General features: G+C 45.1%; 4 protein-coding genes, 1 long non-coding RNA gene and 1 gene segment (V, D, J or C); 2 read left to right on the forward strand and 4 right to left on the reverse strand.

Moving 5' to 3' along the window:
* Window positions 1-13,612: 13,612 nt before the first annotated feature.
* On the reverse strand, window positions 13,613-17,023 carry LOC145363508 (G-protein coupled receptor 15-like). The gene is made up of 2 exons (XM_080218703.1): window positions 16,954-17,023; window positions 13,613-14,523 (listed from the first exon to the last, which is right to left on the reverse strand). Exons 1-2 carry the CDS (start codon window positions 17,021-17,023, stop codon window positions 13,613-13,615), a joined length of 981 nt encoding a protein of 326 aa, XP_080074829.1.
* An 18,844-nt stretch (window positions 17,024-35,867) lies between these two features.
* On the reverse strand, window positions 35,868-48,841 carry LOC145363612 (uncharacterized). The gene is made up of 4 exons (XM_080218794.1): window positions 48,692-48,841; window positions 46,483-46,990; window positions 38,671-38,897; window positions 35,868-36,301 (listed from the first exon to the last, which is right to left on the reverse strand). The coding sequence occupies exons 1-4, from the start codon at window positions 48,795-48,797 to the stop codon at window positions 36,261-36,263; spliced, it is 882 nt and encodes a 293-aa protein (XP_080074920.1). The 5' UTR covers window positions 48,798-48,841; the 3' UTR covers window positions 35,868-36,260.
* Window positions 48,842-55,497: 6,656 nt separating this feature from the next.
* On the forward strand, window positions 55,498-193,055 carry LOC145363509 (uncharacterized). The gene is given in 10 exon segments (XM_080218704.1): window positions 55,498-55,671; window positions 68,813-68,873; window positions 83,738-84,076; window positions 115,168-116,421; window positions 147,476-147,517; window positions 149,494-150,506; window positions 152,020-152,030; window positions 177,267-177,472; window positions 188,124-189,518; window positions 191,548-193,055. Coding segments are annotated over 10 exon segments (4,536 nt in total). The 5' UTR covers window positions 55,498-55,529; the 3' UTR covers window positions 191,621-193,055.
* On the reverse strand, window positions 162,333-177,621 carry LOC145335605 (uncharacterized). Its single transcript, XR_013885278.1, has 3 exons — window positions 177,398-177,621; window positions 168,707-168,872; window positions 162,333-162,722 (listed from the first exon to the last, which is right to left on the reverse strand). It is a non-coding gene; the product is annotated as an uncharacterized LOC145335605 (long non-coding RNA).
* Window positions 193,056-198,945: 5,890 nt separating the features above from the next.
* Window positions 198,946-208,384, reverse strand: LOC145335604 (uncharacterized). The gene is given in 3 exon segments (XM_080181407.1): window positions 198,946-200,266; window positions 206,161-207,352; window positions 208,338-208,384. Coding segments are annotated over 2 exon segments (2,130 nt in total). The 5' UTR covers window positions 207,003-207,352; window positions 208,338-208,384; the 3' UTR covers window positions 198,946-198,978.
* A 74,766-nt stretch (window positions 208,385-283,150) lies between these two features.
* LOC145363510 (Ig heavy chain C region-like) overlaps window positions 283,151-288,358 on the forward strand; it is a 14,804-nt gene continuing 9,596 nt past the window's right edge. The window contains 4 exon segments of the C gene segment in view: window positions 283,151-283,205; window positions 284,800-285,111; window positions 287,244-287,543; window positions 287,632-287,949. Of these exon segments, the coding sequence occupies window positions 283,151-283,205; window positions 284,800-285,111; window positions 287,244-287,543; window positions 287,632-287,949 (985 nt within the window).

Here is a 288,358-nt window from a genome sequence, read left to right on the forward strand (position 1 = left end):
GTTCAGTGTAATAATCCCCTGCCCCACCCCTCTGCCTTCCCGCCTAAATCAATGCGTTATTTAGTTCAGTGCCACATTAACTGGGAACACATTTGCGTTTACCCGAATAGTAGGAATAAATGGACTGAGTTCTTCAGTACCTCCAGTCCATCTGACATTTATATTTGTTTAGCCACATTACACAACTGGCAGAAAACTGTGAAACTCAAGTTGTTCCTTTGGGGAGAGAATTGTGTATAAATTTCAATTGTAAAGTTGATTTATTCTTGTTGCAAGTAGGCATACGTTAACAAGGTTACTTTGAAAATCTCCCAATCGCCACGCTCCAGCACCTGTTCGATTACATTGAAGGAGAATTTAGCACAGCCAATGCACCTAATTAGCATGTCTCTCGGACTGTGGGAAGAAATTGGAGCACCCGGAGGAAACAAACGCAGACTTTGATTTGATTTTTTTGATTTGATTTATTATTCAAGGATACCACGCACTAAATATACTTTCCTCCAACTTCTTCCATCAGGAAAAATATACTAAAGTCTGAGGTTATGTACCAACTGACTCAAGAACAGCTTCATTCCTCTTCCCTGCTGCCATCAGACTTTTGAATGAACCTACCTCACATTAAGTTGGTCTTTCTCTAAGCCCTAGCTATGACTGTAACACTACATTCTGCACCCTCTCCTTTCCTTCTCCCTTATGTATTCTATGAATGGAAGCTTTGTCTGTATAGAATGCAAGAAACAATACTTTTCACTGTATACTAATACGTATGACAATAATTTGATTTATTATTGTCACATGTATTAGTATACAGTGAAATGTATTGTTTCCTGCACGCTACGCATACAGAGCATACCGTTCATAGAGAAGAACATGTGGGCGGCACGGTAACACAATGGTTAGCACTGCTGCTTCACAGCTCCAGGGAGCTGGGTTCGATTCCCAGCTTGGGTCACTGTCTGTATGGAGTTTGCACATTCTCCTCGTGTCTGTGTGGGTTTTCTCCCATAGTCCAAAGATATGCAGGTTAGGTCGATTGGCCATGCTAAAAATTGCCCCTTAGAGTCCTAAGATGCGTAGGTTAGATGGATTATTGGGTAAATATGTAGGGGGATATGGGGATAGGGCTTGGGTGGGATTGTGGTCAGTGTAGGCTAGGTGGGCTGAATGGCCTCCTTCTGCACTGTAGGGATTCTATGAAACACTCTATGAAAGAAAAGGAGACAGTGCAAAAAGTAGTGTTACAGTCATAGCTAAGGTGTAGAGAAGATCAACTTTAGTGCGAGGTAGCTCCATTCAGAAGTCTGATGGCAGCAGGGAAGAAGCTGTCCTTACATTGGTTGATACGTGACCTTAGACTTTTGCATCTTTTTTCCCAATGGAAGAAGGTGGAAGAGAGAATGTCCGGGGTGCGTGGGGTCCTTAATTAGGCTGGCTGCTTTGCCAAGGCAGCGGAAAGTGTAGACAGAGTCAGTGGATGGGAGGTTGATTTGAGTAACGGACTGGGCTTCATTCATGATTCTTTGTCATGAAAATCCAGTGATTCCAAAGGAATGTTGGAATTTTAAAAGTCTGGTTTCTCGTTGGAGCCTGTTGCTAATATTTATAGGGTGGTACAGTTGTGAGAATGCTGGCATTTACTGCATAAAGCTATCTATCTTCTCTGGAAAATGTCAGCAGCTCTGATAGCATCTTTGGAGATAGAATAGAGCTTTGACAAAGAGTCATCCAGGCTCAACATGTTAGCTCTATTCTCTCTCCACAGATACATTCAGACCTGCTGACTTTCTCCAACATTTCCAGTTTTTCATTCAGATTCCTGCAACCAAAGTATTTTGTCTTTGTTATATCTAGTCTTATGATCTGGGATCAATTTGCTTGTTCTATGATAATTATGGACTGCAATATACATACATATAAACGTATGTTAGGGTTTGGGCACTGTCTGCCTCTTCAGAGTTCAGGTAAGGTGACCCCTGGGCTATTATCTCCGCCCAGTGTTGGATCCTGTTGGACAGTCTTAGACCTGGCTGTGAATGAATGCACAACTCCAATAAACAGCTCCCAGTATTGAAGTATTCAAGCCTACCTGTGATTCTTAATACCACTTAGTCCACCAGACATTCATCTACATTTCCCGTTGCCTCGAAAAGCAGCCAGCATAAACAATTCCCCACACATTCCTGACATACTGTCTTCTGCCTTCTTCCATTGGGAAAAACATGCGAAAGTCTGAGGTCACGTACCAACTGACTGAAGAACAGCTTCTTCCCTGCTGCCATCAGGCTTTTGAATGGTCATATTAGAGATTAAGCTGATCTTTCTCTTTGCCCTACCTTTGACTGTAACATTATATTCTGTACTCTATGAATTGCATGTTTTGTCTGTAACAGCTGGCAAGAATCAATGTTTTTCAATATATCGCAATGTATGTGTCAATAATAAATCAATTCAATTCAGTTGAATATGGACAGTTATTGTTTATTCATCATATCAAATGAGAAATATATGGATCAGATGAACAAATCCATGGCTTATTGACCCCCTGACCCAGCACAGACAGAATCCATTGCACCTACCCTGAATTAACTGACTTCTTTGAAAGTCTTATGCTATGAATTAGAACGATAGAACCATAGAAAATTACAGCTCAGATACAGGCCTTTTGGCCCTTCTTGCCTGTGCTGAACCATTTTTTGCCTAATCCCACTGACTTGCACTTGGACCATATCCCTCCACACCCCTCTCATCCATAAACCCGTCCAAGTTTTTCTTAAATGTTAAAAGTTTACCACTTTATCCGGCAGCTCATACCACACTCCCACCACTCTCTGTGTGAAGAATCCCCCCTAATATTCCCTTTAAACTTTTCTCCTTTCACCCTTAACCCATGCCCTCTGGTTTTTTTCTCCCCGAGCCTCAGTGGAAAAAGCCTGCTTGAATTCGCTCTATCTATACCCATCAAAATCTTATACACCTCTATCAAATCTCCCCTCATTCTTCTACACTCCAGGGAATAAAGTCCTAACCTATTCAATCTCTCTCCGTAACTCAGCTTCTCAAGTCCCGGCAACATCCTTGTGAACCTTCTCTGCGCTCTTTCAACCTTATTTACATCCTTCCTGTAACTAGGTGACCAAAACTGTACACAATACTCTACATTCGGCCTCACCAATGCCTTACATAAAGTTACCATAACTCAATTGTTATACCATACTTCAAATCATTCTTGTTATTTACACATCGCCATCCATATTGTTCCTTTGCATTTTCTTGATGTAGCCAACTGCCTTTCAAAAGCTACGATTGAATCTAGTTTGGTGAGTTTAATATGTTCACAAGTTCAGTCAGGGTCACAGGCCGCTGCATCTGAATTCTTCCAAGCTGCTTTTGGTTTGCTTCCTGAGTTCAGCATCCGGTTATTAGATAGGATGATAACTATAAGCAATTCTGCCTCAGTTTCTTCCTAAGTATCCCCAGTGATAATTGAATAACATCATAAAGTCTTCCTTCAAGCTTTCTTTTCTAGACGGAATGATGGATAATTCTCATCAGGTTACAGAAGTTGTGTCTGGTATGGTGGCACTGCTGCCTCACAGCGCCAGGGACTTGTATTTAATTCCAGCCTTCAGCGACTGTCTGGAGTTTGCAGATTCTCCCCGTGTCCGTGTGGGTTTTCTCCAGGTGCTCCAATTCCCTCTCATGCTCCAGTGATGTGCAGGTTAGGTGGATTGACCAGCGTAAATTTGTCTTTAGTGCAGATTGTGTGAATTGGTCATCGCAAATTGGGCCTTGGTGAGCAAAAATGTGCAGGTTATGTGGATTGACCATGCTAACTTACATCTTAGTGTCCCAAGATGTAAAGAATATGTCGATTGCCCATGTTAAATTGTTCCTTAGTGTCCAAAGATGTGTAGGTTAGGTGTATTGGCCATGCAAAATTGCCCTTATTGTCCCAGTATGCGCAAATTAAAATTAAACAACTCACTGGAGAAGGAGGCTCCACAAATATCTCCATTCTCAATGATGGAAGAGCTTAGCACAGCAGTGTAAAAGATAAGACTGAAGTATTCACAGCAATCTTCAGCCAGAAGTGCCAAGTGGATGATCCATCTTGGCTTCCTCCAGTGGTCCCCAGTGTCTCAGATGCCAGTCTCCAGTCAATTCAGTTCACTCCATGTGATATCAAGAAATGATTGGAGACACTGGATACTGCAAAGGCAACAGGCCCTGATAACATTCCGGCAGTAGGACTGAAGACTTTGTGCTCCAGAACTTGCCACTTCCCTAGCCAAGCTCTTCCACTACAGTTACAACATTGGCATCTACTCAACAATGTGGAAAATTGCCCAGGTATGTCCGGTACAGAAAAAACAGGACAAATCCAAGCCAGCCAATTACCGCCCAGTCAGTCGACTCTTGATCATCGGTAAAATGATGAAAGGGGTCATCGAAAGTGCTATCAAGCAGCACCTGCTCAGCAATAACCTGCTCAGTGACGCCCAGGCTGGGTTTCATCAGGCTCACTCAGTTCCTGACCTCATCACAGCCTTGGTTTAAGCATGGATAAAAGAGCTGAATTCCTGAGATGAGGTGAGAGTGACAGCCCCTGACATCAAGACCGCATTCAACCGAGTGTAGCATCAAGGAATCCTAGTGAAACAGATCAATGGTATCAGGGGACAAACTCTCCACTGCTGGAGTCATAGCTGATACATGGCAAGATAGTTGTGGTTGGTGGAGGGTCAGTCATTTCAGTCAGTCCCTCAGGGGAGTATCCCAGGCCCAACCATCTTCAGGTGCTTCATCAATGATCTTCTCTCCATCATAAAGTCAGAAGTGGGGTGTTCACTGATGATTGCACAGTGTTCAGCACCATTCACAACTCCCCAGATACTGAAGCAGTCCATGTTCAAATGCAACAAGATCTGGACAATATCCAGCTTTGGGCTGACAAGTGACAAATAACATTCACGCCACACAAAGACATCACCAATAAGAGACACTCTAACCATTCTAACCACCATCCCGTAACATTCAATGGTGCAACCATCACTGAATCCCCACTGTCAACATCCTTGGTCAACACCATTGACCAAAAACTCAACTGGGCTCACCACATAAACACTGCAAGAGCAGGTCAGAAGCTAGGAATACTGTGGCGAGTAACTCCCCAGAGCCTATCCACCATCTACAAGGCACAAGTCAGGAGTGCAATGTAATACTCCCCACTTGCCTGGATGGGTCAGCTCCAACAACACTCAAGAAGCTTGACACCATCTAGGACAAAGCAGCCCGCTTGGTTGGCACCACATCTACAAACATTCAATCCCTCCACCACCGACACGCAATAGCAGCAGTGTGTACTATCTACAAAATACATTGCAGCAATTCACCAAAGATCCTTAGACAGCACCTTCCAAACTCATGACCACTTCCATCTAGAAAGACAAGGGCAGTAGATAAATGGGAACACCATCATCTGCGAGTTCCCCCCCAAGCCACTCACCACCCTGAATTGGAAATACATCACCGTTCCTTTGCAGTCGCTGGGTCAAAATCCTAGAATTCCCTCCTTAATGGCATTGTGGGTTGACCCACAGAACATGGACAGCAGCGATTCAAGATGGTAGCTCACCACCACCTTCTCAAGAACAACTAGGGATGGGCAATAAATGCTGGCCAGTCAGTGTCATCAATGTCCCATAAATAAATAAAAAAAATGTTGAGTGTATTGGCCAAGTTCATTTGCCCCTTAAGTGTCCAAAGATGTGCAAGTTAGGTGGATTGGCATGCTAAATGGCCATTTAATGTTCAAAGAACATAGAACATAGAACATTACAGCGCAGAACAGGCCCTTCGGCCCACGATGTTGCGCTGACCAGTTTTTTCAAAAAAAAACACTGACCCACTAATCTAAACCAATCCCTTTTCATCCATAAACCTATCCACAGATCTCTTAAACGCCCCCAAACTAGGCGCATTTACAACCGCAGCAGGCAGGGCATTCCAATCCCTCACCACCCTCTGGGTAAAGAACCTACCCCTGACATCCGTCCTATAACTACCACCCCTTAATTTAAAGCCATGCCCCCTCGTGCTAGCTTTCTCCATCCGAGGAAAAAGGCTATCACTGTCCACCCTATCTAAACCTCTAATCATCTTATATGTTTCAATAAGATCCCCTCTTAGCCTCCTTCTTTCCAGCGAAAACAACCCCAAATCCCTCAGTCTCTCCTCATAGGACCTCCCCTCCATACCAGGCAACATCCTGGTAAACCTCCTTTGCACCCTCTCCAAAGCCTCAGTCGGAGTAGAGAAGGAGGTAGAAGGGAGGAATTTTCTTATAAGAAAATGTTGAGTAAGTTGGGCCTGTGTAGTTTAGGTGGATTGACCATATTAAATTGCCCTTCGTGTCTAAAGATGTGCAAATTATGTGAATTGGCCATGCTAAATTGTCCCTTGGTGTACTGTGATGTGCATGTTAGGAAGATTAGCAATGGTAAATGCACGGCGTTATGGGAATAGGGCAGAGGGGAAGGTCCGGGTTGGTTGGTGTTTCATAAAAATGATGCCAACTCAATGGGCCGAAAATTTCCTTCGACACTGTTGAGGCCTCTATGGTTCGATGTTTCTATAGGTGTCTTATTCCTGCTTTTCTAATAAATCTTCCGGAATATACTTATGCAACATTTTCTACTTTAGTATTTGAAGTAGATCCAAGCTAAGTGGCAGTGGCTGTAGGGGGGACATGAGGAAGGACATTTTATGCAGAGGGTAGCTGGTTATCTGCAATTTGCTGCTGAGTTGATAGTAGAAGCAGAGACCCTGAATTAATTTAAGAAGTGCCTGGATCTGCACTTTAGGTGCTGTAAGCAGCAAGGATATAGAATGGGTGCAGGAAGGTAGGATTATAGAGGGCACCCGGGTATCTTTGTATTGTCATGGGGAAGACGGGCTGAATGGTGAATGTCCTTGCTATCAGACACTTTCTCGCATCCAGTGCAGCCCACAGAGACTCTGGGCTCACAGTGATGGGAGGAATCAGAGTGACCCTGAGATGGGGAGGTGGAGAATGTCGATAATTGTACTGCTGTCTAAATTCAGTAGCTTCATCCTCTTCCAGATGGTGTATGCTAGCAATTTTTATTTGACTTGATTTATTATTATCACTTGTTTTGGGCTACAGTGAAAAGTTTCTAGAGCGCTATACAGATTTAAAAAAAAACACAATTTGTAGAGTACATAGGGGAGGAGAAAAGGAGAGAGTGCAGAATATAGTGTCCCAGTCACTGTTCGGGTGCAGAGGCAGATCAACTTCATATAAACCTTACAGTGCACAAGGAGGCCATTTGGCCCATCAAGACTGAACTGACAACAATCCCACCCTGGCCTTAATCCCATAGCCCCACATATTTACTTCGCTAATCCCTCTAACCTACGCATCCTGGGAAAATAAGGGACAATTGAGCATGACAAAAGCATCTGACCCACACATTTTTGGATGTGGGAGGAAACTGGAGCACCCAGAGGAAACCCACGCAGATATGGGGAGAAGGTACAAACTACACACAGACAGTGAGCTAAGCCAGGGATTGACCTCAAATCCCTGGAGCTGTGAGGCAGCAATGCTAACCACTGTGCCACCATGCCACCCTGTTGTTATAATGTAGGTCCATTCAATAGCCCAATGCAACAGGAAAGAAGCTGTTCTTGAGCCGGTTGCTCCATGCCCTCAGACATTTGTATCTTTTCTCGATGGAAGAAGGTGGAAGAGATATGTCTAGGGTATCTGGGATACTTAATTATGCTGGCTGCTTTGCCAAGGCAGCAGGAAGTGTAGACAGAGTCAACGGACGGAAGACTGGTTTGAATGATGGATTGGGTTTCATTCACAACCCTTTGTAGTTTCTTGCAGTCTTGGACAGAACCACACCAAACTGTAATACATCCAGAAAGGATGCTTTCTGTGGTGCATCTGTGGAAATTGGTGAGAGTTGTAACAGACATGCTGAATTTCCTTAGCCTCTGAGATGTTGGTGGGCTTTCTTAACTATAGCCTTGGCGAGGAGGAACCAGGACAGGTTGTTGCTGACGTGGACACCGAGAAACTTGAAACTCTCGAGTTGAAGCTTAATTTAGTGTATGTTGGAGTTACAAACAGTAAACATTTCACAGGCACCAATTTACCTGACCCAAGTTATAATTACAGAGGAAAGCAGATCAATGTTGTAGAATTTTAGCTTTTATTTAAATAGAGAATGGATTTGGGGGTCCTCGTGCATAAATCACAAAATGCTAGCATGCAATTTCAGCAGGTAATTGGGAAGGCAAGTGGAATGTTGGCCTTTACTTCATAGGGAATGGAATGTAAAAATAGAGAAGTCTTGCTAAGTTAGATCACACCTGGAATAGCGTGAACAGTTCTAGATCCCTTATCAAAGGAAATATATTGGAAGCAATCCTGAGAAGGTTCATTCAGTTGATCCCAGGCATGGAGGAATTTTCTTATAAGAAAATGTTGAGTAAGTTGGGCCTGTAGCCATTGGGGTTCAGAAGAATGTAAGGTGTACTTATTGAGACATATAGGATTCTTAGGGCTTTTGGCAGGGTCGATGCTGAAAGGTTGTTTCGCTTTGTGGGAGTGTCTAGGACCAGAGGGCATAATCTCAGAATAATGACCCGTTTCTGCTTCAAGAACTTATAGTCTTGTGGTTGGTAACAACAGTGGGTAGACTGATGAAACTCACTGTTTGTGATTTTTTGTGGGAATTAAAAAAGCAATGAGTATAAACAAAATATTTTCTCAAATTTAATGTACGTGTTGCCTGAGAAGGCTATATTGTTTAGTTAAGTAGTTTGGTTCATTCAGAAAAATTGTAGAAGGGGACCTTTGCTACCTCCAGATCCAAAGTAATGTCCTGGAAATAACCTAACAGGCCACACATTTCATGGATAGTCAGGGATTAGTGGAAAATGCAAGTCTTATCACATGCAAGAAAAGACTTGATAATAAAAAACTGAATCATGCAGCATTCAATGAGAGTCAAGAATGTTGAATATATTTTGCATGGAATGGGTTGATATCTATGACAGTCAAAGATATGTTCCTGGTGTGTCTCCAACCATGATGTTTGCATTACTGCATAAAATACTCTTGTTTCCAATGTTCTAATGGCCAACAGTGCATTGTTACCAATGGCATGAATTTGAGAGGCAATGGCCCACTGGTATTATTGCTGGACCATTAATCCAGGAACTCAGCTAATGTTCTGGGGACCTGGGTTTGAATCCCAACATGTCAGCTGGTAGAATTCAATGAAAAAAATCTAGAATTAAGAATCTACTGGTGACCATGGAGCCGTTGTCGACTGTCGGAAAAAACATTTGGTTCACTGATATCTGCCACTCTTGCCCAGTCTGACCTACATGTGACTCCAAAGCCACAGCAATATGATTTGACTCAAGTGCCATCTCAAGTGGCCAAGCACTACACTCAGTTTAAGGGCAACTAGAGTTGGGTAGTGAAGCCCATCTTCCACACATGAATGACAATAAATGGTGTTTAGAATGAATCAGATTTTTTGAAATCGAAGTATATTACATCTATTTGTTTCCCTTTATCTATCCTGCTTATTACCAATTATGCAAAAGCAAATTATTTGACAGAATTTCCTACAATGATATGATGGAAGATTTCTCTTTGAAACATCTTGGGTGGGATTTTACGGCCTCATTCAGCTGAGACCGGAAATTTTCGCCCGAAGTTAATGGAAACTCCTGTTGTCGGACCCTTGCTCACCCTTTTTTCAGGACCCTTCCATGGTGGCGTGGTGTAGAATTCTGTCCATTGTCTCCGCTACCGTGATTTATCCTACTCTGGTCTTTATTTGCCATGTATCCTTACATTTCCTTTCCAGTCAAAGTACTCTATTTAATTTCAGGGTAGCAGTAAAACAACCAGAGGATAGGATCTGAGTGGGAGAATGAATGTTGGCATGTTGAGAATGACTTGAGTTCTGGACTCCCCTTTTGATCATTTGGAAGACCAAATTCTGGTGCAGATTTCACAGTAAATGGCAGAACGTTTGGGAAGATTGACATAGAAAGGGATCTGGGTGTGTAGATCCACAGTCCTGAAAGTAGCAACACAGGTGGCATTACCAGCCATGGTGTTTGTCCATTGCATCATAGAGCTTCTTGTGTCCTTTGCTAACTTCACATTAGCGGGAGAGTGGAGTACTGGTGGAATTTATTCTAGACAAATGTGAGGTGTTGCATAGAAACATCGAAACAAGAAGCAGGAGTAGGCCATTCAGCCCTTCAATCTGCTGCACCATTCATTTTGATCATGGCTAACAGGTCAATCTCAGCCTTCGCCTTTCCAGTGAAAACAATCTGAATTTATCCACCTTTTCCTACACAGGAACATAGAAAGTAGAAACAGAAATAGGCCAATACAGAATATATAAAATATAGAGCGTTTGGGAGGCCACATCTGGAGTATTGCATGCTGGTTGGGTGTCATTATCTGGGGAAGGATGTCCTCGATATAGAGAGAGTACAGCAAAGGTTTACCAGGTTGATTCCTGGGGTGGCAGGTCTGTCATTAGGCATGAGGCTAAGTTGGTTAAGATTGTATTTACTGGAGTTTAGAAGAGTGAGAGGGGATCTCATAGAAACTTATAAAATTCTAACAGGATTGTACAGAGTAGATTCAGAAAGAATGTTCCCAATGGTGGGGGGAGTCCAGATCTAAGGGTCATAGTTTGAGGATAAGGGGTAAACCCTTTGGAACTGAGGTGAGGAGAAATTTCTTCACCCAGAGGGTGGTGAATGAGTGGAATTCACTTCCACAGAATGTAGTTGAGGCCAAAATGTTGTCTGATTTCAAGACAAAATTAGATATAGCTCTTGGGGCTAAAGGTATTAATGGATATGGGGAAAAGAGGGGATCGGGATATTGAATTCGATGATCAGCCATGATCAAAATGAATGATGAAGCAGGTTTAAAGAGCCCAATGGCCTATTTCTGCTTCTATGTTTCTAGGTAGGAAAGAGTGGATTAATACAGGTGGTTTTCAATGGAAGGCTGAGGGTTGACCTGATAGAAGTCTACAAAATTATGAGAGACATAGGCAGAATGGAGAGTCAGGGTTTTCCCCAAGTTGTGAATCAGATCAGCCATGATTTTACTGAATGAGGGAGCATGATTGAAGGACTGAGTGGCCTCCTCCTGCTCCTAATTATGTTCATACATACGTATGTTCGTTTGTATCTCATCCAGAGATCTGGGTTAACAATTAGGGGCTCAAGATTCATTGAAAAAGATTGTGGAATTTGAATTCAGGGGAACAACCCCACGGTCACTAGTTGGCCTTGCCTTCATGTGGGAACTCCACTTTGTACAAATAGCAGGAGGCTACTGCCACCATCTCAGACCATAATGAAAAGGAACAGGAGCAGGCCATTCAGCCTCCTCGATCCTGCTCCGTCATTCACTAGGGTCAAGGCTCATGTGACATTCCTCACGTCCACTTTCCTGCCCTTTCCCCATAACACTCGATTCCTTAACTGATCAAAATCTATCTACATCAGCAGTAAAATACGCACAAGAACTCTACCCCCACAGCTCTCTTGAAGGAGTTCCAAAAAAATGGTGGGTGGCACGGTAGCACAGTGGTTAGCACTGCTGCTTCACAGCTCCAGAGGCCTGGGTTCGATTCCCGGCTTATGCCACTGTCTGTGTGGAGTTTGTACATTCTCCTTGTGTCTGCATGGGTTTCCTCCAGGTGCTCCGGTTTTCTCCCACAGTCTAAAGATGTGGGGGTTAAGTTGATTGGCCATGCTAAAATTGCCCCTTAGTGTGCTTAGAGGGATTATCGGGTAAAGTGTGTAGGAATGTGGGGGTAGGGCCTGGGTGGGATTGTGTTCGGTGCAGACTCGATGGGCCGAAGGGCCTCTGTAGGGTTCTATGATTCTAACTCAACCCTCTGATAGAAGAAATTTTGCCTCACCTCAGTCAAAAATTGGTGCCCCTTTATTCTGAGACTCTGTCCTCTGGTGCTAGACTCCCTTATGAGGTGAAACATCTTCTCAGCATTTATCCTGTCAAGCTCCTTCAGTATCCAACCCGTTTCAATGAGATTCCCTCTCATTCTTCAGAATTCCAATGAGGAGAGTCCCAACTGGTTTAATCTTTCCTCATAAGACACTCCCTCTACACTGGGGGTCATCCTAGAGAACCTTCACTGAACTGCTGCCAATGAAATAATATACTTCCTTACATAAGGGGACAAAACCTCTTCCAGTATTCCAGATGTGGTGTCACCAGTACCTTGTACAATTACAGCAGGACTTCTCTACTCTTATACGCCAAAAAAAGCATCAACATTCCATTATCCTTCCTGATTCCCTGTTGTATCTTTGTGCGAGCTATACGTTTGAGAATTTCCTGGGTGCTTTTGTGTGACAGCCTTCTGCAGGACTTTCTCCATTTCAATAATGCTCTGATCTTTTGTTCTTTCTTCGAAAATAGCAACGTCACATTTTCCCACAGTATATCCCATTTGTTAACTTTTTGCCCATTTACGTAACCTCTCAATGTCTCTGTATACTGATTGGCGAAATTCTCTGCTCTCCCTGCTGTATGTTTCCTGCCGTCTTGATTAAAACAGACCCAGAGCAGAGGCAAGGACCATTTAATTGAATGATGTACATAAGAACATAAGAACATAAGAAATAGGAGCAGGAGTAGGCCATCCAGCCCTTCAAGACTGCCCCGCCATTCAATAAGATCTGTCGTGGCTCAGTTCCACATTCCCGCCCTCTCCCCATAACCCTTAATCCCCTTGCCTATCAAAAACCCATCAACCCGCGTCTTAAAAATATTTAGTGAGGCAGCCTCCACCACTTCAATGGGCAGAGAATTCCAGGGATTCACCACCCTTTGAGTGAAGAAGTTCCTCCTCAACTCCGTTCTAAACCGCCCCCCCTTTATCTTGAGGCTGTGCCCCCTAGTCCTACTGTCCTTTCTGAGCGGGAAGAGTCTCTCCACCTCTATCCTATCCATCCCATTCATCATCTTATATGTCTCAATGAGATCTCCCCTCATTCTTCTAAACTCTACAGCTGTAGCTCGCGTTTGCCCATTAGAACCATGGGAAGAGAGGTGGATATATCATTGTTCAGAGATATAGCTATCATTCCTTGATGATATAACATGCACATGTTATAACTGGACACAATATTCTCATGTGTTCATGATGTAACCTTAATCAATAACTGTGAGTGGATAGTGATATCTCTTACACTTTGATTGGTATATGCCAAGTGGTTGTACTCAAATTTGAAACTATAATTGCTTGTCTATTTCTGAATTCAGGACTTTGGTTGGTCTTAAAGATTTGATCAGTGTCCTATATCTGCAGTAATAAATCATCTTAAGTCACTCTGTGATTTTGTCTGGCTACTTGAGGGGAATGATAGCTTTAATCACAAGAATAAACATTGTGACAGCACCGCAACACTGCCCAACCAGGAGAGGACATTGGTGTATGGAGACTCAGCAACAGCAGAGCAAGGTTTCACTTTTATTTTGTTTACATTCCTGTCACCGTTTCAATAATCCAACAATTCGATCCAGTGGATATTTCACCCCACGTTTTAACTCTGCTCTGAACTTACCCTGTATACCTGCGTAAATAAATGGGTTGGTGCAAGAACTCAGGAACTGAAGCATGAAGCCACTCTCCTCCAGGATAAAGTTTGATTTGCTGAAGTTTGAACCTGAGAAGTAAGCCACATTCGCGATTCGGACATAGACTACTGTGATAAAAAACAACGAGTAAAGCAGGATGAAACTGCCGGAGATGCTGAAGAGTAAAACCATGGACTTTCTCCTCCTCTCCACTTCTGGGTCACTCTGGCTCTCTCCATTGCTCTGGGCACGGAGTCTCCTACGTGCTCGATTGGCTGCGAGAATGTGTCTAACAGTTAGGACGTTAAGCAGTAAGATCAGAATGAACGGGAGACAAGGTGTTACAATGGTGAGGATCCAATCATATGTGGCCCAGGCAACTGATGTATAGAATATTGATTTGATACTGCAGAACCAGGCGATGTTTTCAATGAAGTACAAAGGCTCATATATAAAATATAAGAAGATGTTTATCAACAGGCTGAGCGTGCAGACGATTGCTATCACACGATAAGCAGTTTTACCTTGACAATATCTGATCTTCAGCTTCTGGCAACAGATGGCCACAAATCGATCAAACGTGAATGCGACAGTTAACCAGACGGAGCTGCTGAATGTTGCATAATTGAGCACGGAGCGGAGGCTGCATGCTGGTGTGAGGGAGAGGAAACTGGATGGGAAATACATCCCAGCAATCCGGTTCAGCACCACCGCAGTGACAATAACCAGGAGGTCCGAGACCGCCATGGAAACCAAGTAGAGAACAATACACCGGGAGAGACCGCATGGCGTTCGGGACAGGACCGCAATCACCACCAGGTTAGCTGTCAAAAGATGAGTGAAAGAATCTTAAATTCTGTCTGGAGTTTGCACATTCTCCCTGTGTCTGCATGGGTTTCCTCCGGGTGCTCTGGTTTTCTCTCACACTCCAAAGATGTGTGGGTTAGGTAGATTGGCCACACCTTAATGTCAGGGGGTTTGTAGAGTAAATATGTGGGGTTACGTGGACAGGGCCTGTGTGGGACTGTTGTCAGTGCAGACTCGATGGACCAAGTGGCCTCCTTCATAGCGATTCTATAATTCTATCCAATATCTGCCATCAAGGTAGCATGGTGACACTGTCATTAGGAGTGCTGTCTCACAGCATCAGGGACCAGGGTTCAATTTAAGTCTTCGGTGACTGTCTATGTGGGGTTTGCACATTCTCCCTCGCCTAACCTGAGCCCTTTGCATTTTCCATGGCCAACCCACCTAACCGACACAACTTTGGACACTAAGGGGCAACTTAGCATGGCCAATCCCCTAAGCTGCACATCTTTGGACACTAAGGGGCAACTTAGCATGGCCAATCCACCAAGCTACACATTCTTGGACACTAAGGGGCAATTTAGCATGCCAGTTCCCATAAGCTACACATCTTTGGACACTAAGGTCAATTCCTCATGGCTAATCCACTTAACCTACACATCCTGGGACACTAAGTATCAATTTAATTTGACCAATCCACCTTAACTTCACATCTTTGGACTATGGGAAGAAACCAGAGCACCCAGAAGATACCATCACAGACACAGGGAGAACGTGTAATCTCCACACAGCTTTTAGCGACTGTTGCCTCATAGCTCTAGGGACCCAGGTTCATTCTGGCTTCATATGATTTTGTGTGTTTAGTTTTCACCTTCTCATCGTGTCTGCATGGGTTTCCTCTGTGCTCTGATTTCCCCAAAGATCTGTGGTTTAGGTTGCTTGGCCATGCTAAATTCCCATTTTGTATTAGTGGGCTAATATGGTAAAGGGTTGGGAGTGCGGAGATCGGGCCTGGTAGGATTGTTGCCACTGTTGCTTATGGGCTGAATGGCCTCCTCCTGCGCTGTAGGGATCTATGTTTCTACATTAATAGCACGAATGAGACAACAGAGTTTCATTTACAGCATAAATCAGGGCAATTGCACAACTAAAACAATGAAATGGGAACTCGTATCAGTGAGATTAGGGAATAATAGCGATCAGTGGAGTCACATTCTCCATAGTTCAGCCAACCCTCAAAATGCTGATATGTTAAAGGCAAGAGAGGACTAATGGGCTGTTGAATGCTGTAGTTAAGAAACACCTCTACTTTCACAAGAGGCTCAGGTAACTCAGCATGTCCACTACAATGCTCACCAACAGATGTATCATACAGAGCATTCTTTCCAGATAGATTGCAGTTTGGTGTGGCTCCTGCTCGTCCCAAGACCGCAAGAAACTTCAAAGGGTTGTGAACGAATCTTGTCCATCAAACCAACCCCTCGTCCACAGACTCTGTCTACACATCCCATTGCCTCAGAAAAGCAGCCAGCCAAATCAAGGACCCCATGGGTCCTGGACATTCTCTCTTCCACCTCCTTACATCATGAAAAAGATAAAAACTTCTGAGGTCGCGTACCAACCAAATAGAAGAACAGCTTCTTCCTTGCTGTCATCAGACCTTTGAATGGACCTACCTCATCTTAAAGTGATCTTTCTCTACACCCTAGCTATGATTGTAATACTACACTCTACGCTCTCTCTTTTCCTTCTTGCCTATGTACTCTATGAATGGTATGTTGTCTCTGCATAGCACACAAGAAAGGATACTTTTCACTCTATCCCCATACATGTGACAATAATAAATTGAATCAAATCGAAGTTGACAAATTCAACCTGCAGAACAGGCAAAGAGTTCTGCTCCGGAGGAGGACTTATCCCGTAAAAGTGGGAAAAGAATTTTGACACACAAAGAGATCCGGGTGTAAAGGTCCACAAGTCACTAAAAATGGCAACACAGATGGAAGTCTTCACTGGAAATATAGGGGCTGAGGGACATCCTGATAGAAGTCCTCAAAATTATGAGAGGCATAGTCAGGGTGGATAGTTAGTTTTTTTTCCCAGGGTAGAAGGGCCCAGGTTTAAGGTGAGAGGGGGTAAATTTAGGGAAGAGGTTTGGGCAATGTTTTCACACAGAGGGTGGTGGGTGCCTGCACTGCCACTGGAGGTGGTGAAAGGGGCACATTAGTTATGTTCAAACCCGAGCTCACTGGACATTTGAACGGGAGGCAAACAGAGGAATGCAAACCACATATCAGCACAGGCTCGGTGGGCCAAAGGGCCAGCTCCTGTGCTGTATTGTTCCTTGTTCTCTTTGCTGTTCTTTGATATCGCAAAGAAGCAGGGCTGGAAACTAAGTACAGTGCTTCAGCTGATCAAAGATTACTCTAAGGAGGAAATGACTTTACCTGGAAGGCCAATGGCTGCAAGGACAGGATAGTAAATGGCGAAAACCAGACCTTTCGGTGATCCGTGCATTTCTCCCAGAAGTTTGAAACATCCCCTGCCTTATGCTGAAAGTTTGTGGCATATATAACTGACGTCAAGCTCAGGGGAGGTAATTGCATCATTTGATCTGTTACATTAATCACAGCATTTGAAACAAACAGATTACTCACACTGCTGCTGAAAATTCATCCCAAGGGATAGGCAGGACTTTCTAATATCTCACAAGTGAAAAAAGGGGGCCTGGGGTGGTAGTGATAACTCCAGGACCACAATATCCCTGGCCCTTTGCTCTTTGTATTCGGATCACTGAATTTACAATCACGTGAGGACCCGTGCATGTAGGGCATATGAGGGCGGCACGGTAGCACAGTGGGTTAGCACTGCTGCTTCACAGGCCCAGGGACCTGGGTTCGATTCCCGGCTCGTGTCACTGTCTCTGTGGAGTTTGCACATTCTCCTCGTGTCTGTGTGGGTTTCCTCCGGTTTCCTCCCACAGTCCAAAGACGTGCAGGTTAGGTTGATTGGGCAGGCTAAAATTGCCCCTTAGTGTACTAGGATGCTTAGGTGAGAGGGATTAGTGGGTAAAATATGTAGGGATATGGGGGTAGGGCCTGGGTGGGATTGTGGTTGGTGCAGACTTGATGGGCCGAAGGGCCTCTTTCTGCACTGTAGGGTTCTATGATTATATGCCTTTTCCCCATTGCTACCAGCATTGTGGTACGGTGGTTACCACCGCTGCCTCACAGCGCCAGGGACCTAGGTTCCTCAGGTGACTGTCAGTGTGGGTTTCCTCTGAGTGCTCTGGTTTCGTCTCACAGTCCAGCAATAAGCAGGTTAGGTGTATTGGCTGTGCTAAATATTTACAGGACTTTGGCCTAACGCAGGCAAATGGGACTGGTTCAGTTTAGGAAGCCTGGTTTACATGAACGAGTTGGGCCGAAGGACATGTCACCATGTGGTCTATCTCTGTGACCCCATGTATGGATGTAGGGAAACATGGGATTTTCACTGTTTTTTTTAACTAGTAGCTCATTGGAAGTTACAATTTTCTTCAACAAATTTAAGTTGATTACTGAATTTCCATATCATAGAATTAGAGGATGCATAGAACGTAGAACAATACAACACGGTACAGACCCTTCGGCCCTCAATGTTGTGCCGAGCTATGTCCAAACCCAAGTGCAGTGCAGAAGGCGGCCAATCCAGTCCGCACCGACAACTATCATACTCATGCCCTATCCCGTAACTCTGCTAATTTACCCTGCTAATATTCCTAACAATAAGGGGCAGCTTAGCATGGCCAGTCCAACTAACCTGTGCATCTTTGGAGTGTGGGAGGAAACAGGAGCATCCGGAGGAAACCCATGCAGAAACAAGGAGTAAGTGCAAACTCCACACAAATGGTCACATGAGGGTGGAATCCATTAGCTGTAAATGGGATTGCTCCTGGAGTGAAGGATCCTCTCCTCACATTTATGTCAAAATAATAAAAAAGTAATTGTCGGGATCTAGTCTGGGATCTGAATGCAATTTGGGATTCTGCTTCCCGGGGTATCCTCGAAGGATTATGTCCCTTAAGTAAGAATGTTTCTCCAAGAAGATCTCTCCTGCAAGGGTCTCCCAGGCATTTGTGCCTATGCTACATTTCTAGAGATAAACCTTAGGGTTTCTTTGAAGCACTATGAGGGAAAGGCAGTGGATGTTGTGTGCATGGACTGCAGTAAAGCCTTTGACAAGGCACCTCATGATAGACTGGTATGAAAGGTGAAGTCATATGGGATCAGAGGAAAGCTGGCAGGATAGATACAGAATTGGCTTGGCCACAGAAGACAGAGGGGTTTCTTCTCTGTCTTGGTGTCTTTTTTTGAATGGAAGGCTGTGACTAGTGGTTCCACAGGGATCAGTTCTGGGACTGATTCCTGTGAAGTTGTACAAGGCATTGGTAAGGCCACAACTGGAATACTGTGTACAGTTCTGGTCACCCCATTATAGAAAAGAAAGAGTGCAGAAGAGATTTACTAGGGTGCTATCGGGATTTGGTTTGAGTTATAAGGAGAGGCTGGATAGATGGGGACTTTCTTCTCTGTAGGTAGAAGGCTGAGGGGTGATCTTTTAAGAGGTCTATAAAATAATGAGGGGCATAGATCAACTAGATGGTCAATATCTTTTCCCAAAAGTAGAGGAATCTAAAACTAGAGGGCATAGTTTTAAGGTGAGAGGGGGGAGACACAAAAGGGCACAGAGGGGCAATTTTTTCACACAGAGGGTGATGTGTGTCTGGAACAAGCTGCCAGAGACTGTAGTAGAGGCAAGTACAATTTTGTCTTTTAAAAAGCATTTAGACAGTTGCACGGATAAGATGGGTAGAAAGGGATATGGGCCAAATGTGGGCAAGTGGGATTAGCTTCAGGCTTTAAAAAGAGGGCGGCATGGACAAGTTGGGCCGAAGGGACTGTTTCCATGCTGTAAAGCTCTTTGACTCTATGTCCCATTTTGAAACAAGTAGAGAGTTAATCCATTCTGCCCCACACAGAATGGATCTTTGTGCTTTAAGATTTTGTGGTGGCTTTCAAACTGTAAAATCATTTGCTTAAATCAAAACAAAACAGAGGGAAAAGAGAGCATTCAAACATTTAGTGAAGAGGTACATAAGGTAGAATGGGAGTGAGAGTTTAATGATCGGCAGATTGGTGACAAGAAAGAGGCGAGAGAAATGATCCAGTGAATAAATGAACATTTAAAGGAAAGGAACAGGTAAGTGAGGTACAGATAAGATGTGGGACGTGAACAGGGTAATAAAAGAGACATTATGGAAGAGATGATAGTAGATAGACTAGGACACGATTACAGATGGAATTCATTTGGTGAATAGAGGGAACAATGGTAATAAGAAGATATTTAGAGGGATTCTAAGAAGTAAAACACAGTTTAAGTGATAGCCATGGATAAAGGAACAAGCTTTTAAAAAGAGATAAAAATAGGTGCTAATGGGCAGTTGAAAGCTCACAACACTGTTTTCTGAGCTTGGGATAATTATTCACAAATGTTGTTGTTATTTAAGAAGATGAATGAGCAACCAAAGTAAATCCGTGCCCAGAAACAAATTTAATTTCTGTTCAATATTGTGGAAGTTGGTAAGGAAAAGAGGAATTCCAGAGGACCATAAGAAGGTTATATTCTACGTGCAAAGACTTGTTATCAGGAAGGGGTGAGACAAATATTGGAGCCCTTTAACGATTGCAGGAATTTTGTGGAGGATCATGCTATACATGACAAATCTTTACGGAACCTGATTAAGAGTGGAAAGGCTAGTAATGAAGATGTAACATGGAGCTACATGGAAGAACAAGCCTTTTCAGGTTTAAAACAAGCCATGGCAAGAGCTCCAGCCCTGGGTCTACCAGATCTTCCCAAGCTACATTTTCTGTCAGGAGAGTGACGGAGCGCAAAGCTGCAGCAGTAAACCAATGGCACAGGGATACATAGATTCAGTAATCAGGAGAATGCATCAACGGCTTTAGCATGTGTCTCCTGGACCATGAGAGTGTCCAAGCCACTTACCTGGATGGGAAAAATAATTATCTACAGCCCACACACAGTCACTCAGCTTTTAGAAGCAGGGAGCTTAAAAAGAGTTTCTGGTGGAAGACATTTAAAGTTGGAGGCATATCTTTTATCAGGAGACAAACATGTAGAGATCAGCAGAGATTTAAGACAAATTCCTGCAGGAGGGTTAACAGTGCAAGGAACAAAGCAAGAATGTATAGCGGAAGTGATAGAAGGAGCGGGCGAAGGGTGTTAGCAAAGGAACCACTCCCTGGGGAGGGAGTGGCTACTCTGTAAGTAGATGGAGCCAGGAAGCATATCAATGGCCAGCCCTGCACGACATGGGCAGTAGTGAATGAAGGAACAGTGATTGCAGGAGAACAAATCCCAGGGAGCAATTCAGCACAAGTAGCAGAGTTAGAACATAGAAAACTACAGCGCAAACAGGCCCTTTGGCCCACAAGTTGCGCCAATCATATCCATATCTATCAGGCCATAGAACTATCTATAACTCCCAATGTCATTAACTTTGTTGTTAACTTTGACCAATGCTTTAGAAAGCGGTAAAGGAAAACAAGTAAATGTGTTCACAGACAGCTGATACGCCTTTGGCGTGGTCCATAACTACTGACAGCCTGGGGAAGAAGGGGATTTATAACATTCAGCAGGGACATATCCAGCATGAACATCTAATCAGGAATTTACTTCAGGCAGCTCACAGTTCCTTAGAAGCTGCAGTAATAAAAATGCAGGCCCATCAGATGATTTGTGCTCAGGCCTAAGAAGAAAACATCAGAGCAGATAAGGCAGCTAGAAGCTAAACAACAGAATTTGGAAGGAACCCAAACAGCAAGCGTGGCAGCAGCACAAGCCGGGGAAGTCACAGACATTGATGTGGAACAGGCATCAGAGGAAGAGAAACAGGAACAGGAAAAACATGGAGAACAGAGGGGTTGAGATGGTGTACGGAGAAGGGAAGGTATAATAACTCCAAAAGTAATACAACAGGCCTTATTGGAGTCATATCATGGATTAGCACACAGAGGCAGGGACCGCATTGTCAAAAGTGCCTGCAATGCACCCTCATGGAACCAGGTTATCCTTGCAAGGTCAAGATGGTTAATCAACCACAATCTTTTACAGGGCCCTCACCCTGAATACAAACAAAGACCTGTTACCTGGTAATTATTGATCAGTTTACTCAGTGGGTAGAAGTATTCCCATGCTGAAATGTTACAGTCAAAACAGTGGTTTTGGTATTAGTAAATGAGGTATTACATAGGTGAGGTATGACCCTTCAGTTAGACTGAGACCAGGGAACCCATTTTACAGAGAAAGCTTTAAGAGAAGCCTGTAAAATATTGGGAATAAAGCAAATATTTCACATAACATACCAGCCCCAGAGTTCAGGAATGGTAGAGCGGCTGAGCAGAACGTTAAAGAACAGTCCAGCCAAGGCTATTTTATAGGAGAGAAACAATTGGGTGCAGGCTTTGCCTGCAATATTGTTACAACAAAGAGCTACTTCTTCTCGAGGAACAGGATTAACCCCTTTTGAACTTTTGATGATGGGAAGAGTAATATGCCTCCCAGAGGGTACGATGTCAGGTGGGGGAGATCTTGTCAGCTGGAGCACAATGTTTCAGAGAATTAATTGATTGTTTATGTTCTCTTAAAGTACACATGCTTACCCTACAGCAGCACAGAGACTGGACAAAATTAGCAGAGAACACTTACGCCAAGGGATAAGGTAATGGTGAAACTTATAACAGACAGAAAAGGATTGGGGAGTCAAATAGGGAGGTCCTCAATGGTATTGGATTTGAACTTTAGTATTTCTGTAAGATAACTTATTGTTAATTGGCTGGGTGATTATTAATTGTGTGTGTAAGTAAATATTGTTATACTAACAAAAAGTCGACTCACAATTCTTTATCCATCGTATAAGCCTTAAAACAGACTGTGCTGCAGGCCCAACAGATTGGCGACTCTGGTGGGACCATGACAAGAAGTAACTTTGTTGCTCTGATATCGAATCCCACAAAACCTAATATTCCTGGAAATTTAGCCTGAGCCCGAATTAAGATGGCAAATGCCCCACGTGATGGCCAGGATTTCAAGTGAATTTAAGGGAGTGTAAGGTCTATACTGAATGATTATTTAAAACTCAGAGCCTACAGGTGTTTTATAGTTGTGAGAGCTCTTGAAAAAAGAAAACAAACCAAGCCCAAGTTCACATCCCAGTAGCAGGACAATGGACTACACCCAACATTGATGACAAGAAGACCGCATCAAGTGTAGCGTAATGTAATGCCAGATATAATTTTTGCTCGTTTGACATTGACTAATGGATGATACTTGTGTAAAGGGCGAATCGTGGCAATTTTTACAATGGATGTATGTGATTCCATTTTATTCCAGTACTGAATATGCAGATATTGACTCAAACGGACCTGCACCAAAGATCATTCAGCATCTTCATCAGGAAACACAGGTTAATACTTATTTTTGGCACACACAGGAGAACATTACACATTAGGATTTTTAAGTTAGGAGGTAAGGGAGTAATTTCACAACAGGAAGGCTAACTGTATCTGGAGGTACACACTTGTTTATAATTTAATAGGATCGGCTCATAGTCTAGATTTAAAGCAGCACCTACACTAATCTATTGCACAGAGAAGCTGGGAGGTTCTGGGAAAACTTAGGGGTAAGCAGAAGTGATTATACAATAAACAAGAGGGGTTTGCTATGTCTGAACCCACCCAATAATGACCAGTCATGTAATACATCATATTGCTTCAACTTAATATCCAACTTAAAAATAGTACATTGGGTTCGTGGAGGTAGAGTATAGGCTTGGCTCCCTGTTGGATGGAAGGGACCTTGCTACCCTAAAGAAACTTCTGCACATATAAACTCCTTTATTTGTCAAGATACCAGCAAGCTATGACAGAAAAGGAATGGTTTTCGGCATAATATTCACCCAATATGGAGTAGTTAAAACAATGTGACAGATCATTGTGTGCTCCATTGGGAAGAAATTGCCAATACAGAAGCTGCCCTTGCGATGATCAATGGTCAGGTGGTTGCCGTGCATACAGAGGGATTATAATGACATTGGATGGCATCTTGGTAGCAAGGGGTGGTTGCCGTGCATACAGAGGGATTATAATGACATTGGATGGCATCTTGGTAGCAAGGGGAGGAACATGTGCAGTAATTGGATCAGCGCGTTGTGCTTACATACCAGACAGTTCAGTAAACATGACTAATCTGGTTGTACACATCAAGGAGGAAATGGAGAAAATCAAAGACCCTGAACCATTTACCTTGGATGGTTGGCTCACCTGGAATGTCGACCATAGGAGGGATTATATTATTTTCATCGTGATCCTGGTGTTAGCAGTAATTGTATACCTGATCAAATATGGAAGTGCACAACTTTTTAGGCCCTCAAGAGGAACAGTATCAGTGACGGCAGGTAGGGTAAAGAAGAGAGATTCTGAAGTTGAAATGCTTAGTAAGAATTAAGATTGCTTACTTAGATATCAATTTAGCAGCCTTATTTGGTCCTTAGCCAATGGTCAAAAGGGGGGGGACTGACGTAGAGGGGAGAATTCGGTTAATAAACCCATAACCATAGGAACACTAACACGATACTAACTTTAGAATGAATGATCTTGGACAATGGGAATGTAACCCAGCCAGGGCTGTTGCCGTAGAAGACAGTTCTGCATAATTAACAAATATTTCTCATTTAAAACAAGTTTACAAGATGGATGTGTTTTGCTTTTGGTTATGTTTTGTGAAACTTCAGTGACAAAATACAGGGAGAGGGAAGGAACAATAGATTCACTGAAAGCATGGAATGGTGGCACACTGGTTAGCACTGCTGCTTCACAGCTCCAGGGACCTGGGCTCGATTCCAGCTTGGGTCACTGCATGTGGAGTTTGCACATTCTCCTCGTGTCTGCATGGGTTTCCTCCGGGTACTCCAGTTTCTTCCCACAGTCCAAAGATGTGCGGGTTAGGTTGAGTGGCCATGCTAAAAAAAATTGCCCTTAGTGTCCTGAGATGCGTAGATTAGAGGGATTAGTAGGTAGGGATATGGGGGTAGGGTGTGGGTGGAATTGTGTTCGGTGCAGACTCGATGGGCCGAAGAGCCTCTTTCTGCACTGTAGGAGTCTATGATCCTAAAGCGGTAATGCCATCAGCAATGGTCAAACAAGATGGCTACCAATGCTAGCCTTATGAATAGGGTCATATAACTCGAGGGATGAAGCAGGTGGCGAGCAGACATGAAGAATTTCTCGGGGTTGGACAAGAGTCACATGGGGTCAATTCAATGGGAATCATTTCACTGTCCAGTGTCCCATATTGCTGGGCAACAGAAGGGAGGTAACATCCATGATTAAATAACAAATGAAATCCCATGAGGTCATGATGTGTATTGTTATTGGCTGGAGTTAATGACAGGATATTTGTTGACTGACTTGTATTAATGTTTACTGGATAACACCCACTAGAAAGATGGGCAATATGATTTTGGGAATGTATAATCCTACTGAACAGGGCACTGTTCTTCAGACTCATATCCAGTTGTCCATATTCATTATTTAACCAAACGATCAAACGGGAGAATGATACGAGGAAGCCCTCTACTCAAGTAAAGTCACATCTTCAACGTCAGTACGCTGTATTTTGAGTCTTTGTATTGGCTGTACATAACCTCAAGAGGAAGCCCCCGTCTACACAGGGGCATGTCATTGACTTCAGTCAGAGTAGTGGAGGACAATGTCCCTTCTTTTGTTGACCTTAAGGGAGAGATTGTCATCGCACCAGTTCATCAGATTCTCAATCTCTTCACTGTACTCCATCTCATCTTCGTTTGAGATCCAATCCACTATATGGTAGTATCAGCAACCTTAAAAATCAATTTGGAGGGGAATTTGGCCACACATAAGTGTAAATGGCTATGACAAGGGGCTTAGGACACAACCTTATAGGGCCCCAGTGCTGAGGATATTCAAAAAAAGTTTGGCTAGGATAAGAGAGATGTTTCACTTGAGGCATGACTCAAGTGACACACTAGTGAGCAACAGATTCAAAGTTTATTTAAGAATATAGTTAACGTGTAATTAAAGAAAATTAGCAAGTATTTTTATCAATTACAAACAAATAATAAATGTATAACCCATAATGAATATATATAAGCTGTCCCAATCAAAACCAGTATCCAATCAACAAACCCCTTTAAACAGGTTTAACACAACACAAAATAATGCTCATGTGATACTGGGATCGAGGACCTTATTTGAGTTCTGTAATCCAATGCTCTTGGGGCTCAGCACAATTTGAAGACAAAATTGCTTCCCAAAACACCAGAGAGATCCCTTAATACAGCATGACAAATAAGATGTACTTTCAGCTAATTGGTAAAATGTTCAAAACAAAAATACAGGGAGAGACTTCTTTCAGCCATGTTTCTAACACTGCCGCCAAAAAACAAAACTAAAAACAACCCTTATCACCGGACTGGCATAGTTTGTTTTCTCCTCCCACCAATAACATCAGCTAAGGCTGTGAACAGAGAAACTTAAAGGGACATTAACATCACAAGCATCTCTTCCAGGTTATGGAAACATTCCTCATCAGTGACACCTGTGATTACTATGTCATCTCAGTGGCACCGTACTCCCTGAAGACCAGTTAGAATTTGATCCATTGCCCCCTTGGAAAGTGGCCAGAGATGATGTAATTCCAAAGGGTCATCGCTTGTAGAGGAACAATCCTTTTTGAGTGATAATCATTAACAACAGTTGTGAATCTTCAGCCGTTCCCACTTGCAGATGCATTGGGAAAGATCCATGTTTTTTCTCTTGGCCAGGACACTAAAGAGTTCCTCAGTGAGGGGTAACAGATACTGTTCCACAAATAAAGTTTTGGGTTCATCGTGACCTTAAATCGTCACATTGTCTCACATATCCATCAGTCTTCATGGCTGGACCTATTAGCATGGCTCATTCACTCATGGCCACTGGTTCCAAAGCACCCAACACTATCAATCTCTCCAGTTGGGTACTAGCTGAACTTTTATGCTCCTGGGACAAACTCCTAATTTTAACTGTATTTTCAGCTTCACATCTTCCATCTCTCCTAGGGTTTCATTAGACACCTCTGGGTATATGCCTAGTATTTCATCCAGGCCTGAACAAGCTTAAGAGTGTCTGTTTACTGCTTCCTAATTTCATTTCAATTTCTTCATTCACGCTCTTCCAAACAACACAGGGTATTTCCCTTCTCTGACATACAAGGAGAGACATGCACACTCGTCCTTCAGCTGCAGCATGGTGGATACATAACCCTTCAAAGGCACCACCTGATCCGTATGCATTCTCAGGCCAACATTCACATGTTTCAAGGAAAGGTGATTCAGTTTCTCTTTATACATTGTGCCTTGAGGTTTTTTTTAAATCATGATCATAGCCTCAGGTGATATCATTGTGGGAGGATGAAGAATTGAGCAGGTCAGGTTTCAGTTTTGTATTGGGCTGTAGTGTTAAAGGCAGTCTTAGAAGGAAGTTGGAATATATGTCTCTTTCTCAGCTTTTCTTTGAACATTTTACCAGTTAGCTAAAAGAAAGGCTGGTTGCTACACTGCAGTAAAGAGTTGCCCTGGTGCATTGGAAAAATGTCTTGTCTTTAAACTGTATTCTGCAGTTCAATGTTCTTGAGAATCAGAACAAACAGCCTTGATCCCAGTATCAAGTGAGAATTAGACTGTGCTGTGTTAAAATTGTGAAAAAGATTTTTTTTGTCTATTAGGTTTTGGTTTTAATTGGAATACATTAGAAATATTCAATAAGAATTATACATTATATTGTCTGTTTTATTTCTTGAAACTGAAAAATTATTACTAATTTCTGTTCATTGGACCAGCTAGAAAAATGGGCTGAAAAATGGCAGATGGAGTTTAATGCAGACAAGTGTGAGGTATTGCACTTTGGAAGGACAAACCAAGGTAGGACATAAGGTAAATGGTAGGACACTGAAGAGTGCAGTAGAACAGAGGGATCTGGGAATACAGAAACATAATTCCCTAAAAGTGGCATCAAGGTAGTTTAGGGTCATAAAGAGTGCTTTTGGTACATTGGCCTTTATAAGTCAAAGTATTGAGTATAAGAGTTGGAATGTTATGGTGAGGTTGTGTAAGACATTGGTGAGGCCAAATTTAGAGTATTTGTGCAGTTTTGGTCACCTAATTACAGGAAAGATATTAATAAGGTTGAAAGAGTGAAGAGAAGGTTTACAAGGATGTTGCCAGGACTTGAGAAACTGAATTACAGAGAAAGGTTGAAGGTTAGGACTTTATTCCCTGGAGCGTAGAAGAATGAGGGGAGATTTGATAGAGGTGTATAAAATTATGATGGGTACAGATAGAATAAATGCAAGCAGGCTTTTTCCACTGAGGCTAGGGGAGAAAAAAACCAGAGGACATGGGTTAAGGGTGAAAAGTTTAAAGAGAATATTAGGGGAAGCTTCTTCACACAGAGTGGTGGGAGCGTGGAATGAGCTGCCAGATAAAGTGGTGAATGCGGGCTCACTTTTAACATTCAAGAATATCTTAGACAGGTACATGGATGAGAGGGGTGTGGAGGGATACGGTCCAGGTGCAGGTCAGTGGGACTAGGTCAAAAAATGGTTCAGCACAGACAAGAAGGGCCAAAAGGCCTGTTTCTGTGCTGTAGCATTTTATCATTCTATATGTTAACTATATTCTGAAATAAACTATGATGAAAGCTCCCTAGTGGGTCTTTTAAATCACCCCTGACGTGAAACATCATGCTTATCCTAATTAAAAATTCCAAATGCAAAAATTATAATTCAGGCAGGCTTCATAAAACACTTTGGGAACTTCTAACCAAAACCAAAACAAAACGGACTCTGGAGTCAATTACACCACTACCCTGTGTCCACCTCCATCCTCACCACTTTCCCTTCTAATGTCAGCATTGCCCAAAACTGCCCTGCATCAAGATGGACTGACAGCAAGTGCATTGTTTAACTTTCAATCACTCCGTCAGTTCCTTTTTGTCTGTGGATCCTACCAATTTTGTTCTCTTCAACAGTTGCTTCTTGTCACTTCCTCCAGGTTGCGGAGTTGGGTCCCTTCCGTTTTCTCCCTTCCTGGAACCCTGATGCTCTGCAATTGCAGGTAAAGTGACCCATTCTCCCACAGTTCCAACATTAAGCTCTCCTCATCTGGCCACCAGCCTCTGTAGCCCTTTTTATCATACTGACAACCCTCCACACTTCAATTGATTTCCTGGGGCATCTCCCATCTTGTATACTATTGCTCGAGTCTAGATGAGGCTTCTGTAAGAGCCTGTTGCATGCAAACGGCAATCCTGAAAGCCTTTGAAGTTGAATTGCTCCTCCATTAACAACCCTTGCCTAATTTCTTCCTGAAACAACCCACATACAGAACAGTTCTACAGCACTCCTTGAAGCAAGGCTCCCAACATCAATATTCTGCTAAGCTTTGAGTGTTAGGACAATTTTATTGTCACATGTATTAGAGCCTTAGGAATTTACAGCATGGAAACCAGGCTCTTTGACCCAACTTGTCCATGCCATCCTTTTTTAAAACCACAAAGCTACTTCCAATTGCTCACATTTGGCCCATATCGTTCCCTCCATCTTATCCATGGAAGCGTCTAAATGCTTTTTAAAAGACAATTGAACCTGCCTTGACCACTGCCTCAGGCATCTCATTCCAGACGCTGAAAGAAATTGCCCCTCTGTACCCTTCTGATTCTCTCCCCCCTCACCTTAAATCTATGCCCCTCTATTTTATAGACTTCTAAAGATCACCCTTAAGCCTCCTACATGCCAGAGAAATAAATGTCAGTTTATTCGGCTTCTCCTTATAACTCAATCCAAGTCCCAGTACCATCCTAGTTCTGCACTCCCTGGTTTAATATCTTTTCTATAATAGCTGCCCAGAATTGTACATAATATTCCAAGTGTGGCATATGTAATATCTTGTACAACTTTAACAAAATGTCCCAACTCCTATATCCAATGGTCTGACCAGTGAAACCAAATGCTTTCTTCACCACCCTGTCCACCTGTGATTCCACTTAAGAAATCATGAACCTGTATCCCTAGGTCTGTTTTATACCTCTTCCCAATAGCCTACCATTGACTGAGGAAGTCCTGCCCAGGTATGAAACCACTAAAATGCATCACAGGCAGCATGGTGGCAGCAGTTAGTACTGCTGCTTCACAGCTCCAGGGACCTGGGGTCCAATCCCTGGCCTAGGTCACTGTCCGTATGGAGTTTGCACGTTCATGTCTGTGGGTTTCCTTTGGGTGCTCTGGTTTCCTCCCACAGTCCAAAGACGTGCAAGTTAGGTTGATTGGCAATGCTAAAATTGCCCCGTAGTGTCCTAAGATGCTTAGGTTAGAGGGAGTAGCAGGTATATGCTATATGTAGGGATATAGGGGTAGGGCCTGGATGGGATAGTGGTCAGTGGAGACTCAATGGGCTGAAGGGCCTCTTTCTGCACGGTATGTTTGATGATTACCTCACATTTATCTAAATTAAACTCCATCTGTCAAGCATGTATTGGTATACAATAGTAGTGTTCCTTGCACACTATACAGACAAAGCATACCATACATTAAAAACCTCAAAAAGGTACACTACCATCACAACTCTCCTCTTCTTTTTCAAAAACATGATCACATCTTTAGGTGATGGCATTGTGGGAGGAGAGAAAAGCTGTTGGCAGCTCAAATGACAAGAGGTCAGGTTTCAGTTTTATTTGGGGCTGCAGGGTTAGAGGCAGTCTTAGAAGGAAGCTGGAAAAGTCTGTTGCTCAGTTTTGCACTGAAAATTTTACCAGTTAGTTAATTGAAAGAAAGGCCTGTTCCCATGCTGCAATAAAGTGCTTTCAGATGATGTCTAGTCTTCAAAATATTGAGTGAATCTACAGAAACAGCAGATCCCAACCAGATTCAAATTTCCATGAGCCTGCACTGTTAAACTTGAGGGAAAAAAGGGTCTTTTGTCAATGGGAGCTTTTGATTGAACATTGGGGCTGTTTACATATTCGTTAAGGGTTATGCATTATGATTGATTGTAATTGAATCAGAATCAGAACCCTACAGTGCAGAAGAGGCCCTTCGGCCCATCGAGTCTGCACTGAACACAATCCCACTCAGGCCCTACCCCCATATCCGTACACATTTACATAAGAACATAAGAAATAGGAGCAGGAGTAGGCCATCCAGCCCTTCGAGCCTGCCCCGCCATTCAATAAGATCATGGCTGATCTGTCGCTGCTCAGTTCCACTTTCCCGCCCTCTCCCCATAACCCTTAATCCCCTCTCCTATCAAAAACCCATCAACCCGCGTCTTAAAAATATTTAGCGAGGCAGCCTCCACCACTTCAACGGGCAGAGAATTCCAGAGATTCGCCACCCTTTGAGTGAAGAAGTTCCTCCTCAACTCCATTCTAAACCACCCCCCTTTTATCTTGAGGCTGTGCCCCCTAGTCCTATTGTCTTTTTTGAGCGGGAAGAGTCTTTCCACCTCTATCCTATCCATCCCATTCATCATCTTATACGTCTCAATGAGATCTCCTCTCATTCTTCTAAACTCTAACGAGTACAAGCCCAGTTTATTCAGCCTCTCCTCATAGCTCAACCCCCTCAACTCCGGTATCAGCCTAGTAAACCTCCTCTGCACTCCCTCCAAGGCCAAAATATCTTTGCGCAGGTGCGGCGCCCAAAAATGCACACAGTACTCCAGTTTCGGCCTCACCAATGCCCTATACAGCTGCAGCAAGACCTCCCTACTTTTATATTCAATCCCCCTCGCTACGAAGGCCAGCATCCCATTCGCCTTCCTGACCACCTGCTGCACCTGCAAGCTGGGTTTTTGCGACTCATGCACAAGGACCCCGAGGTCCCTCTGCACCGTCGCCTGCTGCAGTTTTTCGCCCCGTAAGTAATAGTCCTTCCTACCATTTTTCCTACCAAAGTGGACCACCTCACACTTGCCAACATTAAATTCCATTTGCCATTTCCTGGCCCATTCGCCCAGCCTATCTAGATCCTTCTGCAGACTCTCTACACCCTCCGCACAATTTGCCGCTCCCCCAATCTTGGTGTCATCAGCAAATTTCGACACTCTACACTCGGTTCCCTCCTCCAGATCATCTATATAAATGGTAAAAAGCTGAGGCCCCAATCCGCCAATCCGAATAGCACCCGTTGACCCCCACTCTCTGCCTCCTATTTGACAACCAATCCTCTATCCACGCTAACACCCTACCCCCAACTCCATGTCCCTCGACCTTCTGCAATAACCTCTTGTGAGGCACTTTGTCAAACGCCTTCTGAAAATCTAGAAAGACCACATCCACTGGCTCTCCTCTATCCACCGCCCTAGACACATCCTCATAGAACTCCAGTAAATTTGTCAGACACGACTTCCCTTTAATGAAACCGTGCTGTGTCTGCTCTATCAAGCAATTCCCTTCAAGATGCCTCGCAATTTCCTCCTTAATGACAGATTCTAACATTTTACCTACCACAGACGTTAAACTAACCGGCCTATAATTCCCTGCCTTTTGCCTGGCACCCTTCTTAAACAACGGCGTAACATTAGCCGTTTTCCAATCATCCGGCACTTCCCCGCAATCCAGCGACGTCTGGAAAATAACCACCAAGGCATCCACTATCACCTCCGCCATTTCTTTCAGAACCCTCGGATGCATTCCATCCGGTCCTGGGGACTTGTCCACAATCAGCCCCCTCCAGTCTGTAGAGCACCGCCTCTCTAGTAACAGTAATGTCATTAAGACCCTCCAGTCCTACCACCTTTCCATTGCTAACACCCGGCAAATTATTCACGTCCTCCTCCGTGAAGACAGAAACAAAAAAGTTATTCAATACCTTAGCCATATCCCCATCCCCTACCACTAGGTCCCCTTTCTCATCCTCTAAAGGACCAACATTCACCCTAGCCAGCCTCTTCCTTTTTATATATTTATAAAAACTCTTGCTATCCTTTTTTATATTAAGCGCTAGCCCAGCTTCATAGTTTCTCCTACCCTTCCTTATCAACTTCTTCGTCAATCTTTGTTGACATTTAAACCTCTCCCAATCCTCTTCTCGCCCACTACTCTTAGCTACTCTAAATTCCTCCGCTTTTAGTTTAACACTTTCCTTCACCTCCTTTGTTATCCACGGCTTATTACCTCTCCTCCTACTATCCTTTTTGACCATCGGAATAAATTTCCGTTGAGCACCAAGAAAGATCTCGTTAAAGATCCTCCACTGTTCCTCAACAGACCCTCCCTCCAACACGCTCTCCCAGTCCACATTCGCCAATTCTTCTCTCATCCTACCGTATTTCCCTCTATTCAAACAAAGGACGCGTGTCCGGGAACCTACTTTCTCCTCCTCCATCTGCACCAGAAACTCCACCATACAATGATCACTCTCCCCAAGAGGATCCTTCACCACAAGGTCCCTAATTCTACCCGCTTCATTACATAGCACCAGATCCAAGATAGCTCGCTCCCTCGTCGGCTCCAACACACACTGTTCGAGGAAATTATCCCGGCAGCATTCCAAGAACTCTTCCTCGAGCCCCCCACGTCCAACATGGGTCGACCAATCAATATGCAGATTGAAATCCCCCATAACTACGGCCGTCCCATTCCTGCACGCCGCACTTATTTGCGCGTTAACAGCCCGCCCCATCTCCAGATCATTATTCGGGGGCCTATAGACAACACCCACCAGCGTCTTCCTCCCTTTGCTGTTCCTAATCTCCACCCACAACGATTCCATCCTCTGCTCCTTGGCTCCAATATCATCCCTTGCTACCACCGTGATGCTATCCTTAATCAGTAGAGCTACGCCCCCCCCCTTTTCCCTCCTGCCTATCCTTCCTAAACACTTGATAGCCCTGTACATTCAGCTCCCAGTCCCTGTCACCCTGCAGCCATGTCTCTGTAATGGCCACCAGATCGTATCCATTTGTGCTGATCTGCGCCATCAGCTCATCCACTTTATTCCGAATGCTTCGTGCATTCAGATAAAGTGCTTTCATCCCAGCCTTCACCTGGACCCTATTTGCCGCAACGCCACCAACTATACTCACGCCCCCTACTCCCTCTATTATTGGGACATCCTTGGCCTCTTCCCTTACATGTACACTCTCCTTAACTTTAGACCTCGTAAGGTCACCTACCCTCACACCCTCCCCCCCCCCCAATTAGTTTAAAGCCCTGTCTACAGTCCTCTTTACTCGATTCGCCAGCACTCTGGTCCCAGCATGGTTCAGACCAACCCCATCCCTCCCGAACAGGTCCCACCTACCCCAATACTGGTGGGAATGCCCCATAAATTCAAACCCATTCCTCCCACACCAATCCCTGAGCCACCCATTCACTTCCTTAATCCTGTCAACCCTACGCCCATCTGCACACGGTTCAGGCAGTAGCCCAGAGATAACCACCTTGTTGGTTCTACTTTTTAATTCCATTCCAAGCTTTTCATACCCCCTCCCCAGATCCTCAGTCTGCATTTTGCTTATGTCGCCGGCACCCACATGTACCACAACGACCGGATTCTCACCCTCCCACTCCAGGTTCCTCTGCAGCCCATCTGCGACATCCCGTACCCGAGCACCAGGCAGACAACACACCCTTCTGTGCACTTTGTCATTGTGACAAAGGACAGTGTCAATACCCTTCACCCCACTATCCCCAATCACTACTACGTTCCTTTTCCCTTTCTCTTTGCCTATGTCCTGCTGCAGCACTGTACCGTGTGCAGCTTGCTCACCAACCTCACCTGCCTCGTTCTCGTCCAACTTGGAAGCAAGAACCTCAAACCTGTTATGCAGATTAAGAGGCTGAGGCCTCCGCTCCTCACCCCCCTTCCTCTTCCCAGTAGCCCCCCTCTTGTCCCTGACCCTTAGAGTTAGCCAGTCTAGGGGGGGTGGATGTCACTTGCACCCCATTGACAATGGCACCCCCTCTCCCCCTGCTGAGCCTCAGTGTCTGTAGCTCAGAGGCCAGCTCATTTACCCTGAGCTGTAGCTCCTCCAGCAACCTGCACTTACTGCAGACATGGTCACTGGGATGAACCCTAGGGTCCACCAGTTCCCACATCATACAGAAACCACACATCACATGCCCCTCCATTATTCACTGTAGTAGTTTTGAAAAAATTTTTTTTTTTTTTTTGTTTTTCAAACAAACTCACCTGGCCTTTTTTCTTTCAAGCCCTTTTTGATATTAAGCCCTAGTAGCTCACTCTGCTTCCCTCTCACTCCACTGCCCGCTCAGACGCTGCCCGCTGTCTACACCAGGCCTCCTTTTAAACCTGGCGCTGATTTAAAGCTGTCTGGCCCACAACTGCCTGCTAACCACTCCCTCAGAATTCTTAAAGCAGTAAATACAATAAATAAATGCTTTAAACAGTTCTACAAAGAACAAAGTGCTTTAAACTTATTTTAAACTGGTTTTTAACAGGTAAAATCTTAGCTCTCTCTCTGCTCCAGCAAACAATGGAAGGCTTCACCTAATTTACATGCTAATCCCTCTAGCCTACACATCTCAGGACACTAAGGAGCAATTTTACATGGCCAATCAATCTAACCCACACACCTGGTCCTCCCATGCTGACACCTGGCTGCCGATTGTGGTTCCTCAATGACCACAGGACTCCAGACACACTCTTGCCATCAACATTGCTGCAGTGAGTAATTCTGTCACTGCAACCAAGTACACGTTTCCTTCCTCCACTGTCTATCCAACCCCTTTCCTGTGGCTGCCATGTTGTCCTGACTGTCCCCCACCCCTGAAGCACTGCACTTGCCATGGAGTCCTTCACTGTACTACAGTAGAGGAAAATCCTCACTCCTCCCTCAATTAAGGCATCCCATTCTTGTTGCCAGTGTCAAGTCTGAGGTGACAAAGGAGGTAGCTCCAAAGTCGTCACATGGAAATTAAGCCAGTGACAATAGCTGACTATTGTCCTCCTCACCCTTCAGCTCTAGACTGGCTGTAGGGGCAATTTCTTGGGCCGGTTATCCAATGCCTTGGGTCACTTGACCCATCCTCAAACAGGCTATGCCCCTGCATACGTAAAATCCAGGAATAAAGTAAAAACATTTCATGCAGATTTCTCATTACAATGAATAAATAGCCTCCGTTTTGGGATCTACAGAAATGACTTGAGACCAGGATAATACAAATTAAATTCTTTTAATGTGTAGAAAAGATTAAAGAACAGCAAAGTCATCCAAAATGCTTTTGCTCAACTTCACCAGGCTGGGTCCAAATAGAGCAAGTGCGATTTTGGTAAAAGAAAATTGATGCTCCATTGGTCAACGGTTGACAAATTGAACAAAGGGCAAATCAACAAATATTTTAGGCAAATCTTTAAAAACACCGACTGGCTGACCAAACATCCCGTGAGCAAATAAATAAGGAGTAGAGGGTGTGAACGTTGGAAATTTGCAATGCAGAACAATTCCAGCCAGGATCTTGGAAGAAATGAGGGTCCCAGGAGGGTGGAAGACACTCGATTGTGTTCTAAAAAGGCCTCACCCTGGAGGTGAAGTGCTGTGCAAAGAGGTGACAATGTGAAGGCAACAGGAAAAGGACTGATGTATACGATCAAGAATTCACTGGGTGGAGAGTCTTTGCCTGGAATCTTCCTGTCTCACTGAAAGAACAAAATGGGCAGAAGGTTTATTCTGAATGTAGTGACGTTGTGAAGATAAGACTCCCACAGTTCTCAATTTATCCTTGATACCCCCCACCCTTCCACCTGCACTGGTTTCCTCCAGGAGAATTAGCAGGGCAAATGCATGGGGATAGGGCCTGGGTGAGATGCTCTGAGAGTTGGTGCAATCTTGATGGGCTGAATGGCCTTGTTCTGCACTGTAGAAATTCTATGACTTGAAGTATGGTTAGTGAAAGAGCAGTTGTTAAAGTAAATAGTTGTCACAAGTCAGCTTACATTAACACTGCAATGAAATTACTGTGAAAATCCCCTCATTGCCACACTGGTGCCTGCTCAGGTATGATGCGGAGATGCTGGCATTGGACTGGGGTAAACACTGCAAGAAGTCTCAACACCAGGTTAAAGTTCAACAGGTTTATTTGGTAATAAACACCACTAGCTTTCAGGGTTTGCCCCTTCATCAGGTCAGCGGGAGTTTAGAACATAGAACACTACAGCACAAACAGGCCCTGCGGCCCACAAGTTTTGCCGATCACATCTATACCTACCAAGCCATAGAACTATCTGTAACTTCCAATGCCATTAGATCCCATATACTCATCCAGAAGTCTTTTAAAAGACCCCGGCGAGTTCGCCTCCACCACAACCGACGGCAGCCGATTCCACTCACTCACCACCCTCTGAAAAACTTACCCCTAACATCTCCTCTGTACTTGCCTCCCCGCACCTTAAACCTGTGTCCTCTTGTAACGACCATTTTAGCCCTGGGAAATAGTCTCCGAGAATCCACCCTATCTATTCCACTCATTTTATAAACCTCTATCAGGTCACCTCTCAACCTTCGTCTCTCCAGGGAGGAGTGACCTAGCTCCCTCAACCTATCTTCATAAGGCATGCCTCCCAATCCAGGCAACATCCTTGTAAATCTCCTTTGCACCCTCAATACCTTCCTGTAGAGGTGACCAGAACTCGCACAGTACTCCAAGTGGGGTCTGACAAGGGTCTTGTAAAGTTGCAACATTACCTCCTGACTCCTAAACTCAATCCCTCGATTAATGAAGGCTAGTACACTATACACCTTCTTGACCACATCCTCCACCTGTGAGGCCGATTTAAGAGTCCTATGGACCCAGACTCCAAGATCCTTCTGCTCTTCTAGACAGCTAAGACTCCTACCCTTGATATTGTACTCCTGCATCCCGTTGGTCCTGCCAAAATGGACCACTACACATTTGTCTGTGTTGAAGTCCATCTGCCACTTCTCCACCCAGTCTTGCATCCTATCTATGTCACCCTGCAACTTCTGACATCCCTCCAGACTATTCACAACACCATCAACCTTCGTATCATCAGCAAGCTTACTAACCCATCCCTCCGCTTCCTCATCCAGGTCATTTATGAAAATGACAAACAGCAAGGGTCCTAGAACTGGGGCACTCCACTGGTGACCGACCTCCATGCAGAAAAAGACCCATCCACAACCACACTCTGCCTCCTGCAGGCAAGCCAGTTCTGGATCCACAAGGCCAAAGCTCCTTGGATCCCATGCCCTCTCAGCTTCTCAAGAAGTCTTGCATGGGGGACCTTATCAAACACCTTGCTGAAGTCCATGTAAACCACATCCACTGTTCTTCCTTCAATGTGTTCAGTCACATTTTCAAAGAACTCAACTAGGCTCGTAAGGCACGACCTGCCCTTGACAAAGCCGTGCTGACTACTTCTGATCATTCTAAACTTCTCCAAATGCTCATAAATCTTGTCCCTCAGAATCCTCTCCATCAACTATGAATCACTGAGGTCAGACTCACTGGTCGGTAATTTCCCAGGTTATCCGTTCCCTTTCTTGAAAATAGGAACCACATCCTCAATCGTCCAATCCTCCAGAATCTCTCCTGTCTATCGATGATGCAAAGATCATCGCCAGGGGCTCTGCAATCACTTCCCTCACCTCCCACAGTAACCTGGGGTACATCCCATCCGGTCCCAGTGACTTATCTTGATATCAAGATATCAAACCTTTGATCAGAACTCCCACTCACCTGATGAAGGGGCAAATCCCAAAAGCTAGTGGTGTTTACTACCAAATAAACCTGTTGAACTTTAACCTGTTCAGGTACACAGATGGAGAATTTAGCATGGTCAACACACCTAATCAGCACACCTTTCAGATTGAGAGGGGAAACTTGAGCACCTGGAGGAAACCCATGCAGACACTGGGAGAATGTGTAAACTCCAGTGAGCCGAGGCCAGAATTGAACTTGTGCCCCTCTTGCTGAGAGGCAGGCAATTTCTGCTGAGTTACAGTCAATCTGTAGAAGTGGGATCACATGACTCCAGTTAGCACCTACTTGAGCTATTTGTCATCATGGCCTCCTTGGTTCTGATGCATTCCATTGTCCCTGCTTGCAGCCGCAAGATGGTGATCATTTGCAACTCCAGCATATCCTTCAGTCTCCTGGAGCCACCGTTCCTCCTGTAGAGCCTTATCTGCTCTGCTACCTCCTCCTGCATCTGAGAGATTATGGCCAGCTCCCTTTCCAATAGGTACATCGATCGCCTTGACACAGTGGCACTCCTGCAAGGGAAGTTGTAGCAGTTACATTCTCCAATCTGAACAATACCATCCATCGTCCCAACAGCAAGTCATTAACATTAATGACAATTTCCACTAACTTAACAAGACTTGAAAATCCTGTCCTGCTTAGTCAGAAGTTATTCCACCATGGCATGTGGCTGAATGGGCTGCAGAGAAATAAGCTAAAGATCTTCTGATTTTGGGCCAAAAATTTTATGTGTAGGATTTGTGTGTGGTCAAGCTGGCCTGGAACTCAAAGGATAAATGGTGCTAGGGGTAACAGCTCATTCTTAGCAGAAAGGAGTTAGTTACCAACTTTTGGAGTCATTGTTCCTTAATTGGGTATTGGAATTTAAACTAAATGCACTTAAAGACCTCAACATGGTGCCTCTGCCCTGGCTTGTTTTATTAGCCTAATCAAACAATGTAATTGTGTTTCTGAACAATTCATTGGCTGGCTGCCAAGGAACTTGAGCTTTAACTATTTTGACTGGGGCCAAGGGGTGCTTTTTGAGGCTGTGTATTACTAGGCTAAATACGTGACTCACAAACTTAGTGTCGGGATTTAAAGGCACAACTTGTTGATCAATCAATAAAGAGATTGATTGCAAGATATTAAATGGTTCAGCGCTGCACTGGGAGGCTCTGACAAACCAAATACCATTCTGAAAAACAATGCCTGAGAGCAATTATACATTTTCAAATGTATTTTTCAGTAGGCACGATCCAGCAAACATTAGTATGAAAATCAGTCAATAACTCACTGTTTTCAATTCCAGCCAATTACAAGTCACATTTTGGTTTCATAGTATTTCATTTGCTTAAATTATCCAGGTATTATTTCCTGCTGGACAGTAAGGTTAAAGGTAATATTCCCAGACTAAATCCCACCTGCCTCATCAAACACTGAAAATCCTTGTCTGTCTTGCACCTGTGTTATCAGCTTCGAGCTGTGTAGCTCTATTCATGGAGCTGGCATTGTTTGTTCCTGACATCTACTGAAAGATATCCACATTCAACAGTCCATTGTTCCACAGAAATGTGCTTTCTTTCTGTGTGCCTTATCCCATCAGATCTGAAGTTTCACAAAATACATTCTAAGAAATAATGCATGTTTAAATAAGCAAGACTTAAAATGTAAAAGGCAGTTTGATTAAAGATCGAGTCTCTTATTAGGATACACTAATCCAAGATCAAGCACTCATGATTCTATATGTTGTCAGCCTTTTATGCTAACACAAAAGGGCTTGGGGCATTGTGTAGAACCAGGGGTAAGACCACATGTGGAAAGGAGAAAGTCTGTGGCAAAAACCTGGCCAGCTTTCATGTGCAAGTGGAAATCAATCTCAATTCAGTAAAGTAGCCCCTTAAGCCTGTGCTGCCTTCAATAGGATTGCAGCTGATCAACATTCCTCAAATTTCCTTGCTATTTCTCAAACTTGATTCCCTCACTGATCAAAAATCTATCTCAGCCTTAAATGTACACAAGGACATTTTCCCCCACAGCTCTGTGGCATTGAGTTCCAAATACAAGTTGTAAATTGGCATTGCTTTATTCTGAAACTGCTTTCTGGTCTAGACTCTCCCTGAAGGAGAGCAACCTCAGCATTTACCCTGTCCAACCCATTAAAAATTCAATGTTTTTCAAAGGGATACAACTGCATGACTTACCAGGGTATTTCACAGGCCAATTAAGAGTCTGGAGTCACATTTAGGCCAGAACAAATAAGAGTAGATAACTGGCTGCAGCATCAAGTACATGAGTTGGGAAATCATGTTGCAGCTATAATCAAACCTTGGATAGGCCACACATTTGGTGTATTGCTTGCAGTTCTGGTTGCCAGATTACCAGGAGTGCAAAGGTGGTTCTCTTTTATGGTCAAACCAAATAGACAAACTCAAAGTAAATTAGGACAAAGTAAAAAGGGGCAGCTCCCCAAAAGGAAGGGGAACAGCCCAAGCCAAAAGTATAAAAGGAAACTTAAGACACATCAAATCAAAAGTGCAAAGGTGGTTCACCAGGATGTTGTCTGGTGTTGGTTCTGTGGGGTTGAATAAACTAGAATTGTTTTCACTGGAAAGACAGAGGCTGAGGGGAGACAGTGATAGAGGTCTATAAGCTTAACGAGCACCAACTGAGTGATAGTCAGAGGCTTTTGCCTCAGGGTGGAAGTGTCAATTACAAGGGGGCACAGGTTCAATGTGAAGGGGGGAACATTTGAGAATGTGCAGAAGTTTGTCTGGAACGTGCTGCCAGAGGATGTCGTGGAAACAGGCACATTAGCAACATTCAAGAGGCATTTGGATGGGTACATGAATAGGGAGGGAATTGAGGGATACAGACCAAGGGCAGAAAGTTTTTTTAAACCTTAGCTCAGGCCTCATGACTGGCACAGGCTTGGAGAACCAAAGGGACTGTACCTGTGCTTTGTTCTTTACTCTTCCAATGAAGTAGTTATGTACATTAGTGATCCAGATGTGGGAGGTAAAGTGAGAAAGTTCATAGATGACAAAGTTAGTGGAGTGTAAATAGCAAGGAGGAAAGCCTTTGAATACAGGATGATAAAACAGGCTAGACTGAACAGCAGCAAACTGAATTTAACACAAGTGAGGTGATGTATTTTGGAAGGATTGACATTTCCCAAGGGAATCACACAATGACCAATCCGATGTTTGGATGTATAGTGGACCAGAGGCAGCTGGGATGCATCTCCTTATGTCCTGGAAGACAGCAAGAAAGATAATCATGATTAAGGCAGCAAATGGGATACTTTCCTTTATTAGCCAAGACAGAGTACAAGAGCAGGAAAGTTATGATGGAGCTGTACGAAATACTGGTCAGGCCACAGCTGGAGTACTGCATGCAGCTCTGGTCACCACACTATAAAGGAGGATGTGATTGCACTGGAGAGGGTGCAGAGGAGATTCCCCAGAATGTTGCCTGGGCTGGAGTGTTTCACAGTAAGAAGTCTCACAACACCAGGTTCAAGTCCAATCAGTTTATTTGATAGTAATTCCACAAGCTTTCAGAAACAGTATTCCTTGTGGGATTACTATCAAATAAACTGGTTGGACTTAAATCTGGTGTTGAGACTTCTTACTGTGTTTACCCCAGTCCAATGCCAGCATCTCTACATCTGGAGTGTTTCAGGCAGGGTTCTAAGGAATGTGGAGGACCAGAAAGATCTGGGGTTCAGATCCACAAATCTCTGAAGGTTGCCACTCAGGCAGCTAGAGCTGTAAAGAAGGCTTATAGTGTGTTAGCGTTTATTAACAGGGGGTTGAGTTTAAGACCCGTGGGGTTACGCTGCAACTATACCGGACATTAGTGAGGCCACATTTGGAATATTGTGTTCAGTTCTGGTTAGCTCATTATAAGGAGGATGTGGAAGCATTGGAGAGAGTGCACAGGAGATTTACCAGGATGCTGCCTGGTTTAGAGGGTAGGTCTTATGTGGAAAGGTTGAGGGAGCTGAGGAGGATGAGAGGCAACTTAGAGGTTTATAAGATGAGAGGGATTGATCGATTGAATGTAGCTGTAATGAAGAGGCATAACTAAGGTTCATGGTGGGAGATGTAGAAGCAATGTTTGGGGGTAGATTCTTTACTCAGTGGTTGGGGTGTGCAATAGACTGCCTGCTTTGATAGTGGAGTCGGACACTTTAGGCACTTTCAAGGGCAGCACGGTAGCACAGTGGTTAGCACTGCTGCTTCACAGCTCCAGGGTCCTGGGTTTGATTCCCAGCTCAGGTCACTGTGGAGTTTGCACATTCTCCTCCTGTCTGTGGGGGGTTTCCTCCGGGTGCTCCAGTTTCCTCCCACAGTCCAAAGATGTGCGGGTTAGGTTGATTGGCTATGCTAAGAAATTGCCCCTTAGTGTCCAGGGATACGTAGGTTAGAGGGATTAGTGGGGATAATATGTAGAGATATGGGGGTAGGGCCTGGGTGGGATTGTGTTCGGTGCAGACTCGATGGGCTGAAGGGTGTCTTTCTGCACTGTAGGGTTCTATGATCTATCCAATAACCACAGACCTATGATTATTGGATAGGCACACAGAGGGGATAGCTTGATGTTGTGATTGGACATAGCTCGGCACAACATTGAGGGCCGAAGGGCCTGTACTGTGCTGTAATATTCTATGTTCTAAAGAGACTAGGGTTGATTTCCTTAGAGCAGAGAAGGATGAGGGGGGACCTGATCGAGTACAAAATTGAGGAATACAGAAGAAACCTCTCAGTGGAGATCAATCAAGTATGTAGCAACTCTCCGAGAAAATCTTACTTCAACTATCCCCATAAACACAAAAACAAAGCTTGAAAATGTTGTCTAACGAGGGGCATACACACGGTAGGTCGTGCATGGACTGCTCTTGGATGTTTCAAGAGTGGCCTAGTACTTCGTGTCGTTGTGTGCACTTAAACCTGGACCAGCAGATGGGCACCACGACAGCTCAGTGACTATCGCTGATTGCTGTGCAGATACATGGATTTGGGCCAGTGTCTGTGGGAGTTTGCGCATTCTCTGTGGTTGCATGGGTTTCCTCTGGGTGCTCCGGTTTCCTCCCACACCCCAAAGATGTGCTTTTAGGCTGATTGGTGTACCAAATTGTCCCTACACTATTCTCCCCTGAATCTGGTTACAATAGGGGTACCATTCACATACACACGGGGCAAGGTAGGTGTAGGAAAATGCTTTGTTAAGATGGTGGCGTGGGCTCGTCGGGCTGAAGGGCCTGTTTCCCGTGCTGGGTTGTTCTTTGTTCTATGCCTCCCCTAACGGTTGGTGTTGCGCATTTAAAGTGATGCAAAATCCCAATCTCTCACTCTGGGTCCTCTGGTGTTGGTTCCAGGAGAGGTGGGGGAGGGAAGAGTTGTTGGTCCTCTGACATCCAGGGCAGTGAGGTCCACATTGGGTCCTCTGGCATCCCAGCAGCCAGTGGGGCACATTGGATCCTCCACCGTTCCAGCGGCCAGCATGATGCTGTCAGTCCACACACACACACACACACACACACACACACACACACACACACACACACACACACACACACACACACACACACACACACACACACACACAGGCTTGAACCCAGGTTCTGTCCCAGCCTTTGTTGGCTGTGCGGAGTTTGCACATTTCCCCCGTGTCTGCGCGGGTTTCCTCCTGGTGCTCCGGTTTCCTCCCAAAGATGTGCAGGTTAGGTTAATTGGCCATGGTAAATTGCTCTTTAGTGTTGGGGGAATTAGGAGTGCAAATATACAGGTGTATGGGAATGGGACTGGGTGGGATTGTCGTCGGTGCAGGCTTGATGGGCCAAATGGCAGCCTCCTGCACTGTAGATTCTATTAAACACATGTAGTTACCCTGAGAATTGCCTTGGGGCAATTCAGCACAGCCAATCTGCACACCTGCGCATGGAGTGTGGGTGGAATTCCCTGCCCAGTGAAGCAGTTGAGGCTACCTTATTGAATGTTTTTAAGGCAAGGATAGATAAATTTTTTGAACAGTAAGGAATTAAGGGTTTATGGTTACCAGGTAGGTAAGTGGGGCCGAGGCCACAAAAAGATCAGCCATGATCTTATTGAATGGCAGAGTAGGCTCAAGGGGCCAGATGGCCGCCTCTTGCCCATGTTCTTATGTTCACACAGTAAAAAGTCTGACAACCCCAGGTTTAAGTCCAACCGATTTATTTGATAATAAACTCACAAGCTTTTGGGGTTAGTCCCTTCATCAGATGAATGGAGTGTTCTGGCCTCAGACAGAGCATATAAAGCACAGACAGTTTACAGATTACTGATTAGAATGCAAATCTTTGCACCTAACCTGCTATTCAAGTCCTAAAGTGGCCAGTGTGAGTGGAAGGAGCACTGATCACAGATTAAAGAGATGTGTATTGTCTCCAGACAGTACAGTAAGTGAAGTTTTGCAAACCCAGGCAAGTCACAGGGGTTACAGATAGTGCGACATGAACCCAAGATCTGAGACCGTCCTCATGTGTGCGGAACTTGGCTATCAGTCTCTGCTCAGCGACTCTGCGCTGTCATGTGTCGTGAAGGCTGCCTTGGAAAATGCTTACCTGAAGGTCAGAGGCTGAATGCCCGTGACCACTGAAGTGTTTGCCAACAGGAAGGGAACAGTCTTGCCTGGTGATCGTCGAGCGATGTTCATTCATCCGTTGTCATAGCGTCTGCATGGTCTCCCCAGTGTACCATGCTTCGGGACATCCTTTCTTGCAACGTATCAGGTAGAGAACGTTGGCCGAGTTGCAAGAGTATTTAGTCTAGCAAGCCTACTATCAAATATATTGGTTGGACTTAAACCTGGTGTTGTCAGGCTTTTTACTGTGTTTACCCCAGTCCAATGCCGGCATATCCACATCATGACTTATGTTCACAGACAGGAGGAGGTAGAAACTGAATTGGCAGTGGTGGGCCAAAGGAACCCATTCCTGTGCTGTATTGATCTTTGTTCTTGGCCACATTGTTAGTTCTGGTCGCCGTACTACTGGAAGGATGTGGAGATTTGAGGGTACAGAAAATCCCTGGATGTTGCCCGATTTGGGGGGTATTCGTTATGACAAGAGACTGGATAAACTTGGTTTGGTTTCTCTTCAACAGCAGAAGCTGAGGAGGCAACCTGATGGAAGTTCACAAAGTTATGACAGGCATGGATAGAATGGATATTCAGGATCTTTTTCCAATTACTAGGGGATATAGGAATTGAGGGATAGGGACTGTGTAGAGGCAAAAGGTCCTTTGTTGAGAAAGATGTAGCCCAGTTCTTCACTCAAACCAGCCTTCCATCCATTCTTCCCACTGCCTCAGAAAAGCAGCCAGGATAAATAAGCTCCCCATGCACCCTGGACATATTCTCCTGCACTTTCTTCCGTTGGAAAAAAGATACAAAAAGTCTGAGATCACATCAACTGACTCAGGCAGCTTTTTTTTTGCTGCCATTAGGCTTTTGAATGGACCTGCCTCACATTAAGTTGATCTTTCTCTACACCCTAGCTACAACAAACACTACTTTTGCATCCTGATTTTTCCTTCTCCCTCATGTACTTTATGGACAGTAAAATACTTTTCACTGTATACTAATACATGTGACCAAAATAAATCAAATTAATCCTGATCACACTACCAGAAGGACATGGCGACATGAGAATACAGAAGGTTTACCAGGAATGTCGTCTAGTATGGAGGATCTCAGTTATGAGGAGAGATTGAATAAACTGGGATTGTTCTCCCTGGAAATAAGGTTGAGGGGTGACTTGGTAGAAATTTTAAAAAATTATGAGGCGCTTAGATAAGGTGAACAATTGGAAGCTTTTCCCAGGGCAGAAATGACAATCACAATGAGGCACAAGTTCAAGGTAAGTTCAGTAGAGATATGGCGGTGGTAACCTGGAATGCATTGCCAAGAGAGATGGTTGAGGCAGATACGTTAGTGACATTTAAGACTTATCTTGATAGGTAGATGAAGAAGCAGGGCAGGGCATAGAGGGATAGAGGTGGATGGTCTAGGGAGGACAACATGATCAGCACAGTGGGCTGAAGGACCTGTTCCTGTGCAGTTCTTTGTACTCACAAGGACTGAGAAGCATTCTCCATAAGGGGTGTCTGAGCAACTGCTGTTGGTCTCCTGGCTGAAGGTATAGGTGGGATTTCAGCCACGTTGGGTCTCAGGTCTGTGGATGGTCTCCTGGCTGAAGGTATAGGTGGGATTTCAGCCATGTTGGGTTTTAAGTCTGTGGATGGTCTCCTCAGAGGTGTAACTGGAATTTCAGCCATGTTGGGTCTCAGGTCTGTGGATGGTCTCCTCGTTGGAGGTGTAGGTGGGATTTCAGCCATGTTGGTTCTCAGGTCTATGGATGGTCTCCTCGGAGGTGTAACTGGAATTTCAGCCATGTTGGGTCTTCGGTCTGTGGGTGGTCTCCTGGCTGAAGGTGTAGGTGGGATTTCAGCCATATTGGGTCTTGGGTCTGTAGGTGGTCTCTTGGCTGAAGGTGTAACTGGAATTTCAGCCATATTGGTTCTTGGGTCTGTGGATGGTCTCCTGGTTGGAGGTGTAGTCCGATTTTCAGTAACTCTGCAGTCTGTTGTAAAGAGGAAACATTTCAGCTATTAATGACTCAAACCCTGAAGAGTGCAAGAGCTTTTAGCAGCCATCCCCCAAAAAGTCCCTGCACTGAGCCCACGGTCACTAAAAAGGAAGAATGTGCAACCTGGGTAATGAGCAAGGCTCCACAGGACTCAGAAGGGTCTGGGTGAGCCAGGTTGATTCCTGGGACATACATGGAGACCATGGTCAGTTAGGGTTGTATTCACTAGAAATTCTGAGGGGAGGTATCTCAAACTTAAAATTTAACAGGATGCACAGTGGCTAGAGCTGTGCCTTACAGCTCCAGGGTGATTATATGGAGTTTGCACAGTCTCCCAGTGTCTGTAAGGGTTTCCTCCAGGTACAATAATTTCCTCCCACACTACAAAGGACAGGTGGATTGGCCATGATAAACTGCCCTTTAGTGTCAGGAGGAAATACAAGATTTATCTGATGGAATCATAGAACCCTACAGTGCAGAAAGAGGCTCTTCAACCCATCGAGTCTGCACCGAACACAATCCCACCCAGGCCCTACCCCAATATCCCTACATATTATACCCACTAATGCCTCTAACCTATGCATCCCTGGACACTAAGGGGTAATTTCTTAGTATGGCCAATCAACCTAACCCACACATCTTTGGACTGTGGGAGGAAACCAGAGCACCCGGAGGAAACCCACACAGACACAAGGAGAACATGCAAACTCCACATAGATAGTGACCTGAGCCAGGAATTGAACCCAGGACCCTGGAGCAATGAAGCAGCAATGCTAACCACTGTGCTACCGTGCCACCAATGGAGCGGCACTCAAAGCTCAATACCAGATAAACCTGTTGGATTTTAGCCTGGTGCTGAGAGACTTCTTACTGTACTACAGAAAGTAGTTAAGGCCCAAATGTTGTCTGATTTCAAGAAGAAATTAGATATAGCTCTTGGGGCTAATGAATATGGGGATCATGGTACTGAGTTCAATGATCAGCCATAAATCAAAATTAATGTCAGTGCAGGCTCGAAGGACCTATTCCTGCTTCAAGTTTCTACCTGTCCTCTACTGGCAGCATGGCATATTTTAGAACCCAACCAAGGTGCCCAAAATTAATCACAGCAGAAGACAGTCATGACGAATTTGGACCAAAATTACGAGTCCACTGGAGACAGGTACCAAAGATCAGAGACTCCTAGAATCTCCACAATGCAGGAAGCCATTCAGCCCAGAGTCTGCACCAACCACAATCCCACCAGGCCCTATCCCCATAACCCCATGCATTTACCTTGCAAGTCCCCTTGATACTAGGGTCAATTCAGCATGGTCAATCCACCTAACCACACATCTTCAGACTGTGGGAGAAAACTGGAGCACTTGGAGGAAATCCACGCAGACATGGAGAACGTGCAAACTCTACACAAACAGTCACCCAAGTTGGAAATTGAATCAGATCCTTGGCATTGACAGCAGTGACACCATGCTGCCCTCCATCTAGTATGATGTGCAAGTTAGATGGACTAGCCAAACCAAATTGCCCCTTACTGTCGGGGGACTAGCAGGGTAAATGTGAGGTCATGGGATTAGTGCCCAAGTGGGGTAATTTTCAGCGCACGCTTGATGCACCGAATGGCCTCCTTTTGCACTGTACAGATTTTCTAACAAGTAACTGGTGCTCAAAGAGAGGGCAACTGATACAAATCCATACCTGACCTATTAGACTCTCCCAGGTGAACTATGGGATGAAGAATCACCATTGGCACTCCACATTTCAAAGGTGTTAACAGCAAACTCAGTTTGGTGGAATTCGGCATTTACACGAGCTCCCTTCCCTCACTGTTATTGGCTGGTGTTTTAATCTAACCTGCATTGCAAACAAGCAGAACTGTGACTTCACCTTCAACCAGGTCGTGAACACCACAATCAGTAAATACGAGACACTACTAAAAACAAAACTGAGGATTACATACTGTATGCATTCCTGGTCATCCAACTTAAAAGTTTAAGTGCTTATTCATTAGTGTCACAAGTAGGCTTAAATCAACACTGCAATATGGTCACAGATTCCCCTAGTCACCACATTCTGGCACCTGTTCAAGTACACAATTTTGCAGGGTTTGGGTTGTCCAGAACTTCAGGTTACAGTTTGAGGGCAAGGGTAAGTGTGTAGAACTGAGGGGGAGGAAAAATTTCTTCACCCAGGGAGTGGCAAATGTATGGCATCCACCATGGAAAGTAGTTTTTTTAAAACTTTGATTTATTGCCAAATGTATTGGGATACAGTGAAAAAAGCTTGTTTCTTATATAGAGTAAATAGGGGAAAAGGAGAGGGTGCAGAATGTTGTTACAGTCAGAGTGTAGAGAAAGAACAACTTGGGGCCATTCAAAAATCTAATGACAGCAGGGAAGAAGCTGTTCTTGAAGTGCTCGATACATGTCCGCAAACTTTTGTATCTTTCTCTGATGAGAGTGTGTTATATTTGGGATGTATTGAGGCCAAAACATTGAGAGATTTCAAGGGGAAATTAGATATAACTCAGCTAAAATGATATTTCAGAGGAGGGACAGGTGGGGAAAGAACAGGATATTGAATTTGATGGTCAGCCATGATCATAGAAACATGTAGAGCAGGAGGCCATTCAGCCCATCAAGTCTGCACTGACCACAATCCCACCCAGTCCCTATCCCCATGCATTTACCTTAGCTAGTCCCCTTGACATTAAGGGGTAATTTTTGTATGGCCAATTGACCTAACCCACACATCTTTAGACTATGGGAAGAAACTGGAGCACCCAGAAGAAAGGCAGAGCAGGAACGTGCAAATGTTACATAGACAGTGACCTGAGGCTGGAATTGAACCTGGTTCCCTGACAGTACGAAACAGCAGTGCTAACCACTGCCCCAACACCAAAGGTAAAGGTAAAGGCACCATAGGCTGCTTTCTCCTTTGAGGAGAGAGAGAGAATTGACTGCTGTCAATTTTAACCTGAGGATCACCACACCTCGACCAAGGGGTAAGGCAGGCCTTCAAGAATAATCTCAGCCAGCACAGGAATTGAACCCACACTACTGGTGTTTTTTTTTTCTTTTTTAAAATCTCCATCTCAGACATCTCCCTCTATTCTCACTCTGCTGAGTCCAATATCCACCCTCCCAACTCTAATGAGTGAGAGAGTTGTGCTGATCTAGTGATAGAAGGTTCTGGAGCTGCTGGTGCTACATCACAAACTAGTCATCCAGCCAATCGAGCTAAGGGGTGTCAGGGGTGTCATCTTTACCCAGAGGGTGGCGAGGGATTGGAATGCCCTGCCTGCTGCAGTTGTAAATGCGCCTAGTTTGGGGGCGTTTTAGAGATCCGTGGATAGGTTTATGGATGGAAAGGGTTTGGTTTAGGTTTAGAGGGTCATTACTTTTTAACTGGTCAGCGCAACATCGTGGGCCGAAGGGCCTGTTCTGCGCTGTAATGTTCTATGTTCTAATTATTCAATGAATGGCAGAATGGTCAACTCCTCCTTGCAATTTATGTTTAAGTGTATAAAAATCTGAACCAGAAAACAGAAAAATTAAAAGTTCCACCCTACCTTGAAAAAAATCTTAAAATGCCACAATCTAATTGGAATTAGGAGTTATTGGCAGCATAGTGGCTGGAACTGCTGCCTCACAGTTTCAATGTCCAGCTTGAGTCACGAGTTATGTAGAGTCTACAGAGTTTCCTCTGGTCTCTTCCCACAGTCTGAAAGATATGTTGGCTGGTGATATAGCCAGGTGTACTGGATATCGTAAATTCTCCCTCACTGTACCTAAACATAACTTCATACAGTGTTAACTTAAGCCTACTTGTGACACTAGTAACAAATCAATTTATTACAATCAAGAACTTTACCAGATTCAACTCAAACCAGTTGGGTGTCTTTCAGGTCGGTCTTTTGGGTCAAACCAAGTAAACAAACTTAAATTACATTCAGACAAAGAAAAGGGGGCTGCTCCCCAAAAGGAGGGGGGAACGGCCCAAACAGAAACAAAAAGTACAAAGGAAACTTAAGACACGTGAAAACAAAATGTGATTGTCGGGGTCTATAAGGCACCTCAGTCCCTGCGGTGCCCAACGGGCATGGAAGGCCTTGCCTGTGCCTATGGACACTGCATGCTCCCTCTCCAGGGACACCTGGCCACAAACGCAGCCACAGTAGAGGAGCAGATAGTCAGGATGGATGGTCCTGTCGATCGCCTACTGCCTGGGCCTGTTGATGGTCAAACTAGTTGGGTCAGCAATTGATAAATGAAGCAACAAGAAAAAGATAACTAAAATACAACTTACCAACTCTGAGCTTTATCCTATCATTAACCAACACTTCTAGTCCTACAAACAAAGAAAACAGAGAGATATTGGACACTCATTTATAGACAGACTCCAATCAATTACTGCCAATCAGATTCAAATGTAGAGAGACCAATTGCCTGACAGCCAATCAGATCTTTCTTACAGAAAAACTCCAATTACTTCACGACCAATAAGATTGCAATGATAGAGGGGGAGGGAAAGGGTCCAATCGAAGGCCGACCTTATGTAGGTTTAGAAAATCAGAAGGGGTATAAAATCCCTACAGTGGAAAAGGGGACTATTTGACTTCTCGAGTTTGCAAAGCCCACAATCCCATGCAGGCTCTAACTTTGTATATTTACCCTACTACCCCCATCCCCCTCTCTCTTGGGGGGGTGGGTCAATTTATCATGGTTAGTTAGTCAAACCTACACATTTTTGGACTATGGGAGTAAACCAGACAACCTGGTGGAAGCCCACACAGATGTGGTGAGAATCTACAAACTCCACAGACAGTTTCCTGCGGCTGGAATTGAACCTGGGTTCCTGGTGCTGTGAGCCAGCATTGCTAACCACTGTACTGCCCCAAAGGTTTCTAAAGTATCTGGAGTACTAGCTAATGGAATAGCCAAGCTATGCTCCCCAGTGTAGGGGGGGAAACTAGAGGGCACAGGTTTAAGGTGAAGGGAAAGACTTAAAAGGGGCCTGGGGTGCAACATTTTCATACGGGGTGATGTGTGTATGGAATCAGCTGCCAGAAGAAGCATCTGGACAGGTATGTGGATAAGGAAAGGTTTAGAGGGATATGGGCCAAATGCAGGCAAATGGGATGTATTCAGTTTAGGAAACCTGGTTGGCATAGAGGACTTTGGCTGGAAGATCTGTTTCACAGAACCACCACAATGCAGAAGGAGTTGGCCTGTTGAGTCTGCACTGATAATGATCCCACCCAGGCCCTATCCCTGTAACTCAATGTATTTGTCCTGCTAAAGGTCAATTTAGTAAGGCTAATCAACCTAACCCGCACATCTTTGGAGTGTAAAAGGAAACCCATGCAGACTCTAGGAGAATGTGCAGACAGTCACCCAGATTTGAACCCAGGTCCCTGGTACTTGAGGTAATAGTGTTAACCACTGTGCTGTACATCTGTGACTCTATCTAATGGCCAGTTGGAACTGAATGATAGAGAGGCTCCAATCATCTATCAATCAGGTAAATTTCTGTTCCAGTCAGCTCCTCACTAGGGGATACGGGAGGAGGTGGTGCAGTGGTATTGTGGCTGGATGAGTAATCCAGAGAACAAGGGAACCTGGTTCGAATCCAAATCCAAAATTTTAGTTCAATTTTAAAAAGTCTGGAATGCAGAATCTACTCATGACTCTGAAACCATTATCAATTGTTGGAAAACCAATCTGGTTGACTAATGTTCTTTAGAGAAGGAAGTCTGCTATCCTTACCTGGCCTGCGTGTGGCTCTACAGCCACGGCAATGTGCAGTTTGCACATTTCCTCCTCCAGTTTTCTGCCTCAGTCCAATGATGTGCAGGTTAGGTTGATTGGCCATGCTAAATTGCCCCGTAAGTATCCTGGGATGTGTAGGTTAGAGGGATTAGCAGAGTAAATGTGTAGGGATAGGATCTGGGGTGGGATTGTTGTGGGTGCAGACTTAATGGGCTGAACGGCTTCCTTCTGCACTGTAGGGTTTCTGTGTATTTTTCTGTCCAGTTGCCTTAAGAGACACATGGAGATGCATCCCAAACTCCCTCGGGTCCTCTGCACTTCCGAGCATCCTTCCATTCATTGTGTATCTCCTTGATCCTTCCAGACTGCATCATGTTTCCGGGTTAAATTCCAATTGTCGCTGTTCTGTCCATCTGACTGCCTCACTATTTATCACACCACCAATTTTTGTGTCATCTATGAACTTTCTCATCCTCGTAGAAATAGAAATCCTACAGTGCAGAGAGAGGCCATTCAGCCCGTTGGGTCTACACTGACCACAATCCCACCCAGGCCTTATTCCCATAAAACCTACACATTTACCCACTAATCTCTAACCTATGCATTTCAAGATACTAAGTGGCAATTTTAGCACGGCCAATCAACCCAACCCACACATCTTTGGACTGCGGGAGGAAACCCATGCAGACATGAGGAGAATGTGCAAACTCCACACAGTCACCCAAGCTGGGAATCGAACCCAGGTCCCTGGAGCTGTGAAGCAGCAGTGCTAACCACTGTGCTATCCTGCCGCCCACGTCTGGATCATTAATGTACACTACAAATAGCGAGGAACTCGGCGCCTATCCCTGCGGAACACCACTGGACACAGGCTTCCAGCTACAGAATCAACCTTTGATTCTCAAGTCCCTGCGGTACTTGTCCCTTTAAGGGAGACAGACAGGCAACAGGTGAAGTGCCCTGAGGGGAGTAATTGGGATTCGGGGTGGGGGAAATCACCCCAGGGTGTCGAGTTCTTGGCGGCAGGAGACTGGCAGGAAGCTGGCTGCACCCACACAAATGCTGAACGATGCTAGTTGAGATATATCGATAGATTCTTCATTAACAAGGGGTTGTAATAGTGTGGATCGGGGGGGGGGGGGTGCGGAGGTTGGCAGAAATGTGGGGTTGAGGTTGAGGTTCCAATCACCTCTGCTAAGATCTGATTGAAAGGCGGAGCAGGCTCGAGGGGCTGAGGCCTCCTTCTGCTCCTAATGTCTCCAGACCCAGGAATTGTGTCTTCTCTGACCCCCCCCCGCCCAACCACTGAGTTTGAAGAGTTTGGGACGGGAGACAGAATCTGCTGCCCCAGCTCCTAGCCCCTACCAGTTCTCCCAAGTCAACAGATCCTAAATGGGCCTCATTCCCAGCCTTCCCGAAACTGAACATTCCCCAAATGCCCCAGTAATGAGTGAAAGGCAATAAGAATAATGATTGTTGGAAATGCAGCTTCCCCTACCCACCCCAGTCTCCATTACCCCACCCCACATGCTGACACTTCCCCTTTAAGTGAAGGGGGAGTGACACTGCCTCTTTAATGGAGTTGACAATGTCCCTTTAAGTAGTGGGGTGATGACACTGACCCTTTTAGCACTGGGAGGCTGACATTGACCCTTTAAGCAGTGGGGGAGGGGGTGTTACTGCCCCTTTAAGCTTGGGGGGGGTGACACTGCCCCTTTAAGTAGTTGGGGGGGGGGAAATGATACTGCCTCTTTTTGATTTAATTTATTATTGCTACATATTAGTATACAGTGAAAAGTATTATCTCTTGCATGCTGTACAAAGCATTCATAGAGAAGGAAATAAGAGAGTGCAGAAAATCAAATTGGAGAGGAATTTGTGCACGCAGTCATAGATGTACACAGAGAATATCAGGGGGCAGAGAACAAGCCTTGTGGGGCATCGCTGTGGAGGATGATCATGAAGGAGGTATTACTGCCTATGATACTGTCCCTTTAAACAGTGCAGGAAGAGGGGGTGACATTGCCCTTTTAAGAGTGGGGGAATGACACTGTCCCTTTAGGCAGCGGGGGGCGTGGGGGGGTAACACGCTGCCCCTTGAGGCAGCGGGGGGAGTGACGCTGCCCCTTTAAGCAATATGGTGGTCCCTCCTGATTGGTCTGCCCTCCCCAACTGCTGCTCTGATTGGCGGAATAGAGGCTCCTGCCCCCCCCCCCCCCCCCCCGATGATTGGTTGATCTAGGGGCGGGTACGCATTGAGCCTGCCGCCTGCGTGCTGTGATTGGTGGAGTCCGGGGACCAGTCCCGCCCTCTGACTGACCGCCCCGCCTCCTTCGTCCTGCTTATATAAAAAACTGGATAAAAGCAAATGACTGCGGATGCTGGAATCTGAAACCAAAAGAGAAAATGATGTAAAATCTCAGCAGGTCTGGCAGCATCTGGAAGGAGAGAAAAGAGTTGAGTCCTGATGACCCTTTGTCAAAGTTGGAGTTTTGTCACCTCTCTCTTAAAGGGGCATTGTCAACCCCATCGTTTCACCCCCCCTTAAAGGGGAAGTATTAAAGCTGATGCCTTTAAGAAAGGGTTATCTGGATATGAAACACCAGCTCTTTTCTCTCTTTCCAGACCTGCTGATTTTCCAGCATTGTCTCCCTTGGTCCATTGTTCTGCTTACCGATTGGCGGCGCCCTGAAGCCGTCCCGCGCTCCCATTGTTCGGCAGCCCGGTTGCCATGACGCCGATTGTCAGGGCCGGCGCGCAGGCGGATGGAGAGTACGCAGGCGCAGCAGAGGGAGGGGAGTGCGCAGGCGCGGGGCGAGGCCCATTGTTGGAGCCGGAGGAGGATGTCGTCCGGCGGTAGTGGTCTGGCCGCCGATAGCGCGACCTCAGCTAGGTCCAACCGAGCAGGTAGGACACCAGGCTCAGCGCCTCCTGCTCACAGAGTTTTCCTCCCCCATCCCTTTTATCGGCACCAGCGCTAGCTCCTGAGTGGCTCGGTGCATACTCGGGGAAATGGCGGCGGACAGGGGGGGATAGAGGGAACTCGGACCGCCATCTTGCAGTTGGACGGACCCGGAGCTGCACGGATCATGCGCAGCCGCCATCTTACTGCAGGAGACCGAATCGATGCCATGTCGGACGACGTCATAGCTCTTATTGACCAATCACGACGGGGTCTGCAGCGTGACATAGCAATGAACGTCCAATGACCAATCACGTCATAAGCTGTCTAGACGTCACAAGGTCCTTTGGTTGACCAATCAGAATTTGGTCTTGTATGCCATCACAAACTTAATTGACCAATCACAGTTTACTTTGCCCGATGACGTCACATGCCTGTTTGATGATTGGCAGTGGGGCCTGCAACATTGACCGCCTCTCCCTCTATGGACCAATCACTGCTTCGTCTGCTGCATTGACCAATCATACGTGGGCCTGCCCACATCACAATACCCCTGATCCTTGACCAGTCAAGGCTGTGTCTACTGCATGATGTCACAATGTCTTACTGCCACTCCCCCATCACCCAATTATAGGTGACCCCTGACCCCACAGGGTGATATTCTCATGGAGAGGGTGGTGAGTGTGTCGTGCTACCAGTCGCCAGCCTGTCCCTGAGCATGTCCTCCTCCCAAACACCCTGAGCATGTGGCCCTCCCGGTCTCCCCCCATCCCTGCGCATGTCCTCCTCCCAAACACCCGTGTATCTCTGAGCACGTGGCCCTTCCGGTCTCTCTCCCCCCCCCCCCCCCCCCCCCCGTCCCTGAGCCTGTCCTCCTCCTCCTGATCTCCTTTCTGTCCTTAAGCATGTTCTGCTCCTGGTGGCCATCCTGTTCCTACAGTCCAGAAGGAGACTATTTGGTCCTTTGAATCCCACCTCAGCCCTATTTCCCCGTAACCACAAGTATTTACCCCGCTAATTCCTCCTGACACTGGGGTCAATTTATCATGGCCAATCAACCAAACCTGCACATCTTTACACTGTGGGAGGAAACCGGAACACCCACGCAGACATGGGGAGAGTGTGTAAACTCCACACAGATAGTGAGTGACCCAAGGCTGGAATTGAACCTGGGTCCCTGGTGCTGTGAAGATCAGTGCTAATCACTGTGCTGCCAGTGACAGGGTGGTGATCGGGAGGACAATATGCCCAGGGACAGGGTGGAGATCAGGAGGAGGACGCACTCAGATGGGTGGTAATCGGGAGGAGGACATGATCATGGAGAGAGTGGTGATCGTGTTGAAGTGGAAATTTTCCTGCTTCTTGACTGTGTAGAAAGACTCAACAAAGTTCGTTCCAACAAAATAACTTGTCTTTATTTCCGAAAGACTGCATGCAGTATTGGCAAAAACTTGAGTTTGGAGAGCCGTCGTTGCGAATCACTAATTCCTTCTCAAGTCCGTGTTTACGTAAAGAATCAGTTCAGTATTTATACATAATCATTATTAGGTTGTGTGACCAGAGCTTATTCAGGAATTTGATCAGTAATAGCATCATAAGCAATGTCATAAATCATGGTACAACCTGCAGACCTCCTAGAACTCTGTCTCATCAGTCATACCTTTATCTTGTCCTTTGATAGAACAGGGGAAGGTTGATGACTCCGTCATTTCTGACCTTATCTCACCTCACTCATCCAGCCCTAAGTTATGTGGAGTCAGCCTTATCAGGTCTTACAGAGGTTAGGCACAGCTTAACCTTCTCTGGTCTTATTCATGTCTTAAGTTATGCAGGGTCAGTCTTATTAAGTCTTACAGGGGTCTGGCATTTTGGAATAGGTTGATCAGCTTTCTTATTTTGTACTAAATACTTGACCAATTTTCCCATCATGCCACTACTTCATTCGTACAACTCCACAATCGGGAGGACAACATCCTCAGAGACAGGGTAGAGATCAGGAGGAGGACATGCTGATGGTGAGGGTGGTGATCAGGAGGAGGACACACTCAGGCACAGGGTGGAGATCGGGAGAGCCTCATGCTTAGGAAGAGGGTGGTGATCGAGAGGAGGACGTGCTCATTGATAGGGCAGTGATCGGGAGGAGGACATGCTCAGAGACAGGATGGTGATCAGGAAGAGGACATGCTCGGACTGGGTGGTGATTGGGAAGAGGATATGCTCAGAGATAGGATGGTGATTGGGAGGAGGACGTAGTCAGGGATAGGGTGGTGATTGGGAGAAAGACATGCTCAGATACAGGGTGGAGATTGGGATGACGATATGCTGAGAGACAGGATGGTGATCGGGAAGCGGACATACTCAGGGACACGGTGGAGATTGGGACAACGATATGCTCTGAGACAGGGTGGTGAATCAGGAAGGTGATGACCTCAGGGACACAGTGGTGCAGTGTTGGCAAGGCAGCATCGGGACGCAATGATCAGCAATAAGCTCCCTGAACATGTCCTCCTTCCAATCTCCACCGTGAAGTTATTGTCATGGTGTTGTTGGGGTGATGGAACTGCTCCCTCCCCAGCTGATGGGTTATCCACTGCTGCCTACTGCAAACCTTCCTTCCCTGGCTAAGAATCACGAAATAGGGTAGCACGGTTGTCAGCACTGCTGCCTCACAGCGTAAGGGACATGGGTTCGATTTCCAGCCTGGGTCACTGTCTGTGTGGAGTCTGCATGTTCTCTACGTGTCTGCGTGGGTTTCCTCTGGGTGATTCAGTTCCCCCTACAGTCTGAAAGATGTGCTGGTTAGGTGCATTGGCCATGCTAAATTCTCCCTCAATGTACCTAAATAGGCACCGGAGTTTGGCGACTAGGGGATTTTCACAGAAACTTCATTGTAGTGTTAATATAAGCCTAGTTGTGACACTAATTATCGAATAAATTCAGACAGCTCAGAGTGAACGGGTTCCTGCAAAGTAAAAGGGTGGCACAGCCACGCCTCGAGTGCCTGGTAGTCAAGCAATGTAACAGAGAAGATACGGTGGAAATGGAAAACAGGACTTGATATTGCAGGAAGTCCAGAGTAGAGGGGTGAAATCAAAAAGGAAAGAGGATAACTTAGCATTAAAACCCAGGTCAGAAACTCCAAGGTGTTTTATGAAGGGTAGCCTAGATGAAGGTTTTACATTTGAATTTGGTACGGGGATCAATTCTGGGACCTTTGTTGTTTATAGTATATATAAATGATTTGGAAGAAACAACTGGTCAAAAGTTCACAGACGACACAAAAATTGGTGGAGTTGCAGATCGTGAAGAGGATTATCAGACGATACAACAAGATATAGACCGGTTGGAGACTTGGGTGGAGAAATAGCAAATGGAGTTTAATCTGGGCAAGATAATGCATTTTGGAAGGGCCAATACATGTAGGAATAATACAGTAAATGTATTATTTGTTAGGAGTATTGACAGGCAGAGAGATTTGGGTGTACATGTCCACCGATCACTGAAAGTGGCAACGCAGATGGATAAGAAAGCATACGACATGCTTGCCTTTATTGTGCAGGGCAATGAGTATAAAAATTGTTGGGTTATGTTGCAGCTGTACAGAAACTTAGTTAGGACTCATTTAGGATATTGTGTACAATTCTGGTCGCCGCACTACCAGAAGGATGTGGCTGCTTTGGAGAGAGTACAGAAGAGGTTTACCAGGATGTTGCCTGGTCTGGGGGGTACTAGCTATAAGAAAACATTTGATAAACTCTGTTTGTTTTCATTGGAATGACGGAGGTTGAGCCAGGGCAGGACTTAATCAGGTAATGATAGGGCATTGGGGAGAGTTACAGAACAAAGAGATCTGGGTACTTCCTAGCTCCTTGAGAGTGGAGTCACAGGTGGACAGAGAAGTGAAGATGGCATTCGGCATGCTTGGTTTCATCGGTCAGAGCATTAAATACAGGAGTTGGGATGTCTTGTGGAAGTTGTATAAGACTACACTTATAGTAAGGTTACACTTGGAATACTGTGTGCAATTCTGGTCACCCTATTATAGAAAGGATATTATTAAACTAGAAACAGTGCCGACAAGATTTACTAGGATGCTACCGGGACTTGATGGATTGAGTTATAAAGAGAGGCTGAATAGACTGGGACTTTTTCCTCTGGAGCGTAGGAGGCTGAGGGATGACTTTATAGAGATCTACAAAATAATGAGTGGCATAGAAGAGATAGATAGTCAACATCTTTTCCCAAAGGTAGAGGAGTCTAAAACTAGAGGGCATAGGTTTAAGGTGAGAGCGGAGAGATAAAAAAAGTGTCTAGAAGGGCAATTTTTTTCACACAGAGGGTGGTGAATGTCTGGAACAAGCTGCCAGAGGCGGTAGTAGAGATGGGTACAAGTTTATTTTTTAAAAAGCATTTAGATAGTTATATGTTTAGGATGGGTATAGAGGAATATGGGCCAAATACGGGAAATTGGGGGTAGCTTACGAGTTTTTAAAAAAAAGGGCAGCATGGACAAGTTGGGCCGAAGGGCCTGTTTCCATGTTGTAAACCTCTATGACTCTAAGTTGAGCCCTGATAGAAGTCCACAAGATTAAGGTGGCATGGACCAAGTGGATAGTCAGATGTACTTTCCTACTTTAGAAAAGTAAAGCACTAGAGGACATAAGTTTAAGGTGTGTGGGGAAAAGTTTAAAGGAGATGTACAAGGCAAGATTTTTACGCAGAGGGTGGTGAATGTCTGGAATGTGCTGCTTGGGGAGGTGGTGGGAGCAGGTGCATTAGCGACGATTTGATTTGATTTATTATTGTCACGTTATACAGACAAAGCATATCATTCATAGAGAAGTAAACGAGAGAGTGCAGAATATAATGTTACAATCATAGCTAGGGTGTCGAGAAAGATCAAATTAATGCAAGATAGGTCCATTCAAAAGTCTGACAGCAGCAGGGAAGAAGCTGTTCTTCAGGCAGTTGGTACGTGACCTCACACTCTTGTATCTTTTTCCTGACTGAAGAAAGTGGAATCAAAGGAGCAACTAGACAAACATACGAATAGGACGGGCGGCACGGTAGCACAGTGGTTAGCACTGCTGCTTCACAGCTGCAAGGACCTGGGTTCGATTCCCGGCTTGGGTTACTGTCTGTGTGGAGTTTGCACATTCTCCTCATGTCTGCGTGGTGCTCCAGGTGCTTTGGTTTCCTCCCACAGTCCAAAGATGTGCAGGTTAGGTTGATTGGCCATGCTAAAAAATTGCCCGTTAGTGTCCTGAGATGCGTAGGTTAGTGGGTAAATGTGTAGGGCTATGGGGGTGGGATTGTGTTCGGTGCAGACTCGATGGGCCAAATGGCCTCTTTCTGCACCGTAGGGATTCTATGAATAGGGTGGGAATGGAAGGATACGGACTCCGTAAATACATTTGGTTTTAGTTTAGGCAGGCATCATGATTGGTGCAGGCTTGGAGGGCCGAAGGGCCTGTTCCTGTGCTGTACTTGTCTTTGTTCTGTGGGTGAGCCCGTACGGTGTTTCATTCCAGGTATGATTCAAGTGAACCACTAGGAGGTCTTTTATCAAATAATGTTTATTCAAGAACACAATTAAAGCTTTAAGTTTATTTATTAGTGTCGCAGGTAGGCTTCCATTGACACTCTGATGTTGCTAATATGAAAATCCCCCAGTTGCTACACTCCAGCAGCTATTTGGGTACCCTGAAGGTGAATTTAGCATGGCCAGTGCAGCCAACCAGCCTGTCTTTCAGATTGTGGGAGGAAACCCAAGCAGACTCCGCTCAAGCCAGGAATCAAACCCGGGTCCCTGATGTTGTGAGACAGCGGCACTAACCACTGTGCTCCCCATAGAAGAAAAAAAATGACATAACTTTTACCAATTATAAGAATCAAACGTGATACAGTTTACACCTCAATAGCAAGCTATAAATGATGCTCCAAGTCAAACAACACCCACAAAATACAACCCTTTCTATACTTGGCACAAAAAGGAAATATGCTCACATGATGCTGGATTTGGCAGCTTTTTAACACCTGCTGTGAATTGGTCCTTCCCATGTTGAATTAAAACTCTGAAGCTTCACAATCCTGGAACTTTCCAAAAAGGCTCTGGAGAGAGAGAGAGAGGAGCAGAAACACACTGCCTTCTTTCACGAGCTTCTAACAGCAACCGACAGAAATGAGGCTAAAGCCTTGGACTTTTCTGTGGGGAAAGCCTTGTCTATCTGATGTGTCAATCATTGCTCCATCCGGCAACTCCAAAAGGATCATAAAGCCCCAGGACACTGCATTGTTCCAGATTAAAAATAAACAAATTGTCTGTTATATTGATTCAGTAACAGACGATGTTGGGGCGCCACTGTGGCACAGCGGTTAGCACAGCGTCGGGGACCCGGGTTCGATTCCCAGCTTGGGTCACTACCTGTATGGAGTTTTCATGTTCTTCCCGTGTCTGCGTTGGATTCCTCCGGTGCTCTGGTTTCCTCCCAACATATGTGGGATAAGTGGATTGGCCATGCTAATTTGCTCCTTGGTGTCAGGGAAATAACTAGGGTAAATGGATGGGGTTATGGGAATAGGGTCTGGGTGGGATTTGGGTTGGTGCAGACTTGATGGGCTGAGTGGCCTCCTTCTGCACTGCAGAATTCTATGATTCTAGGAGACTGGCGACAGATATTAAGAATATAAGAGCTAGGAACAGCAGTAGGCAATTTAGCCCCTCTGCTCTGCCATTCAATAAGATCATGGCTGATCTTTTGGTGGACCCAGCCCCACTTACCCACTCGCTTGTTATAATCCTTAATTCCTTTACTGTTCAAAAATATCTATTTCGGTCTTAAAAACAATCAACGTAGTAGCCTTGACTGCTTCACTTGGCGGAGAATTCCACAGATTCACAATCCCTTGGGTGAAAAAGTTCCTCCTCAACACAGTCCTTTATCTGCAGCCTCTTATTGTGAGGCTATGCCCCCTAATTCTGGTTTCACCCGCCAGTGGAAACAATTTCTGTGCTCCTATCTTATTTATTCTTTCATAATCTTATATGGTTCTATAAAATTCTCTCCCGCCCCCCCCCCCTCCCCCCCCCCCCCCCCCCCCCCCCCGCCTGCAGTTCTTCTAAATTCCAATGAGTACTCAGTCTCTCCTCATAAGCCAACCCTCTCAACTCTGGAATCAACCTAGTGAATCTCCTCTGCACCCATTCCGGTGCCAATATATCCTTTCTCAAGTAAGGATTCCAGGATACACAGTATTCCAGGTGTGGCCTCACCAGCGCCTTATACAGCTGCAACATAACCTCTGTTTTTAAACTCCATCCCTCTAGCAATGAAGGATAAAATTCCTTTTGCCTTGTTAATTATTGCTGCACTTGCAAACCAACTCCTTGTGATTCATGCACAAGGACACCCAGGTCCCTCTGCACAGCAGCATGCTCCAATTATTTACCATTTAAATAATAGCCATTTTGCAGTTATTCCTATCAAAATGGATGACCTCACCTTTACCAACATTGTACTCCATCTGCCGGACTCTTGTCCACTCACTTAAACAATCTATATATCTCTGCACGCTTACAATGCCAAAACAAAATGCTGGGAGTTGCTTGAACAAAACCTGCAAAGAAGCATGATCGAAGTACATTTTGTTTCCCAAGTCTTCTCTGGGTGCAGGCGGAGTTGTTGGCTTGGAGTTTTGCTCACGTTCATAAAATCCCTAGAATGCAGAAGAATTCAGCCCATTGAACCTGGACCAGCAACAATCCTCAACCGGGCTCTATCCCTGTAACCCTATGCATTTATCCTGCTGGCCTTCCATTTACCACGGACAATTTACAATGGACAATCCACCTAACCTGTCTATCTTTGGACACTAAGGGGCAATTTAGCATGGCCAATCCACCTAACCTGCACATCTTTGGACACTAAGGGACAATTTACCATGGCCAATCCATCTAACCTACATATCTTTCTATGCTGAGGGACTATTTAGTATGGCTAATCCCCCTGACCTACACAGGAAACTAAGGAACAATTTACCATGGCCAATCCATCTAATCTACACGTCTTTGTACACTAAGACGCAATTTAGCATGGCCAGTCAACCTAACCGACACATCTTTGGACTGTGGGAAGAAACCAGAGCACCCAGAGGAAACCCACGCAGACACATGGAAACTCCACACAATCAGTGAACTGAGGTTGGTATCAATCCCAGATCGCTGCCACTGTGAGGCAGCAATGCTTGCTGCTGTGTCCAGAGTATGTGGGGTCCTTGATCGAAGTGCAAACTCACTAATGCTTTAGTAGCAGCAACACTGCACTGCCTTTATCTTCTATTCCTTTTGCAATAAATGAAAGATTCCATTTGCCTACCTGTGGCGCTTGCATACTAATTTTGTGGGCGGCAAGGTAGCACAGTGGTTAGCAATGCTGCTTCACAGCTCCAGGGATCTGGGTTCGATTCCTGGCTTGGGTCACTGCCTGTGTGGAGTTTGCACATTCTCCTTGTGTTTGCGTGGGTTTCCTCCGGGTGCTCCGGTTTCCTTCCACAATCCAAAGATGTGCGGGTTAGGTTGATTGACCATGCGAAAATTGTCCCTTAGTGTCCTGAGATGTGTAGGTTAGAGGTATTAGCGGGTAAGTATGTAAGGAAATGGGGGTAGGACTTGGGTGGGATTGTGGCCGGTGCTCTCGATGGCCTCTTTCTGCACTGTAAGATTTCTGTGATTCTGTGTGTGATTCATGCACACAGATACCCAGATCTCTCTGCACCCAAGCACTCTGAAATTTCTGTCCACTTAGATTATTACCTTTGCGTCTTTCTTACCAAAGTGGATAACCTCACGCTGATCCGCGTTAAACACCATCTGTCAAATCTTGCCCTACTTGTAAATGTCAGATTTACTACTGCCCCACATTTTCTAAGTCATTGGATGTGACTGGACAGCACTGACATTTACACTAATGAACAATTTAACACTTTGTTGAGCTTGTTGCAGCCACCAAACATTTAATGACAGAGACTAGCCCTCAGTAAAAACCACAGTTTGAGCCGCCTCGTGGAAATGCACAGACAGGGTTTCCTGTATGGGTTGCTGCTGCACACTTTCCACTATTGTGTCGTTGCACAGACATACCTTGGTGCACCTTGTTGTTGTCCAGTGGTGGAGGTCTCCAGTGAAAGTCCCTCTATGGAGGGAAGGTCCCCCACTGCAGGGACCTGGGGTAGAGGATGGCGCACATGCAGCAGTCTCATACAGCCTCAAGTTGCACCAGTTCATGGGCTGCCCCGAAACTTGCCCCTTCGTCTATGTTAAATGTTAAAGGCTGCACTCCCTTTTTAGCTACCTCAGAAATCTTTTATTAATCCGTTTGTGCTTCAGCCCCACGCTCCTGATTTACAGGCAATCGGTGCAGGGGGTTGGGGGGGAGGTGGGAGGCAGAGGACCTCCTTGTGAACCTGCTCATAGGCCTGACCAGACTCGCCATAGTAAGAAGTCTCACAACACCAGGTAAAAGTCCAACAGGTTTATTTGGTAGCAAACGCCACTAGCTTGCGGGGCTTTTCCCCTTCGTCTGTGTGGAGTCTGCACGTTCTCCCCACGTCTCCTTCGGTTTCCCCCGTGTGCTGCAGTTTTCTCCCATAGTCCAAAAGTACACAACTCTGGTGCGGCCGTACTTGGAGTACTGTGTGCAGTTCTGGTCCCCACATTACAGGAAGGATGTGGAGGGTTTGGAGAGGGTGCAGAGGAGGTTTACCAGGATGTTGCCTGGTATGGAGGGGAGGTCCTATGAGGAGAGGCTGAGGGATTTGGGGTTGTTTTCGCTGGAAAGAAGGCGGCTAAGAGGGGATCTTATTGAAACATATAAGATGATTAGAGGTTTAGATAGGGTGGATAGTGATAGCCTTTTTCCTCTGATGGAGAAATCTAGCACGAGGGGGCATGGCTTTAAATTAAGGGGGGGTAGTTATAGGACGGATGTCAGGGGTAGGTTCTTTACCCAGAGGGTGGTGAGGGATTGGAATGCCCTGCCTGCTGCAGTTGTAAATGCGCCTAGTTTGGGGGCGTTTAAGAGATCCGTGGATAGGTTTATGGACGAGAAGGGATTGGTTTAGGCTAGTGGGTCATTGTTTTGTAACTGGTCGGCGCAACATCGTGGGCCGAAGGGCCTGTTCTGCGCTGTAATGTTCTATGTTCTATGTTCTAAAAGTGCGTAGGTTAGGTGGATTGGCTTTGCTAAATTGCCCCTTATTGTCAGGGGGACTAGCTAAGATAAATGCGTGGGATTATGGGGATAGGGCCTGGATGGGATTGTGGTCAGTGCAGACTGGACCAGCTGAATGGCCTCCTGGGCTATAGGGATTCTGTGGAATCTATGGAAATGTTTATGGCATTGTTTATTTTTAAATTGCGGCCGACTGTTTTAAAGGCACATTGAAATGGCTGAGGGAGCCACTCGGTTCAAGGGTCATGAGGGATGCGCAGCAAATGGCGACCTTGCCAGCCATGCCCTACATCTGATTACCAGAAGGATGTGGAAGCTTTGGACAGGATATCGAAATGGTTTACCAGGACATTGCCTGGTTTGGAGGGTGTCAGCTATGGGGAAGAATCATAGAAATCATAGAAAGTACAGAAAGAGGCCATTCGGCCTATCGAGTCTGCACTGACCACAATCCCACCCAGGCCCTACCCCCATATCCCTACATATTTACCCACTAATCCCTCCAGCCTATGCATCTCAGGACACTAAGGGCAATTTTAGCATGGCCAATCAACCTAACCGGCACTTCTTTGGAAATTGGACAAACTTGGTTTGTTTTCACTTGAATGTCAGAGAACATAAGAACATAAGAAATAGGAGCAGGAGTAGGCCATCTAGCCCTTCAAGCCTGCCCCACCATTCAATAAGATCATGGCTGATCTGAAGTGGATCAGTTCCACTTTCCCGCTTTCTCCCCATAACCCTTAATTCCCTTGTTATCAGAAACCTATCTACCCGTGACTTAAATATATTCAGCGAGGTAGCCTCCACCACTTCAATGCGCAGAGAATTCCAGAGATTCACCACCCTTTGAGTGAAGAAGTTCCTCCTCAACTGTGATCTAAACTGCACCCCCCCTATTGTGAGGATGTGCACTCTAGTTCTGCTATCCTTTCTAAGCGAGGCTGAGGGGCTCCCTAATAGAAGTTTAGAAGATTAATACAGGCATGGATGTAATGGATAATCGGAGTCTTTTTCCCACTGTAGAAATATCAGTTCCTGGGGGGTATAGGAATAGAGGGATGTGGATCGCATAGAGGCAAAAGGTCTTTTGATGAGAAAGATGTCATGTGTTGGCACAGGCTTGGTGGGCTGAAGGGCTTGTTCCTTTGCTGTACTGTTCTTTGTTCACAGCCTAACCAGACCTCACTACTCTTGTACTCAAACCCATGGTAAAAGCCAATATTCCATCCGTGTTCCTCATGTATTCTCCAGATTCTCAGCCTTGTAAGAGTAAACAGTGCACTCAATCTCCAATCTGGGTCTTGTATCGGTGAACATAGAAACTAGAAGCAGCAGTAGGCCATTCGGCCCTTCGAGCCTGCACCACCATTCATTTTGATTAGGGCTGATCATTGAATTCAGTATCCTGACACCCTCCTTCCCACCCCAATATCCCTTTAGTCCCGGAGAAAATTAGGAGAGGCACAGATAGAATGGATAATCTTTTTCTAGAAATGACAGTGACTAGAGGACAAGACAAAAGGGAGAAAGTTTAGAGGAGATGTGAGAGGCAGGTTTTTCACACAGTGGGTGGTAAGTGTCTGGAATGCCCCCCCCAGGAACTGATATTTCTACCGTGGGAAAAAGACTCCGATTATCCATTACATCCATGCCTGTATTAATTTTCTAAACTTCTATCAGGAAGCCCCTCAGCCTCTGACGTTCAAGTGAAAACAAACCAATTTTGTCCATAGCTGACACCCTCCAAACCAGGCAATAGCCTGGTAAACCATTTCTGTACCCTGTAGAAGCAGACACAATAGCATCGTTTCAGAGGAATCTTGGTAGATACATGAACATGCAGGGATATGGACTGTGTTGAGGCCACAGGTCTTTAGTTTAGAAAGGTGTCATGTATCAGCACAGACTTGGAGGACCGAAGGGCCTGTTACTGCGCTGTTCTGTTCCTTGTTCTTTGGTATTGTCGCTGGGTTAATGGTCTAGAAACGCGGGGTCATGCCCTGAAATCCCACCATGGTGGCATAGTGACACAGTGCTTAGCACTGCTGCCTCACATAAAAAAGGGTAAAAGATACAAGAGTCTGACATTACATACCAAACAACTCAAGAACAGCTTCTTCCCTGCTGCCATCAGACTTTTGAATGGACCTGCCTTATATTAAGTTGATCTTTCTCTACACCCTAGCTATGTCTGTAACACTACGTTCTGCACCCTCTCCTTTCCTTCTACCCTATGTACTCTGTACGGTATATTCTGTGCATATAGCACACGCTACTTTTTCCCAATACAAGTGACAATAATTAATTGAGTCAAATCTCACTGTGCCACAAATCCAGGTTCAATTCCAGCTTCAGGTGACTGTGTGGAGTTTGCACCTTCACTGTGTGTCTGCCTGTGTTTTCTTCAGGTGTTCTGGTTTCCTCCCACAGTCCAAAGATGTGCAGGTTAGGTGAATTGCCATGGGAAATGTGTGGGGTTATGGCGATAGGTAGAGGAGAGGGCCTGGAGATACTCTGTCACTCGATGGGCTGAAAGGCCTCTTCTGCACTGTCAGAATTCTATGATGGATGTTTAAATGTGAATTCAATAATAATCTGTAATTTAAAGTTTAGTGGTGTCAATCGTCGAATGTTGGAAAATCCCATCTGGTTCATGAATGTCCTTTAGGAAGGGAAATATGCCGTCTTAAAGGGTCTGGCTGACATGTGGCTCCAGAACCACAGTGCAGAGTGCGTGGCTATTAACTGGTCCTCCGAACTGGCTGAGGAGTTAATGAGGGATGGGGATCAGAAGCTGCCTCGGCCAGCGATACTCAGGAATGTGTGGAATTATTTGAAACTGAAATGTTTAGTGCCTCTTTCTCTCTGGATTGTAACAGAACCTCTCTTTGTTTGCTTTCTCCGTCTCCTGCAGCTCTTCCTGGGACTGAGGCCGAGGAGCCGGGGAAGAGGAAAGTCATCTTGCCCTTACCCAGGTAAGCTGGCTTGCCTTAGTCATTACTGGGTGTCTGCAGTGGGCAGCAATGCTATCTCCCTGGAGCTGTGAGGCAGCAGTGCTAACCACTGTGCCACCATGCTGGTCTGTTCTGCTGCCTCTGACCTTTGAGAGGAAAAGAGTTCTTCTGCGTGAAAGAATGTTTGCAAAATTTCTATTGTCCAAAATGGATGTGATGAGCATTATTTATTTTTAAATCGTGGCCGACTGATTGGCATGCTGAAATGGCTGAGGGAGCCACTCGGTTTAAGGGCAGTAAGGGTTTGAGCAGGAAATGGTGACCTTGCTAGTGATGCTCTACATCTAATTACCAGAAGGATGTGGAGGTTTTGGAGAGGGTACAGAAATGGTTTACCAGGACTTTGCCTGGTTTGGAGTACACGGTGACACAGGGGTGAGCACAGCTGCCTCACAGCACCAGGAACCTCAGATTTGATTCCCGGCTTGGGTCACTGTCTATGTGGAGTTTGCACGGTAAAAAGTCTGACAACACCAGGTTTAAGTCCAACCGATTTAGTTGATAGTAAACTCACAAGCTTTCGGGGTTTGTCCCTTCGTCAGGTGAATGGAGAGTTCTGGCCTCAGACAGTACATATAAAGCACAGTTTACAGATTACTGATTAGAATGCGAATCTTTACACCTAACCTGCTATTCAAGTCCTAAAGTGGCCGACAATGTGAGTGGAAGGAGCATTAAGCCCACGTTAAAGAGATGTGTATTGTCTCCAGACAGTACAGTAAGTGAGGTTTTGCAAACCCAGGCAAGTCACGGGAGTTACAGATAATGCAACATCATGTCATGTTGCACTATCTGTAACCCCCGTGACTTGCCTGGGTTTGCAAAACCTCACTTACTGTACTGTCTGGAGACAATACACATCTCTTTAACCTGTGATCAGTGCTCCTTCCACTCACATTGTCGGCCACTTTAGGACTTGAATAGCAGGTTAGGTGTAAAGATTCGCATTCTAATCAGTAATCTGTAAACTGTCTGTGCTTTATATGCTCTGTCTGAGGCCAGAACTCTCCATTCACCTGACGAAGGGACGAACCCCAAAAGCTTGTGAGTTTACTATCAAATAAATCGGTTGGACTTAAACCTGGTGTTGTCAGACTTTTTACTGTGTTTACCCCAGTCCAACGCCGGCATATCCACATTATGTGGAGTTTGCACATTCTCCTTGTGTCTGCATGGGTTTCCTCTGGGCATTCCAGTTTCCTCTGAAAAGACACGCTGGTTCGGCACATTGGCCGTGTTAGATTCTCCCTCAGTGTATCCGAACAGGCGCTGCAGTGTGATGACTAGGGGATTTTCATAGCAACTTTACTGCAGTGTTAATGTAAGCCTACTTGTGATTAATAACTAAACGTTATACTTTTTGTATTAGCTATGAGGAGAGATTGGATAGACTAGGTTTATTTTCACTTGAACCGTAGAGGCTGAAGGACAAGTGGATAGAAGTTTACAAAATTATGAAAGGTGCGGTAAAATGGATCGAGTCATAGAGGTTTACAGCATGGAAACAGGCCCCTTGGCCAACTTGTCCATGCTGCCCTTTCTTTTGCCACAATGCTGATCCTAATTTCCCATGTTAGACCCATATCCCTCTATACCAGTCTTATCCATGTCTAAATGCTTTTCAAAAGACAAAATTGTACCCACCTCTGCTATACCTTCTACTCACCACCCTCTGTGTGAAAAAATTGCCCTCTGGATCCTTTTGTAGCTCTGCCCTCTCGCCTTAAACTTTTGCTGTCTAGTTTTAGACTCCCCTACCTCTGGGAAAAGAGCTGGACTATCTATCTCCTCGACGCCCATCATTACTTTATAGAACTCTATAAGATTACCCTGAGCCTCCTACGCTCCAGGGAAAAAAGTCCCAGTCTATCCAGCCTCTCCTTATAACGCAAACCATCAAGTCCGGGTAGCACCCTAGTAAATCTTTTCTGCACTTTTTCGAGTTTAATAATATCCTTTCTATAATAGGGTGACCAGAACTGTACACAGTATTCCAAGTGTGGCCTTACCAATGTCTTGTACAACTTCAACAAGACTTCCCAACTCCTGTATTCAATGTTCTGACCAATGAAACCAAGCATGCTGAATGCCTTCTTCACCACTCTGTCCACCTGTAACTCCACTTTCAAGGAGCTTTGAACCTGTACCCCTAGATCTCTTTGTTCTGTAACTCTCCCCAACGCCCTACCATTAACTGAGCAAGTCCTGCCCTTGTTCAATCTACCAAAACCATCACCTCATCTTTATTTAAATTAAATAAAATCTTTTTCCCAGGGTAGAAATGTTAATTGCTCGGGGACATAACTTTAAGGTAAAAGGGGAAAGTTTAAAGGAGATGTGAGAGGAAGGTTTTTTTCACACAGGGGATGATAAGTACATGGAATGAGATGCCAGCAGAGGTGGACGAAACAGATACAATAGCAACATTTAAGAGACATCTTGGTAGATATATGAATAGGGAGGGAATAGAGGTGAAGAAGATTAGTCAGGGGGGGAGGAGGGGGTTGGAATAGGCAGAGCTAGTGTGCCAGTGAGAGAGAGGAATTTTATTTGGAATGAGTATGGAAGTTTGTGCCTTTACATGCTGCTCAGGCTGGGTCCTGAGAGATAGAATAATCAAGCACACTCATTGATTCCAGTTTCATGTTTAGATCATGGGTCAAATGTCAGGCAATGACCGTCACCAATAAGAAACACTAACCAGTGCCTCTTGACATTCAATGGTGTCACCATCACTGAAGCTCACACTGTCAATGTCCTTGGGGTTACCATTGACCAGAAACTGAATTGGACCCAGCCATATAAATACTGTGGCTACAAGAGCATGTCAGAGGCTGGGAACACTGTGGCGAGTAACGCACCTCGCGACTCGCCAAAGCCTATCCACCATCTACAAGGCACAAGTCAGGAATGTGATGGAATACTCCCCGCTTGCCTGGATGGGTCAGCTCCAACAACACTCAAGAAGCTTGACACCATCCAGGACAAGGCAGCCCCACTTGATTGACACCCCATCCAATCCCTCCACCACCGACACTCAGCAGCAGCAGTGTGTACTATCTACAAGATGCACTGCAGCAATTCACCAAAGATCCTTAGACAGCACCTTCCAAACCCACAACCTACTTCCAATTAGAAGGACAAGGGCAGCAGGTACATACACCCCCACCTGCAAGTTCCCCTCCAATCCACTCACTATCCTGACTTGGAAACATATCGACTTTCTTTCACAATCGCTGGGTCAAAATCCTGGAATTCCCACCCTAACGGCATTGTGGATCTCCCCACAGCATGTGGATTGTAGCGATTCAAGAAGGCAGCTCACTACCACCTTTACAAGGGATGGGCAACAAATGCTGGACAGCCAGCGATGCCCATGCTCCACGATTGAAGTATAAACAAAATGGCAAGGGAGGACTTAGACATTAATGGGGTGGGTCCTGGGGAATGTTGTCGAGCAGAGAGACCGAGGGGTACACGTATATAGTTCTTCAAAAGTTGCATCACAAGTAGGCAGGGTGGTGCAGAAGGTGTTTGGCACACTTGCCCTAATCGGTCAGAGCAATGAATACAGGAGTTGGGATTTATGTTACAACTATACAAGATATTGGTAATGCCACATTTGGTGTACTGTGTACAATTCTAGTTGCCCTGCTATAGGGAGGGTATGATTAAATTGGAAAGGGTGCAACAAAGATTTATAAGGATATTACCGGGGCTGGAAGGTTTGAAGTAACAAGGAGAGGCTGAATAGGCTGGGACCTTGTTTCCTTGGAGAGTGGGAAGATGAGGTGTGACCCGATGGGGCAGCACAATGGTTAGCACTGCTGTCTCACAGCACTAGGAATCGATGTTCAATTTCTGGCTTGGGTCACTATCTGTTTGCAGTTTGCATGTTCTCCTCGTGTCTGCGTTTCCTCTGGCTGCTCTGGTTTCCTCCCACAGTCTGAAAGACGTGCTGGTTAGGTGCATTGGCCGTGCTAAATTCTCCCTCAGTGTACGTGAACAAGCGGCTGAATGTGACGACTAGAAGATTAACTTCATTAATGTAAGCCTACTTGTGGCACTAATAAATTAAACTAAAAAAAGTAGTTTATAAAATCATGAGGGCCATAGATAAAGTGAATAGCCAATGTCTTTTCCCCAGGGTAGGGGAGTCGAAAACTAGAGGGCACAGGTTTAAGGTGAGAGGGGACAGATTTAAAAAGGACTCGAGGGGCAACTTTTTCACCCAGAGGGTGGTGCGTACCTGGAATGAGCTGCTAAAAAACATTTGGACTGGTACATGGATAGGGAAAAGTTTAGCGGGATATGGGCCAAATGCAGGCAAATAGGACACGTTCAGTTTAGGAAACCTGGTTGACTTGGACTAGTTGGGTCAAGGGCCTGTTTCCATGCTATATGGTTCTATTACAGCTAACACAATTTTGTGGTTGTATATCTTCAGCGATCTCTCGTGAATGACTAACTATGTCCAACTAAGAAACTTGGTGTTACTGGTCGCAGGTTCTGGAGGTACTTGAGGCCAATCCTAGAGCCACATCTCCGAGTGCGCACTCGGCAGGTGTTTCCAGGAGTGGCTTCGGTCCTTGGACACAGGTTTACTGGGATTCCTTTCTCAGGCTCCTCTCCTGCTCTCCCCTGTCCCCGAATTACTGTGTCCCTTCAGTCAGCAGGTTCCTGCTAGGACGGCACAATGGTTAGCACTGCTGCCTCACTGCTGCCAGGGATCCATAGAAACTAGAAGCAGAAGTAGGCCTTTCGGCCCTTTGAACTTGCTCTGCCAATCGTTTTGATCATGGCTGATCATCAAATTCAATATCCTGATCCCCCGCTTCCCATATCCCTGGATCCCTTTAGCCCTAAGAGCTATATCTAATTTCTTCTTGAAATCAGGCAACATTTTGGCCTCAGCCACGTTCTGTGGGAGTGAATTCCACACATTCACCACCTTCTGGGTGAAGAAGTTTCTCCTCGCCTCAGTTCCAAAAGGTTTACCGCTTATCCTCAAACTATGACCCCTGTTTCTGGACTCCCCCAGTTTTGGGAACGTTCTTTCTATCCTGTATAACCTGATAGAATTCTATAAGTTTCTATGAGACCCCCTCTCACTCTTCTAAACTCCAATTAATATAATCCTCACTGACTTGGTCTCTCCCCATATGACAGACCTGACGTCCCAGGAATCAGCCTGGTAAACCTTTGCTGTACTCTCTCTGTTACAAGGATATCCTTCCTCAGATAAGGACCATTAAAACTGCACACAATGCTCCAGGTGTAGCCTCACCAACACCCTATACAATTGCAGCAAAACATCCCTATCCCTATACCCGAATCCTCGCGCTACGAAGGCCAGCATACCATTTGCCTTCTTTGCTGCCTGCAGTACCTACGCATTTACTTCCAGTGACTGATGCACGAAGTCTCCCAAGGTCTTGTTGTGTATCCATACCTTTCAATTTCCACCCACTCATGTAATAATCTGTCTTCCTATTGTTGCTACCAAAGTGGACAATCTCACATTCATATATCTGGGTTCAATGCTGGCCTCTGGTGACTGTGGAGTCTGTACATTCTCTTCATGCCTGCGTTGGTTTCCTCCTGGTGCTCCGGTTTCCTCCCACACTCTAAAGATGTGTGGGTTAGGTGGATTGCCCATGTTTAATTGCCCCGTAGTGTCCAAAGATTCAGAGATGTATAGGTTAAATGGATTAGTTGTAAATTGCCCCTCAGTGTGTCAGGATGTATGGGTTAGGGGGATTGGTGGGGTGAACACGTAGAGCTATGGGGCTAGGACACTCTGCTAAGATGCTCTGTTGGTGCAAACGCGATGGCCTGAATGGACTCCTGCACTGTAGGGATTCTGAGCAAGGGTCTCCCAGGGGTTGATGTCTGTGTTGCATTACTTGAGCTAAGTCTTCCGCTTGACTTTGAAGCACTCTTTGCCCTTCTGTTCTTCTGGAGCCTTCTTTGAGCTGGACGAAGAAGATTTGCTTTGGCAATCCGGACTCCGACCATGAGGTATCAGAGCAGAATCAGGCCATTCGGCCCATTGCCTTATTGGCTGATGCATTAAGTTGATCTTTCTCTACACCCTAGCTATGACTGTAACACTACATTCTACACTCCCTCGTTTACTTCTCTATGAATAGTATGTTTTGTCTGTATGTTATTTTTCACTATGTTAATACATGTGACAATAATAAATCAAATCAAAAATCAAATAAGTTTTTGAACCCCATTTTCTTGTCTTTTCCCTGTAATCTTTGATCCCTTACCCATCAAGAACCTATCTATCTCTGTCTTAAATACACTCAATGATCTGACCTTCATTGCCTTTTGCAGCAATGAATTCTACAGATTCACCAGTCTCTGACTGAAGAAACTCCCCTTCATCTTGGTTTTAAAGGGTCGTCCCTTTACTCTGAGGCTGTGTCCTCTGATCATAGTCTCGCTTGTGGAAACATCTTTCCATATTCACTCTATATAGGCCTCTCAGTATTCTGTAAGCTTTAATTAGATACCTTCTAAACTTCATCGAGTTTTCAAACGATCCTCGTACGTCAAGCTTTTCATTCCCGGGATTATTCTCTTAAACCTCCTGTGGACCCTCTCCAGGCCAGTATGTTCTTCCTTATGAGAGACATGGACAGAGTGGATAAGGAGCAGTTGTTCCCCTAATTGAAGGGTCAGTCACGTAGGGGCACAAGTTAAAAGTGAGGGGCAGGATGTTGGGTGGGAGGAAAGATGTTTTTAACCAGAGGGTGGTGACAGTCTGGAATGCGCTGCCTGGCAGGGTGGTGGAGATGGGTTGCCTCACGTAGACTGCAGAAGGAGGCCATTCGGCCCATTGAGTCTGCACCGACCACAATCCCACCGCGCCTCTATACCCATAACCCCATGCATTTGCCCTAGCTAGTCCCCCTGAAACTAAGGCGCAATTGAGCATGGCCAATCCATTGAACCCGCACATCTTTGTACTGCGGGAGGAGACCGGAGCACCCGGAAGAATTCCATGCTGACAGTGGGAGAATGTATGGGAATCGAACCTGGGGCCCTGGCACTGTGAGACAGCAGTGCTAACAACTGTGCTACCATGTCTTCTCATCCTTTAAAAAGTATCTGAATGATTTATTATTGTCACATGTATTAGTACACAGTGAAAAGTATTGTTTCTTGCACACTATACAGGCAAAACATACCATATATAGAGAAGCAAAGGAGAGGGTGCAGATTGTATTATTACAGTCGTAGCTAGGGTGTAGAGAAAGATCAACTTAATGCAAGGTGGGTCCAGTCAAAAGTCTGATGACAGCAGGGAAGACGTTGTTCTGGTGTCAGTTGGTATGTCACCTCAGACTTTTGTATGTTTTTTCCGATGGAAGAAGGTGGAAGAGAGTCTGTCAAGCGTGTGTTGGGTCCTTGATTATGCTGGCTGCTTTGTCGAGGCAGTGGGAGGTGTGGACAGAGCCAATGGACGGGAGGCTGGTTTGAGTGATAGACTGAGCTTCGTTCACAACCCTTTGTAGTTTCTTGCAGTCTTGGTCAGAGCCTTATCAAGCTGTGATACAACCAGGATGAACATTTTCTATGATGCACCTGTAAAAGTTGGTGAGAGTTGTAGTGAACATGTTTTCTGAGAAAGTTGGTGGCTTTCTTAACTATAGGGTTCGTGTGGAGGCGTTAGGTTGGTAATCTTGATACCTAGAAACTTGAAGTTCTGAACCATTTCCACTTCATCACTGTTGATGTAGTTAGATGTATGTCCTCCACTATGGTTCCTGAGGTTGATGACTATCTCCTTCATTTTACTGACATTGAGGGAGAGATTATTGTGTGTGTGGATGAGTACTTGGCACATCATAACATTCAGGGCTTCTGGCCAAATGGTGGTAAATGGGATTAGGTGGGAGGTCAGGTATTTCTAATATGTTGGTGTTGACTCGATGGACTGAAAGGCCTCTTCTGCACTGTATGATTCTACGAAAATGGCAGTGTTTATGGAGCTGAAAGACATGGTGAAGTTTTAAATGCATATTCTTGCCTCTGTGTTCACTGTGGAGAAGGACGATGTAGTTATAGAATGCAGAGAGTTGTTGGGGGATACAGTGATATAATTGAATGGACTAGCATCGAGGAGGAGGCGGTGTTTGAGGTTGCAGCAAGGTTAAAAGTCAATAAATCCCTGGATGAGATGATAGAATCGCAGTTCTGGTCGCCTCACTATAGGAAGGACGTGAAGGCTATTGAAAGGGTGCAGAGGAGATTTACAAGGATGTTGCCTGGATTGGGAGGCATGCCTTATGAAGATAGGTTGAGGGAGCTGGGACTGTTCTTCCTGGAGAGACGAAGGTTGAGAGGCGACCTGATAGAGGTTTATAAGATGTTGAGAGGAATAGATAGGGTGGATTCTCAGAGGCTATTTCCCCGGGCTGAAATGGTCGCTACGAGAGGACACAGGTTTAAGGTGCTGGGGAGCAGGTACAAAGGAGATGTTAGGGGTAAGTTTTTCACTCAGAGGGTGGTGAGTGAATGGAATTGGCTGCCGTTGGTGGTGGTGGAGGCGAACTCGCTGGGGTCTTTTAAAAGACTTCTGGATGAGTATATGGGATCTAATGGGATTGGGGGTTATAGATAGGTCTATGGCTTAGTAGGTATAGATGTGATTGGCGCAACTTGTGGGCCGAAAGGCCTGTTTGTGCTATAATGTTCTATGTTCTATGTACAGTGAAGAAGGATGCCGTTCCACATGTCAGGTCTGTGCCAACTCTCCGTCAGAGCATCCCAGGCCCTGGTCCCTGTAACTCATATATTTACTATGTTAATCGCCCAAATTTACACATCTTTGCACATTAGGGGCAATTTAACATTGCCAATCCACCTAACCTACACATTCTTGAACATTAAGGGGCAATTTACCTTGGCCAATCCACCTAACCTGCATATCTTTGGAGCGTGGGAGGAAACTAGAATACCTGGAGGAAACCCAGGCAGAGAGCATGCAAACTCCACACATTCACCCGAATTTGCAATTGAAACCTGTGTCCTTGGTGTTATAAGGCAGCAGTGCTAACCACCGTGCTGCCCTTATGTCCTAGCCTGCTGAGTCAGGCGTGAGGGGAGTTTCCGAGGTTCTGATGCTAATTTTCAAACCTCCTCTGGCCACAGGAGAGGTGATGTGGAGATGGCAACATTGGACTGGGGTCTCACAACGCCAAGTTAAAGTCCAACAGGTTTATTTGGTAGCACAAGCCACAAGCTTTCGGAGCGCTGCCCGATCTCCCACTCACCTGATGAAGGGGCAGCGCTCCAAAAACTTGTGGCTTGTGCTACCAAATAAACCTGTTGGACTTTAACCTGGTGTTGTGAGACTTCTTACAGGAGAGGTGCCAGAGGACTGGAGAACAGCTAATGTGGTACCTTTAGTTTCCAAGGAAAGTAGGGAAAAAAACAGGAAATTGCAAGCCTGAGAGTCGAACGTTAGTGGTAGGAAATTATTAGCAAAACTTCTGAGGGACAGAATTAATCCCCACTTGGGGAGGCAAGGATTAATCAAGGACGGTCAGCGTAACTTTGTCAGCGGGAGATCATATCGAACAAAATTGATTGAATGTTTCGAGGAGATGACTGGGTGTGTAGATGAGGGCAATGCAGTTGATGTAGTAAGGCTTCTGACAAGGTCTCACATCTGCAGAATGTGATGGTGAAAGGTTGTTTTTGTGACTGGAAGCCTGTATTCAGTGGTATGTCACAGGAATCAGTGCTGTGTTGCATTGTTTGTTTGTGTACTTTAAATTTTTATTTATTTATTATTTATTAGTGGCACAAGTAGGCTTACATTAACACTGCAATGAAGTAACTATGAAAATGTCCTGGTTGCCACACTCCAACGTCTGTTAGCATGGCTAATGTTCTTAACGGTACATCTTTCTCACAGCTACACTGAGGACCCTCTGTTTAAGTTTAAAGTTTATTTTCTTGGTGTCGCAATTCGGCTTACATTGGGGTCACAGTGGCACAATGGTTAGCACTTCTGCCTCACAGCACCAGGGACCTGGATTTGATTCCTGGCTTAGGTACCTGTCTGTGCGGAGTTTGCATGTTCTCTCCATGTCTGCATGGGTTTCCACTGGTTGCTCCGGTTTCCTCCCACAGTCCGAGCGATGTGCTATTTAGGTGCATTGGCCATGCTAAACTCTCACTCCGTGTACCTGAACGGGTGCAGGAGTGTGGTGATTAGAGGATTTTCACTATAACTTCATTACAGTGTCAAATTTTATTTATTAGTGCCACAAGTAGGCATACATGAACACTGCAATGAAGTTACTATGACAGTATCTAGTCGCCACACTCCAGCACCCGTTCGGGTACACTGAGGGAGAATTTAGCATGGCCAATGCACCTAACCAGCATATCTCTCAGACTGTGGGAGGAAACTGGAGCACCCGGTGGAAACCCTCGCAGACATTGGGAGAATGTGCAGACTCTGCACAGACAATGACCCGAGCTGGGAATCGAACCTGAGTCCTTGGTGCTGTGAGGCAGCAGTGCTAACCAGTGTGCCACCATGCCATCTATATCTGACTCATTTGGATAAGCACTTGAAATGTCATAACATTCGAGGACATGGGACAGGTGCCCAAAAATGGGATTAGCGTGAGTTTATTGGTAGTTGTTGTTGATGCAGACTTGATGGGCTGTAATAGAGCGGTGCTTTTGTGACAATGTAACAGCAAGGTTCAAATGCATCATTCTTTGAAGTTGGCCAGGCGAGGTGTTCAGAAGGCTGAAAGGCTCCTTGGGTTTATAAATAGGGGCAGAGAGTATAAAAGGAAGGAAGTGATGCTACACCTCTGTGAATCATTGGTCAGACCACATTCGGACGACTGTGATGAGTTCTGGGTGCCTTATTTAAGGAAAGATGTTAAAGCCCCAGAGAGAGAGTGCAAAGGAGATTCACTAGAATGATACCAGGGATCGTACCAGGTGGCACAGTGTTAGCACTGTTGCCTCACAGAGCCAGTGATCGGGGTTCAATTCCAAGTGTGGGTCACTGACTGTGTGGAGTTTGCATGTTCTCCCCATGTTTGCGTGGGTTTCCTCTGGGTGCTTCGGTTTTCTTCCACAGTCTGAAAGACTTGCTGGTCAGGGGAATTAGCAGGGTAAATACTTGGGGTCTGGGTGGGATCGTTATCAGTGCAGACTGGATGGACCGAATGTCCTCCTTCTGTACTTGTAGGGATTCTATGATTCTTCTGAGAGGAATTTTAGATACAAGGAGAGATGAGAGAAACTGATTTTAATTTCCTTGGAGCAGAGATGAAAAGATGACCTTAGCATTAAGGAGGTTTACAGCATGAAGGCAGGCCCTTCAGCCTAACCTGTCCATGCCACCTTTTTTTAAAACTATTAAGCTTATCCCTCTATACCCATCTTACCCATCTAACTGTCTAAGTGCTTTTTAAAATCAAAATTATACCCGCCTATACTATTACCACTGGCAGCTTGTTCCAGACACTCACCACCCTCTGTGTGAAAAAACTGCCCCTCTGGACACTTTTGTATCTCTCCCCTCTTACCTTAAACTTATGCCCCCTAGTTTTAGACCCTACATTTGGGAAAAGATGTTAATTATCCATGTTACCTACGTCCCTCACTGTTTTATAGACCGCTGTAAGATCACCCCTCAGCTTTCTACGCTCCTGGGAAAAAAAATGTTCCAGTCTATCCGGTCTCTCCTCATAACCCAAACCATCAGATCCTGATAGCATCCTCATAAATCTTTCCTGTACTTTTTCTGTAATTAATCTTTGGATGCAGAAGTCCCTTCATCAAAATCCCTTTATTTACAATTCCAACAGGTGTACGCAGAACGCTATCAGTCAGCAGAGACCTTCGGGAGTGTCAGAACAACTGACACTCCCGGTTAAATACAAGAAAAAGACCTCCCCTCCCCAACTGGCCCATCAATCGACTCCAATTAACAAGGGGACAAATTAAAATGGGCAGCTCCCAAAAGGAGGGGAACTGCCCAGAACAAAGGACAAAGCAGAAAGGAAACTTAAAACGTTAAATTAAAATGTGATTAAAGATCAGTAATGTACTCCAGTTCCAGCAGTGCCCAGCAGGCATGGAAGATGTTAACAGTGTCCTTGGACACCGCATCTCCTTCTCCAGGGGCTCCCCACCGCAAATATAACCGGGGCAGACAGTCGGGTCGGATGACCCCTTGGTCACCCGCTGCCTGGACCTGTAGATGACAAGTTTTGCCAGGCCTAGGAGAGCAGGTTCATGAGGAGGGATTCAGTGTTCTGACCAATGAAACCAAGCTTGCCGAAAGCCTTCTTCACCATTCTGTCCACCTGTGACTCCACCTTCAAGGAGCTATGAACCTGTTTTGAACTCATTGAGGTGTTCAGAATGATGAATAATTTTGACAGGGTAAAGAAGGATATTGTAGTCCCACCAGTTGCTATGTCAGTGACTGGGCTGGCAGGAGGAGAGAGCAAAGGAGACTCTTCTTTACTCCAAGAGCTGTAGGGATTTGGAATACACTGCCAAGGAGAGTGATGAAGGCACAGTGGAGGTTTCAGAAGCAGGCTGGATACATATTTGAAAGTGATTACTTTAGTGGGCTATGGAGATTGGGATGGAGAATGGGAAGCTCTTTCAGGAGCTGGTGCAATGGGCAGAATGGCAAAATTCTATGATTTTAACATTACTAGGAATAGGGATATGTCTTTTGAGAAGGGGTTGAAAAGTTTAGTCCTGTGTTTATTAGAATGTAAAAAGTCTGACAACACCAGGTTTTAGTCCAACCTATTTATTTGATAATATACTCACAAGCTTTCGGGTTAGCCCCTTCGTCAGGCTAACATTTTCGGGCTAACCCGAAAGCTTGTGAGTATATTATCAAATAAATAGGTTGGACTAAAACCTGGTGTTGTCAGACTTTTTACTGTGTTTACGCCAGTCCAACGCCGGCATACCCACATCATGTTTATTAGAATGAGCATTGATCTTATCAATGTCTGCGTCTCTCTCTCTCTCTCTCTCTGTTTCTCTCCCTGTCTCCCTGTCTCATTCTGTATCTGTCTCTCTGTGTTTCTGCCTCTCGCTCTCTGCACCATTGTTACATAACATTCTGCCCACTCCCATTTCCTTCTCTGAATAGTATGCTTTGTAATAAGCAAGAAACAATACTTTTCACTTTGTTAATACATGTGACAATCATAAATCAAATCAAATGTGTCTCTCTGCACCTCTCGCTCGCTGCACCCCTCGCTCCCTGCCTCCCCCGCTCTCGCTCTCCCTCCCTGCCTCCCCCGCTCTCGCTCTCCCTCCCTGCCTCCCCCGCTCTCGCTCTCCCTCCCTGTCTTTCTCTCCCTCCCTCCCTGCTTCTGCCCCTCGCCCTCTGCCTGTGTGTGTGGCTGCCTCTCTGCCTCCCTGCCTTTGCACGTGTGCCTATCTATGTCTGTGTGTGCGTCTGTCTCTGTGTGAATGCAAGTGCTTGCATGTGTGAATGTCATAAAATCCTAGAGGTTTACATCATAGAAACAGGCCCTTCAGCCCCACTTAACCATGCCGCCCCTTTTTAAACCTAAGTTAATCCCAATTGCCCGCATTTGGCCCATATCCCTCTCTACCCATCTTACTCATGTAACTGTCCAAATGCTTTATAAAAGATAAAATTGTACCTGCACCTGGCAGCTTGTTCCAGACCCTCACCACCCTCTTGCATGAAAAAAATGTCTCTGAAACCTTTTGTATTTCCCCGGTCCAACGCCAGCATCTCCACATCATGGAATACTGTATACAGTTCTGGTCGCCCTATTATAGAAAGGGATATTATTAAACTAGAAAGTGTGCAGAAAAGATTTACTGGGATGCTACTGGGACTTGATGGATTGAGTTAAAAGGAGAGGCTGGAGTGACTGGGACTTTTTCCCCTGGAGCATGTGAGGCTGAGGGGTGATCTTATAGAGGTCTATAAAATAATGAGGGGCACAGATCAGCAAGATAGTCAATATCTTTTCCCAAAGGTAGGGAAGTCTAAAACTAGAGGGCATAGGTTCAAGGTGAGAGGGGAGAGATACAAAGGGGTCCAGAGGGGCAATTTCTTCACACAGAGGGTGGTGTCTGGAACAAGCTGCCAGAGGTGGCAGTAGTGACAGGTACAATTTTGTTTTTTAAAAATTGTTTAGACAGTTAAATGAGTAGGATGGGTAAGAGAGACATGGGCAATTGGGATTAGTTTAGTGGTTAAAAAAAAAGGCAGCATGAACAAGTTGGGCCGAAGGGTCTGTTTCCATGCTGTAAACCTCTATGACTATGTACCTCTATGTACCTTTATGTTGGTACATGGTCTCAGGCTTGTGTATATTTTTCCCGTGTGTGTGCGTGTGTGTACATGTGTTTGCATGTGTGTGTATTTGATTTATTATTGTCACGTGTATTAACATAGTGAAAAATATTGTTTCTTGCGCACTCTACAGACAAAAGTACTGTACATAGAGAAAGAAAGGAGAGAGTGCTGAATGTGGGAAGTGATGCTGAACTTTGAGGCCTTACTCGCTGTTCAGTCAGTTTGTAGCTTAAAGAGGTCTCAGCGAGGGAGACGCTGCCCCAGAGAAGCTCGAAGCTGCTGGGGTCCCTGTAGATGAAACAGGAGAAGCGGCTGTTTGTGAGTCTGGAGGGGGAGGGGAGGGAGGGGAGGGGTTGCTGCTTCCTCCTGATAATAGCAGCAATTGCTCTCCACTCCGCGGGATGCCTGGGGCTTTGCCTGAAAAAGCAGCTAACATGATTGTTCTCTTTGCTGGGGCCAGCCACAGAGACGGGACTGCAGGCCAGGAGCAGGCGGACACACGAGAGGCCACAATGGACTCAGAAACGCCACCGAAGGCCACTATCGACCAGGAGGAGGAGGGCCCCAGCGACGAGGCCACAGACCCTGAAGTGGCTTCGTCCCCCTCCTCCCCGGGATCAGAGGCCCAGAGCGAGGAGGAGGAGGAGGAAGAGGAGGAGGAGCCCAGCGACGAGGCCACAGACCCCGAAGTTGCTTCGACCCCCTCCTCCCCGGGATCGGAAGCTGACAGCAGCGAGGAGGATGAGCAGGGCCCCAGGGAGGGGGCTACCGGGCGCCACCAGGCCGACTCACAGCCGAGGTAAGCTGCTATGTATCTGAGCAGGCGGGTGGGTTTAAAAGAAACAGCACTGATTGATTGCTGCGACGTGAGAGTGATGGGAGGGGGGTGGGGGGGCTGCTGCTGCAGAATGAGGAATGCTGCGAATCCTGTTTTAACACAGTGGCAGCACAGAGAGGCTTTCCTACTGACAGGGAGAGAGAGAGAAAGATACCCATACACTTCACATTGACAGACACACACACGCAGTCTGTCTCACACATACCCACATTCACACACGCCCACATTTTCTCTCTCTCACACACACACGCGCATGCGTGCGTGCTCTCTCACACGCGTGCTCTTTCACGCACATGCAGACACATACACAAATGCACACACAGACGCAAGTGCGCATGCAGACACGCACACACACCATCTCACCTTCCCACCCCTCAAAACATCATTGTCCACTTTTTTCTCATGAAGTTTTCCTCTTTCTGCTGCTCTAGTTCTACCCGTCTCTCCCTGCTTTTTCCCAGATACTCGCACCTTCTCCTATTCTCCGCCTTCCCTCTATTTTTAATTCACCTCTTCCATCTGACTGGCCACAGGCGAGAATACAGTGAGAAGTCTGACAACACCAGGTTTTAGTCCAACCGATGTATTTGATAGTAAACTCACAAGCTTTCGAGGGGACTCCCTCTGAGTCTGGCCAGCCATGAGAATGGCCAGCTCTGAGAATGCCAGCCGTGCTCTGAAGGAAATTGATAGCCCTCGAACCAAGCATCGATCTTTGCCAGTCTTCATGGCGTACTGTCCGACGTCATGGCAGTGTTCCTGAACCACACTTGCCTCCCTGCCTGCAACAGAACTGAGGCTCTTTGTAGCTTTATCAGAATGTTGTTTCCCCACTCTATATTTATCGATCCAAATCCTTTCCCTCTCCCCAGCCATTTCTTACTGAGATGCCCTGCACCTTCAAGAATTAGGTGTACATCCAGCCGCATCTCTGTCCCCCTTTGTGCCCCTCTGCCACGGTCTCTCTCTCTCTCTCTCTACATGCACCACTTTGAAAAATGTGATTTCATAGAATCACAGAATACTGCAGTGCAGAAGAGCTCCTTTGGCTTATTGAGTCTGCACCGACGCATAAAATGCCCTGACCTGCCCACCTAATCCCACTCGATTATATGGATCAGCAATTGAACCATAGCCTTGAATGTTATGGCTCATCCAGATACTTTGTAAAGGATGTGAGGTGTCCTGCCTTCATCACCGTCCCAGGCAGTGCATTCCAGATCGTCACCACCCTCTGAGTAAAATGTTTTTCCTCAAATACCCTCTGAATCTCCCACCCCTCACTTTTAACTTGTGGTTCCTCATAACTGATACTTCAGCTAAGGGGGACTGCTGTTCCCTGTCCACCCTGTCCGTGCTCCTCCTAATCTTGAACACCTCAATCAGGTCGCTCCTCAGTCTTCTCTGCTCCAGAGAAAACAACCCAAGCCTATCCAACTTCTCTTTATAACTTAAATGTTTCACCCCAGGCAGCATCCTGGTGAATCTTCTCTGCACTCCCTCCAGTGTATTCACATCCTTCCTATAATGTGACAAGCAGAATTGCACACAGTACTCCAGCTGTGGCCTCACTAAAGTTCTAATGAACTCCATCATGACCTCTCTGCTTTTGTAATCTATACCCCCATTGATAAAGGTGTGTGCCATATGCCCTTTTCACCATCCTATTTACCTGCCTTTCTGCCTTCAGAGAGCTATGGACAAACACGCCAAGGTCCCTTTATTCTTCGGAACTTCCCAGTGTCAGACCTTTCACAGTGTACTTCCTTTTCAAATTACTCCTTCCAAAGTGCATCACCTCACACTTTTCAGGGTTAAATTCCATCTGCCACTTCTCCGCCCATTTGACCATCTCATCTGTATCTTCCTGTAACCCAAGACACTCAACCTCATTGTTAACCACCCGGCCAGTCTTTGTGTCATCAACAAACTTGCTGATCCGACCCCCCACGTAGTCATCTATGTCATTTATATAAATGATGAATAATAGGGGGGGCCCAGCACGGATACTGTTGGTACACCGCTGGTCACTGGCCTCCAGTCACTAAAGCAGCCATTTGTCACCACCTTTTGACTCCTACCGCTAAGCCAATTATGAATCCACCTTGTCAGATCACCCTGCATCCCATGTGCATTCTTAATAAGTCTCCCATGTCAAAGGCTTTGCTGAAATCCATGTGAGCAACACATCCATGTTGTTCTCATCCTTCCTATAATGTGACGACCAGAACTGCTCACAGTACTCCAGCTGTGGCTTCACCAAAGTTCTGTACAACTCCATCATGACCTCCCTGCTATTGTCATCTATAACTCGATTGATAAAGGCGTGGGTTTCCTCCGAGTGCTTCAGGTTCCTCCCACAGTGCGAAAGACGTACTGGTTAGGTGCATTGACCCAAAAAGGCGCCCGAGGGTGGCGACAAGGGGATTTTCACAGTAACTTCATTGCAGTGTTAATGTAAGCCTATTTGTGACACTGAACTTATAAACTTAAACCCACAAATCCCCTCTAAATCACACATCCCTTTCCTTAAACCTGTGCCACCTGGTCTTCGACACCTCTGCCAAGGGGGAAAAGATTCTTACTATCTACCCTTTCTATGTCCCTTATAATTTTGTATACTTCTATCAGATTCCCCCCCTCAGACTCCTCTGCTCTAAAGAAAACAATCCCAGTGTTATCGCTGCAGCCTCTCTTCATAGCTGAGAAACTCCAACCAGGCAACATCCAGCTGAATCTCCTCTGCACTCTCTCCAGTGCCGTCATGTCCTTCCGATAGTGCGCTGACCAGAATTGCACACAGTGCTCCATCTCTGGCCTAACCAATGGTTTAAAAAGTTGTGGCATGATCTCCCTGCTCGTATGTAAGACAGACTCCTAGCCCTCTCCCCCTGAACAATTCATGGACATTTATACAGTCCCTGCAGTGCTGAAGGAAGCCGTTCGGTCCGTTGAGCCTGCAGCGATAACAATCCAAATCCAGGTCTATTCTATAGCCCCATATATTTATCCTCGTAATTTCCTTATGGAGAAAAACATAGAAACCAGAAGCAGGAGTAGGCCATTTGGCCCTTTGAGCCTGCTCCATCATTCATTTTGATTATGGCTGATCATCAAATTCAATATCTTAATTCTTCCCTTTCCCCTCCTTGACCCCTTGACCCCTTTAGCCCCAAGAACTATATCTGATTTCTTCTTGAAATCAGACAACGTTTTGGCCTCAACTACTTTCTGTGGCAGTGAATTTCACACAGTCAGCACCCTCTGGGTGAGGAAATTTACCCTCACCTCAGTTCTAAAACTATGACCCCGAGTTCTGGACTCCCTACCATTGGGGACATTCTGTCTGAATCTACACTGTCTATAAGCCTGTTAGAGTTTTTATTAGTTTTAAGCGATCCCTCTCAGCTTTCTAAACTCCACTGAATATAAACTAACCAACTTAGTCTCTCCTCATATGACAGACCTGCTGTCCCAGGAATCAGCCTGGTAAACCTTCGCTAAACTCCCTCTTTCACTCAGGGAGAATTTGACACGGCCAGTGCACCTACCAGCACATCTTTCGGTCTGTGGGGGGAAACAAGAGCACCTGGAGGAAACACGGAGGGGGAATGTGCAGACTCCTCACAGACCCAAGCTGGGAATTGAGCCCAGCTCCCTGGCACTGTGAGGCAGCAGTGCTATCCACTGCGCCACCCCTCTCCCTGTCTTATCCCTGTCAACTCTATCTCTGCCCCTCATAATTTTCCATGTGTCCACCCCTCAGTCTCTCCTGCTCCAAGGAAAGCAACCCCAGTCTATCCAACTTTCTTTGGTTTGAACCCTTGTCTCTGGAGTATGAATATGAGTGAACATTTAACAGGGTACAGGTTGAGAACATATGAACACTGCTGAAGGAAGTCACGGCGCTGGATTGCCACAGACTGCTAGGTTATAAAAGGCAGTAGGTGCGAATGAACAGTACGTAAATGTATGGGTTAGGTTGGTTGGCCGTGCTAAGTTGACCCTGGTGTCTGGGGGATCAGTGTGGAGTTACAGGAAAAGAGCCTGGGTCGGATTGTAGTTGGTGCAGATTCGATGGGCCGAATAGCCACTTCCTGCACTGCAGGGATTCTATGAATATTGCAGCTGCCCTGCAATCCTACCCTGTCTAATCTTTCTCGCTTCTCCCACTTCGAGAGGGGTTCCTTCATTTAGATTGGAACATTGCGCCCGTCACTTGGATATTCAAGGGAGTTTGAAAGGGAAACCAGGGAATTAAGCATCAGGTTGACGGGGGGGATCCTGGAGTCGGGTCAGGGATAGACTGACTGAACACTGGGAAAAGGTTCCGCTGATCGGTGGAAGGGTGCACGGGTACGGTCGCATGAGTTATTCTCTCATGGGACGCGGGCGTTACTGTGAGGGCAGCGTTTGTTGTCCAGACTTCATCAAGCTTGACCTGAGGTGCCTTGGATGGCAGTTAAGAGTCACCCACATTGCTGTGTATCACATGCAGTAAGAAGTCTCACAACGTCAGGTTTAAGTCCAATTTATTTGATAGTAATCCCACTTAAACTGGTTGGACTTTAACCTGGTGTTGTGAGACTTCTTACTGTGTTTATCCCAGTCCAACGCCGGCATCGCCTTATCATCACATGTGGACCAGAGCAGGTAAGGACGACAGATTTCTTTCCCCGAAGGGCATCAGTGAACTAGGTGGATTTTTGTGACAATCCTCCCTGAGAGTGAAACAGGCTTTCTATTCCAGATTTCTATTTGTTGACTATTCTAGTTGCTGCGGTGGGATTTGAACCCGTGTATTAACCCCCCCAATTACTAGCCCCGCGCTGTTACCACCAGCACCTGATTAAATTTCTTGTAGAGGTGACGGGAGATTGGGTGTTCTTTGAGGTGTTTGTGGTGGTATGACCTTCCAGGAGGCATTTGATGAAGCTCTCAATGGGAGACTGTTAAACTGAAAGTGAAACTCGTGAGATTGGGGGAAAGTTGTCGACTTTGCCGGGAAGCTGAGTGAGTGGCAGGGGTCAGCGTGATGATAATGTGGGCACTCTCGAATCAGCAGGGTGTGTGTGTGCCCAACTTGTGGTGTCTATGGGTGACATATCGGTGTCTGTCAATGTGTGATGTTTATAAAATCTGTCATGAACGGATTCAAAGTAACTGGCCAAATGAGTAAAGAGGTGTGAGGGATGCTTTTCCCCACTGGAGGCCAGAATGACCTTTCTGAGAGGGTGGCAAAGGCAGGCCCGATCGTGGAGTTTGAAAACTATCGGAAAAGAGTGTGCGCAGCGTGCTGGGGACGAGGTGGGGCAGTGGGGCTAGCTTTCAGAGAACCAGTGCAGTCTCGATGGTCCAAATGGCTTCCTTGTGCACAGTATAAGTTTGATTTGATTTATTATTGTCACAAGTATTGGGATACAGTGAAAAGTGTTGTTTCTTGAGCACTATTCACACAAAACATACCTTTCATAGAGTTCATGAGACAATTAACTCATGACTTCCTGACTCTGCGGCGAGTAACTCACCTCCTGACTCCCCAAAGCCTTTCCACCATCTACAAGACAGAAGTCAGAAGTGTGATGGAATACTCCCCACTTCCTGGATGGGTGCAGCTCCAATACTCAAGAAGCTTGACACTATCCAGGACAAAGCAGCCCACTTGATTGGCACCACATCTAAAAACATCCACTCCCGCCACCACCGACACTCAGAAGCAGCAGTATGTGCACTCAGCAATTCACTAAAGATCCTTCCACCCCATGACCTGCTTCCATCTACAAGGACAAGGGCAGCAGATAAATGGGAACACCACCGCCTGAGAGTTGCCCTCCAAGCCACTCACCACCCTGACTTGGCAACATATCGCCTTTCCTTTGCAGTCGCTAGATATAAATCCTGGAATTTCCTCCCGAACAGCATCGTGAGTCTACCCACAGAACATGAACTGCAACAATTCAAGAAGGCAGCTCACCACTCTCAAGGGCAACTAGAGATGGCAGTAAATGCTGGCCAGCAGTGATGCCCATGTCCTACAAATGAATTAAAAAACGTCACAGAGAAGGAAAGGAGATGATGCAGAATGTAGTGTTACAGTGTAGCTAGGGTGTTGAGAAAGATCAACTTAATATTTGATTTGATTTATTATAGTGACATGTATTGGCATACAGTGAAATGTATTGTTTCTTGCGTGCCAAACAGACAAAGCATACCGTTCATAGAGAAGGAAACGAGAGAATGCAGAATGTAGTGTTACAGTCATAGCTAGGGTGTTGAGAAAGATCAGCTTAACGTTAGGTAGGTCCATTCAAAAGTCTGATGGCAGCAGGGAAGAAGCTGCTCTTGAGTCTGTAATCTCAGACTTTTGTATCTTTTTCCTGGCGGAAGTAGGTGGGAGAGAGTATATCGGGGGTGTGTGGGGTCCTTAATTATGCTGGCTGCTTTTCCGAGGTAGCGGGAAGTGTAGACAATGTCAATGAATGGGAGGCTGCTTTGAGTGATGGGCTGGGCTTCATTCACAACCCTTTATAGTTTCTTGCGATCTTGGAAGGAACAGGAGCCATACCAAGCTGTGATACAATCAGAAAGAATGCTTTCTATGGTGCATCTGTGAAAGTTGGTGAGAGTTTTTAAAATTTATTTGTGGGACATGTGTGTCGCTGGTTGGCCAGCATTTATTGCCCATCCCCAGTTGCCCTTGTTCAGAGTTGAGAGTCAACCACATTGTTGTGGTTCTGGAGTTGCATGTAGGCCAGACCACCTAAGGATGGCAGGTTTCCTTCTCTAAAGGACATTAGTGAACCAGAAGGGTTTTTCCGACAATTAACAATAGTCATCAGTAGACTCTTATATCCAGATTTTTTAAATTGAATTCAAATTCCACCATCTGCTGTGGGGGGATTCGAACCTGGGTCCCCCAGAACTGGTCCCCCACAGCTGTGTTTCTGGATTAATAGTCTAGCAATAAAACCAATTGGCCAAAGATGGAAAGAGGAAGAAGAAAAGCGATAGAGTAATCGAGGGCCCAGAGTCTAAACAGGGCCTCAGTGAAAAATAATGGGAATGAAACCAGTAACGTTCAAAAGACGAACCAGCTTTGTGTCGTAACACATGGAGCAGTCACAATAGTTCATGCAAGTGGATTCGATTTGATTTATTATTGTCACATATATTGGGAAAGGTATTGTTTCTTGCATGCCAAACAGACAAAGCATACTGTACATACAGCACATAGAGAAGAAGGAAAGGAGAGGGTGTAGAATATGGTGTTACAGTCACAGCTAGAGTGTAGAAAATAATCACCTTATTATAAGGTAGGTCCATTCAAAAGTCTGATGGCAGCAGGGAAAGTGCTGTTCTTGAGTTGGTTGGTACATGATTTCAGACTTTTGTATCATTTTCCTGATGGAAGAAGGCGGAAGAGAGAATGTTCAGGGTACTTGGGGCCCTTAATTATACTGGCTGCTTTTCTGAGGCAACGGGAAGTGTAGACAGTATCAATGGGGGGGGACAGTGCTGGTTTGTGTGATGAACTGGGTACGTTCACACAACCCTTTGTATGATATAGTCAGGATTATGGAGACCTGGCTGCGGGGTACTCAGTATTTAGGAAGATCAGACAAAATGGAAAAGGTGGTGGATTTGTATTGCTGGTTAAAGAGGAAATTAACTCCGTACCGAGGAAGGATATTAGTTCCAGAAACGTGGAATCGACATGGGTAAAGTGATTACTACACAGACCCCCAAACTGTAATGGTGATGTTGGGAATGATATTAATCAGGAAATTAGACATGCATGCAATTAAGGAACATCTGCGTACAGATCGGGCAATCAAATTTGTCATAATACCATAGAGGAGGAGTTCTTGGAGTGTATGTGAGATGGCTTCCTGGACCAATATGTTGAGAAACCAACGAGAGAACAAGCCATTCTAGACTGGGTACCATGCAATGAGAAAGGAATAATTGGTAATCTAGTTGTGTGAGACCCCTTGGGCTGAACAAATAACATCATAGAATTCTTCATCAAGGTGGAGAGTGACATAGTTGATCCTGAGGCTAGGGACCTCAATCTTAGTCAAGGAAACTACATTGATATGAGGTGTAAGTTAGCAATGATAGATTGGGAAACTGATGGGATTGAAGGCGGATAAATCCTCAGCGTCTGATAATCTACATTCCAGGGTACTTGAGGAAGTGGCCCAAGAAATAGCAGATGCGTTGGTGGTCATCTTCCAAGATTCTAGACTCTGAAATAGTTCCTACAGATTGAAGATAGCTAATGTGACCCTAATATTTAAAAAGGAAGGTGGAGAGAAAACAGGGTTTAAGATTATGTTTATTTATTAGTCTCACAAGTTGACTTACGTTAACACTGCAATGAAGTTACTGTGAAAATCTCCTAGTTGCCACACTCTGGCATCTGTTTGGGTACACCAAGGGTGAATTTAGCATGGCCAACCAACATGTCTTTGGACTGTGGGAGGAAATCAGAGCAACTGGTAGAAACCCACGTAGACACTGGGAGAACATGCAGACTTACGTGACCCAAGCTGGGAATAGAACCCGGGGTTCCCTGGTGCTGTGATGCACCAGTGCTAACCACTGTGCCACTGGGATTATAGACCAGTCAGCAAGATGTTGGGGTACCACAGTGGGGTACTGTAGGGATTAGTGCTGGGACTCCAGTTATTCACAATGTATGTTAACTATTTGGAAGAGCAAACTAAATATATTATTTCCAAATTTGCACATGAGACAAAGCTAAGTGAGAGGGTGAACTGTAAAGAGGATGCCAAGATCCTTCAGAGTGATTTGGACAGGTGGGTGAATGGCTAATGCCATTGCATAAGTGTAAGGTTATCGACTTTGGTCGCAAAAGTGGGAAGGTAGATTATTATCTGAATGGCCATAAAGTGAGAGAGTAGAATGTGCAACAAGACCTTGTGTGTCCTCGTACACCAGTGGCTGAAGGTAAGTGCGCAGGTGCAACAGATGGTGAAGAAGGCAAATGGTATGTTGGTCTTCATTCTGAGAGGAATGTCTTGCTGCGATTGTACAGGGCCTTGGTGAGGCCACACCTGGAATATTGTGTGCAATTTTGGTCTCCTCATCTGAGGAATCTTGTGATTTGATTAATTATTGTCACATGTATTGATTATACAGTGAAAAGTATAGTTACTTACGCACTATACAGAGAAAAAAGACTATTCATAGAGCACATGGGGAAGAGGAAAGGAGAGAGTGCAGAATGTAGTGTTTCAGTCATAGCTAGGATGTAGAGAAAGATCAACTTAATGCAAAGTAGGTCCATTCAGAAGTCTGATGGCAGCAGGAAAGAAGTTATTCTCGAGTTGGTTGGTACATGATCTCAGACTTTTAAATCATTTTTCCTTACAGGAGAAGGTGGAAGAGAGTATGTTTGGGGTCTGTGGGGTCATTGATTATGCTAGCTGCTTTTCCGAGGCAGCAGAAAGTATAGACAGAGTCAGTGGATGGGAGACTGGTTTGTGTAATGGGTTGGACTACATTCATGACCTTTTGTAGTTTCTTGCAGTCTTGGACAGAGCAAGATCCATACCAAGCTGTGATACAACCAGAAAGAATGCTTTCCAAGGTGCACCTGTAAAAGATAGTGAGAGTCGTAATGGACATGCCAGATTTCCTTAGCCTCCTGAGAAAGTAGAGGATTGTTTTCTCCTGTTTGTTTGGAGTAACCAGGGCTGAATGTCAATACTGCAGCTCAGGTGGAGTGTAAGATTTTTGCAGAACAGAGACTGTAAACCAAGTTGTGTTCCCAACAGCTACAAAACATCCTGCAGAAGCACATGATGCACATGCATTTCTTAAAGCTTATCACACATTTCATCAGTCATCCCAATCAAGCTTTCTGCAAAATCCCAGGGGAAAACAGCAGAGCAGTATTAGTTCAGACTAAAAACCAACATTCCAGCAATTATACTGCTGCAGAAACAATACAGGCTCCAAGCACACACAACTGCTACAACTGATCATGCACAAGAAGGTGACTCTTATACATTTGCCATTCTATTGTTAACCATTTTGAATACCTGCTTGATCTTGCTGCTGAGCTGTTTGTGTTTTCCGTTGTTGGACCCCTGAATCTTTCTCACCTAACCTCTCAGCTCTTCGCTAACTCCCCCTGCCCCATCCCAGTTTAAACATGCTCCTGTCTTGTCTCAGGAGCAGCTCGCAGGTATTGACCTGGAAGTCAGATCTGTTGGAGGTGTGCCTGGGCGCCTGATGCATTTGCCAATTAAAATTCCCACTTGCGCGACTTGCCAGCATGCCTTGACTTGGTATCACCCTCCCACACTCGGATATCAGACTTGCTGTTCTTTCCTCTGAATCCTTTTGATCAATAGGTGAAAAGATCACAATATGTCGGGGCAGAAGGGGGCTATTTGGCCCAGTGTGTCTGCTCCGCCATTCGGTGAAATCTGACTTGATAATCCTCAATTCCATCTTCCCGCCTTGTCCCTCAATTCCCTTACTGATTAAAAAATCTATCAGCTTTGAACATACTTAACCTCTCAGACTCTATAGCCCTCTGTGGTAAAGAATTCCACAGATTCACCCCCCTCTCTGAGAGAAGAAATTCCTCATCTCTGCCTTACATGGACGACTTCCTCATGGATTATACCCTCTGGTCTTAGACTCTCCCACAAGGCGATACAGCCTTCTCAGTATCTATCCTGTAAAAACCCCCTTGAGTACAATTGAGATGAAGATGGACATATTCCTGACTATTTCTCCCAGAGATTATGTGGGTAAGGGAGCACTGTGCTTGATGATCAGCTGCCATCTAATTGGGCAGTGAGCGGAGCAGGCTGGTTAGGATGAAAGGCCTACTCCTGTCCCTATAATCGAGCAATTAAGTAAACCTGGTCAGTCGGACTCGGCAGGGCAGCCAGTGAAAGGAGTGCATAAGCTTAAAGCCAGAACAAGAAGGAGGTCATTCAGTGCGTCTTGTCCATGTCAGTCTAAGACACCCAGGTGCCCTTTCTAATCCCACCTTCATGCACCCGACCCACAGCCCTGTAGTTTACAGCACTCAGGTTGCCGATCCAGGTACTTTTCAGAAATATTTGGGGTCTCTGCCTCCACCACCCTCAGGCAGCGAACTCCAGACACTCACCACCCTCTGTGTAAAACAAACAGTTCTTCCTCATGTCCCCTCTACACCTTCAGCCACTCATCTTAGAAAAATCCATAGAATCTCTACAGTACAGAAGGAGGCCACTTGGCTCATCGAGTCTGTACCGACCACAATTTCATCCAGGCCCTATTCCCGTAACTCTACACATTTACCCTGCCAATCCCCCTGACACTAAGTGCCAATTTAGCATGGCCAATCAACCTAATCCGCACATCTTTGGACTGTGGGAGGGAACCAGAGCACTTGGAGGAAACCCACACAGACACAGGGAGAATGTGCAAACTCCACACAGACAGTGACCCGAGGCCAGAATTGAACCTGGATCCCTGGTGCTGTGAGGCAGCACTGCTAACCACTGTGCCGCCATGAATCTATGTCCCCTGGTTCCACTGAGGGAAACAATTTTACCCTGATCACTCTATCTTGTCCCCTTATTGGGCAGGGCCAAGTTTGTTCAGTGTGTCCAGGAGTGCTTCTTCAGGCAGTATGTAGATAGTCCAATTCGGGAAGGGGGCTATCTTAGACTGGTTGTGGGAAACTCTTCTAGACTCGTCCGGAGCAAGTCAGGTGATTGATGTCTCAGTGGGGGACTGTTCTGGGAACAGTGATCGCAATTCTATAAGCTTTGAGGTAGTTGGAGAAAAGGATCCCAGAGTGGAAGTACTAAATGGAAGGCTAACTATGGGAATGTTAGGCAGGAGATGGTGAATGGAGATTGGGGGCAACTGTTTGATGGTAGATCCACATCCGATGTGTGGGAGTCTTTTAAAAGTCAGTTGTTAACAATTCAGGACAAGTACGTCTCTGTAAAAACGAACAAAGAAAATTACAGCACAGGAAAATTACAGCCCTCCAAGCCAGCTGCCCGTCTGAACTAAAATCCCTTATCCCTCTGGTGACCATATCCCTCAATTCCCATCCTATTCATGTATTTGTCCAGCTACCCCTTAAAAGTCACTATTGTATCTGTTTTCACTACCTCCCCTGACAGCGAGCTCCAGGCACCCACCACTCTTTGTGTAAAAAACGCTTGCCTCATACACCTCCTTTAAATCTTGCCCTTTGTATCTTAAACCAATGTCCCCGAGTAATTGACTCTTCCATCCTCTGTCCATGCCCCTCATAATCTTGTAGACTTCATTCAGGTTGTCTCTCAACCTCCACTGTTCCAATGAGAACAATCCCAAGTTTCTCCAAACTCTCCTCATAGCTAATGCCCTCCATGCCAGGCAACATCCTTTGTAAATCTTTTCTGTACCCTCTTCAAAACCTCCTCATCTTTCTGGTAGTGTGGCAACCAAAATTGAACACTATATTCCAAGTGCAGCCTAGCTAAAGTTGCAACATTACTTGCCAATTTTTAAACTCAATTTCCCGGCTGATGAAGGCATGCGTGCCGTATGCCTTGTTGACTATCTTCTCCACCCGCGTTGCCATTTTCAGTGACCTGTGTACCTGTACACCCAGATCCCTCTGCCTGTCAATACTCTTAAGGGTTCTAAAACAAAGATGGCAAGGTTCGGGAGCCTTGGATGACAAGGGTGATTGTGAGCTTAGTGAAAAAGAAGGAGGAGGCACACATAAAGTTCAGGAAATTGAAAAGAGATAAGGCTGTTTTGAGGAATACAAAGACAGCAGGAAAGAGCTTAAGCAGTGACTTAGGAGAGCAAAAAAGGGGCTATGATCCTCCCACACCCCAAAGATATGCTATTAGGCTGATTGGAGGTAATAAATTGTCCCTGAATTAGTTTCCCTCAATGTGGAATGCCATAAACAATAGATAAGGGTCATGGGTGGAGGGGGGGGACTGGTAATGTTAAAATGGCGATGTGGGTTCATTGGGCCGAAGGGCCTGTTTCCTGGGCTGTTTTTGTTCTTTGTGCTATGAAATGTCCTCAGCAGGCAGAAGGATCCCAAGGCTTTTTATGCGTATATAAGGAGGAAGAGGGTAGCTAACAAAAGGGTAGGTCCACTCAAGGACAGTGGAGGAAACTTGTGTGTGGAGCTAGATGAGGAGGCTGAGGTCCTTTCTGAGTACTTGGCATCAGTAGTCACAAAGGAGAAGGATGTGATGGATGGCGACTGCTGTAAGGAGGATGTTGACATTCTAGGACATGTTGAGATAAAAAAGGAGGTATTGGAGGTTTTGAAAAACATTAAAGGTGGACAAGTCCCCAGGGCCAGATAGGGTCTATCCCAGGATACTGAGCAAGGTGAGGGAAGAAATTGCTGAGGCCTTGGCCAAAACCTTTGCATCCTCTTTAGTCATGAATGAGGTTCCGGAGGATTCAACAGTAGCTAACATTGTTCCTCTGTTTAAAAAGGGCAGAAGAGATAATCCTTAGAAACCTGTGAGCCTTACATCAGTGTGGGAACATTATTGGAGAAGATTCTTAGGGACTGGATGCATTCACATCTGGAAGAAAATAGGCTTATTAGCAATTGGCAGGTTGTGACTCAACATTGATTGAGTTCTTTGAGGAAGTGACAAGAAAAATTGACCAGGGCAGTGGATTTTGTTTACATGGACTTTAGTAAAGCTTTCGATTAGGTTCCTCAATGCAGGCTAATACAGAAAGTGAAGTCATATGAGATCCAAGGTGAGCAGGTAAAATGGGTACAAAACTGGCTTGGACGTAGAAAGCATAGAATAGCAGTGGAAGGTCTAACTGGAGGTATGTGACAAGTGGTGTTCCACAAAGATCAGTGCTGAGGCCTCTTTTGTTTGTAATATATATTTGGAGGAAAATGTAGGTGGTCTGATTAGTAAATTTGCGGATTATACAAAAATTGGGGGAGTAGCAGATAATGAGGAGGATTGTCAGAGGATAGAGCAGAATATAAACTGGCTGGACATCTAAGCTGAAAGATGGCAGATGAAATTTAACCCAGACAAATGTGATGTGATGCGATTTGGAAGGTCTGCTGCAGAAGGAAAGTATACATTAAATGGCAGAGCCCTTAGAAATATTAGCATACAGAGGGATGGATCTAGGCATGCAGATCCACAGTTCCCTGAAGGTGGCAACTCAGGTGGACAAGGTGGTCAAGAAGGCATATGGCATGCTGGCTTTCATTGGCCAGGGCATTGAGTATAGGAATTGGAAAATCGTTGCAGTTGTATAAGACTCTGGTTAGGCCGCATTTGGAGTATTGTGTACAACTCTGGTTGCCACACTACCGGAAAGATGTTGATAGATTGGAAAGGGTGCAGAAGAGATTTTATCAAGATGTTGCCTGGTTTGGAGGATATGGACTATGAAGAAAGGTTGAACAAACTTGGATTCTTTTCATTCGAGGGCCAGAGGATGAGGGGGGATACTTGATAGAGTTTTACAAGATTATGACAGGCTTGGATAGAGTGTACAGTCAGAGTGTTTCTCCAGGGTCGAAGGGTCAAATACTCAGGGGCAAAGGTTGGAAAAGAGTTCTAAGGAGCAAGTTTTTCACACAGAGGGTGGGAATGCCTACAATGCACTGCTGGATGAGGTGTTGGAAGCAGATTCTATAACAGCGTTCAATTGGCACCTGGAAAGATAGAGTCCTTGTGGAGACAAATTCCCGCCTTCACATTGAGAATAACCTCCACTGTGTTGTGTGGCACTCTCACCATTGCTTAATGGGACTTAATTTGAACCGATCTAGCAACTCAAGACTAGGCATCCATGAGATGCTGTGGGCCATCAACAGCAGCGAAATTGTACTCCAGCACAATCTGCAACTTATGGCCTGGCATATTCCCCACTCAACCATTACTGTCAAGCCTGGTTTAATGGAGAGTGCAGGAGGTCCTGCCAGGAGCAGCACTAGCCATACCTAAAAATGAAGGGTGAACCTGGTAAAGCTACCAAACAGGACTACTTGCATACCAAATGGCAAAAACAGCAAGTTTTAGACAGAGCTAAGCGGTCCAACAGCCAACGGATCAGATCTAAGCTCTACAGTTCTTTCACATCCAGTGAGGAATGATGGTAGACAAATAAAACAACTCACTGGAGGAGGAAGTTCCACAAACATCCCCATCCTCAATGATGGAGGAGCCCAGCACATCAGTGCAAAAGATAAGGCTGAAGCATTCGCAGCCGAGTGGATGATCCATCTCGGGCTCCTCTGGTGATCCCCAGTATCTCAGATACCTATCTCCAGCCAATTTGATTCACTCCATGTGATATCAAGAAACAATTGGAGACACTGGATACTGCAAAGGCAACGGGCCCTGATAACATTCCAGCAATAGTACGGAAGACTTGTGCTCCAGAACTTGCTGCTCCCTGAGCCAGTACAGTTACAGCACTGGCATCCATCCAGCACTGTGGAAAATTATCCAGGTATGTCCTGTACACAAAATGAGGACAACTCCAACCTGGCCAATTACCGCCCAATCAATCATTGGTAAAATGACGAAGGGGGTCATCAACAGCGCTATCAAGCAGCACCTGCTCAGCAATAACCTGCTCAGTGACGCCCAGTTTGAGTTTGGCCAGGCTCAACAAAGAACAAAGAAAATTACAGCACTGGAACAGGCCCTTCGGCCCTCCAAGCCTGCACCGACCATCCTGCCCAACTTAACTAAAACCCCCTACCCTTCCGGGGACCATATCCCTCTATAACCATCCTATTCACATATTTGTCAAGACGTCCCTTAAAAGTCACTACCGCATCCGCTTCCACAACTCCCCCAGCAACGAATTCCAGGCACCCACTACTCTCTTGAATGATTCACTGATTGCTGTGCAGACACATGGATTTGGGCCGGTGTCTGTGGGAGTTTGCGCATTCTCCCCGTGCTTGCGTGGGTTTTCTCCGGGTGCTCCGGTTTCCTCCCACACCCCAAAGATGTGCTATTAGGCTGATTGGCAGTAATAAGTTGTCCCTAAATTAGTTTCCCTCAATGTGGGTGGCCATAAAACATTAGATAAGGGTCATGGGTGGAGGGGGGACTGGTGTTAAGATGGCGGCACAGGCTCGTTGGGCCGAAGGGCCTGTTTCCTGGGCTGTTTTTGTTCTTTGTTCTTTGTTCTGTGCAAAAAATCTGCCTCATACATCTTCTTTAAAACTTGCCCCTCGCACCTTAAACCTTGGCCCCTAGTAATTGGCTCTTCCACCCTGGGAAAAAGCTTCTGACTATCCACTCTGTCCATGCCTCTCATAATCTTGTAGACTTCTATCAGGTTGCTCTTCAACCTCAGATGTTCTAGTGAGAACAAGTCAAGTTTCTCCAACCTCCTCTCATAGCTAATGCCCTCCATTACCAGGCAACATTCTCCATACCAAGGGCGGCACGGTAGCACAGTGATTAGCAGGGACCTAGGTTCGATTCCTGGCTTGGGTCACTGTCTGTGTGGAGTTTGCATGTTCTCCTTGTGTCTGTGTGGGTTTCTTCTGGGTGCTCCGGTTTCCTCCCACAGTTCAAAGGTGTGCGGGTTAGGTTGATTGGCCTAAAAATTGCCCCTTAGTGTCCTGAGATGCATAGGTTAGAGGGATTAGTGGGTAAAGTATGTAGGTAAATGGAGGTAAGGCCTGGTGGGATTGTGTTCAGTGCAGACTTGGTAGGCTGAATGGCCTCTTTCTGTACTGTTGGGTTCTATGATTCTAAGGCAGCTCACCACCACCTTCTCAAGGGATGGGTAATAAATGCTGGCCAGCCAGGGAAGCCCTTATCTCACAAATGAGTAATAAAAAAAAAACATGAATCGGCAGGGAATGGTGCATTTAGGGGCAAGAAAATTTTAGATTAGAGAGGATCTATGTCGGCACAGACTTGGTGGACTGAAGGGCCTGTTCCTGTTCTTTGTTCTTGTTTTGCAAGATGTCTCACTTCATTTACACTTCTTAGTATATTCCCATTTATTGTGTATTTCCTGTAACTGTCTGATTTCCCTAAATGCAGGACCTTACACTTCTGTGTTAAAATCCATCGACCCTACTTGTCCACTCTACTGATCCATCGATAGTGTTTTGGAGACGAAAGCTACCCTCTGCCCTATCCACTAAGAACATAAGACCTTGGAGCAGGAGTAGGCCGTCTGGCCCCTCGAGTCTGCTCTGCCATTCAATAAGATCATGGCTGACTGTTTTGTGGACTCAGCGCCGCTTACCTGCCTGCTCACCTTAACCCTTATTTCTCTTTCTGATCAAAAATCCATTTATCTTTACCTTAAAAACATTCAATGATGTAGCCTCAACTGCTTCGCTGGGCAGGGAATTCCACAGTTTCACAACCCTTTGGGTGAAGAAGTTCCTCCCCAACTCTGACTGAAATCTGCTCTCCCTTATTTTGAGACTGTGCCCCCTAGTTCTATTCTTAACTTCCAGTGGAAACAACCTCCCTGCTTCTATCTTACCTATTCCCTTCAAAATCTTACATGTTAATATAAGATCTCCCCTCATTCTTCTGAATTCCAATGAGCATAGTCCCAGTCTACTCAGTCTCTCCTCATAAGCCAACCCTCCCTTCTTCAGAATAAAATTAGTGAATCTCTTCTGCACCCCCTGCAGTGCCAACATATCCTTTCTCAATCAGTTCTCAGTCAGTCTCTATATTGTCTGCAGATTTCCTAAACCGTGCCCCCCCCACCACATTCACGTCAAAATCATTAATGTATAAACCATAAAATATTGGAGCAGAATTAGCAAAATCTCAATCCCATTTTTCTGCTTTATCCTTGTAACCTTTGATCCCTTTATCAATCAAGAATCTATCTATCTCTGTCTTAAATACATTCAATGACCTGGCCTCCACAGCCTTCTGTATAATGAATTCCACAGATTCCTCACCTCCAGCTGAAGAAATTTCTCCTCATCTTGGTTCTCAAGGGACATCCCTTTATTCTAAGGCTGTACCCTCGGATCCTAGTCTCTCCTGCTAACGTCTTCCCCATGTCCACTCTATCCAGGCTTTTCAGCATCCTACAGTATAGGGCAAACAGTAAGAATCCCAATAAGGAGTCCTGTGAAGAAACACTTGAAACTACTTTGTGGAGATTGTCGCCGTGTCTGACTACCAGGTATCGGGCACGGAGTGCGACTTCGTCCACAGTGTTGCCTAGCTGGGGACTCGAGTTGCGGATGTTGCAAACCGGCAGGGGCAGAGGAGAGTTTGCAGGCTTATTCTTGTTCCCAGGGGCAGTCAACAGCTCACCTGCTGGGTTGAACATTCATGCTGCGGGAGGGGGAAAAGAGACAGTGCAGTCAAAGCATTTCGCCTTCAGATGTTCTGTATCAGCTAAGGGAAGTTGTGCAGAGGCAAAGGGCAGGAAGTTGTTACCGTGAGGCACCTCCTGGATGGTATTTACAATCGGTGTCTGTGCGGTGAGGAAGGCGGTCTAGGCGAGCAAACTGGTCATCAGACCCTGCTGAAGGATGCCCTTCATGTGGGTTGTGTGGGGTGGTGGGGTATTAATGAAGAGAGGAATGTAGGAGGAGGGCAGGAATGATCTTTTTCAGGATGGCAGCAGCTGGTGACTAGTGGAGATCCACAGGAATTAGTGTTGGGACCACAACTTTTCACTTTATACATCAGTGATCCAGATGAAGGAACTGAGGGCATTGTGGCAAAATTTGCAGATGATGCAAAGATAGTTGGAGGGCCAGGTAGTATTGAGCAGGCGGGAGGCTGCTGAATGACTTGGACAGGTTAGGAGCATGGGCAAAGAAGTGGCAGATGGAATAATTTTTTTGAAGTTTAAGTTTAAAGTTTATTTATTAGTGTTAAGAATAGGCTTAGATTAACACTGCAATGAAGTTACTGTGAAAATTCCCTATTCGCCACAGTCAGGCACCTGTTCAGGTACACCGAGGGAGAATTTAGCATGGCCAATCCATCTAACCAGCACGTCTTTCAGACTGTGGGAGGAAATCGGAGCACTCGGATGAACCACACGTAGACATGGGAGATGTGCAGACTTCACACAGTGACCCAAGCCAAAAATCAAACCTGGGTCCCAGGCGATGTGAGGCAGCAGCGCTAACCATTGTGCCGTATGAACGTGGGAAAATATGAGGTAATGAACTTTGGTAGGAAAAGTAGAGGCGTAGACTATTTTCTAAGTGGGGAGAGAGTTCAGAAATTGGAAGTGCAAAGAGACTTGGAAGTCCCAGTTCAGGATTCTCTTACTTGAAGGTTGAGTTGGTAGTTAGGAAGGCCAGACTATGGAGGCCAGTTCATTGAGTGTGTTTAAGACTGAGGTAGGTAGGTTCTTGATTGGTAAAGGAACCAAAGGTTACATAGAAAAGGTGGGAGAATGGGAATGAGAAACTTATTAACTATGATTGAAAGGTGGAGCAGATTCAGTGGGCTGAATGGCCTAATTCTGCTAATTCTTATGGTTTTATGGGCAGTATATGATTGTGTTCCCTGCCTGAGGTCAGGGTTAAGGACACCTCCTTGCCACTGGACAAGAACTGGACCTGGGAATCACCGCACCCGGGTAATGCCTGGGTCATTTTTAATCACTTAACAAATAAAAAGTTCAATCTCGGGTAACTGTAGCTACCTCTTATCAAAGACCATATAGGGTGCCATTATGTTGTACAGCTTTTAATTTAAGCATTCCAGTTTAGTGAGACAAACAAGGGCAGTAATTCAATTATTTCTTGACACTTCTAGTACCAACTCAAACATAAACAGTTGCAACTCTCTAATTCTTTCCTGAACTTTAACTGAACATCAACTTTCAACAGAACTTGAACTCTTAAAATGCACTTTAACTCTAAATGAACATCAGTTTTAACTGAAAATAGATACTACCGAATCTATTTTCAGTTAAATATATATTAACTGAATCTTTAGGAAAATCTTGGCCAAGAAATATCCTTGATGTAGAATCTTTCACCTTCTTCTCTCTGAAGTATCTTTCAGGGTACAAGCTTTGTTGCAATGGTTGTTCTCACTGCCAAACAAAGGACTCACATGCCTTTTATTGACAATTCTCCACTTTCTTCTGGAAGATTCTCTGTCATCCAGCCAATTGTGTCACCTGAAATTGATCACGGCTTGGACATCCAATGAAACGACTTTTGAACTGAACTGTTACACTTAGTTCAAACTGCATGCTCCATTCTTAGCAACCATTAACTGAGACAGTGTGACTCCGATTAATGTAAACAACTTCCCTGATTTGATCAACATAGGAAGCTTCAGGTTACGGTTCCCAATCCAGAGCCTCTTTATGACCTGCAATCTGGTTTTAATCTTTAAATTGACCAAAATTCCCAGCATGCATAGCTCTCAGCCAGAAAAGCCATTTTAAAGCCACTATTTCCATTATTGTTGCTAAATTATTGTTGTCGTTCTTTCTCAATTCACAGAATGTTAAGGGACAACAATTGGATTCTGTCTTGCTGGAGATGGTCATTACCTGTCACTAGGTACAGTGGTACTGTGGTTAACATTGCTGCCTCATAGTGCCAGGGACCCGGGTTCGATTCCCGGCTTGGGTTCACTGTCTGTGTGGAGTTTGCATATTCTCCCTGTGCCTGCATGGGTTTTCTCTGGGTGCTCTAGTTTTCTCCCACAGTCCAAAGATGTGTGGGTTAGGTTGATTGGCCATGTTAAATTGCCCCTTAGTGTCAGGGAGATTACAGGATGAATTTGTAGAGTTACAGGATGGGACCTGGATGGCATTTTTCTTGGTGCAGTTTTGATGGGCCTAATGGCCTCTTTCTGCACTGCAGGGACTCTCTAACTCCATAGCTCAGTGGTTCAAACGTCTTCTACACCAGGAGTCGCGAGTTCATTTTTCACTGAGGCCTGCTTAAGCTTCTGGCCAAAGTTCAGTAGAACGGTAAGTTGTGAGGAGGACACAGAGCATGGACATGAACAGGACATTTTGGCTGGCACAGTGGTCACACTGCTGCGTCACATAAAAAGGGATAAAAGATGCAATAGTCTGAGAGCATGGACCAACCAACTCAAGAATGGCTTCTTCCCTGCTACTGTCAGATTTTGAATGGACTTATCTTACATTAAGCTGATTTTTCTCTAAACCCTGGCTGTGACTGTGACACTACATTCTGCACCCTCTCCTTCTCCCCATGTACTCTATGTATGGTATGTTTTGGATAGCGCACAAGCAACAACACTTCACACTAAATCCCAATACACATTACATTAATAAATTCAATCAAATCTCTCAGTTCCAGCGTCCCGGGTTCAACCCCAGCTTGGGGTGACTGTGGAAATTTCATGTCCATCTGAATGGGTTTCCGTGGGGTGTTGTGGTTTCCTCCCACGGTCCGAAAGACGTGCATTGCCCATGCTAAATTTTCCCTCAGTGTACCCGAACAGGTGCTGGAGTGTGGCGACTAAGAGATTTTCACAGTAACTTCATTGCAGTGTTAATGTAAGCTGACTTGTGATACTAACAAATTAAATTTCAAATTTAAAAAAAAATTAAACTTACTGGCCAGACCAGGTAATGATGGCAGATTTCCTTCCTTAAAGGACGTTAGTGCATCTGATGGGCTTTTCCAACAATCGGCAATGGTTTTATGGTCACCATTAGACTTTCAGCCAAGGTAGGATTTGAATCCAGGTCTCTAGAGCATGACCCTGAGTCTAGCATGTTCGGACACACTGAGGGAGAATTTAGCATGGCCGATGCACCTAACCAACACATCTTTCGGACTATGGGAGGAAACCAGAGCGCCCGAGGAAACACACACAGAAACAGGGAGAACATGCAAACTCTACACAGACCAGACCAAGGCTGGAACCCTGGCACTGTAAGGCAGCAGTGTTAACCACTGAGCCACCGTGAACATGGGAAAGGTGATGCACTTTGGTAGGAAGAATAGACTTACTTTCTAAATAGTGCGAGAATTCAAATCGGAAGCGCAGAGACTCGGGAGTTCTAGTTTAGGATTCTCTTCCTTGAAGGTTGAATGCTGTCAGTTGGAGGAAGAGGGGACAGTTTTTTGATTGCACAAGGTTTAATGAAGCAATTGTCATGTTCAGTATTGTGTGTCAGCTACTTCCAGTCTAAATTAATGGAGAATCAATCCAAATCCATTGTGGTTCATTCAGAGGCTTGGTTTTTACTGTGAATCTGTCCTGATGTGTAAATGAGGGAAAGCTTTGTCACCTCTGGTCTCTCCTTTGAGCAGGTGAGGGGATGGGGTGGCACAGTGGCACACTGATTAGCACTGCTGTCTCACAGTGCCAAGGACCCAGGTTCAATTCCAGCCTTGGGTAACTGTCTGTGCGGAGTTAGCACATTCTCCCTGTATCTGCGTGGGTTTCCTCCAGGTTTCTCCCACAGCCCAAAGATATGCAGGTTAGGTGGATTGGTCGTGCTAAATTGCCCCTTAGAGTCATAGAGGTTTACAGCCTGGAAACTGGCCCTTCGGCCCAACTTGTCCATGCTCCCTTTTTTAAAAACTAGTAAGCTGATCCCAATTGTCTGCATTTGGCCCATATCCCTCTACACTCATCTTACATGTAAGCTTTCTCAATGCTTCTTAAAGGACAAAATTGTACCTGCCTTTACTGCTACCTCTGGCAGCTTGTTCTAGACAATCACCATCCTCTATGTGAAAGAAGTGCCCCTCTGGACCCTTTTGTATCTCTCCTCTCTCCCCTTAAACCTATGCCCTCTAGTTTTAGACTCCCCTACCTTTGGGAAAAGATGTTGACTATCTAGCTGATCTTTGCACCTCATTATTTTATAGACCTCAATAAGATCACCCCTAAGCCTTCTATGCTCCAGGGAAAAATGTCCCAATCTATTCAGCCTCCTTATGACTCAAACCATCAAGTCCTGGTAGCATCATACTAAATCTTGTCTGCACTCTTTCTCGTTTAATAATATCCTTTCTATAGTAGGGTGGCATTAACAATGTCTTATACAACTTCAACATGATGTCCCAACGCCTGTATTCAATGCTTTGACCAATGAAACCAAGCATGCCGAATGCCTTCTTCACCAACCTGTCCACTTGTAACTTCACTTTCAAGTAGTTATGAACCTGTACCTACTGGATCTCTTTGTTCTATAACTCCCCAATATCCTGCCATTAATTAAGTCTTGTCCCGTTTCAATCTATCAAAATGCATCACCTCACATTTTCTAAGTTAACCTCCATCTGCCATTCATTAATCTATTGGCCCAATTGATCAAGATCCCATTGCAACCCTAGATAACCTTCTTCACTGTTCATTATGCCACCAATCTTGGTGTCATCTGTGAACTTACTAAACATGCCTCCTAAATTCTTATCCAAATCATTAATATAAATGACAAATAACAGTGGACCCAGCTCCGATCCCTGAGGCACACTGCTGGTCACAGGCCTCCAGTTTGAAAAATAACCCTCTACAGCTATCATTTAGCTTCTGTCATCAAGCCAATTTTGTATCCATTTGGCTACCGCACCTTGGATCCCCTGAAATTTAACCTCATGCACAACCTACCATGTGGTACCTTGTCAAAGGCTTTGCTAAAGTCCATGTAGACAACATCAGCTGCACTGCCCTCATCTATCTTCTTGGTTACCCCTTCAAAAAACTCAACCAAATTGATGAGATATGATTTTTTTTCCATTCACAAAGCCAAGTTGTCCCTAATCAGTCCTTGCCTCTCTAAATGCCTATAGATCCTGTCTCTCAGAATACCTTGTAACAACTTACCCACTACAGACGTTAGGCTCACTGGCCTGTAGTTCCCAAGTTTTTCCTGCAGCCCTTAAACAAAGGCACAACATTTGCCACCCTCCAATCTTCACTTACCGCACCTGTGCATGTCGATGATTCAAATATCTCTACCAGCGGACCTGCAATTTCCTCCCTATCCTCCCACAACATACTGGGGTACATTTCATCAGGTCCCAGGGATTTATCGACCTTGATGAGTTTTGAAACTTCCAGCACCACCTTCTCTTTATATGTACACTCCTGAAGACATCACTGTTTATTTTCCCAAGCCCCCTAACATCCATTGCCTTTCTCAACAGTAAATACTGATGATAAATATTCATTTAGGATCCCACCTATCTGTTGTGATAGGTGAGATCCTATGTAGATGACCTTGTTGATCCTTAAGAGGTCCTACTCTCTCCCTGTTAATCTTTTGCCCTTTATGTATTTGTAGAAGTTCTTTGGATTGTCCTTTGCCTTATCTGCTAAAGCAATGTTGTGTCCCTTTGTGCCCTCCTGCTTTCTTTCTTAACTCTACTCCAACACCCTCTATTCTGTCCTTCTTGAACAGGGCCTCAATATCCCGAGTCATCTAGGGTTCCCTACTTCTACCAGCCTTGCCCTTCACTCTAAAAGAAATGTGCTTACCCTGAATCCTGGTCACCACACTTTTGAAAGCCTTCCATTCACCAAATGTCCCTTTGCCTGCCAACAGACTCCCTCAATCAACTTTTGAAAGCTCCTGTCTGATGCCGTCAAAATTGGCCTTGCCACAATTTAGAATTTTAACTTTTGGGCCAGACCTATCGTTCTCCATAGCTATCTTAAAACTAGTGGAATTATGGTCACTGGTCCCAAAGTGATCCCTCACTACACTTCTGTCACCTGCCCTTCCTTATTTTCCAAGAAGAGGTAAGTTTTGTCCCGCTGTCTAGTCTGGATGCTCACATATTGAATGAGAAATTTCTCCTGAATACATTCAACAAATTTCTCTCCGTCCATGCCTCCAATATTATGGCTGTTTCAGTCAATGTTGGGAAAGTTAATGGCCCCTACTATTACCACCATATTTTTCTTGGAGCTATCTGTAATCTCCTTCCATATTTGCTCCTCAATTTCCTACTATTTGGGGGCCTATAATACAATCCTCTCAAAGTGATTTCCCCTTTCTTATTTCTCAGTTCTACTCATATAGACTCTGTGGGCGAACCCTCAAATATCCCCTCTCAGTACAGCTGTGATGGTTTCCCTAATCAAAAATGTAACTCCTCCTCCTCTCTTAGCTCCTGTTTTATCTTTCATACAGCATCTGTACCTGGAACATTGTGTCCAAAGATGTGCAGGTTAGATGGACTGGCCATGGAAATTATGTCTTAGTGTCCAAAGATGTGCAGCTTAGGCAGATTGGCGTTATGAGGATAGGGTGGAGGAGAGGGCCTGGGTGTGATGATCCTTTGGCGAGTTGGTGCAGACTCAGTGGGGCCAAATGGCCTCCTTCCGCACTGTAGGGATTCTGTGGCTCTCTCTCCCAAATGTGCAGAGAGCACAGCATTAGGTGGGAAAGGAGAGGACTGTGGAGGGATGTGGATCCCCTGGGTAAGTGGGCAGAGACACAGCAGGTGCCACACAAACTGTGGCAACGTGTGCACGTTCCCTGTCCGGAGAATGGTGGGTGAGGGAGGCGGGTTATACAGCGTCATTCAGAAGAGAATTTGTTTTGCAAAGAGGGGAGAGACTTGGCTGTCCTCGAGTATGCAGTGAAGGTTCACTGGACAGCTTCCTGACCTGAGGCAGATGTTGAGTAGATGGGGCTCTTGGTTAGTTCCAAGTAACCAAGGGCCCCCTGGCGGACAGCAGTCTTCTGTTCCCCGAATTGGTGTGGGGCTCAAGTTTGAGGAGATAGTGGCATAAATGAGCTGCCCAGCGAGACCCACGCTCTACAATGGGTGGTGGAAACATCCTCAAGGCGCCTGCCGGAACTTAAATTCAGTTGATCACATCTGGAATAGAAAGCTGGAAAAATATTATCAATTGTTGCGAAAACCCATCTGCTTGGCGTGTGTCCTTCAATGAGGGAAATGTGCTGTCCTTAGTTGCTCTGGCCCCCACTTGACTCTAGACTACACGCATGCGCGCACCTACACGCACAATGGTTGACACAGCTGCCTCACAGCGCCTTGGGTCATCTCTGTGTGGATGTTGCATGTTCTCTCCGTGTCTGCATGGGTTTCCTCTGGGTGCTCCAGTCTCCTCCCACAGTCCAAGATGTGCAGGTTAGGTTGATTGGCCATGCTGAATTGCCCCTTGTTGTCAGGTAGATTACCATGATAAATCTGTGGGCTTGGGAGGGGTTGTAGTTGGAGCAGCTTCAATGGGCCGAATGGCCTCCTTCTGCACTGCAGAGTTTCTATTCCATGAGACGCTTATCAGCAATTGATCAGCTTCAAATGCTGGCCTTGCTTTTTAATTCTGTCGTGGGATGTGGCAGAGAGGATGGTGGAGAATCATTAGATTCTAGAAATAAGAGTAGGCTATTTGGCCCTTTGAGCCTGCTCCCCCATTCACTTTGATCACGCCTGATCATCAAATTCAATATCCTGATGTCCCCCCTCCCATATCCCTTGATCCCTTTAACCCCAAGAGCTATATCTAATTTCTTCTTGAAATCACACAATATTTTGGCTCAACCACGTTCTGTGGTAGTGAATTCCACATGCTCACCATCGTTGGGGTGAAGAAATTTCTCCTCACCTCAGTTCTAAAAGGTTTAACCCTTATCCTCAAACTATGACAACTAGTTCTGGACTCCCCCACCATCAGGAACATTCTTTCTGAATCTACCCTGTCTAACCTTGATAGAATTTTATAAGTTTCTACAAGATCCCCTCTCACTCTTCTAAACTCCAATGAAAATAATCATAGAATACCTACAGTGCAGAAGAGACCATTCGGTCCATTGAGTCTGCACTGACCTTCTGACTCAGGCTCACCCTATCCCTGTAACCCCACACATTTACCACGGCTGATCCATCATCTAACCTACACACCTTTGAACACTAAGGGCCAAGCCACGTAATCAGCAAGACTGTGGGAGGAAATCGGAGCACCCGGAGGAAACTTACGCAGACACAGAACCCGGGTTTCTGGCACTGTGAGGCAGCAGTGCTAATCACTGTGCCGCCGAACCGCTCATAATCCAGACTGACTTAGTCTCGTATGTCAGACCTGCCACCCCAGGAATCAGCCTGGTAAACCTTCGCTGAGACCTTGGAACAACTTGGCAGGGTTCTTGTGAGGCCACACCTGGAGCAACGGGCACAGTTTTGGACTCCTTACTGCAGAGTTAACGCAGTTAAGGGGGCGAGAAAGCGGGAGGGAGTGCAATGAAGCTCGATTAGATTGTCCACTGGCAGACCCTTCAGAGGGTCGAGTAGACTGGGCCCACATTCCTTGGAGTTTAGAAGTCTAAACAATGACATTTCTTACAAAATGCTTTGACACAAAGATCTTGCGAACAGTCGGAAGCTTTCCTGAAGTTCGAATAAACAATATCCTGATATACTCCGTTATCCATCACGTCTCCCACCTCCTTGCCACACTGAATAAAAGTCTCTTGACATGACTTTTACGATCTCGGCTCACTCTTCCTGATTAGATTCTACTGGTGGAAAAATCTCAAATCATTTCCCAATAGCAAAAATCTGCTACTTCTTGAACTGACCTGACCCTTTCCTCCTTCAGTAATTCAGTTCCCCTCACTCCCCAACATAACGCGGTGACCAGGAAAACGCTACAGCCGAGGGGGTCCGGAGATTGTCCTATCCTTAACCCGAGATCCGTGCAAAGCCACTTGATTTAACACCCACAACGTCGACCAGGTCATCATTCCCAACTGATTTTACAATCACTTCACCAATATCTCTTGACGGCCCATCCTCATGTTCTGCTTTAAAAACAGTAAGAAGTCTCACAACACCAGGTTAAAGTTCAACAGGTTTATTTGGTAGCAAAAAGCCACCAGCTTTTGGAGCACTGCTCCTTTGTCAGGTAAGTTACGAAAGACACTTACCTGATGAAGGAGCAGTGCTCTGAAAGCTAGTGGCTTTTGCTACCAAATAAACCTGTTGGACTTTAACCTGGTGTTGTGAGACTTCTTACTGTGTTTACCCCAGTCCAACGCCAGCATCTCCATATCATGACTGCTTTAAAGACCCAGAAAAATGGTTAGTAAGCCCCACCCATTCCCGAGGGAGGGGAGGCAGGTCACAGAGAGAGTCAGCACCTTCAGGAGAGAAGACCATGGGGAAGACAGAACAGCGAGTGAATGTGAAAGTCAGAGTCATCATCTTCAGGAGAAAGACAGAAAGTGAGACCAAAGCGCAGAATGTGAGAGAGAGAGAGAGGGAGAGATCGAGGGGCATTCAGAGGGAGAGAACAAGGCACAGGGAGAGAGAGAGAGAGAGAGATATTGAGGTGCAGGGAGAAAAGAGCGTAAGATTGAGGTGCAGAGAGAGAGAGAGTGAGAAAGTGAGACCGAGGCACAGAGAGAGAGAGAGTGAGACTGACGCAGAGAGAGATAGGGAGAGAGACCACGGCGCAGAGAGAGGGAGAGAAAGAGAGTGCAAGGCACAGTGAGAGAGAGAGACCGAGGCGCAGGGGGAGAGAGAGAGACTGAGGCGCAGAGAGAGAGAGAGACTGAGGCGCAGGGGGAGAGAGAGAGACTGAGGCGCAGGGAGAGAGAGAGACTGAGGCGCACGGGGAGAGAGAGACTGAGGCGCAGGGGGAGAGAGAGACTGAGGCGCAGGGGGAGAGAGAGACTGAGGCGCAGGGGGAGAGAGAGACTGAGGCGCAGGGAGAGAGAGAGACTGAGGCGCAGGGGGAGAGAGAGACTGAGGCGCACGGGGAGAGAGAGACTGAGGCGCAGGGGGAGAGAGAGACTGAGGCGCAGGGGGAGAGAGAGACTGAGGCGCAGGGGGAGAGAGAGAGAGACTGAGGCGCAGGGGGAGAGAGAGACTGAGGCGCAGGGGGAGAGAGAGACTGAGGCGCAGGGGGAGAGAGAGAGAGACTGAGGCACAGGGGGAGAGAGAGAGACTGAGGCACAGGGGGAGAGAGAGAGACTGAGGTGCAGGAGGAGAGAGAGAGAGACTTCAGGCGCAGGGAGAGAGAGAGAGGCTGAGGCGCAGGGGGAGAGAGAGACTGAGGCGCAGGGAGAGAGAGAGAGACTGAGGCGCAGGGAGAGAGAGAGAGACTGAAGCGCAGGGAGAGAGAGAGCGACTGAAGCGCAGGGAGAGAGAGAGACTGAAGCGCAGGGAGAGAGAGAGAGACTGAGGCGCAGGGAGAGAGAGAGACTGAGGCGCAGGGAGAGAGAGAGACTGAGGCGCAGGGGGAGAGAGAGACTGAGGCGCACGGGGAGAGAGAGACTGAGGCGCAGAGAGAGAGACTGAGGCGCAGGGGGAGAGAGAGACTGAGGCGCAGGGGGAGAGAGAGACTGAGGCGCAGGGGGAGAGAGAGACTGAGGCGCAGGGAGAGAGAGAGAGAGACTTCAGGCGCAGGGAGAGAGAGAGAGGCTGAGGCGCAGGGAGAGAGAGAGAGGCTGAGGCGCAGGGGGAGAGAGAGACTGAGGCGCAGGGAGAGAGAGAGAGACTGAGGCGCAGGGAGAGAGAGAGAGACTGAGGCGCAGGGAGAGAGAGAGACTGAGGTGCAGGGGGAGAGAGAGACTGAGGTGCAGGGAGAGAGAGACTGAGGCGCAGGGGGAGAGCGAGAGGCTGAGGCACAGGGGGAGAGAGAGAGACTGAGGCGCAGGGAGAGAGAGAGAGAGGCTGAGGCGCAGGGGGAGAGAGAGAGGCTGAGGCGCAGGGGGAGAGAGAGAGAGAGACTGAGGCGCAGGGAGAGAGAGAGACTGAGGCGCAGGGAGTAAGAGAGAGAGAGAGACCGAGGCGCAAGGAGAGAGAGAGACCGAGATGCAGGGAGAGGGACCGAGGCACGGGGGGCGGGGGGGGGGGTGAGGAGAGAGAGAGGCTGAGGCGCAGGGGGAGAGAGTGAGAGACCAAGGCACGGAGGAGAGAGAGAGGGAGACCGAAGCACAGGGGGAGAGAGAGAGAGACTGAGGTGCAGACAGACAAAGAGAGAGAGAGACAGACAGACAGAGACAGAGAGGGGGTGGGGGAACAGAGGGGGACATTGAGAGGGACAGAGCGAGAAAGGGAGTGGGACAGAGAGCAAGAGAGACGGAGACCGACAGAGAGACAGAAACAGAGGCTGACAGACAGTGAGTGAGAGTAACAGAGGCCAACAGAGACAGAGAGAGAGAGAGAAAAATAGAGGTCGACAGAGACAGAGAGAGAGACAGTGAGGGAGGGAGAGAGAGAGAGACAGGTTGACACAGAGAGAGGGAGAGAGAGACAGAGGCCGAGAGGGAGAGAGAGAGACAGAGGCTGACAGAGAGACAGTGAGGGAGAGGCCGACGGAGGGAGAGAGAGAGAGAGGAGAAAGAGAGGCCGAGAGAGAGAGAGAGAGAGAGGTTGACAGACAGAGAGACAGAGGCTGACAGAGAGAGAGAGAGACAGACAGAAGCCAGCAGAAAGGGAGAGAGATGGACAGAGGCCAACAAGAGGGACACAGAAGCTGACAGGAGGGAGGGGGGTGAGGGGGGGAGAGAGAGGCTGACAGAGAGAGAGGGAGGGAGGGAGAGACTGACAGAGAGGGAGGGAAGAAGAGGCTGACAGAGAGAGAGGGAAGGAGAGGCAGAGACAGAGACCGACAGAGATAGAGAGAAAAACAGACAGAGGCCACAAGAGGGAGACTGAAGCCAACAAAGAGAGAGAGAGAGATAGAGAAAGACAGAGACCGACAGAGAGTGAGGGAGGGACCGATAGAGGGATAGAGAGAAGAAGAGACCGACAGAGAGACAGAGGATGAGACAGAAAGTAAGACAGATCGACAAATAAAGACAGTATGTGAGACAGGCAGGCTGACAGAGTGAGAGGCAGACAGAAAGTGAGCAGAGAGACAGAGTGAGACAGAGAGTTAAGACAGACTGACAGCGAGAGAGAGACAGAGAGTGAGAGGGAGAGAGGCAGACACGTACAGAGAAGATATACTTGTGGAGAAGTTGATGAGTTTAGATTGTGCCCCGATGTCCAGAGGGGTTTGAGTAAGGGATGTGGGGGAGATGCAGGTGGCGGGGGTGGGGGCTGTGAATTTCTCTCTTCTGATGACTGTTATAAACTCCTTTTGCAGGGAGGATGGGGAGGATGTGGAGACGGGAAACTCAGACCAAGCGTCACGCCAAGACCTGAGCAAGTCCTCCGTGCCCGGAGGTCCTGCCTTCCAGCGCTCCTTAAAGGCCGGCCAGGGCTTTGTGTGCTCGGTGTGCGGGAAGCGGTTTAAAACGCTGGTGTGGATGGAGAAGCACCAGGACACACACACACGGGGCCGGGTGTTCCAGTGCTCTGACTGTGGCAAGAGCTTTAACCAGTTGCACAGTCTGAGGAACCACTGCAACATTCATCGCCATGAGAAGCCCTACACGTGCTCCATCTGTGACAGGACCTTCAGCGGCTCGGACAGTCTGATGATGCACAAGTGTAACGACACGGGCGAGCAGCCCTACAAGTGCGGCGTCTGTGGCAAGGGCTTCAGCTACCCCTCCAAGCTGGAGACCCACTGGCGCAGCCACACCGGCGAACGCCCCTTCAGCTGCTCGGTGTGCGGCAAACGTTTCACCCAGACGTCCAACCTGCTGACCCACCAGCGCATCCACTCGGGCGAGCGCCCCTTCACCTGCTCCGTGTGCGGCAAGGGCTTCACCGGCTCCTCCAACCTGCAGATCCACCAGCGCACCCACACCGGGGAGCGCCCCTTCAACTGCACCCTGTGCGGCAAGGAGTTCACGCAGGCCTCCAGCCTGCTGACCCACCAGCGCATCCACACCGGGGAGCGCCCCTTCACCTGCTCCATGTGTGGGAAGGGCTTCACCCGCTCGTCCCACCTGCTGACCCACCAGCGCATCCACACTGGCGAGCGCCCCTTCACCTGCTCGGTGTGCGGCAAGGGTTTCACCCGCTCCTCCCACCTGGTCACCCACCGGCGAGTCCACACCGACGCCCGGCCCTTTAAGTGCACCCAGTGCGGCAAGACCTTCAAGGGCTCGGAGGAGCTGATGAAGCACCAGCGCATCCACACCGACGAGCGGCCCTGCGGCTGCACCCTCTGTGGTAAGCGCTTCCGACAGCTCTCCCACCTGCTGACCCACCAGCGGGTGCACACGGGCGAGCGCCCCTTCAGCTGCGCCATCTGCAGCAAGGAGTTCACACAGTCCTCTCACCTCCTGCGGCACCAGCGCCTGCACGCCGGTGAGCGCCCCTTCATCTGCTCCACCTGCGGCAAGGACTTCACCCAGTGGCCCGACCTGCTAACCCACCAGTGCGCCTCCGCCAGCCAGCCGCAGCCTCAGCCGCCCACCGAGCCCGTGGTCCTCCTCCAGTTCCAGGTGTAGAAGGAGTCGGGCGTTCCCGGCAGCAGAGCTCCGGGGTCAGCTGGCGGGGAGTGCCGAGGGGGAGGGTTGGGGGAGGGTGGTCGGTGGGCACAAGCCAGCACATCCGCCGCACACCCAGCAACTTGTATTCCTGCCAACGCCGTGGGAGACTGAGGAAAACGGTGCCAAGCTGCTCCTCCGAGCAGATGAGTGCAGAGGAAACCCCGGGGGGCCGGGGAGGGGGCAGACTGGAAAGCTCGCTCGGGTTCCTGAGGGGTACGTTCGATCAGCTGATGGGGGTGTGGGTGCGGGCGTCCCTCAGCGCAGGATCCAAGCAACCAAAAAGACGGGCGCTCACTGCTCAATAAGGGGCGGGTGAGGGCAAGCAGAACAGAGCTGGAGCGGGGGTGGGTGAGGGTTACACAGAGGCAGCGCAGTGTGTTAGTACACGAGGGGGTGTTGCACAGAGGCAGCGCAGTGTGTTAGTACACGAGGGGGTGTTACACAGAGGCAGCGCAGTGTGTTAGTACACGAGAGGGAGTTACCCAGAGAGCGCAGTGTGTTAGTACACGAGGGGGAGTTACACAGAGGCAGCGCAGTGTGTTAGTACACGAGGGGGAGTTACACAGAGACAGCATAGTGTGTTAGTACACGAGGGGGAGTTACACAGAGACAGCGCAGTGTGTTAGTACACGAGGGGGAGTTACACAGAGACAGCGTAGTGTGTTAGTACACGAGGGGGTGTTACACAGAGGCAGCGCAGTGTGTTAGTACACGAGAGGGAGTTACCCAGAGAGCGCAGTGTGTTAGTACACAAGGGGGAGTTACACAGAGGCAGCGCAGTGTGTTAGTACACGAGGGGGAGTTACACAGAGGCAGCGCAGTGTGTTAGTACACGAGGGGGAGTTACACAGACAGCGCAGTGTGTTAGTACACGAGAGGGAGTTACCCAGAGAGCGCAGTGTGTTAGTACACGAGGGGGAGTTACACAGAGAGCGCAGTGTGTTAGTACACGAGAGGGAGTTACCCAGAGGCAGCGCAGTGTGTTAGTACACGAGAGGGAGTTACACAGAGGCAGCGCAGTGTGTTAGTACACGAGGGGGAGTTACACAGAGAGCGCAGTGTGTTAGTACACGAGAGGGTGTTACACAGAGACAGAGCAGTGTGTTAGTACACGAGAGGGTGTTACACAGAGGCAGAGCAGTGTGTTAGTACACGAGGGGGAGTTACACAGAGACAGCGCAGTGTGTTAGTACACGAGGGGGAGTTACACAGAGGCAGCGCAGTGTGTTAGTACACGAGGGGGAGTTACACACAGACAGCGCAGTGTGTTAGTACACGAGGGGGAGTTACACAGAGGCAGCGCAGTGTGTTAGTACACGAGGGGGGTGTTACACAGAGGCAGCGCAGTGTGTTAGTACACGAGGGGGAGTTACACAGAGGCAGCGCAGTGCGTTAGTACACGAGAGGGAGTTACCCAGAGAGCGCAGTGTGTTAGTACACGAGGGGGAGTTACACAGAGGCAGCGCAGTGTGTTAGTACACGAGGGGGAGTTACACAGAGGCAGCGCAGTGTGTTAGTACACGAGAGGGAGTTACACAGAGGCAGCGCAGTGTGATAGTACACGAGAGGGAGTTACACAGAGGCAGCGCAGTGTGTTAGTACACGAGGGGGAGTTACACAGAGCGCAGTGTGTTAGTACACGAGGGGGAGTTACACAGAGGCAGCGCAGTGTGTTAGTACACGAGAGGGAGTTACACAGAGGCAGCGCAGTGTGTTAGTACACGAGGGGGAGTTACACACAGGCAGCGCAGTGTGTTAGTACACGAGGGGGAGTTACACACAGGCAGCGCAGTGTGTTAGTACACGAGGGGGAGTTACCCAGAGGCAGCGCAGTGTGTTAGTACACGAGGGGGAGTTACACAGAGGCAGCGCCGTGTGTTAGTACACGAGGGGGAGTTACACAGAGACAGCGCAGTGTGTTAGTACACGAGGGGGAGTTACACACAGACAGCGCAGTGTGTTAGTACACGAGGGGGAGTTACCTAGAGAGCGCAGTGTGTTAGTACACGAGGGAGAGTTACACAGAGGCAGCGCAGTGTGTTAGTACACAAGGGGGAGTTACACAGAGGCAGTGCAGTGTGTTAGTACACGAGGGGGAGTTACACAGAGACAGTGCAGTGTGTTAGTACACAAGGGGGAGTTACACAGAGGCAGCGCAGTGTGTTAGTACACGAGGGGGAGTTACACACAGGCAGCGCAGTGTGTTAGTACACGAGGGGGTGTTACACAGAGACAGTGCAGTGTGTTAGTACACGAGAGGGAGTTACACAGAGCGCAGTGTGTTAGTACACGAAGGGGAGTTACACAGAGGCAGCGCAGTGTGTTAGTACATGAGGGGGAGTTACACAGAGACAGCGCAGTGTGTTAGTACACGAGGGGGTGTTACACAGAGGCAGCGCAGTGTGTTAGTACACGAGGGGGAGTTACACAGAGACAGCGCAGTGTGTTAGTACACGAGGGGGAGTTACACAGAGGCAGCGCAGTGTGTTAGTACACGAGGGGGAGTTACACAGAGGCAGCGCAGTGTGTTAGTACACGAGGGGGGAGTTACACAGAGGCAGCGCAGTGTGTTAGTACACGAGGGGTGTTACACAGAGACAGTGCAGTGTGTTAGTACACGAGGGGGGAGTTACACAGAGGCAGCGCAGTGTGTTAGTACACGAGGGGTGTTACACAGAGACAGTGCAGTGTGTTAGTACACGAGAGGGAGTTACACAGAGCGCAGTGTGTTAGTACACGAGGGGGAGTTACACAGAGACAGTGCAGTGTGTTAGTACACGAGAGGGAGTTACACAGAGCGCAGTGTGTTAGTACACGAGGGGAAGTTACACAGAGGCAGCGCAGTGTGTTAGTACACGAGGGGGTGTTACACAGAGGCAGCGCAGTGTGTTAGTACACGAGGGGGAGTTACACAGAGACAGAGGAGTGTGTTAGTACACAGAGTGGAGTTACACAGTGCAGTGTGTTAGTACACGAGCGGGGGGTGAGTTACACAGAGACAGCGGTGTGTTAGTACAGGAAGGAGAGTTACACAGTGCAGTGTGTTAGTACACGAGGGGGAGTTACACAGTGACAGCGCAGTGTGTTAGTACACGAGGGGGGTGTTACACAGAGGCAGCGCAGTGTGTTAGTACACGAGGGGGAGTTACACAGAGGCAGCGCGGTGTGTTAGTACACGAGGGTGTGTTACACAGAGGCAGCGCAGTGTGTTAGTACACGAGGGGGAGTTACACAGAGACAGAGCAGTGTGTTAGTGCATGAAGGAGATTGACAGAGACAGCACAGTGTGTTAGTACACAGAGTGGAGTTACACAGTGCAGTGTGTTAGTACACGAGCGGGGGGTGAGTTACACAGAGACAGCGGTGTGTTAGTACAGGAGGGGGAGTTACACAGTGCAGTGTGTTAGTACACGAGCGGGGGGTGAGTTACACAGAGACAGCGGGGTGTTAGTACAGGAGGGGGAGTTACACAGTGCAGTGTGTTAGTACACGAGGGGGAGTTACACAGAGAAAGCGCAGTGTTTAATACATGAGGGGGAGTTACACAGAGCGCATTGAGTACGCTGGGGGCGGGGGGATTCACATACAGATAATGGAATGTGTTAATACACACGAGGGAGAGTTACAGAGATATAACAGTGTGTTAGTATGTGAGGGAGTTACACAGACAGCACCATGTGTTAGTACGTGAGGGGGAGAGTTACACAGACAGCGCAGTGTGTTAGTACATGAGGAAGTTACATAGAGATAGTGTGTTAGCACACGAGGGAGAGTTAGACAATGCAGTCTGTTAGTACACAAGAGGGGGTTACGCAGAGGCAGCGCAGTGTGTTAGTACGTGTGGCATTTGTGGGGAGGGGGGAGTGTAGATACTGGGATAAGGAGGGTTGGTAGGTGATTTGAAAGTTGACAAGTGTAACTGTGTGGAGGTGGTCTACAGGAACCCATCAAATCGAGAAATTAGGTAGCACAGTGGTGCAGTGGTTCACGCCTCTCAGCGCCAGGAACCCAGGGTTGATTCCCGGCTTGGGTCACTGCCTGTGCGGAGTGTGCATGTTCTCTCTGTGTCCACATGGGTTTCCTCTGGGTGCTCCAGTTTTCCTACCACAGTCCAAAAAACGTGCTGGTTAGATGCATTGGCCATGCCAAATTCTCCCTCAGTGTACCCGAACAGGCGCTGGAGTGTGGTGACTTGGGGATTTTCACAGTAACTTTATTGCAATGTTAATATTTTCCAACTTGTGACACTAATAAGGAAGTAAATAAAATTCAGGTGGAACAGCTTAGCCCTGAGGAGTGGTGCTGTGTAACTGGGAATGGTGGACGCGTTTCAGAGAAAGGTGGGGTATGTATAGAGGACTGGATCATGGATGGGAGGAGGGCTAAGTGGGCAAGCAGGGGGAGCAGTGGTGCTAAATGGCCTATTTCTGCCATAGATTCTACCTCGATTAAGGAATCCTGTGAAGGACTGCCGCTGACACTGACTTGCTGCATGTCAGTCTTTTGCTTTGCATTCCTCTCTCTTGCTCATGCTTCTGCAGAGCAGCCTGGCCCCTGTGTTCTTTTTTTCTCCTGCTTGTTCTCTCTTGGCGGGCGCATGGAAATACGATTTGCTGGAAGCTGCTGGCCCGGATTCTCTGGAGGGAGGGACAGCTTGGGTGTGCTGGGCTATGGTGAGCCTGGCCTCCTTGCTGCGCCCTGGCACTTGTGGAAGACTTCTGTGAAAAGTTCCACACGGAGGGCTTTGCGCTCCCGCTGGAATAAGGCCCAGGTTAGCTGACGACTGAATCTTCGAAAGCCAACAGGCACTCGTTGGAGTTGTCAGGGGAGGGAGGGGTGGGTGGGAAGGGGCATATTTTGATCGGGTAGTCCCAGAGCCTACAGTTGGGACCATGACTGCCTCAAGTTTACATTAAAGACCCGGCTTCAAAAACACCTAATATGAATGAACAGGAATAGTAAGTGTTACCAAACTGGGCAGTTAAATGGGTGAGGGGACAGGAGGGGAAAGAAAGGCAGCTGTAAAAAAAGACCGCATGTTCAAAGGCACAGAACAAAGATGAAATTCATCGGAGAGCAGCAAAGAGGAGGAATAGAGAAGGTGGTGATAAAGTAGCAACAGACCCTCGCATCGCCAGATTCCCAGATGGAGTGGTCTGAGAGTGCTTGGCTTACATTTGGGCCCTGGACCCTGCCCAGAGAGCTGAGCTATGAAGAAAGACCAGAGGGGGGTTCAGCAGGGGGGGATTGTCTCCCATGCGACTTGGTTGCTGCTGAACAGGGTGGAGGGGGGATAGAAGGTGGAGAAAGAAATAGGCAGCGTTTCTGGGAATGTGGAGCAGACCTAAGGTTCAGCAGCCATTTGAGCGCAGGGGGTGGGAACATGGTCACTTCTCGCAGAGAAGAATTGGTTAACACCCTGTAGTTACAAGCCAAGGAGGCACCCAGCCACAAGGGTTGGAGTCTTTAACTCTTAAATCACACCCAGGATAGAACTCTTGACTGCTTGGATCTTCGCCCGAGGATTAGTGCCTGCTGATGAGAATAACCCCTTTAAATCAGGGCTGAGGTTGAACGTTATGGATACAGGAAGTAGCTTTCTTTCTCCAAACACCTTGGTGTCACTTCTTGGTGTTGGCTGACCGAGGAGGAGTTAAGGATACGGGAGGAACAAGAGGCCTCGTAAGGCAGTGTACTATACTGTAGGTTAACAGCTCAAAGGGATAGTTAGCTCCAATAGTGGAGGCAGTGTAGAAAGTAGCAGGCGTAACATGGGCCGTTCGTTAGAGAGAAGGCTCAGAAGATCCAGTGTGAAATGGAGAAATAATTGACCGATGCAGAGGTTAGTACTAATATCTGTATTTAGCGATGTACTTGTGGCGCAGGGAAACACACGGTGTAGATTAGGCAAAAAAAGCTCGGCTAGGAGTTTAGCACAAGGATCAGTGGATTGTGTGAGAAGGATAATGGTCTGTTAAAGAGTCTAGAGAGACCGCATTGTCTGGCATGACTTTCCAGTGGTGGGGGGGGGAGCGGGGGAAGGTAAAGAATGAATGTTTCTGGTCGTTGTGCGAGTGTCTTGGTTTGTACTGATGAAGACCTCAACTTCTTTACATTCCAACGATGTTTATGAGGTGCTGTGTTGGGCCTCTAGCGTGGGTAACGCAAGGATCACATGGCAATCTCCAAACTGATGTGCTGATCGAGTCACCCACGTTCTTTTGAGACTGCGTAAATATGAACTGTATTCAGTCGTTATTTTGTATTGCGTGCAGAGCTCTCTCTCTCAAGCGCGATAGATTCACATATTCCAATGGCTATCCTCCCTGTAAGTATATAGACATAGAGATTGCCTGTACTTTCTGTCTGTTTAATAAACCAACACATTGATTTATCATTCGCTTTGGATGCTATGTGATTTGGATTAGTCTGGACTCAGAAACATGGAAATTAGAAGCAGGAGTATAGAATCATAGAATCTACTGTACAGGAGGAGGCCATTTAGCCCATCGCACCTGCACCGACAACAACCCCACCCAGCCCGCATCCTGTAACCCCACATATTTACCCTACTTGTCCTCCGACACTAAGGTAATTTTGGACACTAAGGAACAATTGAGTATGGCCAATCAACCTAACCCGTACAAGTTTGGAGCATGGGAGGAAATAGGAGCATCCGGAGGAAACCCACGCAGCCACGGGAAGAACATGGATACTCCGCACAGACAGTGACCCAAAGCCGGAATTGAACCCGGGTTCCTGGCTCTGTGAGGCAGCAGTCGCCCCCCCCCCCCCCCCCCCCCCGCCACCGTGCTTCCCTAATTCGGCCCTTCGAGACCACCATGCCATTCATTTTGATCATGGCTGAAGGGGAGAATCAGGATATTGAATTTGATTAGCCGTGCTTCATAGGGTCCTAAGATGTATAGTTTAGGGGGATTGGACATGGTAAATGTGTGGGGTTATATGAGTATGGTGGGGAAGGAGGGGTGGACTCTCAGTGCAGACTAGATGGCCCGAATGGCCTCTTTATGCACTGTCAAGGTCTACTAAAAGCACGGACTCAGCGCAGGGAAGATAATTGTCACCAACAGGAGACCTGGCTACCAACTGGGCAGGGATAGATTTTGAATATTCTAACCTATCGGCAGACTCCACCCTTCACAATGAGGCTGAGGTACCAGAGGCTTCAAGATCGCTGTGCCCTCAGTAATGGAGCACAACAATCCTGGAGGCTTTGACCAGGAGTTGCCCTGTTGTAGAGAAGGGTCTGCAGGCTTTCTGCTCTCTCCCTCCCTGCGTCTTTCAACTGTCAGACTGCCTGAAAACTCTGTTGTCTTCTGTTGGGTATTTTAGAATCATACAACATGGAAACAGGGTTTATGACCCAACTTGTCAATGCCAACCAAGTTTCCTAAACTGAACGTATCCCATTTGCCTGCATTTGGTCCACACCCCTCTAAACCTTTTCCTTTCCATGTAATGGTCTAAATGTTTTTTAAACGTTGTAATTGCACCCACTCCTACTACCTTCTCTGGCAGATCATTCCATATATGCTCCACCCTCTGGGTGAAAAAGTTGCCCCTTGAGTCCCTCTTAAATCTTTCCCCTCTCACGTTAAACCTGTACGCTCTAGCTTTCGACTCCCCTACTCTGGGGAAAAGGCCTTGTTTATGCCCCTCATAGAATCATGCAGGGCAGAAGAGGCCCTTCAGCCCATCAAGTCCACACTGACACATTAGAAACACCTGAACTCCCACTTGATCCCATCTGTCAGCACTTAGACCATGAGCCTGAAAGTTATAACGTGCCAAGTGCTCATCCCGATACTTTGTAAAAGATGTGAGGCAACACACCTCCACGACCATGAAGTGCATTCCAGACTATCACCCCTTCTGAGCTAAAAGGTTTTTCCTCACATCCCCCTTAAACCACTTGCCCCTCACCTTGAACCTATGTCCCCTTGTGACTGTCCCTTCAACTAAGGGAACAGCTGCTCCTTATCCACTCCGTCTATGCTCCTCATAATTTTAGACACGTATTTTTATAAACCTCGATAAGCTCACCCCACATCCTCCTATTCTCCAGGGAAAACAGTCTCAGCCTATCCAGTCTGTACTTATAACTCAAACCTTCCAGTCCCTGGATCATCCTTGTAAATCGTGTTTGAACCCTTTCCAATTTAATAACATCTTTCCTATAGCAGGGCGACCAGAATTGTAGGCATGACTCCAAATGTGGCCTTACAATGTGACGTCTCTCCGTTAGGAGAAGAGAAAATGCCCTGAGAGTCTGCAGACAAGTTGACCTGACGCGATTGGAGGAGCCGGGAGCCGGGTGAGAATACTGGAGGTTTGGCTGCCTGTCTCCCTATTTCTCAGTGTCTGACAGAGAGATGGCACTGCTGTAAATTTTCCCAGCAGCCAGACGTACCCGTGGGCAGGGACTGTGTGGCCAATTCAGTCTCCCAGGAAGGGCAGGGAAGGCGCTAGTGGAGCAACATCACTGATGGTCAGACCAGGAGTATTGGCCATACTAACTTCTCCCTCAGTGTACCCGAACAGGTGCTGGAGTGTGGCGACTGGTGGATCTGAAGAGTAACTTCATTGTCTTAATCTAAGCCTAGTTGTGATCGTAATAAATAAAATAAAAAAAAATAAATGGGTTCAAGTCCACCAGGCAAGGTGGTAGAATTTCACTTCCAATAATTGGGAAAGGAAAGCCAGTGGATATTGTCATCAAAAACCCATGGGGTTCACTGCCAGTCCCGTCAAATGCCTCAACAACAAGGGCCAATACGTAAGGAAGAGAAAGGTGATTTTGGGATGGACTCAGAGTCTGACACAAGGGACCAGCCATCAAACAGTGACCATAACGAAGGACTGTTTGTCCACAATGGGGTAAGAGAAACCTTGCACGTTGACCGTTGACCTAAACTTATAAAAGGCTGAGTCTAAATGCAAAAAGCTGCAGCAGATGGGGGAAGACCAAGCGGAACTGTTAACACACGGGCAGCAGAAACAGGTGTAGGCTTGCCGAGGACAAGCTAGTAGCTCTAGAAATGACACAAAAGAGCAGCGGCTCCATTTGTGTCACCAAGCTGCAGCTGTTAACGTAGAAGGTAAGAAACCACTTACCTCCAATATCACCTTTCCGACTGTGTCCCAGTACCTTCAATTTCCAATAACTAAATGTCTCCCAATAATTTCAATTTCCACTCAATATCACCCAGTCCCTTCAATATCCACTCTCTCAATGTGTCCCAATATCTTCAATATTCACTCTCTCAATATGTAAGTGAATGGCAGAGCTAATTCGAAGGACCTCCTCCTGCTCCTAGCTTCTATGTTTCTATGTGACCCTTCAATGCCCACTCTCTCAATGTGTCAAAGTACCTTCAATATCCATTCCCTCAGTGTGACCCAGTACATTCAATATCCACTCTCTCAATGGGTGGTATTTTACCATTTCTTGTTTAAATGCTGACTGGAGTTGAAACTGGGCTAGTTTCAGATCTGGCTTTTGGGTATGTTTTTAGGCCCCACCATATACGCACGCGCTGGCTTGCAAAATTAAGCTCATTTCTCACTGCAGAATCCTGTGGGCAGGGCTTAATGTGCCCAATCCCTTCAGCTCCAATCAGAACCTCCAACTGCACATGCATAGTACAAATATAAAATAATGCATCTCCCCTGCCAGATTCCTTCCAGGCCAGATAATGCCTCCTCCTGACCTCCACAGACATCAGACAACACCCCCCCACCCCGGCCCCCAACATGACTGGCCCCCCCGCCCCCCTCCCCAACCCACCGCCCCACACACTCTCAGACCCCTGCCAACCGAAAACACAACATGGACACCATGAAACGACCCCCTCTGAGCAGCATGGAGCCGTCCAATGGTAGACACTTATCTCCTCACTAACCCTCACTGATGGACCACCAGGGTACGACTTTTAGAGAGGAGGTGTTTTCCAGCTCTATCCAGATTGGGTGAACATGGTGGTAAAGTGCTGGTAAATGGGGGCATGCAGCTTGTTAATTGCATTGAGACGCATGCAGAAATATTTAAATTGATGTTGCGCCAGTTTTGGGCAGATTCCTGATTGCGTCGATGTTTTGGCCTTGGTAAAGTGGGAACGGGCACAGATTGCACTAATCGCCTCATGCCTGACTTTACCTCACTTCAGACTTTTCTGCGCCTGAAAACATGGTAAAATTCCACTCAAAGTGTCCCAGTACCTTAGTTACCACTCTCCCAGTGCCTTCAATATCCACAGTCTCAATGTAACTCAATGGGATGGCATGGTGGCACAGTGGTCAGCACTGTTGCCTCACAGCACCAGGGACCCGGGGTTGATTCCCAGCTTGCATCACTGTCTGTGTGGAGCTTAAATGTTTCCCCCGTGTCTGCATTGGTTTCTTTGGGTCCTCCAACAGAGCAAAGATATGTAGGTTAGATGGATTGGCCATGAATTCCCACTTTGTCTCAGGGAACCTAGCTAGGGTTATGCGGAAAGGGCTTGCGGTCGGAGCAGACTTGGTGGGCCTAATGGCCTCCTTCTGCACTGTAGTGTTTCCATGACTCTATGTGTCCCAGTGTCTTCAATATCCATTCTCTCATTGTGTCACAGTGCCCATGTAATCCACTCCCTCAATGTGTCCCAGTACCTTTAATACCAGTCTTTCAATGTGACCCAATGCTTTCAATATCCACTCTCTCAATGTAGCCCAGTGCCTCCAATATCTACTCTCTCAATGATTCCCAGTACTTTCAATATCCTCTCTCTCACTGGGCCCCAGTACCTTCGATAGCCACTCTCTCAATGTGTCCCAGTGTCTTCGATATCCACTCCCTCAATGTGTCCCACTGTCTTCGTATCCACTCCCTCAATATGTCCTAGTATCTTCAATATTCACATTCCCAATGTGTCCCTAGTAGCTGCAATATCCATTTTCTCACCGGGTCCCAGTGCCTTCGATATCCACTCTCTCAATGTGTCCCAGTACCTACAATATCCACTCCCATCGAATCTGCACCGACAAAAACCCACTCACGGCTGATCCCCCATAGCCCACATATTTACCCCTCTCATCCCTCTAATGTACGTATCTTAGTATGGAATACTAAGGGACAATTTAGCATGGCCAATCAACGTAACCTGCACATCTTTGGACCGTGGCAGGAAACCAGAGTACCCGAAGAAAACCCACACAGACATTGGGAGAACGTGCAAGCTCCACACTGGGTGTGATCCAAGTTGGAAATTGAACCCAGGTGCCTGGAGGTATGATGCAGCAGTGATACCCACTGTGCCACCGTAATACCCATGCCACCCAGAACCTTCAACATTCACTCCCTCAATGCATCCCAGTGCCTTCAATATCCATTCTCTCAGTGGGTCTCAGTATCTTCAATATACAATCTCACAACTTGTCCTAACATTTTTAAATTCCACCCTCCCAATGTATCCCAGTACCTTCAATATCCACTCTCTCAATGTGTCCCAGTACCTTTAATATCCACCCTCTCAATGTTTATCCAGCAGTAAGGATACTTCACTTGCCAGCAATAAGAACTATTGTCTCAAATAAATGGAAGAAAAAAATGAATAATGTTGCTTCACTGACCGAACACACAAGCCATAACAAGGTCTCCCCCATCGCCATTTGCTTTCAATTTATATGAGGTCACTTAGTCAGCTGACCACCATAGCATTTTGCATTGTTTACCAAGTCAACTAACCCTCACAGCATGTTATCATTAGTTACATTTTAAAACACAATAGAACATAGAAAACTACAGCACAAACAGGCCCTTTGGCCCACAAGTTGCGCCGATCATATCTATATCTACCAGTATAATTCTCAATCCCATTAAATCCCATGTACTCATCCAGAAGTCTCTTAAAAGACCCCAATGAGTTCACCTCCACCACCACCGATGGCAGCCGATTCCACTCACTCACCACCCTCTGAGTGAAAAACTTACCCCTGACATCTCTGTACCTACTCCCCAGCACCTTAAACCTGTGTCCTCTCATCGCGACCATTTCAGCCCTGAGAAATAGCCTCTGAGAATCCACCCGATCTATAACTCTCAACATCTTATAAACCTCTATCAGGTCGCCTCTCATCCTTCGTCTCTCCAGGGAGAAAAAAACCTAGCTCCCTCAACCTATCCTCATTAGGCATGCCACCCAATCCAGGCAACATCCTTGCAAATCTCCTCAGCACCCTTTCAATAGCTTCCACATCTTTCTTGTAATGAGGCGACCAGAACTGCACATGGTACTCTAAGTGGGGTCTGACTAGAGTCTTATAAAGCTGCAGCATTATCTCCCGACTCCTAAACTCAATCCCTCGATTAATGAAGGCTAGTACACCATACGCCTTCTTGACCACATCCTCTACCTGCAAGGCTGATTTAAGAGTCCTATGGACCTGGACCCCAAGGTCCTTCTGATCATCTATACTGCTAAGAGTCTTATCCTTGATATTATACTCCTTCATCCCATTGGACCCACATTTATCCAGGTTGAAGTCCATCTGCCACTTCTCCCTCCAGTCTTGCATCTTATCTATGTCATGCTGCAACTTTTGACATCACTCCAGACTATCCACAACACCACCAACCTTTGTGTCGTCAGCAAACTTATCAACCATCCCTCCACTTCCTCATCCAGGTCATTTATGAAAATAGAAAAAGATCCATCTACAACCACTCTCTGCCTCCTGCAGGCAAGCCAGTTCTGGATCATAAGGCAACAGCCCCTTGGATCCCATGCCCTCTCACTTTCTCAAGAAGTCTTGCATGGGGGACCTTATTGAACGCCTTGCTGAAGTCTATATAAACCACATCCACCACTCTTCCTTCGTCAATGTGTTTAGTCACATTTTCAAAGAACTCAACCAGGCTCGTAAGGCACACCCTGCCCTTAACAAAGCCGTGCTGACTACTTTTGATCATACTAAACTTCTCTAAATGTTCATAAATCCTGTCCCTCAGGATCCTCTCCATCAACTTACCAATAACTGAGGTTAGACTCACCGGTTGGTAATTTCCTGGGCTATCCCTGTTCCCTTTCTTGAATATAGGAACCACATCCGCAATCCTCCAATCCTCTGGAACCTCTCCCGTCTCCATTGATGAAGCAAAGGTCATCGCCAGAGGCTCTGCAATCTCTTCCCTCACCTCCCACAGTAACTTGGGGTACATCCCATCAGGTCCCGGCGACTTAGCTATCTTGATGCTATTCAAAAGTTCCAACACATCCTCTTTCTTAATGTCCACATACTCAATCTTTTCAGTCTGCTGCAAACCTGCAGTACAACCACCCAGATCATTTTCCACCATGAGTACCAAGGTATTCATTAAGCACCTCTGCCATTTCTACCAGTTCCGCACAAACCTTTCCCCCTTCACCTTTTATAGGTCCTATACCTTCACATCTCATCCTTTTACTCTTCACATATTTGTAGAATGTCTTGGGATTCTCCTTAATCTTAACCGCCAAGACCCCTTCTGGCTCTCCTAATTTCCTTTTTAAGCTCTTTCCTATAACCCGTATATTCCTTTAGATCCTTATCATCGCCTAGCTCTCTGAACCTTCTGTACGTCTTTCTTTTCTTTTTGACTAGGTTCATTACAACCTTTGTGCACCACAGTTCCCGTAACCTACCAAAACCTCCCTGTCTCATTGGAACGTTGTCATGCAGAGCTCCAGACAAGCATTCCTTGAAAATCCACCACCTTCCTTTGGTACTTTTCCTCAAGAATACCTCCTTCCAATTCACTCGTCTAATTTCCTGCCTGATGGCTTCATATTTCCCCTTACTCCAGATAAACACTTTCCTAGCCTGTGTGGCCCAATGCCTTTGATATCCACTCTCTCACTGGGTCCCAGTACCTTCAAAGTACTTTCAATATGCACTTTCTGAATAAGTCCCAGTATCTTCAAAGTCCACTCCCCTAGTGTGTCCCAGTACCTTCAGTATCCACTCTCTCAATGTGTCCCAGTATCTTCAATACTCACACTCCCAATGCGTCACAGAGCCTTCAATATCCACTCTCTCACTGAGCCCCAGTATCTTAAATATCCACTCTCTCAATATGACCCATATCTGCAATATCCACTTTCTCAATTTGACCCAATATCTTCAATGTTCACTCTCTCAATGTGACCGTGCCTTTGATATACACTTGCCCACTGAGACCCAGTACCTTGCATATCCAATCTGTCAGTGTGTCCCCCTATCTTCGATATCCAGTTTCTCACTGGGTTCCAGCACCTTCACTATCCACTCTCTCACTGGATCCCAGCACCTTCACTCTCTACTCTCTCACTGGATCTCAGTCCCTTCAATATCCACCCTCTCTGGGTCCCAGTATGTTTAAAATCCGCTCTCTCAATGTGACCCAGTATCTTGAATGTCCATTCTCTCACTGGTTTCCAGTGCCTTCAATATCCAGTTTCACTGGCTTCCAGTACCTTCAATATCCACTCTCTCAATGTGGCCCAGTACCTTCAATATCCTCTGACTCAATTTGACCCAGTAGCTTCAATATCCTGTCACTCAGTGTGACCCATTACCTTCAATATCCACTCTCTCTTTCTGGGTACCAATGCCTTCAATATGCATTCTCTCACTGGCTTCCAGTACCTTCAATATCCACTCGCTCAATGTCACCCTTTAGTTTCAATATCCACTCACTCAATGCGATCCAGTAACTTAAATATCCACTCTCTTTCTCAGTACCAGTGCTGTCAATATCCATTCTCTCACTGGCTTCCAATGCCTTCAAGTTCCACTCTCTCAATGTGTCCTAGATCTTCAATATCCACTCTCTCAATGTGACCTAATACTGTCAATATAGATTCGCTCAATGTGTCCTAGTACCTTCAATCACCACTCACTCAATCTGTCCCAGAATCTTGAATATCCACTCTTTCAGTGTATCCCACTACCTTTGATATCTACACTCTCACTGTATCCCACTCCGTTCAACATCCACTCTCTCAATGTCTTCCAGTACCTTCAATATCCAATCTCTCAATATGACCCTGTACCTTCAACATCCACACCCTCCATCACTGGGTCCTAGTACCTTCAATATCCACTCTCTCACTGGGTCCTAGTACCTTCAATATTCACTCTCTCAGTGTGATGCAGTACCTTCAAGACCCACTCTCTCACTAGTGTCGCAGTACCTTCAATTGCCACTCTCTTAATTTGTGCCAGAGCCTCCAATATCCATTCTCTCACTGTGTCCCAATACCTTCAAAATCCAGTCTCTCAAGGTGTCCCAGTACCTTCGATATCCACTCTCAGTGAGAACCAGTACCTTCAATATCCACTCTCACACTGGATCCCAGTCCCTTCAAGGTCCACTCTCTCACTGGGTCCAAGCATGTTCAATATACAGTCTCTAACTGTGTCCCAGTATCTGCAAGATCCACTCTGTCACCTGTCTTCCAGTACCTTCAACATCCTCTATCGCTGGGTCCCATGACTTTCAATGTCCAGTCTCTCAATGTGTCCCAGGAACTACAATATCCACTCTCTCAATGTGATCCAGTACCTTCAATGTCCACCCTTTCACTGGGTTCCTGGATCTTCAACATCTATTCTCTCAATATGTCCCAGTACCTCAATGTCCACACTTTCACTGAATCCCACTACCTTCAATACCCACAACCTCAATGTTTCCCAGTACCTTCAGTGTCCACTCTCTCAACGTGTTCCCGTACCTTCAATATCCATGCTCACAATGTGTGCCAATAACTTCAATATGCAATTTCTCCATGTGTCCTTGTAACGTTAATAGCCACTCTTTCAATGTGTCCCTATACATTCTATATCAACTTTTTCAACGTTTGCGAATACCTTTGATATCCACTCTCTCCATGTGTCCCACTACCTACAATGTCCATTCTCTCAATGCCTCCCAGTGCCTTAAATAACCACTCTCTCAAAACCTCTCAATGCCTTCAATAACCACTCTTTCAATGTTCTAAGTGTCTTCAATGTCCACTCTGTCAATGTGTCCCATTGCCTTCAATATCCATATCTCAGTGAGTCCCAGTACGTTCAATATCCAGTCCCTCAATGTATCCCTGAGCCTTGAATATCCAGTCTCTCAATGTGACCTTCAATATCTACACTCTAACCGGGTCATAGAGTCATAGAGGTTCACAGCATGGAAACAGGCCCTTCGGCTCAACTTATCTATGCCGCCCTTTTTATTAAACCCCTAAGTTAATCCCAATTGCCTGCGTTTGGCCCATATCCCTCCAAACCCATCTTTTTCATGTAACTGTCTTAATGCTTTTTAAAAGACAAATTGTACCTGCCTCTACTTAGTAGCTACCTCTGGCAGCTTATTCCAGACACTCACCACCCTCTGATTGAAAAAATTGCCCCTCTGGACACTTTTGTATCTCTTCCCTCTCACCTTAAACCTATACCCGCTAGTTTTAGACTCCCCCACCTTTGGGAAAAGATATTGACTGTCTACCTTATATATATCCCTCATTATTTTATAGACCTCTATAAGGTCACCCCTCAGCCTCCTGTGCTCCAGAGAAAAAAGTCCCAGCGTATCCAGCCTCTTCTTATAACTCAAGTCATCAAGTCTAGGTAGCATCCTAGTAAAGCCTTTCCACACTCTTCCAGTTTAATAATATCCTTTCTCTAATAGGGTGAGCAGACAGTATTCCAAGTGTTGCCTTACCAATGTCTTGTACAACTTCAACAAGACGTTCCACCTCCTGTATTCAATGTTCTGACCAATGAAACCAAGCATGCCTTCTTCACCATTCTGACCACCTGTGTCTCTACTTTCAAGGAGCTAGGAACCTGTACCCCTAGATCTCTTTAGAACATAGAACAGTACAGCACAGTACAGGCCTTTCAGCCCTCAATGTTGTGCCGAGCTATGTCCAAACCCAAGATCAAGCTATCCCTCCATGTGCATTTCCAATAACCACTTGAAAGTTCCTAAAGTGTCCGACTCCACTATCACAGCAGGCGGTCTATTCCACACCCCAACCACTCTCTGAGTAAAGAATCTACCTCGGACATCCATCCTTTACCTCCCACCATGGACCTTATAGTTATGCCCCCTAGTAACAGCTACATCCACCCGAGGAAATAGTCTCTGCATGTCCACTCTATCAATCCCTCTCATCATCTTATAAACCTCTATTAAGTCACCTCTCATCCTCCTCCGCTCCAGCGAGAAAAGCCCCAGCTCCCTCAACCTTTCCTCATAAGACCTACCCTCCATACCAGGCAGCATCCTGGTAAATCTCCTGTGCACTCTCTCCAATGCTTCCACATCCTTCTTATAGTGAGGTGACCAGAACTGAACACAGTATCTTCAATATCCACTCTCTCAATGTAGTCCCTTACATTCTAAATCCACTCTCTCAAAAGAGCAGGCAGGGTGTAGTTGCTAATCAAAGAGTGTCTGACGGATTGAAGTGCATTTATTTCAATGGGAGAAGTTTAGCAGGTAAGGCAAATGAACTTAGAGCTTGGACTAGTACTTGGAACTATGATGTTGTTGCTATAACAGAGACTTGGTTAAGGGAAGGATAGAATTGGCAGCTTAACATTCCAGGATACAGATGGTTCAGGTCGGATAGAAGGGGATGTAAAAGGGATGGGGGAGTTGCACTATTAGTTAAGGAAAATATCGCAGCTGTACTGTGGGAGGACACCTTGGAGGGCTCAAACAGCGAGGTAACATGGGTAGAGCTCTGGAATAAGAAGGGTGTGGTCACAATGTTGGGGGTTTACTATAGGCCACCCAACAGCCAGCGGAAGATAGAGGAACAGATATGTAGGCAGATTTTGGTAAGGTGTAAAAGTAAAAGAGTTGTTGTTTTGGGAGATTTTAGCTTCCCCTATATTGACTGGAACTCACTTAGTGCTAGGGGTGTGGACTGGGCAGTGTTTGCCAGGAGTATCCAGGAGGGCTTCTTGAAACAGTATGTAGATAATCCAACTAAGGAAGGGGCCATACTGGACTTGGTATTGGGGAATCGGCCAGGTGGTCGATGTTTCAGTAGGGCAGCAGTTTGGAAACAGTGACCACAATTCAGTAAGCTTTAAGGTACAGATGGATAAGTGTAGCCCTCAAGTTAAGGTGCTAAACTGGAGGAGGGCTAATTACAACAATTTTAAGCAGGGACTGAAGAATGCAGACTGGGGGCAGATGTTCGAGGGCAAATCAACATCTAGCATGTGGGAGGCTTTCAAGTGTTAGTTGACAGGGATTCAGGACCGGCACCGTAAATATGGCAAGTTTGGGGACCTTGGATATCGCGAGATATTGTGAGCCTAGTCGAAGAGAAAAAGGAAGCATTTGTCAAGGCGAGGAGGCTGGGAACACTCAAAACAAATGTGGAATACAAGGAAAGTAGAAAGAAACTTAAGCAAGGAGTAAGGAGGACTAAAAGGGGTCATGAAAAATCATTTTTATACAGATACAAAGAGGAAGAGGATATGCAGGGAGAGGGCTGGCCCACTGAAGGACAGGGGAGGGAACTTATGCTTGGAGCCAGAGGAAATGGGTGAGGTATTAAATGAGTACTTTGTGTCAGTATTCACCAAAGAGAAGGACTTGGTCGATGATGAGTCTGGGAAAGGGTGTGTAGATAGTTTGAGTCATGTTGAGATCAAAAATGAGGAATTCTTGAGAAACATTAAGGTAGACAAATCCTCAAGGCCTGATGGAGTATACCCCAAAATATTGAGAGAGGCAAGGGAGGATATTGCTGGGGTTTTAGAGAAATCTTTGTATCTTCACTGGCTTCAGAGGAGGTGCAGTAAGAATTCTCAGAATACCAAGTTAAAGTCCAACAGGTTTATTTGGCAGCTCAAGCTTTCGGAGCACTGCTCCTTCATCAGGTGAGTGAGAAATTGTGTTCACAAACAGGGCACATACAGACACAAACTCAATTTACATGATAATGGTTGGAATGTGAGTCTTTACAGGTAATCAAGTCTTAAAGGTACAGACAATGTGAGTGGACAGAGGGCCAAGCACAAGTTAAAGAGTTGTGTATTGTCTCCAGCCAGGACAGTTAGTGAGATTTTGCAAGACCAGGCAAGTCGTGGGGGTTACAGATAGTGTGACATGAGCCCAAGATCCCGGTTGAGGCCGTCCTCATGTGTGCGGAACTTGGCTATCAGTCTCTGCTCAGTGACTCTGCGCTGTCGTGTGTCGTGAAGGCCGCCTTGGAGAACGCTTACCCGAAGATCAGAGGCTGAATGCCCGTGACTACTGAAGTGTTCCTCAACTGGAAGGGAACACACCTACCTGGTGAGTGTTGAGCAGTGTTCATTCATCTGTGGTCGTAGCGTCTGCATGGTCTCCCCAGTGTACCATGCTTTGGGACATCCTTTCCTTCAGTGTATCAGGTAGACAACATTGGCAGATTCACAAAAATATGTACCATGTATCTGGATGGTGTTCTCACGTGAGATGATGGCATCCATGTTGATGATCCAGCACGTCTTACTGAGGTTGCTGTGACAGGGTTGTGTGGTGTTGTGGTCACTGTTCTGGAGGCTGGGTAGGTTGCTGCGGACAATGGTCTGTTTAAGGTTGTGCGATTGTTTTACAGGGGAGGTCCCAGAGGATTGGGGAATAGCCAATGTTGTTCCTTTGTTTAAGAAGGGAAGCAAGAATAATCCAGGTAATTCAGGCCGGTGAGCCTTACATCAGTGTATGGAAATTATTGGAGAGGACTCTTCGAGACAAGATTTACTCCCACTTGGAAATATGTGGACATATTAGCAAGAGGCAACATAGTTTTGTGAAGGATAGGTCATGTCTCACTAATTTGATCCCAGTGTCTTCATTAGCCTCTCTCTCAATGTGCCCCACTACCTTCAATATCCACTCTCTCAATGTGTCCCAGTGCCTTCAAAGAACAAAGAAAATTACAGTACAGGAACAGGCCCTTCGGCCCTCCAGGCCTGCACCGACCATGCTGCCTGACTTAACTAAAACCCCCTATTCTTCCAGGGACCATATTCCTCTATTCCCATCCTACTCATGTATTTGTCAAGACGCCCCTTAAAAGTCACTACCGCATCCGCTTTCACTACCTTCCCGGCAACGAGTTCCAGGCACCCACTACCCTCTGTGTAAAAAATCTGCCTTGTATGTCTCCTTTAAACCTTGCCCCTTGCACCTTAAACCTTGCCCCCTAGTAATTGACTCTTCCACCCTGGGAAAAAGCTTCTGACTATTCACTCTGTCCATGCCTCTTATAATCTTGTAGACTTCTATCAGGTCTCCCCTCAACCTTTATTGCTCCAATGAGAACAAACCAAATTTCTCCAACCTCTTCTCATAGCTAATGCCCTCCATACCAGGCAACATCCTGGTAAATCTTTTCTGTACCCTCTCCAAAGTCTCCACATCCTACTAGTAGCGTGGCGAATAGAATTGAACAGTATATTCCAAATGTGGCCTAACTAAGGTTCTATAAAGCTGCAACATGACTTTCCAATTTTTAACCTCAATACCCTGGCCGATGAAGGCAAGCATGCTGTATGCCTTCTTGACTATCTTCTCCACTTGCATTGCCACTTTCAGTGACCTGTGTACCTGTTCACCCAGATTCCTTTGTTTATCAATACTCTTAAGGGTTCTGCCATTTACGGTATATTTCTGTCTGTATTAGATCTTCCAAAATGCATTACCTCACATTTGTCCAGATAAAACTCCATCTGCCATCTTTCCCCCAAGTCTCCAACTGATCTATATCCCGCTGTATCCTCTGATGGTCCGCATCGATATCTGCAAATCCACCAACGTTTGTGACATCTGCAAACTTACTCAACAATCTAGTTACATTTTCCTCCAAATCATTTGTATATATTACAAATAGCAAAGGTCCTAGCACTGATCGCTGAGGAACACCACTTGTCACAGCCTGCCATTCAGAAATGCACTGTTCCACTGCTACCGTCTGTCATCTTTGACCGAGCCAGTTTTGTATCTACCTTGCCAGCTCACCTCTGATCCCATGCAACTTCACCTTCTGCACCAGTCTGCCATGAGGGATCTTGTCAAAGGCCTTATTGAAATCCATGTAGACAACATTCACCGTCCTATCCTCATCAATCATCTTTGTCACTTCCTCGAAAAACTTGATCAAGTTCGTGAGACACGACCTCCCTTTCACAAAACCATGTTACCTCTCACTAATACATCCGCTCATTTCCAAGTGGGAATAAATCCTGACTCAAAGAATCCTCTTCTATAATTTTCCTATTATTGATGTAAGGTTCACTGGCCTGTAATTCCTGGATTACTCTTGCGACCCTTCTTAAATAAAGGAACAACATTGGCTATTCTCCAATACTCTGGGACCCCCCCTGTAGCCAGTGAAGATACAAAGATTTCTCTCAAGGCCCCAGCAATTTCCTCCCTTGCCTCTCTCAGTATTCTGGCCTATATCCCATCAGGCCCTGGAGACTTGTCTATCTTAATGAAGGTACTGGGAGACAATGAGTGAGTGAATGGTAAGTGTAGTGGCACACAGTGAGTAAGTGGATATTGAATGTACTTGGACACATTGAGAGAGTGGATATTCAAAGCTCAGGGACAAATTGAGAGAGTGACGATTGAAGATTCTGGGACAAATTAAGAGTGTGGATATTCAAGGGACTGGGACATATTGAGAGAGTGGGTATTGAAGGCATCTGATCCCAGTGAAAGAGTGGATACTGAAGGCACTGGAAGTACATGAGAGACTGGATATCGGAGGTACTGAAAGCCAAGGAGAGAATGGATACTGAAGCTACTGGGACCCAGAACGATATAGGGATATTGAAGCTACTGGGTCACATTGAGAGAGGATATTGAAGGATGTAGATTGGGGGCAGATGTTTGAGAGCAAATCGACATCTGGCAAAGTGGGAGGTTTTCAAGTTGAAGTCAATAGGGATTCAGGACCGGCACATATCCTTATGAAGGGTAAGTATGGCAAGTTTTGGGAACCTTGGATAACGAGAGATATTGTGAGCCGAATCAAAGAGAAAAAGGAAGCATTTATCAAAGCTAGGAGGCTGAGAACACATGAAGCAAGTGTGGAATACAAGGAAAGTAGAAAGAAACTTACGCGTGGAGTAAGAAGGGCTCAAAGGGGTCATGAAAAAGCATTGGCCAGCAATTTCCTCTTCAATCCACTCAATTTGATCCTGTACCGTCAGTGTCCACTCTCATTGCTTCCCAATCCTTTCCCTCAATGTGTCCCACTACCTTCAATATCCACTCCCTCAATATATCCCAGTGCCCTCCATGACCACTCTCGCAATGTGTGCCAGCAACTTCAATATCCCCTATCTCCATGTGTCCCTGTACCATCAATAGCCACTCTTTCATTGTGTCCCTGAATGTTGTATATCCACTCTCTCAATGTTTCCGAGTACCTTCAATATCCACTCCCTCAAAGTGTCCCAGTATCTTCAATGTCCACTCTCCCACTACGTCCCACTACCTTCAATGCCCACTAGCTCAGTGTTTCCCACACCTTGAATATCCACTCTCTCTATGTCTCCCGGTACCTCTGGCTCTCTCAACACGTCCCAATACTTCAATATCGAGTCTCTCAATGTGACGCAGTCCCTTCAATATCCACTCTCTCACTGGGCCCCAGTCCCTTCAATATTCACTTTCTCAATGGCCACTACCTTCAATAACCACTCTTGCAATATGTCCCGGTCCTTTCAATATCCACTTTCAATGTGTCCCAATACCTTCATTAGACACTCTCTCAATGTATCCCAGTGCCTTCCATAACCACTCTCACAGAGTCCCCGTCCCTGGGAATAGCCCATAGAGCACAGAGTCCCCGTCCCTGGGAACAGCCCGTAGAGCACAGAGTCCCCGCCCCTGGGAACAGCCCGTAGAGCACAGAGTCCCCGTCCCTGGGAACATCCCGTAGAGCACAGAGTCCCCGTCCCTGGGAACAGCCCGTAGAGCACAGAGTCCCCGTCCCTGGGAACAGCCCGTAGAGCACAGAGTCCCCGTCCCTGGGAACAGCCCGTAGAGCACAGAGTCCCCGTCCCTGGGAACAGCCCGTAGAGCACAGAGTCCCCGTCCCTGGGAACAGACCGTAGAGCACAGAGTCTCCGTCCCTGGGAATAGCCCGTAGAGCACAGAGTCCCCGTCCCTGGGAACAGCCCATAGAGCACAGAGTCCCCGTCCCTGGGAACAGCCCATAGAGCACAGAGTCCCCGTCCCTGGGAACAGCCCATAGAGCACAGAGTCCCCGTCCCTGGGAACAGCCCATAGAGCACAACGTTTTGTCAGACTTCTTACTGAAACGACCCATAGAGCAGAGACCTGTGTCACAGAACTGCTCGGGATTAACCTCTGGCAATATATGGCCACAAATCGATCAAAGGGGAAAGTGATGCGGAACCAGATGGAATAGTTTGCTGCTGTATGAACCAGGACACTGATAATACCAAACAGAGGAATGATGTTCAGGAAAGATTCCGGGAAAGAATAATGATTGATCCAGCTCAACGACATCTGTGATAATGACAGGGCCACCAGGTAGTGAATGGAGGAAGTAGAGAGACTGCACTTTCCCCAGAATAGGATCACAACTGCCACTAAATTAACCATCGGAGAGAATGGAAAGTGGGAATGGAGATGACTGCTGTAATGAGACGTTATAACAAGTATTCAGACAATTTTCACCCACTGTGTCAAAACCTGATTGGCTCAGCATTCTCATTCTACCCTGGAGTGATCCCTAGAGCCTGCCAGAGTCTTCGTTCTCTCCTGATTACACATTCTTATTTCCCCTCTCTGTTACCCTTACCTGAGTAAAAAGTCTGACAACACCAGGTTTTAGTCCAACCTATTTATTTGATAATATACTCACAAGCTTTCGAGGGACACCCTCTTCGTCAGGTGAATGGAGAGTTCTGGCCTCAGACAGAGCATATAAAGCACAGACAGTTTAGAGATTACTGTTAGAGAATTAGAGAGTAATCTCTAAACTGTCTGTGCTTTATATGCTCTGTCTGAGGCCAGAACTCTCCATTCACCTGACGAAGAGGGTGTCCCTCGAAAGCTTGTGAGTATATTATCAAATAAATAGGTTGGACTAAAACCTGGTGTTGTCAGACTTTTTACTGTGTTTACGCCAGTCCAACACCGGCATACCCACATCATGACCCTTACCTGACCCAGCCAGGAAGAACAAACCTTCAGCACGAAAATGGAATGAGATTGCAGCTGTTGAGAGTAACTTTCAAATATCAGCCCAGAGTCCCTGATATCCTGGTGAGTCTAAGGACATTCATTCAACATCCACTCTGTCAGTGCCTCCCAGTACCTTGAATATGAACTTCCTCAGTGTGTTCCAGTACCTTCAATAATCACTCTCTCAACGTCTCCCAGTACCTTTAATATCCACTATCTGACTGGGTCCCAATATCCATTCTCCCACGTGGTCCCATTATCTTCAACATTGCAATGTGTCCCAGTACCTTCAATATCCTCTCGTCCATTGGGTCCCAGTGCCTTCAATGTCTCTTTCAATGTCTCTCAACCAGTTCGAGTCCTCTTGCCGTGCACTGCATGATCCCTCTTTTTCTGCACACTTTCCAATCGTCTATTCTTTCTTTCCAACTTCTCCTCAACTTTTCTCCAAGAATTCAGCACCTTGAGTCATTCAATTCATTCTGATATTCTCCTTCTTATTTTATTCCTCTATTTTCCTCTTCATTTAAGTTGTTGTCCTTCTCACTGTTTGTCTCTTTTCCAAACATGGTGGCTGACTCGGTTTGTAATGTTTCCCCTCTATTCCTCTCTCCAAGTCATTTGTATGTCACCAAAGAAAAGGCAGTGTTGGCCGCACTGAACTTTGGGAGAGCATCACTGTTCTCATCCACCATCTGAGCAGTAATCATCTCTCCCAATCAGTATCTAACCTGCTGACCCCACAAAGTCTGTCCAGCATCCACAAGGCACAAGCCTGGAGTGTGGTGGAATACTCCCCACTTGTCTGAATGGTTCCAACAACACTCAAAGATCAACGCCATCCAGGACAAAGCAGCCCTTCCACCACCTTAAGCTTTCATGGTGGCACAGTGGTTAGCACTGCTGCCTCACAGCTCCTGGGACCCAGATTCATTTCCAGCCTTGGATCTCTGTCTGTATGGAGTTTGCACATTCTCCCCACGTCTGCGTGCGTTTTCTCCCATAGTCCAAAGATGTGTCTGTGAGGTGGTTTTGCCATGCTTGTTTGTCCCTTAGTGTACAAAGACGGTGGAATGGCCGTGCTAAATTGCCCCTTAGTGTCCAAAGATGTGCAGGTGAGGTGGATTGATCATGCTAAATTCCCCTCAGTGTCCAAAGATGTGCAGTTTAGATGGATTAACATGATAAATTGACACTTAGTGTCAGAAGATCTGCGGGTTTGGTGGATTGGCCATGGCAAATTGCTAGCACGAGGGGGCATGGCTTTAAATTAAGGGGGGGTAGTTATAGGACGGATGTCAGGGGTAGGTTCTTTACCCAGAGGGTGGTGAGGGATTGGAATGCCCTGCCTGCTGCAGTTGTAAATGCGCCTAGTTTGGGGGCGTTTAAGAGATCCGTGGATAGGTTTATGGACGAAAAGGGATTGGTTTAGGTTAGAGGGTCATTGTTTTTTAACTGGTCGGCGCAACATCGTGGGCCGAAGGGCCTGTTCTGCGCTGTAATGTTCTATGTTCTATGTTCTTTGTGCCAAAGATGTGCACGTTAGGTGGAGTGGCCCAAAAACTTTTCACAATATACATTACGATTTGGTGGAAGGAATTGAAGACACTAATGCTGAGTTTGCAGATGATACAAAGATATGTAGAGGGACAGTATATTGAAGAAGCGGGGGGGGTGGTTGCAGAAGAATTTGGATAGATTAGGAGAGTGGACAAAGAAGTGGCAGATGGAATACAATGTGGAAAAGTCTGAGGTTATGCACTTTGGAAGGAGGAATGGAGGCATAGACTATTTTCTAAATGGGAAAATGCTTAGGAAATTAGAAACACAAAGGGAATTGGGAGTCATTGTTCAGGATTCTGGCCCCTGGTCAAGAAGAAGAAGAAGGCACATGACATGCATAGGCAGCTGGGATCAAGTGGATCCCTTTAACAGTATAGGGGGTGTTGGAGTAGACTTAAGAGAGAAATCGGGAGGGCAAAAAGGGAAGACGAGATTGTTTTGGCAGATATGGCTAAGGAGAGTCCAAAAAGCTTCTACAAATACATGAAGGCCAAAAGGCCTCTTAAGGATCAATAAGGTCATCTCTGTGCAGATCCACAAGAGATGGATGAGATCCTAAATGAATATTTCTCATCAGTATTTACTGTTGAGTAAAGCATAGATGTTAGTGAATTTGGGGAAATAAACAGTGATTCTTGAGGAGTGTACATATTATAGAGAAGGAAGTGTTGGAAGTCTTAAAGCGCATCAAGGTAGATGAATCCCTGGGACCTGATGAAGTGTATCCCAGGATATTGTGGGAGGCTAGGGAGGAAATTGCAGGTCCCCGAGCCGAGCTATTTAAATTATCGATAGTCACGGGGGAGGTGCCTGAAGATTGGAGAGTGGCAAATGTTGTGCCTTTGTTTAAAAAGGGCTACAGGGAAAAGCCTGGGAACTACAGGCCAGTGAGCCTCACATCTGTAATGGGTTAGTTGTTGAAGGTGTTTTGAGAGATAGGACTTACAGGCATTTAGAGATGCAAGGACTGACTTGGGACAGTCAACATGGCTTTGTGAGTGGAAAATCATGTCTCACAAATTAATTAAGTTTTTTTTGAAGGGGTAACCAAGAAGGTAGATGAGGGCAGTGCAATTGATGTTGTCTACATGGACTTTAGCAAGGTCCTTGACAATTTCCTCCCTTGACTGTCTCAGTATTCTGGGGTATATTCCATCAGGCCCTGGGGACTTGTCTGCCTTAAAGCGATGACAAGGTATCACATGGTAGGTTGTTATATAAGTTTAAATCTCACAGGATCCAGGGTGAAGTAGCCAAATGGATATAAACTTGACTTGATGACAGAAGCCAGTCGGTGTTTGTAGAGGTTTGTTTTTCAAACTGGAGGCCTGTGACCAGCGGTGTGCCTCAGGGATCAGTGCTGGGTCCACTGTTATTTGTCATTCATATTAATGATTTGGATGAGAATATAGGAGGCATTGTTAGTAAGTTGTGGATGGCACCAAGATTGGTGGCATAGTGGACAGTGAAGAAAGTTATCTCCAATTGCAACGGGATCATTTGGCCCAGTGGGATGACGAATGGCAGATGGAGTTTAATTTAAATAAATGCAAGGTGATGCATTTTGGTAGATTGAACCAGGGCAGGACTTACTCAGTTAATGGTAGGGTGTTGGGGAGAGTTATAGATCAAAGAAATCTAGGGGTACAGGTTCATAGATCCTTGAAAGTGGAGTCACAGGTGGTCAGAATGGTGAAGAAGGCATTCAGCATGCTTGGTTTCATTGGTCAGAACATTAAATACAGGAGTTGGGACGTCTTGTTGAAGTTGTACAAGACATTGGTAAGGCCACACTTGGAATCTTGTGTACAGTTCTGGTCATCCTATTATAGAAAGAATATTATTAAACGAGAAAGAGTGCAGAAAGGATTTACTGGGATGCTACTGGGACTTGATGGTTTGAGTTATAAGGAGAGGCTTGATAGACTCGGACTTTTTTCTTTGGAACGTTGAAAGCTGAGGGGTGACCTTATAGAGGTTTATAAAATAATGAGGGGCTAGATAGTCAATATCTTTTCCTAAAGGTAGGGGAGTCTGAAACTAGAGGGCACAGGTTTAAGGTGAGAGGGGAGAGATATAAAAGGGTCCAGAGGAGGAATTTCTTCACGCAGAGGGTGGTGAGTGTCTGGAACAAGCTGCCAGAGGTGGCAGTAGTGGCAGGTACAATTTTGTCTTTTAAAAAGCATTTAGACAGTTACATGGGTAAGATGGGTATTGAGGGATAATAGGCCAAATGTGGGCAATTGGGACTAGCTTCAGGGTTTAACAAAAAAAAAATGGCATGGACAAATTGGGCTGAGGGGCCTGTTTCCTCTATGACTAAATGACTCTATTCTCTTCGGGTTAACATGCAGGTTCAGTCAGCAGTTAGGAAGGCAAATGCACTGTTAGCATTCATGTCGAGAGGGCAAGAATATAACAGCAGAGATATACTTCTAAGGCTGTATATGGCTCTGGTCAGACCCCATTTGGAGTATTGTGAGTGGTTTTGGGCCCCATATCTGAGAAGGGATGTGCTGGCCTTGGAAAGGTTCCAGAGAAGGTTCACAAGAATGATCCCTGAAATAAAGAGCTTGTCGAATGAGGAACAGTTGAGGACTTTGGGTCTTTACTCATTGGAGTTTAGAAGGATGAGGGAGGATCTCATTGAAACTTACAGGATAGAGCGGATGTGGAGAGGATGTTTCCACTAGTAGGAAAAGCTAGAACCAGAGGGCATAACCTCAGGCTAAAGGGACGATCCTTTAAAACAGAGATGATGAGGAATTTGTTCAGCTGGAGAGTAGTGAATGTGTGGAACTCTTTGCCACAGAAGACTGTGGAGGCCAGGTCATTGAGTTCTTTAAGACAGAGATAGATTGATTCTTGATTAATAAAGGGATCAGAGGTTATGGAGAAAAGGCAGGAGAATGGGGATGAGAAAAATATCAGCCTTGATTGAATGGTGGAGCAGACTCGATGGGCCAAGTGGCCTAATTCTGCTTCTGTGTCTGGTCTTATCGTCATGTTGAAATCAAAAAGGAGGAGGTATTGGGGGTCTTGAATGCTTTAAGGTAGACAAGTCCCAAGGGCCTGATGGAATATACTGAGAGAGTCAAGGGAAGGAATTGCTGGGCATAAGTTTGCGGATGACACAGAGGTGATGGAATTGTGGATAGCGATAAGGACTATCAAAGGATACAGCAGAATATAGATCAGTTGGACATTTGGCCAGAAAGTTGACAGATGGAGTTTAATCTGGATAAATGTGAGGTAATGTATTTTGGAAGGTCGAATACAGATAGGAAATATATAGTAAATGGCAGAACCTTTAAGAGTATTGATAAGCAAAGGGTGTATAGGTACACAGGTCACTGAAAGTAGCAATGCAGGTGGAGAAGGTAATCAAGGAGGTATACAGCATGCTTGCCTTTATTGGCCTGGGCATTAAGTTTAAAAATTGGCATGCCATGTTGCAGCTTAATAGAACTTTAGTTAGGCCGCACTTGGAATATAGCGCTCAATTCTGGTAGCCACACTACCAGAAGGATGTGGAGGCTTTGGATAGGATAGAGAAAAGATTTACTAGGATGTTACATAAGAACATAAGAACTTAAGAAATAGGAGCAGGAGTAGGCCATCTAGCCCTTCGAGCCTGCCCTGCCATTCAATAAGATCATGGCTGATCTGAAGTGGATCAGTTCCACTTTCCTGCTTTCTCCCCATAACCCTTAATTCCCTTGTCTATCAAAAACCTATCTACCCGTGACTTAAATATATTTAGCGAGGTAGCTTCCACCACTTCAACGGACAGAGAATTCCAGAGATTCACCACCCTTTGAGTGAAGAAGTTCCTCCTCAACTCCGATCTAAACTCCCCCTCCCTTATCTTGAGGCTGTGCCCCCTAGTCCTGCTATCCACTTAGATAATAATCTGTCTTTTGAATCCTCCTACTGAAATGCATGACCTCACACTCCACACAATAAATTCCACTTGCCAGGTTTACGCCCAGTTACCCAATCAATCTATATCTCATTGCAAAATCACAATATTCTCATGCCCTTCCACCTATCTTTGTATCAAATTTATAAACCTTACATTCTGTTCCTTCCTCCAGGTCATTAATGTGAGTAGTTAACAATTGCGATCCCAGCAGCACTCATTCCACTCTGAAAAGGACCTGTTTATTCTATCTGACAGCTAGTTTTCAATCCACACAAATACACTTTCTTCAATACCATGAGCTTTTACTTTATGCACCATTCTCTTAGGTGACACCTTGTCAAATGCCTTCTGAAAATCTAAATACATTACATCTACAGGTTCTCCTCTGTCTATCCTCTATGTTACATCCTCAAAGAATTAATGCAAATTTGTCAAACATGATTTACCTTTCATAAAACCCTGTTGCAAAACTCACTACTACACAATAGACTGGTCTTTGGACGTCTGCTTTTCTCAAGATCCACATTTCAGTCCTGCGTGCAAAGAACAAAGAATGGTGCAGCACAGGAACAGGCCCTTCAGTCCTCCAAGCCTGCACCAATCACGTCCTATATAGACCAAGTGCTTGAATCCTTCTACTCCCCGTCTGTTCATGTGCCTATCCAGATAAGTCTTAAATGTGACTAACGAATCTGCCTCAACCATCTCACTTGGCAGTGCATTCCAGGCCTCCACCACCCTCTGTATAAACAAACTTCCCCTGCACATCTCCACTGATCCTTTCCCCCTTTACCTTGAACTTGTGCCCCCTTCTAATTGTCATTTCTGCCCTGGGAAAAAGCTTCCAACTGTTCACCCTATCTCTACCCCTCATAATTTTACAAATTTCTATCAGGTCACCCCTCAGCTTCCGTCATTCCAGGGAGAACAAGACACTTCAAACCGCAGAAGCAAAATACTGTGAATGATGAAAATCCAAAATAAAGAAAATGCTGGTAATAATCAGTCGGTCTGGCAACACCTGCAGAGAGAAAAAAGCTTCTGCTGGATGCTGCCAGTTGTTGAGTATTTCCTGCATTTTTCGTTTTTATTTACTCCAAATCAGTCTTGAGAATATTTTGAAGAATACTTTGCTGAATGACTCTTTACATTTGAAGAATGCGCTCTTTGTCATTCTAACTCTCTTTAAAATTTATCAACCTTGCAAAGTTTGCACCAAATCTCCGTGGCTTACCTGGTGATTATTTCTAGCACATTTTGTTTCGTATTCCAGGTTTCCAGCAACGAACAGACAACGCTTGAACTTTGCTGGAAAGTGAGACAGGTTGATGAGGGTTTTTGTCAGGACAAACCCAAGAATGCCAAATTTCAAATGATCACTACTGTCAGCAAGGAAAGTTTGCCAATCAGGGGCGACTTGCTAACACTTTTGCCTTAGAGAGAGCAACAGGGAACTATACGCTGCCAAGCTTCTGGCTAATAGATCAGAAGCACATGACTTGAATATGTTGCTTTTATTTGTAGAACTGACGTGGGGAGCATTAGTGATGAGGAGAGTTTGGAGAAACTTGAATTGTTTTCACTGGAGCGACAGAGGTTGAGGGGCGATCTGATAGAAGTCTACAAGATTATGAGGGGCATGGACAGAGTGGATAGTCAGAGGCTTTTTACCAGGGTGGAAGAATCATTACTAGGAGGTATATGTTTAAGGTACGAGGAATAAATTTTTAAGGAGATGTACAAGGCAAGATTTTTACACAGAGGGTGATGAGGGCCTGAAATTCACTGTCGGGGAAGGCAGTGGAAGCAGATACGAACATGACTTTTAAGGGGTGTCTTGACAAATAAATGAATAGGGTGGGAATAGAGGGAAACAGTCCCCAAAAGGGTTGGGAGTTTTAGTTTAGATGACAGCCTGGTCGGTGAAGGATTGGAAGACTGAAGGGCCTGTTCCTTTGCTGTAATTTTCTTTGTTCTTTGTTGTATGTGCAGGTTAGGTGGATTGGCCATGCAAAGTTGCCCCTTAGCGTCCTAAGATGTGCATGTTGGAGGATTGACCGTGTTAAATTGCCCCTTACTGTCCCAAGGTGTGTACATTAGGGAGATTAACCAGGAGAAATGCGCAGGATCACGGCGATAGGTTGGAGGAGGGGGCTTGTTTCCGATTCTGTTTTGGAGAGTTGGTGCGGACTCGATGGGCTGAATTGGCCCTCCTTCTGCACTGTAGGGATTTGAGGATTCTATCGTTCAGCCTCTCCCATCACTGACACACTGCAGCCGCTCACCAAGTCTCCTGAGATGGCTGGTTGGGGAGGACATCTGAAAGAGGCTGATCAAAGAGAGGGGACATTTGGGTTGACCAAAGTGAGGGGCCGTTATTTCACCGTCGGGTGTCTCCCTTTTTAAACAGAGGAGGAGAATTCTTATCTCTCAAAGGGTTGATCCCATTGGAAATATTCTCTCCCCCAGAGAGCAGTGGAACCATCAGAGGGAGGAGCAGAAGGAGGCCATTGGGTTCATTGAGTCTCCTTCACTAATCAATGAGATCAGAACTGATCTGATGTGATAAGTGTTCGGGACTAGTTCAGAAACTTTGAAAGGGACTAAGAAATTACCCTATTTTGGCTTATTTTTGATTTAAGCAATGTACATAGAACATAGAACATAGAACATAGAACACTACAGCACAAACAGGCCCTTCGGCCCACAAGTTGCGCCGATCACATCACCTACCAACCTACAGACCTATCTATAACCCTCAATCTCATTAAACCCCATATACTCATCCAGAAGTCTTTTAAAAGACCCCAGCGAGTTCGCCTCCACCACCACTGACGGCAGCCGATTCCATTCATTAGTACATGAACTAACTGACCTCAACTTTCTTTGTTGTACAAACTACTCTCACGGATTTTGTTATACACACGGTCATGAACTTCAACTTTGTTTGTTATACATAAAGTAACTAATCTCAGCTTTCCTTGATATACACAAAGTAACTCACCTCAACTGACTTCATTACACACAAAGTGACACTTATCAACTTTCTTAGTTGTACACAAACTAACTAACCACTGAATGGGAGGCAAGGGAAAACCTTTGATCGTATCAAATGGCAGGATAGGCTCAGAGGGCCAAATGGCCTCCTCCTGCTCCCACACCTTCTGGTACTGTGTACATGACAGTGCCGACAATAACTTGGAAATATTCGATTGGGTTTGGAGCGTGAAAGGATGTGTTCTTGGGTTTGAGGAGGAGACAGTGTTAATTTGTCTCTTCCCTCCTTTGCAGGAAGTTGGAAGGGTCGGATTGGGCGGCACCAAGATCCAGTGAGATGCGTGGAGATGTGACGGAGTCGCTGAGTGCATCAGGAGCAGAATGTCATCGGCCCAGGAGGGTGCAGGGGAAGCAGCGTGGGGCACGTGGCGGGGAGAAACCGTTCCCATGCTCGCAGTGCGACTGCGCCTTCAGCCGCTCCTCCAACCTCAAGGTCCACATGAGAAGCCACACCGGCCAGCAGCCGTACAAGTGCGGCGAGTGCGGCAAGGGATTCAACTACCCGTCCGAACTGGAGACCCACCGGCGCAGCCACACCGGTGAGCGGCTCTTCAGCTGCCCCGTGTGCGGCAAGCGTTTCACCCGCTCGTCCCACCTGCTGACCCACCGGCCCGTCCACACTGGCGAGCGCCCCTTCACCTGCTCCGTGTGTGGCAAAGGCTTCACCCAGTCCTCCCACCTGCTGAGCCACCGGCACATTCACACCGGGGAGAGGCCCTTCCGCTGCACGGTGTGTGGGAAGGGCTTCACCCAGATGTCCAACCAGCTGAGGCACCAGCGGGTGCATGCCGGTGAGCGCCCCTTCCTCTGCAATCTCTGTGGCAAGGGCTTCACCCAGTCCTCCACCCTGCTCAGGCACCAGCGTACCCACACCGGGGAGCGCCCCTTCGCCTGCTCCCTCTGCGGGAAAGGCTTCACCCGCTCCTCCCACCTGCTGACCCACCAGCGCGTCCACACCGGGGCCAGGCCGGCTGGCTACGCGGACCCCCGCCCCGCTTCCTGCCCACTCTCCGGCACCGCTGGCACTGCGGGCCAAGCCGCTTCTGGGAGTCCAGGGGATCGTCCGGCTGTCTGGGGCGAGTGGCGGAGGGAGCCCGGGATCTGGGGACACTGGGGTGGGGCTGCGCTGAGCCCTGGGAGGGCCGTGGCCAACCGTGGCCTCGGGTCACACTGGGAGAGGGAGCGCTGGATCTGGGAGCACTGGGGATGGACCCAGGACACAAGCGCAGTGGCGGGAGATTCCAGCTGTTCCTGAGGGGAGGGGGGGGGGCAGGATGTTGAGAGAGAGGGACACTCTGGGCAGGTGCCTGAGGAACCCTTCGGGGGTGGACTGGCGGAGGACGACTGGCGGGGGGAGGGCAATGCTGGGATTGGACGACGTGAGCGATAGTGGCCAGGGGATCAAGCAGAAGCACAGACAGTCAGGCCACAAGCACCCGATGTTTTCCAGACCCTCCCCTCGCTCTGCTGCCACCATGCTGTGTTTGCACCCACTCACTGTGCCAGTTACAGCCACACGTTCCCACCACCCCCCCAAACTCTGGAACCCCCAATGGCCAGTTCTTACTGTGACCCCTCACACAGCTTATCACCTGTTTTCCTGTCTTCACACTGAGTTTCACATCGATCATTGCCATCACACACGGACCTCATTAAGCACTGAAAGGTTCACATGACTGAAGGCTGAGACACAGGATAGGGGCCGTCAGGCCCCTCCATTTGCCCCTCTTCACCCATCTGTCCGGTTTGACCCCGAGATCCACCATATTTCAATTCCCAGTCCTCAACGTCACTCCCCCCCCCCCCGCGCCCCCCCCCCCCCCCACCGCCTCTTGTGTGGGAAGGCAATTTTATCGTGTTCCTGTGACCTGAACATTAAAGGCCAGACCAGCTTTTGTTGCTCACCCCTAATTGCTCCTTTGCGAGACGTATTCTTGATCCCGCGTGGTGTGGCTCCGCTCACAGTTAGGGAGGGTGTTACAGGATTTTGCCCCAGCGACAGTATTTCCAGGTCAGGATATTGAGTGGCTCAGAGGGAAACCTCTCTAGTTGGTGGCATTGCCAGGTGTCTGCTGCCCTTGTCCTTCTCGGTCACAGGTTCGCAAAATGCAAGAAATCTGTTGTTTGAATGGACTCTCATCCTGAATTGTAAACTTCTCTCTGGATTGCCGGCCTACATCTCAGTGAGCCTCTCGTTCGTGGCAACACACTTCCTGTTGGGTGCAGCCCATCACAGACAGACACTCGAACCAGTTGATGTTTCACAGACTAAGTAACACTGGGTGCTGCTTTCAATAGTGTCGAAACTCCTCACACGAGGAACGTCAAACAACGTAGACAGCGTGAATCAGGATAAACACAAATCATGTGAATGATGAAGGGGAGAGGCAAATATCTTTGCGGCTCCCACCAGATTCAACCCAGCAAAGACAGTTCTGCCAGGATCTCGGATCTGCCAGACACAGACGGGTTATATAAGGATGCTGCCAATATTGGAAATGTGAAATTTAACTGAATAAAGGTTTTTACAATTCAATCCTCTAGTCATTTTCAAGTCTTCTGAATGAGAAGAGGTTCATGAAGTTGCACGAGATTGAATCAAGCTGGGATTACTTCACATTGTGTTGACACATGGCAAAACAACACAGAGGGGAATATCAAGATAATATACAACTGGGTGTACCATTCTGAACGGGGTACACAGGTGCACAGGGAGCTGGATGTATATGTGCATGGCTCATTTTTCTTCCTTTTTCTCAGGTCTCCCCTTGGTTTGTCTCTGTGAAAGAGGGAGAAATGATGTGGGTATGCCGGCGTTGGACTGGCGTAAACACAGTAAAAAGTCTGACAACACCAGGTTTTAGTCCAACCTATTTATTTGATAATATACTCGCAAGCTTTCGAGGGGTTACCCTCTTCGTCACCTGACGAAGAGGGTAACCCCTCGAAAGCTTGCGAGTATATTATCAAATAAATAGGTTGGACTAAAACCTGGTGTTGTCAGACTTTTTACTAAGAGGGAGAAAGACAGAAAGAGAGGCAGAGAGAGATGCAGACAATGGCACAGAGAGAGAGAGAGACAGAGACAGACTGTGTATCCTCACTCTCTATAGGAGAGATTCCAGAGGATTGGAGAATAGCCAATGTTGTTCATTTAAGAAGGGTAGCAAGAATAATCCAAGTAATTACAGGTCGGTGAACCTTGCATCAGTGGTAGGGAAATTATTGGAGAGGATTCTTCCAGACAGGATTTATTCCCACTTGGAAATAAGTGGATGTATTAGTGAGAGGTGACATGGTTTTGTGAAAGGGAGATCATGTCTCATGAACTTCATTGAGTTTTTCAAGGAAGTGACGAAGATGATTGGTGAGGGTAGGGCAGTGGATGTTGTCTACATGTAAGGCCTTTGACAAGGTCCCTCATGGCAGACTGGTGCAGAAGGTGAAGTCACATGGGTTCTGAGGTGAGCTGGCAAGATGGATACAAAAAAAACAAAATAGAAGCAGGAGGAGGCCATTTGGCCCTTCAAGCCTGCTCTGCCCTTCATCACAATCATGGTTGATCATGCGACTCAATAGCCTAATCCTGCTTTTCCCCATTTGCCCCAAGTGCTATATCCAGCCACCTCTTGAATACATTCAATGTTTTGGCATCAACTACTTCCTGTGATAATGAATTCCACAGGCTCACCATTATTTGGATGAAGAAATGTCTCCTCATCTCCATCCTAAATGGTCTACCCTGAATCTTCAGACTGTGACCCCTGGTTCTGGATTCCCTCACCATTGGGAATATCCTCCTTGCACCTACTCAGTCTAGTCCTGTTAGAATTTTATAAGTCTCTATGAGTTCCCCCGCATTCATCTGAACTCCAGTGAAAACAATCCTAACCTCGCCAATCTTTCCTCATACATCAGTCCCACCATCCCCAGAATCAGCCCGGTAAACCTTCACTGCACTCCCTCAAGAGCAAGAACATCCTTCCTCAGAAAAGGAGACCAAAACTGCACACAATATTCCAGGTGTGGCCTCACCAAGATCCTGTATAATTGCAACAACACATCTCAGCTCCTGTACTTGAAACCTCTCGCAATGAAGACCAACATGCCATTTGCCTTCTTTACTGCCTGCTGCACCTGCATGCTTACCTTCAGTGACTGGTACACAAAGACACTCAGGTCCTGCTGCACACCTCCCCCCTCCTAATTTACAGCCATTCAGGTGGTAATCTGTCACCTTGTTTTTGCTTCCAAAGTGAATAACCTCACACTTATCCAAATTATACGGTATCTGCCACTGATCAGCCCACTCACCCAGCCTGTCCACATCATTCTGAAGGATCTCTGCATCCTCGTCACAGTTCACCCTCCCACCCAACTTGGTGTCTGCAAACTTTGAGATGTTATATTTTGTTCCCTCATCCAAATCATTTATATTGTGAATAGCTGGGGTCCCAGCAGTGGTCCCTGTGGCACCTCACTAGTTACTGCCTGCCAATTTGAAAAACATCCATTAATTCCTACTCTTTCTTTCCTCTCTGCCAACCAGTTTTCTATTCATCTTCACTTCCCCTCAATTCCACGTGCTTTAATCTTGCAGGATAATCAGTTGTGCAGGACCTTGTCAAACGCTTTCTGAAAGACCAAATATACCACATCGACTGGTTACCCCCTTGTCAACTCCACTAATTACATCTTGAAAGAATTCCAACAGATTTGTCAAGCATGATTTTCCCTTCATAAATCCATGCTGTCTGATCCTGCCACTGCTTTCCAAGTGCTCTGCTATTAAATCCTTAACAATGGATTCCGGAACTTTCCCCACCAGCAATGTTAAGTTTACTGGTCCATAATTTCCTGTTTTCTCCCTACCTTGCTTTTTGAACATTGGAGTGACATTGACTTCCCTCCAATCTGCAGGGACTGTTCCAGAGTCTGTAGAATCCTGGAAGGTGACCACCAATGCATCCATTATCTCTAGAGCCACTTAAAAAGGTCTCTGGGGTGCAGATTATCAGGCCCTAGGGATTTATCCACCTTCAATCCCTTCACCATTTCTCTACGAATATTGATCTCCCTCAATTCTTCTCTTTCACTAAATCTCGCATTCTCCAACATTTGAATATTGTCCTCTTTTGTGAAGACAGAACCAAATGTATGTATTCAGTTGCTCAGCCATTTCTTTGTCCTCTATTATACATTTCCCCATTTCTGTCTGTAGGGGACCTACATTTGTCTTCAACAACCTCTTTCTCTTCATATATCTATAGAAACTCTTATTGTCAGTCTTTACGTTCCCTGCAAGCTTACTTTCATACTTTTCGTATTTTCCCCTTCTTAATCAATCCCTTGGTCGTTCTTTGTTGAATTCTAAACTGCTCCCAATCTTCAGACCTATTATTTGTCTTGGCCAATCTGGCTTCTAACAGAGGGTAGCAGTGGAAGGGTATGTTTCTGAATCAAGTGCTGTGACTAGTGGCCCTCCTAAGGGATCACTGCTGGGACCTTTACTGATTTTCAATGTATATAAATGATTTGGAGGAAAATGTAACTGGTTTGATGAGTAAGTTTGTGGACAGCATAAAACTTGGTGGAATTGTGGATAGCGATGAGCATACAGCAGGTATGGATCGGTTGGAGATTTAGGTGGAGAGATGGCAGATGGAGTTTAATCTGGACAAATGTGAGGTAATCCATTTTGGAAGGTCTAATATGATGAGAAATATACATTAAATGGCAGAACCCTTAAGAGTATTGATAGGCAGAGGGATCTGGGTGTCCAGGTACACAGATCACTGAAATTGGCAAAGCAGGTGGAGATGGTAGTCAAGAAGGCACACGACAGGCTTCCCTTCATCAGCCAGGATATTGACTTTAAAAATTGGCAAGTCATGTTGCAGCTTCATAAAACCTTAGTTGGGCCTCATTTGGAATATAGTCTTCAATTCTGGTCGCCACACAACCAGAGGGATGTGGAGGCTTCGGAGAGGGTACAGAAAAGATTTACCAGAATGTTGCCTGACATGGAGGGCATTAGCTATGAGGAGATGTTGGAGAAACTTGATTTGTTCTCACTGGAATGACAGAGGTTGAGGGGCAACCTGATAGAAGTCTATAAGGTTATGAGGGGCATGGACAGGGTGGATAGTCAGAAGCTTTTTCCCAGGGTGGAAGAATCAATCACTAGGGGACACAGGTTTAAGGCGTGAGGGGCAAGGTTTAAAGGAGATGTACGAGGCAAGTTTTCTACACACAAAGGGTGGTGGGTGCCTGGAACTCGTTGCCGGGGGAGATGGTGAAAGCAGATGTGACAATGATTTTTAAGGGGCATCTTGACAAATACATGAATAGGGTTGGAATATGGGGATGTGGTACGCGGAAGGGCAGGGGATTTTAGTTCAGATGGGCAGCATGGGTGGTGCAGTTTGGGGGACCAAAGGGTCTCTTCCTGTGCTGTGTTCCCTTTCTCTCCCTATTTCTCTGTCTCTTCCCTGTCCCTTTCCCACCCCATCTCTCTCTCTCTCTGTCTATCCGTTTCTCTCTCTTCCTAACCCTTTTGCACCCCATCATTGTCTCTTTCTATCCCTTTCTCACCCCATCTCTCTCTCTCTCTTTCTATCCATTTCTCACACACACATATATGCCAATCCCTTTCTTACTCTCCCAGCCTCTCCATCACTTTCTCTGATTGTTTCTCCCTCCCGTATGTAATTTCTACGTATCTGCCTTTCTCTCTTTCTTAGTTTCTCTCTCTCCAGGTCTATCCCTTTCTCTCATTGTTTCTTTCATAGGAATGAAGGAATTAGGAGTGAGAGTCGGCAGTTCAGTCCTTCCAGCCTGCGTCACCACTTTATATGATCGTGGCTGATCTCCATCTCATCCTAACTCCATTTCTCTGCCTTCCTCCCTTGCCCTTTTTTGGCTTTAGGTGGCACAGTGGGTAGCATTGCTGCTCCATAGGGACCCAGGTTCAACTCCCAGCTCAGGTCACTGTCCATGCAGAATCTGCACGTTCTCCCCATGTCTGCATGGGTTTCCTTCAGGTGCTCCAGTTTCCTCCCACAATCTGAAAGACGTGTTGGTTCGATGCATTGGCCATGCTAATTTCTCCCTCAGACGACCCGAACAGGCGCCAGAGTGTGGCGATGAGGAGATTTTCACTATAACTTCATTGACATAAGCCTATTTGTAACAATAATAAATGAACTTTGGGGTGACACAGTGGTTCGCACTGCTGCCTCACAGTACTCTCAGCACATGCACCTCACTGTCTCTGTGTACATGTGCGCCTCACTCTCTGTATGCTTGTTTTCTCTGTGTGTGTGTGCGTTTTGCTCTCTCCCTCTCAGCGCACCTCGTTGTCTCCCTCTGTGCACCTTTCTCTCTCTTTTTCTATGCGTGCCTCACTCTCTCTCTGTGCCTCAACTTCTCTCTCCCTGTGCGTGCACCTTGCTCTCTGTATGCACAAGCACCTTGCTCTCTCTCTCTGTGCACAGCGCCTCGCTCTCTCTCTGCGCCTCGCACTCGCTCTCTCTGTGCATGCGTCTCGCTCTCTATGCACCTCACTCTCTCTCTCTCTTGTGTGTGCACAGCTCACTCTTGCTCTCTCTGCGGCTTGCTCTCCCTCTCTCTTTTTCTGTGCACCTCCCTCTCTCTCTGTGCGTATGCACCTAGCTCTCTCTGTCTCTCTCTCTCTCTGTGCTCCCTCCCTCTCTCTCTCTCTCTGTGCACGTGCACTTTGCTTTCTCTCTCTTTTTCTCTGTTTATGCTCTCTCTCTCTTTCTGTGTGTCTTGCGCTCTCTCTCCGTGCATGAGCGCCTCGCTGTGCACCTCTCTCTCTCTCTCTGTGCCTCACTCTCTCTCTCCCTGTGTGTGTGTGCCTTGCTCTCTTTCTCTGCGTGCCTCACTCTCTCTCTTTCTCTCTGTGCCTCACTCTCTGTGTGCCTTGCTTTCTCTCTGTGCGCCTCTCTCTCTCTCTCTGCGCCTTGTTCTGTCTCTGTGCACCTCTCTCTCTCTGTGTGCATGCACCTTGCTCTCTCTTGCTCTTTCTCTCCCTGTGTACGTACGCCTTGCTCTCTCTCTCTCTCTCTGTGCACCTCGCTCTCTCTGCACCTCTCTGTCTGTGCGCCTCACTCTCTCTTTCTCCAAGCGTGTGCCTTTCTCTCTCTCTCTCTGTGCGTGTGTCTTCCTGTCTTTCTTTCTCTCTCTCTGTGTGCACCTCTCTGTCCGTGTGTGGCGGCTCTCTCTCTCTCTCTGCATGTGCGTGCACACCTCGCTCGCTCTATGTGCCTCACTCTCTCTTTCTCTCTCTATGTGTGTGCCTTGCTCTGTCTCTCTCTCGTCGTCTCTCTGTGCACGTGTGCCTTGCTCAGTCTCTCTGTGCGTGTGCTTTACTCTCTCTATGCATGTGTCTCGCTCTCTCTCTGTCTCTGTGTGTGCACCTTGCTCTCTCTCTCTCTGTGCCTTGCTTTCTCTCTCTCTCTCTCTCTCTGTGCATGTGCTTCACTCTCTCTCTCTCTTACTCGGTGCATGTGCACCTTGCTTTCTGTCTCCCTCTCTCTCTCTCTGCGCCAATGCCCAACAGACAAAGAGACCAGGCTAGAATGAAGTGTCCCTGAGTAACTTGCACCTTAGCAGCTTCTTTGTTAGTGTAGAGCTTAGTATCCCTGCCTATCAAGAGGACGACCAGGTTTCAATTCCTCGACAGGAAGTTGCCAAGTTCCTTGGCAATGCCACGACGGTGTCTGTTTTGATTTAATTCCAGCAGAAGCTGCTGGTACCACCTGGAGCACACTGCCAAGCACTGCGTTCTCAATGGCCCACTACAGGCACCATGTTAAACCAACCTTCTCTTTTGTACAGACGGGGCATTCTCTCATTGAAGACTTTAATTCATGCAACCCCCTCAGCTATTCAAATCTCGCACTCAACATGTGCTTACCCTCAGCACAAGTTTTCCAGAATAAGCTAGGCAAAACTTAAAAATATTCTTGAAACAGTGAGCGCAGCAAATTAATTAACGCTCACACAATTGGTGGGAATCGTGCACTGACACAGTGCGAATAATTCGGAGAGGATCAAGTTGAGATCCACCAACATTCATCAAACAGTTAATCATTAAGCAATGTCAGTGCAAGGAAATTCTAAAATTGTTCTCTGTTCACCAGCTGGAAGGCTTCAATCCTTACACATGATCACGTTGGGGTGTGATCAAGCATGGTTTTACCCATTCCCTGTGCTAAAATGAGATAAGTCAGTCTCGGGTTTTCATAGATGTGTCAACCTCGCAATGATTTGTAAACTAAATGGCTGTAACTTATTGAATCCTGGAAGCTGATGAAAATATATAAAGAGACCAACTTAGAATCGAATGCCACCCCCCCACCCCCTGAGCAACTTGGAGCGCAATGTGGATTAGCAGGGTAAATATGTGGGTTTATGGGGATAGGACCTGGGGTGGGATTGTGGTTGGTGCAGACTTGATGGGCTGAATGGTCTTCTCCTGCACTGTAGGGATTCTATGATCAAAATCACTGACTCGAATCTGAAATGCCCCCCCCTCCCCCCCCCCCCCCCACCCCCACCCCCACCCCCACCCTGGGGAAGGCACCCGTCCGCATTCCATACACTAGATACATCGATGACAGTTTCTTCCTTTGGACTCACGGTGAACAATCACTGAAACAACTATATGATGACATCAACAAGTTCCATCCCATCATCAGTCTCACCGTAGACTACTCTCCGGAATTGGGTGCATTCTTGGACACACGCATCTCCATCAAGGACGGTCACCTCAGCACCTCACTGTACCGCAAGCCCACAGTCAACTTCACAATGCTCCACTTCTCCAGCTTCCACCCTAAACACATTAAAGAAGCCACCCCTACGGACAAGCCCTCCGTACACACAGGATCTGCTCAGATGAGGAGGATCGCAACAGACACCTCCAGACGATGAAAGATGCCCTTACAAGAACAGGATATGACGCTCGGCTCATCGATCGACAGTTCCGATGCGCCACAGCGAAAAGCCGCACCGACCTCCTCAGGAGACAAACACGGGACACGGTGGACAGAGTACCCTTTGTTGTCCAGTACTTCCCCGGAGCGGAGGGGCTACGATATCTTCTCCAGAGCCTTCAACATGTCATTGATCTCACCAAGGCCACCCCGACACCCCCACTTCTTGCCTTCAAACAACTGCACAACCTCAAACAGACCATTGTCTGCGGCAACCTACCCAGCCTTCAGGAGAACAGTGACCACGACACCACACAGCCCTGCCACAGCAACCTCTGTAAGACATGCCGGATCATCGACACAGATGCCATCATCTCATGTGAGAACACCACCCACCAGGTACACGGTAAATACTCTTGCAACTCAGCCAACGTTGTCTACCCGATACGTTGCAAGAAAGGATGTCCCGAAGCATGGTACATTGGAGAGAACATGCAGATGCTACGACAACGGATGAATGAACATCGCTCGACAATCACCAGGCAGGAGTGTTCCCTTCCTGTTGGTGAACACTTCAGTGGTCACGGGTGTTCGGCCTCTGATCTTCGGGTAAACGTTCTCCAAGGTGGCCTTCAGGACAGCGCAGAGTCGCTGAGCAGAGACTGATAGCCAAGTTCTGCACACATGAGGACGGCCTCAACCAGGATCTTGGGTTCATGTCGCACTATCTGTAACCCCCATAACAACTCGTCTGGACTTGCAAAATCTCACTAACTTTCCTGTCTGGAAACAATACACGTCTCTTTAACCTGTGCTTAACCCTCTCTCCACTCACACTGTCTGTACCTTTAAGAATTGATTAGCTGTAAAGACTCACATTCCAACCATTATTCATGTAAATTGAGTTTGTGTCTTTGTGCTCCGTTTGTGATCAGACCTCCCAACCACCTGACGAAGGAACAGCGGGTTCTGAAGGCTTGTGGCATTTGCTACAAATAAACCTGTTGGACTTTAAGCTGGTGTTGTGAGATTTCTTTCTGTTTTTATCGCCCGCAAATCCATCCCATCCCCATTTGATAGAATTTTTCTGTGGAGTACGACCGCCATCTCCTGACCATTGCCAGTATTGCACCTCGGTTCAGCGCTTCTGTGTTTTTTATTTCCCAGGCACCGCATGCAAATCCCACCCTCTTCACAAACCCCCATCCCACTCTTCACATCCCACCTTCTTCACAAATTAACTCACCGTCCTGGGGACAGGCGGGGGAGGTTAGAACATAGAACAGTACAGCACAGTACAAGCCCTTCGGCCCTTGATGTTGTGCTCAGCCTTGTCCAATCCCAAGATCGAGCTATCCCACTCCCTAAAGGGAGGTTAGATCTCCCTTTTCCACAGAGAAAAAAAACACGTTTTTCCTGTTTAATCTTTTTGTATGGGAATTATATGGGAATCCGTCACATGGTGATTAGCACTGCTGCCTCACAGTGCTGAGAACCCGGGTTCGATTCTCCCAGTTTGGGTCACTGTCTGTTGATTTTGCACGTTCTCCCCGTGTCTGTGAGGGTTTCCTCTCCACAGTCTGAAAGACGTGTTGATTAAGTGCATTGACCTGAACAGGCGCCGGAATGTGGTGACTGGGGGAATTTCACAGTAACTTCCTTGCAGCGTTAAGGTGTTAATTCCTCACTTGCGACTAATAAACTTTAACCTTCCAGTTCTGGCAATAATTGCCTTACATTTTGATGCAGGCACAGCAAATGCAGTTTGTGATACCAAATAAACCTGTTGGACTTTAAGTTGATGTTGTGAGGTTTCTTACTTTGAATACAAAGGATCACTGATCTGAAACATGAATTCTGCTCTTTCCCCTCCATCTGCTGACTGTTGCTAAAATTTTCTGATTAACACGTGGAATTTGTAGCATCTGCAGTGTCACCGTGAATCACATTTCTTTCACAGGGGTGGCACAGTGGCTGGCACTGCTGCTTCACAGCGCGGGAACCCGAGTTCAGTTCCTGCCTTGGGTCACTGTCTGTGTGGAGTTTGCATGTTGTCTGTATGGTTTTTTCTCCCACATTCCAAAAAAAATGTGCTGGTTAGGTGCATTGACCTGAACAGGCTGTGGCAACTACGGGGAATTTCACAGTAACTTCACTGCAGTGTTAATGTAAGCCAACACTACCGAGTTCAAGAAATTAAAGGAACTTTTAAAGAGTGGGGCAAAAATTGCTGTCAATCTATACCACAAGAAACCAAATGAAATGTCAATTCCTCATTTTTATAAAATATTTATATTCCTGGCATGTGAATGTCGCTGTCAAGTTCAACATTTATTATCCAAATGTAATTGTTAATGAACTGAGTGACTTGCTCTGCCATTGTTGAGGCAATGTGGCCGACTATTAGGAGTCAGCCACAGGATTGTGGGTCTGGGGACGCATGTACTTTAGAAATTGCCCAGGCGCATGGGTTTTAGAAATCCCCAGGACATCTCAAGCAATGTCTGCGCAAAGCATGAGGAAAGCGACAATCTTCTTGTGATATTTCTCTCATTGATTACACATCCGCTTCACAGCACAAAGGACCCGGGTTCAATTTGGCTTTGGACAACTGTCTACGTGGAGTTTGCTCATTTCCCCCATATCTGTGTGGGTTTTGTCTGGAAGCTCCAGTTTCCTCCCACAGTCCAAAGATGTGCAGGTTCGGTGGATTGGCCATGCTACGTTGCCCCTTAATGTTGCAAGAGACGCAGGATTAGCATGGGAATTGTATGAGATTATGGTTCAGGGCGGGCAAGAGGGCCTGGGTAGGATGCTCTGCCAGAGAATCGATGCAGATTTGATAGGCCAAATGGCCTCTTCTGCACAGGCCTTGCTGGGGTCATAATGATATAAGCAACAAAAACAATACTTTTCACTGTATACTAATACATGTGACAATAATAAATCAAATTAAGTAAGAGGAGACCATTCGGTCCATCCCTTCCATTTTGACAGAAAAAAAGCAAACCAGTCTAATGCCACATTCTCGCTCTTGCATGCTTTCTCTGTGTTGTAGGTAAAATAATATCTCGAAGACCGTTAGTGAGTCAAAATACAGCGGTTTTATTACAAAGCTTTGGGAGAAACTGGTTCCAACCAGGACTACCAGACTTTTCATAGAAGACAAACACCAGTGGGCATTTATCCACTATGAGCTCCAGCAGGAATCACGATTCAAAGTTCCAATTGCAGCCAGACCTTCGGGTCCTCGTTCCTTGGTCGTGATTCAGCCCCAGATTTAATCAGGAATTACAGTCCTGCAGTCATGACACAGTCTTCGATGTGGTCATGATTCAAACCCCTTCTGCAGCAGTACTGGCATCCCTGTCTTTGAAGTTACTTGTGCGATCGTGGCTGTCCCAGAAGGACTCCTCCTGTTAAAAGCTGGTTTCGTGATCTGCCATCAGCAGTTTTCAAAAGCCGGTATCGTAAAACTACCATCTATGTGACGATGTCCAACTAACACAAATAGGTAAGATTTGCAAAGTCTACAAAATGGCAGCCACATTAAACTATCTGTCTTTATAAAAATGAGAGTTAAAGCAAGTAACACATGAACAAATAACTTATATTAATGCCAGGAGCCGTATAAGCTTGAGAAGATCAGTCATGATGAAGGGTTATGTTTTGTGACATATTCTAGATACAAAATCCATTATTAACCCTTTCCCTACTTCATCTGTAATATACAAAACTTAAAATGTTGTACTCTTTTAATTTAATGGATGTTTTCTGCTAAGATCTCAGGCAGTGAGTTCCAGACACAATCACTCTCTGAATGAAAGAACTAACTCCAGAACTGTCTTTTATTGCTTCCATAAATTTATTGAGTGGACTCTCAGAGGCTTTTTCCCAGGGCTGAACTGGTTGCCACAAGAGGACACAGGTTTAAGGTGCTGGGGAGTAAGTACAGAGGAGATGTCAGAGATAAGTTTTTAACTCAGGGAGTGGTGGGTGTGTAGAATCGGCTGCCAGCTGTAGTGGTGGAGGTGGATTCGATAGGGTCTTTTAAGACACTTTTAGATAAGTACATGGAACTTAGTAAGATAGAGGGTTATAGGTAAGCCTAGTAATCTCTAAGATAAGGACATGTTCAGCACAACTTTGCGGGCCGAAGGGCCTGTATTGTGCTGTAGTTTTTCTACGTTTCTATGTTCTAAATTACAGGGAAATTAATGTTTCAGTTGTGAACACTCTCAGCTCTAAGTCAGAACAAAGTGAATTTCAATCCTATCGCTGGACGTTGGCATCTCAGTCCTCAGCAAAGATGCTCCTGGTGCAGGCGCAGTGGCCAATTCTGAACTGAACATGTTTCTCACTGGACCATGGCGGATTGGGAATTAGACATGCGCATTGTGGTCTCACCGTGGGGCGGGGACACACACGTAGCTCACTGCTGCAAGCTCACAGCCACGCTGTGTGGCTGCTGCTCTTTCTGGGGAGCGGTGAACTGGGGTCCGGGATTGGAAAGAAGTTGGGGATTTTAATGGAGGGTAAAAGAGGAGGCGGACTGGGTTTTATAAACATTCAGCGGCAAGGTTAACCCAAAAATAAGAGCATATCGATCCCAGGATTGCATCAAACTTTCTGTACCGGCCTCTTTCTGTGCTGTAGGGTTTCTATGATTCTATGACTTCAAGAGACTTGGATGAAGGCAAGGTCAAAATGATTGATTTTGAGGAAGCTTTTAGAAATAAAGTGGGCGGCACGGTAGCACAGTGGTTAGCACTGCTGCTTCACAGCCCTAGGGTCCTGGGTTCGATTCCTGGCTCGGGTCACTGTCTGTGTGGAGTTTGCACATTCTCCCCATGTCTGCGTGGGTTTCCTCTGGTTTCCTCCCAATGTCCAAAGATGTCTGGGTTTGGATCTCCACACCATTAGGTTGATTGGCCGTGCTAAAAATTGCCCCTTAGTGCCCTGGGATGTGTAGGTCAGAGGGATTAGAGGGTAAATGTGTCGGGATAGGGGGTAGGGCCTGGGTGGTTGGTGCAGACTCGATGGGCTGAATGGCCTCTTTCTGTACTGTAGGGTTTCTATGATTTCTTTCTATGATTCAAACCCGGGCGGTCATTGCGCGGCTGTCTTTCTGCCGTTAGACCCCAGTTACCGGCTGCTGGCAATGAGCAGCAGGGCGCATGCGCGCTAACCCTGCACCAGGTATGTTTGGAATTTCTATCCTGGACTCGCAGCCCTGGCTTTTGGAAACTCCTTTTGCAGGGGATTGGAAGGGGAGCATTCTTGCAAAGCTGAAACCAACGGAAATGTTTGACTCTTAATTTTTATTTTGGACTGACTTTATTGCAGGATATGTGAAAACCAGGATTAAAAGATGCTAATCCCAAATCAAACTTCAGATCCAAACCTGACACAGTCACGTGATTCATCAGATCCCGAATGTAAGCGTGTCTGTGGAGAAATATTCTGGAAACAGGGAAAAGCAATGACAGGGAGGAATTTGAAAGGAGGAATGAGAATTTTAAATTGAGTTGCCGCTTAACCCATTGTGTTCTGTGCTAACATCAGCGTTCCATAATAAAAGCCAAAGATTTATGAAACACTGTTTGGTCTCTATCTCTGACTGACTTACTGCTGGGGTGCCATGGTTACACTGAACAAGGATTAGACTGGGGAAACATCTCTGGCTTGTGTTCAATATCAATCTTCCACCATCCGATTCGGTCACTTGAACTGGACAGGAATTACCGTGAAGGGGAGAGTGCTTGGAATTGTAGATAAGTGTTGGATTCCTGCTTCCTATCCTCCCACACAAGATCTTGTCCATCAATGTGCAGAGAACACTATTTGCAAAGCTTCTCTAATGGAAGCTTAATCATTTCAGCAGAACAAAAGAGTCAGTAATGCATCAATGAATACTGGCCCATTTAGAGGCTGTGGACATTATCAACCAGCTGTTTGCTAAACCAAATGGAATACTGAGAGAGAATTGCTTTCATTGATTTCTGAACAGGTCAATCTGATACATATTGACATTATAGAACTGTCGCAAGCTGCATTGATGTTTCCTTATTATCCTGATTCCAGTGCTTTAATTAAACTAGTTTGGCAGGAGCGGTGGTACCCAAAGCAGTGGGGAGTCAAAAGAGAGGGCACAGAAGTTAAAGAGAGCGCATTAAACGAGGACAGCACTAATGGCACACTGGTTAGCACTGCTGCCTCACAGCACCAGGGACCTGGGTCCAATTCCTGGCTTGGGTCAGGGTCTGTGCGGAGTCTGCACATTCTCCCTGTGTCTGCACCCTGGGTTTCCTCCGGGTGCTCTGGTTTCCTCCCATGGTCTGAAAGACGTGCTGGTTAAGTGCATTGTCCATGCTAAATTCACCCTCAGTGTACCCAAACAGGTGCCAGAGTGTGGTGACTGGGGGATTTTCACAGTAACTTCATTGCAATGTTAATGTAGGCCTACTTCTGACTAATAAATAAACTTTAATTTTAAATAGTTATGACAGTGTTAGTAATCCTAGTACTAGGCAGATCAGGCAAAAGGAGGAAAGGGAGCAAGGGAAGTCCAGATTAAACTGCATTTATTTCAATGCAAAGAGGCCTGACGGACAAGGCAGATGAACTCAGAGCATGGATGGGTACAATGGACTGGGATATTATAGCTATTACTGAAACATGGCTAAGAGAGGGACAGGACTGGCAGCTCAAGCACTACTCTTAGCAGTGTGGAGGATCAGAAGGACAATGGGGTCCGAGTCCATAGGACTCTTAAATAGGCCTCGCAGGTGGAGGATGTGGTCAAGAAGACTTATAGTGTACTGGCCTTCATTAATCAAGGGATTGAGTTTAGGAGTCAGGAGATAATGCTGCAGCTGTATAAGACCCTTGTCAGACCCCACATGGAGTACTGTGCGCAGTTCTGGTCGTCTCATTACAGGAAGGATGTGGAATCTATAGAAAGGGTGCAGAGGAGATTTACAAGGATATTGCTTGGATTGGATGGCATGCCTTATGAGGATAGGTTGAGAGAGCTAGGTTTTTTCGCCCTGGAGAGATGAAGATTGAGAGGCAACCTGATAGAGGTTTAGAAGATGTTGAGAGGTATAGATAGGGTGGATTCTCAGAGGCTATTTCCCAGGGCTGAAATGGTCACTACGAGAGGACACAGGTTTAAGGTGCTGGGGAGCAGGTACAGAGGAGATGTCGGGGTAAGTTTTTCACTCAGAGGGTGGTGAGTGAGTGGAATCGGCTGCCGTCGGTGGTGGTGGAGGTGAACTCGTTGGGGTCTTTTAAGAGGCTTCTGGATGAGTATATGGGATCTAATGGGATTGAGGGTTATAGATGGGCCTGGTAGGTAGGGATATGATCGGCACAACTTGTGGGCCGAAGGGCCTGTTTGTGCTGTAGTGTATATTCCAGCTGTATATTCTATGTTGTCAATGTGCCAGGGTACAGATGCTGTAGGAAAAATAGACCAGCAGGTAAGAGAGGAGGGGGAGTTGCACTTTTGATTAGGCAAAACAACACGGCAGTACTGAGAGAGGATATTTCTGAGGGTTTGCCCACTGAGTTTATATGGGGAGAACTGAGAAATAAAAAGGTAAAAATCACTTTGATTGTTGTACTATAGGCTCCCAAATAGTCAGTGGAACATTGAGGAGCAAATATATAAGGAGATTACAGATAGCTCCAAGAAAAATAGGATGGTATAAACAGGGGATTTTAACTTTCCCAATATTGACTGAGACAACCATAATGTTAGAGTCTTGGATGGATAGAAATTTGTTGAGTGTATTCAGGAGGAATTCCTCATTCAGTATGTGGCTGGCCTGAGTAGAGAGGGGGGCAAAACTTGCCTTCTTCTTGGGAAATAAGGAAGGACAGGTGACAGAAGTGTTCATGAGGGATTACTTTGGGACCAGTGACCATAATTCCATTAGTTTTAAGATACCTATGGAGAACGATAGGTCTGGCCCAAAAGTTAAAATGCTAAATTGCAGCAAGACCAATTTTGATGGCATCAGACAGGAGCTTTCAAAAGTTAATTAGGGAAGTCTGTTGGCAGGCAAAGGGACATCTGTTAAGTGGAAGGTTATAAAAGGGATTATCAGAATGAGCGGGATAGCTTGATCTTGGGTTCAGACACAGCTTGGCACAACATCGAGGGCCGAAGGGTCTGTAATGTACTGTAATGTTCTATGTTCTATTAAAGAGATCTAGGGATACAGGTTCATAGTCCTTGAGAGTGGAGTGACAGGTGGACAGAGTGGTGAAGAAGACATTCATCATATTTGGTTTCATTGGTCAGAACTTGAATAGGGGGGTAGAGACGTCTTGTTGAAGTTGTACAAGACATTGGTAAGGCCACACTTGGAATACTGCGTACAATTCTGGTCACCCTATTATAAAAAGGATATTATTAAACCAGAAAGAATGCAGAAAAGATTTACTAGGATGCTCCCAGGACTTGATGGTTTGAGCTTTAAGGAGAGGCTGGATAGATTGGGACTTTTTTTTCTTGAGCGTAGGAGGCTTAGGAGTGATCTTATAGAGGTCTATAAAATAACGAGGGGCATAGGTCAGCTAGATAGTCGATATCTTTTCCCAAAGATAGAGGAGTCTCAAACTAGAGGGCATAGGTTTAAGGTGAGCGGGGAGAGATACAAAAGGATCCAGAGGGACAACTTTTTTATACAGACGGTGGTGAGTGTCAGGAACAAGCTGCCAGGGATAGTGGTAGAGGTGGGTACAATTTTGCTTTTCAAAAGTCTTTAAACAGTTACATAGGTAAGATGGGTGTAGAGGGATATGGGCCAAATGGGGACTTGCTTATTGGTTTAAAAAAAGATTGGCATGGATAAGTTGGGCCGACAGGCTGGTTTCCATGCTGTAAACCTCTGACTCCGTAATTGGAAGCATGAGACAGGGCCATTTCGAGTAGTGTGACTGAGATGGAAACCCATTCTTGGAGATAGCACAGATATGGTCAGAAGGTGAGGTAGTGATGAAACATTTCACAGTAGTTGTGAACAGTCTGGTTTGGCCTCAGACAGTTGGTGTCTATGGAGCAGCAGGGTCTGAAGACAATTACTTCAGTCTTCACAATATTTAAATAGAGCAAATCTCCACTAAAGTAAAAATAAAGTTTATTTATTTATTTACCTATCACAAGTAGGCTTATGTTCACACTGCAAAGAAGTTACTGCGAAAATGCCTGGTTGCCACACTCCGGCACCTGTTCGGGTACACTGAAGGAGAATTTAGCATGGCCCAATTTGCCTAACCTGCACATCTTTGGTCTGTGGGAGGAAAGTGGAACACGCTGACATAGGGAGAATGTGCAAACTCCACACAGACATTGACCCAAGCCGGGTATCGAACCCAGGTCCCTGGTGCTGCGAGGTAGCAGTGCTAACCAGTGTTCCACCGTGCCATCCATTAACCCCAGAACTGAATGTCAGACAAGTCAAGATGGAGGGTACCTGGAGGTGATGGTGTTTGCAAACAGCTGATCCTGGTGGTGGAGTTTGAGGGGTTTGGGAGATTCTGTCAGATTTTTCATCAGAAAGTTAATCCCTCACTTTCATCCTCTGCCACACTCATATTGCTGTTTCTCTTTCTGTCTTTGTCACTTTTTCTTGATATCTGCTGTGATAGAGGACAGAATCTTATGTAAGTCCAGATCGGATGAGAGATTCCCTGAAAGACACTAGTGAACCAGTTTGGTTTTACAACAATCCAAAAGCTTCCACGGTCACTTTTTTCTAATGTCGGCCACACAGATTTCCAGATCCATTCAGCTCAGTTTTACTTTGTGTTTTTATGGGTTCTCTCTCACACCCTTTTTTCCTGTTTTAAATCAATTTCACAGAGTTTTAGAAGGGGAGCCTTTGCAGTCAGGAAATTGAAACTGGACATCAATTCAGGCATCAGACAGAGTTGTCCAATTTATCATAACCTGAATATAATCGGCCTTTGAACACGGAAGGAAAATGCACTGTTCAAGAGGGAAGAAATCATGGAAATGATTTCTGTAAGGAGGGATTCAGAAAAAAAACACCGAAATCCAACATCTTTATAGGGGCAATGGGCAGCAGGACACATGCCCCAGGCAGCAGATTTGATTTATTGTCACATGTATTCATATACAGTGAAAGGTATTGTTTCTTGCACGCTATACAAACATAGCATACCGTACGTAGGGAAGGAAAGGAGAGAGTGCAGAATGTAGTGTTACAGTCATAGCTAGGGTTCAATTTAATGCGAGGTAGATCCACTCAGAAGTCTGATGGCAGCAGGGAAGAAGATGTTTTTGAGTGGGTACATGTCCTCAGAATTTTGTGTCTTTTTCCTGATGGAGGAAGGTGGAAAGGAGTGTGTCCGGAACGCATGGGTCCTTGATTATGTTGACTGCTTTTCCAAGGCAGCAGGAAGCATAGACAGTGTCAATGGATGGAAGGTTGGTTTGAGTGATGAACTGAGCTTCATTCACAACGCTTTGTAGTTTATTGTAGTATTGGACACAGCTGGAGCCAGAGGGTAGCAGTGGAAGGATATGTTTTTGAATGGAGGGCTGTGACAAGTGGTGTTTCTCAGGGATTAGTGCTTGAACTTTTGCTGTTAGTAATATATATATATTAATATATAAAAATGATTTGGAGGAAAATGTGACTGGATTGATTAGTAAGTTGTGATGACACAAAGGTTGAAGGATTTGCAGATAGCGATGTGGACCGTCAGAGGATGCAGCAGGATATAGATCTGTTGGAGACTTGGGTGGAGGGATGGCAGATGTAGTTTAATCCAGACCAATGTGAGATAATGCATTTTGGAAGGTCTAATACAGATAGGAAATATACAGTAAATGGCTGAACCCTTAAGAGTATTGATAGGCAGAGGGATCTGGGAGTACAGGTACACAGGTCACTGAAACTGGCAATGCAGGTGGAGAAGGTAGTCAAGAAGGCATACGGCATGCTTGCCTTCATCGGCCAAGGCACTGAGTTTAAAAACTGGTAAGTCATGTTGCAGCTTTATAGAGCATCAGTTAGGCCGCACTTGTTCAATTCTGGTCGCCGCACTGGCAGAAGGGTCTGGAGGCTTTGGAGGGGGTACAGAAAAGATTTACCAGGATAGTGAGACATGACCTCCCACATACAAAAGCATGATGTTTGTTGCTAACAAGGCCATTCAGTCCCAAATGTGTATGAATCCTATTCCTAAGAATCTTATCCAACGATTTCACTATCACTGATGTCAAGCTCACTGGCCGATAATTATTGGGTTATCCTTGCTACCCTTCTTAAATAATGGGACAACATTGGCTATCCTCCAATCCTCTGGATTTCTCCAGTGGCCAATGAAGAAACAAAGATTTCTGTTAGAGGCCTAGCAATTTCATCTCTTCTCTCCCTCAGTAATCTGGGATAGATACCACCTACCTCAATGCTTTTTATCTCACTTAACCCTTCCTCCTCATAATGATGACTTATCCTAAAAATTTACACATCCCTCCAAGACACCATCAATTGATGTGCCCCTCTCCTTTGTGAATACTGATGCAAAGTACTCATTAAGAACCTCACCCATTTCCTTTATTCTACACATAATTTCCGTCCTTTGTCCTTAAGCGGACCAACTCTTTCTGTAGCTGCCCTCTTGCTCCCAATATATCTATAGAATGTCTTGAGATTCTCCTTAATCCTGTCAGCCAAGGAATTTTGTAACCCCTTTTTGCTCTCCTAATTCCCTGTTTGAGCTCTTTTCTATTTTCCCTGTATTCTTCAAATATTTCATCTATATTTATTTGCCTATACCTCATGTATGCATCCTTTTTCTTTTTGACAAGACTCACAATTGCCCTGGTCATCTACAGTTCTTGAATCCTGCCTTCCCTGTCCTCCCTTTTCATGCTTATTCTGCATTCCAATCAACTGCTCCTTAAGACTCCCAAATGCAAAATGTGGATTTACCCTCAAACAGTCTCTCCCAAACAACAGCCTCCAAATCCTGCCTGATTTGGTTGTAGTTAGCCTTCCCCCAATTTAGCACGTTCACACTAGGACAACACTCCTCTTTTTCCATCAGTATTCGAAAGCTTATGGAATTGTAGTCACTGTTCACCACATATGAGAGGACACAGGTTTAAGGTGCTGGGGAGTAGGTACAGAGGAGATATCAGGGGTAAGTTTTTGACTCAGAGGGTAGTGGGTGAGTGGAATTGGCTGCCATCGGTGGTGTTGGAGACAAATTCGATAGGGTCTTTTAAGAGACTTTTGGATGAGTACATGGAACTTAATAGAATTGAGGGTTATAGGTAAGCCTAGTAGGTAGGGATATCATTGGCGCAACTTGTGGGCCGAAGGGCCTGTTTGTGCTGTAGCTTTTCTATGTTCCCCCACTGCAACTGTGATGACCTGGCCGGGCTCATTCCCTACTATGAAGTCTAGTATAGCCTCCTCTCTAGTTGGGATATTCACATATTGTTTTAAAAACACTTTCCTAGACACACTTAACAAATTCCTCACCATCTGGATCCCGGTGAATATGTGGAAAATTAAGTCTGCCATTACAACAGCCTATTATAAACGACCTAGATGAGGGTGTCGAAGCATGGATTAGTAAATTTACTGACGACACCAAAGTTGGAGGAATTGTAGACAGTGAGGATGGATGTTACAGTTTGCAGAGGGACATAGATAAGCTGCAGAACTGGGCCGAGAGGTGGCAGATGGAGTTTAATACGGAAAAGTGTGAGGTGATTCACTTTGGTAAGAATAACAGGAGTGCAGAATATAGGGCTAATGGAAGGACTCTTAATAATGTTGATGAGCAGAGAGATCTTGGGGTACATGTGCATAGATCCCTGAAAGTTGGCACCCAGGTTGATAAGGTTGTTAAGAAGGTGTATGGTGTGTTAGCTTTTATTGGTAGAGGGACTGAATTTCGGAGCCGTGAGGTCATGTTACAACTGTACAAAACTCTGGTGCGGCCGCACTTGGAGTATTGCGTACAGTTCTGGTCGCTGCATTATAAGAAAGTTGTGGAGGCATTGGAAAGGGTGCAGAGGAGGTTTAGCAGGATGTTGCCTGGTATGGTGGGAAGGTCTTATGAGGAAAGGCTGAGGGACTTGAGATTATTTTCATTGGACAGGAGAAGGTTACGAGGTGACCTGATTGAGGCATACAAGATGATCAAAGGATTGAATAGGGTGGACAGTGAGAGCCTTTTACTCCGGATGGTGATGGCTAACACAAGGGGACATAGCTTTAAATTAAGGGGTGGTAATTATAGGACGGATGTCAGAGGTAGGTTCTTTACTCAGAGGGCAGTAAGGTCGTGGAATGCCCTGCCTGCAGCAGTTGTGGACTCGCCAACTTTAAGGGCGTTCAAATGGTCAGTGGATAGGCATATGGATAACATTGGAATAGTTTAGGTTAGAGGGTCATTAGATTGGTTCCACTGGTTGGCACAACATCGAGGGCCGAAGGGCCTGTACTGCGCTGTAATGTTCTATGTTCTATTATTTCTATATCTGTCCAGAATCTGCTTAGATATCCATTCCTCTGTTCCTCAACTTTCTGTGGGCTGTTGAGAGGCCTGTAGTACATCCCCATCATAGTGACTGCCCCCTTCCTGTTTCTGTTCCATCAACGTGTTCGCACTGATGAGAATCCATTCAGATGCTCTCACTGTGGGTCATCTGACCTCACTAAACAGCAGCGCACCCACACTGGGGAGAGACTGTTTATCTGCTCTGAATATGGGAAGAGATTCCCTGATTCATCAAGCCTGAGTAGACACCAGTGCATTCACACTGGGATGGGAACTTGGAAGTGAAGCTGTTCACATACTGATCCTTCTGTGTGGTGGAGTTTGAGGGTTTGGAAGATTCTATCAATGTTTTTCTTGAGTTGTAGATCTATAAGTTTCCTCCTCTTTATCTTTCCTCTCGCATCTCCCCCTCTATGTTCTCCCAGAGATATTGTAGAGGGATGGATATCAACTAGCTTGTCAGGGGAATGGGAAGCTGAAAGGTGGCCCAAATTTGAAGGAAGTAATGTTGGGAACAGAAAGTGATAATGGGACTAGAATGCAGGAGAAACAAAACAAAGCATTGAGTATGTGCCAATTGTGGAACGGTGTCAGAAAGATAAAGAAAGTGAGAACAGAATACCATTGCAATCTAGAAAAAATACATCAACATGGACTGTAGGTATGTAAAAATGAAATGTGATCAGACAAATGTGGGTCCATTACATGCAGAGAATTCATACTGGGGAATAGAGAAATGGCAGAGAAGCTAAATGATTATTTTGTATGTATTTTCACTGAGGAAGATACAGGAAATCTTCCAGATGTAGAGACCATGGGACTATGAAGAATGTAGAGTTAAAGGAAATTAGTATAAGTGAGAAGTTTGTATTGGAGAAATTAATGGGATTGAAAGCTGAAAAGCCCCTGGGGCCTGACATTCTACATCCCAAGTGGTTGCTACAGAGATACTGGATACATTGACGATCATCTTCCAAAATTCTATAGCTTCTGGTATGTTTCCTGAAGATTGGAAGGTAGCAAATGTCAGCCCCCTATTTAACAAGGGAGGGAGAGAGAAAACAGGGAACTATAGATCTGGTAGCCTTACATCAGTGGTAGGGAAAATGCTGGAATCTGTAATAAAGAATGTGATAAATTAAAACTTGGGCATAGTTGGCACAGGTTTACAAATGGGAAATCATGTTTGAGAAACAAATTTAATGAAAGAAAGTCAATGAATGAAGTATATTTGGACTTTCAGAATGCTTTTGACAAAATCACCCACAGGAGGTTTATTAGCAAAATAAAAACACATGGGATAGCAGGCAACACATTGGCAGGGATTGAAGACTGGTTAACAGGCAGAAAAGACAGTCAGAATAAGCGGGTCTTTCTCACATTGGCAGGCTGTGGCGAGTGAGGTACCACAAGGGTCAGTACTTGAGCCCCAACTGTTCACAATATATTTCAGTGATTTGGATGTGGGGACCAAATGTAATATTTCCAAGTTGCGGATGATGCGAAGCTAGGCAAGGATGTGTTGTGAGGAAGATGTAAAGTGGCTACAGGAGGTTTGGACAGACTCAGTGAATGGGCAAGAAAATGGCAGATAGAATACAATATGGAAAAATGTGAGATAATTCATTTTGTTAGAAGGAACAGCTGCGCAGAATATTTCCTAATGGTAAGAAATTAGACAGTGTAGATGTATAAAGGGACCTGGGTGTCCTTGTCCATAAGTCATTGAAAGCTAACATGCAAGTGCAGCAAATGATTAGGAAGGCTAATGGAATGTTAGCCTTTCTCACAGAAGATCTGAGTGCAGCAGTAAAAGAATTCTTCATTCAGTTCTGCAGCAGCTTGGTTTAACTGCAGCTGGAGCACTGTCTGCAGTTTTGGTCTCTTACTTCAGAAAAGATCTGACTGCCACAGAGGGGGAGCAACAACTGTTCCCCAGGATGGCGGGACAGCACTGTGATGAGAGATTGGGCAAACTGGGCCTGTATTCTCTGGAGTTTTGAAAAATGAAAGGTGATCTAACTGACTGTTACAAAATACTTAAATACCAGTGAGTTCACAAGTTACTGAATGTTGATCGCTTCCAAATCAATAACTTTAGAGTGACAGCCATTTTATAACCTGAGTCAATGTTACTCAGTATTGTAAACAAATATGGTCAAAACCCACTTTGAGCTGACCCAAAAACAATTTAAAAACCAAACCAATTACTGTATTATCAGAAACCAGCCAGATTTGTCAAAAGAGCTTTAATTGTGAGACAATTAAAAGAATAATAATTTGATCAATAAGCTTATAAATAATGTTGGTAATATAACTTATAACACAAAATCTGTAATGTTTATATTTTATAACCATACATGTTTAAGCTGTAAAATGATGTTTTTTACTCCAGTCTGGACAGATAGATTGCAGCTCTTGACAAGCTACATTCAGTTGTATCATGAATAAATCTTTATTTGAGCTGTCTGATCTTACAGTAAGGCTCTGTTTTCAAACATCAGGAGATGCTAGCAGTTGTCAGGAGACAATTATAAATCAGCCGAGTCACATTAACCAATTACTGTTCAACCCTTAACTCTATGTCTTATTTTGAGTTAGCCTAAGAGACAGCATTGTTTCAAGGTTAAGATCCCATGTGTCATTCACTAAAACCAACAGGTTAGTTCTTATCTCACAAAAGCCAAATTATAGACCAATTTACTATTTCCAACAACCTGGCTAATCCAGTTTGCAACATCTTTTAAATATAGAAGTTTTGAGAAGCTGTTTTTGTTAGTGTTTTCCACATTTTGGGATTATAACTTTACCCTTTCAACTTGATGCACCGAGGGAGTTGTGAGAAGTCTGTTCAATTGTTAAAGCTAAGGTTTCCCCACTTATTGTTAATTACTGCTAATTAACACATTTTTATCTTTCTGACTTGTTACCTTTCTACATTAAATTGTTTAATATGTCTTTTGAATTCAACAACTAAAGTGTTCATTTTTGCTAGATGGTTAAAGTTCTTTAAGTTTATTTATTAGTCACAAGGCTTACACTATTCTGCAATGAAGTTACTGTAAAATTCCCTTGGTCACCACACCCTAGCGCCTGTTCAGGTCAATGCACCAGACTTTCAGACTGGGAGGAAACCCATGCAAACACAGGGAGAATGTGCAAACTCAACACAATGACTCAAGCTGGGAATCGAACCTGGGTCCCTGGTGCTGTGATCTAGTATTGCTAACCACTGTTCCACCGTGCATCTTGTTAAATTTGAATTGATTTACACTTATGGATTTATTGCAACCTGTACCCCATAATTCAAAGTGCCGACTGTGGCAGAGGCCACTCTCTGTAATAGACTGTACAGTGAGGTGTGTTAGCTTGTACATCGACTGGGAAAATAATGAGGACGTTCTTGATCAGAATAATGATCTTTTAAATATCCCACATGAAATACATTTGGTTAATATTTTATTTTTTAATTGTATAAGAATCTCCAGTGCCTATCATTGGGTCAGAGAAACTCTGTTAATTTTCACACACTGTGCATGGAACCTCAAACTTCTGCTCCTACTTCAATATTAATCTTCTTATCTGAGTGTTTCTGAAAGTAAATTGGATAATTTCTTGAAAAGCAGAAATCTCAGGATTATTTAGAAACACAAGGGAATTTATTACCAACTGTGAGGTCTTTGATAAAAGCTGCCATTAGTGCCATGGGTGGAATGGCCTCCTGCTTGAGCTGCATAATTTTACAATTTGTAAAATCAAATCACTTTGGAAATTCACAAGGAAATCCTGCAGTGCAGAAAGAGATCATTCGGTCCATCAAGTCTGCAGCAACTCTCTGAAAGAGTATCCCACCTGAAAGAGGTCCACTTCACGGCCTTGTCTCAGTAACCCCTCCCATCGTGAATTTAGTTAATCCAGCTACCTGCTTATCTTTGGCCACTGAGGGAGAGTTTATCGTGGTCAATCCACCTAACTACACATCTTTGGAGTGTGGGGAGGAAACTGAAGCAAACACAAGGAAGAACGTGCAACCTGCACAAGACCAGAATCCTAATTAGAAACATAGAAACCCTACAGTGCAGAAAGAGGCCATTTGGCCCATCGAGTCTGCACTGACTACAATCCCACCCAGGCTCTAACCCTATATCCCTACATATTTACCCACTAATCCCTCTAACCTACACATCTCAGACCAGTAAGGGGCAATTTTAGCACGGCCAATCAACCTAACCCGCACATCTTTGGACTGTGGGAGGAAACCGGAGCACCCGGAGGAAACCCACACAGACACAGGGAGAATGTGCAAACTCCACACAATGACCCAAGCCGGGAATCGAACCCTGGTCCCTGAAGCTGTGAAGCAGCAGTGCTAACCACTGTGGTGCTGTGCCACCCACAAAGTAATTGGACTCTGAGCTGAGTGTCTTTCTCAGTCAGTTCAGAGTGGATTGACTCAGCAATTTGATGTGTTGAATTTTGCTGTTTCAGGATTGTTACATTGCAGAATGTGATCCATCCTCAGCTGGCGCAGGCGCGAAGGGTGAAATTGGACATGCGCAGTGCGGTCTCTGGCGGGCGCATGCGCAGTGTTGGTGCCGCTCCAGTCCGGAGGCGGTTACCTGGGCTCCCGAATCGGAGAGAAATCGTGACTTTTTGACGGGTAACGGAGGCGGTGGAGTGGGTGGGGAGGCTTCGTAAGCACCCGGTGCGGACGTTAAACCCAGAAAGAGAGCATTTCCGGCCCGCGGGATTGAATCAAACCCGGGCAGTCGTTGCGGGGCCGTCAGAGCCCCTGGTCACCGGCCGCCATCTTTGTCGGAGCGGTGGACAGGAGCAGGGCGCATGCGCGCTCATCCTGCCCCGGGCAGCAGGAGGAGAGGATGTTGTGCATTTCTATCCTGGACACACACTGATGGGTTTGGACACTCCTGTTACAGGGGATTGGAAGGGGACCATTTACACACAGAAAAATCAGCCCAAGGTAAATGTTTGCCTCTTAAATTTATATTCTGGAATGACAGTGATGTTTTTCTTACAGGACATTTGAAGATCAGGATTTAAAAGGTGAAGCATTCAAAACAGATTGAAACCTGACAGAGTCACTCCCTTCATCAGAACCTGAATGTAAGTGTGCCTGAGGGGAAAAAAAGAATGCGTGAATGGAAATAGGAAAGAGCAATGTTATGGAGGGATTTGAAAAAGTAGAATGAAAATTTTAAAATTGTGTTGCTGTATCTGTTGCTGCTGAATCCGTAATCAAGGAGAAAATAGCGAGGCATCTTGAGAAGAATTGTTTGATAGAGCAGACGCAGCCTTGGTTTCGTTAAGGGGAAGTTGTGTCTGACGAATTTATTGGAATTCTATGAGGGTGTGTCTAGTGCGGTGGATAGAGGGGATGTAGTGTTTCTCGATTTTTCAGAAGGCGTTTGATAAGGTGCCGCACAAAAGGTTGTTACAGAAGGTTAGGGGGCATGGATTTGGGGGTAGGGTGTTAGCGTGGATAGGGGATTGGCTGTCAAATAGGAGGCAGAGAGTGGGTGTCAATGGGTGCTATTCGGATTGGCGGTTGGTGACTAGTGGAGTGCCCCAGGAATCGGTGCTGGAGCCTCAGCTATTTACCATTTATATAGATGATCTGGAGGAGGGAGCTGAGTGTAAGGTGTTGAAATTTGCTGATGACACAAAGATAAGTGGAAAAGCAAATTGTGCGGAGGGTGTGGAAAGTCTGCAGAGGAATCTAGATAGGCTGAGCGAGTGGGCGAGGACCTGGTAGATGGAATACAATGTTGGCAAGTGTGAGGTTATCCACTTTGGTAGGAATAATGGTAGGGAGGACTCTACTTACAGGGCGAAAAGCTGCAGCATGCTACGGTGCAGAGGGATCTGGGGGTCCTCGTGCATGAGTCGCAAAAACCCAGCCTACAGGTGCAGCAGGTGGTCAGGAAGGCAAATGGGATGCTGGCCTTCATAGCGAGGGGGATTGAATATAAAAGTAGGGAGGTCTTGCTGCAACTGTACAGGGCACTGGTGAGGCCGCAGCTGGAGTACTGTGTGCAGTTTTGGTCGCCGCACTTGCGCAAGGATATTTTGGCCTTGGAGGGAGTGCAGAGGAGGTTCACTAGGCTGATACCGGACTTGAGGGGGTTGAGCTATGAGGAGAGGCTGAATAGACTGGGCTTGTACTCGTTAGAGTTTAGAAGGATGAGGGGAGATCTCATTGAGACATATAAGATGATGAAAGGGATGGATAGGGTAGAGGTGGAGAGGTTCTTCCCGCTCAGAAAGGACAGTAGGACTAGAGGGCACAGCCTCAAGATAAGGGGGGGGGGGGGGGGGGGGGGGGGCGCAGTTTAGAACAGAGTTGAGGAGGAATTTCTTCACTCAAAGGGTGGTGAATCTCTGGAATTCTCTGCCCGTTGAAGTGGTGGAGGCTACCTCGCTAAATATATTTAAGATGCGGGTAGATAGGTTTTTGGTAGGCAAGGGGATTAAGGGTTATGGGGGGAAAGTGGAACTGAGCCACTTCAGATCAGCCATGATCTTGTTGAATGGCGGGGCAGGCTCGAAGGGCTAGATGGCCTACTCCTGCTCTTATGTTCCTACGTTCTTATGTTTAATTTGGATCCTGTGTAGGTCAGTGATGGTTGAGTGAATGGGACTCAGTACGGAGAATTTAGGCAGCAGAGATGTCACTGATATGGAGATCAGTTCGAATCGTGGTTATGTGATTGGACATAGAACCCTTAAGCTGCAGTGTGACCATCTCTCTGAATGTGTCACCCATGTAACTCTCAGCTTCATGTATGCCCCACAGTGATTCCAGCCGCTGCTCAAGTTCTGAAATCTGAACTCGGGTTTCTGTAGCTCACAGCAGTTCCTGTACACGTGGTCGTCCAGGACACCGGTGGTGTCTATGAATTTGCACCATGACCTTTCTGACTCGATATTACAGGATACGCATTTCACTGCACTGAGCTGCCTTGTAATGCCTTAACTTTACTCCTCTTGCATTAACTCTATTTTGGATTATGTGTACGTACTTTACTACGTTGGCCGTAACAGCATGGTGGCACAGTGGTTCGCACTGCTGCCTCACAATGCCAGGTTCAATTCCAGCCTAAGGTCTCTGCCTGTGTGGAGTTTGCACTTTCTACCTGTCTCTGTGTGGGTTTCCTCCGGGTGCTCTGGTTTCCTTCCACTGTAGTCATGATGTGGGTATGCCGACTAAAACCTGGTGTTGTCAGACTTTTTACTGTGTTCCTCCCACTGTCCAAAGATGTGCGGGTTAGGTTATACATCAGGGTAAATGTGTGGGGTTATGGGAATAGGACCTGGGTGGGATTGTGGTCAGTACAGACTTGATGGGGCAAAATGGCCTTCTGTGCTGTAGGGATTCTGTGACCTCTATCACTTCTTTATTCCACATGCTAGATTTTTACACACTGTCTCTTACACTGAGCACTTAGCAGCCAATCAACTTCCCAATTTCCTGTGATCACACAGTTGTTTTGTTTTCCCATTGCTGCCTCTCAGCTCTGAAATACTCAGCAAATAACTAGCCTCTTTCTCTGCAGCAGGGCAAGACCACTTTCTGAAGGCCGAAAAATGTTATCTTTCCCTATGTACTGAATCCCCTCTTTGATCCAAATTCCAGAATATATTCACTCCATTTGTGTCTCACTGTTATCAGCACTGCTGCCTTACATTGGCAAGGACCCAGGTTCAATTCCCACCTCAGGGAACTGTCTGTGTGAAATTTGAATGTTCTTCCCCTGTCTGTGTGGTTTTCCTCTGGGTGTTCTGCTTTCCTCAAGTTTATCACCAGTTCAATGTGGGAGACTGTTCGAGTCTAGATGAAATATTGAATGAATTGAATTTCATCCTGGACTTAGGAATTACAGGATATTAGAAGATCATGATTAAAATATGGAAAACACAAACCAAACATTGTGGGTTAGGTTGATTGGTCATGCTAAATTGCCATGATGTGGAGATGCCGGCGTTGGACTGGGGTACACACTAAGAAGTCTGACAACACCAGGTTTGAGTCCAACCGATCTATTTGGCCTTCTGTGCCGGAGAGAGTTCTCCATTCACCTGACGAAGAGGTTAACCTCGAAAGCTTGTGAGTTTACTATCAAATAAATTGGTTGGACTTAAACCTGGTGTTGTCAGACTACTTACCATGCTAAATTGCCCAAGAATGTCCAAAGATGTGTAGGTTAGGGAGAATTAGTGAGGTAAATATGTGGGGTTATGAGGAAAAGGCATGGGTAAAATGCTCTGTGGGTGCAGACTCAGTGGGCTGAATGGCCTCCTTCTGCACTGCAGCAGTTCTATGATTATAAGTGTGCCTGTGGGAAAAGGAGTCAAACATCTGTGTGACTGGAAATGGGGAAGAGCAATGTCATGGAGAGATTTGAAAAGAAGGCTGTGGATTTTAAATTGAGTTGCGTTTAACAAGGAACCTGTGTGGGTCAGTGAGGACAATGTGATGGGTGAGTGAAAAGGATATAAGCAATAAAGGTGTCAATAATATGGAGAGATGCTGGAAATGTAGTCATGGAAGTGGACATTAGGCTGTGGTATGACTATCCTTCAATGTCTAGGACATTAATAGTGTCTTTATTACAGGAACTCAGCTGCCTTGTTTTGTCTGAATATTACTGCTATCGCATTAACATTTCTATTTTGAATTACTTGTATTACCTCACTATATAGGCCCTAACTTTACCTTATTCAAGAGCTAATTTTTCACACACTGCCCCTTACCCTGAGCACCGGCCAATCAATTTCCCAGTTTCTTGTGATCACACAGTTTTGTTTTCCCACTGCCGCTTCACAGAAGCTGAAGTACTCACCAAATAACCAGCCTCTTATCCTGCAGCAGGGCAAGACTACTTTCTGAAAGGTTAACAAGTGAATGAAATCAAAAGACCAACACTTTCCCTATTAACCAAATCCCTACTTTGATATAAATTCCCAAATATACTCACACCAATAGTGTCTCACTCAGGGTGAGTTCTCTCTCTGCTTGTGTGCCACTTACTTGTCCAGAAACCTGCCTGGAAGCTCAGCGTGGGGTAAAATAAGGCACCAAATTTTGTGAACAGTTGGTTCTGCCTCAGACATTTGCCGGGGAGAGAAATGGGGCCAGAGTCTATGGAGTGGAGATTGTAGCGGGACTGAGGACAATGGTCATCAGGCTTCCCAATATTCAAATTCATGAAATGTCTGTTCACCCAGTACTGAATGTCAGACAAGTCAGGACAATGTATGACTTGGAGAGAGTTTACAATAGGGACATAAACCTGCTACCTTGGTCCTTTTAGGTGCTGGAGGTTGTGGATTTGGGAAACTCTGCAAGATCTGCTTTAGTTGTAGTTCATAAGACATAGGAGCAGAATTAGGCCATTTGGCCTATCAAGGGAATGGTATTAAAAAGTAGAACCGACAAGGTGGTTATCTCTGGGCTACTGCCTGAACCGAGTGCAGATGGGCATAGGGTTGATAGGATTAAGGAAGTGAATGGGTGGCTCAGGGATTGGTGTGGGAGGAATGGGTTTGAATTTATGGGGCATTGGCATCAGTATTGGGGTAGGTGGGACCTGTTCGGGCGGGATGGGGTTGGTCTGAACCGTGCTGGGACCAGAGTCCTGGCGAATCGAGTAAAGAGGACTGTCGACAGAGCTTTAAACTAATTGCGGGGGGGAGGGTGCGAGGGTAGGTGACATTACGGGGTCTAAAGTTAAGGATAGGGTACAGGTAAGGGTAGAGGCCGAGGATGTCCCAATAATAGAGGGAGTAGGGGGCGTGAGTATGGTTGGTGGCGTTGCGGCAAATAGGGTCCAGGTGAAGGCTGGGATGAAAGCGCTTTATCTGAATGCACGAAGCATTCGGAATAAAGTGGATGAGCTGGTGGCACAGATTGGCACAAATGGATATGATCTGGTGGCCATTACAGAGACGTGGCTGCAAGGTGACAGGGACTGGGAGCTGAACGTCCAGGGGTATCAAGTGTTTAGGAAGGATAGGCAGGAGGGAAAAGGAGGGGGGGTGGGGTGCGAAGCTCTGCTGATTTAAGGATAGCAAAAAGTCTGACAACACCAGGTTTTAGTCCAACCTATTTATTTGATAATATACTCACAAGCTTTCGAGGGACTGCCCCTCAAAAGCTTGTGAGTATATTATCAAATAAATAGGTTGGACTAAAACCTGGTGTTATCAGACTTTTTACTGTGTTTACGCCAGTCCAACGCCGGCATACCCACATCATGATTAAGGATAGCATCAGGGTGGTAGCAAGGAATGATATTGGAGCCAAGGAGCAGAAAGTGGAATCGTTATGGGTAGAGATTAGGAACAGCAAAGGGAGGAAGACGCTGGTGGGTGTCGTCTATAGGCCCCCGAATAATGATCTGGAGGTGGGGCGGGCTGTTAACGCGCAAATAAGTGCGGCGTGCAGGAATGGGACGGCCGTAGTTATGGGGGATTTCAATCTACATATTGATTGGTCGACCCATGTTGGACGTGGTGGGCTCGAGGAGGAGTTCTTGGAATGCTGCTGGGATAGTTTCCTTGAACAGTGTGTGTTGGAGCCGACGAGGGAGCGAGCTATCTTGGATTTGGTGTTACGTAATGAGGCGGGTAGAATTAGGGACCTTGCGGTGAAGGATCCTCTTGGGGAGAGTGATCATTGTATGGTGGAGTTTCTGGTGCAGATGGAGGAGGAGAAAGTGGGTTTCCGGACGCACGTCCTTTGTTTGAACAGAGGGGAGTACGGTAGGATGAGAGAAGAATTGGCGAATGTGGACTGGGGGAGCACGTTGGAAGGTAGGTCTGCTGAGGAGCGGTGGAGGATCTTTAAGGAGATCTTTCTTGGTGCTCAGCAGAAATTTATTCCAATGGTCAAAAAGGACAGTAGGAGGAGAGGTAATAAGCTGTGGATAACGAAGGAGGTGAAGGAAAGTGTTAAATTAAAAGCGGAGGCGTTTAGAGTAGCTAAGAGTAGTGGGCGAGAAGAGGATTGGGAGAGGTTTAAATGTCAACAAAGATTGACAAAAAAGTTGATAAAGAAGGGAAGGAGAAACTATGAAGTTGGGCTAGCGCTTAATATAAAAAAGGATAGCAAGAGTTTTTATAAATATATAAAAAGGAAGAGGCTGGCTAGGGTGAACATTGGTCCCTTAGAGGATGAGAAGGGGGACTTAGTGGTAGGGGATGGGGATATGGCTAAGGTCTTGAATAACTTTTTTGTTTCTGTCTTCATGGAGGAGGACGTGAATAATTTGCCGGGTGTTAGAGATGGAAAGGTGGTAGGACTGGAGGGTATTAATGACATTACTGTTACTAGAAAGGCGGTGCTCTACAGACTGGAGGGGCTGATTGCGGACAAGTCGCCAGGACCGGATGGAATGCATCCGAGGGTTCTGAAAGAAATGGCGGAGGTGATAGTGGATGCCTTGGTGGTTATTTTCCAGACGTCGCTGGATTCCGGGGAAGTGCCGAAAGATTGGAAAACGGCTAATGTTACGCCGTTGTTTAAGAAGGGTGCCAGGCAAAAGGCAGGGAATTATAGGCCAGTTAGTTTAACGTCTGTTGTACGTAAAATGTTAGAATCCGTCATCAAGGAGGAAATAGCGAGGCATCTTGAGGGGAATTGCTTGATAGAGCAGACGCAGCACGGTTTCATTAAAGGGAAGTCGTGTCTGACAAATTTACTGGAGTTCTATGAGGATGTGTCTAGGGCGGTGGATAGAGGAGAGCCGGTGGATGTGGTCTTTCTTGATTTTCAGAAGGCGTTTGACAAGGTACCTCACAAGAGGTTATTGCAGAAGGTCAGGGGACATGGAGTTGGGGGTAGGGTGTTAGCGTGGATAGAGGATTGGTTGTCAAATAGGAGGCAGAGAGTGGGGGTCAATGGGTGCTATTCGGATTGGCGGATGGTGACTAGTGGAGTGCCCCAGGGGTCGGTGCTGGGGCCTCAGCTATTTACCATTTATATAGATGATCTGGAGGAGGGAACCAAGCGTATGGTGTCGAAATTTGCTGATGACACCAAGATTGGTGGAACGGCAAATTGTGCGGAGCGTGTGGAGAGTCTACAGAAGGATCCAGATAGGCTGGGCGAATGGGCCAGGAACTGGCAAATGGAATTTAATGTTGGCAAGTGCGAGGTGGTCCATTTTGGTAGGAAGGATTATTACTTACGTGGCGAAAAACTGCAGCAGGCGACGGTGCAGAGGGACCTCGGGGTCCTTGTGCATGAGTCGCAAAAACCCAGCTTGCAGGTGCAGCAGGTGGTCAGGAAGGCTAATGGGATGCTGGCCTTCATAGCGAGGGGGATTGAATATAAAAGTAGGGAGGTCTTGCTGCGGCTGTATAGGGCATTGGTGAGGCTGCAGCTGGAGTACTGTGTGCAGTTTTAGGCGCTGTACTTACGCAAGGATATTTTGGCCTTGGAGGGAGTGCAGAGGAGGTTTACTAGGCTGATGCCAGAGTTGATGGGGTTGAACTATGAGGAGAGGCTGAATAAACTAGGCTTGTACTCGTTAGAGTTTAGAAGAATGAGGGGAGATCTCATTGAGACGTATAAGATGATGAATGGGTTGGATAGGGTAGAGGTGGAGAGACTCTTTCCGCTCAGAAAGGATAGTAGGACTAGGGGGCACAGCCTCAAGATAAAGGGGGGGGCGGTTTAGAACGGAGTTGAGGAGGAACTTCTTCACTCAAAGGGTGGTGAATATCTGGAACTCTCTGCCCGTTGAAGTGGTGGAGGCTACCTCGCTAAATATTTTTAAGACGCGGGTTGATGGGTTTTTGATAAGAGAGGGGATTAAGGGTTATGGGGAGAGGGCGGGAATGTGGAACTGAGCCACAACAGATCAGCCATGATCTTATTGAATGGCGGGGCAGGCTCGAAGGGCTAGATGGCTTACTCCTGCTCCTATTTCTTATGTTCTAAGTACGTTCCGCCATTTGATCATGGCTGATAAAACTCTCATCCCCATTCTCCTGCCTTCTCCCCATAACCTTTCAACCCATTACCAATTAAAAATCTGTCTTAACTCCTCCTTAAATTTACTCCCTGGCCCATCATCCACCACACTTTGGGATAACGAATTCCACAGATTCACAGCCCTTTGGGAGAAGTAGTTTCTCCTCAACTCTATTTTAAATTTTCTACCCCTTATTCTAAGACTATGACTACTCATCCTTGAATGCCCCACCAGGAGAAGCATCCGTGCCACATCTACTATATCCATACCTTTTATCATCTTATGTAGCTCAATTTGAGCTCCCTTCCTCCTTGTAAATTCCAGGAAGTATAGGCCTAAACTGTTCAATCTCTCTTCATACGACAAACCACTCATCTCTGGAATCAATCTAGTGAACCTCCTCTGAACTGCGTCCAATACCACTACATCTTTCCTCAAATACGGGGACAAAAACTGCGCACAATACTCCAGGTGTGGCCTCACAAATGCCTTGTACAACACTTCTTTACCTTTATATTCTATTCCTTTAGCTATAAATGCCAACATTTCATTCACTTTCTTTATTATCTGCCGCACCTGCATGCTAGTTTTCTGTGACTCATGAACAAGGACACCCAGATCCCCTTGCACTGGAGCACACCAAAGTCTCTCCCCGTTTAGATAATAAGTCGCCTGCACGTTTTTGCGACTAAAATGCATGATCTTGCACTCATCCACGTTAAACTCCATCTGCCACATTTTGGCCCACTCTCCCAACCTATCTATTTCCATTTATAAGGTTATTATTTCCTTATTGCAACTTACTTTCCCCTCCTGTTTTTGTGTCATCTACAAATTTGGCTATAGAGCCTTCTATCCCTGTATCCAAGTCATTAATATAGATTGTAAATAACTAGGGCCCATGGACCGAGCCTCGTGGCACCCCACCAGTTACTTGTTGCCATTCAGAGGGAAACAAAAATTATCCTAACTCTGTCTTCTGTCCACCAGCCAGTCACCTATCCAAATTAATAAATTACCCCTAATCCCATGTGATTTAACCTTTTGTGCGGCACTTTATCAAACGCCTTCCAGAAGTCCAGATCTACTATATCTACATGATCCCCTTTATCCACTTTTCTTGTTATGTTCTCGAAGAACTCTAGCAAATTAGTCAAACATGATTTGCCTTTCATAAAAACATGCTGAGTCTGATGGATAGGGTTTTGATGGTGCTCCCTTGATAATTGATTCTAACAATTTCCCAACAACATATGTTAAACTAACTGGTCTGTTATTTGCCATATTTTGCTGCCTCCTCTTTCTGAATAAGGGAGTTAGATTAGCATTTTCCAAATCCATTCCTGTGTACAGGAATTTTGGAATATTATGACCAATGGATCCACTATCTCCACTGCCGCCACTTTTAATAACTTAGGATGTCAGCCATGTGGCCCAGGGTACTTATCAGCCCTCAATCCCAATAGTTTGCAGAGTACCTTTTCCCTATCCATGTTGATTTTTAGTTCTATTACCTCTGACTGCCCATTCCCATAGGAATGGTACTAGTGTCCTCCACCGTGAAAACTGAGGCAAAGTATTAATTTAGCATCTCTGCCATTTCAGTGTTCCCTACTATTAACTCTCCAGATTCATCTTCCAAGGACCAACATTCACCCTAGCGACTCTCTTCCCTTTTATGTACCTATAGAAGCTTTTGCTATCCTTCTTGATATTTTGCACTAATTTTCTTTTGTCATTCACCGTAGCTCTTTTTATTACTTTTTAGTATCCCTTTGTTTACGTTTGAAAGTTTACCAATCTTCCAGCCTGCCACTGGCCTTTGCAATATGGTGTACCTTAGTTTTTGTCTATGTTGTCCTTGACCTCCTTATTTAGCTCTGGATGTTTTTTACCCCTATTACCATCTTTCTTCCTCATTGGGATATATTTTAGTTGTGAGCACTTGAGTATCACCTTAAACAACTGCCACTGCTCATCCACTGTCCTACCTTCCAGCCTTCCTGCCCATTCTACTCGGGCCAAATTTGACCTCATGCCTGCGTAAATCCCTTTGTTTAATTTTGTAGCTGTATAAAATTCTTTACCTTCTCTCCTGCATCCTCCTTTTCCTGCTTCCGTTACCTGTCTCTCCTCTCCATTCTTGTTTACATCCAGACTGGGTGGTAAATTCCTTTCCCTGAAAGACATTAGGGAAGCAGTTGCACTTTTACAATTTTCATGGTATTTTTTCCTAGTGCCAGTCCTACAAATTACCAGATTAATTCAGCTTAATTTTACAACCTGCCTTTGTGTTTTTGTGGGTTCTCTCTCACTCCCTTTTTCCTGTTTTAAATCAATTTCACAGGATATCAGAAAGGGAGGATTTGCAGTCAGGAAACTGGAACCAGACATTACATCAGGATCTGACAGAGTCACTCACTTTATCGTAACCTGAATATCATCGGATTTTGAACATGGAAGGAAAAAGCACTGCTCACAGTGGGGAGGAACCGTACACGTGTTCTGTGTGTGGACGAGGCTTTAGCCAATCATCTGGGTTGTCAGGACATAAACGCTGTCACAACAGGAAGAAACCGTGGAAATGTGAGGATTGCGGGAAGGGATTCAGATATCGGTCTGAGCTGGAGACACATCGATGGTGTCACACTGGAGAGAGACCATTCACCTGCTCCGAGTGTGGGAAGGGATTCACTCGATCATCGGACCTGCTGATACACCAGCGAGTTCACACTGGGGAGAGGCCGTTCGCCTGCTCCGAGTGTGGGATGGGCTTCGCTCTGTTATCCACTCTGGTGATACACCAGCGCACTCACACTGGGGAGAGGCCATTCACCTGCTCCGAGTGTGGGAAGGGATTCACTGAGTTATCCAATCTTCGGAGACACCAGCGAGTTCACACTGATAAGAGACCTTTTAAATGCTTGGACTGTGGGAAGTGCTTTAAAAGTTCCAGTGAACTCATGTACCATCAACGTATTCACACTGATGAGAGACCATTCAGGTGTTCTCACTGTGGGGCTGGGTTCAGGAATTCCTCTAATCTCACTCTACACTTGCGATCTCACACTGGAGAGAAACCGTTCCCTTGCTCTGAGTGTGGGAAGGGATTCCCTCGATCATCTGACCTGCTGAGACACCAGCGAGTTCACACTAGGGAGAGACCGTTCACCTGCTCCGTGTGCGGGAAAAGATTTATCCGGTTATTTCACTTTCTGACACACCAGCGAGTTCACACTGGAGATAACCTGTTCACCTGCTCCAAATGTGGGAAGGGATTCACTCGGTCATCCACTCTGCTGAATCACCAGCGAGTTCACACTGATGAGAGACCTTTTAAATGCCCAGACTGTGGGAAGTGCTTTAAAAGTTCTCAGGAACTCACATCCCATCAACGTGTTCACACTGATGAGAGACCTTTTAAATGCCCAGACTGCGGGAAGTGCTTTAAAAGTTCTGGGGAACTCACATCCCATCAACGTGTTCACACTGACAAAAGACCATTCAGATGCTCTCACTGTGGCACTGGGTTCAGGCAATCATCTAGTCTCACTGCACACCAGCGAGTTCACACTGGGGAGACACCATTCACCTGCTCCCAGTGTGGGAAGAGTTTCACTCGGTCATCTAACCTGCTGACACACCAGCGAGTTCACACTGGGGAGAGGGCATTCACCTGCTCCGAGTGTGGGAAGAGTTTCACTCGGTCATCCAACCTGGTGAGACACCAGCGAGTTCACAAGTAAGTACATTGTTTGGATTTTTCTGTTACAACATCCATGACTGAACTCTGTTTATTGGAGCCTGTTTCTGACAATGTTAATCTCCACACTGCTAAGAACATACTCTTCCCACACTGGGAGCGGGTGAGAGCCGAAGTAGACAAATTCAGCCCTTTGAGCCTGCTCTGCCATTCAATCAGATCATGGCTGATCTCTTCCTGATCTCAAATCCACCTCTCCAATTGATCCCCATATGCCCTTTTCCCTTTTGTTTAAAGAAATATTTTCTATTCCCTCTCATTCTTTTAAACTCTGCAGTGAGTAAAAGTCCAAACTGTTTAATCTCTCCTCATACAACAACCCCTTCATCTCCAGAATTAATCGAATGAACCTTCTCTGAACTGCTTCCAATACCACCACGTCCTTCCTCAGCTGAGAAGACCGACACTGGATATAATACTCCAGAGGTGGCCTCACCAACCTCCTATACAATTATAACAACATTTGTCTATTTTTATACTCCAGTCCCTTTACAATGAATGTCAACATGCCAATTGCCTTTTTCATTAAGTACTGCACCTGCAGACTGACTTTCTGCGATACCTAGATACCCATAGATACCCAGATCCTTCTGCCTGGGCATGTTTTAAATCTGTTTTTCATTTCAGCAATAATTTGCCTTTCTACTTTTTTTCTGCCAAAATGGATAACCTCACATTTATAGAACATAGAACATAGAACATTACAGCATTTATCCATATTAAACTCCATATGCCAAATTTTGGCCCATTCTCCTAGCCTAGTTATATCCATCTGTACAATCTTTATATCCTCTTCACTGGCTGTTTGCCTGTGTTATTTGCAAATTTTGCTATGTTACACTCTATTCTGCTTGCAGATCATTTATATAGATTGTAAACAGTTGAGGCCCGAATATTGACCCCTGCAACACCCCGCCAGTTACATTTTGTCAGCCAGAGAAGACCTATTTATCCCGATCCTCTGCTCTCTGTCAATGAGCCAATCCTCAATTCAATCTAGTACTTTACCTCCAATCCCCTGCAACTTTACCTTCTGGATTAGTCTTTTATGTGGCACATAGAATCATAGAAAGTCATCATAGAAACCCTACGGTACAGAAAGAGGCCATTTGGCCCATCGAGTCTGCACTGACCACAATCCCACGCAGACCCTACCCCCATATCTCTACATATTTTACCTGCAAATTCCTCTAACCCACACATCTGGGGACTCAAGGGGCAATTTAGCATGGCCAATCAACCTAACCGGCACATCTTTGGACTATGGGCGGAAACCGGAGCACCCGGAGGAAACCCATGCAGACACGAGGAGAATGTGCAGATTCCACACAGAGAGTGACCCAAGCCAGGGATCGAACCCAGGTCGCTGGAGCTGTGAAGCAGCAGTGCTAACCGCTGTGCTATCGTGCGGCACTGTGTCAAACGTCTTCTGGAAGTCTAGATGTCTCACATCTATAGGCTCCCCACTATCCATCTTGCTAGTTACGTCCTCAAAGAACCAGTTTGTCAAGCGTGACTTATCCTTCATAAAACCATGCTGACAATGGTGGATTGAGCTTTGTCTTTCCAAATGCTCAATCATCTCCTCCTTAACGATTGATCCTAGCAACTTCCCACCCCGGATGTGTAGTTTTGGTGTTAATGTTCTGGGTGAACATCAAGTACATCAGCTTTGTTTTAATTTTTGAATGACCCCCGTCTTAATGTGGGCAAAATTCTGGTTGCATTGTTATGGTATAATATCATTTTAATCCCAGCCTCTCCCATCTCCTTTATTTCCTCTCGGAGACATTAGAAATTTGTATGGGCTCAAACCAGTTGGCAGGTTCTCTTCCCTGAAGGATATCAGTGACCCACTTGGGTCTTTGCAACAATCCAGCAGTTTTCATGGTCACTTTTTCCTCGTGCCAGCCCCACAAATTACCAGATTCATTTAGCTCCATTTCACAAGCTGCCTTTTCTCGGTTCTCCCTCACTCCCTTTTTTCTCTTTTAACTCCCTTCCACAGGGAGGATTTGCAGTCAGGAAACTCGAACCAAACATCACATCAGCATCTGACAGAATCGCCCAATTTATCATAACCTGAATAAGATCTGATTTGGACATGGAAGGAAAGTGCACCGTTCACAGTGGGGAGAAACTGTACGCATTTTCTGTGTGCGGATGAGAGTTCAGTTGATGATCTGACGTGTTAGGACACAAACACACGCTGTGGAGGAAACTGGTAATGGGGGGACTGTGGGAAAGGATTCAGTTACCCAATTGACATTTTATCGATTAATTTGATATTTCCAACATCTTGGCTAAGGAGGTTTACAACATCTTTTAAATATAAAATAAATTGTTCGAAGAGCCACTTTTATTATTCATGTTTGGGATTCGAACTTCAGCCCAATTCACTGAACTAGTTGTGAGAAGTCTCTTCAATTGTTAAGCTAGGATCATGCTATTAATATTGTTAATTACTGTTAATTGACACATTGCTTTTGAACTTTCTGACTTATCTTTATACATTCAATGGTTTAATATATCTTTTGAATTCACCATCTAAAGTGTTCATTCTTGGTCAATCTTGTTGAATCTGTATTGATTTACAATTAGGTATTTGTTGAAAAAAAACTAGCGAGGAGAGGAATAGGGGAGAGAAAGCTACTGAGCATGTAGCTACAGGGATGGTGCAGGAGGGAGGGATTCAGGTATCTGGATAATTGGTGCTCTTCCTGGGGTAGGTGAGATCTCTACAAACGGAATGGTCTACACCTAAACCGGAGGTGTACCAATATCTTGAGGGGGGGGAGGGATTTGCTAATGCTCTTCAGGAGAGTTGAAACTAATTCACCAGGGGGATGGAAACCTGAATTGTAGTTCCAGTGTACAGGAAGTTGAGAGTGGTGAGGTCATGAAAAAAGTTTCAAGGTCGCCGGAGTGTACCGGCAGGCAGGAAGGTGGTTTGAAGTGTGTCTACCTCAACGCCAGGAGCATCTGGAATAAATGGATGAACTTGCAGCATGTAGAACATAGAACATTACAGCGCAGTACAGGCCCTTCAGCCCTCGATGGTTCCACTGGTCGGTGCAACAATCTAATGACCCTCTAACCTAAACTATTCCAATGTTATCCATATGCCTATCCACTGACCATTTGAACGCCCTTAAAGTTGGTGAGTCCACAACTGCAGGCAGGGCATTCCACACCCTTACTACCCTCTGAGTAAAGAACATACCTCTGACATCCATCCTATAATTACCACCCCTTAATTTAAAGCTATGTCCCCTCATGTTAGCCATCACCATCCGAGGAAAAAGGCTCTCACTTTTGACCCTATCTAACCCTCTGATCATCTTGTATGCCTCAATTAGGTCACCTCTCAACCTTCTTCTTTCTAACGAAAACAACCTCAAGTCCCTCAGCCTTTCCTCATAAGACCTTCCCACCATACCAGGCAACATCCTGGTAAACCTCCTCTGCATCCTTTCCAATGCCTCCACATCCTCCTTATAAATGCGGCGACCAGAACTGTACACGATACTCCAAGTGTGGCCACACCAGAGTTTTGTACAGTTGCAACATGACCTCACGGCTCTGAAATTCAATCCCTCTACGAATAAAAGCTAACACACCATACGCCTTCTTAACAACCTTATCAACCTGGGTGCCAACTTTCAGGGATCTATGCACGTGTACACCGAGATCTCTCTGCTCATCGACACTACTAAGAGTCCTTCCATTAGCCCAATATTCTGTACTCCTGTTACTCTTATCAAAGTTGCAGCAGGACATAAATAGGATGCAGGACTGGGCGGAGAAGTGGCAGATGGACTTCAACGCAGATAAATGTGTAGTCGTCCATTTTGGCAGAACCAACGGGATGAACGAGTACACTATCAAGGGCAGGAGTCTTAGTAGTGTTGAAGAGCAGAAGGATCTTGGGGTCCGGGTCCACAGGACTCTTAAATCGGCCTCGCAGGTGGCGGATGTGGTCAAGAAGGCGTATGGTGTACTGGCCTTCATTAATCGAGGGATTGAGTTTAGGAATCGGGAGGTAATGCTGCAACTTTATAAGACCCTTGTCAGGCCTCATTTGGAGTTCTGGTCGCCTCACTATAGGAAAGACGTAGAAGCTATTGAAAGGGTACAGAGGAGATTTACAAGGATGTTGCCTGGACTGGGAGGCATGCCTTATGAAGTTAGGTTGAGGGAGCTGGGACTCTTCTCCCTGGAGAGACGAAGGTTGAGAGGCGACCTGATAGAAGTTTATAAAATGTTGAGAGGAATAGATAGGGTGGATTCTCAGAGGCTATTTCCCCGGGTTGAAATGGTCGCTACGAGAGGACACAGATTTAAGGTGCAGGGAGGAAAGTACAGAAGTGATGTTAGGGGTAAGTTTTTCACTCAGAGGGTGGTGAGTGAATGGAATCGGCTGCCGTCAGTGGTGGTGGAGGTGAACTCGCTGGGGTCTTTTAAAAGACTTCTAGATGAGTATATGGGGTTTAATGGGATTGGGGGTTATAGATAGGTCTATAGATTGGTAGGTGTTGATGTGATCGGTGCAACTCGTGGGCCGAAGGGCCTGTTTGTGCTGTAGTGTTCTATGTTCCTCCCATTTTTCCGCATTAAACTCCATTTGCCACCTCTCAGCCCAGCTCTGCAGCTTATCTATGTCCCTCTGCAAACTGTAACATCCATCCTCACTGTCTATAACACCTCCGACTTTGGTGTCGTCAGCAAATTTACTAACCCATCCTTCTACACCCTCATCTAGGTCATTTATAAAAATGACAAACAGAAGTGGCCCCAAAACAGATCCCTGAGGTACACCACTTGTAACTGAACTCCAGGTTGAATATTTCCCATCAACCACCACTCTCTGTCTTCTATCAGCTAGCCAATGCCTGATCCAAACTGCTAAATCACCCTCAATCCCATGCATCTGCATTTTCCCCATGGGGAACCTTATCAAACGCTTTGCTAAAATCCATATACGCCACTTCAACTGCCTTACCCTTATCCACCTCTTTGGTCACCTTTTCAAAAAACTCGATAAGGTTTGTGAGGCATGACCTACCCTTCACAAAACCATGTTGACTATCCCTAATCAATTTATTTCTCTCTAGATGATTATAAATCCGATCCCTTATAACTCTTTCCAAAACTTTGCCGACAACAGAAGTAAGGCTCACCGGTCTATAATTCCCAGGATGGTGTCTACTCCCCTTCTTGAACAAGGGGACAACGTTTGCTATCCTCCAGTCTTCTGGCACTATACTGTAGCCAATGACGACATGAAGATCAAAGCCAAAGGCTCTGCAATCTCCTCCCTAGCCTCTCAGGGAATCCTAGGGTAAATCCCATCCGGCCCAGGGGACTTACCTATTTTCATACTCTCAAGAATTGCTAACACCTCCTCCTTAAGTACCTCAATCCCGTCTAGTCTAGTGTGTTGGGGTATCGGGACTTTGATGTTGTAGCCATTTCGGAGACATGGATAGAGCAGGGACAGGAATGGTTGTGCAGATTCCGGGGTTTAGATGTTTCAGTAAGATCAGGGAAGGTAGTAAAAAGGAGAGGTATGGCATTGTTAGTCAATGACAGTATTACGGTGCAGAAAGGACGTTTGATGAGGACTAGTCTACTGAGGTAGTATGGGCTGAGGTTAGAAATAGGAAAGGAGAGGTAACCCTGTTGGGAATTTTCTATAGGCCTCTGAAAAGTTCCAGAGATGTCGAGGAAAGGATTGCAAAGGTGATTCTGGATAGTTGTTATGGGGGACTTTAACTTTCCAAATACTGACTGGAAACGCTATAGTTTGAGTACTTTAGAGGGATCAGTTTTTGTCCAATGTGTGCAGGAGTGTTTCCTGACACAGTATGTAGATAGGCCAACAACAGGCAAGGCCGCATTGGATTTGGTACTGATAATGAACCAGGTCAGGTGTTAGATGTGGAGGGAGGTGAGCAGTTTGGTGTTAGTGACCTCAATTCGGTTACATTTACTTTAGCGATGGAAAAGGACAGGTATATACCGCAGGGCAAGAGTTATAGCTGGGGGAAAGGAAATTATGATGCAATTAGGTGAGATTTAGGATGCATAGGATGGACACAATTGAAATGTGGAGCTTGTTCAAGGAACAGCTACTGCGTGTCCTTTAAGTATATACCTGTCAGGCAGGGAGGAAGTGGTTGAGTGCGTGTAGGAAAAGATCTGGTCATTCCTCCAATCCCTGGAGGCACAAGGGAGTTCACAACTCAGTACTTGTTAGTGATTGGGTTTTGCTGTTAATTACATCCAGGACTGAACACTGTTCATTGTGGTCTGTCCTGTTAATGTTAATAAACTGCATCCCAGTTACATACATTAATATTCATCCAAAAATTCAAATAAATCAGCTGTACATAAAAAAAAGGCTTGTTACAATCCTTAAAACAAAGCAGTAGCTTTTAACGAGCTCTCCCTGTCCTCTGTCTTCTCTGTCCTCATCTCCAACAAGTGTGAGTAGTTTATGGGGCTTCTTTGTCACTAAGCTTGAGACAATCCCATCAGCTTCCTTCCCCTCCCTTCTAATGCAGTGAGATAAACTGTTTTTCAAATTCGTCCTCGTCTGAACTCTGTACCCACATCTTTCAACAGTTCCTCTCCCATTTCCCCTAAGTGCTCATCTTGTCCATGAGTCCCAGCACCTGCTCCATCGACCGCATTCTGCTGAACTGCTGTTTACCCATCCTGATGGTCAGTGACATTTTCCATGCTGTTCTCTCTCAACTTCCGTTGCTGTGACATCTCCCGTCTCTTCTCTTGTGTCAGTCTAATTGCAACTGAACTTCCTCATTCCTGTCTTTCCCCCTCAGACTATTCCAAAACTATCCAACCCTTCTCACCCTCCAGCCATAGTAAATCCAGAATATGGTGCTGTTTTTAGAAGTTACCATGGGATGTGACAAAGGCTGTATTTGTTGCTCGTCCTGATTGTACTTGAACTGAATTTCTTGCTTAGTCATTTCAGAGGGCAGTCCAGAGAGAAATTAAGAAGAGACAAACATGTTTGAGTTTTGTGTATGTAAATGTTCTCCTTCTAATCTGGATTTAGCATCTCCACTGATTATTCATGAAGTCTCCCCACTCCCTCCGCCACCTCCATTACCCTCCAGAATAAGCCATTTCTCTGGAGTCCTGGAGCCCATATAACCTCCTTGCTCCTGCAGCAGCAGCCATTGTGTATGTGCTAATTGAGAACAACACGGTGCATGCATGAACTCCTCCTGTTGTGAGGATAGATCACATTCTTATTGACTGTTAATGCCGGGTAAGATAGCCACCATTGAAAGATGTTATTTTGGATAAGTCAGCATGTTTTGTGATTTCATTTCCTTTGGGAGAAAACTGGAGCACCCGGAGGAAATCTGTGTAGACACAGGGAGAATGTACAAACTCCACACAGATAATCACTCAAGGCCGGAATTGAACCTGAGTCCCTGGCACTGTGAGACAGCAGTGCCAATCACTGTGTTTGGCTATGCTAAATTGCTCCTTAGTGTTAAAGGGATGTCAGGCGGATTAGTAGAGTTAATAGGTGGGGTTAACCGGGATAGGGCCTGGGTGGGACTGTTGGTGCAGGTCTGATGGGCTGAAAGGCTTCCTTCTGCACTGTTGGGATTCTATGATTAAAAACAGTCACCCACTTGGGATCTTAGCTCCTCAGTATCACGTGATGACACTCAGATATATATCTTTGGTGGTTGGGAATTCCAGTTCTTGGGCCCTGCATGCATGAACTGGCCAAGAAGTGGCTGCACTTGCACAATTTGTGGCCTTTGAGTTCTTGAGATCTCAATTCCCCCTATAGAGTTGTCCAAGGAAAAGTTGTCCAAGAACAATGCAAAGCACTGACGTGATCATTCAGCAGCATTTTGTGTCCAAGAAGTAGAACAGGAGATGAGAGCAGGAAGAAAAGCTTGAAGATCTAAAAAGGCAGCCAAAGGTTGGTGACTCCATGCTGTGGGCTGTAACAATCACAGGGACCTGTTTGGAACAGTGTTGTTCTACTTGGCAAGGGTAAGATTGGACAATTTGTTTGTAAAGGTGAGGCTTGGAAATTCGTGGGAAACGAATCTTCAAATGAGACATTGCAACTCTGCAAGGCTTGCTATTGTGGAAGCTGTATGAGTGCAAGCAACTTTTGGAGAGAAATCAAAGGAAATGTCTTCACGTGAGATTTGAAACCCTCTTGAGGATGAAGATGATTGAGGGAGAATCAAAATGTGACCATCATCTGGATGGGGTGTTAAATCCATGGAATTTGCTTTATGAAATGTGTCATTCACTTTATTCTGGAGTGTGTCTGATCCGAGTTCACCTGTGAATTTCCACATATCTCTTTCTTACTCTGAATATTGGATTATAAGATAGATATTGTATGTTGTTTTACCTTCCTGAATTTGTAAAAATATTGTTGGGATAAAGGAATAGCGAGTGTGAATCATATTTTCATGTTTGTAATTAGATCTTTCCAACCTTTTGGGCTGGCACAAGGTTGTTCATTTTTTAATAAATGTTTTATTTGTGTTAAAAGTTCAACAGTAGACTCCTGTGAATTTACTCAATAACTTTCTTCCACAACTCCAAACAAAGTTGGGATCTACCAATCCAGGTTTTGATGTATTATTGTCACATGTATTAGAATTAAGAAAAATTGTTTCTTGTGCACTCTGCAAAGCATACCATTCGTAAAGAAGAGTAAAGGAGAGAGTGCAGAATGTGGAAACTAGAGTAAAAGATAGAAATAGAGGGTATGCAGGATTCAGCTTGCAAGAGGCTGCCATGCTCTGGATTCCAATTGGTCCAACGTAAACTCACTGAGATCGTAATAAGAACTCCTGTCACAGTTTAAGCATTTAAACCATCTCTTGTCATTGGAAACCTGCCATTGGGAATTTAGGTGGGACTTTAGAGACAGTTTGTCCTGGTGCGCTAGTGGAAGGGAGGGAAGCAGCAGAGACAGCTGATAGGATTGTCTCAATCTTAGTGATAAAGAAGTTCTGTGAGCTTCTCACACACATTGTTGGAGGGGAAGATGGAGGAGACAGGAGAGAGACCTTCAACAAGTACAGGAAAATACAAATACGATACGCATTTGTGTATTTGCTGATGTCTCAATGGGTGGGTGTAACAAAGTGAATCCCATCCCACAATGTGAACTCACAGGTGTGCTGAGTAACTGAACCCAGTGACAAACACTGTGCCACCATGCCAACCTTAAAGCTAGTGCAGGAAATAGTGCTAGATTTCCTTCCTCAAGGATGTTACTGAATCGGATGGATTTTTAAAATAATTAATGATGACTGAATGGCTGACATCTTGAGATTGGTTTTGCATTCGCGATTTTAATAATTGTGTTTAACTGAACCTTTTTCCACAGAACACAAGCATTTATAGTCCAGTGACTTTAACACTGTGAAATTGTCTCTTTCAGTTTGTGAACACGTTGATGGGTTATCATGTTCCCAGCACTTTTATAACATTTCCCACAGTCTGGACAGTTAAAAGGTTTCTCATGACTGTGAACTTGCTGATGTCTCAGCAGGATGGATGACTGAGTGAATCCCTTCCCACACTGGGAACAGGTGAACGGTCTCTCATCAGTGTGAAGCCGCTGATGTCTCAACAGGTATCGTGATTGAGTGAATCCCTTGCCACACTCGGAGCAGGTGAATACTCTGTCCTTGTTGTGAACTTGCCGGTGTCTCAGCAAAGTAGATAACTGAATGAATCCCTTACCACACTCGGAGCAGGTGAACGGTCTTTCCCCAGTGTGAGTGCGCTGATGCACAGTGAGGTCACCTGATTGCCTGAACCCACTCCCACAGTGAGAGCATCTGAATGGTCTCTCATCAGTGTGAGTGCGCTGGTGTATAGTGAGAGCAGATGATGTCTTGAACCCAGTCCCACAGTGGGTGCATGTGTACGGTCTCGCATCAGTGTGAACAAGTTGATGGGATATTAGTTCTCTGGCACCTTTACAGCCCTTCCCACAATCTGAACATTTAAAAGGTCTCTCATCAGTGTGAACTCGCTGGTGTGCCTGCAGCTTAGTTGATTGAGTGAATCCCTTCCCACACTCGGAGCAGGTGTATGGTCTGTCCCCAGTGTGAACTCTCTGGTGTTTCAGCAGGTTAGATGATCGAGTGAATCCCTTCCCACACGTGGAGCAGGTGAACGGTCTGTCTCCAGTGTGACTTCTCTGGTGTCTTTGTAAATTGGATGATTCAGTAAATCCTATCCCACACTGGGAGCAGATGAATGGCCTCTCCCCAGTGTGAATTCGCTGGTGCACAGTTAATTGGGATGATTGCCTGAACCCAGACCCACAGTGAGAACATCTAAATGGTCTTTCGTCAGTGTGAACACGTTGATGGGACGTCAGTTCCCCAGAACTTTTACAGCACTTCCCGCAGTCTGGGCATTTAAAAGGTCTCTCACCACTATGAACTCGCTGGTGTCTCACAAGGTGGGATAACTGAGTGAATCCCTTTCCACACTCGGAGCAGGTGAACGGCCTCTCCCCAGAATGACTACGTTGATGCTTTTCCAGGTCGGATGGGTAATTGAATCTCTTCCCACAGTCCCCACATCTCCATGGTTTTACCCCAGTGTCACTGCAGTTATGTCCTGCCAGGTCAGATGATCGGCTGAAGCCTCGTCCACACATGCAACATGTGTATGGTTTCTCACTGCTGTGAATGGGGCTTTTTCCTTCCATGTTCATAATCCAGTGACATTTAGATGTTAATGAATCGAGTGACTCTGTCAATTGTGATGTTCGGTTTCAGTTTCCAACTGCAACTCCTCCCCTGCTACTGCCCTATGAAATTAATTCAAAACAGAAAATAAAAGGGAGTGAGAGAAAGAATCTATGTAAACACAAAGGCAGTTGGTGAAATTGAGCTGAATGAATCTGGTAATTTGTGGAGCCTGCACAAGGGAAAAGTGAACATGAAAGCTGCTGCATTGCAAAAGGCAAGCAATCATCTGGGCCTACACCACATGTTGATCTCTGTCACAGGAGAGAGAGAGAGATATACATTGATAATGAGAGGTAGGCATTACAGAGGTAAAAAGAGGAAGATCCCATATATCTATAAATCAATGAATTCTTTGTCACATTCTCCCAAAACCCTGGCATTCACCCGCTAAAAAAATCAGGGTGTCAGGTATAGGTGAACACAGTTACCTCCAGATACCCTCCCAGTCATAGAATCATCACAGAATCTGTACAGTGCAGAAGGAAGCCATTCAGCCTGCACCAGTAATAATCCGACCCATGCCCTATCCCTGTAATCCCTCGTATTTACCCTACTAATCCCCCTGATGTCCCCCTAACCCTAAGGAACAACTTAGCATAGCCAATCAACCTAACCCTCACGTTTTTGGACTGTGGGAGGAAACCGGAGCTGCCAGAGCAAAATCACAGACACAGGGAGAATGTGCAAATTCCACATAGACAGTCACCCAAGCCGGGAATCGAACCAGGTCCCTCATGCTGTGAGGCAGCAGTGCTTGCCACTGTGCTGCCCAAAGTCACACATGTTTCTTACATCCAGTGCTGGATGAATAGAAATTTCCTCCACTTGAATATCTCAGACTAAAGTCATTATCTTCAGTCCCCGCAACAAACTCCATTCTTCGGCCCTGGGAAAGGAGAGGAATGCAATCACAGGTATGATGAGTGAACAAGAATTGGAGTGAGTAAGCACATGGGCAGCAGAGTTTTGGATGGCCTCAAGCATACAGGAAGGGTGAATGTGGGTCGCTGGCCGAGAATGCTTTACGATACTCAACTCATCTTGGTTTTAATTGTGACTCCCAAATTGTCAACCATCTATTTGTGTAATTCTGGACCACAGGTTCTTCAAAATTTCCTCAAATCTCTCCACCTCACTTTCCTCCTTTAAGATCTTCCTTAATACTTCCCTCTGGCCTGACCAAGCTTTTGATCACCTGTCCGAATATCTCCTTATGTGGCTCAGTGTCAAATATTACTTTGTATTCATGAAATGACTTGGAAATGTTTATTATGTTCAAGGCACAATATGAGTACAAATTATAGTCACCACTTGGACATAGATTACTGTCCTGCCTCATCAATAAGACATTGTCACTCAGGTTGTGAAGCAGTTTGATGGACAAGTTGTTCCCATTCTGTCAATGCAAAGATTCAAGAACATTGCCACCGATAAATATGGAGACTGAGCATGCGCCCTATTTCACATTGCCCCGCATAAACATGGCGTAGGCACTTTGCTTCACATTGTCCGCTGGAAACCCGGGCCTCCCACAGGGAAAATCAGCAAAGCTGCTCTGTGCAAATGCGTGAGCGTGAAATTTGTTTTTGGGAGTGTGCGATTTACTCCAAACAGTTACGAACCTCTCCGTCCACCCACCAATCGTAACGTTTCTTCTTTCCAATATTTTAATCCACTTACCCAATTCTCAGCATCACCCCATCGCCATTACTCACACTGCGCATGCTCCAACACCAGCCCCGCCCCTCATTCACTCCGAGTGGTTGGAGGAACGATCCCTCCCGTTCTGTTCTCCAGCTCCACCCCCTCTCTTCCTATTGGTCCGGAACTGCTGTCAATCAGCCGGGCATTCTGAGGTGTCAGTGTGTCTCAGAGAGCGCAGACAGAGTGAGATGGACAAAGAGGGAGAGTTTACCTGAGTCACATTCACATTGTATTGTATTTGTAACTTTAATGTATTGTATTTGTAACTTTGAGAAGAGCTGCTTCAATTCTGTGACAGAGACAGAAATCTTATTGCAGGATTCAAACATGGACTTTTTTATTCATTCATGGGATATGGGCGTCCCTGCCCTTGAGAAGGTGGTGGCGAGCTGCCTTCTTGAATCGCTGCAGTCCATGTTCTGTGGGTTGACCCACAATGTCATTGGAACATACAAAACGTAGAACTGTACAGCACAGTACAGGCCCTTCGGCTCTCGATGTTGTGCCGAGCTATGTCCAAACCCAAGATCAAGCTATCCCACTCCCTATCAATCTGGAGTGCTCCAAGTGTCTATCCAATAACTGCTTGAAAGTTCCTAAAGTGTCCAACTCCACTATCACAGCAGGCAGTCCATTCCACACCACAACCACACTCTGAGTGAAGAATCTACTCATGATGTGGGTATGCCGGCGTTGGACTGGCGTAAACACAGTAAAAAGTCTGACAACACCAGGTTTTAGTCCAACCTATTTATTTGATAATATACTCACAAGAATCTACCTCAGACATCCCTCCTTTATCTCCCATCATGAACCTTATAGTTATAATTAGGGAGGGAATTCCAGGATTTTGACCCAGCAACTGCAAAGGAACAGTTATATTTCTAAATCAGGATGATGGGTAGCTTGGAGGGGAACTTGTAGGTAGTGGTGTTCCCATTTATCTGTTGCCCTTGTCCTTCTAGATAAAAATGGTAATGAATTTGGAGGGTGCTGTCTAAGGATGTTTGGTGAATTGTGGCAGCAGTGCATCTTATAGATAGTACACACTTCCAGGAAAGGTGGGAGATGAGCAGGACATGGGAGAGGAGAAGGTAGTTGGCAATTGGACATCGAAGGGATGGGGGGGTCCGGAGCAGGGATATTGAGTCAAGGTTTTTTCTGAGAAGGGGACAATGTTTACAGATCATCAATGAAGGATTTGAAAGAGAGAGAGAACCATTAAAAATGTCAGTGAACAAGGTGATGTTGGGTAGATTAGTTTATACTGGGGAAAAAGTCAATGGAGCAGGAGATGGGTCTCATGGAGACCCAAGAGAGAGGGCATGAATGAAGAAGGAAAATAAAGATGTAGGTTCGCAGCTCAGGGGATGATACTAGAGACAGTTTTTCCAGGGGCTAGTGGAAGGGATAAAAACAGTAAAGTTTATTTATTAGTCACAAATAGGTTAATATTAACACTGTAATCAAGACTGTGAAAATCCCCTAGTCGTCACTTTCTGGAATGTGTTCGGGTAAACTGAGGGAGAATTTAGCATGGTGAATTCACCTAACCTGCACATCTTTGGACTGAGGAAGGAAACCAGAGCACCCAGAGGAAACCCACGCCGTCACGGGGAGAATGTGCAAACTCCACATAGATAGTGACCCAAGTCAGGAATCGAAACCAGGTCCCTGGTGCTGTGAGGCAGCAGTGTTAACCACTGTACCACCAAACAGGAGAGGAGGCTCATCAGGTTGTCTCAATTTCAGTGACAAAGAAGCTCCATGTGCTCCACACACTTGTTGGAGGTCAGGGTGAAGAAGACAGATGGAGAACCCTTCAAAATGAACAAACATGGTTCAGAGATATGAAAAAGACTTGACACACATGGTAGTGATTTAAAGCTGATTTATTAGATTTTTATTCAGAATATTAACACCTATAACTGGGCTGGAGTTGATGAACATCAGCAGAAACTGACCCCAAGGAACATGGATCCAACCTAAATGTGAATAACAGCAAAACTGAATACCTGTAGTTAGATGTGAACTCGTTGGTTTCTCAGCAGGGCGGTTGACTGAGTGAATCCCTTCCCACAATCTGAGCAGATACACAATCTGTACCCAGTGTGAACTCGCTGGTGTACAATGACATCAGATGATGTCTTGAACTCAGACTTGAATGGTTTCTCAATGGTGTGAACAAGATACAAATACAGGCAAACAATTATAATTGCTATGACAATTTTCTTTCCACTCTTGTTCTTGCTGAGCTGTAAGTTCCTGTCCCACACTCCCTTCTTCTTGTGCTGAATTCCAAACCAATTGCAACTTCTAGTATGATTTCTTTCCTCCGCTCTCAGTTTGCTCTCTTTCTCCATTTTAGTTCTCCAGCTGCTGTCTACACAGTGAGAGTAAAATCAGTAAGCCAATTATTTTCTCCCTTGGTCACTGGGACCCTGAAGCTCCGCCCATTCTAAGCCAACCTCTCGGTTTGGGCCTCCCTCTGGGCATCGGAATATCAGCCTGGATTTAATGTTGATGTTTCTGGATGTGGATTTGAATCCACAACCTCCTGACTTAGAAATGAGAATGTAATCACTGATCCACATTGAATACCTCATCATTACTCTAGATTATTGCAGTTCTTACATCTTCAGTTACTCTCATGGACTAGTGTAAGATTTTAGCCTGGGACACTCAGATTATTCAAAAAGGGGGTTGAATTCATTAGTGATTTTCAAACATTTTATTAAGAAGCAACAGTTTAGAAATGATACATAAAACTAAACAGGCAGATAAAACACACATAACAGGTGAGAATGAGTTATTGGTCCTGGATCAGGGTGATGCTGATCTCCTTGGAATGGTTTCCTGGTCCCAGTAAAAAGTCTCACAACACCAGGTTAAAGTCCAACCAGTTTATTTGATAGTCAACCCACAAGCTTTTGGAAACACTGTTCCTTCGTCAGGAAGGAACAGTGTTTCCGAAAGCTTCTGCCGTTCACTCTCAAATAAACTGGCTGGACTTTAACCTGGTGTTGTAAGGCTTTTTACTGTGTTACCCCAGTCTAACGCGGCATCTCCACATCCGGGTCCCAGATCAGGGAGATACTGATCTCCTGGACTGGAGGCACTTGTGGTGAGATGGACAAAGTGTGAAGTTGAAGTCAGCATGAACCAATTTAAGAAGTTTTCTCTTATCTGTACTTTTTTCCTGTTCAAAAGCCTGTTTGTAAATGCTACTTTGGAAGATTTATGTCAATCACTTACTCATTTCTCCATTCGCAACGGACAGATATTCAGATAACCCCTCCTATCTGTCAGATGTCCATGAAGTCATTGTGTGTCTCATCACTTACTGGGAGATCCTGTTTAAAATTTACTCAGACAGTTTGTTTGCATCTGGGACAGGGGATCTCCTCATCCTATCAAGTTTGTCTTGTTTCAGGGACTGTGCTCGAGACATGTCCTTAACAGAGATAACAGGCCTATCCTGTGTTTGTTAACCAGCAAGCTGCTTTGGAAGCTTTGTTCATAACACAGAGAATGAACTATTTCTATAATATTCCATAAATTTCTGAAAATTTTATAAGATTGTCTAAGTCAGTGATTTCTTGTAGACCGTTACTGGGATTGAAGTTGTCTCCACTCCCATGCTGAGGGGAATTCTGTACCAGACGGGAGGGGTAACATTTTGGAACTCTCGATTTTCTACCAATTCCCATTCCCTTTCTTTCTGGTGGATAATGGAGTTATGTGTACTTACAAGTCAGTAAGAACTGTCAGTAAGGATTAATCTGCATTTTCTAACTGGAGATGTTAATCAATGGAATCTCTCAGACACTGAATTGTAGAGTTCATATCACAGATCAATTTCAGATTGAAGTTAAAGTTCAAAATCTTGTTGTAAACTGATTTCTGATAAGAGTTCCTGAATTATGGGGAAAGAGACAGCAGTTCTTAAAGAGAGACTGCAGCCCCGAGAACACAATCAGCTATAGATCCAGAATATTAAACTCCAGCCTAGTTAGAGAGATTATTAACATCAACAGAAACAAACCTTAACTATCAGAATGAACATGGTTCATTGTTGGATGTCATCAACAGCAGCAATAACAGTAGAATCCAATCCTTACAATCATTTGTGAACTCGTTGGTGTTTCAGCAGGTGCGATGACTGAGTAAATCCCTTCGCACACACAGAGCAGGTGAACGGTCTCTCCCCAGTGTGAACTCGCAGGTGAGTCAGCAGGTTAGCTGACCAACTGAATCCCTTCCCACACTGAGGGCAGATGAACGGCCTCTCCCCCGTGTGAATTCGCTGGTGTTTCAGAAGGTCAGATGACTGAGTGAATCCCTTCCCACACTCGGAGCAGATGAACGGCCTGTCTCCTGTGTGAAATCGCTGGTGTCTCAGCAGGTCAGATGACTGAGTGAATCCCTTTCCACATTCAGAGCAGATGAATGACCTCTCTCCAGTGTGAACCCGCTGGTGTGTCAGCAGGTTGGATGACTGAGTGAATCCCTTCCCACACTTGGAGCAGGTGAACGGTTTCTCCCCAGTGTGAAGTCGCTTGTGTGTCAGCAGGTTGGATGACTTAGTGAATCCTTTCCCACACACAGAGCAGATGAATGGCCTCTCTCCAGTGTGAACTCGCTGGTGTGTCAACAGGTTGGATGACTTAGTGAATCCCTTCCCACATACAGAACAGGTAAAGGGCATCTCCCTAATGTGAACTTGCTGGTGTGTCAGCAGGTTGAATCCCTGAGTGAATCTCTTTGCACAATCAGGGCAATTGAAGGGCCTCTCCCCAGCGTGAAGCCGCTGGTGGCTCAGCAGATGGGATGAGATAATGAATACCTTCCCACAATCGGGGCAAGTGGGTCTCTCCCCATTGTGCATGTGCTGATCAATTTCCAACATAGAAGAACAATTGAATTCTTTGTCACATTCCTTACATTTCCACGGTTTCTCCATGTCTTTATATCCCTCCTGTTTGGATCATCAGTTGAACCCTCATCAACACACAGAACACATATACAGTTTCTCCCTGCTGTGAACGCTGAATGATATTTTTTCAGGCTGTGTAACTGGTTAAAACTTTTTCCACAGTAGGTTTTCTGGAACGCTGTTGGATATGTGTGTGTGTGTGCGTCTCTCTCGATGCTTTTCCCGTCACGCTGATGTTTGAAATCTTTTCTCACACAGAGCAGACAAACATTCCTCCTTCCACATTTAAAGGTTGATGATATTCAGGCTCTGATTAATTGAATAATTGTCAGATCTCGCTTTGATGCTTGGTTTGTGTTTCCTTTCCATCTCATTCTCTGTAAAAGGAGTTTACAAAAGTCATCAATCCCAGGATAAAAATTCAGAACAATTAGAAATATAGAAAAGGAATAAGTTAATAGGCTCATCTTGTCCAAAACAGCCTGAGGACACCCCTCCCCTTTCCAATCACACTTTTCTGACCATAGCCCTGCAGGTTACAGCACCAAAGATCCGGGTACTTTTTGAAGGAATTTAGGGTCTCTGCCTCCACCAGCAAACTGGGCAGCAAATTCCAGAATAAAGTTCTTCTTCATGTCCCCTCTAACCTTCTGCTACTTGTTTTGAATCCATACCCCCTTCACCTATCTCAATGTCTTCTAATTTTGTACACCTCAATCAAGTTTGAGGGGTATAGCTTAGTGGTAGAGGTTTTATTTTGCAGATTAAGAGATCCTCAGTTCAAATTGGAGTCCCCCATTCAACACTGGATGAGAAGTTCTTTATAGGGCGGCATGGTGGCTAGCACTGCTGCCTCACAGTGCTGGGGACCTGGTTCAATTCCCGGCTTGGGTTCCTGTCTGTGTGGAGTTTGCACATTCTCCCCGTGTCTGCGTGGGTTTTCTCCGGGTGCTCTGGTTTCCTCCCATAGTCCAAAAGACAGGTTAGTTAGGTGCCTGGGCTATGCTGCATTCCCCCTCTGTGTACCTGAACAGACACCAGAATGGATTTTCACAGCAACTTCATTGCAGTGTTAATGTAAGCCTATTTGTCACATTAATAAATAAACTTTAAACTGATATAAATCCATATTGCCCAGTACAAAGATGGCGGCCACGCATGCGCTCTTCAGCACATTGCCATCATTAAAGATGGCGGCGCTCAACTCCGGTCTGAAATCTGAGGCCGCGCTCAATGGAAATGGGATCCTGACAACAGGGAAATACTTTTTCCCGCTTTGTGGTTTACACAACAGTTTATGAAGCCTGTCCGTCCGCCCTCCGGATCCGCCGCCCCTTCAGCCTAGCGTTTTTCCCCACTTACTTATTCCGCATCCGACAATAATGATTTTCTCCGTCGCCATTATTCTCACTGCGCATGCTCTACTCCCAGCCCGCCCCCTCGTTCACTCCGATTGGCTGGAGGACCAGCCGCTCCCACTTGGTCCTCCAGTCCCGCCCTCTCTTCCTATTGGCCCGGAACTGCCATCAATCAGCCGGGCATTGTGACGGTTTCAGATGATGGGCGGGGCCACAGACTCAGACTGACTTGCTGATGATTGGCAGCATTCTCTGTTTGGGAATCAGAGCTAGAGATGGATGGTCAGTTCCCCTGTGTCCAGGGCTGGGGGATTCACACTCATTTCCCCAGGACACACATTATCAACTTCACAAGAGAAAGCCCTCACTTCAATCCTCATTGCGAATTTTGTGTTTAAAAAATATCTAAACTGGAAGAATTTAGACATTGAGACGACAGATAAAATTTAACACAAAAAATAGGTGATGCATTTCATTTCTATAAAAAGTACAATATAGACTAAATGGCGAAAGTTTATAAGTTGCAGAGGAACAGAACAGATATAGGAAAATTTGTTATTCTTACACTTCAATCTCCTGGTAATAAAGACTGAAATGCCCATTCATCACTTTGAACACCAACGCATAACGTTCTCACCTTTCTCACAAAGTCTTTCTACTTTCCACACAAAGGCATTCTCTCCTTCCACAATGAAATCTTCTTGCACATTCTAATCTGTCTCCTCTCCATAGCTTAGTTTACCATTCAACATGCTACCATCAACTAAATGTTTGCCTCGGGCTCCAGCAAGAATTCAACTCGCGACCAATGGTTTACAAGACTAGATGCTAACCGCTGAGCTATGAAGCTAACAAGGTACCAAATTTCATAGTAAACGTATCATAATCCGTGGAGCGAAGAACAGGCTGAATTTTCTGGTTGGTGATATTTGATGACTGTGGAAGTGTCTAAGATGGAGAACAATAAGTACAAAGATGTGGCTTGAAAGCGGCAGAATTGGTGATGTATCAGATCCTTGAGTGATCTATGTTTGAACCATATGACTTTTGTTTGAGCTTATTGTTGATGTTACATCTCTGACTTTTCCAAACAAGTTCATCCAGCTGGAAGATTTACCTTGTTCCTCCCTTCACAGGCTCTGACTTGAAAATGCAGGTAATACTCAGCAGCTCTGTTAATGTTTAGTGACAAATAAGTCTGAAAGTTAAAAACTTTGGGAAATGTTTATGTCCGTTTTCAAACCAGGGAACTTCCACGTGTGAAGTGGTTGTGATAAGCACCACACTACAGAAACACGGCAATGATCAGAGGGGAAGCAAATCTGATTTACTAAAGGAGCAACTAAACTGGTGGCACAAGCCAGTCAGTTGCACACAGCAATTTATATTTGCATTGTTACTGCTGGTTCCTCCTGTCAAAATGATGGGTAGCATGCTGGCACTGTGAACAAAGAACATAGAACAAAGAAAATTACAGCACAGAAACAGGCCCTTCGGCCCTCCAAACCTGCACTGAACATGCTAACCGACTGAACTAAAACCCTCTACCCTTCCAGGGACCATATCCCTCTATTCCAATTCTAGTCATAGAGATTTACAGCCTGGAAACAAGCCCTTTGGCCCAACTTGTCCATGAAACATCTGCTCCAGGTGATTCATGTATTTAACAAGATGCCCTTAAAAGTCACTATCGTATCTGCTTCCACTACCTCCCTTGGCAGCGAGTTCCACACATCCATCATCCTCTGAGTAAAAAACTTGCTTTATACATCTACTTTAAACCTTGCTCCTCGCACCGTAAACCTATGCCCCTGAGTAATTGCCTCATCCATGCCTGTCATAATCTTGCAGACTTCGATCAGGTCGCCCCTCAACCTCCATCATTCCAGTGAGAACAAACCAAGTTTCTCCAACTGCTCCTCATAGCTAATGCCCTCCATACCAGGCAACATCTTGGTAAATCCTCTCTGTACCCTCTCCAAAACCTCCACATCCTCTGGTTAAGTGTGGTAATCAGAATTGAACACTATATTCCAAGTGCTGCCTAACTAAGGTTCTATAAAGCTACAACATGACTTCCCAATTTTTTAACTCAATGTCCCGGCCGATGAAGGCAAGCATGCAGTATGCTTTCTTGACCACCTCCTCCATCTGTGTTGACACTTTCAATGAGCTGTGTACATGTACACCCAGATCCCTCTGCCTATCAATACTCTTAAGGGTTCTGCCATTTGCTGTATATTTCCTATCTGTATTGGACTTCCAGAATGCATTACCTCACATTTGTCCGGATTAAACTCCACCTGCCATCTCTTCATCCAAGTCTCCAACCAATCTATATCCTGCTGTATCCTCTGATGGTCTTCATCGCAATCCACAAATCCACTAACCTTTGTGTCATCCACAAACTTACTAAACAAACCAGTTGTATTTTTCTCAAAATCATTTATATATATTACAAACAGCAAAGGTATTGATCCCTGAGGATTGCTATTTGTCACACCCCTCCACTGCTACCCTCTGTCTTCTATGACTGAGCCAGTCCTGTATCCACCTTGCCAACTCACCTCTGATCCCATGCGACTTCACCTTCTGCACCAGTCTGCCAATGAGGGATCTTGTCAAAGGCCTTACAAAAGTCCACGTAGACCACATCCACTGCCCTATCCTCAACAATCATCTTGGTCACTTCCTCAAAAAACTCAATCAAATTAGTGAGACAGGACCTCCCTTTCACAAAACCATGTCGATTCTCACTAATATGTCCACTTACATTGTCTCGAAGAATCCTCTCCAAAAATTTCCCCACTACTGACATAAGGCTCACTGGCCTGTAATTACCTGGATTATTCTTGCTACACCAGAGGGTTGTTTTTCAAATTGGAGTCTGTGACCAGCTGTGTGCCTCAGGGATCATAAGAACATAAGAAATAGGAGCAGGAGTAGGCCATCTAGCCCTTTGACCGTGCCCCACCATTCAATAAGATCATGGCTGATCTGTCGTGGCTCAGTTCCACATTCCCGCCCTCTCCCCATAACCCTTAATCCCCTCGCTCATCAAAAACCCATCAACCCGCATCTTAAAAATATTTAGCGAGGCAGCCTCCACCACTTCAACGGGCAGAGAATTCCAGAGATTCACCACCCTTTGAGTGAAGAAGTTCCTCCTCAACTCCGTTCTAAACCGCCCCCCCTTTATCTTGAGGCTGTGCCCCCTAGTCCTACTGTCCTTTCTGAGCGGGAAGAGTCAGTGCTGGGTCCACTGTTATTTGTCATTTATATAAATTATTTGGATGCAAATATAGGAGGAATGGTTAGTAAGTTTGCAGATGACACTAAGGTTGGTAACATAGTGGCCAGTGAAGAAAGTTATCTCTAATTGCAACGGACTGACAAATGGCAGATGGAGTTTAATTTAGACAAATGTGAGGTGATGCATTTTGGTAGATTGAACCAGGGCAGGACTTACTCAGTTAATGGTAGGGCATTGGAAAAAGTTACAGAACAAAGAGATCTAGGGGTACATGTTCATTGCCCCTTGAAAGTGCAGTCACAGGTGGACTGAGTGGTGAAGAAGACATTCGGCATGCTTGGTTTCATCGGTCAGCACATTGAATTCAGGAGTTGGAATGTCTTGTTGAAGTTGTACAAGACATTGGTAATACTGTGCGCAATTCTGGTCACCCTGTTAGAGAAAGGATATTATTAAACTAGAAAGAGTGCAGAAATGATTTACTGGAATGCTACTGGGACTTGATGGATTGAGTTATAAGGAGAGACTGGATAGACTGGGACTTCTTTCTCTGGAGCATAGGAGGCTGAGGGGTGATCTTATAGAGGTCTATAAAATAATGAGGGGCATAGATCAACTAGATAGTCAATATCTTTTCCCAAAGTAGGGGAGTCTAAAACTAGAGGGCTTAGGTTTAAGGTGAGAGGGGAGAGATACAAAAGGGTCCAGAGGGGCAATTTTTTCACACAGAGGGTGGTGAGTGTCTGGAACAAGCTACCAGAGGTAGTAGTAGTAGAAGCGGGTACAATTTTGTCTTTTAAAAAGCATTTAGATAATTACATGGGTAATATGGGTGTAGAGGGATATGGGCCAAATGCGGGCAATTGGGATTAGCTTAGGGGTTTTTAAAAAAAGGGTGGCATGGATAAGTTGGCCGAAGGGTCTGTTTCCATGCTGTAAACCTCTATGACTCTATAACTCACTTTACAAAATAATGGTTGGAATGCAAGTCTTTATAGGTAATCAGGTCTTAAAGGTACAGACAGTGTGAGTGGAGAGAGGGTTAAGCTCAGGTTACAGAGATGTATATAGTCTCCAGCCAGGACATTTAGTGAGATTTTGCAAGCCCAAGCGAGTTGAAGGGGTTACAGATAGTGTGACATGAACCCAAGATCCCGGTTGAGGCTGTAGTCACACGACAATGCAGAGTCTCTGAGCAGAGACTCATAGCCAAGTTCTGCGCACATGAGGATGGCCTCAATCATCTTTAGTGACTTTATTCATCATTGTGAATGCAGGGAAAGAATCAACTTTACCTAATTGTGGAGAACAGAAACTCCAGTGATTAGTTCAGAGCCCCTTCTCTCCGGGTCTATTCAAACAAGCTGTGTCTGTCTGAGTTACATCGACACAGACTCATTCAGCAAGTAATTAGATCTCACTTATGACACAAGCCGTGTGTGTTACATTTACACAGGTTCACTCACTCAGTACGTGATCAAATCTACAGAACTGTAACACAAGCTGTGTGTGAGAGTTACATTGATACAGAATCACTCAGTAAGTAATGATTTCTCATTGAATTACAGCAATGTATATCAATAGCGAGCTTTACACGTAGTAAACTGTCCCAAGGAGTTTCATAGGAGCATAATTGGGTCAGATGGTTAAAAAGTCTTGTCAAAGAGGCTGGTTTGGAAGGAGAGCCTTAAAGGAGGAAAATTAACTGGAAAGTTTAGGGAGGAAATTCCAGAGTTTAGACTCCAGGCAGCTGAAGGCATGGCCACCAATGATGGAGTGATTAAAATTAGGAATGAGAGACATCGGGGAATGTTGATCCATGTGTGTGGTCCGATAGCCCAGCTCAAGGCCCAAGTCTGAACTTTGGGACAGAGTGTGACCAGAGTGTTCTGGTCACCTCACTACAGGAAGGATGTGGAAGCTATTGAGAGGGTGCAGAGGAGATTTACAAGGATGTTGCCTGGATTGGGAGGCATGCCTTATGAAGATAGGTTGAGGGAGCTAGGTCTCTTCTCCCTGGAGAGATGAAGGTTGAGAGGCGACCTGATAGAGGTTTATAAAATGTTGAGAGGTACAGATAGGGTGGATTCTCGGAGGCTACTTCCCAGGACTGAAATGGTCGCTACGAGAGGACACAGGTTTAAGGTGCTGGGAAGCAAGTACAGAGGAGATGTTAGGGGTAAGTTTTTCAGTCAGAGGGTGGTGAATGAGTGGAATCGGCTGCCGTCGGTGGTGGTAGAGGCGAACTCGCTGGGGTCTTTTAAAAGACTTCTGGATGAGTATATGGGATCTAATGGGATTGGAAGTTACAGAGAATTCTATGGCTTTGTAGGTATAGATGTGATCGGCGCAACTTGTGGGCCGAAGGGCCTGTTTGTGCTGTAGTGTTCTATGTTCTATCCCAGAAACAAATCCCAGATAACCTTCTTGTAAGAGCTTTGTTTACTGACACCAGTAATTGAAATTTCCTGTGCTTCCCATTCCTTGGTGCAGAGTATATCTGCTGGTAAACCGTGTTCAAGGAGATTACTCCATATGGGGGGAGTACATTAACATTAACAGGACATAAATCAGTCTCCTCTGATAGAAATCAAACAATTGTACACTGTGTGATTGACACAAAGCTGATGCATTTAAACTTTATCAAAAATATTAACGTCCACTCCAATTGTTAGAAGTGAACATGGTTCAGTTCTAGATGTGATTAGCAGCAGCAACAAATAGCAGGATCAAATTCCTGCAGTCACTGTGTACTCGCTGGTGTGCCTGCAGGGTGGATGACCAAATGAATCCCTTCCCACACGGAGCAGATGAACAGTCTCTAAAGTGTGAACTCGCTGGTGTTTCAGGCAGAGAGATGGGTGAATGAATCCTTTCCCACACAGGGGGCCTGGCGAAAGGTCTGCCCCCAGTGTGAACTGACTGGTGTGTCAGCAAATCTGTTCTGCATTTATAGCTTTTCTCACAGGACATTTAAAAGGTTTGTTGTCCGGGTGAACATGTTTATGTGAATTGAACTGGGTTAGTTGAGTGAATCCCTTCCCATACTCGAGCAGGTGAATGGTTTCTCCCCAGTGTGAACTCGGTGGTGTATCAGGAGAACCTGTTGCTTTTAAAGTACCTGTCACATTCAAAACATTTAAAAGGTCTTTCTTCAGAATAAGTTGATGTGGTGAGGTTACTTATCTGAGTGAATACCTTCCTACATTCAGAACAGGTGAATGGTCTCTCCCCAGAGTGAACATGCTTGTGTCCCAGCAGGTTGGATAACTGAGTAAAGCCCTTCCCACACTGGGAGCAGATGAACACTTTCTCCATCGTGTGAACTTGCTGGTGTGTCAGCAGATTCCTTTTGCTTCTAAAGCTCCTGGCACAGCCAGAACATTTAAATGGTCTCATGTCTGAGTGAACACGTTGGTGTGGTGTGAGGTGGGTTAGTAAAGTGAATCCCGTTCCACACCGGGAGTATGTGAACGGCCTCTTCCCACTGTGATGGCGGTGATGACTTCCCAGTTCAGATGGGGACCTTCCCACAGTCCTCACGTTTCCACGGTTTCTCCACATTGTCAATGTCCTTGTGTGTCTCCAGGTTGAATAATTGTTTGAAGCCTTCTCCACACACAGAACATGTGTATAATTTCTCCCTGCTGTGAATGGCGTGTTTTTCTTTTCATGCTGTGTAACTGGTTAAATCTCTTTCCAGTCAATTCACTGGAATACTCTCACTTGGGTGAGTGTGTCTCAGTGCTTTTCCAGTCACACTGTGCTTGAAATTTTTCCCCATGGACAGAACAGACAAACATTTATCCTTCCACATTCAAAGGCTGATGAAATTCAGACACCTGATTAATCGAGTGACTATGCCAGATCTTCTTCAAATTCTCTGTAAAAGGAGTTTACAAAAGTCCCTACAGGATAGAGATTCAAATAGACATTTTCTAATTTCTGTTGTACATTATTTTTCTCCTCATTTCTCCAAGCATTTTGTTGAATTCATTTTTGGAGTTTGGACATCGCTGGCTGGGCCAGCGTTTACTACCCATTCCTAACTGCCCTTCAGAAGGTGATGGTGAGCTGTCTTTTTGAAATGTTGCAGTCCATATGGTGTAGGTACACCCACAGTGCTGTTAGGGAGGGAGTTCCTCACAAGTTGTCCCAAGCAAATTAAAATGAGCAAAATTCAGCAATTAGGTGCCAACAAGACAACCAGACCAGACTGTTGTCTTAGTATCTCCGAGACACTCTGTACCTGAGATACCCACTGGGTGAGGAAAATATTGAGAATACAGTGAACACTGCAAGCTCCCACTCCAGGTGCACCCAACAAGAGGATAACAGCCAGTATATCCAACGCCCACATGTGTACCATCCACCCTGGATCTGCACATTTAAGCAGGCCCAGGGCAGTTTCGGGAGAAGATTTCCTTATTTACTTTCTCATCCTTCACACTGGGCAGACAAAGATTACATTGTCTACATCAATGAAGTAGAAATGGTCAAGAGTTTAATTTTTTTGGTGTCCAGGTCACCAGCAACTTGTCTTGGTCCCCACCCCTCCATGCCCACAAATGTTTCTACTTTCTCAGAAGAACATAGAACATTACAGCGCAGTACAGGCCCTTCAGCCCTCGATGTTGCGCCAACCAGTGGAACCAATCTAACCCTCTAATGGACCCTCTAACCTAAACTATTCCAATATTATCCATATGCCTATCCAATGACCATTTGAATGCCCTTAAAGTTGACGAGTCCACTACTGCTGCAGGCAGGGCATTCCACGCCCTTACTACCCTCTGAGTAAAGAACCTACCTCTGACATCCGTCCTATATTTATCATCTCTCAATTTAAAGGTATGTCCCCTCGTGTTAGCCATCACCATCCAAGGAAAAAGGCTCTCGCTGTCCACCCTATCTAATCCTCTGATCATCTTGTATGCCTCAATTAGGTCACCTCTTAACCTTCTTCTCTCTAACGAAAACAACCTCAAGTCCCTCAGCCTAGAAGACTAAGGAAATTTGACATGTCAACCACAATTCTCAACATTTACAGATGCATCTTAGAAAGCATTATTTCTGGTTGTATCACAGCTTGGTATGGCTTCTGCTCTGCCCAAGACCGCAAGAAACTACAAAAGGTCATTAATGTCACCCAATCCATCATGCAAACCAGCCTTCCATCCATCTACACTTCCCACTGCTTTGGAAAAGCAACTGGCATAACTAATCATCCCATGCACCCTTCGCATAATCTCTTCCACCACCTTCTGTCAGAACAAAGATACAAAAGTCTGAGATCGTGTACCAACCAACTGAAAAACAGCATCTTCCCTGCTGCCATCAGACCTTTGAATAGACCTACCTCGGTGCTAAGTTGATCTTTCTCTCCACCCTAGCTATGACAATAACACTACATTCTGCACTCTCTCCTTTCCTCCTCTATGAACAGTATGCTTGTTTGTGTAGTGTGCAGGAAACAATACTTTTGACTGTATATTAATTCATGTGATAATAATGAATCAAAATCAAATCAAAGATTAGCAGCATGAATGAGGCTGAAAGTCACCAAAATCTGTGGATCAGTTACATTCTCCCCCTGAAGATACGTCTGGTTGTGAACATTCCTGGGACTGGCTGAAAAGCCTGCTCCCGGGTACTGGGACCCAGTTGGGAACCAAGCGGCACTCCGCCCACTCTGACGTCACAAATAGGGTCACGCATGCGCCCTGCTCCCCGCTGATCCAAAATGGCGTCCGATAACCGGCGTCTGTTCCCGGTTAAAATCCCCGGAGAGGCAAACCCGGCACCTGCAGCCTCTAATACCTTCACCTGGTGTTCACACACCCTGCCGCATCCTGCTGCCGGCTCCATCACTCCCGCCACGTTTCCACATACTCGCTCTGCCCATCGTCATCACTGACACGGCGCATGCCCCACACCGTCCAGCACTGCGTCTGCGCAGCGCTCTCCTGCTGTCGCTCCAGGGGACTTTCACTGCCGCAGGGAATGCTGGGGGAAACGACGCCATTGTCAAACCTCATTAATAATTAGGGGAGGCACGATAGCACAGTAGTTAGCACTGCTGTCTCACAGCAGCAGGGACCTGGGTTCAATTCCGGCCTTAGGTCATTGTCTGTGTGGAGTTTGCACGTTCTCCCTGTGTCTCTGTAGATTTCCTCTGGGTACTCTGGCTGCCCTCCCCCCCTCAGTCTGAAAGATGTGCAGACTAGATGGATTGGCCATGCTAAATTGGCCCTTCGTGTCACTGGATTAGTAGGGTAAACATGAAGGGTTATGGGAATATTGCCTGGGTGAGATTGTGGTCAGTGTAGACTCAATGGGCCAAATGGCCTCCTTCTGCACTGTAGGGATTCTATGATTCTAATATGTGGACAGACTGAAGGTGTCCAGCATATGGCAGAGGCGGTTGAGAGACTTCAGTGGTGCACTCTGGGAGAAGTTGGACCAGCAACATCTGTGAAGAAGTGGGAAGTGGAAGAATCCCTCCAGTTATTTATAGCATCTAACAGAGACCAGATGCTGTTAAAAAAAAGGCCTCTGTGAGAAGGTAAAACTGAAGGTAAGAGTTTTATAAATTTTCTTAAACAATTTAATTGGTGCTACAAGTATCAGTGTTGTATGTATGAGCTGTGGAAGATCTGCAATGCTTCCAACGTTTCAGATGACTACATCTACAAGAAGTGCACCCAATTGCAACTCCTTACAGACCACATGGATAGGCTGAAGCAGCAGTTGGATGCACTTAAGAGCATGAAGGTGGCAGAAAGAATCATAAATAGGAGATTTAGAGAGATGGTCACACCCAAGGTGCAGGCAGGTAGATGGGTGACCGCTAGAAGGGGCAGGCAGTCAGTGCAGGAATCCCCTATGATTGTCCCCCTCTCTAACAAGTGTATTGTTTTGGATACTGTTGCGGGGGGTTGGCCTATCGGGATAACAGCAGCAGCAAACAGAGCAATTGACCAGAGCACCATGACTGGCTCTGTTGTTAAGCAGGGATGGACAAAGAGTACTAGAGGAATAGTTATAGGGGACTTTATAGTTAGGGGTGCAGATAGGCACTTCTGTGAACATGAAAGAGACTCTAGGATGGTATGTTGTCTCCCTGATGCCAGGGTCCAGGATGTCTTTGAATGGGCAGAAAGCATTCTGAAGGGAGAGGGTGAACAGCATGAAGTAATGGTACATATTGGTACTCAAATAACAATACAGCACAGGAAAAGGCCCTTCAGCTCTCCAAGCCTGCACCGATCATGTGTTCCTAACGAGACCATCCGGTTGAATCTCTCTATTCCCAGTCTGTTCATAACATAGGTCCGAAGAGTGATGAGGTCCTGCAGCAGCAGTTTAGGGAGTCTGGTAGAAAGTTAAAAAGCAGGATCTCTAGGGTTGTAATCTCAGGATTAAGTTTTGTGCCACATGCCAGTGAAGCTAGGAATGGGAAGATAGTGCAGCTTAACACGTGGCTAAACAGCTAGGAGGGAGGGTTTCAGATATCTGGACCGTTGGGGTCTCTTTTGGGGCAGGTGGGACCTGTACAGGAAGGATGGGTTGCACCTAAACTGAAAAGCCATAAATATTCTGTCCGGGAGGTTTGCTAGTGTCATGTAGGAGGATTTAAACTAGTTTGGCAGGGGAGAGCGGGAACAAAAGCAAAGGTGAATCAACTGAAGAGGAACCAGTGAGTAGGGCCAGTAAGACTCAGAGAAAGAGCAGGCAGGGTGTGGTTGATAATCAGAGGGTCTGGTGGACTGTAGTACATTTGTTTCAACACGAGAAGCGTAACAGTTAAGGCAGAATGTAGATTGGGAGAAGATGTGTGAGGGCAAATCAACATTTGGCACATGGGATACTTTCAAGCGTAAGTTCATAGGGATTCAGGATCAACACATTAATGTAAGGATTAAGGATAATTTTGGCAAGTTTTGAGAACCTTGGATAATGAGAGATATTGTGAGCCTAGTCAAGGAGAAAAAGGAAGGATTTGTCAAGGGTAGAAGGCTGGGTAAACATGAAGCAAGTGTGGAATACAAGGACAGTAGAAAGAAACTTAAGCAAAGAGTAAGGAGGGCTAAAAGGGGTCACTAAAACTTCTTGGTCAGCAGGATTAAGGAAAACCCCAAGGCTTTTTATACATATATAAAGAGCAAGAGGGTAGTCAGGGAGACGGTAGGCCCACTTAAGGGCAGGGGATAAAGAACAAAGAACAAAAACAGCCCGGGAAACAGGCCCTGCGGCCCAACGAGCCCGCGCTGCCATCTCAGCACCACCAGTCCCCCTCTCCACCCACGACCCTTGTCTAATGTTTTATGGCCATCCAGATTGAGGAAAACTGATTTAGGGACAATTTATTCCTGCCAATCAGCCTAACAGCACATCTTTGGGTGTGGGAGGAAACTGGAGCACCCGGAGAAAACCCGCGCAAGCACGGGGAGAATGCGCAAACTCCCACAGACACCGGTCCAAATCCATGTGTCTGCACAGCAATCAGCGATAGTCACTGAGCTGTCGTCTTGCCCGGTATCTGGTCCAGTTTAGGCACACACTAACGACATGAAGCACTAGGCCAACCTCGAACAACCAAGAGCAGCCCCAGTACGACCCATCGCGTGTATGCCCCTCGTTGGACACGAGGTGGACTTCATAACCCCCTCCCCCTACTTCCAGTTGCCTTAACCATATGTTCCTCCGTTGTGCCAGTCATACATTCTGATCACTTATGGGCACCTCTCTCAGCCGCCTTCATCCTCATTTACATTCCTGTTGTCCCATTACAGCACCCCCCCAACTCCCCCATCTTCACAGTGTGAATGTTTAATTCTTTTTTTTGCTTTTAGCTCTAACAAAAGATCATCCAGACTCGAAATGTTGGCTCTGTTCTCTCCCTACGGATGCTGTCAGACCTGCTGATATTTTCCAGCGTTTTCTGTTTTTGTTTCAGATTCCAGATCCGCAGAATTTTGCTTTTTACATTTCTATCAGTTCCCAGATGAAAGGTCACCTTTACTTGCGTTTCTCTCTTCAGATCTGACCTGCTGGGGACATTATATTCACAGTTTCAGTTCTGAGGACCCATGTTGGATCCCGCCACGGCAGCTGGTGGAATTTGAATTCACTAAAACAAAATCTGTAATTAGGATTCTACTGATGACCATGAAACCATTGTCGATTGTTGGGGGGGTAGAAAAAAGCATTTGGTTCACTAATATCCTGTGATGTATATGTCACTCCAGAGTCACAGCAATGTGGTTAACTCTCAACTGCCCTCGGAAACTAGGGATATGCAGTAAATACTGGACAGCCAGCGACATCCATGTTTCACGAATGAATAATAATAAAAAGATGCACATGCAGATTATAAATCGAAACTCCTTTAATTGAGAATAGTTGCTGCATTTGATGTTCTGAATTTAAACAAATGAAGCTGTCCTGGTGTGCAGGACAAACGTTTTCAGATTTGCAGTAGTCAGTTAAAACAAGTTTGAAGCTTAGAATCATAGAACCCTACAGTGCAGAAAGAGGCCCTTCGGCCCATCGAGTCTGCACCGAACACAATCCCACCCATGCCCTACCCCAATATCCCTACATATTATACCCACTAATCCCTCTAACCTATGCATCCTTGGACACTAAGGGGCAATGTCTTAGCACGGCCAATCAACCTAACCTGCACATCTTTGGACTGTGGGAGGAAACCGGAGCACCCGGAGGAAACCCACGCAGACACGAGGAGAACGCGCAAACTCCACACAGACAGTGACTCGAGTCGGGAATCCAACCCAGGACCCTGGAGCTGTGAAGCAGCAGTGCTAACCACTGTGCTACCGTGCCGCCCAATCCTGGAATCCTGTAAATCTATACCAAATACAGTAAGAAGTCTCACAACACCAGGTTAAAGTCCAACCAGTTTATTTGATCGTAAACCCACAAGGTTTCGGAAACGCTGTTCCTTTACCAGGTGTGGGGAAAGTTCTGATCAGAGAAGAGCATATAAAGGCGCACACAGTTTACAGAATACTGACTAGAATGCAAGTCTTTACAACTAACCTGCTACTCAAATCTTAAAGGTGCAGACAGTATGAGTGGAGATAGCATTAAGCATAGGTTAAAGAGATGTGTATTGTCTCTAGACAGGACAGTAAGTCAGATGTTGCAAGTTCAGGCAAGTCGCGGGGGTTACAGATAGTGCAACATGAACCCAAGATCCTGGTTGAGGCCGCCCTCATGTGTGCGGAACTTGGCTATCAGTCTCTGCTCAGCGACTCTGCACTGTCGTGTGTCATGAAGGCCGACTTGGAGAATGCTTACCCGAAGATCAGAGGCCGAATGCCTGTGACCACTGAAGTGTTCGCCAACAGGTGCCTGGTGGTTGTCGAGCAATGTTCATTCATCCGTTATTGTAGCGTCTGCATGGTCTTCCCAATGTACCATGCTTCGGGACATCCTTTCCTGCAGCGTATCAGGTAGACAACATTGGCCAAGTTGCAAGAATATGTACCGTGTACCTGGTGGATGGTGTTTTCATGTGAGATGATGTCATTCATGTCGATGATCTGGCATGTCTTGCAGAGGTCCACATCAATCTAAACCAAACCCAGACAAGCAGAAAGCTGCTGATGGTTAAAGGTGCCGGGGTGGTTACAGCATAGAAATAGGCTGCTCGGCAGGTCGGTTCTATTTTGGACCCCTGAAGGAACAATTTATCTCGAACCTTCTACATGCCATTCTCCATGTCCCGGCATTTTCCCAGGATTAGATAAGGCTTTGTAAAAGAAAGGGTGACAGAGAGAAAAAAAATTCAGTGAATGAGGTGGTAGGGGTAATCTACTTGTACAGGTCAGTGAGTCTCACTCAGGACCATTATCTGCCACTCTGCGGTGCTTAGATGGCTTTTGAGGAGAGGAGGAACGAACCATTTGGGACACAGCACAGGGCGGGAGGTCACCCCCTCTCCCACTCCTCTGGTTACTCAATCCACTCACCTCGGACTGTTCCACACCTGAGCAGGGCTGGCTTAAGACGCAGGAAGCTGCAAGCTGGGAGGTTGAGCTGTGAAGTGGGCAGGGTTGGGGTGGTTTGAGGGACAGATCTGGGAGCAGATCAAAGCAGGCACAGCCACTGCTCCTTCCTTTTCCTCGTGGATGTTTCACTGGAGTCGTGTTGGTGAGTGTTTCTAAACTCTGTCTCACTCTCCTGATAATGGAGGTGGATTGCAGTTTGTCGTGAGTGTTCGGTTATTTGGTTTCTCTTCATTATTCCTGCTTCTTCCTCTCCCAGTTCCAGGCTGGAGGTCTTGGTGACTCTGGATGTGGGATTGTTGTTAGTCTCGGCCCTGGTCTGGGTGCACAAGCGCAGGAGAGTGACTTATTGTTCCATAATATTGACCCGTTCACAAACCCAGACAATGGTAGAATAGGTTTTATCTCAATTCACAGATATACCCTTCTTATTTCACAATTATGAATTTAATTTTCTATTTATCCATGTTATTCATAGATTATTACAATCTTTGCCCTTTATTTCAAACTATGCAATTGTTGCAGATTGCAAGAACCAACCTTCAATTGGAAAACCAACAGATTTAAAATAATTCTTTTCATTGCAGAAAATACTTTGTGGGAGTTTCGCTCCCTGTTTTTCAGTCATTGTTGCTGGGTGTTTCCTTGAATTCAGAAGGTAGAGTGGTGGACTGAGAGCTCAACTCTGTTTCTCACTCGATAGATGCTGACTCTCCTGTTAGCTTTTTCTCTATTAGCCAGCGACACAACCTCTCAGGATTTCGCTCTTGTTTAACTGTTTTATAGAACCAGGTCCAGAACAACAGCCAAGTGCCAGTTTGAATTAGAGTGGGTGATACATACATATTTTTTGTCGTTATCTCAGTTTGAGCCGGAGTGGAGCTGATGGAGAGGTTGTTGGGTTTAACTCCAAGTACTTTGCATCCAGTTGGGCTCAGCAGTAAGACTGTCAAGCGAGGGAGACTCTGGGGGAGATCAGGTTCCTAAATTGACACTGGCCATTCAATTTAAGTGCATTTGTACCATGTCTTTTACTGCAAACCTTTTATTGACATCATTCTTGGGATTTGGGTGAGTAATAAGAGTAGCAGATATTGTTAATCTCCAGTTGTCTGGTGATCAGGTGTTGGCGGGCCTTCTTCCTGAACCATTGCAGTCATTGTGGTGAAGGCGCTCCCACAATGCTGTTTGGTAAGGAGTTACAAGATTTTCACTCAGTGATGGTATATGATGATTAACAACAAGTTTATATAAATTTCATAAAATTATGTATTTCACACTGAGATATCAGGGCAGAAGGTCAAATGCTTGGTCAAAGAGTTGGGTTTTTAAGGATAATCTGAAAGAATGAGAGAGGCAGGGAGATCTGGAGAGTGATTTCAGAGCTGGGCAGTTGGTTAAAATCAGAGAAACTCAACAGACCAGAATTGATGAGCTCAGTTATTTCAGAGGTGTATAGGTTGGATGGTATTTTCAGGGTAGTGAGAGGTCATTGAAAGATTCGAAATAATGATAATATTAACATTGAAGTATTGCTTAATCAAAAGCCTGTGTCGTTCAGTGAGTACAGGGGTGTTGGATAAATGAGACTTAGTCCGAGTGAGGAACGGGAAGCAGGATTTTGAATGATACCATCTTTATATGGGCAGCTACGAATTTTGCGAGGTAACAAAAGAAAGGATCAGTTTCAGCAGCAGATGAGCTGAGGCAGTAGTGAAATTAGACAGGGTTGCTGAGGTGGAAGGCAGTTTTTTAATGATCTGTAGTCAAAAGCTCAGCTTGGGGTGAAATATGACACCAACATTGTGAATGGTCTGGATCATCCTCAAAGTTGCATGAGAGGTGGATGGTATTGATGGCTAGGGAGTTGACCTTTTAGTGGGGACTGAAGATAATTTAAATGGAGGACGTGTCTGTGATCCAGTACTGGATACCTGATAAGTCAGGTTGGTGTGTAACTTGAAGGGAAACGTTGATGTGGTGATTGTGTATTTCTGCTTCTAGGTCCTTCTAGGTGTTGGAGGGTGAGGATTTGGGAGATTCTTCTGGAATTTTTTTTTATGCACACTGGCCAGGTTCGCTTTCCTGAAGGACATTAGTGAACCAGTTGAATTTTTGCAACAACCCAGCAGGTCACTTTCTCCTGGTGCCTGTGCCATCACTTACCAAATTCAATTAGCTCAATTTCACATCCTGCCTTTATGTTTTTTATTGCTTCTCTCTCATTCCCAGGAGAGGGAAGTATTTGATGGGTAGAGAGTAGCCATTGACTGAAGACAATGGCTTCAAACTTCCCAACATTTAAATGGAGGATATATCTGTTCATCAAGTGCTGAATGTTAGACACATCAGGGGGGTGTGTGGCTTGGAAATATTGTTGTTCATCTAGCTGTTACTCTGGTACTTCTAGGCAGTGGAGTCTGAGTTTTAGGTACATAAAATCTATTTCCTGATTTTACTACTATGCCCAACTCTCTCTCTCTCTCCCTCTCCATCCATAGAGGTCTTGTGACGGTCCAGGCTGTGTGGCAGGTTCTCTTCCCTGAAGCACATTCATGATTCAGTTGGATTTGTGACCAGAAAATCATCTGATTTTCAGTATAAAAGGAACAAACATTCATAGAAATCATCTAAACCCTACAGTGGAGAAAGAGGCCATTTGGCCCTGACCACAATCCCGCCCAGGCCCTACCCCAATATCCCTACATATTCTACCCACTAATTCACGCATCTCAGTACAGTAAGGGGAAATTTTAGCATGGCCAATCAACCTAACCCGCACATCTCTGGACTGTGGGAGGAAACCGGAGCACCCGGAGGAAACCCATGCAGACACAAGGAGAATGTGTAAACTCCACACAGTGACCCAGCTGGGAATCGAACCCTGTGAAGTTAAGCACTATGCTACCGTGCCATGGGAGGTTCTGAGGGAACTGCGTTGAGGGAGGTTCTGTTAAATTTCATGTTGAATTGCAGACATCTCCATAACTCATTTTTCTTCCTCCTTCCATAGAAGCCAGCGTGTTGATGATAGGTTTAGACTGGGTGGCAGGTTCCCTCTTCTGATGGACATTCGCAAACCAGTGTTTTGACAACAATCCGGCAGTTTTCATAGTCACTTTTTCCCAGTGCCAGCTCCACAAGTTACCAGATTCATTTATCTCAATTTCACAATCTGCCTTTGTGTTTTTCTGGCTTTTCTGTCACTCACTTTTTTGTTTTAAACCTATTGCACAGGATATTAGAAGGGGATGATTTGCAGTAGGGAAACTGAAATCCAACATGACATCAAGATCTGACAGAATCACCCAATTTATCATGGTCTGAATATCATCGGATTTTGAACATGGAAAGAACAAGCGCCGTTCACAGTGGGGAGAAACCATACTTGTGTTCAGTGTGTAGATGAGGATTCATCTGATCTTTGGGCTGTCAAAGGATATGTGCAGTCAGAGTGTGGAAAAGTGTGGCATTGTGGAGACTGTGGGAAGGGATTTAATTATCCAGTTCAACTAGAGACTCATCGGCGCACCCACACTGGGGAGAGACCATTCACCTGCTCCAAGTGTGAGAAGCGATTCACTCAGTCTGTCCACCTGCAGACACACCTGCGAATTCACACTGTAGAGAAGCCATTCACCTGCTGCCAGTGGGAAGAGATTCATTAATTCAACTGACCTGCTCACACACAAATGAGGTCACACCAGGGAGAGACCGTTTCCCTGCCCTGAGTGCGGGAAGAGATTCAGTAATTCATCTAACCTGCTGAGACACAAACGGGTTCACACTGGGAAGAGGCTATATGACTGCTCTGTGTGTAGGAAAGGATTCACTTGGTCGTCTTACCTGCTGAGACACCAGCAAGTTCACGCCGGGGAGAGGCCATTTACCTGTCCCGTATGTGGGAAGGGATTCACTCAGTTATCCATCCTTCTGAGACACCAGCGCATTCACGCTGGGAACCAGCCATTTCAATGCTATGAAAGCTTCCAGGAACTGATGTTCCATCAGCATGTTCACACTGACGAGAGACCATTCAGTGTCTCTCACTGTGAGACTCAGTTTAGGGGATCATCTCAACTCGCTGCACACCAGCAGAGTCACACTGGGGAGGGATCATTCACCTGCTCCCAGTATGGGAAGGGATTCACTCAGTCGTCCACGCTACTGACACACTAGTGTCTTCACACTAACGAGAGACCTTTTAAATGCCTAGACTGTGGGAAATGTTTTAAAAGTTCCCAGGAATTGATATCCCAGTGTCTTGACAGTATTTACACTGTCAAGAGACCATTCACAGCGGCACGATAGCACAGTGATTAGCACTGCTGCTTCACAGCTCCAGGGACCTGGGTTCGATTCCTGGCTTAGGTCACTGCCTGTGTGAAGTTTGCACATTCTCCTTGTGTCTGCGTGGGTTTCCTCTGGGTGCTCTGGTTTCCTCCCACAGTCCAAAGGTGTGCAGTTAGGTTGATTGGCTATGCTAAATTGACTGTAGATGTATAGGTTAGAGGATTAGTGGGTAAAATATGTACGGATATGGGGTTTGGGCCTGGGTGAGATTGTGGTTGCTGCAGACTTGATGGGCCAAATGGTCTCTTTCTGTACTGTAGGGTTTCTAAACAGAACACAAAGTCTTTTTCTAATCAGGTGCTTACACTGTGGGACTTGGTTTAGACAGTCATCTCATATCTCATTATACACCAGCGAATTTACACTGTGGAGAAACCGTTTAGGTGTACTCAGTGTGGGACTGGTTCAAGACATCATCTAACGTCACTGTACACCAGCGCATTCACACTGGGGAGAGGCCATTCACCTGCTCCAGCTGTGGGATGAGGTTCACTCAATTATCCACTCTGCAGAAACACCAGCGAGTTCACAGGTAACTACAGTTATTGTTTTCTGTGAATCACATCCAGAACTGAACCATGTTCACTGTTGTCTGTTTCTGTTGATGATAATAAAGTAAGAAGTCTCACAACACCAGGTTAAAGTCCAACCAGTTTGTTTGATAGTAAACCCACAGCTTTCAAGGTTTGCCCCTTTGTCAGGTGAGTGGAGAGTTCTGGTCTCAAACAGAGCATATAAAAGGCACACACAGTTTACAGAATACTGATTAGAATGCGAGTCTTTACAGCTAACCTGCTGTTCATGTCTTAAAGATGCAGACAATGTGAGTGGAGACAGCATCAGGCGCAGGCTAAGGAGATGCGTATTGTCTCCAGACAGGACAGTAACACAGGTTAGTTATAAAGACTCACATTCTAATCAGTATTCTGTAAACTGTGTGTCCCTTTAAATACTCTGTTTGAGACCAGAACTCTCCACTCACCTGACGAAGGGGCAAACCCCAAAAACTTGTGGGATTACTATCAAATAAACTGGCTGGACTTTAATCTGGTGTTGTGACACTTCTTACTGTGTTTACCCCAGTCCAACACCGGCATCTCCACATGATGATAATAAAGTCCAGCCCAGTTACAGGTTTGATATTCTGGATAAAATTCAAATAAATCAGCATCTTGTTTAAACACATTGTGAATATTTTTAATATCTCTAAGACATGTTAGGTCCTTTTGAAGATCTCTCCCTCTCCCGGTCTCCTCCATCAACAAGTGTGAGGAGCTGATGGAGATTCTTTGTCACTAAGACTGAGACAGTCCCATCAGCTGTCTGTGCTGCTTCCCTCACTTCCAGTAGTCCAGTGGGACAAACTGTCTCTAAATCTTCCCTTTGTCCAAACCCTGAACTCATATCTTGCTCCAGTTTCTCTCCCATCTCCCTCATACCCTCTCCATGCTCATCATGCACACTACTGCTCATCAACATGCTCCCCACAACAATCTCATCTGAAAACACAGAGTCAGTTATCACATTTACATTGACAGGACCTCATTGACATATGGGCGGCATGATAGCACAGTGGTTAGCACTGCTGCTTCACAGCTCCAGGGACCTGGGTTTGATTCCCGGCTCAGGTCACTGTCTGTGTGGAGTTTGCACATTCTCCTTGTGTCTGCATGGGTTTATCGGGTGCTCAAGTTTCCTCCCACAGTCCAAAAATGTGCGTGTTAGGTTGATTGGCCACGCTAAAAATTGCCCCTTAGAGTCCTGAGATGTGTAGGTTAGAGGGATTAGCGAATAAGGATGTAGGGATATGGGGGTAGGGCCTGGGTGGAATTGTGGTCGGTGTGGACTCGATGGGCTGAATGGTCTCCTGCATGGTAGGGTTTCTATGTTTTCTAGGACCCAGCTCTACCTCACCACTACCTCTCTCCACTCTTGTTCAATTCTCAGACTTTGTCTGATGTGCAGTGGTGGATGTGCACAAATTTCCTCTGATTGAATATTGGGAAGACTGAATGCATTGTTTTCATTCCCAAGCTCCCAACTGCACTCCTCTTCCTGGCAATGGTTTGAATGGAAACAAGATTTTTTACACACTTGATGTTAGGTGTGGCCCAGGGATGAGATTCCGACTTGGGTGTGTGTCCCCAGTGATTTGCCAGATGACCGAAACATCTCCCCACAGATAGAGCAATCAGACATTTTGATTTCCATAATTGGAGGTTTGACATATTTGAATTCAATGATTCCTCAAGATCTGGTTGAGGTTTTTGTTCAAGTTTCCTGATGTAAATCATCTCTCTCTAATCTTGTGAACAGGTTTACTGTCAGCACAGGATAGAAATTCAGAACAGACTATTCTAGTTTCTGTGGAATATTCTTTTTCCTTTCATTCCCTAAATCTATAAATCCTTGCCCCACATTCTCCTCCCCCTCTCTGTTCATTTGTTCTAGATTCAGTGTCCCATCTCTGACTAATTCCTTTATCCTTCCAGATTCCCTCCGTTCCTTAAAGTGTGACTCCAGCTGTGGGTCAAACCCATGCCTTCACTCCCATTCTACTCAAGCATTCCACTCACAACAACAAATCAGCTTAAATGACTTTATTCATCATTGTAAATGTTTGGAAAGAATCATCTTTTCTCAGTTGTGGAGAACAGAAATTCTGGGGGTTAGTTCAGAGATTCCTTCTCCCCAGGTCTGTTCAAACAAGCTGTGTGTATCTGAGTTACATTGATACAGACTCACTCACTCAGTAAGTGATCAGATCTCTCCGAACTGTGACACAAGCTGTTCCTGTCTCAGTTACTTACTATGAATTAGGATTAAATCCATTTGCTGATCTCCCAGTAATGGACTTGCTGCCATCTGGATCAAAACTGTTTTCAGCACTAAGTGTCCGCTGTGATGTAATAGTCTCGATGACATCATCACAGCAGGACTGGATGACATCATCAGAGTCCATTGTTTCTGAATGATCCACATCAACAACAACAGGAAATACTCATCAAGCTGAGCACGTTATCTAGGCTGACACTCCAGTCTGACACTGAGGGACTGCTGCACTGGGAACATACACCATCTTTCAGATGGAGCTTGTGCTCTGGCCACAATCTTCCAATCCTCCTTATACAGCAGTGGTGTGAAAGGAGGAAACCCACGCCGACACGAGGAGAATGTGCAAACTCCACACAGACGTTGGCCCAAGCCAGGAATCGAACCCGGGTCCCTGGCACTGTGAGGCAGCAGTGCTGACAACACTGTACGTTTTCAAGAATATGTTAGATAGTGCTTTTAGGTGTGAAGGAATCAATGGATATTGGGTGGAGGGGAAGGATAAACAGGTTACTGAACTGGATGATCAGCCATGAATATAATTAACGGCTTATTTCTAGTTTCTATGTTAACTTGTATTACAAATATTAAAAAGGCTTAACATACTCAGTGTCAAACACCAAGCTGTCTGTTTTGAACTTTGACTAGAATATCAATATCTATAACTGATTGGAGTTTATTAACATCAGCATTAAATTGATTTTTCTCTTCACCCGACCACTAACTGCAACACTCTATTCTGCACCTTGTCATTCTCCCCTGTGTACTTTATGAGCATTATGTTTTGTCTGTATAGCACACATGAAACAATACTTTCCACTGTATCCTAGTATGTGACAATAAGTCACATTAAAAGATCCCAATGATCAACGTTAATTCTGCATTTGATCAGCAGCGAATCCAATCATTGTAGTTACTTGTGATTTCATCGGTGTGTCACTTGGTCAAAGGAATTAGTGAATTCCTCCCTAAAGGCAGAGCAGGTGAATGGTCTTTCCTCAGTATGAACTCGCTGGTGTCGAGTGAGGTTAGATGATGTCTTGAACCCAGTACCGCAGTGAGGGCACCTGAATGGTCTCTCGTCATTGTGAATATGTTGATGGCGCAACAGTTCCCCAGAACTTTTAAAACACTTGCCACAGTCTCGGCACTTAAAAGGTCTCTCCTCAGTGTGAACACGTTGATGTTTCAGCAGGCTGGATGACTCAGTGAATCCATTTCCACATACACAGCAGGTGAATGGTCTTTCCCCTGTGTGAACTCATTGGTGTCGAGTGAGGTGAGATGATTCCCTGAACCCAGTCCCACAGAGAGAGCATCTGAACGGTCTCTCGTCACTGTGAACATGTTGATGGGACATGAGTTCCTGGGAACTTTTAAAACACTTCCCACAGTCAGAGCATTTAAAAGGTCTCTCATCAGTGTGGACACGTTGGTGGTGTCTCAACAGAGTGAATGAGTCTCTGAATCCCTTCCCACATGCGGAGCAGGTGGATCGTTTCTCCTCAGAGTGAATGCGCTGATGTTTACTGAGATTAGATGATGTTTTGAACCCAGTCCCACATTGACAGCACCTGAACGATCTCTCATCAGAGTGAACAAGTTGATGATGCATCAGGTCTCTGGAACTTTTAAAGCAATTTCCACAGTCTGAGCATTTAAAAGATCTCTCATCAGTGTGAATTCGCTGGTGTCTCCTAAGGCTGGATGATCGAGTGAACTCCTTCCCACACTCGGAGCAGGTGAGCGGATACTTCCCAGTGTGATTGTGCTGATATCTTTCCAGATCAGGTGGGCAATTGAATTGATTCCCACAATCCCTAAATTTCAACAAGTTTTCCCCATTATCACTGCATTTATGATCTGACAGAGCAGGTGATTCACTGAAGACTCGTCCACACACAGAATACATACATGGTTTCTCCCCGCTATTAAATGTACTTTTTCCTTCCATGTTCAAAATCCAGTGATATTCAGGTTGTGGTAAATTGAGCGATTGTCAGATCCTGAAGTGGTTTCAGTTTCCCAGCTGCAAATCCTCCCTTTCTAACACCCTGTGAAATTGATTTAAAACAGAAAAAAAAGGGAGTGAGAGAGAACCCACAAAAGGCAGGTTGTGATATTGAGCTGAATTAATCTGGTAATTTGTGGAGCTGGCATAAGGAAACGTGACCATGAAAATTGATGGAAATCAAATAGGTTCCCAATATCATTAATAAAGTAATTGATTATATTATCTGGGCAGATTAAACAACCTGGCCTCCATCACAGGACACAGAACCAGAAAAAGAAAGAGATGAAAAAGTGATATATTGATGGCGAAGGGAACGATTTCATAGATTTACAACACAATCAAATTCTTGATGAGATTTGCCAAACCACCACCCCAACTTCTAACACCTCGAAAGACCACGTTAGCAATTCTATGTTAGCCACTCACTGATATCAGGTCTTGGACAAACAGAAAATTCCTCCGCTAATATATCAGGAAGACTGAAAAGATTTGTTTTCAGTCCCCACTGCAAATTCTCCTCCCTAATCACCAACTCCATCCCTCTCAGGGGATGTAAGCACACTGTTCACATCTTGGTGTCACTATTTAATGCAAGATGAATTTCCAACTACATATCCACATCATCACCGAGCCCGTCTATTTCCAACTCAGTAATATTGCCTGACTCCAACCCAATCTCAGCTCAGCTTCTTCAGAAGCTCAGATCAATTTCTTTGTTACTTTTAGACTTAAGTGTCCTAAACACCTCCCTCATTCAGCAATCCTCTAATCTTGAGGTTATTCAAAATTCCCCTGCATTCACTGTCCTACAAAGTGCTGCGTATTAAGGAACACCAATACACCAATTTTAAAAAAAATATCATCCTTTATTTGCTCCATGGTTGTAAGCATCCATATCTCTGAAATCTCCTCCAGACACACACCCTCCCAGATCTCTACACTCATCCCATTTTGGCCTCTTGAACATTCATTTTAATTGCTCCAACATTGGTGACCATTTTTTCATTCCCCTGGGCCACAAGTTCTGGAATTTCCACTTTAAATCTCTCCACCTCACCTTCCTCCTTCAAGACTCTTCTCAACACTTCCCTCTTTGATCAAGCTTTTGGTCACCTGCCCTGAGGATTTTCACACTAACTGCTTTACAGTGTTAATGTGACATTAATGACTAAATATATATGTGGCTCAGTGTCAAATGTTACTTTGAGGGATTTTGGTGAAATTACTTGGAAAGTTTAATTATGTTAATTAATTACTAATACCAAGTTCGCAGGTTCAATCCCTGTACTGGCCACATGTATTCACTCGTGTCTGTGGTTGCTAGTACCGTCAGTGTTTATCTGGGGTGGCATGGTAGCACAGTGGTTAGCACTGCTGCTTCACAGCTCCAGGGACCTGGGTTCGATCCCTGGCTTGGGTCACTGTCTGTGTGGAGTTTGCACGTTCTCCCCGTATCTGCGTGGGTTTCCTCCAGGTGCTCCCATTTCCTCTTCCAGTCCAAAGATGTGTGGGTTAGGTTGATTGGCCATGCTAAATTGACCGTAGATGCATAGGTTAGGGGATTAGTGGGTAAAATATGTACGGATATGGGGGTAGGGCCTGGATGGAATTGTGGTCAGTGCAGACTTGATGGGCTGAATGGTCTCTTTCTGTACTGTCGGGTTTCTATGATTCTGTGTTAAAAGCAAAATAAAGTACGCATTACTGTGATTGCCTTGAGCATAGATCGTTGTTCTGTCTCATAAATAGGACATTATAACACCTATTGTGAATAAGTTTGATGAACATGTTATTCCCCTGCTGACACTGAACAAAATTCAACATTGCACCTAATCAACGTGGCGACTGCGCATGCGTGTTACTGCAGATTGCCCCTCACAAAGATGACCGCACATTGCCCGCAAAAAACATGGCAGCCGTGAGCTTGGGTCTGCAACTGTGAAAAAAGACATAGCTGCTCGATGCAAAAGCGGGGACCAGAAATTCCGTTTCAGGGTTTATACAACATGTTTGCGAAGCCTTTCTACCCACCTGCCACATCCATTGCTCCCTACAAGCCGCCTTTCTACCCAATTAACCGATCTCACATCGCATCACCGTCTCTCCATCACCATTATTGACACTGCGCAGACTCCAGATCAAGCCCCGCCCCTCATCCCCTCCAGTTGTTTGGAGGACCAGCCGCTCCCGCACTGTCCTCCAGTCCCGCCCCCTCTCTCCCTATTGGTCCTGAGCTGCTGTCAATCAGCCGGACATTGTGACGGTATCACATGTTGGGCGGGGCCACAGCCTCAGGCTGACTTGGTGATTATTGATGTGGAGATGCTGGCGTTGGACTGGGGTGAAGACAGTAAGAAGGCTCACAACACCAGGTTAAAGTCCAACAGGTTTATTTGGTAGCACAAGCCACTAGCTTTCGGAGCACTGCTCCTTCGTCAGGTGAATGAAGAGTTGTGTTCATAAATAAGGTATATACCGATACAAAAACTCAATTTACAAGATTATGGTTGGAATGCCAGTCTTTACAGGTAATCAAGTCTTAAAGGTACAGACAATGTGAGTGGGGAGAGGTTTAAGCACAGGCTAAGGAGATGTGTATTGTCTCCAGCCAGGACAGTTAGTGAAATTTTGCAAGCCCACGCTTACAGATAGTGTGATATGAATCCAAGATCCCAGGTGAAGCCAAAACTTGGCTATCAGTCTCTGCTCAGTGACTCTGTGTTGTTGTGTGTCGTGAAGGCTGTCTTGGAGAACGCTTACCCGAAGATCAGAGGCCAAATGCCCGTGACCGCTGATTACCGGCAGCATTTTCTGTTTGGGAATTAGAGCTAGAGATGGATGGTCAGTTTCCCTCTGTCCGGGGCTGGGGAATTCACATTCATTTCCCTAGGATACTGGTCATCACCGCAACTTTACAGGAGAACGTGCCTGCTTCAATCGCGCCTCCAGATTTTGTATTTAATTGTCCAAATTTAATGGGAGACAACAGATAATATTCAATGCGGCAAAAATGAGGTGATGCATTTCATTAGTTAAAAAGCTAAAACATGCACTACATGCTGAAGGTTTACAAGTTGCAAAAGAACTGAAATCGATGCTGGAAAGGCAGATAAATAAGGTAGTGAAAAAGGCATATGGCACACTCACCTTTATCAATCAGGGTATAGATTACAAAAGTACAGAAGTCATGATGGAGTTGTGTAGCACTGGAGCACTGTGTGCAGTTCTCGTCACGACAATATAGGAACATAGACATAGAACCCTACAGTGCAGAAACAAGCCCTTTGAGTCTGCACCGACCACAATCCCACCCGGGCCCTATCCCAACACATTTACCCTCTAATCTATACATCCCAGAACACTAAGGGGCAATTTTTAGCATGGCCAATCAACCTAACCCACACATCTTTGGACTGTGGGAGGAAACCTGAGCACCCGGAGGAAACCCAAGCAGACACGAGGAGAATGTGCAAACTCCACACAGACAGTAACCTGAGCCGGGAATCGAACGCAGGTCCCTGGAGCTGTGAAGCAGCAGTGCTAACCACTGTGCTACCATGCCGCCCAAGGATGGAAGGATGTGAATACACTGGAAGGAGTGTGGAGGAGATTCACCAGGATGCTGCCTGGGATGGAACATTTAAGTTATGAAGAGAGGTTGGATAGGCTTGGGTTGTTTTCTCTGGAACAGAGACGACTGAGGGATGACCTGATTGAGGTGCTCAAGATTATGAGGAGCATGGACAGAGTGGATAGGGACCAGCGGCTCCCCTTAGTTGAAGAGTCAGTTACGAGGGGACTCAAATTAAAAGTGAGGGATGGGAGGTTTAAAAGGGATGTGAGGAAAAACTTTTTTACTCAGAGATGGTGACGGTGTGGAATGCAGTGCCTGGGAGGGTGGTGAAGGTGGGATGCCTCCCATCCTTTAAAACGTACTTGGATGAGTACTTGGCATCCAAGGTTCTGGGCCAAGTTCTGGCAAGTGGGATCAGATGGGCAAGTCAGGGCATTTCATCTGTCAGTGCCGTCTCAATGGGCCTCTTCTGCACTGTAGTATTCTGCAATTTTGTGATGGAAAATTCGAGTTTGCAACTTGTTCTATTAATTAGCAGGTTGAAGATTCCAATACCAGCAACTTTAAAACTTTATTAAGAAATATATACTGAGCAGGTAGGATGGTTGCTCGGTGCTGCATAGCTGTCAGAAAGCGGTGTCGTTCAGCCCAGCTACTCCTCTCCTTGTTTCTTTAATGGTGGAGAACTGGGACATCCTGGCCCTCATTCTCCCATTGCAGCAGCACCCCCCTCCCCCACCCCCTCGCCCCACCACTTTCCTGGCAGGTCCAGCTGGAAGAGGCGCGTCTGCGGTCTTCAATGGGGATTTGCGCATGTGCCAGGAATGCATGCACATCTCCCAGAGCCGGGGAACAGTCTCCGGTCAGACCACGCTGGAAACTGGCAGGAAGGCAGGTAAATCATTTAAATCTGTTTTCAATCTATTTTAAATATGCCTCTTTTTTGTTTTTATTCCAATTTAATCAAGTCCAATTCAGAGTTTCAACAAGTTGAGACATTCTCGATCCAAGCTGACAAGACAGGGCTCTCACTTCCTGTCTTGGGCTTGATCTACATGATCCAAGCTGATTGGAGTAGGTGTAGCTCCTCCCCCAAGGCTTGATCTCATTTGCATCTTAGCCAAACTGCCGAGATGCCGCTTTTAAAAAATTGCTTCAAATGAAGCTGAAATGTAACCTAATGACTTCAACCAAGCACAGCACGTCAATACTACACTTGATCTTAGCCAAAAGGCTGCAGGACCCTTCAGGTCCCAATCAAATCTCCCACCCCTCCAGGAGTACTGCATTCCAGCGGCGTTCAGACTAGCTCCCCACATTCGGGGAACTAGTGGGAAGGAGAGGCAAGTTGAGCCCACCAGGGAGTAGGGCAGCAGGGGTGGTGCCCCCTGGTCATGTGTACATTGGGAGTGCCAGCCTGTGCCCCTGGCCCCAGGGGCAAAGTGCCCATGCTCAGGGCACACCCGGGCACTGCCCACTGGGCATCGGGCAGCACCAGGTGGGTGGGGCCTAGGGGGTGATCTGTAGGGGTGAGGTGTTCTGCTGCCACTTTGCATTGGGATCAGTCTGGGATGGAGGGAGGGCACCGATTTGGGCGGTCTGGGGGTGTGGTCTGCTGGGGAGGGGGCTGACCCTGAGTTCAGCGGTGGGGGGGGGGGATCTGCTGGGATGAGGGGGGTGGAGGAATTGCCACTGCTGGGGGTAGGGTCTGGACATTGGAGTACACTGGGGCAGAAGAGATAGGGGCTGACCCAGGAATTGTCATTGAGGCCATGGGGGGGTGCTGGAGGGGCAGCACTGCAGAGGGGTCCTAGGCTGCCTAGTGATCGGGCTGACCAGAAAATGGGAGGTTGACAGTTTGGAGCTGCTGCGCATGTGCAGTGCTCCAGAACTGTCAAACTCTAGAGTGAGTAGGCCCTGCACCCACTTCCCCGGGTTTTTAATGAGATTCATGACCGGGGCCTCTTCAGTACACAGAGTGCAGAGATTCAGGTGAGAAGCTGAACTGACAGAACACTCACGATTTAGAACAATTTTCCTGCCAATTCGACATTTTTGGAAGAATCGCTGCCCCTGTGTCCAAACACATCCCATCCTGTCCACACTGAGAATCCCAGGATGGAGATCTGGTGTATCCTGTCTCCAAACACATCCCATCCTGTTCATATTGGAGCAGGAGGCGGGTCACGTAGACAAGGTAAGCACAAAGTGCATGATCAGAGACGGGAGAGAAACTGGAGAAAGATGTGGATTCAGACAAGGGAGGATTTTACAGACAGTATGGTGGAGGCGAACTCGCTGGGGTCTTTTAAAAGACTTCTGGATGAGTATATGGGGTTTAATGAGATTGAGGGTTATAGATAGGTCTGTAGGTTGGTAGGTGATGTGGTCGGCGCAACTTGAGGGCCGAAGGGCCTGTTTGTGCTGTAGTGTTCTATGTTCTATGTTCTATGTATGTCTTGCTGGTTTAGTGGCAGTGAGGGAAGCAGCAAAGGCATCTGATCGGTTTGTTTCAATAGGTTGGGGGGGCGGGGGGAGGGTGCAGGGGGTGGTGGTATGGCAGTATTGTAAATGAATTAGTTATCCAGAGACCCAGGGTTCAGGCTTTGGGGGCCAGGCTTAAATCCTGCTAGAACACATGGAGAAATTTGAATTCAATTAAAATCTGGAAAAAAAAATCTAATAATGACCATGATCCATGGTTGATTTTTATAAAAGAGCCATCTGGTTCACTACTGCCCATTAGGGGAGGAAATCTGTCATCTTCATCTGGTCCAGCTTGGATGGGATTACAGGTCCAGAGCAATGTGGTTGACCCTGAAATGCCTCCAGGGATGGGCAATGAATGCTGGCTTCACATGAACAAATTAAAAATCAATCTCAGTGACAAAGAAGCTCCATGAGTTCCTCAGACTTTTTATTGGAGGTGAGGATGGAGGAGACAGGGAGAAGGAGTTCCCTTCAAAAAGAGTTAATTTGTGTTCGAGATATTAGAAGTACTCACACTGTGTTTAACATTGTGAATTATTTAAGCTCACCCAGTACATTAACATCTATAACTGAGCTTTTGTTTATTAACATCAACAGAAACAGACCACAGTGAGCATGTTGCAGTCCTAGATGTAATTAAAGAAATGTACAAGTACTTATAGTTACTTGTGAACTCGCTGGTGTCTCTGCAGGTGAGATGAGGTATTGAATCACTTTCCACACTGAGCCGCTGAACGGTCTCTCCCCAGTGTGACTGTGCCAACGTACAGTGAGGTTAGATGATTGTCTGAAACCAGTCCCACAATGAGCACCTGAAGAGTTTCTTCCCAATATGAACATGTTAATAGGATATCAATTCCCCAGAATTTTTAAAGCACTTCCAGTAGTCTGGGCAGTGAAACGGTCTCTCCCCGGTGTGTGTTTTTTGGTGTCTCAGGAGGTGGGATGACTGACTGAATCCCTTCCCACACTCAGAGCAGGTGAGCGGCTTCTCCCCAGTGTGACTGCGCTCATGAACAGTGCATTTAAACCTAAGCCTAAACCCAGTCCCAGAGCAAGAGCACCTGAACAGTCTCTCATCAGTGTTAATACATTGATGGGATATCAGCTCTCTGGAACTTTTAAACCATTTCCCTCAATCTAAACATTTAAAAAGTCTCTCTCCAGTGTGAGCTCGCTGGTGTCTCAGCAGAATGGATGACTGAGTGAATCCCTTCCCATACTCAGAGCAGCTGAATGGTCTCTCCCCACTGTGAATTGCTGCTGTCAAGTCAGTTGAGATGATTGACTAAATGCTGTCCTGCAGTAAGAGCAGCGGAATGGTATTTTTGTCAGTGTGGACATGTTGATGGGACAGTAGTTCCCCAGAACCTTTAAAGAACTTCCCACTGTCTGGACATTTGAAAAGTGTCTCATCAGTGTGAACTCGTTGGTGTGTCAGAAGGTGGGATCACTGAATAAATCCCTTCCCATACTTGGAGCAGACGAACTGTCTCTCCTCGGTGTGAATGCATCAGTGAGCTTCTATCTCACTTTGGTAATGGAAAACTTTCCCTCAGTCCCCACATTTCCACAACTTCTCCCCAGTCTGACTGCATTTATGCTCACTCGCCTGACCACACTCACCTGACGAAGGAACAGCATTCCGAAAGCTAGTGGCGTTGATGACCAAATAAACCTGTTTGACTTTAACCTGGTGTTGTGAGACTTCTTACTGTGTTCACCCCAGTCCAACGCTGGCATCTCCACATCATGCATTTATGTTCTGACAAGTCAGATGATTGGCTAAGTCCTTGTCCACACACATGTACAGTTTCTCCCCATTGTGAACGGTGTATTTTCCTTCCAGGTGTTCAAAATCTGATGATATTCAGTTTATGAAGAATTGGGCAACTGTCAGATGCTGATATGATGTCAGTTTCCTGACTGCAAATCTTCCCCTTTTAATACCCTTGAAATTGATTTAAAACAGAGAAAAAAGGGAGTGAGAGAGAACCCACAAAAACACAAAGTCAAGTTGTGAAATTGAGCTGAATGAATCCGGTAATCTGTGGGGCTGACACTGGGAAAAAAGTGACCATGAAAGTAGCTGGATTGTCACCAAAACCCAACTATGTTCTTCAGCTGAAGGTGTGACAGAACAAAGGCCAAACAATATGTAGGTAATATTAGAAGATTAAATTAAAGGTAACTCCAAATAAACTCATGCTAAATTGCTTTTTATCAGGGGAAAACTCTTGCAAAAGTAAGGAAAGCTAAATCCCTTCACAACCTATGTGAATTTACTTGTAAGAAATACACACAACTAAAAAATGATTTGTGTTTTGGCATTAGCATTTAAGCTAAAATACCAACTCTGATCACTAAAACTCCAAAACAGATAAACAGAATACTCAGCTATGAGTTTTATTATTTTACTGGACCGTAACTCAGCAACACTGATTACAAAACTATTGTGGGAACTTCAGTTTTTAGAATAAACCAAAGTAACATTTCCGAGAAATTGAACACCATTTATTTTAATGTTTCACCAAACATTGGAAAGCAATTCGTCATGGTCTATTATCTATCCAATTCGTATCTTTCATGTGACCAGCATCTAAACAACCCCAAACACATTATAAATATCTTAATCAAAACTCCAATCATTAGCTTTGTTGGGGGAATTCATTCAATTCTCGTAGATTAACTGAATTGTTCTGAATTGAGAAATTGTCATATACTCTGGGATTAATATTGACTTTAATATTTGATGGACATGCTTACTTTAATAATTCTTATATTTGCAAAGGTTTAAATTTTGGATGCACCTTCAGAAATAAGAACTAGTTATATTTTCATCATAAAATCCTTAGTGTCAGAGGACATTCGGACTATCAAGTCTGCACCAACACTACAACTGAGCATCCCACCCAGACCTGCAAACTTATGTATTTACTCCACTGATCTCCTCGGGACACTAAGGGACACTTTGATATGGCCAATCTACCTAAACTATATGCCTTTGGACTGTGGGAGGAAAACAGAGCACCCGGAGGAAATGCGTACATGGGGAGAATGTGCAAACTCCATGCGGATGACTCTAAAATTGGCTGAGTTACAGTTAGTGAGGAAATTGTCAGAGAATACAGCAGGCTGTAGATAGAACATAGAACATTACAGCACAGTACCGGCCCTTCGGCCCTCAATGTTGTGCCGAGCTATAATAGGCTGGAAAATTGGGCAGGGAAATGGCAGATGCAATTTAATCTGGACAAATACGAGATGATGCATTTTGGTCGATCCAATTTAGGTATCTGCTCTAAAATAAATGGCAGAACTATCAAGAGCATGGACACACAGAGATCTGAGAGTATAGGTTTACAGATCTTTGAAAGTGGCAGCACAAGTGGAAAAGATGGTGAAGAAGGCATATGGCATGCTTGCCTTCATTGGATGGAGCATCGAGTGTACAAGTTGGCAAATTATGTTACCATTGTATAAAATGATGGTTCAGTCACATTTGGAGTATTGTGTCCAGTTCTGGTCACCACACTACTAGGAAGACATGGCGGCTTTGGAGAGAGTACAGAAAAGGTTTACCAGGATGTTGCTTGATCTGGAGGGTATTAACTATGAGGAGAGATTGAATAAACTGGAATTGTTCTCCTTGAAAGATGGAGGCTGAGGGACGACCTGATAGAAGTTTATAAAATTGAGAGGTATTGATATGATGACCAGTTGGATGTTTTTTTCCCAGGGCAGAAATGACAATTACAAGGGGGCACAAATTAAAGATAAAGGGGGGAAAGGTTCAGTAGAGATGATTAGAGGAGATTCTTTTACATAGAGGATGGCTAGCTTCTGCAATGCACTGCTAAGTGATGTGTTTGAGCAGTTATGTTAGCCATATTTAAGACATCTTGATAGCATATGAGCAAGCAGGGAATAGAGGGATATAAATCGGCCTCGCAGGTGAAGGATGTGGTCAAGAAGGCGTATGGTGTACTGGCCTTCATTAATCGAGGGATTGAGTTTAGGAATCGGGAGGTAATGCTGCAACTTTATAAGACCCTTGTCAGGCCTCATTTGGAGTACTGTGCGCAGTTCTGGTCGCCTCACTATAGGAAAGACGTAGAAGCTATTGAAAGGGTACAGAGGAGATTTACAAGGATGTTGCCTGGACTGGGAGGCATGCCTTATGAAGTTAGGTTGAGGGAGCTGGGACTCTTCTCCCTGGAGAGACGAAGGTTGAGAGGCGACCTGTTTATAAAATGTTGAGAGGAATAGATAGGGTGAATTCTCAGAGGCTATTTCCCCGGGTTGAAATAGTCGCTACGAGAGGGCACAGATTTAAGGTGCGGGGAGGAAAGTACAGAAGTGATGTTAGGGGTAAGTTTTTCACTCAGAGGGTGGTGAGTGAATGGAATCGGCTGCCGTCAGTGGTGGTGGAGGCGAACTCGCTGGGGTCTTTTAAAAGACTTCTGGATGAGTATATGGGGGTTAATGGGATTGGGGGTTATAGATAGTTCTATAGATTGGTAGGTGTTGATGTGATCGGCGCAACTCGTGGGCCGAAGGGCCTGTTTGTGCTGTAGTGTTCTATGTTCTATGTATGTTCTATGTTCTATAAGCGGTTGGTCTAAATGGGTAAATAAGATCAGCACAGGCTCAGAGGGTGCTTTCTTAAAACATATTTTAAAAATATATTCTTAAAACTTAAATTGCCTCACCTAATCTGTATGGGCAGTGAGATTTGAAGATTCCTTGATCCCAGTCCCTCAGTAAGAGCATCAGAATGGTCTTTTGTCAATGTGAGCACGTTGATGGGCATCCAATCATTGGAACTTCAATAGCACTACTGGAACATCTATAACACTTCCCACAGATTGGACAATTGAAAGCTGTCTCCTTAATGTGAACCTGCAAGAAACTACAAAAGGTCGTGAATGTAGCCCAATCCATCTCGCAAACCAGCCTCCCATCCATTGAGTTTGTCTACGTTCCCTGCTGCATTGGCAAAGCAGCCAACATAATTAAGGACCCCATGCACCCCGGACATTCTCTCTTCCACCTTCTTCCGTCGGGAAAAAATACAAAAGTCTGAGGTCAGGTATCAAGTGACTCAAGAACAGCTTCTTCCCTGCTGCCGTCAGACTTCTGAATATGGACCTATCAGGCATTAAGTTGATCTTTCTTTACACTGTAGCTATGACAGTAACTCTGCACTCTCTCATTTCCTTCTCTATAATTGGGATGCTCTGTCATATAGTGCATGATAAACAATGAATATCACTGTATGCTAATAGATGACAATAATAAATCAAATCAACATCAACATCAAATCTGGTGTGTCAACAGAGCTGATGACTGAGTGAATGTCTTCCCACAGTCAGAGCAAGTGAAGGGCCTCTCCCCAGTGTGAATTCACATTCACATTTTTTCTGTTTTAAATTTATGATTAATGATTCTAATTGTGAGGCCTCAGGGCCATTTTGTGAGTAAAATTGCAGAATTGTATGTACGAAAAATAAATCAACCATCCATTGAAGAAAGAAAACAACAACGAATAACAAAGTAGAACAATCTTTGGACAAGGAACAAAAACAGCATTGTTAAAATATGTACATTACTGTTATTGGTATAAACACAATTTGAGTAATAACAAATGGTAAAAAAAATTATATAACACCTTGTAATAATATGTATATTTTGTACAGTGCAAGTAGATTATCTGGAGTTTAACAGATGCACTTATCTGTATTTGGCATACATTTATGCCAGAACAGCTGATGTATCTGAATGTTAGGTATGTACTCATATACCAATTCGTGCGGGGAAGAAATCTTTATGGACAATCCATTTGAGGCAGGAGGAATTAGTGATATGGGATCAATGAACCCAATTTTTCAGGAAACCTAGAGGAAGGGTAGCGAGATTTACAAAGAAGTGTGAAAGTGCAAATTTCTTTACTTGAATAGATACTTGTACTCAATAAAGCCAAACGAGCACCCAATTTGATTCTAATTGATACAGGATCAAGGAATATTATGCATCAAGGTGATTAGGGAAGCATAGATATTGGGATTAGTAAATTAAATCTACATCATGGACGTCAGGAACATGATTCTCTTAAGCACACTGGAGGATATCACATGTATAATATTCAATATACCCAACAGTTATTGGAACTTATTGGATTTGTAGAAGGAAATCTTACACAGGTTGAAAAGGAGTTTGTTACTTAGAATATGTAGTTCCACATATTTACTATACTGATTGATTACCAGAGGAAACTACCAGACGTTGACCTACTGCAGTGCGCATAGACTATTTCTTTGGAATAATGGTGCCAGGATATTTACATGTAATATTGACAATGGAATTGGAAAATATTTTTTATTGTAGAAAGGGTAGCTAATGACACACGACTACTGCTTTATTACAAATAAAATGATAGCAATGCCTACAGTTGTGTTACAGAATGGGATGGCATTGGACTTCATCTTGCAGCAAGGGAGGAACATCCAGTTAGATTGGATCGAAATGCTGCACCTACGTATCAGCTATTTCGGAGAATAACACCAATCTGGTAACTCATATTCAGAAGGAGGTCAAGAGGTTAGAAAAAACAGAGCTATTCTCTCTGGAAAAATGGACAACAGGATAGGTCAGAATATTGGGAAAGAACATATTAATTGGAGCGACATATCTTTTTGTTTATTTAATGATGATTATTGTGACAATAATGCTACTGAAATGTTGTTCGACCACATGCCAGACATGCAAGAGTAGCATTGATCAAGGAAGAGAAGGGAGAATTACCAATGATTTCAACTTGTTTAGATGTTCGAATTTATGATATTGAATACAATAATGTATCCTTTTAAAACAAGAACCCAAAGAGAAAATGCTGGAAAATCTCAGCAGGCCTGGCAACATCTGAAAGGAGAGAAAAGAGTTGACATTTCGAGTCCAGACGACCCTCTGCTAGAGCTTTCACAAAGGGTCACCTGGACTCGAAACATCAGCTCTTTTCTTTCCTTACAGATGCTGCCAGAACTGCTGAGATTTTCCAGCATTTTCTCTTTTGGTTTCAGATTCCAGCATCCGCAGTAATTTAAAATGAGAACTTTTTAAAATAAGAACAATTAATACTTTGAGTGTCAATAAAGAATCAGTTAAAGATGCATTAACACATTGAGTGTAAAGAAAATGCTTCAGAAGGATAGGATAGACAACATTAATAGAGTTTTTAGACGCAATTTTGGACTTGTATTGCTTTTATACGGCCAACAGGAAGAATTGCAGTTGAGAATTCTGATTAATTCTAAATACCCGACATAAGGATTATTAGCAGCTAATGTTTTAATATGTGACTTGAGAATAATACAAAATATGTCAGTAACATCGTAATGTCTCCCAGAAGAGTTTTTCACATGCCATTAAAATGAAAGATGTATTCATGAAAGATATCAGTACAAGTCAGGCACAAATAATGTAAGAAAGTAAATTACCAATGCATATCTAAGCTGGGGAAAGTAAGTCCAATAGGTAAAGGTGACTTCAATAGAACCGGTTTAAATTGGTTAGAGAAGAGCTTAATCCGGGATAGTCAACACTGATTCGTGAAGGGTAAATCTTGCCTCGCAAATTTGAATGAATTATTTGAGGAGGTAACTAAGTGTGTGGATGAAGGTAGAGCAGTTGATGTCGTATACATGGATTTCAGTAAGGCGTTTGATAAGATTCCCCATGATAGGCTCGTGAAGAGGGTAAGGAGGTATGGGATAAAAGGAAATTTGGCCGATTGCATAAGTAACTGGCTGTCTCATAGAAGACAGAGGATGGTGGTGGAAGGAAAGTTTTCAGACTGGAAGCCAGTTACCAGCGGTGTACCACAGGGTCCTCTGCTCTTTGTAATTTATATCAATGAAAAGGGGGCTGAAGGGTGGGTTAGTAAATTTGCTGATGACACCAAGATTGGTGGAGTAGTGGATGAGGTGGAAGGCTCTTTCAGGCTGCAAAGAGACATTGATAGGATGCAGAGCTGGGCTGAAAGGTGGCAGATGGAGTTTAACCCTGTTAAGTGTGAGATGATTCATTTTGGTAGGACAAACTTGAATGCGGATTACAGTGTGAATGGTAGGGTCCTGAGGAATGTGGAGGAACAGAGAGATCTTGGGGTTCATTTCCACAGATCCCTGAAGGTTGCCACTCAAGTGGATAGAGCCGTGAGGGGGGCTTATAGTGTGTTAGCGTTTATGAACAGGGTTTGAGTTTAAGAGCCGTGGGGTTATACTGCAACTATACCGGACCTTGGTGAGTCCACATTTGGAATATTGTGTTCAGTTCTGGTCACTTCACTATGAGAAGGATGTGGAAGCATTGGAGAGAGTGCAGAGCTGATTTACCAGGATGCTGCCTGGTTTGGAGGATAGGTCTTATGAGGAAAGATTGAAGCTTTTCACTTCAACGTGGGGGAGGATGAGAGGCGACTTACTAGAGGTTTATAAGATGATGAGGGGGACAGATAGAGTGGACGTGTAGAGACTATTTCCTCGGGTGAATGTAGCTGTTACTAGGGAACATAACTATAAGGATCATGATGGGAGATATAGGAGGGATGTCCGAGGTAGATTCTTCACTCGGAGTGGTTGGGGTGTGGAATAGATTGCCTGCTGTGATAGTGGAGTCGGACACTTTAGGAACTTTCAAGCGCTTATTGGATAGGCACATGGAGCACTCCAGAATTATAGGGAGTGGGATAGCTTGATCTTGGGTTTGGACATAGCTCGACACAACATTGAGGGCTGAAGGGTCTGTACTATGCTGTACTGTTCTATGTTCTAAATGCCGCATTGCTTATGTTCTTATGTAGTGTGCTGGTTATCACACTCGCCTTACACACGAAGAGCTGTCCAGTCAAACGCAGCAATAATGTTGATTTCAACTTTATAATGAGAAAACGTTCAATTATTCGTTGATTTACCACGAACTATTAACTGACCATTGAGTAATTCTATCTTTTATGATTGTAAGTCAGGAGGCAAATGGTTAAGATGAAAAGGATGAAAAAAGGGAAAGCACTGTGATGGAGACCAAGGCAGAATGATTAAATGACACTCGGGATAATGGACAAGACAACATTGACCTGTAATAGTTGAACCCGGGTGGTCCATTGCTTCAGAGTTAATGTTTTTACCAGCACATCTCGGACTTAATTTAAGCTGAATAATATTTTTCTAAACAGACTATTGTATCTGAAAAACTTATTTATTGTGTAAGGGACCACTGGGAAGGCAGTAGGTAAACTGATCATTCTCAGCTCATTGGTAAGGTCACGACCATCTTGTCCAGCGAATTCGTTAGGATTCGGGACTTTCACAGCTGTTCCATTCCCGGCTATGGCTGAATTCAATTTCACCGCCATGTGAACTGTTACAATGAAGAGTAATTCCTCATTGAATGAATCAGAGATCTGAGCGTTTGTTTACAGAGTTAATCTTCCATCAAACAGGCGGTAAACAAATCCTTATCGACAATTACAAGGACTACATGGTGTTCTATTCCTGTTGTCATGTATTGCATTCTAACTCAACGTTCATATCACGCAGGGCAATAGCGAGCTTGAGAGTCTAGGTGGTAATATAGTTCAATGGTTTAAGGTGCTGGCTTTCGGATCAAGTTTGTAGAGACGCTGGGTTTGAATCCCATCACTAATGAGATAATTTGTCAGCCTGGCCAGTTCAGTGAAGTAATTTAATGTCTATAATACTGAGAAGAATTTGATGTACCAACAATCCTCTCAATAGTATCACATGGGTCATAGAACCATACAATCCTACAGTGCAGAAGGAAGCCACTCGGCCCATCCCACCAAAGTCCTTATCATGCAACTCCACACGTTTACACCACTGACACTAAGGTCAATTTAGCATGACCAATTCACCTAACCCACACATCTTTGGACTGCAGGAGGACAGCGGAGCAAACCCACACTGACAAGGGGAGAAAGTGCAGACTCCACACAGATAGTGACCAAAGCTGGAATTGAACCCGGGTCCCTGGAACTATATCAAAGCTAACACCTGAGCTACCATGCCACCCCAGTTAAAAATCAACTCCTAGCCTTTTGTCAGCCGAAGGAACACTGAGCCAATCTTATCTTTACAAATAATAAATTGCTAAGTGCCCAATTTTATGAAGTATCAAAGGAAACGCCGTTGCTGTTGTGTCATCAAATAATATCTGTGAACAATGTGAGGGGATTTGCCTTTTATTTGGTCCAGATCTGTGTTTATTTTTGCTGAATAGCAGCAGTGTGATAATTGTAATCATCCTGCTTCTCGCATTTCTCGTATCAATAGAAGGATCATTAATATTCCCTGAATCTCCAGTAAATTCCACATGATAAGTTGATTGAAATTCTGAAATTGAAGTTTGAATTTAAGTCATAGAGTCGAGTCATAGAGGTTTACAGATTGAAACACACCCATCATCCCAACTTGTCCATGTTGCCACGTTGTTACCATTAAGATAGTTACAATTGCTCATGTTTGGCCCATATCCGTCTGTGCTAACCTTACCCATGTAACTGTCTAAATGCTTTTTAAAGGAGAAAATTGTACATGACCCAGTTCCTGTCTCTGGCAGCTTGTTCCAGACACTCACCACACTTTGAGTGAAAAAAGAAAATGTCCTTCTACACCCTTTTGTATCTGTCCCCTATCACTTTAAACCTATACCCTCTACTTTTGGACTCTATCTTTGGGAAAATGTGTGAACTATCTACTTTCCCTGTGCCTCTGAGCATTTCATATACCTGTATAAGGTCACCATTAAATGCCCAACCTTCCTGTGAAAAAGCCCCAGCCTGTCCAGCGTCTCTCTATAATTGAAAATTTTAAGTCCTGGTAGCATCTTGGTAAATATTTTCTGCACTACTTCTAGTTTAAAAAAAAATCCTTTCTATAAGAGATCATTGAATCTCGGAGACAGTCCTGTTCTGGATTATTCAACTTGAGCTCCGTATTTCTTGGGTAATTCAAGGTATCCAAAGAATTACTGCCTGCTCCTCACTGCAGTTGGTGTAACCGTTGAGTCATATTTCGCTGTATTTATTGTCTTCATCCATGAAACCCGGCTATTAACATAATTCTGTGCAAACATCCTAGTTTGTACCTTCTAATGCATTGGGAACACATCTCCCTCCCGCCTGGCAGCCTTTCTTCACTCCCCACCACCAGAAAATGGGCTACTCTTCCCCATCTGCTGAAACCACCTTCTCCACCCTCACCCCACCATCCCTTCCCTCCCAAACACTCCCAGCCACTTTGATGCTTACCGCTTTAGTGACTACAGAATCTTGCCTAAGTCAATATTAAAATAAAAACAAAACTTTTCAGATTCACAGTGAATTCCAAATCAGCTCACCCAACATCTACAAATGTAGTCTGCAGAACAGATACAGCATAGTAATCCAGACAAGAAACCTTAGGTTCAAAACCGTTGACAACACTGCGTCTTTCAAATATAACTTTGAAGGAAGGATAAAATTAGAGCTCTGACCTGTTGCTAAATTTGGGTTCTTGCTACCACAGTGTGGTGTTTTTCTACCTTAAACCCTGTCTCAAATAGAACAGGTGAAGCCATTCTATTCTGTGTCCAGATTCATTAAAAGTGCTGCATCTCTTTCCCAGAATTCCGACTGACTGCTTCTCATGGCCTCAGTCTGAAATCTGAGTTCGTTGTGTCCCTCTTCCTTACATTCAACTAATTGACGGTTCTTATTCCAACTCTAGGAAGATGTACCTCACTGTATCTAATTTCCATGTCAGTGGCAGATCTACTGATCGTTATCATTGATCTCATATTGAGGCAAATATCTATTAGTTTGAGTGATCAACTTCAGTTCAGGAATAATATTCAAGTGCGCAACATCCATGCTGTCCTGCTTTTTTCAGTCACTAGTTGTTCTGTCTGGTTCACTGTCATTTTCACCTTTGATCGATTCATGGCCATTACGTGTAAGAAACTGTTAATGAAATACTGCACTGAGAAAACAGCAGCAGTGGTTCTCGGAACAGTGAGTCAGTCAGTCTAAAGAACGCTTTTCCTTGGCTGTGGTTTCGCTAGATAGTAGGTAGGGACAGTGGGAATCTCATTCATCCATTCATGCGCGTCACTAATTAGATGACAAGGCATTTGGCTATTTTCGGGACACACTTCGGAGAGCATTTTGTTCGAGTTTTATTGTCGCTGGCCAACAGTGTGTCATGCACTTCTGAAAGGAATCAGAGCGTCATCCACCAGATGTTACCACAGCCCTTAGGCGATAGGCAGAAACAGGGAGTTGACCTCAGTGCGATGCGGCCACAACCACCATAATTGCAGAGAAGCAGACTGAATCACACCACTGGGACATTTATCGGGAAGGTTAGTTATTGCTCGTTTGTTCAGAGCCGTTTACCCGTAAAACATGTTTTACCCTTGAAACAAAGCGGTTTTTATAAAGTAACACCACAACAGTACAACAAGCAACACAACAATACCCACAACACAACCATAACATGATGCCCGCTTGCACAATCTGGGAGCTGTGCCGATCGCCGCCTAAACATACCCAACCCCTCGGGGCATGGAAGATTTAATGTCACTCTGGTAGTATGAGAGGTTCCCGTGAACCTACTCCTTCACGACATCATCTGGATTGTGATAACCACGAACGTGACAGGGCACTAACGACCATTCATTTAATCACACCAGGTAAGGTATATGCGACTTCCCTCGAAGCCGATCATCTGGGCTGGAGGTCTCGGTAAGGTTTCTGCTACCTTGACAGGCGCAATCCGCATCCTTCGGGTCGAATGTAAATCACCAACTATTCCCGGGACAGGCTGGAACCTGTTTTGTCAAACTTTCTTTAAATTACCGGGTTTACAGGTACAGGAGTATGTTTGGAGGTTCTCGGCTAGTCGGCTTCCTTGCAAACCAGATCTGCCAGACTAAGGCTTGCATAAGGCTTGCTGTAATGTTCTATGTTCTATGTTCTATGTTCTATACCCTCTGGGGCCCTCGGCCAGGCTCGACTCACTGTGGTCTAGAACGCCAAGATAACCGCAGTTAAGCAGATTCAGCCACACACTACTCCAACAATACCACCTGTATCATGCTGGCAGTTGGGTGGTAGTGGTCATAGGGCGGCATGAATTGCACCCACTATTTGTTTCTCGACCCGTCAATGAATATCATCCCTAGCGCCCTCGGAGATGATACCAGGTGGTTGCCGCGGAAGGGCATGACTCGCTGTGCAATAGAAACCAGAAAATTCATACAGCTACCTGAGATTGGCAATTCTGGATGGAGCCTTTGCGCACGAATGAAACGAAAAACCAATCTCAACCAACCTGTTTGCAACTTCACTCTAACGGAGGACAGAAGTGCAATTACATCCGCATTCACTCCTCGGCCAGTCGCTTTAGCCATCACCGCTTGGCCGTAGCAGTGATGTTCCTGGCGGGACCATCGGGGAAGCACAACTCACTGTCATAGAAGTGAGAAAATTCACACAGCTACCGTAACCATGGCTCTCCTTCATTGTTACTCCCATGAACAGAGTCATAGTTACTCCCCCCAAAGTTCACTTGTCAAAATCGATATTGGCTTTCCAACAACGCCCTATTAATGTGTTGTAGATGTTGATATCATTATTCATCAGCGTGGGGAGCAGTTGAAACTTACATTTTATTTAACCCTGTTTGTTCCTTTACTGTTGATTCTGCTTCTCAATGTGTTAACCGTTAAACCACAGGAGACTTCAGAGACACAAGACTGGGGAGAGGCCAACTGTCCCAAAGATAAGGAAGTGAAGATAATCCATCAAATTACTGTTTGCTCTATCAGGAAATTTTAGCCTCTTATGATCAGTGTTCATTTTTTTTATAAAACCAATTGTATCTTTTAAATTAAATTCAATTGAATCTAATTGAATTTTTGTTCAGGATCTGGGATTCATGTTCCAACTCCTGATCTGCTGCAACAACTCATGCATTTATGCAATGACTCATTTACAATTTAACAAGGATCTGAAGAATGTCGTGTAATTTCCATTTATTGGAATTATGAAATTTATTAAACAGTGAACGAATATTGCATTATCACAATGTGTTTATCCGATATTATACACAAAATTTAGTCTCAGCCAGACACAACAATGAGGTCTGTTTTGCTTTATTCATCCTGGTAAATCCATGCCCAGAAATTGTAGAAAAAGGAAATTAAACATTTTCAGTTCTGAGGGACACTGGATCTGAATCAGTTAATTCATCTAATTCAGTACAAACTGGGCAGATTATGCTCCGCAGTAGAGTATCCTGATGTTAACTTGTGAGTGTGGTTAATGACTGTAGCATTTTACATCAGCTCAAACAGAGACCCCCCAAAGAAAAATCCACCAATTCAGCCTCCCCCCAAACCCTCAAGTCACCCCTTTTTCTCATGCTTACTGTAATCCTGCTTCTCTCCCCACCCCCCTGCGTTCCCCCATTGATGTATAGTCACTATTGAATCAAGTGATGATGAATTGACGGAGTGATACCAGATTAATGAATGCCACATAGCGTGTGTGTGTATGTGCGCGGTGTGAGGGAGGAATAATGGGGCAACGTCAGGATGGGATATAATTCCGTGTAAACATTTGACAATGCAGTCAATTCTATTTGCTAATAACTCAAATAAGTGGACAGTAATTTATTCCAAAGTCTCCATGTGCTTTTCACTGTGTGTTATAGGTCAGTGTGAGATTGTGACTTAAATATTTTGGAAAGGGAAGTTCAAATAAACAAATACATTTTGAATATACATGACACAGAATATAGGCAGGAACGTGCAGATTTGTGAAGGGACCATGAAACAAATCAAAGCTGAAGAATGGAAAACTTAGAGAAAAGTATAATTAAATAATATAAAGTCGGGATGAAAAGTAAATGAAGAGCTGTTTAAAACAATAGAAGAGTTTTTCCAGGAAGTGACGAAGATTGTTGATGTGGGTATGGCAGTGGATATTTTCTATGTGGACTTCAGCAAGGTCTTTGACAAGTTCCCTCATGGCAGATTGGTTCAGAATGTGAAGTAGAACGGGATCAGCGGTGAGCTGTCAAAATGGGTACAGAACTGGCTCAGTGACAGAAATGATGTGGAGATGTCGGCGTTGGACTGGGGTAAAAACAGTAAGAAGTCTCACTGTTTAAAGTGAGACTTAAAGTGAGACCAGCTTAAAGTCCTACAGGTTTATTTGTAGCAATCACCACTAGCTTTCAGAACAGGCTGTTCCTTCGTCAGTTGGGTGGGAGTTCTGGTCATAAACAGGGCACAACGACACAAACTGATTTTACATGATTAATGATTGGAATGTGAATCTTGAAAACTAATCAAGCCTTAAAGGTACAGACAATGTGAGTGGAGACAGCATTAAGCACAGGTTGAAAATATGTATATCGTTTCCAGACAGGAAAGTTAGTAAGATTTTGCAAGTCCAGGGAAGTTGTGGGGGTTACAAATCGTGTGACATGAACCCAAGATCCCAGTTGAGGCCATCCTCATGTGTGCAGAACTTGGCTAAGGAACTTGACAAAGGAACTGCCTGTTCTGAAAGCTAGTGGCATTTGCTACAAATAAAACTGTTGGACTTTAAGTCAGTAATAGAAGGCGCAGGGCAGCAGTGGAACGGTGCATTTCTGTTTGGAATGCTATGACCAGTGACATACCTCAGGGATGGGACCTTTTCTGTTTGTAACATATATAAATGTAATTAGGAAATGTAATTAGTTTGATTACTAAGTTTGTGGATGACAGAAAGGTTGGTTGAATTGTGGATAGAGATACGGACCATCAAAGGAGACAGCCAGATATTGATCAGTTGGAGACTTGAACAGAGAGATGGCAAAGGGAGTTTAATCCGGACAAATGTGAGGTAATGAATTTTGGAAGGTCTTCTTTGTTTGTTTTTATCCCAATTCAATCCAATGAAGTCCAATTTAGAGTCTCAGCAAGTTGAGACATTCCCAATCCAAGCTGACAAGACAGGGCTCTCACCTCCTGTTGTGGGTTTGATTTGCATGATCCAAGCTGATTGGAGTAGACGGAACAGCTCCTCCAAGGCTTGATCTTATTTGCATCTTAGCCAAAAGGCCGAATGCCGCTTTTAAAATTTGCTTCAAACGAAGCTGAAATGTAACCTAATGACTTCAGTCAAGCACAGCATGCCGATACTACACTTCATCTTAGCCAAAGGCCGAGAATTTTGGAAGGTCTAATACAGATGCAAAATATAGTATAAATGACAAAATCCTTACGATAATTGAAAAGCAGAAGGATCTGGGTGTACAGCTGCACACATCACTGAGAGTGGCATGCAGATGGATAAGGTGGATAAGACAGCATATGGCATACTTGCCTTCATCGGCCGGGGCATTGAATGAAAAAATTGGCATGCAATGTTGCAGCTTTATAGCACATTAATTAGGTCACACTTGGAATACAGTGTTCAATTCTGGTCACCACACTACCTGAAGGATGTGGAAGCTTTGGAGAGTGTACAGAAAATATTTACCAGAATGCTGCCTGGTATGGAGGGCAATAGCTATGAGGAGAGGTTGGAGAAACTTGGTTTGTAATCACTGGAATGACTGAGGTTGAGGGGTGACCTGATAGAAGTCTATAAGATTATGACGGGCATGGACAGAGTGGAAAGTCAGAATCTTTTTCTCAGGGTGGAAGAGTAAATTACTCGGGGGGCCATAGCTTTAAGGTGTGAGAGGCAAGGCTTAAAGGATATGTACGAGGTAAGTATTTTACACATAGGGTGGTGAGTGAGTGGAACTTGCTGCCTGGGAAGTGGAAGCAGTTATGGTAGTGACGTTTAAGGGGCGCGTCGACAAATACATAAATAGGCTGGGAATAGATAGATAGTCACCCGAAGGAGAGGGCGTTTTAGTTCAGCACAGGAGCATGGTCGGTGCAGGCTTGGAGAGCCGAAGGGTCTGTTCCTGTGCTGTAATTTTCTTTGTTCTTTGTTCTCTGTTCGAAGGGAATGCAATAGAATAGTTTGCTAGAATAGTTTGCGCATTTATTAGCAGGAGGACAAATATCAATACAAGTATTACATTCACAATCCTCGGGAAAGATTTTTCTCTGAATATAACGGATGCCATTGTTTAACTCATTCTTTCATGTCATGGGAAATAAAGAATTGTATTTAACCCCGAACCTCCTCAATCCTCTTTCAGTGTCTTGTGATGCCCTGGGCGGCACACTGACAGAGCGGTTAGCACTGCTGCGCAGGGACCAAGTTTCAATGTCAGCCTTGGTCAGTGTCTATGTTGATTTTGCATCTTTGTGTCTGCGTGAGTTTCCTGCGGGTGCTCCTGTTGCCTCCCACAGTGCAACAATGTGCGGGTTGGAAGGTTTGTCCATGCTCAGTTGAACCCAGTGCCAGGATGATTAATGGGATAAATGATTTTGTGAATGAGTCCAGGGTGGCGCAGGGTTGCGGCGCCGAATGGCCTCCTTCTGAATTGTAGAGATTCTGTGATGAAAGAGCTCACCATCTGCTGGGGGCTCATAGCTACTGCAGGTATTGGCCTTTGTGAGTTTCCGAGAAGTTCTGAGACTTGCTGGTCGCATCGGGAACCTGTTGCTGACATATGAACATTGATGAGTATTGTCCAGAATTCAAGTTTTCAGCAGGAATTCGCCTGTTTATAACAAGGCATTACACATGAATTCTGTTCTCCTTTCCACATATAAAGTTATTGCTTATCGTATCCGTGATTCTTTCAGACTGCAATGTGTACATTCAATGCGCTGATCAGACAGAACCGTCAGAAATAGAAGCAGGAGTGGGCCATTCAGCTGTTCGAGCCTGCTCCACCATTCATTTTGATTCTGGCTGATCATCAAAATTAACAATCTGTCTCGCCCTTCTCCCAAAGTCCTTTATCCCTTTAACCCAAGAGCTGTTTTCACTTTCTTATTGATTTCACACAATGTTTTGTCCTCAGTGGTAATGAATTCCCCGGATTCATCACTCTCTGGGTGAATAAATTCCTCCTTTGCCTCAGTCAAGTAAGGTTTACCTTTTATCCTCAAAATATGACCTCCAGTTCGAAACTCTCCCAGCATTGGGAACATTTTTTTCCTGAATCAAATCTGTCTAATCTTTTTAGAATTTTATAAGTTTCTTTGAGATCCCCTCTCACTCTTTACTCCGCTGAATATGGTCCTAACGAATTTAATCTCTTCCCACATTCTCACAGTGGTGGTGGAGGCGAACTCGCTGGGGTCTTTTAAAAGACTTCTGGATGAGGATATGGGGTTTAATGAGATTGAGGGTTATAGATAGGTCTGTAGGTTGGTAGGTGTTGATGTGATCGACGCAACTCGTGGGCCGAAGGGCCTGTTTGTGCTGTAGTGTTCTATGTTCTATGTTCAATTACAGACCTACCATCGGTGCTATCAACTTGCAGAATCAGGAACTGACTAAATGTCCATCACCAACCCAGAAGGGGTAATTAGATGTGGGAAACCCAAATAGATATTGTATGGTAATACACTAGATGTGACTTACAAATTGGCCAGCTTTATTCTGATTTATTGATTGACTGGACAATGCGTACTTTATTGCACTTATGTCTCCTAGCTGGCAAAGCAGACACCGGGATGATTGCATTTCACTGCGAAGAGCATTAAAAAAAATCAGCAAACAAGAGCAGGAGAAAGGTTTACCAAAAGGTTAAAATCATTATTATGACTGATTCACTTTCTCGGGGGAGGGTTTGTGGCAAGTTGGCTTGGGAGATTTTAGGTCAGATGCTAAAGACGAAAGATTGATTGTTGAAGACGTAATTTTGTTACGGCAGCTCAACACATTTTTGGCTGTGGAGAAATTAGACCTCATCCATTTACAGAAGAGCATCAGGTATTAGCAGTTGTGCAGCACGCAGAGAATGTTTGGGAAATTAAATAATGTTTTGATGAGTATATCACAGGAAAATGATAAATGAACATATAAGGCTGGATTGAAAATCCAATTCCCGGCAAATGGATGGGTGTAAAAGGCAGGTACCTGGATGTTTTACTCAACATTACGTCATCTGCTCATAGAAAGTGCTGAAACACATCATAAAGATTCTGCCATTGTAATGTTGATTAACCACCTTGAAGATGCCTTTGAGACATTCAAAACTTCCTCCTACACGGTCTTTATTTCTGACAGGCAGGGCAAGGTTCCTCTGTGAAGTGTATGAGGGTGATCGTCACCACATTTCTGTTTGCCAATTGCTGAATTTTTTTTGGACATTTCTCTTGTGACTTGGTCTTTCACTGGATGAGAGATGCGTCCATATTGGAAATGTACATTAAACAATTAACTTGGCCAGTGGCGCAGTGGACCAAGACCACAACAGGACTGATGGTACATAATATTTATTTATTATCAGTCACAAGCAGGCTGATATTAACACTGCAATGAAGTTACAAACAATCACGAGGGGAAGGGTGCAAATAAATCTTGCCACAGCTAAACCCAGGGAATTATAATGCTCAGAGAGAAATAGAGTCAAGGTGGTGAAATGTAGTATTACAGCTGAGAATTAAGAATGATGACAGTGACAGCTGCGTCTATTACAATCCTGTATTACAGTCTCTGTGTTTGCTGTTACAAGAGTCTGATCGTACCCCAAACGATGGAGATGGCAATGGTGGCTAATAAAGTTGATACAACGATTTTTGCCACGACCCCTCCCAGAGAGTAGAAAAAATAGGAAAAAAATGCCAATTTTTCACATTAATATAATTTTGATTCGGAGACGTCCTTTTGACTTGGGAAAATCGTGAGAGAAAAGTAGAGCAACAGATTCGAAGCCCGCTAGATTCCATTGTGATCCCTCAAGCCATTGGTGTGTATAAGGTCTGCGAAAGTCCCCACTGGGACAGATAGCAATTGATCAAGGGTCCAGAAGGAGGACTGAAGCAGGATAAAAATTTTAAAATCCTGAAGATTAATGTTAAATGTTGCATTAATGATTTCAGAATGGACAAACGCACTTATGAGAGCTCCATGTTGGCATCATGGGAAATTAACCGAATTCTACTCGGGGAATTGAAACCTTGACCAATGATATCTCCAGGGGCGGCTGACCCAGCAGTTATAACAATAACAGCTTTCACATCCATCAATGGTTGAACAGGACAAAACAGATTATCGGGGGAAACTGGAGGACCAGAACCAAGATAAGGCCATAAAATAAGGTGTTGAGATAATGGGAATATCCACTGACTGAACAGTATGGCTAGGTAAATAAATTACTGAGAAAATCTTTGCGTATATAAGGGAGACAAGAGCAATAAATGTGTTACAAGCCCTGTGCAATGGAAAGGCATTTGAACAGATTGTACTTTTTTTTCTCTCTCTCTCCCTAGAAATTGCGTGTCTTCGCGACATTGTTGTCTGAAACTGACAGGCTTGAGTGGTCTCACCTTTTACTACAAGAATTCAAAACCATGACCAATTCATTTTGAACTCATCTTGAATTCTATTTGCCTTGATTTTTATAAGAAGAATTTTTTTCCCATTCTCTCAACAGAACTGATATCCACAGTCCCGACTATATATCACTTTCAAGAATGTGACCTTCTTCTGAAAGTGTGGTACCTGGGCCTGAACAAAATCCGCAAGCGGATAGATTATCATGTTTTATTAAAGGTTTGATAGAACTTTCTTGAGTTTTGTCGTCGATGTCTTTATTAATAAAACTAAAGTTCGCGCTTGTTTTATGAAAATGCTTCTTATTTGATCACCAGGATTTGCTTTTAACTGTGAGAATCCCCAGGCTGGGGGCCCTTGCTCCCTCTTTAAACTGGGTCTTTTCACATTATCCACAGTTTTCTCGCTCATCATTCGCCAAAGCAACTCCTGAGTAGAAATTAACAGATTTTACATCATGAGCCGTTTAACCATTATTATTCATATACCAACTCTTGGGAATGTCAGTCGTGATACCATTGCATTGCACGTTTCTTTGCTTTCTGCTTGTTATCCATCTGTGCGAACCCCACAACACAGCCCACACTCCCCCACTCTCCGCCTCCCAAATTACATGGTTCACCGGAAGTATCAGTCTAAGTTGCAGGTGTTAAAACAAATCAACATGGGACGTTTTCGTCCCCAATTTACATATCTTATGTTCCATTTCATGTGAGCTAAAAATTACAGTTATGAAATAATTCATAAATTCTGCATCGCTACTTCTTTATAATTGTAAGTCAAACAATTTTGCTGAATTGAGGTTAGTTGATGGACAAGCAGTAATAGTATTTAATAATCACATTTATTAGTGACTCGTTACGCAAAGGCACTCATTTGTTATCTAATCTTTCGGTTAAAAATAAAACTGTAATCGTATCAGTAACTGAAAATTAGCGCTCATGCAAGTTACATTCACATCACTGAGCATGGGTGAGCAATCATGTGCCTCATGTCCATAGATATCAGAATCAGACAACTGATGGAATTGAAAACATGTTGAATTGATTTTGCCTGATTCTTCTGCGATGCATTCTTTCCAATTCTTTGACTGATTTTTATAGATACAAATATTTAAACACTTATTAATTTATACGTCCGACTAATCCACTTTTAGACCCTTGCTGACTGTTTGTTTCAGTTGAGATGTGAAGTATGTTGTACACCATTGTCAACTACTTGGCAAGAAAAAAAATGCGGAACTGAGATGTTTACAAAGGGGTATTTTCAGTTCCCTGCCCCACAATTTATTCTTCACGGTCACTCGCTTTTACAGCAATTTCTGTCTGAGAAATTGAAGAGGAACCGAATAAGTATATTGGCGCGCCCAGCAATATAGCTGAGATAACGCCATCTAAGTGACACGGACTGAAAATAGCATAGGCTGAGTTTCATGACATTGGTTCACTCTGCACCTAGCGCAAGCAAACTGTGTTTCTTCATAAATAAAGATAATTTGGGCTGTGACTAAAATGGGGGCACATGTTTTCTATCGGTTGGAGACATGAAAGCAGAGATAAGCGCATCTAGTTGGAAGGAGAGAATCAGTTCCTTGTTTTAGTTCCTTATGATTCAGAACCGCAGGTTATTCGTGACATCGGGGCGAAATCCCGCTGCATATTGCGGTGAATGTCACTGACACGGATTGGTTGGATATATATAGATAGCATATACATAAATAATCCATACATATATAGCATCTTTCACTATCGCATGATATTTCATACCACAGCATCAGCTATCAGTATTTTTTAAAAAAACAAATAACAGCTGAATAAAAAGAAATACCATAGAGAAAATGTACAAGTCAACACATTTGTGCTCAGGGATAATGCCGTCTTTCACTGGACTGCCATTCATTGACTCACATTCCTGAAACATTCATCAATCAAAAATAATAATCTCTGACCCTTGACAACTTCATTACGATTCCCACAATCGTACAATGAGTGCAAATTCTGGTTGTGCCTGGACATGATTCACTTTCAGGTTTTCAGGTAGAAACTGACTATTTTATTGAGGAATTTAAGAATTGTGACACTCCAAGGGACGTGAATACAACTGGAGTGGCCAAACCTCAGAAAAAAAAATAAAGTTTGCATTGAGACGTCAGGTGATCATACCTTAATAATGAAGAAAGCCTCCGTCCCTCAATAAGGTGGCCATAGACAGAATGGGAAGTGTATGAAAGCTAGACCTCTTATCAATCTGTGACAAGATAAACGAGGAAAGAGCCAATACTGGGCATGGGCATCCCAATCGTTTCAATGTTATTATTAATGCCAGGATTATATAATTTGGATAAACTTCAGCCATGAACAATAAATGAGTTAATTAGTTCTCGTGATCACTCGTCCTTAGCAATCTCAGTGCCAACAAGAGAATTGGTTTTCTAAAAGGTCATTCCAAAGATTGGTTATTCCTTGTATAGAGACGTTCAATCTAACATCAGTGATTATTATCACTGGAGGAAGGTATACAGTAGATTTTCCAAGTAACATATTTCAGACCGACTGTTTCCCTTGGCATTTACTAAGGACTTAGAATGTGATTTAATCAGACTGAATTTTGAAATAGAAGGATTGTGCAACAACAAAATATTGTGACATTTTTAAATGGACAACACGTGAGCTGAAGAGCATCTAGCAATATTGTTTGGAATGTGTAGTCATGTGGCGGGAGGAATTCATTGTAGAGACGTTTGAAGTGTCAGTTTTCGGTAGGAGGAATGAGGGACGACCAAAATAATTAAACATACTGTTCTGAATGGAATGCAGGCTCAGAGGGACCTGAACATAGACTTGCAGAACTAATGTTTGAAATATGGCAAGATGGTTAAGCGGATAACTGAAAATTTCATCAATTTCCGGTACACAATTTCGTAAGGATGAGAAGCTACAATGAAGAAACAGTTTATTGAAATGCTTTTACAAATCAGGTATTTCAGCTGCACTCATCATTTGGTTCCTTTAGTTCCTGAATATCTCTCCTTCTGAAAACTAATTCAATCAATGTTTTTGGAAAAAAACAAGTTGGTCATCGGATCAGGGCGTGTCTGGGTCTGCCAGCTTTGATTAATTCATTGCTGCCATTGAGGAGGTGGTGATGAGTTACCTTATAGAACGGTTGCAGTCCACCTGGATTTGGAACACATCGGGCGGGATTTTCCCTTCCCACTGCCCTGGTCAAGTCGCATGGCATTGCGAGAAAAGAGTGACGTTAGAAAGGGAGTTCCAGGATTTTAACCAGCAACAGCAACGAAACAAGGATTAGCGACCAAGTGGTGATCTTTGTCTCTGTGGTAGAAACACACTGAGATGTGCAATGGAGTTAAGGTGTTTAACTTAACAATCCTAAAAGCCTAAGCATAAGTGACCGTCACCCTCAATTTTTTATGCACCAAACTTCAAACAATAGAATATCAAACCACTTATCTTGTTTGTCCTCCCAAGGGATTTATTTATTTTTGCCTTTCAATGCAAACATCCTTCATTTTCAATCCTTCAGAAAGCGGAGGCTCCACTTATCCTCACAGCACATTCATCTCATCAGGAAGATCTTCCTTTCGATCCCTTGTTTCAAAATAGGACACGGAGAAATTTCCTGAGGAACGGAGACAAGAATGGTGCAGAGTAATCCAACTGTGGTCAGGTCCAGCAAAGTAAATTTCGAAACAGTCCAATTGATTTAACTGGCAGCGGTTTGCCAATTGGTTCAGTTGCAGATTTCCACCTGCATTTGGGAAGGAGTCATGCCTTCGGGAGCTGCAAGCCAATGAACTGGTCACCAATTACTCAGGGCCAGCAGCATGAAAAATAAACTGCAACTCTCTGAAGTTGTTCCAAGCCGTCCATTCTCCTTTTGTGAATCGTCAATTATAATCACTACATTATTGGGCTTTCAATTAGCAGGGGTTAATCTCTAATTTTTTTCCAACAGCTCTCCAGATCTCTACTCCCTTCCCTGCTTCAAGGTGATTTGTAGTAATTATTAACAGTGATGTGGGAAATAAAGGCTGATTACTAAGATTATTGCGATTACTCTGAGCTACACATATGAAGCAGTTTCATTATATTTTCCCATTACAGTGTGCAAATGTATTATGTGTTTTGCTGCAGATAGTGTGACCGTGTCGGAAAACATCTCGTCGTCTCCAGCTTTTATACCTCATATGTCCCTGTAGCTTGTCAGTGCAGGAAAATATTATAAAATATCCTTACCACATGCACAGGAAGACCACAAAAAGATGCACAAAAAGATCGGCCCCATAGAAATATGCAAGGCTCTGCACTTTGGAAGGAGAAATGGAATCATAGACTATTTTCTAAATGGGGAAATTCTGAGGAAATCAGAAACACAAAGGGACTTTGGAATCCTTGCTCAAAATTCTCGTAAGTTTAAGGTGAAGGTTTCAGTTGGTAGTTAGGAAAGCAAATGTAATGTTAGCATACATGTCGAGAGGGTTCGGGCAGAAGAGCAGGCATGCACTGAGGCTGGATGAGACTCTTGTCAGACCCCATTTGGAGTATTGTGAGCAGTTTTGGGCTCCGTATCTAAGGAATGATGTATCGAAGGAATGATGAAAAGGTCCAGAGGATGTTCACAAGAATGTTCCCAGAACGAAGAGCTTAACATATGAGGAATGGTTGAGAACTTTGGGTCTGTATTAGTTGGAGTTTTGTAGGATGAGGGGCGAATCACATTGAAACTTACATGACACTGCGAGGACGGGATAGAGTGAATGTGGAGATGATGTTTCCACTGGTAGGAAAAAGTAGAAGCAGGGGCTCAACCTCAGGTTAAAGGGATGATGCTTAAGACAGACATGAGGAGGTTTTCCTTCAGCCAGAGAGTGATGAATCTGTGGGACACTTTGCTGCAGAAGCCGTTGAATATATTTAAGGCAGAGATAACTAGGTTCTTGGTTAATAAGGGGATCGGGGGTTATGAGGAAAAGGCAGGAGAATGGGGATGATAAAAATATCAGCCATGATTGAATGGTGGAGCAGGCTCGATGGCATAGTCGAAGCCAAGTAGCCTAATTCTGCTCCTATGTTCTATGGTCTTATAAGAAATCCACTTCTTGACTTCAAACCACCGCACAACCTCAAACAGACAATTGTCCACAGCAAGCTACTACCTAGCCTTCAGGAGAACAGGGACCACGACACTACACAACCCTGCCACAGCAACCTCTGCAAGATGTGCCTGATCATCGACACGGATGCCATCATCTCCCGTGAGAACACCATCCATCAGGTACACGGTACATACACTTACACCTCGGCCAACGTTGTCTACCTGATACGCTGCAGGAAAGGATACCCCGAGGCATGGTACGTTGGGGAGACCATGCAGATGCTACGACAACGGATGAATGAACATTGCTCAACAATCACCTGGCAAGAGTGTTCTTTTCCTGTTGGGGAACACTTCAGCGGTCACGGGCATTCGGCCTCTGATCTTCGGGTAAGCATTCTCCAAGGCGGCCTTCAGGACAGCGCAGAGTCGCTGAGCAGAAACTGATAGCCAAATTCCGCACACATGAAGACGGCGTCAACCGGAATCTTCGGTTTATGTCAAACTATCTGTAACCTCCACGACTTGCCTGGGCTTGCAAAATGTCACTAACTGTCCTGGCTGGAGTCAATACACATCTCTTTAACCTGTGCTTAATGCTATCTCCACTCACATTGTCACGCAATTTTTATGGCATGGCCAATCAACCTAACACACACATCTGTGTTTGGCCCGTATCCCTCTATACTCATCTTACCCATGTAATGGTCTAAATGCTTTTTAAAAGACAAAATTGTTCCTGCCTCTACTACTACCTCTTGCAGCTTGTTCCAGACACTCGTCATCCTCTGTGTGAAAAAAAAAATGCCCCTCTGGACACTTTTCACGTTAAACCTATGCCCTCGCGCTTTAGACTCCCCTATCTTTGGGAAAAGATGTTGACTATCTAGTTGATCTATGCTGCTCATTATTTTACAGACATCTATAAGGTTAGCCCACAGCCTCCTACGCTTCAGAGAGAAAACTCCCAGTCTATCCAGCCTCTCCTTATAACTCAAACCATGAAGAACCGGTAGCATCCTAGTAAATCTTTCCGCACTCTTTCGAGTTTAATAATATCCTTTCTCTAATAGAGTGACTAGAACTGTACATAGCTCTCCAAGTGTGGCCTTACCGATGTTTTGTACAACTTCAACAAAAGTCCGAACTGCTGTATTCAGTGTTCTGACCAATGAAACCAAGCATGTCGAATGCCTTCTTCATCACTCTGTCTACTTTCAAGAAGCTATGAACCTGTACCCTCAATCTCTTTGTTCCTAAATCTACCCAATGCCCTGCCATTAACTGAGTAAGTCCTGCCCTAGTTCAATCTACCAAAATGCATCACCTCACATGTAACGAAATTAAATTCTGTCTGCCATTCATCAGCCCACTGGCCCAATTAATCAAGATTCCATTGCAATCGGTGATTATTGGAGATTATCTTTATTCAGAGTTATGAACCGGTGGAATTATCCACCACAGAACGCTATTGGGGTCAGTTTGTTAGAAATATTCAAGATGGACTGGACGTGACCCTTCCGGCTGAAGGGATCAAGGGATATGGAGGGAAAGCGGGAGTCGGCCACTGAAAGTGCATGATCAGCCAAGATTACACTGAAAGATGATGCAGGATCGAAGAGCCGAATGGCCTACTCCTGCCATTATTTTCTATGCTTTTTAGGCTGGTTGGTGTCAATAAATTGTTCCTGAATTGGATCTCCCTTAATCTGGCGCACATATAATTCCCTAAATGTGCACTCTCTTTATTATGGAGTTGCACTAGAGGTAGACAAAAACGTCGACAATCGACGATTGGAAAACGGCTAATATTACGCCGTTGCTTACGAAGGGTGGCAGGCAAAAGGCGGGGAATTATAGGCCGGTTAGTTTAACGTCTGTTGTAGGTAAAATGTTAGAATCCGTCATCAAGGAGGAAATAGCGAGGCATCTTGAGGGGAATTGCTTGATAGAGCAGATGCAGCACGGTTTCGTTAAGGGGACGTCGTGTCTGACAAATTTATTGGAGTTCTATGAGGATGTGTCTCGGGCGGTGGATAGAGGAGAGCCGGTTGATGTGGTCTTTCTTGATTTTCAGAAGTCGTTTGACAAGGTACCTGACAAGAGGTTATTGCAGAAGGTAAGGGGGCATGGAGTTGGGGGTAGGGTGTTAGCGTGGATTGGTTGTCAAATAGGAGGCAGACAGTGGGGTTAATGGGTGCTATTCGGATCGGCGGTTGGTGACTAGTGGAGTGCCCCAGGGGTCGGTGCTGGGGCCTCAGCTATTTACCATTTATATAGATGATCTGGAGGAGGGAACCGAGTGTACGGTGTCGAAATTTGCTGATGACACCAAGATTGGTGGAACGGCAAATTGCGCGGAGGGTGTGGAGAGTCTGCAGAAGGATCTAGATAGGCTGGGCGAATGGGCCAGGAAATGGCAAATGGAATTTAATGTTGGCAAGTGCGAGGTGGTCCACTTTGGTAGGAATAATGGTAGGAAGGATTATTACTTATGTGGCGAAAAACTGCAGCAGGCGACGGTGCAGAGGGACCTCGGGATCCTTGTGCATGAGTCACAAAACCCAGCCTGCAGGTGCAGCAGGTGGTCAGGAAGGCAAATGGGATGCTGGCCTTCATAGCGAGGGGGATTGAATATAAAAGTAGGGAGGTCTTGCTGCAGCTGTATAGGGCACTGGTGAGGCCGCTGCTGGAGTACTGTGTGCAGTCTTGGTCGCCGCACTTACGCAAGGATATTTTGGCCTTGGAAGGAGTGCAGAGGAGGTTTACTAGGCTGATGCCGGAGTTGAGGGGGTTGAGCTATGAGGAGAGGCTGAATAAACTAGGCTTGTACTCGTTAGAGTTTAGAAGAATGAAGGGAGATCGCATTGAGACGTATAAGATGATGAATGGGATGGATAGGATAGACGTGGAGAGACTCTTTCCGCTCAGAAAGGACTGTAGGACTCGGGGGCACAGCCTCAAGATAAAGCGGCGGGGGGGGGGGGGGGGCGTTTAGAACGGAGTTGAGGAGGAACTTCTTCACTCAAAGGGTGGTGAATCTCTGGAATTCTCTGCCCGTTGAGGTGGCGGAGGCTGCCTCGCTAAATATTTTTAAGACGCGGGGTTATTGCAGAAGGTCAGGGGACATGGAGTTGGGGGTAGGGTGTTAGCGTGGATAGAGGATTGGTTGTCAAATAGGAGGCAGAGAGTGGGGGTCAATGGGTGCTATTCGGATTGGCGGTTGGTGACTAGTGGGGTGCCCCAGGGGTCGGTGCTGGGGCCTCAGCTATTTACCATTTATATAGATGATCTGGAGGAGGGAACCGAGTGCAGGGTGTCGAAATTTGCTGATGACACCAAGATTGGGGGAAAGGCAAATTGTGCGGAGGGTGTGGAGAGTCTGCAGAAGGATCTAGATAGGCTGGGCGAATGGGCCAGGAAATGGCAAATGGAATTTAATGTTGGCAAGTGTGAGGTGGTCCACTTTGGTAGGAAGAATGGTAGGAAGGACTATTACTTACGTGGCGAAAAACTGCAGCAGGCGACGGTGCAGAGGGACCTCGGGGTCCTTGTGCATGAGTCGCAAAAACCCAGCTTGCAGGTGCAGCAGGTGGTCAGGAAGGCGAATGGGATGCTGGCCTTCATAGCGAGGGGGATTGAATATAAAAGTAGGGAGGTCTTGCTGCAGCTGTATAGGGCATTGGTGAGGCCGCAGCTGGAGTACTGTGTGCAGTTTTGGGCGCCGCACCTGCGCAAGGATATTTTGGCCCTGGAGGGAGTGCAGAGGAGGTTTACTAGGCTGATACCGGAGTTGAGGGGATTGAGCTATGAGGAGAGGCTGAATAAACTAGGCTTGTACTCGTTAGAGTTTAGAAGAATGAGGGGAGATCTCATTGAGACGTATAAGATGATGAATGGGATGGATAGGATAGAGGTGGAGAGACTCTTCCCGCTCAAAAAAGACAGTAGGACTAGGGGGCACAGCCTCAAGATAAAGGGGAGGCGGTTTAGAACGGAGTTGAGGAGGAACTTCTTCACTCAAAGGGTGGTGAATCTCTGGAATTCTCTGCCCGTTGAAGTGGTGGAGGCTGCCTCGCTAAATATTTTTAAGAAGCGGGTTGATGAGGGGATTAAGGGTTATGGGGAGAGGGCGGGAAAGTGGAACTGAGCTACAACAGATCAGCCATGATCTTATTGAATGGCGGGGCAGGCTCGAAGGGCTAGATGGCCTACTCCTGCTCCTATTTCTTATGTTCTTATGTTCTTATGTTGATGGGTTTTTGATTAAGGGTTGTGGGGAGAGGGCGGGAATGTGGAACTGAGCCACGACAGATCAGCCATGATCTTATTGAATGGCGGGGCAGGCTCGAAGTGCGAGATGGCCTACTCGTGCTCCTATTTCTCATGTTCTTAAGGAAGACTTGAATAAGGCCCTTACTGAGCGTTAAAATGGGCGGCGCGGGATTGTAGGGCTGAAGGGCCTGTTTCCTGTGCTGTGTTGTTCTTTGACCTTTGTTCTATGTATAGTTGGAAACGGACTTCTTCCTCTGCTGTTCATAATCCTTCAGCATTTAGAATATATATATATATTTATATACATTTATATATATATATATACATTTACCCAGAGGGTGGTGAGGGACTGGAATGCCCTGCCTGCTGCAGTTGTAAATGCGCCTAGTTTGGGGGCGTTTAAGAGATTGGTGGATAGGTTTATGGACGAAAAGGGATTGGTTTAGATTAGTGGGTCAATGTTTTTTTTTAAAAATAAGACTGGTCGGCGCAACATTGTGGGCCGAAGGGCCTGTTCCGCGCTGTAATGTTCTATGTTCTATGTTCTATGTTCTATACTGCAAGGAAAGCATGTGACTTAATCTCTGTCGAATTTATCTGCATCTGCTGTACTCTTGGATGCACATTTTTAAATCGTATATTTACCAATGAAAAGTTGTGATCCCACGTGTACCACTTATTGTGACACGTGCTTATTTCCCCTTCGGACATTGATATGCAAATTTCGAATTTGTCGTCCAAGTCATGAATAAATATAGTTGATATTTGAAACACCAGTGCAGATTCCTGGCAAACTACCATTTGTAAGGTTCTGTAAATCTGGATCTATAACGTTTATCCCAACTTCCTCTATCCTTCCATGTGCAACTTATTTTCTGAGTTTGGTTGTGGAAGGCTATGGAACGTCTGCAGATTCCCTTACAGTAAATATCGCGGGACTCACTAATCTCTACTGATTGGCATTTTAGTTGTTGTTGACCTTGTTGAATTATATACCATTCTAAATAATATTCACACAGTAGACGTGGAAAAGATGACATCCTGAGTCTTATACCCATAACAAGAAATAATTCCTACTTATTGGCATAATCCACAAAAAAAATCAAAGAGATTAGTAACATCTCCCATAGGCTCAGCAGAGAAATCTGGGCACTCGACATCTGACGTATAATGAGTCTGTGTAAACTCAGCCAAACACATGTTACATCGTTGAGAAGAAAAAATAATAGAATTTGGGATAATGGAGCGTTAAATGCAGGAGGATACGTGTACTTGCATGCGATTCAAAGCAGAATTATGGGCGCAGACTTTGCTAGGAATGCAGGCGACGATTTTCGAATACTTCACTGAATTTAAAAAGAAAACTGCACTTCTGAATCCTCATCACGCAGCATGTTCATGGACAATGAAGCTCACCTGACTTTACATTGGCCTGGATTTTTCAGCTGAGCATCAGGTGCCAAAACATTTAATTCCACCATTTCAACATGAGGCTACCTATGGTATTCTTACACTGCTACCTTATGAATAAGATTGTGAGGGAGAAAAAACTATGACTGATGCGAAGGATTGCTGCAAAACTCCAAATTTCAGACGGATCAAATTGTTCTGGAGCATGAACCCCAAAACCTATTAATTAAGGAGAGTAAAGCAAATGCATAATTTAACAAGACAGGATATGAACTTATAAATAATAAAGATATTATGCTTCAGTTATGCAAGACATTGGTGAGACTGCATTTTGGATAATGTGAGCGGTTTTCGTCTCCTTATTTACACAAGGATATACATGGGTTGGAACAGGTTTGCTGAATTTATTCCTGGAATGAGTGGGTTTTCATATGAGGCTAATGTCGAAATACTATGTTTGTTTCCAGTGGAATTTCGAATTATGGACTGTGACCTGGTTGAAGTACATACGATTCGAAATAGTTTTGACATAGTAGACATGGAAACGTTGACATTCTGAGTCATATGGGTGAACCCATAACGAAAGAGGCATCGTTTTCAAGTCAGTGGTTTGCTTTTGGGACAGAAATGAAGTGATTATTTCCCGATTTGCAGCTTTGGAATTCTCTGCTCAGAAATGCCACTGCCCGTTGAAGTGGTGGAGGCTGCCTCGCTAAATATTTTTAAGAAGCGGGTTGATGGGTTTTTGATAAGAGAAGGGATTAAGGGTTATGGGGAGAGGGCGGGAAAGTGGAACTGAGCCACGACAGATCAGCCATGATCTTATTGAATGGCGGGGCAGGCTCGAAGGGCTAGATGGCCTACTCCTGCTCCTATTTCTTATGTTCTTATGTTCTTATGTTAAAAGAGAGGAAGCCAGATCGTTGAATCTGTTCAAGGCGGAAGTGGATAGATTATTGTTCGGAAAGAAGCCAGAAGTTATATGAATGTAGCACTTAAAACACAAAGAGATTAACCAGCATGCTGTCCAATGGCGGAACAGGCTCCAGGGATTGAATTTCCGACCTCTGCTCCTGTATCATAACGTTCTTCAAGACAGTGATTTAACACCCATAGATATTAAAGATCAAAGATCTCCTGACGGCAGGGGTATTATCACAGTTAGAGTATCAAAACAACGTTAACCGAATGACAGAGGAAATGTATCTTTCAACACGTCCAGAAATTTCAATTAGCTACAGTAATTCACCCGGAAAATTCGCCTGTGTACTGATCGTCAACAAGAGTGGAGGGCTGTCAAAGTACCCATCACTACTCACAATGTGCTATCAACTTGTGCATTCCAACAAAAATATGTCCCAGCACTTGTCAAGAGGTAATGCATGTTTACTTCTGACGAGGCAATGAACTTAAGACTATTAGAAATAGGAACAGAAATAGACCGTTCAATTCTTCACGTCATGTGTGAGGGATTGCACTTTGGAAGGCCAAACCACAGTAGAACATACAGGCTTAATGGTAGGACTCTGAAGAATGCAGTTGAACAAAGGGATCTGGGAATACAGGTGCAGAATTCCCTAAAAGTGACGTCACAGGTGGATTGGGTCGGAAAGAGAGCTTTTGGTCCATTGGCCTTTATAAATCGAAGTATCGAGCAGAAACGTTGGGGTATTATGGTAAGGTTATATCAGGCATTGGTGAGGCCGAATTTACAATATTGTCTGCAGTTTTGGTCACCTAGTTACAGAATGATGCAACCACGGTTGAAAGGGCGCACAGAAGGTTCATGAGGATGTTGCCGGGACTTGAGAAGCTGAGATTGATTGCTGAGAGAGATTGAATAGGTTAGGACTTTATTCCCCGGAGCGTAGACGAATGAAGGGCGATTTGGCAGAGGTGTAGAAGATTTTGATGTGTATGGATAGAGTGAATGCAAGGAGGCTTTTTCACTGAGGCTAGGGGAGAAAAAAACCAGAGGGCATGGGTTACGGGTGAAAGGAGACAAATTTAAAGGGAATATTGAGGGACGGGGCTTCTTTATGCACAGAGTGGTGGGAGTATGGAATGAGCTGCCGGATAAAGTGGTAAATGCGGGGTCAGTTTTAACATTTAAGAAAAACTTGGACTGGTTCATGGATGGGAGGGATTTGGAGGGATATGGTTCAAGTGCAGGTCAGTGGGACTAGGCAGACAAATGGTTCGGCACAGCCAAGAAGGGCCAGAAGGCCCGTTTCTGAGCTGTAATTTTCTCTGCTTCTATGGTTCCATGCTCCGTCATTTAATAATATTAAAGCTGATGAACGACTCACACAACCCTCGTTCCTGTTTTACCTCTGTCACCCTTAATTCCCACATTTTATTTAGCACCTGTCAATCTGAGCCTTGGAAATGCTCAGCTGTTAGATTTCCGCTGCTTGGGGTAAAGAATTATGAAGATTCACAATCCTTTGAGAAAAGAAATTCTTCCCCAATTCCGTCTTCCATGATCACAACTTTATCCTGCAACTATGTTCTCTGGTCCTCTACTCTCCCATGAGTGCAAATATCCTCTGAAAATATACCCCGCCTAACCCCCTAAGAATAATTTTGCTTCTTGAGTTCTGTTCGGGAGATCAAAGATTGCTGTCGCCTCCACACGCCTTCCATTCACCAATCAACCCAGGCTTATTGTGGATGTTGACATGGTTCATGAACGAAACATTAAACATGTTGGGAAAATTCACAGATTCACAACTGTAATGATGAAGACAATTCACTCGATAATTTTTCTAAACTTAATAAAAAGTTACAATGTACCTCTGACACCTTTCAACAATTGAAAACTCATTTTTTTCTTTCCTCCTTTTCAACATTTTAAAACATTCTTATTGCATCGACCCGTACTCAAATTTCTTTTGAAGTAATTTGAGCAATTCACTTATTTGTTTATTTGTATCTGTTTAGCCTTTTGTTTGCGGAATCTCTGGTGAACCGAGTGACAGCAGTTTGACTACACTGCAGAACAAACACTTTTACAGCTGGCCTAATAATAGAGAGGTCATTTCAAAAACACCATAACAGCTTTCGAGTTGAAAAAAAAATAAAATGAATAAGTCTGTAATAAAATGCTACAATTTACAATGCTGACCATGAAGATGCACAATTGTCAAAAATGATACTTTTTAGGATATATTCTCCATTATGGAACAATATCTACTGTTCCGAACCGACATCACTTGTAAAAAAAAGCCCGAAAAACGCAACAACGTAATTTCCACATAAGTTCTATCTAACAGGGCCAACCTGCTCAGAAAGAAGCTCATGACAATTTGTCATGTGTAACGATTAATACTGGTTTTCCCAGAGACATGTGAATCTTTGAATGAATAAAACTATAAGTTATGTCTTGTGCAGTATTTAAAGCCTCAATCTCCACACCATATTAACGGACCCAATATCACTTAATCCCCCTGCTCATTCCAAACACCGAACAAAGTTCCATTCAGGGTTTCATCCCCAGCATTTTTTTTTGTTACCGATTGAATGACTTCTGTCACTTTTTAGCTCATTTTTGTTCCATTTAAAAAATAGCTTTGGTCTTCTAATTATTAACAATATGCATTTGCTTTTAATTCCGGTGTCCCACCCACCTTTTGGAACACTCTCCAAAGCGCCACGGCATAAAACAACTAATATTTATCCAATACTTTCCACAAAATGGATGTCGCAACAACTATCGCCAGTTCCTTATGAAAGAAATAATGGGACTGGGACAAGTAAGGAAAGATTAGGTCAATTTATGCAAGTCCTGATAAAGAGGCAACTTATAATAACTATACTAAAATGGGAAAGCAAAGTCGTGCGGCGGACAAGTAAACAGTTTGTAACCCACAGATGGTGGAATAATTAAAACTGGGAGTTTACTGGAGACTACAATTAGAGGCATGCACATCGTCGATGAGCGTTTGGTGGAGATTACAGTGATACAAAAATTTGAAGCATGAAAGGGTTTTGTAAACAAGGATGACAGTATTGAAATTACAGGTGTTGTAGGAAAATGGGACCTAATGTGTGTTATGATGTGGACATTAGATGCTGACATCACCTTAAATTTACTGTGGCTATTGTGTGGGAGATCGGAATACGTTGAAATGATCGAATATAGAGGTAAGGGAGACAAAGATGAGGGGTCCATACAAGGCGAGCTGAGATTTAGGTGATTCGAGCTGCTTTAGGATTGCAAATAATGGGTCTTAGTGATATTGCAAATATGAAGTGGAAAACTCCTTCGTGATTTAATTTATCATCAGAGCTGCAAAGAGACATTTTTAATGTAAGCTTGCTGCATGGTAAAGGACACGGTCTGACGGTAGTTAAAGGATTTTTGGAGCAGGGTTGATTAAAAAATTTGGATATATTGAGGAGACGAACATGGCCATGAACAGACTCCTGTGGGATATTTTATTTACATATTTGCGATCGAACTGAGACCTCTGTTTGCCCTTTCGAAAAACATCTTCAGTGTCAAAGAAGCAATACATGCAATGATAGCCAGTACAGCAGATAGGACATGAAGCAATTTGGAAAATCTTAGTAACTATGTTTTGGCTAATATCTTTGCCGATTCTGCAGTGGAAACCCATCAAAAGTGTTTGCACAATTCGCGTGCACAATGCAATGTATAACTGAAAGTCAAACGATCACAGCAAAAATGAGCAAAGGTTTACTTCCAATAATGAATTACTACTTCATTCATATTGTTTGCATGTCATCTTCTTATATCAAAGATGACATTTGGCCTTTACTGATCTTACTTTAATGTATGGCCGGGTTGTTGAAGAGTGCAGAGTAATTTGCAGAGACATCTTCGAAAGGACAATCCAAACACGAAACCGCAATTATTTTGAAGGGAAAAACAAGAACAGCAAACGGATCGGAAAAATGCGACTTGAACGTTTTCCTCCAAGCCCTGACTTGGAACCATGACACTGCTCTGTCACAGTGATTGAATACACATAATATTATTCATCGAATCAATAAGAACTCCGTTCCTCGTCGCAGTTTATGTGCACCTGCATCAGTTGAACTGTACACGTTTAAATAGGCGAATCACGACCACTTTCACATTCATGAGGAATGCTTTTCCTGCTAGTAACTGCCACACCTCAGAGAATAAGAACAGAAGAACATAAGAAATAGGAGCAGGAGTAGGCCATCTGGCCCTTCGAGCCTGCCCCGCCATTCAATAAGATCATGGCTGATCTGTCGTGGCTCAGTTCCACTTTCCCGCCCTCTCCCCATAACCCTTAATCCCCTCTCTTATCAAAAACCCATCAACCCGCTTCTTAAAAATATTTAGCGAGGCAGCCTCCACCACTTCAACGGGCAGAGAATTCCAGAGATTCACCAGCCTTTGAGTGAAGAAGTTCCTCCTCAACTCCGTTCTAAACCGCCCCCCCTTTATCTTGATAATAATAGTGTTTTAAATTAAAAAAGGAAAAATAAACAATGTGAATGGAAACAAACTCAACATGTTGGCAGTATTCCCTATTAATCCAACGGATAGTCCAAATTCATTGGATACAAATTCCAATAGCGTGACTATGGATACTATAGTCATATTTTAAGCTGTGGCACAGACTGAGCAATGCAGATTGATCATCTTCGATCACTCCGCCCTATGCAAATTCACCCTGTCTCTTCAGGTTTATAAAGTCGGTGTTCAGCTGCCCACCGTTACACAGAGCACTCAGTGTTGAGGTCGAGTGATCGCCCTGCTGAGGTTTTCAGTGCTTGTGAAGAAACAATGCATATTTTCTGGGCTGCGCTCCTTTTAACGTGGTTATCAAGTAAGTTTCTTTCAGAAGAAAAAAATGTGTTAACTGGATAAAATTTGGTGGTTGCGCATACATTGTGGAAAATTCTTTGCGTTCAAGTTCTTGTGTTGTTTCAGACAAATAATTCATTTCGTATCTTTTCTCCATACAGATGCCTTCAGTGCACATGTCGATCAAACACCACGGGCGGCAACTAAAGAAACAGGCGATTCTCTGACAATCAACTGCGTCCTAAGGGATGCTGGTAGCTGTAGCTTGTATGGAACAAGTTGGTTTCGGAAAAATCCCGGTTCAACAAATTGGGAAAGTATTACCATTGGCGGCCGATATGTTGAAAGAGTCAACAAGGGAAGCAAGTCGTTTTCTCTGCAAATCAAGGACTTAACAGTTGAAGACAGTGTCACATTTTACTGTAAAGCCTACGCACAGCAACAAGATTGAACTTTCAGTCATGCAAAAATATCTTCCGATCTCCGATGAAGATAACACAATGTTGTTCGCTCTTCTGGCTGAAACTGCATTTTAGCTATGGAAACTATTCTGAAACGGGGACATTTGTAAATATCTGATGACAGTTCCAGGATCATAAACCCCAGAACTTGAAATGTGGATGCGCAGCAAATGCATTCAACACACAGACAAACAGAGAAGCTGTTTTTGAACGGGGCTAGACCACGGTGTGGGTACTGCCACAGCAGTGGAGAAGGCAGTTCCCGTCATACACAAACTATCGTCAGATGTGGTTTCTTTAACTGCAGAACATTTTAACTGTTTCTCAACTGGTCTTGCAGGAAGTTATGAATGAACAATCTGGAGGTTTAGCGCGTTTAGTCGAAAGAAAACAATGAAAAAAGAGACATTGTGATGTTCCGCAAAGCTCGAGATGGCTCACAACAATAAGATTGAACTTCCGGAGCTGCGAAAGTATCTTCCGATCTCCCAGTGAAGACAGGACAATATTGTACGCTATTCAGGCTGAAACTGTATTTTATTTGTGGATACTATTCTGAAATGGGGACATTTCTAAACATCTGGTGACAGTTCCAGGATTATAAATCCCAGCATTTGAAATGTGGATGCGCAGCAACTGTATTTAACATCCAGATAAACAGAGAAGCTGTTTTTGAACGGGGCTAGACCACTGTGTGGGTGCTACCACAGCAGTCGAGAAGGCAGTTCCCGTCATACACAAACTACCGTCAGATTTGTTTTCTTTAACTGCAGAACATTTTAACTGTTTCTCAACTGGTCTTGCAGGAAGTTATTAATGAATAATCTGGAGGTTTAGCTCGTTTAGTCGAAAGAAAACAATGAGAAAAGGGACATTGTGATGTTCTGCAAAGCTCGAGATGGCTCACAACAATAAGATTGAACTTCCGGTTCTGCAAAAGTATCTTCCGATCTCCGAGTAAAGACAGGACAATATTGTACGCTATTCAGGCTGAAACTGTATTTTATTTGTGGATACTATTCTGAAATGGGGTCATTTCTAAATATCTGGGGACAGTTCCAGGATTATAAATCCCAGCATTTGTGGATGCGGAGCAACTGTATTTAACACCCCGATAAACAGAGAAGCTGTTTTTGAACGGGACTAGACCACTGTGTGGGTACTGCCACAGCAGTCGAGAAGACGGTCCCTGTCACACACAAACTATCTTCAGATTTGTTTTCTTTAACACTGGAACAAGTTAACTGTTCCTCAACTGGTTTTGCGAGAAGTTATTCATGAATATTTTGGAAGGATAACATATGTAGTGGAATGAAAAGAATGGAAAAAGGACAGTGTGATGTGAATTCAAATCGGAGTAGACGTCTCGAACTGAGAGGCTTGGATGACTATACATGACAAGTTTTTGCACTGATCTTTGCGGCTGTGTGGGTGTGTGACCCACATTAATGAATCATAGATTCTCTTAATACAAAAACTAGTCCTATAATCCTGAAGACAAAACAAACCGATTTTACTTTCTGAGTGGCTGCGGTAGCTCATGGTTAAACTACTGCTGTCCTCCTCAAACACCAATTGATGCATTGCAACATTTTCTGTTTATTTTGACAATTATGTTTATAAATATTTGAATCGCATTTATAACACAGCACGGAGGTTTCTCCATGATTTGGACAGGTCCTTAGGAGCGAGAGACAGCTGCTCGGATTCCAATACGAAGGGAACAATTTACGCCAATTTCCAATCGATATTTTGGAATGATTGAAGCATTTTCTGCGAAGGTTTGGATAATGGATTTATTGTGCTGATGTGAAGTGATGTGCAGCTATGGTGACACGATGGTGCGGGCCACAACAAAAACCTCCACTACAGTTATTTCCTTTACGACTGGCGAACCAGGCTGTACAGTACTGTTCCTTACACCTCTAACTGCACAGCGTTGGAAATCCGTTCCCGAAGGAATTTCATTTTTGGAATGCCCCATTATGGTCCTTAATATTGAGTCACTGGACTGTCTTTCTTTTAAGGTATTCCAAGTGTACATGTAGCTCATGGAAAATTTCTCCGCGGTTGGAGACAGATCATGAATTTAAATGCGTTGATAAATGCAACATATACAAAAGATCTTTGTAACGATGTTGCTGCAGGGCTTTGAATAGCGGATTTTGCTTCATTGGCAGTTTGTGACATGGGCTGAATGGATGCTCAATGACTGTGTATTGCTACTATGATGGGGCTGGCACCGTGCTGACTGTGAATCCTGGTAAGTGACGTTTCTTGTTACTTCAAAACACTTTTTTGTACATAAAGGTTAAGAAAAACTAATGTTTTCACTAATATTGCCTGAAGAGTTCAGTAACATTCATAGCTCTTTTTCAGATCCCGACTTAATTGATTTGATTCGGCTGGCATTTAGAACTATTTAGAACATAGTGACTGAAAATATTAGATTTCTAACGGTAACTTAGCTGTCAACAAACACTTTAAAGACTTGATTGGGAAGGTGATGCTGGTTTTTAGCGTTAAAACGGAACCAATCATATAATTTTCTTCCTGACCGACCTGGTAACTTGTAAAATGAAGAGATATTATTTCTAACCCAAAACAAATCTATGCAATATTGTGGTGAGGAGTGATCTCTACAATCACGTAATACATGTAATGTATTGTTTCATGAAATGCTGGTTACAGTTTTATATGACCCATAAAACACTTTTCGTTAACCATGACATGGAAAGTAACATTGACGTCTGATCGGGCCCTGAAAATATGTTGGCCAATAACTTCTGTACATTTCAGAATTTGCTCAAAGGGAAAAAGCAACTGATCTAGTGAGGGACTGACTGGTCATGGTGTTATTCTATTCCAGTAGCGCCAGGAATGCGCTAGTTATTCAGCAACCTATCTGACAAGTTTATTCCATCCTCCCCCATCTCAACATCCCCAGCTCCTACCCTAGCTCCATTGACTTGGAATGTGGATTTAACTTCAGACCAAGAGTAAGCGAAAGCAGACCAGTTGAGTCTCAGTTTTGTGAATACCCGTGGAAAGTAGATAGACAGTAGATCAATCATTGAGGAAATCTGACTCTCGATTCGCCATCTGCTGGTGTGGCACAGCAACTGAGACAGATTTAACCATGCGTTGTGTAATTCTGTGAGAATCCTGTCTACATCGCAACTTGTCTCCTTCAGCTAATAAGGGCTCTCTGTGTGTAAACCTAACTGATTGAACCAAAAAGGACACACTGAAATTGAACAGAATATTCAAAAGCTTTCTGTTTGTCCTTTTATATTCTTAAATACATTAAGAATTGTTTGAAGTCTCATTGTGAATTGTGTTTTCTGACACTTCAGATGTTATATTGTCTGCTTCCTTACTTTATTTGAAGAAGCAATTTGTTGACTTGGAGTCTGAGGTCGGGAAACCTGTCCTCGCGTGGCAGTGCAAAACTTGGGCATGGGTTCGGCACGTTATTTTCCATTGATTGCAATGAATGTTTGTATGATAGCTGGCCCGTACCAACACGCCTATTTTACGCCATCAGCACAGATGAATATTTTACCTTTTAAGTTTCAAAGCAAATGGTGAGGTGCAGCTGGGATTACAAACTTCACTCTTTTATTGTTTCACTGCAGCGGTGGAGCAGCCGTTCGAAACATCAAGGGAAGCTGCGGGGCGAGAAATTGAGTTTTGCCGCTTCAACAGTGTGTAACAAAATGCTAAAATAGTATGTGTGCTACGGCATATTAGTTAAGATTAATTTTAATTGTTCTGGTTAGAGCAGGGCATGTTAGCCAAGGTGTTAGCAGGGATGTTAACAAAGGCGGCTTTGGCCGAGTAATTAAGGAGAAGCCTTTGACTGGATGTAGATAAATGTAGTAATGCATCATATGCGGGTTGAAGAATTGCCTGATGTCTTGATTTGTTACGATAAGAAATGAACTGCCAGGAGGCCTGATAGAAGTGGATGCTGAATTAATTTCTAAAGATAAATTTTACAGCAATGTCCAGGTAGAATGCAGATAAGTTTTAATTGAAAATGAGACAGTCAGACTCAATATATGGATTTCAATAATACCCTGTGCATCGGCCGAATCACAGATTTGCCTCATTTTGTTCTCTACCATGAAATGATTGTACGGTTTTTGGTGCTGTTTATTTTACAATGCCTCTTCGATGGCCGCAAATAGCAGAACAGTTGTAATTAGTAAGGTTTTGCCGGGGTGGGTATGGGCATATTTTTATCATGGAATCTACAGATAGCAATGCCGTGCAGTATATGTTCAGTATATGACCTTATGCAGGAAAGGACGCATGAGATGATTTAGTGAAAGGAATGAATGGTCTTGGGGATGTCGAGCATGTCAAGTTGATGCTCAGGCAAGGGGAAGTCAAGTCTGACAAATCCTTTAGATTTATTTGAGGAGAAAAAGGAGGAACAGTGGATGTGATATATTTAGATTTCCAGAAGGCCTTTGATAACGTGCCACATAGGAGAATGTGAAATAAGTTAAGAGCTCATGGTGTTAAGGGTAAGATACCAGCTTGGCTAGAGGATTGGCTGAATGTGAAGACAGAGATTGGGAATGAAGGGTTATTTTTCCCATAGGCAGCTGGTGACTTGTGGTGTGCCTCAGGGGTGGTGCTAGGACAACAACTTTTCAGAATATGCATTAACGACTTGGAAGAAGGAAGTGAATGGACTGTTGCTAAGTTGGCAGATGATACAAAGGTACGTAGAGGGACAGGCAGCATTGACGAAGCAGGGGCAGGGCTGCAGAAGGAGTTGGACAGGCTAGGAGAATGGGCAAAGAAGTGTCAGATAGAATACAATCTGGAAAAGTGTGAGGTTCTGCCCTTCAGAAACAGGAATAGAGGCATAGACTATTATCTAAATGGAGAAATGGTTAGGAAATCAGAAGCACAAAGGGACTTGGGAGACCTTGTTCGACGTTCTCTTAAGGTTAACGTGAAGGTTCAGTCGGCAGTTAGGAAGGCAAATGCAGTGTTAGCTTTCATGTCGAGAGGGCTAGAATGCAAAAGCAGGGATGTACTTCTGAGGCTGTCCACAGCTCTGGGCAGGCCCCACTTGGAGCATTGTGAGCAGTTTTGAGCTCCGTATCTAAGGAAGGATGTGCTGGCCTTGGAACGGGTCCAGAGGAGGTTCACAAGGATGATTCCTGGAATGAAGAGTTTGTCGTATGAGGAACGGTTGAGGACTCTGGGTCTGTACCCGTTGGAGTTTAGAAGAATGAGTTGGCGGTTGGGGTGGAGGGGATGCTATTACACCTTAGAATTTACTGCGAGGTCTGGATAGAGTGGGTGTGGAGTGGATGTTTCCACAATAGGAAAAACTAGAACCAGATGGCACAATCTCAGACGAAAGGAACGATCTTTAAAAACCGAGGTGAGGAGGAATTTCTTCAGCCAGAGAGTGGTGAATCGGTGGAACTCTGCCACAGAAGGCTGTAGAGGCCAAGTCATTGAGTGTCTTTAAGACAGAGATAGATATGTTCTTGATTAATAAGGGGATCAGAGGTTATGGGGAAAAGGCAGGAAAATGAGGATGAGAAAAACATCAGCCATGTTTGAATGGTGGAGCAGACTCAATGCGCCGAATGGCCTAATTCTGTTCCTATGTCTTATGGTCTTATAGGAAAATCTAATGTGCAAGTTCAATGTTGCAGACAGTCTACGCCTCAAGCAATGGCCAGGGTAGAGAGTGAATTCAGCTCTTTGACAAATTAGCTTTGATTTCAGTTAATCAGGATAAAATTTTACATTTTTAATAATCAAGAAGTGTTTTCATTACCTAATTGGACAGAAACAATATTTGTATTGGTCGGTAAAGAAAAGGCACTATTGTAAAATCATTTTGTGAAGACAAATAGATTAAGCAGAAGTTTGTGTGAGTAATGAATGCGCTGCAAGAAGCAGTGATGCCATCAGAATAATTTTAATCTTCATTCTTCTGTGTTGGCATTGTGATTATTCTATCAGTCACTTACTTAACACTTAAAGCATCGCTGTTTCATAACATCTTCCATACACACACATTATTCCACTCTCGTATTAATGTAGGAATCCTTCTTTCAGAAAGCAACTTGCTTAATTATTATTAAAGATGTCGGCAGTGTTAAGAACAGTGACAACGTGAACTCGCATCGTAGTTCTAGCGTAAAAATGCAACCCCAAAGGAGTTCATGGGATCGTCAAACACTGAAGTCGAACAAAAGACACTGAAGATGATGTTATTGCCAATTGGAAAAACTTTAATTAGAGGGGGAGACTTGTTTGTTTATATTTTACTTTATTGTGTTTTATTTAATGAATATCATAAAGGATAGAGGTTAGCTGGAAGGGCGGTGATGCTTTGGCAAAGAATTACAGAACATGAGGAGTGGCCGCTAATTGGAAGGCGACCAATGTTGGAGCAATTAAAATCGGACACAAATAATCATGCACAGGTGCTTTGTACTTTGTGGAACATCCAGTTATGTTCTGTGATCTAGGAGGAGGATGTTATGGAAAGATTTGCAGAGAATTTTAAGATAAGTGTGTTGATTGACCTGGGCACGGTGTAGGTAATCGAGCATAAAGTATCATGGGGCAAAGATAGTTTAAGAAGTCTCACAACACCAGATTAAAGTCCAACAGATTTATTTGGTAGCAAAAGCCACTAGCTTTCGGAATACTGCCTCTTCGTCAGGTAAGTGGGAGTTCTGTTCACAAACAGGGCATTTAAAGACACACACTCAATTTACAAAATAATGATTGGAATGTGAGCCTCTACAAGTCTTAAAGGTACAGACAATATGAGTGGAGAGAGGGTTAAGCACAGGTTAAAGAGATGTGTATTGTCTCCAGCCAGGACAGTTAGTGGGATTTTGCAAGCCCAGGCAATTCATCGGGGTTACGGATAGTGTGACATATACCCAAGATCCCGCTTGAGGCCGTCCTCATGTGTGCAGAACTTGGCTATCAGTTTCTGCTCAGTGACTGTGCACTGTCGTGTGTCGTGAAGACCACCTTGGAGAACGCTTACCCGAAGATCAGAGGCCGAATGCCCCTGACCGCTGAAGTGTTCCCCAACAAGAAGAGAACACTCTTGCTAGGTGATTGTCGAGTGATGTTCATTCATCCGTTGTCGTAGCATCTGCATGGTCTCCCCAATGTACCATGCCTCGCAGCGTATCAGTGAGACAACGTACCCCCATGAATTGCCTGGGCTTGCAAAATCTCACTAACTGCCCCGGCTGGAGACAATTCACACCTCTTTAACCTGTACTTAACCCTCTCTCGATTGACATTGTCTGTACCTTTAAGACCTGATTACCTGTAAAGTCGTCATTCCAAACAATATTTTGTAAATTGAGCTTATGCTTTTACATGCCCCGTTTGTGAACAGAACTTCCACTTCCCTGACGAAGGGGCAGAGCTGCAAAAGCAGATGGCCTTTGCGACCAAGTCAACCTGTTGGACTGGTGTTGTGAGACTTCTTACTGTGTTTACCCCAGACCAACGCCAGCATCTCCACATCATGACAAAGATACTTAGCATGGTTAAAAATCGGTCAACAGTGGCTTTGGTGGCTTTAAATTCACGGAAGGGAGAATGAAGAGTGATGATTTAGAATGGATTTGGATAGAGAAAGGAAATTAAGGAATGATGATTTCAGCAGCACTTGTGGAGGCGAAGCTGGACGCTGCATCTGTTGTGAAACGTAAGGGTCTTGCGAAATGAAATGAACACTTGGTCAGAATCTTTTCTTGTGGTCAAAACAATATTCCGTTGTTATCATCAGTCTAGTCGGCCTCTGACGGAAAGTGGGTTCTATAGTGGGATCTGATGACCTTTGCATTCCAAAAGTCAATTTCAAGATAACCGTTGCATTGCAGTGTTGGGTGTTGGACTAACAATTGGTTAATTCAGTGACATCTAAGCAATTGCTACTTGTGGCGGTGTAGGTTGTCAGTATCCAACAGTGCACAGGCGCGTAGTCTTGTTTCGGTGTCAGATGATGTCACCGAGGCGCGCATTGATATTAGAGACAAAAAAAATGAGGAAAAAATGAATTCAATATACACATAATTTTAGGCAACCATTTTGCACCAAGTCAAAAAGAATGAAATGCTTGACACATTGAATTCACAATCATTTGGTCATCAATTTAAGTAATGAGGAGCAAATTTAAATGTTCATTATCATCTCAATTCCGTTAACACAATGTCCATACCCGAATATTCTGCTCATAATTGATGGCTGGCGGTAGATGTGGAGCTGACTGTCCTGATGTTGACTCTATTACTAACCAGATTGTCAGTATTTATCAAGACATTATCAAAACATAGCTTTACAGTACGGGAACCAGCTCCCTAACTGTTCCCTCACAGCTATTCATCAGTAGATAAATGTACACAGTAACTTTCGAGGGAGTTTCATACCTGTTACGGCTATTTTTTTTAAAATAAAATTGAACATCTTATCCAACACCTTGTGAAACGCTCAATGCCCCGTTGCAATTTGCCAGAGAAAATTGAGATAAGTCTTAAAATAAATCTCAAATTCAGGTTGCCAATGCGCTGCTAAACGAATTCTGAGTTGAATCTGTAGCTGCGAGTATTGACCATAAATATATAAAAGACATGAAACAGCTTGGAGATTTCTGTGAACTCAATTAGTGGTCTCAAAATGTAGGTCGACGAGTATCTGCAGCGCAGAGTTTTTCTTAAGCTGTTGAGGCAAAACGCAATTTCCTGATGAGAGCATTAATTTACGCCCTGTAAGATGCGCCTCAGTTCTGTCCCACAATAATGCAATGGCAGGAAATTCCAGGCAACTGTAATGATGAATAGGAACGAGTCAGGGGAATACAATCTGCGGTATGTCAGCTATATCAAGTCTCTCAACTCAGTGCTGAGAGTCAATCATGTCATCTTACTCTGAAATATCTGGCCTATATTTTTGAAAACAATTCAAGTATTGTCAAGTTTGTTAGGCTAATGATATAAATGGAAAGTAATACACGGCAACGGATTAAGTCGGTAAACCGTGAAAAAAATTAAAGTTTAACCCGCTCTTCACATCCTCAAAACGCTACAAATGATACACTTACCATGAAATAACGTTCGAATATAGGCACTGATTCATTCAGATAGATGATGCCGTGAATGTGCTCCCACATACGGCAATTTGATTCTGCTAGTATTATTTCATTTCGATTTCGATGTTGGTTCAGGAATAAAGTTTAGCTAACCACGTGGAAAACGACTTAATTTTAGTCATATAAAAGACTAAGACCTGTTTTGTAATTTTAGGACCAACTCCCCCAGCCATCAGTCTCTTCTCTGAAACTGATGAGTCGAGAGCAAAGGGGTTTGTGCAGCTGATTTGTTTCATCAGTGAATACAAACCAGAAAGCATTGGAGTGAGCTGGGAGAAGAATGGAAACGCCCTACAGTCTGGTTTCACCACTACGTCCCCATGTGCAACAGCAGATGGAAAATTCCAATCCAGCAGCATCCTTAAGTTGCCGCTTCAGGAATGGAACAGCGGTTCCACGTACAGCTGCCAAGTGACCCATTCTGCTACCAACAGCAACAAACGGAAAGACATTAGATCAACATCAGGTGAGGAAATGAAACCAACCCACAAACTTCCAGATGTCATACAATCCTATTTTTTTTTCAGGACTCAATTCATTGGGAAACTGGCACATAAATTATTCAATAAATATTAAAAATCCTGGAAAGAAAATACGGAAAATTTTATGAAAACTCAGCAGTATTTTTGGCGAAAGAAGCAGAAGGACTTTGGAATCCGTTTGACTCATCTTCACTATTTCTGTTTTTTTTTTCAATGTCAGATTCACAGAATTTCATATACTTTGTTGCTGGAGATCCTGGAGCAGACTAATCGAATCATATATTCATAGCACATACATTGCAGAATAGGCCCTTCGGCCTCTGGAATCTGCAAGGACACCAAAGAAGCATGAACTCCCGCTTAATCCCATTCACCAGTAGTGGTCCCCATAGCCTTGAATGTGATGACGTGACAAGAGCACATGTCGACATGTTTTAAAAGAACATGAGGCAAACTACCTCTAACATCCTCTTAGGAAGTGCAGGCCAGACCGTCATCACAGTCTGGGAGTAAATCACCTAAAATGCCAACCCTTCAGCTTGAATTTCTAACCCCTCCTCACTGATCTTTTAACAAAGGGCACAACTTTCCTTGTCCACTCTGCCCATGCCCCTCATAATCTTGTATGCCTCGATCAGGACAGCCCTCATTTCTCTCTGCTCCAAAGAAATCAAACTAAGCCTATCCAAATGCTGCAAGCCAGGCAGCATCCCAGTGAATCTTCTCTGCACCACCCCGCCCCGCCGCCCCCAAACACCCCACAAGTTCAATCACATTCTTCCGACAATCTGGCCACCAGAACTGCGCGCAATGCGCGAGCTATGGCCTCACCAAAGTTCGATACAACAATAACATGATTTCCCTGATTTTGTAATCTATACCTCGATGGAGAAAGACAAATGTCCAAATACTTTTTTCGCCACCTTGCTATCATGCCCTTCGGTCTTCAGGTTTTTATGGACATCTACGTCAAGGTTTCATTTTCGACATAATTTCCGAGTTCAACCAATACTTATTTGTCAAATGACTCCATTCAACGTGTATCACGTCACACGATTCATTCTTACATTCTATCTGCCACTTATCTGCCCATTGAACATCCTGTGAGTGTGATCAGTTAGAGTAAAAGTTGCAGTCAAACACGACAGTAAAATTGGTTGGAATTCATTCAGCTGGAATGGCCAAGCTGCTTAATAATGCTTTTCAGAAGAAATCGTGAAGTTTTGAAAGGCTGAACGTCCTCATTTTGCTGTCTATCTTTCTCTTTTTCAACTACATTGGCTGAAGTACCTGATGTTGTTTACAGTTGGGAAAATGTTGCAAAAGACAATTTTCAGACACCTTCTCATGAATGTTATACTTTGGGTAAATAATGTATTGAGTATAATGTATTTACAGCATTGCGAAAATATAGCGACATCTCACCAAATCAGTCTAGGTGGAATAGAACAGAGACATAGATCTTCATTTCTTGCTGTAGCTATTTTTTCCGATTCTGACCCCCTCCCTCTCTGTCTCTCTCACACACACGTGCGCACACTCACATACACACACACACACACACACACACACACACACACAGACGCACACACACACACACACACACACACACGCAGAAACTCGTTTTCTTTCCTCTCTGTGCATCTCTCTCCACCACTTGATTTCTCGCACATTGTCTCAAGCGGAAACAAACCGTTTGAGAACTCGGCATCCAAGAGCTGAACTTCCAATCTCATATCTTCTCCACGTATTTCTCTGACTCCCTCCTCCTGCAGCTTCCTCCCTCTCCATCTCGCTTTCTGCTGCTCCCTGCTTTATTGTTTCTTTCTCAATCTGTGTTTCTGAATCTTGCTGCACATGGCACTTTATTTATACCTTACTGTATATGCCAGTACTCTTCAACCAGTTGCACAGTCTAAATTCACCGTTCAGAATTGTGTTTCATACCAGCATCTTGCCAAACAGCAGAATTATAATTCACATTTAAGAAAACCCAGTAAAGACAACAATTGCCAGTCCAACGGTTCTCATTGACATTAAAATTCTCGTTATAAACGAAACCATGACCACTAAAGCCTGCCATTGATTCAGGATTTATGTTATTTTCCATTGACAGAAATCACAGTATTTCTCAGAGACCCCTCACTTGAAGAAATTTGGATAAAGAAAACTGTCACACTCATTTGTGAAGCGGTATCCACAGATCCCAGTGTGGTTGGGATCTCTTGGACAGTGGATGGTAAGAAAAGGACTGAAGGTGTTCAAACTGAAGGACCTCAACAAAGAAACCAGTATCTGACCATCAGCCGCTTGACCAGCAGTGTGGAGGAGTGGGATCGTGGGGCTGAATACACCTGTTCAGCACAACAGAGCGAATCATCGACTCCAGTCTCAAAACGAACACAAAAGTTAAAAGGTGAGTTATAGCACGATGAGCAAACACAATAGTTCTTTTCTGAATGACAATGGAGGGATGGAAATCATTGGTTGCTTTTCTGTTGCAGTCGAGCCATCGAAGCCCAATCTCCAACTTCTGCCTCCATCAGCAGAGGAGCTTCAAAGTTCCAGCGTCGCGACTCTCACTTGTTTGATAAGAGGATTCTACCCGGACAAAATAGCCATTTCCTGGGAGAAGAACGGAGCTGTTTTGAGCTCGAACATCACTCGCTTCCCCACTGCTCTGGAACAGGACCAGACCTTCAGCACAAGCAGCCTCCTCATTTTACCGGCAGGGGAATGGAAGACAGGAGCAAGATACACCTGTACCGTTTCACATCCAGCTACAAAATTCACCGGAAAGAAGACAATCAACAGCCCGAAAGGTAAGCACAGTTTGTTGGAATGTTTTTGTTTCAAAAATAAGACTTTTCACTTAAGCCGGCCACAATATCCAAAAGAGAATACACTAACGAGCAGATTCAAGTAGGGTCCAGCAAATCCAAAATTTTTGGACACCAATTAATTTGTCTTCTCCTCGGAAAGGAGATGATAGTCGACACTCAATTGGTAGACCCAAGCAAGCTACCTGAGAATCCAGTGAAATGAACAGATAAAGGATGTCCAAAAATGTGCGTGTTAGGTTTATTGGCCATGCTAAAATTGCCCCTTAGTGTCCTGAGATGCGTAGGTTAGAAGGATTACCGGGTAAAATATGTAGGGATATGGGGGTAGGGCCTGGGTGGGATTGTGGTTGTTGCAGACTCCATGGGCCAAATGGCCTCTTTCTGCACT

The sequence above is a fragment of the Carcharhinus amblyrhynchos genome, unplaced genomic scaffold, assembly GCF_965287045.1.
Source record: "Carcharhinus amblyrhynchos unplaced genomic scaffold, sCarAmb.v2.hapA scaffold_39, whole genome shotgun sequence".
NCBI lineage: Eukaryota > Metazoa > Chordata > Chondrichthyes > Carcharhiniformes > Carcharhinidae > Carcharhinus > Carcharhinus amblyrhynchos.

Bases quoted from the DNA above. Each gene is read 5' to 3' on its own strand.
- LOC145363612 (XM_080218794.1), bottom strand. From the start codon at position 48,797: ATGCCGAATTCCACCAAACTGAGTTTGCTGTTAACACCTTTGAAATGT. The intron at 46,991-48,691 runs GTATGGATTTGT...TCTTTACAACAG, and splicing joins GGGAGAGTCTAATAGGTCAG to ACTGCAGAGTTACTGAAAAT. The intron at 36,302-38,670 runs GTAGGTGCTAAC...TTGTTCTTTCAG, and splicing joins CATGATGACAAATAGCTCAA to TGAGACAGGAAGATTCCAGG.
- LOC145363508 (XM_080218703.1), bottom strand. From the start codon at position 17,023: ATGCACGGATCACCGAAAGGTCTGGTTTTCGCCATTTACTATCCTGTC. The intron at 14,524-16,953 runs GTAAAGTCATTT...ATCTTTTGACAG, and splicing joins TGCAGCCATTGGCCTTCCAG to CTAACCTGGTGGTGATTGCG.